The sequence below is a fragment of the Ylistrum balloti genome, unplaced genomic scaffold (assembly GCF_031769215.1).
Source record: "Ylistrum balloti isolate Yb309-2 unplaced genomic scaffold, AGI_CSIRO_Ybal_v1 Utg369960, whole genome shotgun sequence".
Taxonomy (NCBI): domain Eukaryota; kingdom Metazoa; phylum Mollusca; class Bivalvia; order Pectinida; family Pectinidae; genus Ylistrum; species Ylistrum balloti.
In genome coordinates this window covers 205,765-494,122 of record NW_026782058.1, presented here as the reverse complement: position 1 = coordinate 494,122, position 288,358 = coordinate 205,765, and the positions used below count along the sequence as shown (strand labels likewise).

General features: G+C 34.7%; 13 protein-coding genes and 1 pseudogene across 14 annotated transcripts; 7 read left to right on the top strand and 7 right to left on the bottom strand.

The window, feature by feature from the left end:
- The first annotated feature begins 18,658 nt into the window (after positions 1-18,658).
- On the top strand, positions 18,659-20,817 carry LOC132547532 (uncharacterized; annotated as a pseudogene).
- Positions 20,818-28,347: 7,530 nt separating this feature from the next.
- Positions 28,348-40,142, top strand: LOC132547535 (uncharacterized). Its single transcript, XM_060211298.1, has 12 exons — positions 28,348-28,531; positions 29,092-29,156; positions 29,593-29,671; positions 30,260-30,310; positions 30,983-31,415; positions 31,857-31,917; positions 32,305-32,504; positions 33,111-33,236; positions 33,695-33,857; positions 34,598-34,760; positions 35,542-35,615; positions 36,068-40,142. Exons 1-12 carry the CDS (start codon positions 28,423-28,425, stop codon positions 36,233-36,235), a joined length of 1,692 nt encoding a protein of 563 aa, XP_060067281.1. The 5' UTR covers positions 28,348-28,422; the 3' UTR covers positions 36,236-40,142.
- Positions 40,143-42,018: 1,876 nt separating this feature from the next.
- LOC132547543 (rabankyrin-5-like) lies at positions 42,019-69,489 on the top strand. Its single transcript, XM_060211307.1, has 25 exons — positions 42,019-42,028; positions 42,989-43,178; positions 43,360-43,481; positions 43,798-43,933; positions 44,112-44,235; positions 44,503-44,652; positions 45,415-45,580; positions 45,765-45,969; positions 46,303-46,432; positions 46,700-46,805; positions 47,094-47,191; positions 47,620-47,839; positions 48,051-48,303; positions 54,998-55,166; positions 55,495-55,613; positions 56,647-56,709; positions 56,979-57,072; positions 57,240-57,440; positions 57,708-57,884; positions 58,890-59,037; positions 59,352-59,442; positions 60,155-60,279; positions 62,313-62,459; positions 63,045-63,135; positions 63,712-69,489. Exons 1-25 carry the CDS (start codon positions 42,019-42,021, stop codon positions 63,842-63,844), a joined length of 3,468 nt encoding a protein of 1,155 aa, XP_060067290.1. The 3' UTR covers positions 63,845-69,489.
- Positions 69,490-70,780: 1,291 nt separating this feature from the next.
- On the top strand, positions 70,781-81,500 carry LOC132547550 (uncharacterized). The gene is made up of 7 exons (XM_060211321.1): positions 70,781-70,892; positions 71,677-71,732; positions 72,912-73,045; positions 75,033-75,174; positions 75,578-75,670; positions 77,335-77,460; positions 80,080-81,500. Exons 1-6 carry the CDS (start codon positions 70,781-70,783, stop codon positions 77,437-77,439), a joined length of 642 nt encoding a protein of 213 aa, XP_060067304.1. The 3' UTR covers positions 77,440-77,460; positions 80,080-81,500.
- Positions 81,501-91,071: 9,571 nt separating this feature from the next.
- Positions 91,072-97,223, top strand: LOC132547557 (mucin-17-like). Its single transcript, XM_060211330.1, has 3 exons — positions 91,072-91,091; positions 92,410-92,643; positions 93,723-97,223. The coding sequence occupies exons 2-3, from the start codon at positions 92,431-92,433 to the stop codon at positions 97,221-97,223; spliced, it is 3,714 nt and encodes a 1,237-aa protein (XP_060067313.1). The 5' UTR covers positions 91,072-91,091; positions 92,410-92,430.
- Positions 97,224-102,719: 5,496 nt separating this feature from the next.
- Positions 102,720-109,219, bottom strand: LOC132547551 (phosphatidylserine decarboxylase proenzyme, mitochondrial-like). The gene is made up of 7 exons (XM_060211322.1): positions 109,182-109,219; positions 108,475-108,569; positions 108,013-108,125; positions 107,141-107,377; positions 105,539-105,830; positions 104,660-104,820; positions 102,720-102,998 (listed from the first exon to the last, which is right to left on the bottom strand). Exons 1-7 carry the CDS (start codon positions 109,217-109,219, stop codon positions 102,735-102,737), a joined length of 1,200 nt encoding a protein of 399 aa, XP_060067305.1. The 3' UTR covers positions 102,720-102,734.
- A 1,731-nt stretch (positions 109,220-110,950) lies between these two features.
- LOC132547546 (uncharacterized) lies at positions 110,951-121,127 on the bottom strand. Its single transcript, XM_060211316.1, has 8 exons — positions 121,110-121,127; positions 119,050-119,122; positions 116,155-116,256; positions 115,357-115,481; positions 114,464-114,592; positions 114,152-114,226; positions 113,922-114,057; positions 110,951-112,019 (listed from the first exon to the last, which is right to left on the bottom strand). The coding sequence occupies exons 3-8, from the start codon at positions 116,245-116,247 to the stop codon at positions 111,711-111,713; spliced, it is 867 nt and encodes a 288-aa protein (XP_060067299.1). The 5' UTR covers positions 116,248-116,256; positions 119,050-119,122; positions 121,110-121,127; the 3' UTR covers positions 110,951-111,710.
- A 3,544-nt stretch (positions 121,128-124,671) lies between these two features.
- LOC132547539 (cytochrome P450 4A25-like) lies at positions 124,672-135,632 on the bottom strand. Its single transcript, XM_060211302.1, has 12 exons — positions 135,412-135,632; positions 134,613-134,814; positions 133,802-133,929; positions 131,420-131,544; positions 130,210-130,272; positions 129,756-129,879; positions 128,365-128,494; positions 127,252-127,375; positions 126,785-126,980; positions 126,194-126,276; positions 125,874-125,939; positions 124,672-125,745 (listed from the first exon to the last, which is right to left on the bottom strand). The coding sequence occupies exons 1-12, from the start codon at positions 135,574-135,576 to the stop codon at positions 125,625-125,627; spliced, it is 1,527 nt and encodes a 508-aa protein (XP_060067285.1). The 5' UTR covers positions 135,577-135,632; the 3' UTR covers positions 124,672-125,624.
- Positions 135,633-144,045: 8,413 nt separating this feature from the next.
- On the bottom strand, positions 144,046-165,885 carry LOC132547540 (cytochrome P450 4F4-like). Its single transcript, XM_060211303.1, has 13 exons — positions 165,766-165,885; positions 161,614-161,851; positions 158,529-158,730; positions 155,152-155,279; positions 154,206-154,330; positions 154,051-154,113; positions 153,198-153,321; positions 152,521-152,653; positions 152,260-152,383; positions 151,793-151,988; positions 150,926-151,008; positions 150,538-150,603; positions 144,046-146,846 (listed from the first exon to the last, which is right to left on the bottom strand). Exons 2-13 carry the CDS (start codon positions 161,773-161,775, stop codon positions 146,747-146,749), a joined length of 1,506 nt encoding a protein of 501 aa, XP_060067286.1. The 5' UTR covers positions 161,776-161,851; positions 165,766-165,885; the 3' UTR covers positions 144,046-146,746.
- A 3,802-nt stretch (positions 165,886-169,687) lies between these two features.
- LOC132547552 (dynein regulatory complex subunit 2-like) lies at positions 169,688-177,433 on the bottom strand. Its single transcript, XM_060211323.1, has 10 exons — positions 177,384-177,433; positions 176,467-176,627; positions 174,387-174,639; positions 173,714-173,937; positions 173,239-173,436; positions 172,704-172,781; positions 171,833-171,973; positions 171,113-171,265; positions 170,108-170,325; positions 169,688-169,860 (listed from the first exon to the last, which is right to left on the bottom strand). The coding sequence occupies exons 2-10, from the start codon at positions 176,605-176,607 to the stop codon at positions 169,764-169,766; spliced, it is 1,503 nt and encodes a 500-aa protein (XP_060067306.1). The 5' UTR covers positions 176,608-176,627; positions 177,384-177,433; the 3' UTR covers positions 169,688-169,763.
- A 270-nt stretch (positions 177,434-177,703) lies between these two features.
- On the top strand, positions 177,704-194,232 carry LOC132547542 (beta-1,3-glucosyltransferase-like). Its single transcript, XM_060211306.1, has 14 exons — positions 177,704-177,757; positions 178,039-178,098; positions 180,382-180,497; positions 180,832-180,914; positions 181,507-181,615; positions 182,524-182,660; positions 182,877-182,940; positions 183,333-183,452; positions 184,015-184,084; positions 184,237-184,350; positions 185,713-185,815; positions 186,322-186,447; positions 187,042-187,189; positions 188,636-194,232. Exons 1-14 carry the CDS (start codon positions 177,706-177,708, stop codon positions 188,873-188,875), a joined length of 1,542 nt encoding a protein of 513 aa, XP_060067289.1. The 5' UTR covers positions 177,704-177,705; the 3' UTR covers positions 188,876-194,232.
- A 1,172-nt stretch (positions 194,233-195,404) lies between these two features.
- On the bottom strand, positions 195,405-225,537 carry LOC132547558 (serine/threonine-protein kinase ULK2-like). The gene is made up of 27 exons (XM_060211331.1): positions 225,162-225,537; positions 222,170-222,262; positions 221,772-221,822; positions 212,590-212,622; positions 212,193-212,229; positions 211,800-211,850; positions 210,874-210,999; positions 210,565-210,638; positions 210,160-210,320; positions 209,809-209,891; positions 209,224-209,274; positions 208,740-209,068; positions 208,362-208,407; positions 207,874-207,931; positions 206,835-207,117; positions 206,222-206,315; positions 205,450-205,572; positions 204,847-205,047; positions 204,223-204,366; positions 203,663-203,916; positions 203,368-203,493; positions 203,195-203,244; positions 202,941-203,059; positions 202,622-202,773; positions 202,197-202,241; positions 201,890-201,980; positions 195,405-201,465 (listed from the first exon to the last, which is right to left on the bottom strand). The coding sequence occupies exons 1-27, from the start codon at positions 225,249-225,251 to the stop codon at positions 201,383-201,385; spliced, it is 3,048 nt and encodes a 1,015-aa protein (XP_060067314.1). The 5' UTR covers positions 225,252-225,537; the 3' UTR covers positions 195,405-201,382.
- A 372-nt stretch (positions 225,538-225,909) lies between these two features.
- Positions 225,910-243,079, top strand: LOC132547536 (KH domain-containing protein akap-1-like). 2 transcript variants are annotated; one of them, XM_060211300.1, is made up of 9 exons: positions 225,910-226,002; positions 227,414-228,515; positions 229,043-229,271; positions 229,894-230,039; positions 233,298-233,478; positions 234,186-234,333; positions 234,809-234,876; positions 235,554-235,690; positions 236,009-243,079. In XM_060211300.1, the coding sequence occupies exons 2-9, from the start codon at positions 227,436-227,438 to the stop codon at positions 236,072-236,074; spliced, it is 2,055 nt and encodes a 684-aa protein (XP_060067283.1). In that variant the 5' UTR covers positions 225,910-226,002; positions 227,414-227,435; the 3' UTR covers positions 236,075-243,079. The 2 variants fall into 2 exon arrangements, with proteins under 2 accessions (XP_060067283.1, XP_060067282.1); XM_060211299.1 differs by having other exon boundaries at positions 233,280-233,478.
- Positions 243,080-246,528: 3,449 nt separating this feature from the next.
- On the bottom strand, positions 246,529-259,193 carry LOC132547537 (leucine-rich repeat-containing protein 14-like). Its single transcript, XM_060211301.1, has 7 exons — positions 258,961-259,193; positions 253,807-254,003; positions 253,046-253,389; positions 252,699-252,800; positions 252,305-252,397; positions 249,496-249,665; positions 246,529-248,284 (listed from the first exon to the last, which is right to left on the bottom strand). Exons 2-7 carry the CDS (start codon positions 253,989-253,991, stop codon positions 247,547-247,549), a joined length of 1,632 nt encoding a protein of 543 aa, XP_060067284.1. The 5' UTR covers positions 253,992-254,003; positions 258,961-259,193; the 3' UTR covers positions 246,529-247,546.
- Positions 259,194-288,358: the final 29,165 nt, after the last annotated feature.

Here is a 288,358-nt window from a genome sequence, read left to right as displayed (position 1 = left end):
ACCTAAGATGTTTACTAACATACTGCCCGGGTTTCACTAACATATACCTAGGATGTTTACTAACATACTGCCCGGGTTTCACTAACATATACCTAAGATGTTTACTAACATACTGCTCGGGTTTCACTAACATATACCTAAGATGTTTACTAACATACTGCTTTGGTTTCACTAACATATACCTAAGATGTTTACTAACATACTGCTCGGGTTTCACTAACATATACCTAAGATGTTTACTAACATACTGCTCGGGTTTCACTAACATATACCTAAGATGTTTACTAACATACTGCTTCGGTTGCACTAACATATACCTAAGATGTTTACTAACATACTGCTCGGGTTTCACTAACATATACCTAAGATGTTAAATAACATACTGCTCAGATGTTTATTAACATACAGCACTGGTGTTCACTATTATACATCTCAGGTATTTATAAACAATACCTTAGGTGTTTCCTTCCATACAAATCAGGTGTTTACTACTAACATACATTTGAAGGTGTATGGAGATCAAATGTTTACTGACATACATTTCAGGTGTTTACTATCAAACCATTTAAATTTCTACTAACATACAGTTCAGGTATTCACTAACATACAGTTCAGGTATTCACTAATGTACAGCTCAGGTATTCACTAACATACAGCTCAGGTATTCACTAACATACAGCTCAGGTATTCACTAACATACAGTTCAGGTATTCACTAACATACAGTTCAGGTATTCACTAACATACAGCTCAGGTATTCACTAACATACAGTTCAGGTATTCACTAACATACAGCTCGGGTATTCACTAACATACAGCTCGGGTATTCACTAACATACAGCTCGGGTATTCACTAACATACAGCTCGGGTATTCACTAACATACACTAACATACAGTTCAGGTATTCACTAACATACAGCTCGGGTATTCACTAACATACAGCTCAGGTATTCACTAACATACAGCTCAGGTATTCACTAACATACAGCTCAGGTATTCACTACAGCTCAGGTATTCACTAACATACAGCTCAGGTATTCACTAACATACAGCTCAGGTATTCACTAACATACAGCTCAGGTATTCACTAACATACAGCTCAGGTATTCACTAACATACAGCTCAGCTTACTGGTCAAGTTTTTGCCAATTATAATTATGTCATGTGTAAACTCAGGCACTAACCAGTATACATGTACCCCAGGTGTTAGCCAGTGCACCTCAGATGTTAATCAGTATAACTCAGGTTTTAACCAGTATACCTCAGGTGTTAACTAGTATACCTCAGGTGTTAACCAGTACACAATTCATACATTTACTAACATACAGTTCAAACATTCAGTACCCTATAGGTGTATTGGTACAATCACTGAGATCAATTATATTGTAGATGTGAGCTGAATTTTTTCTCAGGATTAGAAAAATGATATGTGTTAAATTCTTCATGGATGACATTTGAGTTTAAGTTCACTAGATAATTATGAAAATCATGTCGACAAATTTCACACTGAAATTAGATTCACTACATCAGTTAAAATCATAAAACCTTGCCTTCCCAAGACATTTGTCTCCAAAAGGGCAAATTTCTCTCATAAACCTAAACAAAATCTAATATACAGATAATTCTAACTATAACTGCTTACACATTCAACTTATTTTACAGATAATTCTGACTTTAATTGCCTACACAATCAAATTATTACACAGATAATTCTGTCTGTTTCTGCTTACACAATCCAATTCAAATTCAATTCATCAAATCTTTAGCCAGAGACATACTTACATATACCATCATAATTATGGTTTGTATAGCAGAAACATTTTTGATAAAATAAAAAAATCAATCATACTTCTGTACAAAATCCATATTTAGAGGTGTAAATGTAACAGTTATATAGAAGATTTTGTTACTTTTAGAAAAAACAGGAAGATGTTTTACTTACCTGTAATAATATGTACTAAATTCAATACAAATTATATATCCATTATCTACAGCAGCATTTTTGTCCTTGATAAAGTACATCCCAACAACATAACTGTTGAAATTAATGTTAAGTGTTAAAAAGGCACCACCTTCACAACTTGAGTATACAAGTCTAGTGTTACATACTAAATTGTCATGTAAATATCCTTTATTTCTGATAGCAATAAATCAAGTAAAAGATAGTTAATTAAGTGCTGGGAGTTATAATCTACATGTACTATCAGATATCTTTACAGCATAAAATCAAAATTACCATATCAACATTTTGTTCACAAATATCTAAGGGAAGTTTTTCTTTTTCAAATAGAATTGATCTGATCAAAGTTGAAGAAAGTTTACCATATTAAATAACAGATACCTAAACAATCTACAGACCCGCCCCTCCCCACTTGACGAATCCAGTGGACCTGCTGTAACATGAGCGACTTTAAATGACTGCTTTTAGAAATAGTAAAATATCAGTTGTGATCAATTTTGTTTAAAGTCACCAAAAGTTCAATTTTTTTATATATAACTTGACAATGAAATAAAATTGAAGTGTTTACAACATGTCTCTTCCAAAAGTCTTCCTTGTTAACAAAAACAATTGTACGACTTTAACAAAAGATGTGCATACTGTGTAGTTTTCAATTAATTGCTTTTCGAACGAAGATCATATTTACAAACTTTAATGAATTCAAGTTGTGTTATTCAATACGATGGTACATGAATCTGTGTGTTGATTTAAATGGGCATTTTATTTCTGATTTGCTCTATCAGATACTATGGTATACACATAACCTTCATATCACCTTGGAAGACAATCAAGGGCAAGAATATCTAAACATTTGTTTAGATCTATTTCAAACAAAGCTCATCATCATTGCAAAAATAAAACTTTCTGAAATCTATTTAAAATTTGATTACATGTCCTATTTATTTAAAATAAATTTTAATAAATTATGTAAATAGAATTTGTATTACAAATTAAGATATGTCAATGTCATATATATAGATTTTACAATTTGTCAACACATCAGGATCGTGATAAATTTATACCGAAGGTACCATCCTGTTTAATACTTACAATACAGACAACCTATTCAAAAGTTCACTAGACAAATGACCTTTCCACCTAACTCCATCCCTCTTCAACACTCCCTAACTAGACAAATGACCTTTCAACCTACCTCCACCCCTCCCCAACACTCCCTTCACCAGACAAATCACCTTTCCACCTACCTCCACCCCTCCCCAACACTCCCTTCACCAGACAAATCACCTTTCAACCTACCTCCACTCCTCCCCAACACTCCCTTCACCATACAAATGACCTTTCCACCTACCACCACCCCTTCCCAACACTTCCTCACTAGACAAATGACCTTTCCACCTTTCCACCTACCTCCACCCCTCCCCACAATCCCTTCACCAGACAAATCACCTTTCCACCTACCTCCACTCCTCCCCATCACTCCCTTCTCCAGACAAATCACCTTTCCACCTAACTCCATCCCTCTTCAACACTCCCTCACTAGACAAATGACCTTTCAACCTACCTCCACCCCTCCCCAACACTCCCTTCACCAGACAAATCACCTTTCCACCTACCTCCACCCCTCCCCAACACTCCCTTCACCAGACAAATCACCTTTCAACCTACCTCCACTCCTCCCCAATACTCCCTTCACCATACAAATGACCTTTCCACCTACCTCCACCCCTTTCCAACACTTCCTCACTAGACAAATGACCTTTCCACCTTTCCACCTACCTCCACCCTTCCCCACAATCCCTTCACCAGACAAATCCTTTCCACCTACCTCCACTCCTCCCCATCACTCCCTTCTCCAGACAAATCACCTTTCTATCTACCTCCACTACTTCCCAACATCCCTTCTCCAGACAAATCACCTTTCCACCTACTTCCACTCCTACCCAACACTCCCTTCTCCAGACAAATCACCTTTCCGGCTACCTCTACTCCTCCCCAACACTCCCCAGCATTATATATCGGTCATTCAGTCCAGTCATTACATATTACTTCACCGTGATTGTCCTGATGCCAACACTGATCTGACCATGTGACTATGCATTGTTCATCAATCTTTGACCATCCTCTAAACTCAAGAAATGTCCACCCCATTTCGATCCACAATAGTTACTTTAATTTACCAAAACTTTTAACTGATGTTTGTTCAAATTACTCAAAAGTTTCACAGATGTTTTAGATTTAATATCAGCCTATTGAATCATATTCTATGAGATGAACCTGTTGAATAAAAACCATAAAAACCAAAAATCTTCAACAATTCTCAATCTATCTGGACAGGGTCTGTACATTGTGATGGGTTGTCCCTAATGTCTACTACTCAAGGATTGTGTCTACTGACCCCTAACACCTATCATTGGTCAAGTTATTGACTAGACGCCACCCTATAATTTGCCCTAACGACTTTTGGAAGTGATACGTGTTGGTCCCTCTGTGAATCCATGACTCAAAACACTGGCCTATTTTCATTTCCCATAAATCAGTGATACCTGACAAATTCTAAGGTTTCAAACATCTTAAAGACTTCTATGTTCTGTCTTGTTAAATCATGTCTCTTCTTGCTTCAAAGCATGGTTTATTTTTTTACATGACTTGTTTTATTTAAATGAAATACAGGTTAACATGGTTTTAAAAACTGTGTACCAGTGACACCTGACCTGTTAACTGAAGAATAAAATTTCAAACATTCTGTTTTGTAATAAAATACTACTTACAACAATTGACTTTTCAACAGTACTCTTGTGTATTTTTTACCACAATGCAGTTTTTGCTGTAAATCAATATATATATTGATATGGGTGGTCAAGCTAGGAAAAACAAATAAATGTAATTATCTTTAACAACCAAAAATAAAAAAGTTTCATCATAAACAGAACATCCAAAAATATTGATCTTCTGAGAAGGAAGTGAAGGATCCTGATCACAGAATGTCTTTATCATTACATGAAAAGGTCAATTTAACCAGGATGATAGAACCACTCCATAAGCTTCTGGGTCACAGAGTTACTTCCCTTGTCAAACCATCTCTCATTAGGATGTATTCTGAATTAAGTGTAGACTGGTGATATGCAGGTTCCAAGTGTGATCCTGTCTCTCTTTTTGATTTCTTTCTATGAATAAAACAAAATTCTGCCAAGCATCCCCAACAGGAATCATACCCAGGTCTCCAGTATATAAAGAGTTGAAAAAGGCTATATCTAACACTATACACAAGCCACATCAACTGCCTCCTTTTGACACTAATTGACACATATTTACTAAATCTCAACCCGAGACTCTAAAAAACCACAACCCTTGGGATTTTGTTGGATGCCAATATGAAAACAGAAGGGGACCATATATTCCTGCCAAGCATCCTTACTGGAATGGAATCCAGGACCTTTACATAAAAATCAATGTTTCTACCACCTGAGCTAAAGAAACATACTTTGTCAGCTGAATGACAGAGACACTCTTTAACACCATGTTCAAGAAATACTGACCCTGTCCACTCTTCCTTTTTGATGCACTCTAAAATTAAAGATAGTACATTGTATCTTCAAAGTGTTTCAAATATTGATAATGAATGAAACTTAATTTAAGAGATTTCAAAGCATGGGATCTTATATACAACTTTCTTAAGTCCGTACTAGATAACCTTTACAACAAAAAGAAACCTGCTGACCTGTTAATGTATTGGTAATGGTCATTGAATGGTCATTTTCTCACTGTCAACTTACTGTGTTATCGGAACATAAGTGGCCTTCCAAGGTCAAACATAACCAGTAAATGTAATGAATAAATTACCATATGAAATGGTCAGTTTGAAAAGCTTGTGTACTTGAAGTCCCCATACTACATTAACCATAAAGTGACCTGGTCAACTTTCATGCCATCTAACTTATCAAGATAAGCTGGGACAGATGTGGATATTGACCATGCCACCCCACGGCCAATTTTGCACCACTAATAGCAGTAGTATTACTTGAGAGAGGCATTTAATTATCAAATCTTATCAATAAAGCTCTAGTAGTGATGAAATTACCTGTAATATATTCCTGTGATGTGGTCAATCACCGGTCAAGCATGTATTTGATAACATCGCGTTCTCAGTTGTGAAGTGGACACACATTTTCCGTGAATGAGAGAGATCAGAATCACCACTTGATAAAATTCCACTATTCACATATAGATCCATGAATATACAGATTAGGAAGCAATCAAACAATTGACATTTCAAATCCTGATGTAGAGCTTATATCCACAGATTTAATTTCAGGATGCAACTATGTCATTCCTCATAGAACACTCCTGGAGAGACAGGATGGAGAATGTCCCAGTTTAACTCCAGGAGAGACAGGATGGAGAATGTCCCAATTTAACTCCTGGAGAGACAGACAGGATGGAGAATGTCCCAGTTTCACTCCTGGAGGAACAGGTTGGAGAGTATTCCAGTATAACTCCTGGAGGAACAGGATGGAGAATGTCCCAAAGTATAACTACTGAAGGGACATGATGTAGTGTGTCACAGAGAATGTAAGTAACACTGTTCCAGTGTTTAGTGCTGTACACAATGAGATGTCACAACAGCCCTCCCACACTAGTACAACGACAATACAGACTGCAGACTATCTACATTGTTAGCTTGATCTTTCTTCTGATCAATTTTCATCTCATGAAGAATTTCAAAACACCTACAACTAGAAATTGAGCTTGTCCACAATAATTGATCTTTAGAGTATAAAAATGATCATTCATTTATGAGCCAAAACAGATCATCGAAAGTATAATTTAACCAGAGTTATGCTTGTCGTGCTGTCGCCAGCATGAGGTTGCTAGATGATACTGGCGGCACATATATAATGGGTGACATTTGGTCTTATACGTATATCATAAGTTGTTTATACTTTTCAGTGACATTTGGCCTACCTGTAACATTAAAACAATGAGCAGTTTATAATCCCTTAGACTGCAAGTTTTCTCCAAATCCCCATCAAGATGCCTCCAAGTTGCTTACGAGTGATTTCCAAAAACAGGTAATAGGTTTCATAATATCAACACTTTCTGTTAAAGAATCACCGACATTGGTACATATTGAAACATTCTCACATAAGGAACCTCATCAGTTTACAGTCACAGAGACATATAACACTTCTGTTGACAGTGACATCTATATCAAACACCTGTATCTGTTACAGTGTTATACCAGTCAGTCAATCCTAAGTGTGTTACAGTCCCCCTACAGCATCAAAACAATACATGAATAATTCAGGTGGTTTAGGTCAAGAGGCCTATTAAAACATCCCTCTCATGTCCTGTTAATTAGTTCTGTGTTCCAGCACTAGGTGGTGCTGATGTTTTCCTTAGGCTACAGAAACACAATACTATTGGGTGTCAGACATGTCCCGATGTCCTAACCTGGATGTACCTGAGCTGTCCTCAGAAATCCTCTTATATAGAAGTTACCATTTCATGATCTAATTCTCAGTGGTAATAAATTTCAAAGAATGCAGCTGATGTGGAAAATGTCTTGCACTGTAAGTTTAACCCAATAAAATAAAACCATCCACAGAACAGGGTGGTCATAAATAAAAGCCTATCAATTTAGGAAACTGACCAGAGATTTCATTCATAGTTCCCAGACTGACCTGAACATGTCCAGAACTTGCACGCTGGTATGTTCCATTTTAATTCCTTTACAACACTATCATCCACCAGATTTTTGGGTTCAGTGGGCCTAGAGCAGTGCGAATCAGCTGGTGACAATGCATATCAGGTAGCTGTGTGGCCAGGTATTAAAGTTGATAAGAAAGTCAGCCTGAAACCTTTAACTCACTGCAAACCACTGATGGGGTCGGATACACTTCATTGGGAGTCGTTACTCGAATCATTGGCCATGGCTGACAACATTAACAGTCTGGATGTCAAGACCTCAATGTTAAAATTATCAACTTGTTCCCTAAACCAGTGTTACCTTCAATCAACCCGATTAACTCAAGGCTTTGGTTACAGTTCAGTATCAGTTTCTAATATCATCCAAAAGAATCACTACACATCCTTACAATATCCACGCAATATAAGGCCTTAATACACTGAAACCAGCAAATATCAAAATTACTTTGAATTCATTTTCTGCTGTTTTTCAAATATTTTTGATATGAAAGGTTGTCATGGAGATATAAAAGTTCATCTTACAATCCATACCTTTCCTGAAGGTGTAAGACAATCATTAGCTGACTCCAACATCTAGAACTGGTATCCATGGAGACAAATTAACTTTCTGAGATGGTTATATCTGTACATATTTTTGGAGACTCATCTCTTTTTTCTTTGCCTTTAGGGTAGCACTCTGTCACTTGGAGGCGGAGCTAATGACAAACATGTACACATTTTTTTTCTTCACAAGGGTCAACAAAGGAGGAGTTTAGTTCATGTCCATCATTCAAACATTGACCTTTCGTTAGGTCAAGTCATGTGCTGCTGGGGTATGACTTATCATTCAGTCCCTCACTACAGTCTTAATCTTGGTGGGAAAAAGTCTCCCTAGTAAACAGTCACTACAACATCAGTGAGACCTGCGCACAGTAACAATCTTCTTGAACAAAACTGAAGAGGAAAATGTCAATGAAATATATTTTCTCTGGGTATGTCATCTTTACTGTGTTCCTAAAGAACAAATTCAGATCTTAGTTTCAAGCTAGTAAGCAAATGCACTGAACTACGTATTTGTAAATGTGTTCTTGTATTAATCTATCTGCTAAATGTCAGTTCTGTTCAATGTATTACTAGCAATCTTACCCTATCTGATAAACAGAGGGACATATATTCACTAACCTGTCTTTTCCAGTGATTGATGAGCGATAATCAAAAAAAATTAATAAATCATTCTCCCTTCAAGTCCAAAAACTTTCTCACTTAATGTCTAGATAAAACTGTCCAGGTCAAATTATGATGATGACTTGATGGTCACTCGATGTCCATACCTGGACAACTTTGATGAAAGAAAAGATAATTGAATTACCTAAAGCCACTTTAGGGCATTCCTGGTCAGCCATGAGGTTCAGACTTTGTCCAGTATAAGCCCTGTGGTCATCTGTGGAGTGCACCACTCATCGGTCAAGCTATAAAGTGGCCTGTCAAATTGTAGGTTCCTTAGGTCAAGATGTCCATGTGTTTTGATCACTGTCCAAATTGACCAATACACAGGTAAGGTATTGGTGAAACATATACAGGTAACACCAGGGTCTATATAAACAAAATGCTCATTTGACTACCATCCTTCTTCATATTAATGAACACTTCACATGTACAGCTACCTCCTGACAGCCTGACATGGTCATTTGACTATATAACACAAATTAGGCTGCTGGAATATCCATATAACGCTATTTAAATGTAAGATGAAGATTCATACAAGACCTGTAGTCACCGATACATTCTTCCCTTCTTCATACTTGTGCAAACTGTTTATATATGATATAGTGGCTACAGTAAAGAAATACATTATACGTCTACACACTTGGACAAAAGACTCATTCACAGCCAAAACTGAGGATTAAAATTTAATCGTTTGTAATTAGCATACTGAAGTCATAATGGTAAAATGCATGACCAAAGTACTTAGAGGTGGTATTGTCTCAGCAGTAGGTACATATACCCCAAAGGTACATCACTACCTGTTTACAGAGACCGGTCCTTATAGAAAGGTACAGGATGTTGTCCCTGATTAGAATCATCAGTGATGTCTAAAAGGATTGATGTTTTACCAGATCCTAGATGAAAAGTCAATTCTTCATACCTACCAACTACTGACACTATATATCCACTCTACAGAAATTCTTAGTTATCATCTCATAACTACCGACGAGAACATAGAAATTTGAATTCATATAAAAATTGGAAAACAAGGATACGGAAAGTTGTATAACACAAGAAATATGAAATATGAATGTCAATTTTTAAATCACAAGTTAAACACAGCAATTACATTGTACAGAAGTGTGATAAATGAATAATAACACACAAATTAACACTGGTACACATGAGAGACTGTGATAATACAATAATACATTACTATGATGAATGGAAACATTTGCTGAAAGCAAGTACCAGGTAATTGGACAAGTTTGAATACAGATATCTGAACCATAAGTCAGTAAAAGATGGGACATTTCAGAATGAAATGAAATTCATCCTCAACATTTAATGAGCATCACATAATGTGCATTTGGTCTAGCAATATTCTGGTGTGTTCCACTTCAACATTAAACTATAGGAAATTAAGCTAATATAGAAAACACCTTTTTTATACAACTTTTCAATATGGTAAAACAAAATTATCTACTGAATGTGGAAATAATGTTCCTTAAGAGGAATGATATGTTTTAGACAATATATTTGCATGTGTATAGTATAATTTTGTGTTCTATTAATTTGTATACAATCATACTATCACAGTAGTTATTCTATAAATATCCTAGTCCTGTTGTATTCAATACTTATTGAATATTTCTAATCCAGTCATCAGTATCTAATACATTCTGGTCATAACAAACTTTGAATATACAATAGTCTGTTTCTTTCACTTCAATCCAATATGTCAAAATTTCCTTTTTTAATGCCCTGATGCTATTTTGGAGAAGCCTGCTCTTTAGGGTTTTGTGCAGTTTTAATACATTGTCTGTAATGTCATGAATTTATTGTTTTTAATACATTTTCTGTAATGTCATGAATTTATTGTTTTTAATACATTTTCTGTAATGTCATGAATTTATTGTTTTTAATACATTTTCTGTAATGTCATGAATTTATTGTTTTTAATACATTGTCTATAATGTCATCAATTTAGTAGTTTTAATACATTGTCTATAATGACATCAATCTAGTAGTTTTAATACATTGTCTATAATGACATCAATTTATTTTACAGAGTAAATCTTAGTTCAAGCCACAGACTCACTTTTACCCAAAATGGCAAAAAGACACTGATATAAATATCTCCTCACAACTTTTCATGAAAATTATAATCATCATCTTTAGCTACATGTAGGTATTAGAGAAAATTCACAGGCAGCAATAAACGAACAAATTTTTAAATCATTAAAAGGTTTGATTGTGTTAAATTAGTGTGGTTATCATGTAACAGCTGATTTAACGTACGAAGTTTTCATGAGATACAATATCTTAAATTCAGCAGGTTTAACGAAGATTATCTAGTTGTAAGGCCTTCACTCACTGTGACAGACAATAAAGTTACGGAGTTAGTAAGATTTGATTACTTACTTAACCCTCAAACAGGAACAAAGATTAATATACAACATATTAACCATAACAACTTAATAACTTGATACCCGAAAAAGATGAAACTACACCATGAAGTACACATGTAAGATACAAAACAGGTGAGTAGATTAATGATGGGTTTTTTTTCAGGTAGAATTTTACCTGTATAGAGTTGTCTGCCTGTTAACAGTTGTCCATAAAAAGGTTCACAGTACCCAGGTATATAAAACAAATCTAAACATGGCTCTGATGTGATATAACTCTTTTTACTTCATTCAATTGTTTAAAAACAACATGTCTGAAACTTATAAACAGTACCTGTCAACAACAAGAGGCTCAATGGACCCGTATCACACATTCTTAATATAACATTAGTAAACTTCAAAAGTAACAAAGAAAATACTGAAACTTGAACAGAATCAAACACAAATTTTGCAGACCAAGTTCACATTATTGAAATACTTCTTCACATCTATTTAAAACATCTTCCTTACATCCACAGACCATCAGTACTTAATCAATTTATTACAATGGCAATTAACCTATAACCTTTACTCCAAATATACATTTCTGGACATGAGTGGGCTTATCATCTTGTCAAAACTGACCACACACTGACCAGTGATTTATCAGGTAATATTTGTTTGTATTGATTAAATCTACAAACAAGACAAAGATAAGGATAAATCTATTGTTATACTTGCAATGGTTAATATGCTCAGTAGATAAAAGTCAAACATGGAGATACAACAATATTAAGGCTATGACACTTGGAAGAAGTCAGGGCTCTCACACCCCATTTTGGGACTTGGGCCCGGGGCCCTTAGAATAGGTAAAAATAGCAGCCTTTTCCTTAGAATTGGGAAAACTGTGTGTGTCTAAATTGGGAAAAAGATACTATTTGTGTCCATTGCTCTAGCAGATTGAGAGCCCTTGAAGTATACCTCATTAAATCCAACTGTTTAAGTAATTACAACTGCATAGAAAATTATAAAGGCTGATTCACAGACAAATGACCAATATTAGTTACATGTACCTTGTAAAGTTTCAAGGAAATCATTGTCTTGATTGAAATAAATACCAACTTTCAGGCAGTTTAATTAAGTTGAAACTCATCTTGACCTTAACTCAGAGGTCATCATTATGAAATTAAAGGTCGTTATGGAATATCTGTGTTCATTTATATATGAATTCTGACATTCATCACACTTGCTATGAATTCTTAACTTACATCATAAATCTTAATTAAGGGGCAATAACTCTATCAGATTAACTACAGTCAAACCTCGTTAACTCTAAGTCGATGGGACCACGAAAATACTTCGAGTTATCCGAGTCTTCGAGATAGCCGAGTTCATGAGTTTTGGTGCAAAGATTTTTAATGTTCCTGACGTTCCTTGTACTTTTTGTCACTTTTTGGCTATATACGAGCTTGATGTAGATTCCGGTAATAAGCAAACATATTTTGTTCTTGATCGTTGAAAAACCAGAATTGATAATTAAATTAGGTGCAGTTTGCTTATTATTTAGAAACCATCAATTTCGTTCTGTCAGTCCTTTTTAATTAACGAGAACTAGATTAGCCTACATGTCAACACACTAGGCTACATAAATAACGATGATACGGAAATCAACATTCACAATTTAATAATTTGACATTAATTAAACACATAATACAAACAAAATAGAACCAAATCTAACATTTTAAGAAACACATACAATGTGAAAAACTTACGATATCATTCTAAACAGCACTACATATGACTAATTAAATAATTGTTTCACTCATTTGTCGGTTTAATTGAGCACAGGTGACCGTTTCATGCGTACTCCTGTAAAAACATTAAGCCTAGTACCGGGCCAGTGTTGTGATTGTTTTCTATAGCTTAGTTCCGCTTCACTGAGTGTATACACAGGTCGGTGTTTGTTATGGCTGACAGACACGGAAATTACGCAATGTGAGTAGAACTTCACTTTTTATCGCCGATATCTATCAATTATAAGATCTAACGGTCACCTTTTATCATTCAATTAAATAACAATAAACACTTTTCTAAAACATGAATATTGTTAATTACAGTATTGTTCATTAATATTCACTTGTAAAGCCTATTGTCGGTAAAATTGCAAAACGGCGTAGCGCATCAGCAATGTAATTGACCGGCACAAAATTTATACTTCGAGTTTTCCGATCATATTCAGTATATGTTTTGTTGTTGGGACCAAATTTTTACTATCGAATTAACAGAGTTTTTCGAGTTTTCCGACAGTTTTCCGAGTTTTGATTACTAGAATAAAGAGAAGATTTTGCCTGGACCGACAAAGTGCTTCGAGTTAAACGGGGTCTTCGAGTTTTCCGAGTTCGAGTTAACGAAGTTCGACTGTACCTCATTCTGAAGTAAAACACAAACTTGTAGAAATGACAATGAAGTCCATCTTTATATTGCTAATCCCACTTTAGCGCCGTTATTACATCTTACAACTTAGTCTTATAATATATAACAAACTGTGTTCTCCATTCATACCTAGATGGAAATTTTACCTGTATTAGGTAAACTATCTGATTTGTAAATTTCCCTTGAGCACCATTTGCTGGACACCCTGATCATGAATGATTTATAAGGAAAATATTCGGAGAGCCATAACGTAACACACTATCTCAGAAACATATCTTATCATTTCTTAGTGCAGTGTTACATAAAGCAAGTTAACTTCACTTGTTTTTTGTCGTAAATTATTCAAGTAACAATAACAATATCGCTGATATCCCATCTGACTTTGTAATGGTCATGAAAAAGTCTTTTATATGCAATACTTGCATTAGTATGAAGATGAGGTTTCTCAAAACAATGCAATTTCAAATATTCTTGGCATTTCCATAGATATGGGTAAGCTTTACCATATATGGGTTTATGACAAATTAACTAAGTTTAAAGTATCAAACTTCCAGGTACAAGCCAAATTTATGTATTTCTACAGTAAAGCACTTATAAAACCTATAAGAACTGCAAAGCTATAATTTATTCATATTCTGTTGCAATTTTATTCAAATATTTTCAACTCATTCATTAAGTTTTATCTCGGTATGAAAAACATGTTTGCCAGCACCTTTGAGGCTTGACTCACCAAGTTTTCATATAGTTTTCCTATTCCACTTTACATTATCTTACTCACATATACATGTGTGTTATGGTTTGAAATATAATAAAAACAGCTGTTTTTGAAGCTAAGGGGAACAATCCAGTGACAATTGGATCTATAATGTCCTTATCACAGCCAAGGTAATGATATTTATTAAAGTATAACAGGTTTATTTCACCACATGTAATTTTCAATAATTTAGAGTCAAAACCAAAATATTTCTACTATAGCAAAATAGAAAGTACACATAAAAAGTAAATCTTTCATGATTAAAATTTGCCAATTTAATCAAAAACAATACTAGCTGCGTAGTAGATGTGGTACCTTGTCTGTGTACTAGCTGTGAAGTGGTGTGGTACCTTGTCTGTGTACTAGCTGTGTAGTGGTGTGGTACCTTGTCTGTGTACTGGCTGTGTAGTGGTGTGGTACCTTGTCTGTGTACTGGCTGTGTAGTGGTGTGGTACCTTGTCTGTGTACTAGCTGTGTAGTAGTCTAGTACCTTGTCTGATTGTGTACTAGCTGTGTAGTGGTGTGGTACCTTGTCTGTGTACTAGCTGTGTAGTGGTGTGGTACCTTGTCTGTGTACTAGCTGTGTAGTGGTGTGGTACTTTGTCTGTGTACTGGCTGTGTAGTGGTGTGGTACCTTGTCTGTGTACTGGCTGTGTAGTGGTGTGGAACCTTGTCTGTGTACTAGCTGTGTAGCGGTCTAGTACCTTGTCTGATTGTGTACTAGCTGTGTAGTGGTGTGGCACCTTGTCTGTGTACTAGCTGTGTAGTGGTGTGGTACCTTGCCTGTGTACTAGCTGTGTAGTGGTGTGGTACCTTGCCTGTGTACTAGCTGTGTAGTGGTGTGGCATCTTGTCTGTGTACTAGCTGTGTAGTGGTGTGGCACCTTGTCTGTGTACTAGCTGTGTAGTGGTGTGGCACCTTGTCTGTGTACTAGCTGTGTAGTGGTGTGGTACCTTGTCTGTGTACTAGCTGTATAGTGGTGTGGTACCTTGTCTGATTCTGTACTAGCTATATAGTGATTTCTACCTTTACTAGTTGTGTATTGTTAGACCCAATACATATACACATGAACACAAACTGTTGTTGCAAATATAGATTCTATATACATCAGCTCTACTTGTTACCATTCTGTCTGTTCACTCAACCAATCGCAATACAAAACATAGGACGAATTATGTGGTGCCATTTCTAGTCAGGAACAGTTGTTAAACTATGTCTTGTTATGTCACTAACTTCACATACCTTTAAAATTATGTAGTTCCCGTAAGTAATTGATTTTGAAACTTGAAATCGAAATCTTAAAAGTTATGAATTAACATGGCACCTGACGCCACTCAACATGTGTTATATAAAATTTCAAGAATGACTTACTTTCTCCCTGAGTGTGACAACATCCATTCCTGAATATTTATCCATTTTAAAGAAGTTTTGTGGAAGTTAGGTTTTCTCAATATATTCCTCTGGACAGTCAATCTGTTTTGGATATGACACAAATATTACTTCACGTGCCAAAGATGGCTTCCAGCCAATCAGGATAAAGAAGGTCACGCCGACACAGTTCCAATGAACAAAAAATTAAAAACAATAGCTTTATCGCTTCAACTAATCGAAACGTGATATTGTATAGATATGGTGTGTTAATACTGGCACTTTAACAAGAGTTATGGATTTTTCACAAGTTTTGAAAAGAATGTCATCGCCGGGCATTTGATTTCCCTTCTGTCGAGCAAAACTATAGTTGGTGCGAAGGCCATTTCTAAATGTACTTGAGCCGTTTAAATCAATATTTTACAATTAGACATATTCATTCAATGGAATCTGTGACAAAGCGCTGTTCAACAGAAGAATAACCAGGATAGTATAATGTATATATGTTTGTCGTTCGATAATTTTCTCCTAACAGACTTCACGCTGGTATAATTACGTTACGTTTTGCAGGGACAATTTATGAATGGAACATCGACCTTTGATTAGTGTGAATTTCGACAGCAATATGTTCTATGAAGAAAATTTCCATACCTCAGTTTATTAGCAGTCGATACTGCCAAACAGTTGTCCAAACATTTCGTGCCGGTGAGACATAAAACATTGAATGAGTCAAGGAAAGACATGACTCTATTGTACGCAAAAACTTAGCAAGAGAGAGAGAGAAGAAAATGCACATGGCAGTGTTTGTCCGCTTCAGAGGCAGAAAACTTCACCAGATAATGTTACGTTTCGGCTTTCTGATTATATTCTTACCGTCAGTCTCTAACAACTACATGAATTTATTAAAGATTTAAATAGCACGCAATCCGTATGTAAATTCACGAACGTTTTGTTTCACTAGATTGGTGTGTAACACTAAGTGTACAACCAGCATTGGTATGCGCCGTTTGAGGTTATCAATTCTTTTCGTGTTAATAAATATTAAGTATAGAAGTGAAATATGAAATATATAGAAAGGCAGGGGACCAGTTGTATCTCGTTCCGGGTCGTTCGGCTTCTGCAATCCAAACCCTCCGTCAACTGGCTAAATGTTCATGCTTCACACTTGCATACATATCTCAAAGAGTTTATAGCTCTCGGAAATGACATACACCATTAAATTATCGTCAACGGATTAACACTATTTCATCTGTTAGATACATTGTATGTGTGATGTGCTGCGATACACGTGCAGACAGAATCCATACCGTTGATAGATAGGAAAAATGTATTCCATAAGTCATTCTAATTATGTTTTTAATTCTGTCTGGACTCTCTTCAAATAAAGAATCTAAATTGAACCAAGCAATGCGAAAACTAAGTATATATGGCGTTATATGTGTAAAGAGAGACAACCTCTCTATAAATCAGACAAACTCCTTATGGTTTGATCGTCAAACTCATTTAGGATAAATGTGTTATTGTTCATATCATGCAATCTCAATCGATTTCTGAATGATACGGCCAATGTAAACCATTCTCAAAAGTAAATTACATGGTACAAATGTAAACTAGTGACATCTGTAAAAAAAAATAACGTTGGTGAATTCACTAAATAACAGGCGGGATATGTGATAGAGGTAGACACTGCATGTATGAAGTCCTTATTCTGGATCAGCAAAGATGTCTGGAATGAAATGCTATAAACCTCATAGAGGTGGCGCTTACCCCCTCCTCCCTTGAACACGATTTATTTTTCTTGTAATTTCACTTTTTATGTTTTTTTTTTTTTTTTTAGGAGTGGAGGGGGTTATTATTTTTAAACCATTAAGAATCTTTTACTTCAATTTCGGAAGACTCATGCAAGGTACCGGTCCTGACATTTGACCAGTATGGAACATGCCAGGGTGGACTACTATGTTGCTTCTTCATATAACCATGCAAATGACCTTGACTTCCATGCACAGGAGTCAAACATGTTATTTTTTTTAAAACAATATCCTTCGCAAGTTCCGATTGCCGTTGTACTCTCTCTTCCCATTCTCAAGTTCCATATCCGGGCCCTTAGTCAGCGACAGTTTTGGTCAGTAGGTTCTCATAACCTTGACATAGTCTCAATATTTAATCACCATTTCAATTATCATTACATAAGTAAAGGGCTGATAGATACGCTGGTCTAAGTAATTGTATATTTGTCACCTAGACCACATATTACTGTTGGTTTTAGCAAGGAATCGTACGAGTGATACATACTCTTTAGTCCGAAATGTACTGAAATGCGGATAAAGAGAACGTTTCTGACTACACGCCTTCATGGTGTATACTTACGTTACAAAAGTTCTGAAAACAACTGTTTAGAGTAGAGCTAGAAGTGGTTTGTCTTGCTTTTTCATACCAATGTATCAATCATTTACTGAAGGCATTTAACATAGTCAAACTTTCCATCTCACTCGATGAAATATTGTTCTGTTATTCATGAAGAAAATAAGAATGATCAGAGACGTATATATCACATATACGTCTCTGGAATTATCAAACATAAAATCGTAAATCACAGACCTGAAGTTGAATATTTTACTACTGACGTAAAATATTCAAATACACCTTTCAAGTAGTGGTGAATCAGTATTAGGTTTATTAAATCAGAACAGTGGTTAACCCGTGACCGTAGTCTATTATTAGCTGTACCGTAAAAATAACGTTCTTGTTTCGATTGCATCAGGCGGAAATCCCGTAAAATGTCATATCTATATTTAGATTAGAAATCAACCAATCAAAATGCAGTACACGATTGACGTCAAACCAATCTGGAAAGGACACATCAGCACAACTCAACAACATGGAGAGAAGAACGGACGAAATGATATGACTTGAACGATTTTCAACCAGTTTTTAACAGGCTTCGGCCCAAATGTGGCTTTATTTCAACGGAAACACGACCAGGAAACTTCAAAATGCCTTTTACGACACCGAAAACGATCACTATTAACACCGCTCCGAACAAGAGCAACATTATAGAACTTCCCCAGTCGGCGAATCTGTCAACAGCTGTCATGGACACTTTGTACGGGGAAAGTGAGGGCGGTGGCCCGAAGAAAAGGCGACGCCTCACTCACCTTACCGCAGAAGAAAAGATGATGAGAAGGTACGTAATATATTTACGTTTTACTTATATTATTATTTTGGCCTGAGAATGAAAGTGTTGGGTGTTTATTTAACAAGCCGGATATTTTTTTTTTGGGGGGGGGGGGAATACCCAGGTAGTTTAAGGAAGGATTAAATTGGGGGAACATTATATAAGTTTGTGATTAATTAATTTATTTATTTATTCATTCCTTTTTTTTTAGGAAACTGAAAAACAGAGTAGCAGCACAGACAGCCAGAGACAGAAAGAAGGACCTGATGTCTTCTCTGGAATCGCAACTGGCCGAAATCATGGAAGAAAACAAGAAACTACAGAAAGAAAACCTTGAACTTCGAAATCAATCTGGAGTTCTCATTCAGGAAAACTCCATTTTGAAAGAACGCCTTGGTGCTGGCTCGCCCAGTAAGCCTGAGTCCGAGTATCCCGGGTCTGCCGTACTCGTTGCTCCTCTGCCGCAGGAACAAGCTCGGACACAGTCTCACTCGACGATGCCCTTAGTCACCTCCTATCTGATAGCCAGGTAAGAAGATTATATAAGGAAATTTTCTGAAGGACTTAAAAGAAAGATTATAGCACAAGTCAGTCATATGATAGTATTAAAATTTTAATTTGAAGACTAGAAGATATTGAAATTGGTTTATATGGCACTTCAATATAAAATAAATTTCTCATGTGTAATCAGACCTGCTTCTTTCACAAATAGAAGTTGTAGCACAGACTTAGATATAATTTAAGTAGTAGCGCAGAAAAAAGGAATCGGTCCTTTGAAACAATATGTATAATCACATTTAATCGGATAAGAATGTATAATAATGATGTTTTTTATCTTTTTCAGTCTCTGCTTGACGTTATGCAGCAGGATGTCTCAAAGTCAGAAAAAAGGAGTGTCACGGTCAACGCACCACCTACCAAGTCCCTTATCAAAACCAAACCAGCAGCACAGGCTGGTCCAGTGGTGGGGCCCTCAGCAACAGAGCTGGAATCCCTCAATGAACTTATAAGGTTTGATCATGTGTATTACAAGATTGAACCCTCAGAAGGGCAAAGTGACTCTGTAGGTCACAACAAGGCCCAGAAAGTTATTGTTGTCAGTTGTGGAGACAAAAGTGGCAGCCAAAACAGCTTGAAAAAACTTGTTAATATTCATGTCACAAAAGATGATAATTTTAAAAAAGTGAACTCTTCTCCTGTGGAAGATTGTATCGTTGTCAACGACGATGAAGCAGACAAAGAGGTTTGTTCCCCCACGACAGACAGCAGCTGCAATGAAAATAATCTAGACTTTTCCTCTCTTATACCAGAAGTGAACCTTGACTTACTGGATGATATTGAGAGTATATTAGCCAGTGACCTGGATAATCAGTTTGCCCTGAACAGTACAGAGGATTTTAATTCACAGAAAGGAATCGGTCCATCATCTCCACCGCAAAATATACAGGTTCCTGTCCCAAAATTCAAACAGAATAAACGGAAACATTCAGATGTGGTTGATACAGACATTGTACCACATATATCTCAATCTGAGGATGTCTTTGACTTGAGTGAATCAATGGACACGGTTAGTGACTCTGGATTCAGCAGCGACTCGTTCAGTGATGCTGCTTCACCGTGTCACAGTGATGCAATAGGGGGTCTCAACGAGGACCCTTGGGAGGAGTCCTTCATGGAACTGTTTCCAGGATTAGCGTGATCACAATCATCATGTCGGGCTCCTTATAGTATTTTGATCATACACAATGTACATGCTGTATATACCTTAACTTATGCCTAATTTTATCCTTGATGGACATTTTTTTCCTGTGTAATAAAATTCATGTCTTATGAGGGTTCAAATCTTAAATTACAGTCTTGTTTTCATTCATATCAGCTGGAGTTAATAAATATGGATGAACATTTGTTATGGATAAGAAATATGAAGTCACTCTCCAATCATTTCAGACAGTTTACTAAAATCCTGTACCTGATGGTCAAAATACAACCTTTTAACCACAGTTATTGCAGAACAATTAATCATCGTTGATTTTAGATTCATTTTAACCATATACAAAAAAAATTTCACAGACATCAAAACCTGTATAATATTTCAGTATTGACAAGTCACTGAGGCTAAGGAATGTAGATTTTATTTTTCTACGCACTCAAACTTAACACTTACCAACCAATTAGTTAAAGTTCTCAAAGTCATTAGATGACATAATTTCAACAAAAAGCTAATAAGGGAAAAGAGTGTTCTTGAACATTGGTAAAAATAACATAGGTGTGAATTGCCTTAAAACATTATTTTTAGCTCACAAAATGCCAAGGAGGTTCAAGTATGGTGGAGAGCCATCATCCATCCTTCAATTGTTGGCATTCTTTAGATAAGATTTTGTTACTGGATACTGATACAGTATTTTATTAGGAGGTACTCTTAGGAATGACCTTGACCTTTTCAAAGTCACAGGGGTCAAATTTATTAAAACAATTTAAGAATTTTCTACAGAAAACCGTCCTAATATTTCGTTAGTAAAAACATGCATATTAAGAATAAAATGTTGCAAAATTTCCATTGAATATGTTCAAATATTCTGAGTTTATTCTCAAGAAGGCTTCAAAGTTTCCTCCTAAGATCTACTTTGGCCTATTTTCAAATCTAATATCAAATATGTTTAAATTTTCAATGATGTTCTAACAGTCTATAAGGCCCATGGCACAGGTATTTGGCCAGATTGTACCTTCGACTAAGTGATATAAAGGTTCCCTGAAACACCACTGGCCTATTTTCAAGATCACAGGGATCAAATGTATCGAATACCTTAATCTCGAGTTTCATGAAACCTTTAGTCCAGATATGTGAACAAGTAACCAGGATAGAGGGCTTTAAAAGTTTCTCAGTATAAATAACCCTAGCCTACTTGAAGATCACTGAGATCAAAGATGTTTAAAGCTTTTGAGACTTTTCTCAACTTCTGTTAGAACCTTAGTCCTGATCCTTTGCTACCTACTTGGAGTGCTATAAAGTTCTCTCAGCTACATGACCTTGACCTATTTTCAAAGTCACAGGTACCCATGCAGTTTGTGATATGTTTAAAACAGTTCACTTCAAGTTCCAGATATTTGGCCAAAGAAGGATGAAGTACTCGAGAGTTTCTTTTTAAAAGTGACCTTGACCTTGAACCTTGATGATTCTTAAGGTAATGATGGAGGAAGGGTCTAATATGTTCAAAGCATTAAAAAATCTCCTCAATTTTTGTCATTATTTGTAAAGTGTATGCTGCCCTGGGTTTTTAGCTGTATTAAAGTTTATATCATAACTTTATGCCCAGGCGCATGAGGTCAAAACCTAGTTCATTGTGTACACTATCAGGATTTCTAGGTTCTTTAGCTCAACCACTTTTATTCTCACTGACGTAAAAACCCACACGATTGCTCAAATCCAATTCATCTGAACTGGTACTGAAAAAGGGAATTTCTAATTTCCTTGCTCTAGTCCGACTTCACTTTTTATTACAGTATCAAACAGCTTAATTCTTATTGTGATATTATGGATACAAACAACCTATTTTACAAAACGTGGTGATTTTTACATATAACTTGAGAAAGGGTTACTTATTGTTAGACATGTCTTCAAAATCTCAGGATTTTCTGGCTGACGATACTTCAACAATCAAATGGAGGAGAATTGAGCTGAAAGAAAATACTGACATGTGAATAAATATTGTTTCAGAGTAAATTTGATGAAACTATGTCAAAATATTAACAAAAGGAAGGTGTACATGGACAACCATGAAAAAAAAAACAGAAGATGAGCATGATTCCTTGAAGGATAAGTCTAGTCAACGACACCCACCATGAAAACCGTTGTCATTCCATGCAAGTCAGTAAAGCATGTCTCGTTTCCAAATGAGAGCATGGTTAATAACACCGGAACCAACTGTCACACCTATGGCTTTGTCGTGTGTGCATTACAGTCTTTATAAATAGATCTTACCACCAAATTCGACGAAGATGTTGTTAACCAGAAACTCCATCATTTCTATGATTTTGTCCTCCGTATATTCCTTCTTTGATTTGGACGTATCTTTATTTATTATGAAATACGCTTGTTTATATACCACTGTTCACCTTCCTTGGAAAAGAAAACTCTCTTAACAAGAGAACGAAGACGTTCTTTCGATTTAGAATCACCGTGCACAGGGCAATATGAGGGGGCGGCCATATTCAGCGTGAGAGGGGGGCGAAATTTTAGGCCAAAATCGGCACAATTTGGGAGGAAATGTGAATATAACACCGAATGCCATCATTCTTCTAAACATTGTTATAGACCACAGCAAGATCTGCTCTTTCATATATGGCCCTTACCACTTTTTACCAATTCCTTTAGTTTTCTCAAACAATTCGACAATGTTGTCTGTTTGACCACTTTTCCCTTGCTCTGCATGTTTGAAGTTTCATTTTTCCGTAAATTGACCTTTTTAACTGACGCAAAAGACTGCGCAAATTTATTCTTCCTTCCTGAATAGATATATCTTATAATTTTTCAGATCGTGTGTCTTATTCGAACGTTTCAAGCATTTTTTTCTGTATTGTTCATGTGCAGGGACGGGGGGGGGGGGGGGGGGGCGAATCATTTATCATCAATACAAGACTAGTTTTAGGGGAGATCGAAATGAGACGAGAACAATAAGTAAATAAATATGATATAACACAGATGATATTCCACAACCATAATCACCATCTGTCTGTATATCTGCCTGTCTGCCTGTCTCTCTCTCTCTCTCCGTGTTTCACATGTATTCAGTAAAATATGAAATGTAATAACCTACAGAGTGATGAAAAATAAATTTATCACTAAGAATTTCTCTGTGTTTTAATCAGCGTTACCAGAGACGTGTTATATACGTCTGTGGCGTTACTAATAAAAGTGTTGGTTTGTTGGTTATAGAATCAATACAAATAGCAACGAAAAGGAGACACATTCGTGGTTTGTTGAATAATATATTAAATCTATTGTTCCATAATGCACCCAGTAAGTATTCAATTGTACAATGGATGTATAAATATAAATTCTTTCGATTTTAAACAAGATTCTGACATAATATTATAACGTGCACCTTTTGGAGAATAATGTCCAACACTCTTGTTTGAAAAAATGTGTTTATTAAACATAACTCTTTTTGTATGAAGACTGTATTTTTTTTTTCAAAATAAGAATGCACTGAGAATAAACGCCATTTCTTAAATAAAAAATCGTCAAAACACAATATTACCTTTTTCTCACCTTTATTTGACTCCTCATCATCAAATTGGCGTATCCTTCTCTAGGTTTTATAGTGTTATAAAAAAAAAACTAAAAATTGAATATCTCAAATTGTAATAAGAAGTTAGTGAGGTCAGAATGACTGATCGTATCTCATGACTGTTATCTTTCATAAACGAGACCAGCTAGGAGGAGTAAGCAGGATTAAACCCATCTTTTAACATAGGTTAATTATCATAACAAGCTAATTACATCGTGTTAGAAATCAAATAATATTTGTGAAAAAAATGTAAAAATATAATACAAACTAAATTAAAAAATAAATCTGTAATGAAAATGAAATATTAGAAAAAGAAAAGACACAACATTCCAAATTATGATCTGTGTCGGCTGAATTCCGGACACATTTATATCAATGTGGTGAACCCGTTGGGAACCTCATTGAAGTAACCGGAAGTCATTTATACAGAGGAAAACATCGAGATGAATTTAGGTAAACACACTGTTTCTAATTTTTCATACGGTTGTGTTTACATTATGTGAAGTTTGTAGCGTTGTGATAAACTTGAAGCATATATATCTTGTTCGTGTAGCAGTTTACCTTAAAATATTTGTGTATTTTGTGTCAAAATAATGTTTGATGTTAACCATCTGTTGCTGAAATGGCCGAAAGTGGGTCTAAGCCGAAGATGTAGAAATGTCAACCCCCTACTCACTATAGTAACTTAGACCGAGGTATACAAGTATGTTGTGTACTAAGACATACATTCAGTCATGTAAGAAGGGTTTGAAGTAGTGTGAAATATGGCTACTAATTAAAGATAGATTTAATAATTTCTGTTTGTACAAATATTTAAGGACACACAGTAAATCGATGTTATAACTTTACGTTGTTTAAACAGATGGATGAAAAAGTTTTGTCATTGAATATTCACACCTAATATTGCTTAATTCTACCACGAACTTCGATAGGGCTCTAACAGTATTTCTAGTGTTTGTTCCGGAGTATATTGTAGACAATAGGATAAGTAATAAGAGGTTTCGGAAGGACTTTCTTATCAATAATAACACAATAACAGTAGGCTAAATACTTGTAAATTGAGATAGTGTGTGCTGCTTTAGTGTATTCTGACCTGTTTAAGTTTAGTAAGATGCCATAGCACCTAGCTTGTAATTTGGCTAATAGTACACAGCACTGCTTGTTCCATGTGGAATGCATCACTGAGTCTGTCAACATCCATGCTTGTGTATTTCTAGATCTGTTTACATGTATCACTTTAGAGTTTAATTTCTATCCCAGCTAGATGTCTGCTTATTCTGGTACCGTATTCAATGTCATAAAGGTACTTGAACCTTGCTATCATGATTTGTCATGGTGACAGCTTTAAAAGTAAATAAATTTCATGTTCAGTTAAATTACTATTACAGTGAATATCAAACGTTGGTTGAATTATGACTTTTTGCTAAAACAAGAAAAAATATGTACAATATCTAGCAGTAAATTTTGACTTCACTACAACAAAACTACTTGAAGAACATATATTTAGTTGGCTACGGTATTGATGCTGAATTCTTTAATCATATTTTTATGATGTTATCTCTATAGACTAGTGAAAGGCATGTCCCACGGCCAGCGTGCCTGCTAACACCAGTAGCCACAGCATGGAGCCTGATATAACACAATGCATGTGTCAGTACTGTTAACCAAGCATGTAGAATGTCTGTGATACTCCTGTCTTTTGTGAGTCCTTAAAAGATACATTTATATAGTTGCCATGGAGATGCAAGGGTTTCATGGACAGCCCCGAAAAGTTCTCAAAGTAAGTATGAAGAAATAATTGACAACATGTTGGCAGTGTATGGAGCTTTTGTCCATTTTCTTTCTTCAAAATTACACATGATTGAACAATTCCATTGAAAACTTTTCCGAAAGTTCAGTAGTAATGAAGTCTTTTTCATGGAACTTTTTCTTTTAACTGGAATATAATTTTTTATAAAACAACAAATGTGACATTTTGATGACTACCCTGTCACCTTCATCAGGCAAATGACCAGTGTGAAGTATACTAGCACTGACATACTTTGTATACAAGTTGGTAAGAGATCAACCAAGATTTCCGGCTGTACTATAATCCTATGTACACCAAGGTAGAAAATAGTGTGACAAAATCTTTACAGATTATGGAGTTGAACACAAGATGGTAACAATGTGTTGTAGTGTGTTCAGCTACCAGGTATGCTTTGTAGGTCATATATGTGCCTTTTCAGGTGGCTGGTCAAAGAGGGCATGTTAAATTTAAAAAAGACTATAAAATATATGAAGAAGTCTTAAACAGGAGGCACAGTCTGATGAAAGCCCTCTCCAGACATTAACAAGTATACAGACACACCAATCAAATTATCAGAAAATTACCAAATGATGTTAAGTAGCATTGAAACATTAGAATCAAGAATATATCTTTAAATGAATAGAGAAATTAAATAGGGAAAGGAAACACTACATCAGTTATGATAAATGAGTAAAAAGTGTGTCACAACTGTGTCAAGATTAAGTGCAGAAATATCACTTCAGATGGAGGCAGACATAGACTTAAACAGTCCATACATACTCACAATGCTGTACAAGGTTCATAAAGTTGACAAACAGACCCAGTCCTCGGACAGTATTAGTAGACTGATGGATGAATGAAAAATCAAATTTACTTATAACCGGTGTCCAGTATCAATGGATCTCTAAATCAACATAAAAACATATTTGGTCATATTTTCCTGAACCTGTAAAAAATGTTTGAGTATTTAGAGATGAAAAATCATTTAAAGTAGAAGGGGAGTAAAGGAGGAGCTGTTTAAATAGTAAAAAGAGGACAACAGAGTAAGGAGTGAGTACAATCCTCTACAGGATGACCACATCACTAGCCCAGCTATCAACTAGATGAAAAGTAAATAAATCGGAATTTAGATTTCTAGCAGTACTGAATGTTTGTTGGCATGCAGTTTTGTCAGATGGTTGGTTTGGTGTTTTGATGTTTGTGCCGTTGATAGATATGCACTGTTCAAGTGATTGTTGGGTACAAGTGTTACCCAGAATTAATTTCACATTTGCAATAACTGTTCAGTGAATTGTAGACAAATTAACTGTGAAGGATCTAGCATCACAACATAATGATAATAATAAATTACTTTATTTAAGAGTCAATAACACTTTGAGTACAAGACTCTTCTAACAAGTGGTCGACAGTAAATTGTACAATATGTACAACATTAAGATTACAGCATCACATATGATATAAAAATCACAAATATCGAAGTAAACTAGCATAATCATGAAGGACTAAGATGTACATCAATAAAACAAATGTAATGATAAAGGCACATAGTGAAGAGGTGTATAAAACGGTTATATATGTACATGTATAGCATACTAAGATTATTTTCAACAACCAGAACAAGTTAATTATTGTAATAACTTTTAAAGATGTACATGTTCCATGTTTTTGGTACTTTATTAACAGATATTCTGATTTAGAAGAATACATCCTAACCCAACATATTTTCATGGCAATTTTTAGAAATATTTTAGTTCTATGTAGTCCTGCCATAGATTTATGACCCCCATAATATATAAGCTACCATCCATTGATCTCTGTTGTATTGTCCTGCTTTGAAGTCATTTAAATGCTGCCTGCATTTCATTTTATCATTTTGTTTGAATGTAATATGCAAATTATCCATTGTAAGTGAATCATTTGAAGTGATGTTGAAGATGCATGAGTTACGACTATCAGACATTTTAACAGAATGATATTTTCCTGAACATGATTGATATACCATATATGTGTTGTACATGTCCTACAGTGTATATACCGTATTTTACTGCAAATAAGCCCCTCACCCCCACCCCCCCATCCAGTTCAAAAAGACTTGTCAAAAGAGGGGAGGGGGCTTATTTGCGGGCAATCCCCATGTTCACGAGATGTACGTGTGTCTGCCATCTTGGATTAATTGCGAATGCCCCCCTATTCCTGACAAATTTGAAAAAGTGGTGGGGGGGGCTTATTTGCGGGAGGGGGCTCATTTACAGTGAAATACAGTTTATACTTATAAAACATTTCTGACCTAATGTAGCAAATGTCAATAAGAAGACAAGACTTAGAACGATCATCTCAGAAGTTGACCAGTAACCTGGCACAGTTACAACGAGTCAACATGGAACAGGAGCAGAGGATTGATACAACACTGTCCGAACTGCAACAGCAGCAGAAGCGCACAGATGAATTACTGCATTCTGATAGGTTAAATACAACCACTAGTCAAGGTATAAACTGATCTTGTTAATTTCCTGTCAATCTTTCCTGCTTAATTCCATACTATACACTGTCACCTCTTGACCTTTTTGCTTTATGCGAATATCACTTTATCCTTTATAACAAGATGTAAAATCAAGGATTGTTTAGTGTTGACTTTACTCGTAATGTCTCTCATCCAATCATAAATGTACAATTGTACATATAACTTTACAGTATTTGTTAATACAACTGGAAACCATTTAAGGCAGTTTCTACTGTACATGTATTTTCATACAATCATTTATGGATATAACTTTTTGTACATCATTCAAAGTTTCTCATCAATTTGATTGGAGGCATGTTTCAATTTTATGTATGGTGAATTAGAGTAATTGTGCTGTTGCAGTCTTCATATGGCATACTTGTATATGGTATAGAAAAAAAAGCTATTTGCCATCTCTGTTTTGAGCTTTAAGAAAATGATAAATGTCTCAAAATTTGACCTTCAACTGCTAGTCGACTTTGATGTAATGTATAAGTTTGGAGAGAGTGACACATTTTATTATTGTTGCATATAACTTCCTTACAGATGGGCAGAGAAGATCGTCAGAGCCCCAGTGCACAGTCCAGCGAGAGCAGTCCTTCACAAGACAGGTTAGCTCATCCAAAAACTTCACACGAAAATTAGTGGTCTCTTTAGCCATATAATCTTCTGTTCTCTCGAAAAAAAAATCAATGTTTCAGATCGTTTGGAATATCAGAAAATTGTTGATTGTAGAATGTTTTGTCATGAAAATGCATAAAAGAAATTGTAAGATATTCTGTCTCGAAAAAGCATGGAAGAAATTGCAATCATTACATGATATGTATGTGTTAAATCTACTGAATTTGGTAGATGTGATATTCAATCAATGTAAGTTATTGGAATTTAACTTTAATTTGTAAAAATTTCTTTACACTGTGTTTAAAATTTACAGCATTTTCACATCATAATACAAAGGAATATACAGACAATTATTTATCTTTACCACTGATGTTTTTCACAGTTGTGAAATACAACTAATAAATGCGGTATATTGCTTATCACCAGTTGAAGCAGTGGAGCACCTCGGATGTTATCCGGTGGTTAGAAAACAGAAAACTTCACAAATTTATCCTTCTGTTCCAACGTAAGTCTGCTATAACATCATTCATGTACGTAGCTGTTGGCACTTTACATTTTGATCATACAATTCTTGAGTTAAATCTAGTCCAGGTTATGATTAATGTTTAGTTGACCAGTTGCACCAGGGTTGTTTGTTTATGAAATCATATTTTGCTTTCTGGTGAGCTACAACTAAGCATTTCAAGGCCTGTATTAATCTCTGCAAATCTGTCTCAATTTATATCGGAAACGTTACAGTTACATTACCAAGGAATCAGTTTGTCGCTAAACAAACAGGTCCCTGGACAAACAAATGACAAAAGATTTAACAAGTTTGCATAGGATAATTATAAGAATATTTATCAAGATTTTTTATTACCCATAACATGATTGATAAGATCAATTTACTCAATTAGTATTTTAGAGAGTATATATTACACATTGATAAAATAATAATATTAAGCTGTTACTTCATCTCTAAACTGAGAGACAAGAACAAGACCAGTTTATGTCATGTTACTGCTATATCACATTGTCAAGTTTGTTTATATCATTACTGCAACAAGTGAGACTGCTTTTGGTGACTGACATTATACCAATCATGTATTGTTAGGGCACCATGTGGCAGGGATAAACTTAGTGGATCTACAGCTGCCATTTCTGGGTAAGTTTCAAAATACAGATAGTGATCAGAAAATATTGTTATCCCAGACTACCATTAGTTGGTTTTTAGATGTTTACTCTTTGACATATGATGGAGATGTTGAATTGAAATATGGTAGGTTGCTGTATCATGAAAATGTGTAGGTAAAGTGTTTTCCTTTGAACTTTAAAAATTCTCTGTTTCATTTGCTGCTATAGGTGTATTCATGTCACACTGGCACATCTTGTTTACTTAACAATTATTAGTATGTATGAAATCAGGGTTTTCCATAATTTTGTTAGTAGTAGGCTGTGTAGTGAAAGTAGGAGGCTGGCCTGCCATGTACGTGTAGTCGTGTATGGAACATTATTACGGAACTGGATTGGTGTAGGCGGCCAAATGATCAAAGTAGCCGGTCAAATTGGCCGGCGACCGGCTCTTATGGAAAACCCTGGAAATATAGAGTAGATTTTAAGTCAATGCAAAAGTATTTTTACGAGTAAATTGTACCTGTTGTTTGCACGTTATTGAGGGTAATACATTGAATATTTGGCTGGAATCTTTCATTTATGATATTCTTGGAAATATAAGTAGATCAAAATTTAACAAATTTACAAATGAAAATCAAATTATGATTGAATTGAAAGGAAAACATCACCTTGTCAGCACTTTGATATAAATTTTATGTTGCAGAGGGTTATGACCATATCAGTTTAGAGGACCGAGAACTCCTCCTGGCGGAGGTATATGAGTTACTGAGACTGGAACAGAAAACAGATGAGGACGACACCCATCGGTTACAGACTCCTGTGGAGCACCAGAAGTACCAAGCAGCCATCACTCTTGCCAAAGACAAGTCGAGTGCCTTCCATCGTTCACAAAGTGTGCCAGTTGTCTTGACATTTAGTCAGCCTTCTACTATACCTTCATCCCCGTCGTCTTCGTCACCTACACCAAAACTCCGTAAAAAGTCAGAGTCAGATGTCAGAGAAGGGGATTTAAGGGAAGGACTTGTCACACTCCGTCGACAAAAAGTTCTCAGTGGTGATGGGTATACAGCGTCCAGATCACCACGTGGCGACAAATTTATTCGTCAAAATTCACCTGGTGGAGACTCATGCTCAAGGTCAGTATGTTCCTCTGGGCAGCTGGTTAAGAATACGTTTAGTTCATGCATCATACTTGTTTCGTCAAATCACAGCCACTGATTACAGATTTTATGTTGAGGATCCTGAAACTGACCTTTAAAAACACTCTGTACTTTTGTATAAAATACTAAATGTGTCTAAGAATCTCCCCATGGTTCATCAAACTATTTAGAAAATACTGATGTTTGCGTCTTGTTAATTCTTTTCAAATATCAATTTTCCAGAAATAATGATAACCTTTTTGATCCTAACTTGAATTGCCTTGAATGTCCTGAAAATGTATCCTCTGAAGTCAAACCTTGAATATCTTCAGAAAGTAATGCAAAAAGGATTATCAGTTCAAAGTCCAGTTAACCTCAGAAAAGTTAAGTTAATAATTTCTTACAACATTTTGTTGAGCATATTATTTGGTATTTCAGCACAGGATCATTGAAGTCTAGTGTAAGTGGAGGAGGCACGCTGAACAAACCTGTCAGGAAGGTGAGAACATATGTCATAGACTGACCAGGAGGATATAATATTTCCCGTATTGCTAATACAGATCTGGATCATGCAAATTAGTAAATCAAGGTCAATTTCTTTAATTATTTGAATTAGAACTAATTGTATAGACATTTCTTACTAGAGACAGTTGGTATTAACTCAGGGCTCTCGATCTGCCAGATTTGGGGCCGATATTCAGCCCCATTCCCAATGCAAAGTAGTATCTTTTTTTCCCAATTTAGACCCAAAGTTTTCCCAGTTCTAAGGAAAACACCATTATTTTTTCTAATTCTAAGGACCCCGGGCCCCAGTCCAAAAATGGTGTGTGAGAGCCCTGTAACTTCAATAATAATGTCACCTAATCTTGATTTCGTACCTCTACAGAAATTGCAGACAAAGCCTGTGGGTAAACTTTCTTTGTACAACATGTTTGATGGAAAAATGGCTCAAGAAGTTTGTTGCATCCACCTAAGAAAGACAAGCGGTCAGTTTGGGATGACCTTCGTAGTGGACAACAAAGGTCATTTGATCATTGGGTCATTGGAGGAAAATGATAGTAATGGCAGTGTAAAGGCAGGAGACAGGTAGGTCGTAGCTGTATCATTTCCTCCTAGTAACTGGTAACCATGGAAACAAGATTATTATCAGCATATCATGATCTGAATCTTATTTAAGCACTTTTGCTATGAAAGTGTTGCACTGAAACATGATTGTGTTAATTACAGTTTCTAACTATTGTTTTTATAGTAATTATTGTTGATATGCAAATTCATAATTAATCTATTTAGCCAAGGAGAGAGTACCACTTTCTTCAACTGTCAGTTTGTAAAACAATTAGCGTTATGTACCACCTACCTCTGAATATTAACTTTTCTTATGAACCAATGCTCTGTTTGATTGCAAATCAATTATTTCCAACTTTTCCCCAGAGTTTTGACAAATTTTGGGTAATGCATTTCATATTGTGTATGGAACATCCCTCAAACTGAATGTTATGGTTGATTCAGAGAAGTCGATAGTATTACATTGGCAAGATTTTAAATAATTATTGAGAAAAGGAATTTATTTGGTTAATGAAACTAGCATTACATGATGATTTGGGGGCCAGTCAAAAGCATTGTCACTCAGGAAAAGACAGATGTCACATAATATGTGTATTAATGTTGTATAATCTCTGGTCTTAATTTCAGGGTTCTGGAGATGAACGGTCAACTATTGTTGCCACTGACTACGAGCGATGTCCAGCGATTGGTGGAAGGGGTGATACAACAATGTGAAGAAGTAGAGTTGGTTGTCTGGTGTGACCCCACAGTCCGGTAATTAGGATATGATGTTTCTGGTCATGAAGCACTGTTACATATTGTATTGTTTCTGTTTTAGTTATGAAGTAAGTAGAAGTATCAAAGACAAAGCAAAGAAGAAGCCAGTGTGATTGTGTCGTTTTAAAAGATTAATTCTTTCCTCCAACATTCAACCAGAGAGATGGGCACTAATTATTAATGTACAGGAGAGTTGTCTCTCAAATATCCCACATGAGTTCTCTTGGCCAGTAATTGTGCATGTTATATTAAGGGTCAGATCATAAAGCAAGGTAGCTGACAGATTAACGTCTTGCGATATTCATATTTAAGCTTGTTGGTAATAGAATTTGTCTCCTATAATTTGTTTGACTAAAGAGAAAATAAGTCTGGATATACAAACAACAGTTATTACATTATTAAAGTAAAATTATTATAATTGCATAAAGATGAAGGTTGATCACTTGTTATCACAGGAAATTGGAATTACGAAACAGTGAAGAGCTTGCAGACAAGCGTTGGTGGAACTTAAGGAAGGTGTTGACAGATATGCAAGGACAGGAGATGGATCCAGATCAGATTATCCGTGGTGTACCACAGAAGGAAATGACAGATCTCAAAGACCGATGTTCTCTACAGGTAAGATATGTCAACAGACCTTAAAGACAGGTGCTCTCAACAGGTATTGGTAAGATATATCAGTAGTCCTTAAGGACATGTGTTCCCTTACAGGTAAGATATATCAACAGACCTTAAAGACAGGTGTTCTCTACAGATAAGATATGTTGTGAAATCTTAAAGACAGGTGTTCTTTACCAGTAAGATATTTTGACAAACCTTAAAAACAGATGTTCGATATATTGACAAACCTTAAAAACAGGTGTTCTCTACAGGTAAGATATATTGACAAACCTTAAAAACAGGTGTTCTCTACAGGTAAGATATATTGACCAAACCTTAAAAACAGGTATTCTCTTGAGATAATGTTGTTGGTATTAATTTCTACACTAAATTTAGCAAAACTTTGATTGATTAAACTTTGAGAAAAAAGTTTCTTTCTTAGACAATGTGTAGATGTACTTCAGCATTTAATATACTCCATTCTGATGTCAAGTGTGTTATAGGTTTCTGCAGGCATTCTAGTATTTACTATGCTTCAATTTTAATTGCTCATTTTGTTTGATCATGTTTATGGCTAAAGACAACCCATGATAATAAACACTTTGAATGAAATAATTATTTGTATGGCTATATGGCATTCACAGATATTTTTGCCTTTAAAGTAATGTTTGAGGATTAGACAATGAAAAACAACACCCACAAGGAATTGCTTGTGCAATAAGTATATAAACAGACAATTTCACTTCATATTTTGTCAGGATGAGTTGGTGGAACTGAAAGATTTGGTGAAGGATCAACAAGGTGTTATTGAAGGCCTACAACGAGAACTGACAACCAAAGAGGAGTGTATTTGGGAACTCCGACGCCAAAAGGATTCAGCACTAAAGGCTGCTACAGACCTTCATTCACACTCTAGGAAGGGTGAGTTTTTAGAGTTATACCCCTTACGGTACCCCTTCTGTTGTTATTTATCATACCGGCTACAGTCTAGGAAGACTGTGTTCATAGAGAAATACCCCTTACTGTACCCCTTCTGTTGTTATTTATCATACCTGCTACAGTCTAGGAAAACTTGTGTTCATAGAGAAATACCCCTTACTGTACCCCTTCTGTTTTTGTATATTACATCAGCACTCCCAGTCCAGGAAAGCTGTGTTTATGAAATAAGAAACCCCTTATTGTACCTTATAACACACCTCAGCTCATAGTCCCTGGTCTGTGTGTTTATAGAGTGATTTTCCTTACTGTACCCCTTTTGTGTTGATGACCATTATTTGACTCTTTCTGAATATTACTGCTGATGATAAGTCAAAGAAACAATCTCACATAAAATAAGTAAAGCACACCTGCCAACTTTTGAAAATTCTCATTGGGAAAAAAAGTATGTGAACAACATTTTTGACTGGCCACGATACCTTGCACGCCGCAACATTTGTCACAAAGGAAAAATTAATTATTGTATATTTAATCAATACATCTAGATAACTTTAAATTGATATAGTGCATGCTTTACTATACTATAACAATGAAAAACTATCTGCCTTTATTTCTGTCAACTCCACACCAATTATTTTCGGATTCATTACACAAATCACAACATTTTGACTGTTTGACCAGACTTACTGCTGTTTTAATGTAACTACTAGCCCCATGCAGGTGAAGAGATATATTGTTTATAGGTGTACATTTTTTCTTAACACAGGTGTGTCCATACAAGGAGAATCACAGTATTACAAAATGACCATGGACAGCCTGAAAGTCGAGGGTGCTTCCAAGGTCAGTATGCATTAATTAATAGAGACCATTTAGAATATGGGATGTACTTTTTTCTCATTTTGAGAGAAAGGAGTACCATAAAATTATATATGACACAACAACAGACAAAAGAATTTTTTGTACAACAAGGGTACTCAAATTCCCTTCACATAACACATAAGTGTTGACAAAGAGGTGTATGTTGGCAAAATGATTGCATTCATCATTAATGGTCTCCATATATGTTAGAATATTCAATAGCCTTTTAAAGCATTATTTTAAAAATTTTACTGCTTGATGATGAAAATTTCTTCAGTGTGAATATTTTTCCTCTCTAAAAAGCTATCATGATTGAACACTTTTATAAGCTGATTTCCATTTTACTAGCTATGTATTTTGCTAGAAAAAATAAACAGAGTGTTGTTTGATTCTCATCCTGAACAAAAATTGCATTCTCTGTTTTTACCTCGCAGGAAAAACTGATGAATTCACTAAAGGAGATAGTGAAAGAAGCCAGTCGTCAGAAGGTGTACCTGGACCGCCTCATTTCTGTTGTGATCGAGGAATCACCATGGATACTGGAACAGGTGGATGCAGACTTTGATGAAATGGTGCCAGACACCTCTGGAGAATACTGCTGAATTGACTGGAACTAGGAAAATTCTGTTGACACTGGAGGAGAATTCTTTTAAAATTACTTAGTTATACTGTTATGTTGGTGCTATTATGTATATTTATTAACTGCAAAATGTCCTCAAATATATATACATTGTGTGTATATATATATATGTTTCTACATTAACAGACCAAAACTTGTTTGTATTTAGAATGTGAAAATGATGGTGATGGTTATGATTACCGGTAGATTGTAGATTCATGTAAATGGCAAGATACAAGGTATGATAGGTTAAAAAAATCAAAAAGTATGTTCAATACAAATATTAACTAATTTTTTGATGGTTGTACAAACAAATAAATAGATAATTGAAAACTTTGATGGTTGAACAAAAGCAAAAAGAGAAAACAAAGCCTATCGGTGTTAATGATACCTGTTTTTCAATCATGCAATAACTTTGCCACTTATATTTTAATCGGTAATAAAACTCAGCATTATAATATCTCTGTATTTAGAGGTACTGCAATCCTTAGTGCAATAGTCATGTGGATGGCTCTTGAATGATATTTCAACGTTTAAACTTAGAGTGCATCATCTGTAACCATTCCTTAATAGTTATTCTGTAAATGTATGTTATTTAATGACTTGCACCGTTTACGCAATGCCAGGTCATGACGAATAAGGTATTGTTGTCTTTTGTAACATAAACCAGAGCCATGTCACAAATGGTCAGTATTCGATTATTATTTCATAAACTGAAATGTGGACCTGGTAAAAATAATCAGAAGTGTATGATAATTTTATATGATAATAGAATGGATGAAGCTGGTGATGTTTTGTAGTAAGGGATATTATTCATCTAAATAGTAGATCCTACCAGTTTTAAAAATCATGCAAAATTCCTTCATGTAATGTTGTGAAAGACTTCTAAAGGTTGTTGCTGTTATTCATTTCATTTGTTTACAAAGCCATGTGTATTACGTACTGTGTGTATGTATGATGTATCAAAATGGTAAACTGAAATTCTGATGCAAATTTACACTGATGTACCACCGTGGTTACTTCGGAGGTAAATGTAAATTGCTGTATTGCCATGGTAACCTGAATCTCAGATGAATATTTACATAGATGTATCACCATGGTTACCTCAGATAAAAACCATGTATTTACATTGATGTACCACCATGGTAATTTCGCAGGTAAATATAAATTGATGTTTTGTCATGGTAACCTCAGATGAAAACATATATTTACATTGATGTACCACCATGGTTAGCTCAGATAAATATTTATATTTACAATGATGTATTACCATAGCTACAGTGTACCTCCAGTGTAGATGTAAATTGCTGTATCACCATGGTCACTTCAGATGAAAATGTATATTTACATAAACGTATCACCACAGTAACCTTCAATGTAGATTTAAGTAGATGTATTGCCATGGTAACCTAAAACATTGATGTTTGTTGTGGTTGTTGTTGGATTGTAAATGTTACTCCAAGGTTCATTGAAGTATTATACCATAATAAAAATGAAAGCCACAGCTAGTTAATCAGCTGGTTAAACCACAACCTGTAAATCAACTGGTTAAACCACAGCTGATACATAATATAGAATATATATTTTACCTGTCCTGAGATCTGATACAGAATATATATTTTACCTGTAATGAGGTCTGATACAGAATATATATTTTACCTGTAATGAGATCTGATACAGAATATATATTTTACCTGTACTGAGGTCTGATACAGAATATATATTTTACCTGTCCTGAGGTCTGATACAGAATATATATTTTACCTGTCCTGAGATCTGATACAGAATATATATTTTACCTGTAATGAGGTCTGATACAGAATATATATTTTACCTGTAATGAGATCTGATACAGAATATATATTTTACCTGTACTGAGGTCTGATACAGAATATATATTTGACCTGTACTGAGGTCTGATACAGAATATATATTTGACCTGTACTGAGGTCTGATACAGAATATATATTTTACTTGTACTGAGATCCGATACAGAATATATATTTGACCTGTAATGAGGTCTGATACAGAATATATATTTGACCTGTAATGAGGTCAGATACAAAATATATATTTTACCTGTAATGAGGTCAAAAACAGAATATATATTTTACCTGTAACGAGATCTGATACAGAATATAAAGTTTACTTGTACTGAGATCTGATACAGTGTACACATTGTACAAGATATGCTTCTGTTATTTTATATGTTTACTCGTTTTGATGTGATTATACCATAGTTTTTGTTTCTTGTTATATCGTTTAAGTTTGATTATTTTATTACCTGAAATGTCAGGCCTCTTTTCCTCAGTTGAAAATGTTTATTTAGTTGAGTAACAACTTTTTAGAGGTAGCCTGTCAACACTACATTGTAAACATGAAAGTACAAATTGGTTTTGAAATTAGTTGTTAATTTTTACATTTTGTAAGAAATTAAATGGAATTCAAATTTAGTTTTTTCAACATGATTATTTTCCATTGAGGTTCTGTTCAGATCTGACATGGATAGAACGTAGTGAAATGGTTAAAAAATATAATTCTTAATACTTCAAATTCCTGAAAAGTATTGACCTAAATATCAACAGGTTCAAATCATATTTACTTTTTAAGTTTAGCTTTATTTTCATCAATATGGGAAAGAGATCCTCAGTTTCCCAAATCTATAGGACATTTCAGCTATCAAGAGGAGCATTAAAATCACAGATCTGTAGACTCTGATTTCTTGTAATTGTTAACTTCTAATGAAATTGTGATAAGTGTTAAAAAGTACTCAGTGGAGACGTTAAGAAGGAATGTGCGACTGCTCTTCACTACGTACACTAAGGCATTTAACAAGACACATACCTGGAATTATCTAGCAGTGTTCACAGTGTGTTGTATGGAGAAACATGCTTTTAATCTAGTCCTATATTTTTAGCTGAAATATACATAGATTTTTATTATAAAACATGCAATATCCTCTGTTCAACCTGAAATGTTTTAGTGAGGACGGAGGTATGTATTAACTCATGTATGGATATGTTATAACCTAACATGTAAGGAAAGTATTCATGGACCAAAATTATTGTTTATGCAGGATTTGAACTTGAATTAGTTTATGTAATAATGAAGACAATGTAACTTGGTGATGGTTTGATTTACACAGTTTATATAGCACATAGGTTCTTTTTGTACAGTAATGACAGTGTAACCGTGGTGATGGTTTTATATGTACAGGTGCTTAGAATTCACAGGCTTTATACTGGTGTAGGGTTGGAATCAGTTGTCAGTCACTGTTATATTGTTGCCAGGGAATCAGTTGTCAGTCACTGTAATGTTGTTGCCAAGGAATCAGTTGTCAGTCACTGTAATATTGCTGCCAAGGAATCAGTTGTCAGTCACTGTTATACTGTTGCCAGGGAATCAGTTGTCAGTCACTGTTATACTGTTGCCAAGGAATCAGTTGTCAGTCACTGTTATATTGTTGCCAGGGAATCAGTTGTCAGTCACTGTAATATTGTTGCCAGGGAATCAGTTGTCAGTCACTGTTATATTGTTGCCAGGGAATCAGTTGTCAGTCACTGTAATATTGTTGCCAGGGAATCAGTTGTCAGTCACTGTTATACTGTTGCCAGGGAATCAGTTGTCAGTCACTGTTATACTGTTGCCAGGGAATCAGTTGTCAGTCACTGTTATATTATTGTCAGTAGACTGGTATTGTGTGTATGGAATGTTATAGAAAGGTCTGTGAATGGATAAGGTTAAATTGTGATTTGGCTGGACATGTTCTACACCGGCAAACATAGAATGCATTACACTTCACTGTAATTTTTGTATTTTTATTAAAATATTTTTTTTCTGTTTTGTTGAATGTACCAGGTGCATACAAACTTGTTATTTGATACTAATATACAACCATATTTAAATAATTTATTATATACATATAGATATTGTAACATTTACAATGTTAGTAGCAATATTTTATGAACATAATTAAAAAAAGAAATCTTAGTTTTTGATGTTATTATTATTTGTTCTTTCTTTTGTTGCCTTTCGCTGTGGTGAGAAGACGGGACTGAAATAGCTGATGTGTTAATAAGTCATAATGCATTCCATCAATTAGTATTCGTCTTTTATGGAGATAACCTACAATGTTGTAGACAATTCTCTACGTAAGGAATGAGATCAGTGGAGAAATGAGAAATGCTGGAACACTTCTGTACACTAATAGTTGATGGTACATCAGATAATCGGATAGGACATTGGTATACATTTTACTTTCACTGAGATGTCCAGTTTTGATTCCCAGAATGAAAGTGGAAGGGTATGGGGTTACCTGCCTGACAACGTGCAGCTACCTGCCTGATAATGTGGGGTTACCTGCCTGACAACTTGGGGTTACCTGCCTGACGTGGGGTTACCTCCCTGACAACATGGGGTTACCTGCCTGACAACATGTGGCTACCTGCCTGACAATGTGGGGCTGCCTGCCTGACAACTTGGGGTTACCTGCCTGACAATGTGGGGTTTCTCTGGATACTCTAGTAAGGCCACTTGCCTGCTTCAATCATGGCAAAATAAGTTTATATCTAATGATACAGTATGTCTATGTGTAATGTCTATATATGGGGCTTCTTTTAGTATTGCAAAAAAGAAAACCAACAAGTAGACTGACATTAGAAAATGCAAGTGTATCAAATCTGATCAAGTAGTGTTACTTAATGTTTTTTAGCAAAATATGTAGATATTTATTTTAGAAACAATTAATGATGCAATATTGACATCACAGTTCTCATATTTACAAACAAGGCCAGGATTCTTCATACAGTATAGAGGATTCATGTCACAGGCGATTCGGTAATGAAGTTGTCATGCAAAGGAAGATAAGGTAGATAATATGGGAAACAGACATTTATGAAATTAATTTTTTGTAACAAGAAATGATTTGTAGATAATTCAGGATAAATTTCAGGGAAGGGGATTTAAGTATGTTCGTTAAGGGGTTGTAAATTTCCACATATACTTATAAAAGACCATTATATCTAAGATAAGTAATAATATCGGGGTTGTAGGTTCAATGTCTTTTTTAGTTCCACAAGACCAAGAGATAATCTGATAATTTGCAAATAAGTACCTGGGATGGAATGCTACAGAATTTCTCAAAATAGTTTACATTCAAGTTCTGTGTGGTTGGATTTATAGAAAACTAGAATATTGAGAGCACTGATTATTAGTTGCAAACCCCATTCTTTATCATTCACATTGGCAGTTTGAACAAGGATTATAAAGCACATAATGATTTTTGACATATATGTCACAGATTTAAATATAGAAGTCCTAAGTCTGTGCATATATGTTGCATTTTTGGTATGTGAGTAATACAGGCCTTTTGTGCCTCTTATTTTTGTGTTCTGCAGAGAAAACTATGCATATAACAGCACCTGTATCTGGAACATAAACAGCACAAATGCATAAATATTACGATGATTGGGTAATAATAATAATAAATTTATTCAGGATAAATATGTACAGATTTGTATACAAAACATATGAATTTTTTTATGAAAACGAATAAAATAAAAGATTGTGTATGCTAGTAAATGTTTTGATAATATAATTTTTGGTGTTCAACACTACCACAGGAGGAAAATCCATAAAAAATATTATTCCTGACCCTGCTGAGCGTCGAACTTTCGTCATTAGCTTGGCGAACAGAAAGTACGAAACTGTGAAGAAAATTAATTATAGTAGCTTTCTGGAGAAAGTCACATGATCAATAAGGACAAAATGGCGGAAGGTAAATTACAATGTCTTGCTTTCAGCTCTCAATGTAGAAGTTTCTTTTGTGTTCTCTACAATCGAAATTTATAATTTGAAGCATAACTAGATATTCTAAATTTGTGATGAACATTTTTCAAGCAGTGAAATAATGGTGATTATATCAGCAGATATTACTCTGTGGATACATTTGCAGTCTAACCAGGGAGGGTGGGGTTAATCACATATGACATATTCGTGTAATATGCCATGTATGTTCACTTTGCAGACTAGTGTCTGATCTAGCAGCTGAGATCTGCAAGCTTACTGATATATGGAGAAGATGTTGTAGATAAGAAGTCCGTTAGTTCAGCCTTAATCAGTGATATATAATATCGTGTAAAGATGTTTATACACGTCTTGTTTACTTGAGGTAATGGTTTAAGGTTTTGACAGGTGCTTGAAAGTCGACATAGTAATGTCCAACATCAAAGCATTCAACCTCTAATCTCTTTTGTTATAGGAGGTAGTGATGTATTTTTCATTAGTTCAGCTGTATATATGCAGCTGAACTAAAGGGAATTCCCATTCTCTCATTCTATCACGTACATGTATGCTTAATACTTTACTTTGTGGAATGCTGATGATTACTCGATGTGTGTTCTGTTGACTACAATGAGAAGATGTACTCAAATGACAACCATGTTTCATAGTTCTTGGGAAGTATGTATTTGTCGTTCACATTAACACAAAGTAGAGTTTTAGGTTTCCTGTGGTTCTAACATTAAGATATAGAGATGTCTGATATATGGATACAACATTGTCCACACATTTACACAACTGTCTGGGATATCAGACACCTGACTGTCTGACATCAGAAACCACTTTTACTAGTACTAGCCCTGGTGTAAGAAAGACATTTTTTAGTTATCTTCCTTGAAGTTTTAGAGATCGATGTATGATATGTATACTTATACAGATAAATTAAATTTTCCATAAGGTGAGGTGGCTAAACTGCAGAACCACCTGAGTTTGCTGCGTGAGGAATATGTGAAGCTGCAGAATCGCTTGGCTGAGGTGGAGAAGAAGTACCAGATAGCTTCAGCAAGTGCCGGACAAGTTGGAAATGATAACTTTGTAGCCAGACTTCTTAAAACTGTGGCAGACTTATTCGATAAGGAGTTATATAGGTATATACTTCACAAAGAAAACAAAACAAGAACATTTTCTGGTCAATGAAATGGTTGTATTTTTAGATTCTGTTATGTACATTGCTTTTGCAAAACATAAAGTAATGAATTTCCAAACCAGTGGACCTAAGATGGTAAACTATACTCTACTCCTTCATGAAATCATTTGATTACATTGCAGTGATTTGAAAATACAGTTAGATGGATCCAAGCAAGTGTATGGTCATCGCTTCGTCCTTGCAGCCAGGAGTGATTACTGGGGAGTTCCAGACTTGAGTCAAGTGTCTAGTTTGGATTTTTCAAGTAAGTCTTTGATGCTGTAGATATTGAAGTAACTAATGTTGTGAACATTTCCTATTTCTTCATTTGCATTGAGGCATGAATTATGATTGGAAATAGTTGCATTGCCAGTAACCAGAGATTATGATGAAGAATGGAACCTTTAAACTGTGTTCAGAGTTAAATCTTTTGTTCTTAAATTGTAGCTATTTAATCTTGGTTTATGTTTCAGATATTTTGGAAAACATTTTGTGTCAATTTTCTGCTCTGCTATGTCATTATCCATACTTTCACATGTTATATTCAAAATAAGGATTGTGATTTTTTTCTCCAATATCAGATATAAAGTATGAAGTTGCCCATGCCTTGTTGCGCTGGGCATACACAGATGATATTGACATCAGGTCTGACAGTGAATTCCTGCTAGAACTCCTCAGAGCAGCCACAAAGTTCAAACTTAGGACTCTACAGGAAAGGTATGCTAATGTGTCAACATGTCGCGATAATGTACATATTTCATGATCTAACAACACTTTTATGACATATGTACAAGTGTGGTGATCTAATTTCGATGTATGTATGGATATTTTTACACAGTTTCTGTGTTTTGGGTATATTACATATTTTACATGATTTCTGTGAACTGATTTTCAGATGTGAAAATGGCCTTATGTCCTTTGTAAACATGAAGAACTGTATCACCTTTTATCAGACAGCGGAGGAAATCGGGGCTGATCTTTTGAAGGGACACTGTTCTACTTTGATATCTAACCACTGGGTAATACAAATGTGTATCTGTTCTTTCTGTTTACATTAAAATCGTGATAACTTTATTTTCTTTTTCTTCTATATGTTTCCTGTCAACATGACTCTTCCTATCAATAGTTTTTCATCTCATTAGCAGTTGCTGGTGTCCTGTCAACCTGTAAGCTTCATCTACATGTAACTTTATTTGCAATGTATATACAAGTATGATTGGTTTAATTCTGGGGTATCATTAACGGGATGTGTTACAGACTAATTCAGTAATATTTGTCTGTTGTAGAATGATTTCACCAGTGAAGATTTCGTCCACATGCCAGCTCCGCTTTTGTACCAGATGTTTAAAGCCAAAACGGAATACCCCCTCCATGCCACAATACGTGCCAAAAGAGAGGACGCCTTGTTTTTATACCTCATAGAGTATGATTCTCAGGTATGGACTGCACAAACTTTAAAATTATGAAGTGAACAATGCTCTACAAAATATGACATCCTACGTAGTGTTAGGCTTATGTCCTTGATAGTTGTCATATTTACTATGTGTAGGGGTACAACTTGATATTAGGGGTAGGGAAATACCCTGACTACAATAGAACAACTTTCGTTCTGGACAGCTACCTTTTACATTTTCAGTAACAAAACAAGGTCAAGGTTACTTACTTTCGCAAATTCTAAGCCACCATTGTGTAATTCAGAGTGCACAGCCTTCATTTAAACCTGGTACGGAGCCTCATAGCTGCTTGCTAATTTGGTCATAATAGATGTGATAACCATTTTACAATTGAAGGACACGGATCAGTAGTGTTCATAGATCAGAACAACTTTTGACATCTTATTAACAGGATATAATACCCAGAGGAATAAGCCAGTCTTATTAACTCTCAAATTCATTAGTTGTCTTGTGTTTATGTTTTGATAGCAATGTGAATGTCAATCAGTGATTTAAAGGCTTGGATGGTTATTTATAAAGATAGCCTAGTCATAGAATTCAAACACACTACAGATCTCCCCTCTGACTGTATCATACACCAAAAATAAACTCCTCATAATCAGACTCTCACAGTCATAAATTGTCCTTGACATTGAATCTAATGACAGATTTATAAACATTTGTTATAGCATTTACAGACACAGTGTTACATGTAAAATAATATGTGTCGGATCTAGCAACTGATATGTTTTGAACTAATTTCAGTTATCTGTCAAATTAAATGATGTCGATGACAAGGGTGATCTGCCCTTGGATCTGGCCCTGCAGTCCAGACAGACAAGTATAGCAGAGACATTAATGGAACACCAAGTAAATGTGAACAGACGGGACAACACAGGGAGATGTCTCCTACACAAGGCCATCAAACGAGGTAACTTCTTTATACACTAGGCGTAACAGTGAGGTTATAATGGAAGGTCCTCTGTATTAAAGACATTTCCTGCCATGATATAAAACTTCCTCTCTGGCCTGCTGCAGATTATCAATATTTGGACAGGTCTTCCTAAACTTTCTTAAACTTTCTTAAACTATAAAATTTGATGATTTATTTGTAGGTGACGAGTTTTCTGCAGATTTCCTTATACGTAACAGAGCAGATGTGACTCTGACAACCCACCTAGATAGAGAGTCTCCTCTCCACATGGTTTCTACCTTTAACCCTGATGTGACCAGCCCAGATGTAATCACAGGGATGTCACACATCGCAAAGAAACTAATGGAGCATGGTGCAGACCCCAACCATCAGGATACCTCTGGAAGGTCAGTGGGTCACAGGTCAGGGGGGTCACATAATTAAAAATGATATTTTTTTAGGATTTGGCAAATCAGTAGGACAGAGATCTAAGGGTCACAAGGTCTAACACTTACTTTTAGTAATTTAGTCCCACATTGAAAAACTGGATGGAAGAGGCAATCAGGTTATTATGATCAACCTCATTTTCCTGATCAGTTGATTGAATTTCATATTATGTAACAGCAGATGGCTTTCCTAAAAGTAGGCTTATCAGAATTCCCCAGCTTCAACAATTTTTAAATACTTGTAACAATTGACTGGTGGTGTTCAGTACTTTCAGTACTCTGGTTTTGTTTCAGTACTGCCCTCCATGCTGCTGTGTTCAGTAAGAATGTAGCAGTGTTTCAATCACTTTTAAACAGCGGCAAAATCCATTTTGAACTGAAAAACTCAGATGGCCATACTGCATTATGGCTTGCACTACAGCAGGTTTGTATAACAAGGGATGATATATCACCAGTGTAAATCAGATCATGACTAAATAGTCAAAAGTCTCATTCTTTATCTTCAAAATTTGTTAGTCATATGATAATGAGGATAAATGAAAATATTTTTAAGTGAAATTTCTTCTTATGCAAATTTAAAAAATGCTTAATGTCGTTGAAACAGATGACTTTGATGCTTGATATGTCAATCTTTACTGTGATATTTAGTTTGATGACCTTGACATTTGTTATGTTGACCTTGACCTCGTAGGGAGAAGATATGGAGGGTGATGTACAGACAGTGTATGGTCCTCAAAGTTTTGCTGCCCAGCTTCTTGACAAGGGTAGTTCACCAGATGCCATCGAACCAGAGACAGGTAACATGTCGTTGCATGTTATATGATATACTAGGAACCTGTATTTATCATCCAGATGTGTAACCAAGTTTTAGTTTTATTTTCAGGCCAAGCACACAAATTATACAAAAATTAATTGACAGTGATATTTTTACATCAAGTTATAATTTTGTTGAATTTCCTACATTAATATGCTTCCAATTAAGAGAAAATGTGTAATTTTTTGGTAAATATTAGGGCAATTTTTTATTTGTTATGATACCCAGATAACTGTCTAATCTGGTAATGTATGTGACTTGTGTATTTAAGGAGATACCCTACTTCACCTTGCCACCAGGTCTGGTAATGAGAGGGCGGGGATATTCCTGGCCACTCATGGGGCCAAAGTGAATCTCTCTAACAGCAAGGTAAGCATAAAGTGATAAAACTTCTGAGACAGTATCTAACATATATACACAAATCATACTACACTTTACAAATTATTGTCACATGAAAATTTGAATTAAAGGCGAAAGAATGACTTTCTGGGACACGAGCTGGATGTTGAAATAATCCTCTTCTTCTAAAATAAAACAAAGATAGCATCAGTAAAAAGTTATCTGTGAGTTTTTAGTTTAATTATGTATTCACTCAAGTTTATATAGCCTGAAATAACCTTTTTGATAAGTTTAAGCTACTGTAATTGCAAGGTTGAAAACCCAAACATAAGTTTGTTTTGCCAGGATGAATCGCCCTACTTTTGAATTGTAGCCTTGACCTATATTTCAATGTCGGTTAAAAAAAACATTTATTTACATATAGTATAAATCATATCATGACCTACATTTATTTCCAGGGTGAAAATCCCCTACATATAGCCTGTCAGAAGGGACTGTCAAAACTGGTGGAAGTGTTATTAAGCAAGGGAGGTAACCCTAATGGCCAGACTAGGAAGTCTACGATGAGTGATCTGATGCTGGGTCAGGACGAAACACCAGTTACATTACAAACTCCACTACACCTCGCCCTTGTCAACAAACACAGCGAGATTGTGGAGATCTTCCTACAACACAAAGGTAAAGAGGATAACATTTCATAAACAAATAATACAAGGTAAGGAAAACACAAATATAACAATATCTGTAGGATCTATGTAATAAATACATCATCATTTTATACACAATTGATATGACTGTTGAAGGTGTTATGAAATAGAAATCTGATCCTGTCTTTTTTAAAACATTCATGTTTCCTGTGTTGTCATGTTTGTGATGATTGTGTTTACAGTAGAGGCAGCCCACAGTGAGGACAATGTCCTTATCCTTCCCAACTTTAATCTAAAAGACTCAGATGGCCAGACAGTCCTTGGACTTGCCCTTTGGAGCGGACTCCATTCTGAGGCTGACCGACTTCTCGGGGCAGGTGCTAATATCAACGAGAAAAATGCAGATGGATTCAGCCTTCTTCACCAGGCTATAGAGAAACAGGATACAACAAGTGCTATGTTTCTTATAGAGCACCAGGCAGACCTCAATATGAAGTGAGTAGACAATACCACAGAATTAAAAGGGAGGTAACCATTCAGGGAAAATGTATCAGGCATGGTTACCAAGGAAACAATGTACTCAGGGGAGATAATTTTTTTAAAAAGTGTTATTGAGGCGAAAAACTAATGTGTTTGATTAACATTGATGTGGAAATAAAAGAGATATTGTTTTGTACATATCATTACTAGGGTAGTTAATAGTTGAAATGTGATGAATAAGGAGGATATCTTGGAAATGTGATAACCTTAATTGTAAGAATGTTAATAAGATTAATGTTATCACGGAAATATGATAGTCAGGGGAGTTAATCAGACAAGGAAATATGTGGCTGCTTTCACATAAACTGGCTGAAATCTTCTAGGTGGCACAGAAATATTCTTTGATAAATGAACACACCTGTACAGGACTGAATATTATTTGGTCCTGTCTCACCATCTGTACACAAGTTTAATTGCATGTTGGACTGGTCCAACCATTTCAACTGCTTACACAAAGCAACGTTACATTCATGGGAGGTTGTCAGGCAAAGGAATATTGTAGTGAGGAAAATAAACAGAAAAAACTTTGGTAGTCCTAGAAAAATGTCAGATGTTGGAGATAGTATTCAAAGGAGTAAATTAGGCAAAAAAACATGTCATTCAGGAGATATCAGTTATTGTACTTCAAAATAGCTTAAAGCTTTCAGTTTCCTTTTCGCTGTTCCTGATTTTGGTTCTAATTACACATGTTATCTGTAAATGTAAAGCTAGATTGTTGTCATTCCCTTTGTTGTTGTAATGTTATGTTATTGTATAATGCTCATAGCTTTATGAATGTTGTGTAGTTTTTGGTGATTTTGAATATTAAGAAATTAATAGATATGAATTAATATTAAGAATTAACATATTAATTAGGTAAAGAGAACTTTGGAGATGATAAGTTGCCTATATTGTTTATTAAAACACCAGTGTAATCTGTAGAAAATAATTTTTTTTTAAGTAATTGGATATTTCGGTAATAGTGTCCTAGACTTAATTTAAAAAATCCTACAAAAATCATTAATTTTAACTTGTCAGAGTTGATTCTTTTGTCAGGTTTTTCTCTTGTTTCCACATTTAGTTCTAGTTTAGAAAATTGGATTTTTGAGCGTAAAGCTGATTGTAGCTCTTGTTTACATATTGTAAACTTGGATTTCGTATCATTATTTAAGATTTTTTCTTAATAGACCTCCGATTTAAGTTTAATTAATCTCTAAATGCTTGTTTAGTCAAACAAAAGCCCGTTAATATCTGACTTTTGTAGTCACATGCTTGTCTGGAACAAATCTTATGCTTTTGCAGCTTGGCTGTCTGTTGGTTCGTTTTCCTAACATTTTATTTAAATATTTCTACATTGTTTAAACACTTAAAGTTTTACATTCCTCAAAATTTAATTCAAATATATATCAAGGAACACTAAGCCATCATATCTGAGAGTTGTCGACATTGACATTTTTTTTTTCTGCTTTGCTGACTATGCGTTTAGCTTTAACTTCAAATTTAATTCATTTCCACTGACTCAGAACAGGGACAGATATGATTGTAGGTTTATAATTTGTATGAAGCTTTGTAACAGAATGTTTCCAAGCTGACACAGTAATTTTTTTCAATGACTGCCATGTCTTTTTACAGATATGTTGAAGATTTCTTTGGGTAACTGTCTAACAGCATGAAACAGATATTATCCTGCTTTCACTCTAACTTTACACCTGTATCCTCCCTAACAATCAGTCAACAAATACTGCTGCATACTTTTGGTATTGGAACTGAACTGTTGTTAATTTCTATATGTTTGTTTCATTTGGTAACTAGTACGTTGTATCCAACTAAATTTACCAATTTTTCTTATATAAAATTATTAATTTTAATTGGTGTCGTCAGTCATCATCATAAACACAAGAAACACTGGTTATTGTCCTATCAGTGTCACTTTTATATAGTTTTACCTTCATCATCTTTGTTTCTAGACTTTTTCTTTGTATCTCTACATATCTAATGTGTTAAAAGGGAATATATTATAATAAGTGTTAGAAGATATGAATATTCAGAAGGTCTTAACTGCCCTAGTTACGTATATTTTCTTTGAAATCTTTCTTTTCTACCCATGAATTATTAAGTAGATATACATATTCATGTTGTGTATAACCTTCTTGTCATAACAGTAATCAAGTAAAAGTGTAGGTAATTTGCCTGTTTTAATCAATTAACACAGAGAGGGAATTCTGCCTAAAACAGAAGCTTCATCATTGGGAGTATCAAAGTATAATACCCAATAAAGTCCAAAGTCTCATCAAGTACAAATTCTCATCAAGTCCAAAGTCTCATCAAGTACAAAGTCTCATCAAGTACAAAGTCTCATCAAGTACAAAGTCTCATCAAGTACAAAGTCTCATCAAGTACAAAGTCTCATCAAGTACAAAGTCTCATCAAGTACAAAGTCTCATCGAGTTCGAAGTCTCATCAAGTACAAAGTCTCATCAAGTCCAATGTCTCATCAAGTCCAAAGTCTCATCAAGTACAAAGTCTCATCGAGTTCAAAGTCTCATCAAGTACAAAGTCTCATCAAGTACAAAGTCTCATCAAGTACAAAGTCTCATCGAGTTCAAAGTCTTTTCAAGTACAAAGTCTCATAAAGAACAAAGTCTCATCAAGTCCAAATTCTCATCAAGTCCAAAGTCTCATCAAGTCCAAATTCTCATCAAGTCCAAAGTCTCATCAAGTACAAAGTCTCATCAAGTACAAAGTCTCATCAAGTACAAAGTCTCATCAAGTAAATTCTCATCAAGTCCAAAGTCTCATCAAGTACAAAGTCTCATCAAGTACAAAGTCTCATCAAGTACAAAGTCTCATCAAGTACAAAGTCTCATCGAGTTCAAAGTCTCATCAAGTACAAAGTCTCATCAAGTCCAATGTCTCATCAAGTCCAAAGTCTCATCAAGTACAAAGTCTCATCGAGTTCAAAGTCTCATCAAGTACAAAGTCTCATCAAGTACAAAGTCTCATCAAGTACAAAGTCTCATCGAGTTCAAAGTCTTTTCAAGTACAAAGTCTCATAAAGAACAAAGTCTCATCAAGTCCAAATTCTCATCAAGTCCAAAGTCTCATCAAGTCCAAATTCTCATCAAGTACAAAGTCTCATCAAGTACAAAGTCTCATCGAGTTCAAAGTCTTATCAAGTACAAAGTCTCATCAAGTACAAAGTCTCATCAAGTTCAAAGTCTCATAAAGAACAAAGTCACATCAAGCGCAAAGTCTCATCAAGTACAAAGTCTCATTAAGTCCAAAGTCTAATCAAGTCCAAAGTCTCATCAAGTCCAAATTCTCATCAAGTACAAAGTCTCATCAAGTCCAAATTCTCATCAAGTACAAAGTCTCATCAAGTACAAGGTCTCATCAAGTACAAAGTCTCATCAAGTACAAAGTCTCATTAAGTCCAAAGTCTCATCAAGTTCAAATTCTCATCAAGTACAAAGTCTCATTAAGTCCAAAGTCTCATCAAGTACAAAGTCTCATCAAGTCCAAAGTCTCATCAAGTACAAAGTCTCATCTAATACAAAGTCGAACAATGTACAAAGTCCAAAATCTCGACATATGTCCTGTAGCTTACACTTATGAAATATTTACAAGAAGAGAGGCTTCCTTTTATCTGCACAGGATAGAAATAAATACATAAATGAAATGTTGTTCAGAGTACACAAAGGTGAAACAAGTTGACTGTAGGGCATTGTTACTGATCAAAACTAAATATATTAATCATGGTGACTTCTTTGTCCTTCCTGTGGGATACATACCTCTAGTGAGGGGAGATCAAATGTGCATCAATCCCTTTATCTTAATGGCACGGAAATCTGGTACATGTACTGTTTTTGAGTTTCTCTTTGTTTTGTAACACATAGAAGTTTGATTTGGAATGTTTTGGTCTCTGTTTTGAACTTTATCTTTATTTGGAATGGTATGAACCTAAACATAATCTTTACTTAGAAATTTTTCCTACATCAGTGTTTTGAATGTAATTTCATTGTTTGGTAACACACCTCCTCACGATTGTCCCTACCCTACCCCCTCCCCCCCTCCCCCACTACCTTACATCCTTAAGGGAAATAATTACCCCAGTAGTACTTATGTCTATATAACTGTTACATTAAATAGGAAATGGTGCATGTATGAAATATCTGGAGGATAATGGTGATATTTTATAAATAATGTACTGCATGTATGTATTGTCATGGGTTAACAGTATTAATATTAATTCTTGTACAGAAGCAGTGTTCTTGTGTCAGAATATATGTAGATAAATACTTATCTTATTGTTGTAATTATAATAAATCTTTTTTATCAATATTCGTCCCCATTTATTAGAGAGTATGTATAGTAAATCCCCACCTAGTAGAGGGGGTATATTGTAATCCCCACCTAGTAGAGGGGGTATATTGTAATCCCCACCTAGTAGAGGGGGTATATTGTTATCCTCACCTAGTAGAGGGGGGTATATTGTAATCCCCACCTAGTAGAGGGGAAATATTGTAATCCCCACCTGGTAGATTGGGGTATATTGTAATCCCCACCTAGTAGATGGGGGTATATTGTAATCCCCACCTAGTAGATGGGGGTATATTGTAATCCCCACCTAGTAGAGGGGAAATATTGTAATCCCCACCTGGTAGATGGGGGTATATTGTAATCCCCACCTAGTAGAGGGGAAATATTGTAATCCCCACCTAGTAGATGGGGGTATATTGTAATCCCCACCTAGTAGAGGTGGGTATATTGTTATCCTCACCTAGTAGAGGGGGGTATATTGTAATCCCCATTTAGTAGAAGGGGGTATATTGTAATCCCCATTTAGTAGAAGGGGGTATATTGTAATCCCCACCTGGTAGATGGGGGTATATTGTAATCCCCACCTAGTAGATGGGGGTATATTGTAATCCCCACCTAGTAGAGGTGGGTATATTGTTATCCTCACCTAGTAGAGGGGGTATATTGTAATCCCCATTTAGTAGAAGGGGGTATATTGTAATCCCCATTTAGTAGAAGGGGGTATATTGTAATCCCCACCTAGTAGAGGTGGGTATATTGTTATCCTCACCTAGTAGAGGGGGTATATTGTAATCCCCATTTAGTAGAAGGGGGTATATTGTAATCCCCATTTAGTAGAAGGAGGTATATTGTAATCCCCACCTAGTAGATGGGGGTATATTGTAATCCCCACCTAGTAGAGGTGGGTATATTGTTATCCTCACCTAGTAGAGGGGGGTATATTGTAATCCCCATTTAGTAGAAGGGGGTATATTGTAATCCCCACTTAGTAGAAGGGGGTATATTGTAATCCCCACCTAGTAGAGGGGGGTATATTGTAATCCCCACCTAGTAGATGGGGGTATATTGTAATCCCCACCTGGTAGATGGGGGTATATTGTAATCCCCACCTAGTAGAGGTGGGTATATTGTTATCCTCACCTAGTAGAGGGGGGTATATTGTAATCCCCACTTAGTAGAAGGGGGTATATTGTAATCCCCACCTAGTAGAGGGGGTATATTGTAATCCCCACTTAGTAGAGGGAGTATATTGTAATCCCCACCTAGTAGAGGGGGTATATTGTAATCCCCACTTAGTAAAGGGAGTATTACTTGGTAATAGTAGTACTACTTAGTAGAGTAGGTATATTAATCCCCACTTGTTAAAGAGAGGTAGAGTAATCCTTACTTAGTAGTGAGTGTATAGTGAGTATATCTTTATGATAACATCTTTTGTTTCGTAGATTAATAACAAACTTTATACATATATGTATAACATCAGTTTTTATCTCATAATTGGCCTGTTATCTGATAAATAGCTCATGTAATATTTTTGCATAATTTGCTAGGGTATATACCCTAGACCATCTTTCATTGGCTGTGCCAGTCAGAAATCAGTTATGATGTCATAATATGGTTAGATACAACAAAACGCCAGCTTCCATTTGATTTTGTCCTCTACATTTTGTCTTTAAAAGCTTTCAAAATGAGATTCTATGAAACTCATCTTGAACTTTCAATTTTTGATCCCCAAAGCACAAAAAAATCCTTCTTGCCCTCAAAAGTGAGGGGAGGTATGTCAAAGAGGTTAGCTATTAAAAGTCCTGCTAGCTAAAGTACCAGATCAGTGGTTAGGGTCATATAACAACAACGGTTGTTAAGATCTGTTGACCTCTAGTTGTTGCTTTTGTCTTTTTTAATGTCCTTATTATATTGTGGCCAGCAGAGAAATATACATATCATTGTTATAACAGTAAAGTAGTGGTGATAGTTGATGGACTATTATTGTGATATAACCCTGATACGGCTCTGACAAAACTTGTATCTTCCTGTATCAACACCTTTTGTCTCTAGTGACTACTACCAAAGTGAAGTGCCTTCTATCTCATGTACTAAAAGCAAAAGAAATTCCATCTTTAAGTTGTAATGACAGTCATTGAAAGTCAACATTAATTATTAAATATACAAGATTTACATCAAAATGATCTAAAACAAGAGGGGATTTATGTTACTCTAATGAACAAGAACTGAAATTGACTTGTTTTTCTTCACTGATATTTTATCTTGGGGAATTCTTTTCTAAATGAGATTTTGGAAAGATTTGATTGTGGTATGAAGTATGAACTATATGTATGTTGTTGCTTCTTTTCAGGACAAATTCACTTGAGACGCCACTGCAACATGCCATACAGCGCCACCTGCCAGTCGTAGTCGACATGCTGTGTAAACGAGGGGTGAACATGAACTTGCTTGACCATGAAAAGTCATGTCCACTCTGGCAGGCTCTGGACACCGGTCAAGAAGATATTGCCCAGATACTGGTACACTGACCACTGAAACTATTACTATAATTTATACTGTGAATTAGAGAAAAAAATATTTGAAAATGATCAGTGTATATTTATATGTGATGACTCATCTTTATTTGAACTTGATTAAAAACTTTAAAAAGTAGAATTACAGGACATTGTTACTTTGTATCATATTTACCCCAGAAATTGAACGAGTAGGACCTACTATATAGTATACTGCCTTCTGTATCATTTACTTGAGTTTCGAAACAGATGTGATATAAAATTGACATATATTGGACTTTTTATTATAAATTTAGTATGTCTGACAGAAAATGTTGTTTATTTGAACTTTAAGGTAAAACATGGCTGTGATCTAGACCTGTGGTCAGAGGGTCCGAGTAGTTGTGAGCAAACACTTCTTCACCGAGCTATTGACGAGAACAATGAAGCGGTCGCCTGCTTTCTTATCAAAAGGTACCAAAAGTCATTTTCTATTTCATTCTGTCATAAGTTTTATCCTCAAATCTGTATCTTTGGCCTTGGCCACAGTCTGCCTGTCTACCAGAGTCTGTCTGTCCATCACAGTCTGTCTGTCCACCACAGTCTGTCTGTGTGTCTGTCTGTCCATCACAGTCTGTCTGTCTACCAGAGTCTGTCTGTCCATCACAGTCTGTCTGTCCACCACAGTCTGCCTGTCTACCAGAGTCTGTCTGTCCATCACAGTCTGTCTGTCCATCACAGTCTGTCTGTGTGTCTGTCTTTCCACCACAGTCTGCCTGTCTACCACAGTCTGCCTGTCTACCAGAGTCTGTCTGTCCATCACAGTCTGTCTGTCCACCACAGTCTGCCTGTCTACCAGAGTCTGTCTGTCCATCACAGTCTGTCTGTCCACCACAGTCTGTCTGTGTGTCTGTCTTTCCACCACAGTCAGTCAGTCCATCACAGTCTGTCTTTCCACCACAGTCTGTCTGTGTGTCTGTCTTTCCACCACAGTCTGTCAGTCCACCACAGTCTGTCTGTCCATCACAGTCTGTCTGTCCACCACAGTCTGTCTGTGTGTCTGTCTTTCCACCACAGTCTGTCTTTCCACCACAGTCTGTCAGTCCACCACAGACTGTCTGTCTGTGTGTCTGTTGGACCCCCTAGATCTGTTTAACTCTTCCTATCACACAATACTGCTTGTTCTCTTTCCCACTCTCTCAATCATTCTTTATGCCATGCAGATGTAATATACATCTTAATCAAATATGATCAGATTAATTTTGCATCAATTGAAGTTCAGAGGTCATTAGTCAAGGTTAAGAGGTCACACTTGACTACTTTTGAAGATTTTAATGAGTTGTTATATGTAAACAAATGCCTGTTTTCCTATGAGAGGAAGGAGTAAGGCATTTTGTTACTACGATTATGTTGTTTCATATGTTGTATGAGAAACTTAGTTTCATTCTGAAATTTTTCTTTCATTCTTTTGAATAAAACAAAAATAATCACATCTGGTAAATTTCAGTGGCTGTAACAAGAATGCCACACGGCGACCAGGACCGAATGGTGAAGGGGAGGATGAGGCTAGGTAAGTTACCATGGTGATAGTGATGTATGAACCACCAGGGGGCTATCATCATGACCTACGGATTCAGGTACCTTAATGTTTTGTTGTAGATGTGGTGTGTTACATTGTAACTCTTTGTTGGGTAGTAATTAATGGTTTTGGTGATGTCATTGATTTACCATTGGTGACCATGGTGAACTGTTATATTTACAATAATGCAGGTAGTTACCATGGTGATTTGTTATATTTACTATAATGCAGATAGTTACCTTGGTGATTTTGTGTTACAGAGACCAGCAGACACCACTACATATGGCATGTACATGGGGGCTGGAGGTCGTAGTTCAATGTCTCATGGAGCACTCAGCAGACGTCAATGCTCAAGTAAGTTCTAGGTCACAGTGCACCATTCTATCTCTCTCATTAACAAAGCTTGTGGCTAGCGTGGATTGAGAAATCACTGTAGCTTTCATTCAGTAAAATTAAGTTTGTAACAATAATATACATTAACATGTATTGTGTGTCAAAGATTCTTATTTCTTCCTGTCCAGGATACAGAAGGTAAAACCCCTATCCACATTGCCATAGAGAACCAGCATCCTGTGATTATCTCCCTTTTACTCTCCCACCCAAGTCTGGATCTTACTGTCAGAGACAAGCAAGGGTTCACTCCCTTTGCTGCTGCTATGACAACCAAGAACAACAAAGCTGCTCAGGCAATATTGAACAGAGAACCTACTGCTGCGGAACAGGTAAATTAACTCAACCATGTCACATGTTGAAGTGACTGAGAATAACTATTATCAGGTCATTCAACCATGTTTGATAGTCAGACGACTTAGTAGTCGCACTGTTAAGTCACAAAACCATATTCAATTGTGAGATCACTCAACTGTATTTCAGAGTCATATTAATCAATCAGTCAATCAATCAATCAATCAATCAATCAATCAATCAATCATGTCCAAAATCAAACTCAAAATGGGTACTTGTAATATGTTATATCTGCTGTTTGGAAGGTTGACAACCGTGGAAGGAATTTTTTGCACACTGCCATACAGAAGTCCGACATAGAGAGTGTACTGTTCCTTATTAGTGTCCATGCCAACGTGAATTCTCGTGTCCAGGACTCCCAGCAACTGACCCCACTTCACCTAGCCGTCACTGCAGGTTCAGAAATCATCGTCAGGAATCTGGTATAATCATTTTATTTATAATTCTGTTGTAGAATATTAAAAACTATGTATTGTCTTCATATCATGAATCTAAATCACCTTTAAGAGGAGCCTATATTATTAATGTGTCATCCTTTACTAGCTGTACGTTCTTCATCAACTTCTTCATTACCACTAAATGGGTTTTCACAGAATTTCCAAAGTGTTGTTATTGGAAGAAGATTTAAAGTTGATGAAATAGAGTCTGATTATGGCTCCTAAAAATAGGTCTCTTGTCAATTACAGGTCGTCATTGATCTTGTGGTTGTGTAGACCCGAGAGAGATTTTGACAAAAACAAGACATAGATTCTAGAGAAACAGAACAAGATAAAATTGACCTCAATTTCAGTTTTTTCAAGTCCATAAAACTGTATATACATCGTAACAATATAAGATATTGCAATCAAAAACTTGTTTTTTCTTTTCTATTCAACAAGATTAACTGTAAGAAATTAACAAACAACAAAATACATTGTAGTGTGTATGGCAGATAGCACTGTGACACTACATTTATTGTTGTCATGTCACACAAGAATATTTATCTTCTGTTTCTAAACATAGTAACACAGAGTTCTTATTACATATGATCATATTTGATGCATGTATGAACTCTGTGGTCTCGGGGTCATACAGGTAGGGAGACCGATAGTAGCTATGAGTTGAGGATTTGGTAAAAAATACCAACATCAGTAATTTGTACAGGTTTTCATTTGTATTAAGATGTAGGTTTTTAGTTAAAATCAAGATGCAGACTGAGAAATGATTGTCTGCAGTATAACAGTATAAACAGTTACTATTATAACTTTATAGATACTAAACAGTCAGGGCAGTTACTGTATTAACCAGGTTTGCATCTATAATCAAACATAGGATTAAGCTAAGATCAGGATGCAGGCTGAGAAAGGATTGTCTTTGAAGTGTAGATACTAAACAATCACAACAGTGGGTTTGGTAACGCGTGTAATGTCTAATTGTATTTGATACAGTTACTGGCTGGAGCTGATGTCAATGCCAAGACAAAGAAAAACGAGACATCATTACACCTAGCAGCTTTAAAGGATCACTCCGTGATTACCAGTATTCTGTTGGAGAATGGTATTGACTATGATGTGGTCGATGAAAATCTCAACAATGGTGAGGAGCTTATAAAAGATTAGTTCGTTAATCTGGAGAAAAAAAACAAATATGTGGTTTTATATAGATTTAGTGATAATATTCTAAAAAGGTATTCTTTATATTGTAAATACGTGTTTTTGGTAAAAAATCTGGTTTGGTTTCCTAGGTATTACATTGGCTTGTTACTACAAAACTCAGTATTATACAGGTACACTTTGAACCTGTCCACATGGACCATATTTAGGTTAGAAATTTCCGGAAGTCAAAAAAGTTTTACAATCATGAGATATATACCTAATGAATTTTCACTATAGTCAATGTTTGTCTTATAGCCTTACATGTAGCTGTACAACATGGAAATCTCAACACTGTCAGAGTTCTGCTGACCGAGTCTCGGGTAAACGCTGAGGCAGTCAATGCTAAGTAAGTAAAGTGTTCTACTGACCAAGTCTTTGGTCAAGCTAAGGCAGTCAATGCTAAGTAAGTAAAGGATTGTGCTGACCAAGTCTTTGGTCAAGCTAAGGCAGTCAATGCTAAGTAAGTAAAGGATTGTGCTGACCAAGTCTTTGGTCAAAGCTAAGGCAGTCAATGCTAAGTAAAGGGTTCTAGTGACTGAGTCTGGTGTCAAAGCTAAGGCAGTCAGTGCTTAGTCAATAAAGGGTTCTAGTGACTGAGTCTGGTGTCAAAGCTAAGGCAGTCAATGCTTAGTAAAGGGTTCTAGTGACTGAGTCTGGTGTCAAAGCTAAGGCAGTCAATGCTTAGTCAGTAAAGGGTTCTAGTGACTGAGTCTCAGGTCAATAGTGAGGCAGTCAGTGCTAAATGATAGCAGGGTTCTGCAATCAAAATTTTTGGCCAATGCGGAGGCAGTCAATGCTAAGTAAGAACAAGGTTAGACTTTCTAAGACATGGGTCAATGATAAAGTGGTCATATTAAGGATGGTTGTATGTCAAGATGAAAGGTTCAAAGGTCACACTGTGAGATTTTATAGAATGGACAGACAAAGAGATTGACATTTTACTCAATATCAATATCAATATTTCAGCAACGGTGCCAATATTTCTTAAACATCAACAAACAGTTTGTTTGGGTATATTGTTTGATATAGAATGTACTTCTAGTTATGTGACTTTTCAGAGGTCAGATGGCAATCCACGTTCTGGCACAGTATGGAAGAGACACTGCTTCAGCAGTGTTTGAACTCTTCAAGGAAAGCATGCCAGATTACCCCATTGACCGACCTGACGCTGAGGGCAATACAGGTACGTATCTCTGACTGGTGTTACTTCCCCTGAGTTAGAGGGTCATATAGGTACACTTCTCAGGTGTCAGTACATCTGTGTTAGAGGGTCAAACAGGTACACCTCTCAGGTGTCAGTACATTTGCGTTAGAGGGTCATACAGGTACACCTCTCAGGTGTCAGTACATCTGTGTTAGAGGGTCAAACAGGTACACCTCTCAGGTGTCAGTACATCTGTGTTAGAGGGTCAAACAGGTACACCTCTCAGGTGTCAGTACATTTGCGTTAGAGGGTCAAACAGGTACACCTCTCAGGTGTCAGTACATTTGCGTTAGAGGGTCATACAGGTACACCTCTCAGGTGTCAGTACATTTGTGTTAGAGGGTCAAACAGGTACACCTCTCAGGTGTCAGTACATTTGCGTTAGAGGGTCAAACAGGTACACCTCTCAGGTGTCAGTACATTTGCGTCATACAGGTACACCTCTCAGGTGTCAGTACATTTGCTCTACACCTCTCAGGTGTCAGTACATTTGCGTTAGAGGGTCAAACAGGTACACCTCTCAGGTGTCAGTACATTTGCGTTAGAGGGTCAAACAGGTACACCTCTCAGGTGTCAGTACATTTGCGTTAGAGGGTCAAACAGGTACACATCTCAGGTGTCAGTACATAGAGGGTCAAACAGGTAAACAGGTACACCTCTCAGGTGTCAGTACATTTGCGTTAGAGGGTCATACAGGTACACCTCTCAGGTGTCAGTACATTTGCGTTAGAGGGTCAAACAGGTACACCTCTCAGGTGTCAGTACATTTGCGTTAGAGGGTCAAACAGGTACACCTCTCAGGTGTCAGTACATTTGCGTTAGAGGGTCAAACAGGTACACCTCTCAGGTGTCAGTACATTTGCGTTAGAGGGTCAAACAGGTACACCTCTCAGGTGTCAGTACATTTGCGTTAGAGGGTCAAACAGGTACACCTCTCAGGTGTCAGTACATTTCAAACAGGTACACCTCTCAGGTGTCAGTACATTTGGTTAGAGGGTCAAACAGGTACACCTCTCGGGTGTCAGTACATTTGCGTTAGAGGGTCAAACAGGTACACCTCTCAGGTGTCAGTACATTTGCGTTAGAGGGTCAAACAGGTACACCTCTCAGGTGTCAGTACATTTGCGTTAGAGGGTCAAACAGGTACACCTCTCAGGTGTCAGTACATTTGCGTTAGAGGGTCAAACAGGTACACCTCTCAGGTGTCAGTACATTTGCGTTAGAGGGTCAAACAGGTACACCTCTCAGGTGTCAGTACATTTGCGTTAGAGGGTCAAACAGGTACACCTCTCAGGTGTCAGTACATTTGCGTTAGAGGGTCAAACAGGTACACCTCTCAGGTGTCAGTACATTTGCGTTAGAGGGTCAAACAGGTACACCTCTCAGGTGTCAGTACATTTGCGTTAGAGGGTCAAACAGGTACACCTCTCAGGTGTCAGTACATTTGCGTTAGAGGGTCAAACAGGTACACCTCTCAGGTGTCAGTACATTTGCGTTAGAGGGTCATACAGGTACACCTCTCAGGTGTCAGTACATTTGCGTTAGAGGGTCATACAGGTCTGAGAGAGTAATACAGGTACACATCTAAGGCGTCAGAATACTTTTGTTTGGAAATCACATAGATACATATGTTGGGTGTCATCACACCTGTGCTAAAGTGTTGTACAGGGACATGTCTCGGAGGTTCCTACACCAGTAATCAGTAATCATAAAGATACACATGTCAGGTTTAACCACACCAGTTTAAAAATGACCATACAAATAAACAACTGCATTAAAAGTAATTGTCAGTTTAACTGATGTAGATCTTTATAGAATCACAATAAATCCTATCTGGATATTATACAGAGAATGTTAACTTAGGCTCAGAACTAAGGTTTGACATAATCCTGATTTCTACACCCAAAGGGAAAATATTTATTGACCCATATGGAAGTTCCACTTTTGACACATGAATCGTACATATGTAGAGGAGGTAGAAAACAATATACTTTATCGACTTTGTGTTACAGCTCTATTGTTGGCATATGTTAATGGTAACGGAAGTTTGTGCCGAAGTCTGGTCCGTTCTGGGGCTCGTTTAGGGACAATGAACAGACAAGGACTTAGTATATTTAATGTTCCAGTAGCAACGAAACAACTCCTGTTTAAATTATTAGGTAAGTTATGAACAGGTCCATGAGGTGCAGTATCTGACATAGTTTGAACAGGTCCATGAGGTGCAGTATCTGACGTAGTGTAAGCTTGTCAGTAGCTTCAAATAGTAATTCTTTGAATTTTCATCATTTATCAACTGAATATTAATTTGTACATGTAGAGAAGACACAGCATAATTTTGATGCACAACATAAATGTTATAGGAAAGAGAGGTGAGCTACCTACAACATTTTAAGAATATACAAAACAAATTTTGCTTTTTATATTCCTATTTTTAGTAAAGTTTAGTTAAGAAAAATTTATTACACACTCAGAAATGTTATTTCTCCTGAGATTTGTGAAGTACTATTTTAGGGTCTATAGGATGAGTTTTTGAAAGAAAATGGGGGCCCTGTCTTCTCAAAGGGCAGAATTTGCTTTCGTCGTACATTTTAGGCCATGATATTGTGGAAAAAACAGTTGAATATATTGATTGATGATTGTGTTGGACAACCATAGATATGGGTCATTTTATCGTGCACGGACCTCTGAATGGATCAGTGTTTTACACTGTACTAAAATAATTCTCTTTGTTATTTTATCAATAGATATGCTCTCTAAAGAACCGCCGTGGTCTGAAGGAGAAGTGTGTTTAGAATGTACTGTCAAATTTAGTATTAAAACAAGGAAACATCACTGGTAAGTATGAATCCTACTATAATTTGTTTTACTGATAGCATATTATTGGTTTAAAGAATATTTTCTCCTTGTATGATTTAAAATCTTCAGCTTAAAAATAGAGGTGACATTTCTTAGAATCATGAATGAAAATTAGCCTAGCTTTCCGATTCCCTTGAGGAAGAGGTTTAAAAAGGCTCCCAGTTGGATTACTGAGAAAAACCTGACATTTAAGTAAGGACTAATGGACGGTAGTGGTTAAAATTTCTTTTACAAATCCAGAAATCAAATAATCAGATAATTGCCTTGGACTGAAAGGTCCTGATGTGCTGAATCAAAACTAAAATGCTTATTTTATTACCTCTAAGTAAAGAATGTTATCAGTAATTTGTTTCGAGGGCCTGAAGTATAGATAAAATAGGTTAAAAAGTTATCAAAGAATAAAACATAAAAACCTTATCATTGGACCCCTGATTCATATTGTAACGTCATAGTAACCTGCTGGTTTCATTTTAATATTTATGGTTTTAATCCATGTTTCCTTCAAAATATGTATATCATTGACCTGTTAATAGATCTGTGTTTCCTCTGTTACAGCCGTCATTGTGGACGTCTAGTCTGTGCCAAGTGTTCTGCCAAAGACATGCCAATAGTTAAATACAACCTCTCTAAACCAGTTCGTGTCTGTGACATATGTTTTGATGTCCTTTCTCTCGGTGGATCATTCTAACTCTCAGTATGTAGATGTTGACTTGGAAAAGTGACTTACATGTGCTACTACAAGTAATGGACACAGCGCCACACATCAAACTGATTAAACAGCACAGATTTGTCTGAGGGTTGGGACAGGGGAAAGTGTAGCATACAGCTGTACAAAGATTGGGACAGGGAAAGGTGTAGCACAAAAACGTCCAACAGGCAGGACAGTTTAGAGTGTGGCACAGCGGTGTCCAACAGTCAGGACAGCTAAAGGTGTAGCACACAGATTTCAAAGGATTGGGACAGGGAAAGTGTAGCACAGAAATGTCCAACAGACAGGACAGAAAAAGTGTGGCACAGAAATGTCCAACAGACAGGACAGTAAAAAGTGTGGCACAGAAATGTCCAACAGTGGGGACAGTAAAAAGTGTGGCACAGAAATGTCCAACAGATAGGACAGTAAAAAGTGTGGCACAGAAATGTCCAACAGACAGGACAGTAAAAAGTGTGGCACAAAAATGTCCAACTCACAGGACAGTAAAAAGTGTGGCACAGAAATGTCGAACAGTCAGGACAGTAAAAAGTGTGGCACAGAAATGTCCAACAGACAGGACAGTAAAAAGTGTGGCACAGAAATGCCTAACAGGCAAGACAGTTAGTTGTGTAGCACCAAAGTGTTCAACAGGCAGAACAGGAAAATTTCAAGTTTACAATAAGACTTTTATAAGTCCTTTTTCAGTGGACAACTAGACATGTACATGTGTGTCTTTAAAGATCAAATGTCCTTGATATAACTGCATATGCCTCTAGATTAAGCAGGGTGTGAAAGTGATTACTATCCATGCGTCATATTCTGTATCGCTCATCAAAAGACAATAATTGCTTTACTCGTCGTAAGCTGTTACTATTTTGCTAAAGATAGACACTTTGTTATGTATAACAGTTCTAGTCCAGACGAAGATGAGAAAATCGTTTTGCCATGCTTTGCTTCTGATGTGTTTTGTGTGTGTAGAAGACAATTAGGTAGACAGTTTAGATAAACTGTTTACATACTGATGTATGCTTCACATCATTAGAACAAGATTTGGAGTATATTGTAACAGTAATTGGTATCCAGTGAGAGTGATGGTATGGCCACACCATAAACTCACTCTATAAACAATTTTGTGGTTTGACAACACTACATTTGACATTGCATTCCAGAAATCTGACACAATGATGAAAAAATGACTGACAAGAGTTGTTTGTGAAACTTAACAGTACATTGAAGTTCTTCCATAAGAAAGAAAAACCAAGTTATATCTGAAGTATAAAACTTTAATGTATGTGTGTGGAGATCAGTCAGTGTGATACAAAAGTAGGTGTGATTTACCTGTAAGTGATATGCCAGGGTGTGTGTGTGACACAAGGACATGTGTGCCAACAGATATGTGTTAGATAATTATAAATGAATATTAACACGCCAGCCTAATCCAATCACCCGAGCCTTGCAATCATTAGTCTCTTTACATAATCTGAAAAAAAATCTCATTTCTTAAATATACCTACATGCAGTACATTGTTTCGCTAGCTTGTTACCATATCTGGTTTGAAACATCTTGGAGTAAGAGGGTTGTATTTTGTAAGTTTATGTGTGCCTTGGGGCAGCTTTTAATTCTATTTGCTATACATGAACTTGAGTCAAAGATATAGTTTCAGGAGTACTGCAATTGGTGTACCTGGGTCCCGTATAAAATAATTCTTGAGATTTTGTTGCACACAGACCCTGTTTATGTACTGATAGTTGGATTAAACTTCAGATGGTATTGTTTGTGTTTCCATTACGCAAACACAACATTCGGAGAATTTCTCCGCTAGTAGACATCATTCCTTAACCTATTGTTTAACAAAAGTGAACTTAACACATCAGTCAGCATATATATATTGCTGAATTATCTATCTTAGGAATGCATTTTTGACCACCAAACCACACTATGTTATGAAATAACATTATCTTGTTAGATGATTAAATAATATTATCTTGTTAAATAACATTATTTTGTCCTGAAACTTGATTTTGTAACAATTTCAGATTATTTACATAAGAATGATATTAGTAGTTGATATTCTTGTACGAGCCTTTCAACAAAAAATGGTCAGATTCCATCACTTCTAAAGTTGAACCAGTACAACCTGTCATATTGAAATTTACCCAATATATGGATGATTCATAGTGTAAAAGTCCTACCGATGGACGATGTGTCTCTTTACAGTTATGGTCCTTGATTTATCAGTTATTATTACAATGAAAGGTGCACACGACTTCGGTCTGACGATACAAGTACTTTCATATTACTATTTTTCTTTAATATCAAGTTGATTGGTTGGTTGGTTACAGGATTTCCATCTCCTGGACACATCCTATCACTAGACGACTCTCACCAATGAATGTCAGTGTTCTGGCAATGTGTAACATCAAGTTAACATAACTTGTAATATACTTAGTATTCACTACTAAACTTATGTTCAGTAATCCCTTACTGTAAATATATTGTGGCATTAGTGTAATCAAATAGAACAAACATGTAACCATAATTCTCAGCACTTGTCAGATTCTGTAACATATCATACCTGTGACAGCAGCAGAGATAGATAAACACATGGCTGGCTGAAAGGTAACAATATTAAACAAGGTTGAAAAATATACTTTTTGTTTTTTTTTTATTTATTTTTTTTTTTTTTCATTTCTCAAGATTTATTAATTATAGTTTATTTAGGTGTTGGTTCTGAGAGCTCACTTATAAACATATTTTTTACAAACTACATGTTTTCATTGGTAATGTCATATCTTAAAACTGCCATATGTGTACATAAAATTTGTACTTGACATTGCCTCGTGTATAATGAATGAAACTGAGATTGTTTTTTTGTTCGTGATATTGTACACAACAAGTATGTGTAATTTGTATATTGCATAATACGTTTTTACCACAACAAAAGAGTATGTTTACAATTTCTGTTGACAAGTGAGTGTTGTAAACATACATGTTTCAGTGGTATAATCTTATTATAGAATTTTCTGTGCTGAAAGTATTTTTTCGTAAACCTGATTATGCTAAATGCTGTTTTCTTATGCTTGTTATGTAGTAATTATTGTGGATACATGAATTTGCTGTCGCACTAATATTTCAAAAAGTGATACTGCACTAGATTGATTGTGCCAGATTGTTACAGGAACCTGAGATAAGGGGAGATAATCACAATAGTTTCAACTATAAAGGGAGGTAATAATTTGGATAGTTTTCTAAGAGAAGGTGTGATGGCTGTATAAACTATTGGGGTAAGGGGCAATTCACACTGCTTTGTTCAATACAAGAATTCAAAACAAGAAAGAATGTATCACAATTACACTTTAGGTTTGGCATGGTTGAGATAAGGGGAGACAATCACAATAGTTGCAGCTATAAGGGGAGGTAATAATTTGAATAGTTTTCTATGTATTGCAATTACACATTAGGTTTTGCATGGTTGTGATGAAGGTCCCCTTCAGATAGTGACCTAAAATACGTAAAGCTAAGTTTCTGTCTTCCTGTGAAAAATCTGTTAATTCAATGATATAAATGTCTATGATTGCAGTGCCAAGCTAGAAGAGTTCTTGTAAGACTGATAAGGTTAATAGTGTTGGGAGTTTATCACTGTTGGCCAGTGTCTCTATGTATTGTTAACTGTAAATACCAGTGTGAAATTAAACAATTTAGTCACAGACACAAATTTGTATCGGATGTGTTTGTGTCCTGAATTGCCAAACTGTAAACTAAGCAGATCAAAACTAGTTGCTTACCTAAGTAGAGTTCTGTAGGTCAAAAGGAAATGGTAAATTGCCATGCATTTTAAAACTTATCTTCTTCATTCATAAATGCAAAGTGAGCACGGACTCACAAAGATATAACCACCCCTACCCCCTCTTCCTTTTTCTCCTGATCTATATCAAGAGTGACCTTGGACCGATGACCACTGAAATCTAATTAGGTGTAGATCTTGATGGAATAAAGGAATGGTGTGGATATTAAGTAAGACTGTCTTAAGGTTTTTATGCCAGAAATAATAAGAATGACCTTTGACCTGTAGACCCAGGGATGCCTTTTTTGGTTCAAGAGATATTTTTTGTACACAAGGTTATTATATGGTTAGGCAGATGACCCTATATTTTTTCATGTCCGTTCTGGGAATCAAACCCGAGTCGTCTAGTGAATGTGTTACCTCTGTGTCACTCAACCATTCCTTGCCTCAGTGTTTGAAATAATGGGAAAAAAAGAATGATGAAATCAGAAAATACACTATGGAAAACACTAAATAGTCTATTTCAAAATGGAAAGGGAGACAACTTTGTTATCTGTTTTAAATGACATGTCTTAATGCTATTTGAGTTGAGTTTTATCATGCATACATGTATATGAGAGTTAAAATGCTCAGTTGAATTTTTGTTTATTTTTCTTATTTTATTACACAAATGTTATTTTATATAAATTCTTATTGATTATTCTTATAATAGCATGTGTTTTCTCAGCCTTATTTAATACTTTGACTTGTGCTTAACTAAGCCCTATATGTGATACTATGTATATCTATGTTATAAGAGCCAACCATTTATCAGAATGAGGATGGTTGTCATTCTGTGTTGATAGCCATGAGGTAACGAACAATATACCAACACATTAATCCTGTGAAATGTTACTTTACATAAGTTCCTTGTATTTCAAATGATGAATTATCTAAAAAGTGGTAGGGTCTGTTGTATCAGTAATGACTCCACACAACTATTTCTTCACAGATTAATGCCTTCATCCAACTCTCTCATCAGCTGACTGTTATGGCCCAGCCCGATACTCTCATCAACAGGTTGTTTGGCTAATAGTCTACCACTCTCACCACAGACTATGATGGCTGGGCCTGTCACTCTCATCGCAGACTGTAATGACTCGGCCCCAACACTCTTATCACAGCCTGTCAAACTCTCGCATCACAGATTGCGGTGGTGTCTGGGCCCATCACTCTTAACACAGATTACAATGGCTCATTGAAACATTCCTGTCACACACTGTGATGACTCAGCACAATAGTGTTGTCACAGACTGCAATGACTTGGCTCATCCCTCTGGTCACAGACTTTGATGACTTGGCACAACACTTCCATCATAAAATATAATGGCTTGGCAGAACATTCTTGTCACAGACTATAACGACATGATCAAACTCTCTCATCACAGATTAAATGACTCGGCCCAACACTTTCATCAGGGACTTAATGACTCAGCCCAAAACTCTCCCCAAAAATCTCATCACAGACTGAAAACTCTGTCTGACACCGAGATTAAAACCTTGACCCAGAACTCTAATCACAGACTTAATGCCTCAGTTATACACTTACATTGAATACCAAAAACTCAGCCCAGCACTCTCATTGGAGATTATAACCTTGACTCAAAACTCTAATCACAGACTTAATGCCTCAGTCATACACTTACATTGAATACCAAAAACTCGGCCCAGCACGACCCACACTGAATACCAAAAACTCGGCCCAGCACTCTCATCAGATTTTAATTACTTGATTTAATGTGTTGTAATTGATGTGTACTTATTATCAAAGATGTCTATAAAATGTAATATATGCCTAGTATTATAAATACAATCCTACAAAACCAACTCAAGTGTGAAGTTTGTTTGTATTTTCTTTTATGCAAGACATGCAAGACACTGTATGATCTAAATTTAGATTTCTGAAGCCATCAGAAGCAGAATGTACATTAGTTGTTAGCTGTCTTTCTTCCATTTTATTTTATCCTGCAATGAAGCCCAGACAGGCAACAAATTACCTTAGTTAATTCTTACTCAAATTTGGGGGTGGGCGTATTACCAGACCCCAGGGGTCAACCAACACATTGCTCCTTAAAAATCCAAGATGCCAATGACTGGCGCAGACAATGTAAATCAATTTTTCATCATGTACGAGATTATTTCTCAGTTTTACTGGTACATTGTATTTGTAATTTGCTACAAAAATGCAATGAATGGGAAGTGTAAATAAAATTTGGCAGAATAATTTCAAAAAATTTAAAAGTCATATCATAAATATCATTATCTAAAAAGCACAAGAAAAATGACAACTCTTTGTTTTATAATATACTGCCACATGAACCTGCATGCAAATAAAAATATAAATTTGTATTAAGTTACAACGAAAAGACATAGATATATCAAAGTATGTGGTTAAATTACAATAACTTTTTTATACCAAACCCTTTAGGTATCATGTGACCAATATTTCAAAGTCGGAAAAGCTCAACAATACAATCAAACTACATATTATGAATACCTTGAAATTAGCTGGTCTCTGGAATGTTTATTTCAGCTTGATATGAGAACTTTAGATTCGTTCTTAAACATGCTTAAAAAATATCTTTAGATTGCACCAAAATTATATATATATATATATATATATATATATATATGAAAGAAGAAAATAAAAACAAAACACAAAAAAATATATATATATACAAATACTCAAAAAAGCTTATAAATTCAAATAAATTCAGATAAACATGAATGGTTTGAAACGAACTTTGTCCAAACTTTGACGGGAAAGTACAATTTAACTGATCGAGAGATTTCGTGTTTCCATGATTTATTTAATTTTAGTAAAGTATGTCTGATCTTTGAAAAGTGATACGCATATCTCCAAGATTAGAGCAGTTACGTGTTATTAAACATAAAGTGGTAAGTATGCTACAGGGTTCCAAAATAAAATATATTTGACTTTAGCCATGGACGTAGATCAGTATCAATATATGACGGAATGCTTTTTTTTGGTTCGATTATTCAAATTTGTGTTCCCTACGCTCCGTAATATATTTTAGTGTTTACTTCCGGTATTTACGTTACGGGTACTTGCATGCACTGACATTCCGAATCATTCCAAATCATCAGAATGGCAGAAACATTTTTCGATCCTGAGAAATTTTATGAGGATGTGCCTGAGGATGGAAATATTCCTTTAACATCATTTCTTGAAAAAACTAGGCAGATCATCGCTGTTTTAGGTGAGTATCAGTTTAACTACAGGTTGTGTGGTGAGGCAAGGATCACAGGTACAAAAATGTACCAGCCTCACATGTTAATACCTGAATGTTTCCACACGAATAAATCATACAGATACTTGATTCCTGCTGAAGAACTGGCTAAACACAAACATACACGGTTCCTGTGTCCCAGTTCTCAGTAAAATCTTGGACCAAAACCAGCTAAATGTCACCATTCATGCCACCAGATTGTCATTGTCATACCAAAAGCTTTTACACAAGCTGGACTTGTGAAGAAGAGCGTGGTTGTAGTAAAAGAGTACCTCATTAAGGTTTCCTGACCGCACTTCTTTTTGGGTCATGCTGATGATCTTCCTGACATTGTTAAATTTCTTATGTGTTATTTGCTTTGCTTTCCAAGATAATGCTGCTTTGAGGTCCTTGAGGCTTGGATTTTGTTTAGTTTGCATATCAAAGGCAACAAAATAGGGTATGAGGTTTAACACTGAGGGGTGGTTGCCAACAGTATCCTCAAACCATCCATTCAGAATCAATATCTTGAGAACCTATCTACAGACTGGGTTATTGTTTACAAGGAGGTCTACATCTTATTGCTTTGTCTTGGTTAAAAGATCAAACTTTTAACAACTTCTGTAAGATTCATTAAACAATGATAGGTATGATGGCAGGGGCATTAATGTCTTCAAGATTTTCTAGTTTGACTTCATCTTGAGGAATCTCTAGGATGAATGTCGTATATTGACTTGTGAACATTCCATTGACATTTTGAAAAAATTCATTTCAGATTCCTTTGGAATAGTTTTTTCACCAGTGAAGAGTGATATGCAAAACAACATTGATGTGAGTATTAATTATATAAGCTCTAAATGTGTATGGAGAATGAAAACTGAATAGTGTATATGTATAGGAAAATGAAAGTTCTGGAAATAGGTTACAATGTTCTTGTTTTTAATAAGATTCAGGCTTGGTCAGGATAGATATTGTAAAGAAGAGCAAATTAAGATGAAACATTACAGGATATAGTTTCAAATAATCTTAGGTGAAAAGTACTCAATTTTGTGTTAATCTAAAGTCTGGGAGTCGTTGACAATAGCTTTAATAATTCAACATCATTTTAAAATTTGTTTCCTACTTACACAAAGGCATATTTCTTTGTAAGTAAATTTTTCAAAATTTTGTAAATGATGCTGTGGACTTACCAGAAATGTCCTGGTTTCTGCTAGCCAGTTACCGATTTTTGCAAATGCTGAAGGAAAATTTTGTTAAATTGCATATAACTTGCCAGATTTCGGCCTATATCTAACTACAGATGGTGTGGCTATTCAAATTGCCTTGGGTCTATGGATTCATTGTCTGTCATCCATCCATCTGTCCATAAGAATTTTTGTTGCTATTTTTGAGAAGTGCAGGATGGAACTTTTTGAGATTTCATATATAGGTTGCATCATCCAACTTTTGAACTGCACTGAAAAACAACATTGCCAACAGGCAGCCCTCTTGGATTTTGACAGTAATAGTATGTTATTGCTATTGATATTTAGACATGCATAAGCTGTTACAAAATGTGTTGACAATACAGCCAAGCGACCTGTACATGTACAAACTGACAGCTCATAAACCACTGATTGTTCCAATGCTGACCAAACAGCACTACATATGTATACATGTAGCATTATTCATACTGCATTCATAGACATATGAACTCCCCTGCTGTTGAGTTTTGTGATCACATAGAGTACCTGTAGTTTTAAAAATATCTTTTCTAGTTATCTCTGTAATACTTCTACTTGGTGTTTAATGTCAACAAGCAAACAATCAAAACAGGTAACAACAGTCTTATTGGGAGAATTCATTATAGGTACATAGAACTACTCTATTCAGGTGTAAAAGTGTAAAACCTTGAAGTATTTACGTTTAAACACTAATTCTCTAGCAGGTTGTAAAATCATGCTTTGCAAGAATATGTGAACAATCAGTAGAATCTTAACAAAAAATTGATTTAAATTTTACAACCAACAGAAAATCACTAAAGCTATGAAGAAACCAGATGGAGGAGAATACCACACTCTTAAAGAGCTTATAGAAGCTGAAGAACAGCAAGGTGTTAGTAAGGGTAAAAACTCAGGCACTGTAGCTGCTGTTTGGTTGGGAAGGTAGGTGAAATTTTCTGATTTAAGGGAGGTACTTATAACATTACATTTAAGTTTTAGGACATCTGACCTGGAGGGTCAGGATGACCTATAAGTATCATGTTTCTTCCTTTGTTGTGATATTAGGCCTGTAGCATGATGGGATGAAAGGCTTCAAATTTTCTTTTAAAAATTAATGACCTTGACCAACTTACAAGGTCACGGGTCCAACATGTTGATATTGTGCCTGTAGCCTGATGGGACATAGGACTACCAAGTTTCATCATATCATTGACCTTGATGTACTTTCAAGGTCACAGGTGTCAAATGTGGTACAATATTTAAACAACTTCCTCTCAATAACCGAAAGGCCAAGGGTGCTGATATTGTGCCTGTAAGACGATGAGATATAGGGCAGCTAGATTTGTTAAATGAATGTCCTTGACCCTTTTTCAAGGTCACAGAGGACAAAGGTATGAAAATCTATAAAGGATTTCTTCTCAATAACAAAAAGGTCTGGTCTGTTGATATTAGTTCTTTAATAAAAATGGATGAAGGGCTACCGATTAGTTCAAATAATTGACCTTGACCTTTATTCAAGATCTCTTGGGCTAAGTGAATTGAGATCTTTAAATTTGTTTTTAAGAAGCGATAGGTTTTGAGTAATGGAATTTGTGTAGTAGCAAGAATGAAGAATGTGATTTCAAGTTTGCTGAAAATGTTTTTATGAACCAAAAATGTCTTCTTTGAAAGCTGTAGAGTTGATCAATATATTTTAGGCCTATTTGGCCTTTTTTCATATATAGGTCTTTATATTCAGATGACTGTTAAGACCAATGGGCCTATATATAATTGATATATTTTCCCAATTGGTATGGAGGCAAAGTATGGCTTATTTTTTATATAGAGTAAAAAATTTAGGGAACAGCACATGTTTTATTTTGGTCTTTTTTCATTAAAGGGAAGTGACACATATGTTATTACAATTAATATTATTTTGCTAATTGTAAATTTAAGTAGATACCATATTCAGTTACAGACAAGATTAAGTTGATAACTGTTAATCGACGTTGGAGACTTTTTCTTGCCTTGATTACTTTTGGATATTCATATTAACCTGTATGAGATTTTTTATAAGTTTTTAAGTTCTTCATAAAAGATGAAAACCAATAATGTAAAATGCTTTCAAATCACCATAGCAAAGTTTTATATAATAACAAAGGTTTGGAAAAGAGCTTTTCAGTGACAATGTTGTGCAAAAAAAAAAAATACAAAAAAGACTTAAAATGTCAGATTAAAAAGAGTTGGATCAAATATACACTGTTATGCATTCTAAATCAGATCATTTACTAACTTAAAGGAAAAACCAATATAATTCTGGATTACTTTTTTTTACAAAACTTACTAAAACCAGTATTTTGATGACTACAGTTGAAGTCAACAAAAGTTGGAGGCACAAATATACTGAAAGTTTTCATGAGCAGATCACGAGTCATTCTGTTAATAATTCCAGTTATTGTCAGTAGCAAATAGAAAGAACTCTTTTGTTGCAGGAGGTGCCACACGTTTGTGTAGTAGTGTCTATACTTAACTGTAATTGAATGTATTGAAATCATTAAAAGAAAGTACAAAGTAAGGATATATAAGATGTGTAACATACTGAAAAATGGCAGGCATTTCAATGGCATGAATAAAACCTCTCAGCATAGTTATAACTTTATAGCTGCAGAACAGATACAGACCTTGTGGGCCTCTTGTATTTATATAATGTGATAATTTAAGATAGATGAATGATACAGGCCTTGTGGGCCTCTTGTGGTTATATATTGTGATAATTTAAGATAGATGAATGATACAGGCCTTGTGGGCCTCTTGTGGTTATATATTGTGATAATTTAAGAGTGTGATACAGACCTTGTGGGCCTCTTGTATTTATATAATGTGATAATTTAAGCAGACCTTGATATATTTTGTGTGATCATCATTGATGCATTGATATATTTTTTGACAGGGGCTTGAAATTCATGTACCTGTTTTTTGAACAACTTGTCTCGGATAAAAGCAATACAGAGAGCAACACAGAGTTTGTCCAGACTGCTTATAAAGGGTCTTTGCAACCCTATCACAATTTCATGTCAAAATCAATATTCACAGTAAGTATAATTTAGTTTTAATTAAGTTTTATAATTCTATATAAACAAAGTTTAATTTAAGTTTCTTTGTAAAACTGTTAATTGTCTATAAAGTTCCCAAAATGATGCTTCCAGAATGTTTTTTTTTTAAATTCTACTTGAAAAATGTTCGAAAATGAATGGCTACTTTTCATTTAAAACCTAAATATGTAAAGTCAATTAATTCATATACTTTTACAAGATACTTTAGGCTCAACAAGTTTAATACCTGCTACATAGTAAACAATGCAACACAATTGGAGTTTGTTTGCTGGTGTCAGTTTATATTTGTACATAGAACTTTTATCCTTAAAGCTGTTGATAAGGAAGCTGATGGTGTAACAATCTCTATAAGGCTCCTATTAGTTTTTTTTTTATCTTACAGGTGGCATGTCGTGGAGTACCTAAAAGGAGTGCACTTTGCAAACAGTTAATGAAAAATCCAGAGGGCAAGACAGCCGATGAAATCAATAGAACGGTTAGTTTTTTCATGGTGTATATAGCAGGGTTTTGGGTTGTTTTTTTTTTTTGTTACAATTATTTACCTTGATCTTCCAATGACTGTGGTACAATGGTTAGAATTATGTAAATTTATTTTATAATAAATTTTTATAATAAAATTCTGTAATATTTGGTATGTTATGTATATTTAAAACCTCTAAGGTCAATATTAACAATTATTTAACAAACAGTATGTAGCAGTGTCATTAATAGTATTGGTTTTACTAAAATTTCAAACTTGCTTGAACTTTAACACAATGTAGATCATTTAACACATCAGCTATTCTGAATGTGAATGAGATTCTCCTTTCCATGTTATATTAGTGTGTGTACTTATTGTGATTGTGCCCTCATATTTTTTTTTTTAATCAAAGCTTATATATATAAATATATATATATTTATCCCAGATCTGCAATAGAAGTTTACATACTACTTTTTCAATTAGCAATTAATGAAAATTGTAAGAAGGTTTTACATATGGTAATTCCTGAAAAAGGGTTAAAAACAGAAAAAAAATAACAATAGCTTTTAAAACATCTTGAGATGCTTCTGTCAAGAATACATGTAGATTTTAGAAAATGTTTTCTTTTTCAATTTTTTTTCGTTAAAATGTATAAATTTTCGGCCATCAGGAATGCAGGTTTTCAATTTTTTGCTAAAAAGTAATTTCAGATATGACCCTCATGGAGGGGTGAATGTGACTCATAGGAAAAGGTCCATCTTTTATCAAACTCCATTATAATAAGTAAATACTTACTTCAATGATTTATATCTTTGTCTGATTAAACGGTTTATACACAGTGAATAACCTTGTGTGTCATAACATGGACAATGACATTATGTCACAAATTGAAAATGGTGCTGTGAAATTATTGTCTTTGTTTGATTTCGCCTTCCACATATTCACTTTGAAACCTGTCAAAATGTACTTTTCCTGAGTTGTGTGATAAAAAATATCTTAATTTTGTTTACATTTCACATTAGATTTTATGAAATAAAAAGTTTTTATTTTGTTTGCAAAGGCCTGGAAAATTTTCTTAAATCTTCAAAGACTCATTTTTTTATTTGAAATAAAAAGCTCATTTAAGATTCTACAGAGCTGGTGGTGAAAAGATGGCCTTGAGTATTTGATGAGGGATCACAGATATACTGAGAGTTTTAAGAGGAGGGTAGGGAGGACTGCCACACTAGAAAAACAATTTTTTAATTTGAAAATATTTTGATCGACTTTGAGAGCTTGCTTAAGATTTAACGATGATACTAGACCAACAGTCGGATCTATGGCACAGTAATGACAGGATTCGCTTACATGTTTACTAATAGATACAACAGTACAGGTGGATTTTTAACTCAGTGTAAGAACATTGTCTCCCTTATTAGAAAGTTTTTATCATTAGTTTCAATTTTAATAAATAAAAAAAAGGAATTAATGTACAATGTATGTACATTTAATTAAACTATATACTATACCTGTGAAATAAGGTGGTTAGTCTGCATAACATAATGTAGACCTACTTATCATATCAAATCATATACAACTCCTTATGCTGTAGTGTTTAAATCCGCTTGTACTATTTACATCTTTAGAGTTCAGTATTTATGTTCAAATGGTTTTTCTAACTGAATTGGCACCATAACAGGTGATAGATGGCATGAGAGAATATCTGAAGAACTTGAAGGCAACAACTGATGTGTGGAACGGTCAGTGTATGGAATTGACAAAGGACAAGTACAACAGTCTATAGCCTTTATCTATAGACATCAGGGTATCTATCATTTACACTACCCCTCTTATACCTTCCATTTCCAGATAACAGGATTTATTTCTAATCTTCACATGCACAGTAAATCACACAACCCTTGATCACCAGTGTTTTTGTACAATGCATTTCACTAGAATATTTTTACCCTCTCATGTTGGAGGGGATCTAAGTGTAATTCCAGTATGTACATACAGAATAGTTATCCTTGTAAGCGCGCATTATCTCACTGATTGGGGAATTTTTATCAAACTTCACGCTGGTTGGATATCATATATTTTGAAGGAGTTCATCTTTCAGGGTTCTATATTCAAGGTGAAGGTCACTTACTATATTTTGGAAATAGCGTCAGCACTATAGTTATTGCATTTTTAGGTCATCTGACCCAAAGGGTCAAGATGACCTATTGCCATCATGCATCATCCATCTTCGTCCGCTGTTTATAAACTTTTCCTGTAAAACACTTCTCCTGCTTAATGTCTTGCCGGAATTCAACCAAATTTGGTCTGAATCATCTTTGGGGTGGGGGATAATTTCTTAAATTCAGAAATTTAATTCAACTCCCTGGGGATGGGGCCCGAAAAGAGTAGTTAGACAATACTTCGCTACAAAACGCTACTCTCCCTTAATGCTTGATTGAATTTCATTAAAATTTTGTCTGTAACATCAGTAGGGGTAGGCAAATAATTCTAAAATTCAGGAGGTTGATTTGACCTTTAATGACCTGGAGGTAGGTGGGGCCCCAGTGGGAAAGTTAGTCAAAACACTACTCTTCCTGAAGGCTTTCATGGATTTAAACCAAATGTGGTACTAAACATCATGGTGGATGGAGAATCATTTCTGAAACTCAGAAAGTTGATTTGATCCCTAGGGACTTAGGGCTGGGGATCATAAATTGGAAGTTAGACAAGATTTTAACCAAATTTGGCCCAAACATTAACAGGGAGTAGCAATGAAATAAAACCTGAGATTGTCCTGACCAAATCTTATTTGATTCTTTGGTCCGAAAATCCAACATAATTCATCTACAACAAGTAGACGGAACTTCTTCTCATGTTTCACTCACAAAGAAGAAAAAAGAAACGAGATAATTTGTTATCACTTTCCAGTCTGATCAAAACTTCAACATGGCAACCACAGTAGTATTTTGTAACATGAATGTGCATCTGTTTTTCAATCACAGAACCTACCATTTAAGAGTTTCTGTTACATTTAAAGAATGTTCAAAATTTGATTCATCAGATTTGTCAGACCACCATCAGCGATTCTGTGGTTTGTCCATTCATTCATCGATTGTCAGATGACCATTAAGGGACATGGCCCTCTTGTTTGTTTTTTTTAGGGATTTTGATTTAACTCATATAGGATCATAAGATCTTGGACAAGTTCACATTGCAGGGTTGAAGGGTCAAGGTCATCATTACTTTTTTAGAAATATTTATCAGTGTTCTAGCAGCTTCATGATCCCGAAGGGTCAGGATGACCTATAGCCATCATGTTTAATCTGTCATCATTTGCTGTCCTCTTGCATAAACTTTCCATTCAGTTGACTTCTTCTCAATAACCAGAAGGCACAAGGTACTGATATCCCTATAAATAGATTATGTGGTATATCACTACAAGTCTATAAATAGATAATGTGGGATATCACCACAAGTACCCTGGGTATGTAAATTGATAATGTAGGATATCACCACAAGTCCCCAAATAGATAATGTGGGATATCACCACAAGTCTATAAATTGTTTATGTGGGATATCACTACAAGTCTATAAATAGATAATGTGGGATATCACCATAAGTCTATAAATAGATAATGTGGGATATCACCACAAGTCTATAAATAGATAATGTAGGATATCACCACAAGTACCCAGGGTATGTAAATAGATAATGTAGGATATCACCACAAGTCTGTAAAAATTATGTACAATATTAACCCTGTTCTGTATGCTTGAATCATTGTGACTTTCTGTCTGTCTGTCCTTCCTTATGGCTGTGAAAGGTGGTTTTTGTGAATAAAATTGATATGTTCATACAATTTTACAGGATTATGGCCCTTGATAATTCTGACACTGACACAATTTAGTTGTTATTTCTTCCATGAAGGTTTATTTCTAGGTATTCATGTAACATTTTTATATACACATTTTATCTTGCATTAGATAATACAATTAGCGGGAATGTGAAGTTTGAAGTGTTAGTCATAATTACCATTTACATGTATTAATTGATATTCCAGTGTTTATAATAACTTTTTACTTATAATATCTATATGTTAACCATAACTACCCTATACATGTATTTAAATCAATATTCAGGTGTTTTAATTGTCTTTTAATTATAGTATCTGTGTGTTAACCATAACTGCCCTATACATGTATTTAAATCAATATTCAGGTGTTTTAATTGTCTTTTAATTATAGTATCTGTGTGTTAACCATAACTGCCCTATACATGTATTTAAATCAATATTCAGGTGTTTTAATTGTCTTTTAATTATAATATCTGTGTGTTAACCATAACTACCCTATATACGTATTAATTAATTTTCAAGTTAATTTTCTTTAACTTCCAACATGTGTTTATTTTGATATTAACATCTCTGTTTTTTTCGTAATTTAGGTTGCTGCGGCCTTACGTGAATTTGTAGGAGGGGATGGCCATTTAAAAGCAACTGTTCTTGCTATGGAGAAGATTTTTGAAAAGGCAGGATGTCTACATATTTAGGCAGAGAATGGAGCTTTATCTTACACTGAGCAGCTGCTCTTTCTGTTATTACTTCAATCAGCTGGGTATTAACATTACACAAATGTTTGTAACATTTCACAGATGCTTGGAATTTACACAAGTGTTTATACCTCTATGTCCATGGTAATGCATTATCTGGAATTCTGGCATTTTTCTATGATTTGTTGCTTACTTGTAGATGTACAGTAACACTGAAATCTATTTACGCAACGATAAACATCGTAACATTGAAGTCTGACCTCATTTTATGTTATGATAAACATCGTAACATTGCAGTCTGACATCATTTTATGTTATGATAAACATCGTAACATTGAAGTCTGACATCGTTTTATGTTATGATAAACATCGTAACATTGAAGTCTGACATCGTTTTATGTTATGATAAACATCGTAACATTGAAGTCCAACATGTGTTTATTTGATGATAAACAACAATATTTGTATGATGTATGTTAAACTGAAATGATGTTAGGCTTATCACTGTTAGTTGATATTTTTGTATATTTAGTCTGAAGGTTTGAATTATACACCACTGTGGAACTTATATACTTGTAGTGATAGAATAGTCAGGGTGTTAAGGTAATTCTGCTTGCTTGCTTGCTTATTTATTTCCTAATGCTCAAACTCAGTGGAATATGGAGTTTTGTACAGCAATCATTGACGAATAGTTCTGTATAATCTCTGACGGTGTCATTTTACAAAGAGACAAACTCTGTAGTCCATATCCTATCTATATATCTATATGTTTTATGGTTAGAAGAATATATCAGTAGGATTATTCTGTTCTCTTATCGGGAATTGAACCTCTCCTAAACATATTGATGATGACAACTATTCTCATTAACCTTTTCTATATAATTCAGTTGGTGTCAGTTCACCAACACGTCATACAATGTAACATCTGTCAACTAATTCAGGAACATGTTGCAGTTTTAGATGATCAAATCTGCCAATCGGCAAAGTGAAACTAAGTGTCTTTCTCATGATGTCACATGATTGGTCCACAAGCTGTACACATGATTGGTCCACTCACTGTACACATGATTGGTCCACACACTGGTCACATGATATGTCCACACACTACACATGATTGGTCCACTCACTGTACACATGATTGGTTGACACACTGGTCACATGATTGGTCGACACACTGTACACATGATTGGTCCACTCACTGTACACATGATTGGTAGACACACTGTGCCCATGATTGGTCCACACACTATACATGATGGGCCCACACACTGTACACATGATTGGTGGACACACTGGTCACATGATGGGCCCACACACTGTACACATGATTGGCACACACACACACTGTACACATGATTGGTCCACTCACTGTACACAAGACACACTGTGCCCATGATTGGTCCACACACTATACATGATGGGCCCACACACTGTACACATGATTGGTGGACACACTGGTCACATGATGGGCCCACACACTGTACACATGATTGGTCGACACACTGTGCCCATGATTGGTCCACACACTGTACACATGATTGGTCCACTCACTGTACACATGATTGGTCGACACACTGTGCCCATGATTGGTCCACACCCTGCACATGATTGGCCCACATGATTGGCCCACAAGCTGTGCTTATGAATATTATTTTAACAATATACTTGTACCAGGTATTATTATTTAATTCTTGTTACATTCATGTTTTCAATATAAATTTAAATATTATACAATATATTTGTTGCTTGTTATCTGAGATAAAAAGAATGTTTACTTTTTTAACATCGTAAATAGAAAATATGTTATATATTGATATAAATCGATCGCTGTAAAAAATATTTTCAGTTTTATAATAATAATGTGTGGAAATCTCATGACTGGTAAATTAAAAAGGAACTGTAGATCATAATGGCAGACAACATTCAGGTGATATTTAGAAATATCATTCTTTATAGAAGTATATACATGTTCATAGTATTTATAGCAATATTATTAGAGTTATGTTTGTGTTGTGGAGAGGCAATTCAAATCAGATCTCCAGTTTCCCATTCCGTCTAAATTATGAGGATGAATTATGTATACAATGTGTTTGTTGTTTAACATAAATTATATATATTTATAGTTATATATATAACAGAAAGGAGAGGGAAAGATGTTTACGATTTAATCATGACTTATGGAATATGAAAACTATAAAGTATGCAAAAATGCAATCAGAAAATTGTCATCCTAAGGCTGTTTGAGATTAGAGTCCCTAATAAGTGTATCCATCTATGATAAGAAATGTCTTAATTCTTCATAGTATTGCAGTAATTGTTTGCTCTATATATTTACACATATTAGCAAGCATCTCACACTGCTTTGACGAACTTCAGAAATTTTTATTGGAATCAATATCATTTTTAATTGTCTTGTTGGTTTGTGCCTGTCTTACATGAATCTATGATAATAAATATAAAAATTGTCACTGCTTATTTTCAATGCATGTTATCAAAATGAAAAATCATTTGACTGTTTATGAAAATGAAAGTGTGTATGGAATATTTTTAAAAATTGAAATTTTCACAAATTTATACTTTTGGAAATATTTTTTTTGTAAAAATTACGGTTTGGAAATATTTTTATTACTTCATTATTTTTTAAATGTTTGAAAACTCATCTTTTCGTTGTGTTAATGTATTATATACTTACTCTGTAAAAAGAATATATATGTATGGATCAGTGATGTGTGTCTTATCACTTTGACCAAGAATAGATGAATCAGACGAATGAAAATTAGGGGTCCTTTTGCTTTGACCAAGAGTAGACGCATCAGAAGAATGAAAATCGGGGGTTCTCTTATTTGACCCAGTGTAGATGAATCAGACGAATGAAGATCAGGGGTCCTTTTACTTTGACCTGCAGTAGATGAAACGGGAACAAGTGCTTTATCTTAGGTTAACATTGTTGTCTCAAAAACAACTATGTGTTCTTAATCCTAGTTTATCTTAGGGTCTTCATTGTTAGCTTGAGACTAGTATTGTCATCCTCTGATCTGCCTTCCTCTGTTTATTACTATTATAGGATCTATATAGTAGTGAGTGTGTATGATTACTTAGGAAATATTTACCAAAATGACATGGATGCATAATAACATTTATTTATATATATATAAAATGACAAACATTACCATTCCTATATAGTACTTGTAAATGGTTGTGAACTTGCTTATTTTTGAACACATACAATGTAATTAAATTATGTAAATGATATTCCAATTAAACACCAGGATACAATGTTTTATGGCTGTTTAGACACTGATATGCTTTCTGTTGTATATTTCATGACATATATGGTTTAAGTACTATGTTCAGGTATATCAGATCTGGTGTTTTTTTTGTCTATAATATGTCTGTAATTACATAATCAGATATATCGTGTAATTATCATTCTTGTATGTGTGCAAGTACATTATATGTATGTCTTGATTACATTTGTAATTACACATTGAATACATTTCTGACTTAATTACATACAGGTATGTAATCATATCTCCTAAGTGATTCATGTGTATGTTCTTGGGATCGTCATATCTTTATTGAAGAAGTTATATGTGTGTTATATGTATATGTCCTGTTTAGACTTGTACATATTCCTAGTATCATTATGCAATAAGATATGAAACACAATTGGTGAAATTTTAAGAATCTGCAGTTATCTACAGTTAAAGCTGGTATAACCTCATTATGAAATGGATGTCTGATTTTACTTAAAACTGAATTTTAGAGTATGTAATATTGTATATTATGATTAACCAGTTTTCTGGTGAATACATGGATTTTTTTGCCCTCAAAAGAGATATTTCCTAAGGAAGGGTTGATTAATCCTCATATTTACCTGAAAATGGGTCAATAACTATGGTTTTATTACAAGACGATAGTCTGCACTTCTGATTGGTCAAAAACTGCAGCATAGTTACTAGGTTGTAAGATTCACCTGTGAGATGTCAGACAGGGTTAGTGACCTATATTTGCTATTTGTACACAGATTCTGAAATATTTAATATGTGTGCACAGATTCTGAAATATTTAATATGTGTACACAGATTCTGAAATATTTAATATGTATGCACAGATTCTGAAATATTTCCTATTTGTGCACAGATTCTGAAATATTTAATATGTGTACACAGATTCTGAAATATTTAATATGTGTACACAGATTCTGAAATATTTAATATGTGTGCACAGATTCTGAAATATTTAATATGTGTGCACAGATTCTGAAATATTTAATATGTGTGCACAGATTCTGAAATATTTACTATGTGTGCACAGGTTCTGAAATATTTACTTTGTGTGCACAGATTCTGAAATATTTAATATGTGTACACAGATTCTGAAATATTTAATATGTGTACACAGATTCTGAAATATTTAATATGTGTGCACAGATTCTGAAATATTTACTATGTGTGCACAGGTTCTGAAATATTTACTTTGTGTGCACAGATTCCGAAATATTTGCTGTTTGTGCACAGATTCTGAAATATTTCCTATTTGTGCACAGATTCTGAAATATTTAATATGTGTACACAGATTCTGAAATATTTACTATGTGTGCACAGATTCTGAAATATTTACTTTGTGTGCACAGATTCTGAAATATTAGCTTCTACCAGCTTCAGTGTAACTTCGCAATATACTTAAGACACATGAGAGGTGTTTGGATTTTGGAACATTCAGTGTATATGAAAAATGACAGTCCTATAATATTTTCACATCTACCTTTGTTAGTTTATTGATGTGCTTTGTGGAGATTTCAATACTTGAAAAAAAAAACAGATTCTGTATAATCTATCAATATTTCTTGTCTGTAGCTGTACACTGTTTAGTACTAGGGGAAGGCACCTTTGGTTGTATTGCTGATATAGTGTGGAGACACTACAGGATTAGTGTAGGAAAGGGTTTATCAAACTCAATTTATCAAATATAATTACCTGATCAGTTTCATTCTACTCTGCTGTGATTGAATTAAATGAGAGATGAAGATAATCTGAAAATGTTTTGTTTTTGTTTTTATTTATTTATTTTTGTATAAAGAACAACATGTTCCCACCTTTGTGAAATTATTAGGATACCTTAGCATCACTGACGTGTCTTAGAGGGACCAAACAGCTGTATGATGTAGCATCACTGACATGTCTTAGGGGGACCAAACAGCTGTATGATGTAGCATCACAGACGTGTCTTAGAGGGACCAAACAGCTGTATGATGTAGCATCACCGACGTGTCTTAGAGGGACCAAACAGCTGTATGATGTAGCATCACTGACGTGTCTTAGGGGGACCAAACAGCTGTATGATGTAGCATCACCGACGTGTCTTAGAGGGACCAAACAGCTGTATGGTGTAGCATCACTGACGTGTCATAGGGGGACCAAACAGCTGTATGATGTAGCATCACCGACGTGTCTTAGAGGGACCAAACAGCTGTATGATGTAGCATCATCGACGTGTCTTAGAGGGACCAAACAGCTGTATGATGTAGCATCACCGACGTGTCTTGGAGGGACCAAACAGCTGTATGATGTAGCTTCACCGACGTGTCTTGGAGGGACCAAACAGCTGTATGATGTAGCATCACCGACATGTCTTGGAGGGACCAAACAGCTGTATGATGTAGCATCACCGACGTGTCTTAGAGGGACCAAACAGCTGTATGATGCATTTAAATTCATTTGGAACTCTGTATCTGATTCTGATTTTTCATTAAAAGGTTCTAATCACTTGCATATTTTGTACATTACCTAAGGAAATCACAGGGAATCATGAGAGTATCTCTGTGGGGAAATCATGAGGATATCACTATGGGGATTTCCTGAACATATCACTGTGGGGAAATCATGAGGATATCACTGTGGGGAATCATGAGGATATCACTGTGGGGATTTCAGCTGTAACATATCACTGTGGGGATTTCCTGAACATATCACTGTGGGGAAAATAGCTGTATGATATCACTGTGGGGAAATCATGTGGATATCACTGTGGGGAATCATGTGGATATCACTGTGGGGAAATCATGTGGATATCACTGTGGGGATTTCCTGAACATATCACTGTGGGGAATCATGAGAATATCACTGTGGGGAAATCATGAGGATATCACTATGGGGATTTCCTGAACATATCACTGTGGGGATTTCCTGAACATATCACTGTGGGGAAATCATGAGGATATCACTGTGGGGAATCATGAGGATATCACTGTGGGGATTTCCTGAACATATCACTGTGGGGATTTCCTGAACATATCACTGTGGGGAAAATATGAGGATATCACTGTGGGGAAATCATGTGGATATCACTGTGGGGAATCATGTGGATATCACTGTGGGGAAATCATGTGGATATCACTGTGGGAAATCATGAGGATATCACTGTGGGGATTTCCTGAACATATCACTGTGGGGATTTCCTGAACATATCACTGTGGGGAAATCATGAGGATATCACTGTGGGGAAATCATGAGGATATCTCAGTGGGGATTTCCTGAACATATCACTGTGGGGATTTCCTGAACATATCACTGTGGGGAAATCATGAGGATATCACTGTGGGGAAATCATGAGGATATCACTGTGGGGAATCATGAGGATATCACTGTGGGGATTTCCTGAACATATCACTGTGGGGATTTTCTGATGATATCACTGTGGGGAAATCATGTGGATATCACTGTGGGGATTTTCTGAGGATATCACTGTGGGGAAATCATGAGGATATCACTGTGGGGAATCATGTGGATATCACTGTGGGGAAATCATGAGGATATCACTGTGGGGAATCATGAGGATATCACTGGGGATTCATGAGGATATCACTGTGGGGAAATCATGTGGATATCACTGTGGGGATTTCTTGAGGATATCACTGTGGGGAATCATGAGGATGTCACTGTGGGGAATCACTGTGGGGATTTCTTGAGGATATCACTGTGGGGAATCATGTGGATATCACTGTGGGGAAATCATGTGGATATCACTGTGGGGAATCATGTGGATATCACTGTGGGGAAATCATGTGGATATCACTGTGGGGAATCATGAGGATATCACTGTGGGGAATCATGAGGATATCACTGTGGGGAATCATGTGGCTATCACTGTTGGGATTTCTTGAGGATATCACTGTGGGGAATCATGAGGATATCACTGTGGGGAATCATGTGGATATCACTGTGGGGAATCATGTGGATATCACTGTGGGGATTTCCTGAGGATATCACTGTGGGGAATCATGAGGATATCACTGTTGGGATTTCTTGAGGATATCACTGTGGGGAATCATGAGGATATCACTGTTGGGATTTCTTGAGGATATCACTGTGGGGAAATCATGTGGCTATCACTGTGGGGAATCATGTGGATATCACTGTGGGGATTTCGTGAGGAAATCATGAGGATATCACTGTGGGGAAATCATGAGGATATCACTGTTGGGATTTCTTGAGGAAATCATGTGGATATCACTGTTGGGAAATCATGAGGATATCACTGTGGGGAATCATGAGGATATCACTGTGGGGAATCATGTGGATATCACTGTTGGGATTTCTTGAGGATATCACTGTGAGGAAATCATGTGGATATCACTGTGGGGAAATCATGTGGATATCACTGTGGGGAAATCATGTGGATATCACTGTGGGGAAATCATGTGGATATCACTGTGGGGAAATCATGTGGATATCACTGTGGGGAAATCATGAGGATATCACTGTGGGGATTCATGAGGATATCACTGTGGGGAAATCATGTGGATATCACTGTGGGGATTTCTTGAGGATATCACTGTGGGGAATCATGAGGATGTCACTGTGGGGAATCACTGTGGGGATTTCTTGAGGATATCACTGTGGGGAATCATGTGGATATCACTGTGGGGAAATCATGTGGATATCACTGTGGGGAATCATGTGGATATCACTGTGGGGAAATCATGTGGATATCACTGTTGGGAATCATGAGGATATCACTGTGGGGAATCATGTGGATATCACTGTGGGGAATCATGTGGATATCACTGTGGGGAATCATGTGGATATCACTGTGGGGAATCATGTGGATATCACTGTGGGGATTTCCTGAGGATATCACTGTGGGGAATCATGTGGATATCACTGTGGGGATTTCGTGAGGAAATCATGAGGATATCACTGTGGGGAAATCATGAGGATATCACTGTGGGGAAATCATGTGGATATTACTGTGGGGAAATCATGTGGATATCACTGTGGGGAAATCATGAGGATATCACTGTGGGGAATCATGAGGATATCACTGTTGGGAAATCATGAGGATATCACTGTGGGGAATCATGTGGATATCACTGTGGGGAAATCATGAGGATATCACTGTTGGGAAATCATGAGGATATCACTGTGGGGAAATCATGAGGATATCACTGTTGGGAAATCATGAGGATATCACTGTTGGGAAATCATGAGGATATCACTGTTGGGAAATCATGAGGATATCACTGTGGGGAAATCATGAGGATATCACTGTTGGGAAATCATGAGGATATCACTGTGGGGAATCATGTGGATATCACTGTGGGGAAATCATGAGGATATCTCTGTGGGGAAATCCTGTGGATATCATTGTGGGGAAATCATGTGGCTATCACTGTGGGGAATCATGAAGATATCATTGTGGGGATTTACTGAGGATATCACTGTGGGGAAATCATGAGGATATCACTGTGTGGAAATCATGTGGATATCACTGTGGGGAAATCATGGTGATATCACTGTGTGGATTTCCTGAGGAAATCATGAGGATATCACTGAGGGGATTTCCTGAGTATATCAGTTTAGAAGTCCTAAGAACATCATTGTTGAGAAATGTTGTGAGTACAACAGTAGAGAAATGCAATAGGCCTGAGGACACCACTGTTTGGAATGGTTAACATGTGAACTAGCTAAATGTTATTGGTTATTACAGGCTATCAGTCTTTGTCTTTTAGGATATCTCAAAAAAAGTGTATATGCTTTGTTCAGGAAGAATAAATCCTACATTGTATGACATGTTGAACAGAAACAATGAAAAAATGTTGTTTTTATCACGGGAGTCTGTTGTGAAAAGCACATGTTGTACAATGATTCGAAATAAACTGTTCATTTTAAAATGATCTGTTATTCATGTCTTGAATATTGACCGTATCAACATCAGCTAATAAAGCTTTTACACTGTTAACATACTCGTTCACATGAAGGGGACCAGTGAGAATTGTACCTCAGATGCCCACAAGGTAGGAAGAAACCTTTATGAGAAAATGAAACCTACCAAACTGATTTCCATGTTAGGGACCAAAGACCAAGACCACATTTGGTCATTTAATAATATCAATTCCAATTCATACATATCGGTGTGGTTCAGAGAGACAAGGTAACATGACAGAAAATCATTGATTGGTATCTTCAATTTGGGTCTCTTCGTGATGGGGGAAACCCTGTAGGTATTTATGTAGGGTATCAAAGGTCATTGACCTAGGTCACTTTGGAATGAAAGGAATTGTTGAATAATTCATGGTGCAACACTTGCGTCATGGGTAATTTGGATGACACAAAGATTGGTCTTGGGATATTTTTATTCATCCAATATTCCAAATCAAAGTTGGTCAAGCAACTCTATTTACTAAATTGGTAGAGTTGGTCAATTATTATGCCGGTGACCTGGGTTCGATTCCTGGTCAGGCCACTCAACAGAAATCCAATAGGTTGTGGCATTTAGAGTCTGGTGTCGAGATTTAGGACATTTCAAGAAAAACAAAGAGCTAATGTAAAAGGACCATTCCCAGTGTAGCTCGAGCTCTCTGTCAGTCAGCTGACGACACACAGGAGACTCTGGTTCATTTCCTGTTCTCGGCACTCAGCAGGAATGTGTATATCCTGTTCTTCTTGATCTCAATTAAGGAAACAAAATGTTACACGACGCTACCCGAAATGGAATACTACCTAAAACTGAACACTTCTCAAATATTTGACGCAGGTTTCCCATTTTGAAATGCAAGTCAATATTAACTATTCTAAACAAGAAATAAGGTCTTTATAATATTTTGGCAATTTCTTATTCGCCCATGTCTTCTTCATTGCTAATCATCTCCAGTTAAAACTAATTAAATGAAATTATAAAACAAAATCTTGGGAAGATGATGTCATGTGATAACACAAATAAACAATTAAAATATTGCTAAATGCATATTGTTGATAAATAAGTTATTAAGACTAATAAGACAGTGAGAGATCTTAACTTTTCATAAAATGAAGAGAAATATTCAAGATTATGTTTGTTATTTCTATAAATGGACAGACTATAATGAGCGTTCTATTTTGGGGTACCCCTAACACTTTGAGTTAAAGACACGTGCGCTACTGTCATGTAACCAAAGCATGAAATGAAAGCTGAAGAAATCATTTTGTGAAATATCAAGTAAAAATACAGGTTCAATCACTCGGTATAAAATTTTATACAATTTTCGAAAGAAGAGTTCTAATATTGGTAGCGTCAGTCGTTACAGATAATTAATATGAAAAAAAATGTTGCATTGATATTGAGTTTGATCTGCTGTCATACATCACATGAGTCATACACAGCATGGCTACCTACGCTACAGATCCCGATCATATCCAAAATGCAATGTAACGGACAATGTATAATTCGACACACAGAGATGTTACTGGTAAACAGCAAATTCGTCAGAAGAACCAAACCTAGCTTTACGACAGTACGACGTACTTTCATTTCCATGTTTTGTTGCGCATGCGCTAGTATTTCGGGGCAAGCCATTGGCTATGTATTTGTGGGAGATTTCAAATACGGAAACCATTTTCCACGAAGATGTGCCTACTTTCATACTGGTAATTTTGATAATACTCTTTGAATAGTAGATTATTACCAGACACGTGTTATACAGTATAGCACGTGAGAAATCAAATGTCTTTAGGCCTACTGTGTTGTGCTATGCGATACTGACTGAAATCAGAAACTGTTCCTGAAGAATGTATAAGTAACGATGCATGCTACAATATCTCGTGCTACAGAACATTTGTTGCATTAAAAGTAGATTTCAAATCACACAAGCGTAACCATATAAAGTTAGGTCCAAATACTACTCTATCAAGTTCATATGTCCCCTTGGCCAAACACTGTGTATATGTTAAAAAATCTGAGGTTTTAAGTGTTCCCACTGCATGAGTGAATCAAACTGGCGGTCAGTCTTCAGGTAGTCCGAATTCTGATGTTCTATCGACTTAATATGGTATTGTATCTTACAAAATCGGTCGCTTTATATGTGAAATACAGTTATACTAATTTGCATTTTCGATATGGATGCTACGTTTAATACATTGATACATACTTGGACTGTAAGTACCAATCACAACAGGGTGTGGAATGGTTGTTTCTTAGATTTATTAAGTACCATCTACTGGTTTCGCCCTCTCGGGCTTCTTCAGGACCGGAAGACGGTGGGATGTCCTGTTGTATTGTGACCGGGTGGGATGTCCTGTTGTATTGTGACCGGGTGGGATGTCCTGATGTATTGTGACCAGGTGGGATGTCCTGTTGTATTGTGACCAGGTGGGATGTCCTGCTGTATTGTGACCGGGTGGGATGTCCTGATGTATTGTGACCAGGTGGGATGTCCTGCTGTATTGTGACCAGGTGGGATGTCCTGCTGTATTGTGACCGGGTGGGATGTCCTGCTGTATTGTGACCAGGTGGGATGTCCTGCTGTATTGTGACCGGGTGGGATGTCCTGCTGTATTGTGACCGGGTGGGATGTCCTGCTGTATTGTGACCGGGTGGGATGTCCTGCTGTATTGTGACCGGGTGGGATGTCCTGCTGTATTGTGACTTGATGGGATGTCCTGCTGTATTGTGACCAGGTGGGATGTTCTGCTGGATGCAGTACATTTAGTGTGGTGCCACTATAAATTCAGCATCAGTTCTTCACCAAACCAAACATTAGTTTACTTATCAATCAACTATACATGTCTCAATGTCTGAAAAACACTGGTGGATTGATCCAGACCCATTTATAATATTGTAGAATCAATGCGATTATCTAATTAGGATGCACTAAGAGTAAAATCTATTTTATCAAAGTATAAATTATTTCTCCTTTAACTTACTAATGACACGAAGCGTTATTCTAATTGAGTTTTGATATTTCAGATTTGAATATCTCTACAAACTATGGACCTAGACCTGTTAGAAACACCAGGGACAAAACAGGTGACCAAGTCAAAGAAACGTCGATCTGTACGTCTCCGAAGAAAGTCGCAAGTGTTCGGTTTAGGACCAGTCTGCGATGAAAAAAATACAGACGATACATGCCCCGTGAAAAGTTACTGTGAAGATGTTGACTTTTCTGTTGTGGAGCAGGTGTATGAAGAAAAGAACTGTTCGGTGAAAAAAGAGGTAGGTATGAAGTATTGAACTGTTCTATTGAGAACTAGAACACTTCAGTAACTCCTGGTGAATGGTTGTAGGAATTGGTGATAAGAATACAGCTTATCATTGATTTCAATAAAATGATCAGTCAGGGATCATATGAAAATCAAAGATCACCTGGCATCCTTACTTCTTAAATTTATACAACACATTCAGATTTGACTAGATCTTACATAGTGTATGTCATTTTACAGAAAATTTAATTGTGTTACATTCCTTTACTGTACTTTGAAATGATCTTTTCCACTTTACCAGTTGACTTTCATTGAAATTAACCTGGATTTCTGTGAGATAGTTTAAATGAAGAGATAAACTTAGTGAACTAATGCTATGATATAGACATAGCCTAGGGGACTACACAGCCAAGTCCCTTATTTTAATCACGGAAAGTTAAAAGTTTTAAATATGAAGGGATTAGTTTACCTAATCAAAGAATACAGAGACTAATAGAGGCCAAGATTTTTATTACAGCAACCTCTGTAATGACCAGACAAATTATTAGCATCATATTGAGTGCAAGCACAATACATGTTATCATTCCAAATTGTGTTATTTAGATTGACTGCAAATTCCTTGGCTGGAAAACAGTCCAGTGGTTATGTTTAAGCTATTCCACACTTTTTACTGTCCTACGCAGATTCTAATTTAAATTTGACTGAAATAATTTATATATCATCCAGATCGTAATCATTCGACTTGTTAGACTATCGTCATCACTATGACTATGATAATGATGTAAGTGGACACACACATTGAAGGTCTCTCATACTTTGAATTACTATTCATTCTTGCTAGTTCATATATATATTACTTACAGATGTTTTGAAGACAGTTGGCCTAGCCAACCGAAACATGTCAACAAATAAAATCTAAATTATGGAATCCCTGGTGTTGATGCTCCATCTTATATCTCCTTATTACAAATGTGTGAATGTAAATATGTGAATTTTCACCAGATTATATTAAAAATTTGAAATGATGGATCTGGCCTTGCATATGATATTGAATCAGTGATAAATCTTGTTGTATTCCAGACCCCTCATAACCAATATGGCAGTGTATGGATGGACACAGATTCACCAGAAATGGCAGAATTTTTGATCAGAAGAAATAGACGGAAATCGCGTGTCCACTTTCCTTTAGTATCTGTCACTGATGGATCGGATTCTCCTGTCTGTGGTGAATCTGACCCTAACCTAGACGATCACCACTTGAGTATGGAATTGTCCAGGACAGGAGATGCAAATAATAGTCCAGAGAGTGCCAATGGTCTCATGGGCAGTTACGTTCTACCACAGAGTCCTCTAGTGGACACACATGAAACGACAGGTTTTGGTGATGTAAGAGTTAATCCACTGCAGGAAAATGATTGTAGTCCAGCCGTCAATTCTTTTACGGAGTATTTACCAAGTGACAATAGCACCGCAAGTTTATCACCTTGTTACGAAGCCAATGATTACAATATTGGCAAGACATTTAAATCAATTCCCCAACATACTCAAAACTTAGTTGATGCTACAAAAGATTTAGCATATTCACAGAATGACAGCAGTAGGGAGATAGTTTTGTCACACATAGAAAATAAAATTCCTGCTGGAAGTACGCAAGGACTGACCTCTAGTATGACCCCGATTGATACGTCGAGAAATTTGTCTTCTGATATGACTACTACATTAACTCCATATTCTCCATCTCAACCCATTTTCAAGAACATTTCACCGCCAGAATGTGGAAGTCCAAACTCCACTCTTTCACCAATTTATCTGACACCAGCATGTAAGGTCACAAAATCACAAGAGGATATGGACGAAGATGAAGATATTTGGAAAACCTGCCAGAAAGCCATTATACCTGAGATGAACATAAATGTTGGTCAGACTCCAGATACAGAGAGAAAGACAAAAGGCTTGATATCCACTCAGAAAAAGTTCTCTCAAGCAGGTTCTAAATCGAAAAGTGTAGTACCTTCCAAAGAGCAGACATCAGGATTTCTGTCTATATGTAGGTCACTGGCAGGAAAGCTAGCAACTGCTGTTAGAAATAGTCCAGATAGTGACAATAGAATGTCCTCATCAGAAGATTCTTTCACTTCTTTTAAACCTGTTAGTGTTTCGGGTGATGCTGTCACCGAGAACTCTTCTGTGGATAACTCTAGTAAAGGAATAACAGATTTGATGTGTGGTGAATCTGACCTGCATAGTCTGGGAGAGGAAACCAATCTGTCAAGTACATCTTCATATGACAAGAAATCTGGTGCAGAAACTTTACTAGATTCAACTTCATGTGTATCCATATCTTTCCCTGTGAGGACAATAGATAAAAAAGATGACGGAGACGATAATTCTGTTTATGAAAACATTACACGTGAAAATCCTTTACATACCATTGGCCTTAACCCAGTACAAGAGACTATTAACATGAATTGTGAAAAAGTGACAGACACATATGATTCCTATACAAATCAACCGTTTTGTTCATTAACTCCAGACAGAGCCAACACAACTGTATGGAGGGAGAGTAATTCTAGATGTGATGGTGATGAAGTTTCTCATGAACAGTCTGCAAGTTTACAAAATGGTAGTCCAGAATGTGGTAATGAAGCCATCATTCAACATTTAGAGGTCTGCTTTGATTACATTGATTCAAAGTCTGAACTGGAGTCTGATATCAAAGATATCACTGGCCTTTCATCAGAAACTGGACAACACAAGCCTATCAGTGTTTCTGTAGAATCCACTTCTCCAGAAGTCTACAGTGTAATGAAAATCTCAGATCCTACAGACTCTACCGTCGCATCTAAATTAACCTCTAATAAAATGAGGAAAGATAAAACCAAAAATAAAAGGACTGGGAGAAAGTCTATAGGCCTGGTCAGGAAGGAGTCAGCAAGTTGTGAGTTATCAGAGAGTGTAAATAAGCTCAGTTTGAATGTAGGTTCTGACATGGACACTTGTGACATTAGTAGTAAACCGAAAAAATGTAAGTCATCGAAATCTGATGAAGGTGCATTGCTTGGTGTTAATAAAAAGAAAAGACAAGCTCAGAAGACTGCTGGTGCTAAGGAGCAGTTACAAGATGTCAGAGAAAAGTTGTCTGCTGAGAACAGGTCAACATCACAACAATTTGAAACTTCATTATCCTCGTCTATTGTTAACATAAAAAAGCAACATTCAAGAAAGTCAGTGAGCAACGCTTTGATTGAGGAAAGCTTAGTGCCTAGAGAGGTGGTGGTATCAACATCAAGTGCTGTAAAGGAAAAGGTGTTTCAACTAGAATTTCCAAACAATACAGCAACTGCTTTTAAGGAAAATGCAATATCAGTGGTAAACACATTGGGTGAAGTGATACCTTCTCTGTCTGATGAACTTATACCAACATGTGTAGAGTCTACAACGACATCAGTAAGTACAGCAAAGAGAAAAGGTCGTACCCGTAAACATGTAGCATCAGGTGTTATAAGCAATGAGCCTAACTCATGTATAGAAAATGATTCCCTGCCGTCCATACCTTCAGTAAATGTTGCCAAGAAAAGAGGTCGTTCACGGAAATCAATGCACTTTATACCTCCAACTGTAGTTGAAGGAATGGACGACCATTCCTCACAAGAAACTCCTAGTGCAGAGCCTCAGGACACTTCAGTACCACAAGTTTGGGTCAATAGAACTGATTATACAGACAAACAAGATAATATATCAGAACGTAAACAGGAAAGTGTTGACAATATTAAAGTACTAACTACTGAGGATCTGAAATCATTGGATGAATATTTAGGTATACAAGAACCAGAGGCAGTGGTCATTCCACCACCAAAGAAAAGAGGTCGGTCTAGGAAATCTGTTGATGGTCGGACACAGACAAAAGCATGTGTGGAACCACCTACGGAGTCGGCAGATAAACAGTCTGGGAACATTCTTGGAAATCAGGAAGAGGATTCTACAGTGATGGATGTTCAGACAATTGTCAAAGATTCATTGGTAGCTGAACTAGAGGATCTAGAGCTGATGGAGAGACCAAAGAGAAAGAGCAAACGCATACAGAGGCGATCCATAGAAATTTATCGCCAGGTTCAAACTGCGAACTCGTCGGAGGAAGATGTACCTATGTCACCCTTGGAAACAGTGGAGGAGTCCAAACCAATGACAGCCGTGTTACAGGATGTCAGCAGTAACCATGGAAACACAAGAAGCAACCAAGAACCTAAGACTAAACTTGTCCGTAAAAGGAAACTCGCTAATAATGAGCCTTCTGTCGAGGATTTTTACAGAAATAAAAACTTCAAGAGACCTGCTCCGAAAATCTGGGAAACTATCTATGAGGCCCCATCAGATGAACAGATCTATAGCAAGAAAAGATATCGTCGATCAATCACATTTGACGAAAGTCTAATGGTGCCGCCTGCCAAGACTAAGATGAGGCTCCGAAAAGCTGTAAAAAATGGGCTGGACCCACGGCAACGTAGGAAGAAAATGTTATCTGATATTGTTGTTAAGAAAAAGTTGGCAAAAATAGAATCTATTTTACAAGATGATGATTGAGGATGTGTGTCAGAATAAAGCACTTTATATATGATAGAGTATGTGTGACAGAGAATATCCCACAACGTTGTGGTAAAGAAGTCTAACATGGAGTTTTTGTGGTGGAGAATAACAGACAATTTTCACATGGAGGTGGTGTGAAAGAGAATATTGGGTACTTTTTATGGGGTAAAATACTTATGGTAGATATTTCAGCCTTAATTATATTTTCATTTTGATATAATACATGTATAAAAAAAAAAACTCTTTCTAATAAATGTCCCCACCCTCCCCTCTGACTTTTGAGATTTTTTTGCTTGTATGACTTATCATGTGTAAATGTAAGTATTACATGTAAAGCAGAGAAGTTCAGAATATACAAAATTGTAATATACCTAAAACAAAGCAATCCTCAAGGTTATCACAAAATGAACACAACACTTTCTTACAAAAGTCTTAACATGATATCGAAAATCAGTGTCCTGGTCCTTATCTTCTGGAGAATTCCACACCTTGGGGGAGTTTATGAGAATAAATACAGAATTACTGTAGTGTTACCAATGTCAGCTTATTTTTTCTCTTCCATGTAAATTCAATACTAAAACAACTTGTATGCTATCTTCAAAGATCTTCATCCTTCTTCTCAAATAAGGATTATCTTTATTTTCTTCAATTTGTTCTTTGCAAATTCCAGTTGAAAGTTATATAATGGAAACTTTTTTTATCATAATTATCATTAAATTTCCTTCGTTTGTGAAGCATTTGTACCAAGTTAGCATATACAAATGAATAAATCATGAAAGATTAGTGAAAGAAACGTCAATAATAAACTTTACCTATCAATGTCCAAAATGGCAGCCTCTCGGCCATTTTGTTTCCAGTTGATCCAAAGTTGATCATGCATGACTAGGAGTCATCATGAGTCCTCATATGGAATTTGAGAACAATTTATTACATCCTTTGCAAAATATAATTGTGGGCACAAAGGGATTCTGCATGTGAAATTTATGTACATTTATCTGGTATTTCTCGAGAAATAATGATAACAAGAATTGTGTGACAAGAGATGGACACCAGAGACCTAGGACAACTTAAATAGCCCAACATCTGACAGATATATACAACGATGTCAGATAAGCCCAGCCAGATCATTCAACAGCATTTTCTAACTTTTTAGTAGAAGTATGAACACCAGAATAATCATTCAAATTTCACATATGGATTTCCCTTTACCCCTAGTTGTACATTATCAATTTTAGCACCGATTGAAAAAGAAAATGACAGACAGGCAGACACCCTTATATATGACCAATAAAGATTAAACGATGGTGGGCACCAAGATCTTTTTTGGATCTTTTGTTTACACATGGATGTATTTAAACTTAAATACATAAGTGATAATGTATGCATGCTTCCTTTTAGGTCATCTAACCTGAGGGGTCAAGATGACCTATTGTTATTTTGCTTCTTCCGTTGCCGTGCACATTGTGTAAACTTTTTTTCAAAAAACTTACTCCTCTTTCATGCAATGGTGGATTTTAACCAAATTTGGTCTGATGCATCATTGGGTGATGTTTATCATTTACCAACGTATCAACTTCAGAATATTGGTTTGACCCCTAGGGGTCAAGGAACAGGGCCCTAAAGAGGGAAATGCTGAAAAAAGATTAAAACCCTTCTCCTTTCTGCCTAGGTGGATTTCAACAAGCTTTGGACTGACTCATCAATAAGGGTAGACAATTATTTCTTAAATCAAGAATTTTTATCCGACCCCTTGGTGATGAAGGACAGGGCCCCAGATGGGGAGGTTAACTAAAATTTCACTTCAAAACACTCCGCCTTCATGCCTTGGGATTCCAACCAGCTTTGGCCTGATTGTTTAGTTGGGGTAAGCATTCATATCTTTTAATTCAGAATTTAGATTTGACCCGTCACTTGGGGGGAAAAGACATTCATGCACTTCTTTTTTTCTTTCCATCTGATATTTTGTAAAATCCTGTTTCCTATGGAGGTCTTTTATCAGACTCAGATGACCATTAAGGTCTCTTGTTTATAGAATTTTTTTTTGCATGTTTTCAGTTGTAACTGGAGTATTGGTTACATTGGGTTTTTTTGTTTTTTTTTTTTGTAGTGATAGTTCAAACCAAGAATGTAGAAAGCACTCCCAGCTTTTTTACACTTTACTTTGATTGTGAACATGTTATAAAAAAGAGTGTACAGAGGAATGTTTTTACTGACTTTATCAAAGTGGTTTTATTGGTTATTCTCTGAATTTCACATCTAATTAAAAGAACAATAAGTGAGGTTTGAATTTTACACATTGCTAGTTAATGGACAAATATTTAACTTCATTCACTCAGGGAGGCTGCTTATTTAGTTCAGTTTGAAATAAGCAAACCCATTACTTTTTTACTTAATTACATTGTATGTGTTATTTACACAGTTTATAAAAGAGGTCAGTTAATGCACCTTTGTTGTGATGTAAATATCTTCATGTGTCAGCATTAAGCTTGGGGTTTTGTATTGTAAGACTGAGGTTAGCCTGAGCTTTGTAAGTTTTAAGTCAGCCCACTATTTTGTATTGCAAGACAGGATTTTTTTACCTGTCAGGTATGAAACAGGTGTCACAATTAAACCTATCAGTGGTATACCTGTACACCGACAGGTATGATACAGGTGTCACAATTAAACCTATCTGTGGTATACCTGTACACCGACAGGTATGATACAGGTGTCACAATTAAACCTATCAGTGGTATACCTGTACACCTGACAGGTATGGTACAGGTGTCAATTAAACCTATCAGTGGAATACCTGTACACCTGACAGGTATGATACAGGTGTCACAATTAAACCTATCAGTGGTATACCAGTACACCTGACAGGTATGATACAGGTGTCACAATTAAACCTATCAGTGGTATACCTGTACACCTGACAGGTATGGTACAGGTGTCACAATTAAACCTATCAGTGGTATACCTGTACACCTGACAGGTATGGTACAGGTGTCACAATTAAACCTATCAGTGGTACACCTGTACACCTGACAGGTATGATACAGGTGTCACAATTAAACCTATCAGTGGTATACCAGTACACCTGACAGGTATGATACAGGTGTCACAATTAAACCTATCAGTGGTATACCAGTACACCTGACAGGTATGATACAGGTGTCACAATTAAACCTATCAGTGGTATACCTGTACACCTGACAGGTATGATACAGGTGTCACAATTAAACCTATCAGTGGTATACCTGTACACCTGACAGGTATGATACAGGTGTCACAATTAAACCTATCAGTGGTATACCTGTACACCGACAGGTATGATACAGGTGTCACAATTAAACCTATCAGTGGTATACCTGTACACCGACAGGAATGATACAGGTGTCACAATTAAACCTATCAGTGGTATACCTGTACACCGACAGGTATGATACAGGTGTCACAATTAAACCTATCAGTGGTACAAATGATACAGGTGTCACAATTAAACCTATCAGTGGTATACCTGTACACCGACAGGTATGGAACAGGTGTCACAATTAAACCTATCAGTGGTATACCTGTACACCTGACAGGTATGATACAGGTGTCACAATCAAAACTACTTGTTGTTTACCTATAAAACTGACAGGTATGGTACAGTGTCACAACTAAATCCATACAAGGTACCGGATATTCAAATCCACATACATTGTGGTGTATCTTTATAACGGAAAGGTTAATTGTAAATTGTAAAGTGCAGTTTTGTCAATCAAATCTACTTGAGGTATACCCGAGAAATATGGGTGTAGCAGTATCATGCAGGACACTTAGCTGATTTGATGGAAAAGTTTACAATATGGCAGTATAATGTTGGACACTTAGTTGATTCGATGGAAAGGTTTACAGTATCGCAATACACAATGTTGAATATATTCTCTTGTACAATTTATATTGAGACACAAGGTAACAACTTAAGTAAATGTATTGATGATTTGTCAATTATTTTATCTATAGTTTTATACACTCTGTATATACATACACACATGTATTCTAGTAACATTTCCAGTAAAATATTATTGTCTATCACTTGTATTATTTTATGTGAAGTTACAGCTCAGGTAGCTGAAGATCATTTAATCTGAAGCTGAAAACGGGCAACATCCTGTGTCAAGTTTTTATCAGAAATTTTAAAATATTGGATGATTTTATATACAATAAATACTTGTGGTTGTCGTATTTTCTCTTTGACTGACGTGGGAGTGTGAGGAAACACTGAAAGACAATACGTTCACTTTCACAATTACACAGACAGGAATGGATCAAATTATACCAACTACCTAGACTCTTCACTCTTGTAATGTACTGGTGCTTTAACAATAAGCAAAAGTTTGGTTGCTTTACAATTATATAAGTTTATTTTATCTATAATACAGGTGAATTGTTCTATCACAGTATATAAGTTTATTTTATCTATAATACAGGTGAATTGTTCTATCACAGTATATTAGTTAATTTTATCTATAATACAGGTGAATTGTTCTATCACAGAATTAGACATTGGAATATGTTATTGCTACAATGTTTTTCCCAAGAATAAATCGATTTTCCTAGATTTTCACACTGATTTCCCTTGATCATTAGTTTTGTAGTTTAAATTTTGAGACTGATTCAAAGTACAAACTTCATATCTCAAAGTTAGTGGGACGATGTGAAACCTTTGATTTATTAGACTATTCAGTTTATGTAATGGAGTTTGGCAGGGACTGATCAAATACTACAAATTAAACACGTTTTTCAAGATAAAAAGGTTCAACTGTACATATTTGCCATACGAAAACTGAAATGAGTCAAGCAGACAGGCTTATCTCTTTTATTAGTCCGAATTTTTCTGACGTTTGATCAAATTTTTAATATCGATCTGTAGTCGTTGAATATCAGAACTCCGGTCCTATATATAGTGAGGGAAAAAATGATAACAAAGTTTGATTGTACTCATTTGCAATACAAAAACTGAAATAAGTTAATCCTGCTGACAGATTTATCTCTCATATTAGTCCCAGTTATTTTTATATTGATCTGGAGTCAGAATGTCAGAACTGTGGCCCTGTATAATGAGAGAAACAAGCAACCTGCACTTATATATAAAATTTGAGAATGGACACAACCAAGTCAGTACACACCACTTTTCAGATTCTTAAGAAACACAAACCCTATGGTTAGGGAGTGTCAAACAACAGACTTAAAATCTTGACCCGAGATTGCACACTCCGTCAAATAAGCTATCCCCCCACATACTATTAAGTTATATTTTCTTGTAAAATTTTACAATCAAAGCAAGCTGGTGATTTCATGAGTGATTTCACATAACACACCACAGAAAATTCCACATCAGCATATAAAATAGAAGTTCTAACAGATATAAAAAATTTATTCAAAATAACCACGAGCTTTTTCTTTCATACATATTTCATTAATTTTAATAATAACTATATACATATTTACAGAACAAAACTCTACTCAATACAACACTCATCAACTTTTAATTTTTTGATGTTCATTTTCAACAGTCAATTTTTTATCATTTCCAAGAGCTATACCACACTTCACTTGTTGTCCATTGTTACATGTGAACTGGAAATCCTTAGGCGCCTCAAACACCAACACAACAGTAGAGCCCATATTGAATTCTCCGAACACTTCACCTTTCTTTACCACCATACCATCACTTTCTCCGTCACTGAAGGATTTGTCTATGCTCTCTTTTCTTTTGTTCTCTGACCTATTTGTGGCCAGTTCCTGTTAGAAAAAAAAGACTTGATTTTATGATGTTGTTTACACACAGAAAATCCTAACAGGTTGTTGTAAGACTTAATTTTTTATCAATAGCGTTGAATATAGAATTGTGAACCAATTATAAAAACTAAGAATCATATTTTACAAATAAAAAGAGAAAATATTATTTCATTTTGATCACATACATGTATAACAATATGATGTGTGGATCATCCAAATACAAAGTTTAGATTGTGTCAGTACAATGTCTAGATCGTGTCAGTACAATGTCTAGATCACATCAGTACAATGTCTAGATCACATCAGTACAATGTCTAGATCACGTCACTACAATGTCTAGATCATATGTCAGTACAACGTCTAGATCACGTCAGTACAATGTCTAGATCATGTCAGTACAGTGTCTAGATCATATGTCAGTACAATGTCTAGATCATGTCAGTACAATGTCTAGATCATGTCAGTACAGTGTCTAGATCATGTCAGCACAATGTCTAGATCATGTCAGTACAATGTCTAGATCATGTCAGTACAATGTCAAGATCATATGTCAGTACGTCTAGATCCTGTCAGTACAACATCTAGATCACGTCAGTACAATGTCTAGATCACGTCAGTACAATGTCTAGATCACGTCAGTACAGTGTCTAGATCATATGTCAGCACAGTGTCTAGATCAAATGTCAGTACAATGTCTAGATCCTGTCAGTACAATGTCTAGATCCTGTCAGTACAACGTCTAGATCACGTCAGTACAATGTCTAGATCACGTCAGTACAATGTCTAGATCACGTCAGTACAATGTCTAGATCAAACGTCAGTACAATGTCTAGATCACGTCAGTACAATGTCTAGATCAAATGTCAGTACAATGTCTAGATCATATGTCAGCACAATGTCTAGATCAAATGTCAGTACAATGTCTAGATCCTGTCAGTATAACGTCTAGATCCTGTCAGTACAACGTCTAGATCACGTCAGTACAATGTCTAGATCACGTCAGTACAATGTCTAGATCACGTCAGTACAATGTCTAGATCAAATGTCAGTACAATGTCTAGATCATGTCAGTACAATGTCTAGATCATGTCAGTACAATGTCTAGATCATGTCAGTACAGTGTCTAGATCATGTCAGTACAATGTCTAGATCATGTCAGTACAATGTCTAGATCACATGTCAGTACAATGTCTAGATCACATGTCAGTACAATGTCTAGATCATGTCAGTACAATGTCTAGATCATGTCAGTACAATGTCTAGATCATGTCAGTACAATGTCTAGATCACATGTCAGTACAATGTCTATCTAGATCATGTCAGTACAATGTCTAGATCACATGTCAGTACAATGTCTAGATCATGTCAGTACAATGTCTAGATCATGTCAGTACAATGTCTAGATCATATGTCAGTACAATGTCTAGATCATGTCAGTACAATGTCTAGATCATGTCAGTACAACGTCTAGATCATGTCAGTACAATGTCTAGATCATATGTGAGTACAACGTCTAGATCATGTCGGTACAATGTCTAGATCATATGTCAGTACAATGTCTCAATCATGTCAGTACAACTTCTATATCACTTAAACTATGCCTTGATCAGTACATTAAAATGCAAATGTCATTTTGATACATCACATGTATTGTTATGGCATACCTCATCCCGGTAGATTTTGATAGAGCCCACATTTGTGGCCCCTACAGGGATGTAACTGAAGAGTCCATGTTTCCAGGTGCCAAGATATACCACCCTCTCATTATAATTAAACAGGTCCTTCACACGCTCAGCAACCCATGGACTTACACTTAGAAGTTTCCCTACAAAAAAACACACAGAAAAGACGGTATAGATTAGAGTGATCCGTTTTTGATGTAACACGATCATCTTTGAACAATCATCTAATGACGGTCTGAACCTACAAATGAGACGGAACGCTTTTGGAAAAATTGAAAACATGCTTTCACCTCAACAGAAGTCCTAATTGTAAGAAGGCAATTTATGAACTTCGGAAGTGCTGATCTGTGACCACAAGATTGATTTTGTAATGTCACCATGACTGTAACTCACACTTAATATTGACATAAATCAGGAGTGAGAGACCTTCACCTGACTCCAACCTTGACTTTGTATCAAGTAAATATGATGTCATCAGAGCAGTTACCTTCACCAGAATATGACCTTGACTTTGTACCAAGTCAAAGTGATGTCATCATGACCCACAGTTCATATATATATGTATCATATCAAACACTCATTGGAAATATAGAACATTTCAATGTATGTGTTACTAACATCTGCAGCCCGTATAATATCGAAAAACATAATTAAAAAAGCATGTTCAGTTTTCCTCCTCTGGAGTTATGTCCCTTGTCACTATAATACCATTGTATGGACTTTGGAATTTGTACCAAATCCCTGTGTACAGGACAGTGACTTTCATCTTACCGTTATTTTTAGGGAAAATGAAAATTGATTTGTTCAGCATCGTAACACTCTTATCCTCCACTAATTATACACTTAGAGGAAGTGTTTTACCTGGGAAATGCCTTCTGAATTTGATGGTCCAGTCAACTGCAGAGTGGAACCTGTGGTAATTTCCAGGAGCCAGGTATATGATGCAGTAGTACAGGTCATTACCGGGCTGTATATGTAGGCTCTTGTAAAACTCTTCATCTGACATGAAATGTACGTTTTCTGCTAAAGGACCATTTAGCCATGATGTATGTCCAAGAAACTGTCGCAGTGAATAGGTTATTCCTTTAACCTGTTCAAGCTTTCCATCCTGTACCACACCAAAATGTAATACCTTACCATCAGAAGGACAAGTCTGCAAAATCAAATATAAAATATTTAAAAGAAATCCGATGCTGAAATTGTTTCAAGTCTAGTTTCTCTAGAAAAATGTGCTTTTAGAGCATCAATTAGCAGGAATCAATGACAGAAATATTAAAACTCAGAGTACAATATCAACCCAGAACTGTAATTCAGGAAAGTAAATAAGTTCCACTACTGTAACTTCTTTGTCCCTCCCTTCTCCAACTTCTTTCCTTGCAAAGGATAGAATCAAATAACAACAATGTGCTGCAACTTTTATATAATTATGTTTCAAAACGTTTTCATAAAACTAATTCATTTGAGCTTTGATAAGAATAAAAATAATTTTATCAGAGCTTATCATTATTTTCTTTGTTACATTAAAAACATCCCAAACGACAAATCAATGTGTAAACTAAGTTGTGTCACATTCAGTCATTCGAAATTCATTCATGAGTGAGCCTGTCACATTACACAAACAAAAATGTATCTACATAAAGTGTCAAACAATGGATGGAGGGACTCGGAAAGCATTGATGACAGATAGTTTGTTTACATCATTAAGTCAGAAAATGTGCTGCTGGATTATAAGCAGTTGTGATTTTTGACAATGGTGAGTCGGGGGGAAAAGCAACTTGATAAACATTCCTTGTTGATCCTGATAAAACAAGTACATGTAAAGTGTCGTTGATGTATGCAAGATTCTCCTTTTATTCACCATTCTGAAAATCGTTTTTGGCAACAAAGCTTATGACATCACCAAGATTGAAATCCATCCTGTAATTGTAATTTAGACACGAAATTTATAAGTAGCCATCATTTTATTTTGGTAAGGTGATATTGCATTCAGCCCCAAGTTCAAAATGTGCAAAAATATTTAAAAAAAAAAAAAAAAAACACTTTTTGCTGACAAATCCATTACTTATTTATTGTTTTCTATTTATGGACATTGTCAGATATTTAAATATCTAAATATCTTAAGTTGTTGTAGTCTGTCATGGAATGATAGTAATCCACACACACCAGGTTTATGTGTAATTAAAATTACATTCATAAAAAAAGGCAAGTCTCAACAGACCCAAATTACATTCATAAAAAAAGGCAAGTCTCAACAGACCCATCCAAAGCTGGCATGTTGCCAATGACTCCATCAATCATTATGAAGTGGGCGGAGCTAGATATAATTTTTTTCATCACAAACAAAGAAAGTAGCATTTTCCCAACAAACAAGAAAAACCATTAATATGTAGGTATAGAAAGGGTATAACATGGAGTCAAACTGAATGTTAATATTTTTATATGAAAAGTTCTTAAATTCCTCACCAGGTCATGGAGTTCATCTACAGGGCGTGCATCAGGTTTCAGTGGCCGACGGAAAAATTCCCCAACACTGGAGTAATGTGTGAGGTCCTCGTCAGCTGCTTCACTCAGATCTACGTTAAACATGCGTACATAAAATCCTAGCACAGGCTCTCGTAACTTTTCCGGCAACTCAATCTTAGACAAGCGACCAAAAAGTCTGGATACTACTGCTAGAGGCAATTTCTTGTAGGCGTTTTCCTGGAGGAGTAAAGAGATTTCAGTGTTAAATCATCTGCCGAAATGAATTAAAATTTACCAATATTGTTGTCATGGTTAGTGCAATAGATGAGCCATATTATCTATATGGCACAAGTAGTAAAGAACTAAAGAGAACACAGAGCCTTGGTTCGGTTTTACAAAACACACGATTGATGATTCCTCTTAAAATAATTAATATCATTATACATACCAGGAAAAACAAAACCTCCCTTCCTAGTATAACTTGAATTTTGAATTTTCAATGACATTTTAGAATCTTTTTCAATTAATAAACTTTTGAGTTCTCTGTCCTATTTGTTGGTGTGGCCATTTTATCATACAGTAATGTATCATCAGCGAGTGTTGTTCAAATACTGTGTCAAACTCAAACCGATATTCCAGATATTTCAAGCAATAAGGATATAAATCTAATTTTACAAAGCCATAAATTTTCTTCAAGTTTTGGAATACTATGTACTGCTTATAATGATACTGCAAAACAACGACAGGTTGTCTGTTTTATACAATAAAGGTATGGTAATTGTTCTTGTACTGGAATCATTGATATTGTTTCAGAAGTTTAAATATTTTACAACTGGTTTGGTAAAAGTGTTATTAAAGTATTTAACACTTACAACTTGTTTATTAAATGTGTGAGGGCGATATACAGCAACACCTCCACCGACAGCAACAGAAAATACAAGGTATTTAAGCCACCACCCCCTCTTCTTGGGCTGATATACAGTTTCTGAAGCCAAAAAATAACATAGATTTCAGTCAATGTTGTTTACAAGACTTTCCTTTGTAAGTTGCTTTGAAGTAAGATTCCTCGTAATTTGGCTTCTAAAAATGTACTGATCACAAAATTTGAAAAGATGGCCTAACATATTAATACATTTGGCCACAGACAGATATATGTTCATACATATGTAAAAAGGTTATTGTCAAGTCACTGCGGCTTGCACATAATGTTAGATATACTCCATTCAATAAGCTACAGACTCAGCATGCTCCTCTTGCTCTGTTCACTTTGATAATAAATTTAAACGAACAATTTTCACATACAAGTATACCATTTCAGAAGACTGAACACATACCACTCCAGGACCTGTGAAACACCTGTACAACATTGCCACATCCTGCTGGCCTAGTAGGACATTGGGTGAGGAGCCATCGATGCAACACAACGCCACTGAAAAACGGACCAAGCAACGGTCAGTAAATTATAATACTTTTACCCCATCTAACACACAATCTAAATATTTGTTTTAAAAAGTATCACCTGTGCAAGTACTTTCAGATAAATGCTTTTAACTGTTAACAGGATTTCAAGTGCTTCCTTAAGTAGAATGAAAAGAGAACCAGAACAATTGTGAAAATGTTTCTCTTACATACATTGTGGTAGATCTACATGTATATTTATGCAAGTATATATCATGTACATACGTAACCTGACTTATGTAACCAACAAGCACAAATAAATAACACATCTACTAATTTAAAACAAGTCTTTTAAATACTGTTTAACTGTAGGGGTATGTTTAGATGATAATTACTTATTGACTTTATCTAGGAGTATCAGAATAAACATGCATGACCTCCCTTCCCTAACATAACAAACACATAACAGTCAGCTGTTATAGTAGAAATAGATGTTGAGTGTACTGTTACATCTTATTGTTGAGAGTTAGCAATCAGCTATGGCTTGCATCACGATTTCCATGTCATGTAAAATGGTTAATAATATAGAGGCGGTACTTTGTTTTATATCTTATTCAACAAGAACGTTACAAGATTTGTTTACCTTGACGGTCGCACACGGTACATCATGGAGGTCGCCATGTTGGATACAAGGTTAAAGGTTGTTCGACACCAAGGTAATATCTTACCCTGAAAAGAATGGTCCGGGATCGTTTTAAAGGACCTAGTGTGCGTAAGATTTTCCATAAGGTTTGGTATTCAAACTTCCACATCACAGTATTTGTTATCGAATTGAGAGAAAAAAAAATTATTCCCAGCATGAGTATCGAACGAGTCTAACTTAAACGAAATCAAGGATTTTTTCCATTACCATTTTTCCAGGTTTGATGCTCTTACAGAATTTGGGATATTATGGAAAATCAAATTTCTATGAATTCGTGTTAATTCATGACCGAGGCACACGAGGACATCTTTTTCTGTTTAGTTTTAGTTTCTATTAAAGTTGCTCTGACCACCTCATCATAGTTTCGCATGATGTGAGAACGTTTGAAGAAAGAAACTATGTATAGAGCACGGTTGATCTGTTTAGTGTACACGTGCCGTCAAACCATATTAAGAATTAGACGTTGAATTTATGTGATTTTACGTCACCAAATTCATAATAGCAAGATGATGGTAAATCTAATATCGAGGCCGTGTCCCTTCTATCATTGAAAAAAGTAAACAATAAATTGAAGACTAATTTAGAGGTCATGTATTTGGTAACAGGATTGTAAATACATGGAACAGCATTCCCATTTAATTTGTAAATGCCCCTATAAGTACTATCTTAAAGTCAACACTTAACAAATATTGGCAAGGCATAGACGTTAAAAACCAAAGTGTTCTAGAAAAGATGTTAATGGATAAATATTGCCCCCATGGCTGGTATGCTCATATTCCAAAATCAGACCGAAACATTTCCCAATGAGATGTTCATGTCGTCATCAATCTGGTTCTCTCGAAGAAACTCTAGGTCATGACCTTTCCGTGTGAAACTGACATTTATGACTGTAATCACGAAACGCCCTCCGGGCTGTTCCAGATCGGAGTTGACAATTAATTCCAAACAGATATGTAAGCAAAAGTACGAATATCTCATTTGTAATAGTGAAGATGTCAAAGGCTTCCCAAGCGTGCTCTAAAATAAGTGTTTCATTGAATTTTACAAAGTAACAAAATACTTTATATATAATTAGAATTGTAATACTTATTAATTAAGTTATTTTGGTGGATATAAACAATAGATGTTGTCAATAAAGATTTTGTTATTTAAGACGTACTCAATAATAACTGAAAGCGAACTGAAGGTGACCTGTCCTTCGTCAAATTCTACCAAGTATGAAAGCAAAAACGAATCCGCCAGGAGGGTGGCACGGTTAGTTCCCATAGCTATGTCAACAATATGTCGTTAAATCTTAACAACAAACGTGACATTTCTTACTTGGATTGACAAAGACATCTATGATAGGTGTCGTCCACGAAACAGAAAACGCTTACCTTTTCGTTCTCCATGTCATTTTCTGATGTCTACGTGTAAATCTTTCTTTTGTTCATATTTTGTCAAATTAAAAGTTTAATCGAATTTGAGTTTGAATTAAGATTCTCTTGACTTGCCAATATAACATTTGTTGTTTTAATTAAGATACTGATATTTTGAACAAACACAATGTAACAAATTTTGTTTTGCTGTACGACAAACAGAAAATTGACAACAGTGCTGAATACGATAACTTTGCTGTTAAATCGTCATTTTGTAACTGGATTTAGCTCCTTTTTAACATTTTATTGAGAACGTTTGCAGTCATGAAAAAACAAAGATAAAGCTGTAAATAACTTTAGAGTAGTTGAAAATTTTAATTAAGGTTTCTTGAGAACTACAAATGAACATCGATAAGTGGTTATCATGTGTAATCTTAAGTTGATATTGTATACACTCTTAAATTGTAGTATGTGTTCAGACATTTTACGCTCCTCTATACGAAGACAATGGCAGCTGATAAAGTCACTACGTAATTCAAGTCAAGTGATATGAAATATAAATTATATATACATGTTTATGTTGATGAATAATGTGAATCACAATATGGCTGGAAAAACGGAACACAAACCGCGATTGCTGAAGTACGTAGTGTTCAATGAACCGGAACGGTATTTTCTGAGCACTGTTGATGATGTAAAGCCTTTTGTCAGGCGTCCGTTTGTCTAGCCTAAAAATGTTTTGTAGGATATGTTTTTTTGACCAGTTAACAAGTATGAATATCACATTCCGTTACGACGCAGCTGTTCAAGGCGAATCACATATGCAGGTTTTTTGTTTTCATATTTTTAACTGCATATGTATTTTGATTTTATACACAAAATATATCTTAAAACTCGCTTTTAACAAGCAATAGAATGATAATAACTAAGGCTTCCAAAAGGATTGTAAAGTGAACCCAGTAGGTTTTTCGTAGCACAACTGAATCGAATGATAAACCAGGACTCACTCACATATTTTGATCAGAATAAATCGGATTCACTTTTGCATTTTAATCTGTGTTGATATGGATACATAATCAAGTTCTGATAGCTTGTGCAGTAGGTGGTTGTTCTAAATGTATCTGAGGTTTAGAAAGGAGATTTCGTAACATCCCAAGGCTTGTTTACGCGTGACTTCAGAATGAAATCGACATTTGTTGTTTTCACTTATTATCCAGCTTCTGAAGCCGACGAAACAAAGATCACGAAGAACGTTAAGTCTATTGATGTACTCTTCAGTCGTCTCCTTTAAGACGTAGTCTGGGTTGCCGAGTCTGACGTTCAACTGTTTTACAGTTTCTAGGTCGCCATTCTGCAGGGCGTGAGGAATAACAATGAGTTCTGTAGGGGTTATATCTAATGTTATCACATCTATAGTTTTCTGAAAGAAAATCAATCACAGAATTTATTGATTAATTAAACTGAATTATTAATTGATAAACTATACACCATTAAAACGATGTGTGTTAGAAATTCTAAAAAAAATGTTCAAGAAATGTATGTAGAATATACCAAATTTACTGTAATATATTAATACATACTAATTATAGATCACAGATAAGGTTAACGACAAAGAAATACCCTCCTCTCCTAAAAATGACAACTCGGAGAAAACGTTATTAATCACGAAATTATCATGTGAACGATTACTGTAATATATGATAGTTTATCTATAAAATTGTTAGTTATGTTATCAAAAACATCTCCAGTACTCACATTGAAAATTTATACATATCTCAAAGAGTATTCCCATCGCTATATTTTCATGTTTCTATCTCAACTCACACTGTTTATTCGCCTGTCTGTAACACTACTCACATTGCTTATTGTCCTGTCTCTAACACTACTCACATTGCTTATTGTCCTGTCTGTAACACTACTCACATTGCTTATTGTCCTGTCTGTAACACTACTCACATTGCTAACTCGCCTGTCTGTAACACTACTCACATTGCTTATTGTCCTGTCTGTGACACTACTCACATTGCTTATTGTCCTGTCTGTAACACTACTCACATTGCTAACTCGCCTGTCTGTGACACTACTCACATTGCTTATTGTCCTGTCTGTAACAATACTCACATTGCTTATTGTCCTGTCTGTAACACTACTCACATTGCATTGCTTATTGTTATTGTCCTGTCTCTAACACTACTCATATTGCTTATTGTCCTGTTTGTGACACTACTCACATTGCTTACTCGCCTGTCTGTAACAATACTCACATTGCTTATTGTCCTGTCTCTAACACTACTCACATTGCTTATTGTCCTGTCTGTAACAATACTCACATTGCTTATTGTCCTGTCTGTAACACTTCTCACATTGCTTATTGTCCTGTCTGTAACACTACTCACATTGCTTATTGTCCTGTCTGTAACACTACTCACATTGCTAACTCGCCTGTCTGTAACACTACTCACATTGCTTATTGTCCTGTCTGTAACACTACTCACATTGCTAACTCGCCTGTCTGTGACACTACTCACATTGCTTATTGTCCTGTCTGTAACAATACTCACATTGCTTATTGTCCTGTCTCTAACACTACTCACATTGCTTATTGTCCTGTCTCTAACACTACTCACATTGCTTATTGTCCTGTCTCTAACACTACTCATATTGCTTATTGTCCTGTTTGTGACACTACTCACATTGCTTACTCGCCTGTCTGTAACAATACTCACATTGCTTATTGTCCTGTCTCTAACACTACTCACATTGCTTATTGTCCTGTCTGTAACAATACTCACATTGCTTATTGTCCTGTCTGTAACACTACTCACATTGCTTATTGTCCTGTCTGTAACACTACTCACATTGCTTATTGTCCTGTCTGTAACACTACTCACATTGCTAACTCGCCTGTCTGTAACACTACTCACATTGCTTATTGTCATGTCTGTGACACTACTCACATTGCTTATTGTCCTGTCTGTAACACTACTCACATTGCTAACTCGCCTGTCTGTGACACTACTCACATTGCTTATTGTCCTGTCTGTAACAATACTCACATTGCTTATTGTCCTGTCTCTAACACTACTCACATTGCTTACTCGCCTGTCTGTAACACTACTCACTTTGCTAACTCACCTGTCTGTAACAATACTCACATTGCTTATTGTCCTGTCTGTAACACTACCCACATTGCTTATTGTCCTGTCTCTAACAGTATATTCACATTGCTTATTGCCCTGTCTCTAGCACTACTCAAATTGCTTATTATCCTGTCTGTAACACTACTCACATTGCTAACTCGCCTGTCTCTAACATTACTCACATTGTTATGTCCATAATGACGCCGTATGTCTTGTAACGTTCGCATCCATCGGTGATTACTATATCCTGTAAAGTTACTAATTCCCTCAGAAGTAAACAACAACCTCTCCAGATATCGTCTACTGCTGCGCTTCATCCTGTATAACAATTCAATATTACAATAAACCACAGTAACCATAGAGAAGGTTGAAAGCGACAATGTAAACACAACAACAACAAAAAAAACACTACCTTGGATCAAAGGCGTAGGTGTAACAGCCAAAAGTCTGCGTTATTTCTTCACTGAAAGAAAAATCTCTCCGAATACTGAAATAAAGGAAGATAAAATAATAGATATATGACGTTATGGTTCATGGTATCTTATCAACAAATTTCATACCGTAAAAGAATAATTTATAGAAATAAGTTAATTGTTTCTGTTTCTGTGTTAAAGATTGAATACAGTTAACGTGAGGCCTCTTTTTATTTGATTCAGAGCAGATAACATGGTACAATACAGACTAATCACACAAAGATGAGTGCGGCATCGTCAGAAAGTTTTACCCAAATGAATAAACGATGCAAGGATCGACCAGTCTGAATTCCTCGTCTATACACACGTCCCAGCCCCCCGGGTGTGCCTTGCCAAGCCGCACGCCCTCTTTACACGGAATTTGCTCTTTCGATAGATATCTGTGTAAAAATATAAACACATAAGATATTGTGTTATACGAGAAACTGACTTACAATATTTGTTTTTGGAAATGAGCATTTAAAGAAATGACAGCATCTTTTAATGTGATCAATACCTTTTGCAATAATGGAAAAGAAGTTCAGAAGATGTTCTGAATGTAATGTCATATGTACAATTTCATATCATAGATGAAGTGTTAGCCACACATATATTACATATACTCGAAAATGGTAAAACTGAAATATGCACTTATTAATGATATCAAGCATATATATATAACTTTCAGAGTTCTCACATTTGGGCATTTAGTCCACGAGGTTTACCGTATCCTGTCTCTCACATTTTGATTTATTTGAATGGTGACACTATTCAGAATCCACACTTGAACTTGACGTTCTTTTAAAATATCTGATATATGAAAATAACAAAATTTATGGAATTACGGGGCTACCGTAACTCCTAAATTTAATTTTGACATTTTTTCTCATGAGTGTTGATTTCAATAATTTTCTTCCACGGATTGAAACTTTTTGCCCTTAGCATCAATGGCAAGTCTTTGAATGGCGAAACAGCTGTACGATGTGGTTTCAGTTAACAATCTGTATCGCCGAGTGTTATCTACTGCAGCTAATGCTTTTGTTTTACTATTCGCTTGTAAGTCGTTTGTGCTGTCTTTGTAACGGAACTGTGTTAAACAACACAGCATGATTGGGATGTTCGATATGAAGATTCTTTCATTGATTGCTTGAGAATTAAAAAGTACCTATGATATAGAGAAGCTAGTTCGAGTAGACTGAATGACTCCAGTACGGAATGGGTCGGGATCATGCAGCTCTCCAATCTAGATGTCTCAGTCGAAGTCACTACAGGTTCCAAGCTCACTGGTTCCTACAACAGCAGAATTAAACTAGCAATGTCACAATAAAGGGAGGATGGCAATCTGTTGGCATTCAGCGATAGAACAACGTTTTACAGGAAGATATATCAAGGACATATGTACAAAGAATGCGCAGTCACATAATTCTACATATCACATAAAATGCTCTTAACCCAGAGCTAATTTCCTCCATCCCAATCATATGGTTTTATTTGTAGCAGTTGATTTGATAATCAATCAATCACGTTTTTCTTAAAAGATGTCAGAAACTGACAAACTCGCGACACAAGGCTTCAAGATATAGGTAATTGAAAACGACAGGGAAGTTTCATGGTCGGCATAATGATTGGAAACCCATCGCGAAATGTTTCATTTCTTGTTACGATATAAAGATGGGCGTGTTAGTGCTCGATAGTTTAGCTGTTGGTTCCGTTGCTATAATAATGTGTTTAATTACTTACTTAGATTAGCCTTAACGTCGGCGATGAAGCAGGAGACGCTTACTCTTTTGAAACGCATGGTCTTATTTTTCTTGTAAAATTGAAATAGTCTCCGTTTACAAAAACTTCCTCTAACAAACCTTGAAATAACGTTACCACAATCACTGCCACCGCTAAAGAATCCTAATGAAGGAGTGAAAGGTCACAGAACATAAATATTCTACAACATGTGTCCTTGTTTTACCTTGTGAACCAAATCCATCCATAATATGGGCAGGCTAAATCCCACCAAGCTTGTCAGCCACAGGGAAAGACATCCCAAACATTTCTTCGTCATGGCCAGTGTCTGCGTGAGATACAAAAGTAAATTGACAGAAACGTTTAAATGAGACATTGAATGACACGATCTTTGATCTGCTCCCGTCATCCTATGTCTGAAACGTTAAACCTTGACTCCCAAATACTCTGTTTGTTCGCTCATAGCTAATCTTTCTGTAATTGAATATGACTGGTTTTGTAACATAGTATGTCATACGCATAATCCTTTTACATAACATTTGACACAATAAACTGTTTTAATAGAAAAGTGTGTGAAAGGTTTTATCTGCATGTTTTATTAGTTTCCTCCAGACGTTACTGAAACCCTATCCTCAGTGGATAACAGTATGGTTACATATGTTTTTCAAGGAGAAATTACCCCATATTGTCTGTTTATCTAAAATTTCAGGGTAGCCTTTTTCATACACCATTTCTGTTGTTTCATGTTAGTGAGAAGATGCATACATATATTTATGGTGCTACAATTTGTAATATAACATAACTACCCTGATTTCAGTGTAATAACACCAATTACGTAAAAATTGTTTTCACAACGTGTGTATGAATACTGGCGCCGTAACGTCACGGCGTTATTAGCATTGTGACATCACTAATAGAAAAAAAAATGGGAATGAGAATATCGCAAAGTTTTCAACAATACACGCAAAAATGTTCATACAGAAAAATAAAATAAATCCGGTCTCGTTTCATAAATCGTATATGAAATGGAAATTCATATAAGGTCCTCTGTATATACAAACTTTCATATATAGATCGTATATAAATACATACACACACACACACATACATACATACATACATACATACATACATACATACATACATACATACATACATACATATATTTTATTTATATGAATATAAATGTATAGAATCTAAAAAGTAATATCGACGGTATGGTCCAATATTGGCACTTGATCATAACAAACAAATGTCCGTTTTATGCGTATTACTGGAATAGATATATGATCAATGAATTGTGTCTTGATAAAAGGGCAGGTTGCCTCGAAAATTTGAGAATACGCTTGTCCGTACTGTCGCCATTACTCCATTGATCATATATATAAAGTCTTATCGGGATTTATCCTGATTATATCAATTTATACTTTTCACACTTAAAACTTTGTAACATGTTGATGTTTTTTTTATTATTAGCTCGCCTTGTATGTATTGTTAAATAAAGATTATAATTAATCACTCTGTCAGCGATGATGGTGAACTGGCAAATTTTTTACCAATGTATATAAAGGAATAATGTTGTAATATCTCTATATACAATACATGGTTTTGTATTAGCCGGCAAGCATATCATACCTAGTCCAAGGTCTATATAACTATTGTAAATCATTGGGTGTGCACGCTAACCTTCGTGACGTCAACAGATATCTCTTGTTTAAATGATTAAAGAGGTCAACAATTAATACCATTGCATACCACAGTATGGGTGTCCTAATACAGACGTTCGTAAGCTGTCCTGTTTTAAGGACACCCCTTTATATACATTGTATCATCGATCATTATAGTTAACACGAATGTTATATTCCAATTCTAGCAATTATTTTTTAAGTTGATAATATAACACGCAATATCAAGAGAAAATGGATTATTGGCATTTGAAAAATAAACAAATAAATAAATAATAAATAAAACACTAAGTTTGACTTCTTATTCAATAAAAAAAATATCTACCTGCATGCAACATTTTGTTGAATTTTACAACCACTTTACAAATGTTGCTTAGTTCACGTTCACAGAGTTCATTGTCTTTACTTATGTAATATACAGCCCGATCCCGACTAGATTAAAGCACTTAACACATCCTGCCTGTAATGATTTAATTTGAAAACTTGTTATCACTTCATATTAATGGCAAAGACAAAGAATTCTGTAAGAATGCTTCACCTGATCAATGAAAGTAGTAATTGTGTATTTTCATAATTTTTCCTATGTTCAGTTCTCATCTACAGAAGATCATATATTTTGTCTCCTGACTTCCCCCTCTAACACGCCTGACTACATTCTCTTGAGGATGTACTCAGAGTGATATGTTTTCTGTGAAATTATCAATATAAGGATAACAGTATACTTTATGTTAATTAGCCATATCATACCAAACAAAAACGGGATATAATCGTCATTAATCAGGAAGAGTACACTCCGTGGATCAAAGAAATAAACATTTTTTGGGGTGAATTTTTATGGACTCCTTTGCTACACAATTCCTTACACAACAGCAGTGGCCGAACAAACATGATGTTATGTTATGAGACAATGATATAAATGAAATAGCCAACGTAAAACCTTCTTTCATAACGGATTAAATAATTTTCGTAGCTCCAATTTCGCGTTTTTCACAGATAAATAGTTCTCTCGATATAGTTCGCGGTCCTGAAAAAGGAACCTAGGAAATCAAATATTATATCAACCTCAACAAAACGACTACGGAATCTGAGCTCTTTAATTTCTCCCAAAGAACCCTTGTGTAATTACAAGTAACTGTTCTGTTGGAGAGTTCTGGTATAAACCATTTATCATAATAGTTGTTCCCCAGACTCAATTCTGTGTGAATTTGTTGTGAATGATAATTAACTGACTGTTTGCAGTGAAATGATGCACTCATCAAGAATGTACCTTTATAGACACATTCAATGTCGTAACTGTCTCAATGTTGGCGATTTATGTCCCAGGACGATCTAGAGTGAACACCTACGTTGATGCTGTGATATCTAGATATTCAATGTCGTTTGCTGTTTCAGTTTTAATGATTTAAGTCCCAATATTATTTAGAGTGAACACTTACCGTGATACTGTGATAACTGGATATTCGATGTTGTTCGCTGTCTCCACATTAGTGATTTATGTCCCAGGACGATCTAGACAGTAGATAGAGTTTTAGTTTATATCGCAATATCATCCTGATGACATCTAACTGACAGAGTTTACATTGTTAGCGTCTTTGCTAAATGCAGGAAGAATGGTTGTAGTTCTCAACCTAATCGCAGTTACTTGTAACTTACACAACCAACACTTCACTTTCTAATCAATCTTAAAACAATTTAACTTATGTTTGTAGAGTTAACTTGACAGAGCAATTTTCTACACACGTGGTTAGCTGATGTTGGTGACATGGGGAGAAACAAGCCAAATGGCGTTTACACTGACTTTATATCAGACTGACCATGCTCTGGTCTGTGTTGGGTTGATTGACGTTTACCACATAGAACAATGGGTAGGATATACCCAGGTGTATAGGAGTCAGACGTGACGTCAGCATGTACACCAGGCAGTTTTATGCTTCTCTGTTACGTCCTTGAGATATTATCTACCATATCAATTCTTTCAAAATACATCAGCTTTTTAAATAATTTAAATTGGATTTCCATGTGCTATAAACGTACTTTTACTGTCACCTCTTGTATGACACGAAGCAACTGATAATCATAAAGATTAACTCAAAACAAAATAAAAACCTTTCATTTTGTATCATACACAATAAATATGCTGCAAATTCAACGTTTCAAAAAGCCCGATGTCCCTATTCCGTACAAGTAGCACACTGTTTTATCCCATCAAGTTTGTAGCATTCCAGTGACACTTCGAATCAATGCAGCACACATAAGTGAAATATCTAATTGCACTGTTTACCAGACATTAAATATCTTGTTTATAGGCTGACTAATGATCAATGATTACCAGACATAAAATATCATGTATATGTGCTAACTATTGATGAATGTTTACTTTACATTAAATATCTTGTATGTAGACTTTCTAATCATCAATGTTTACTAAACATTAAATATCTTGTATATAGACTTACTGATGATAAATGTTTACCAGCATTAGATATCTTGTATAAAGACTTTCTAATCGTCAATGTTTACTTTACATTAGATATCTTGTATAAAGACTTACTAAAGATAAATGTTTACCAGCATTAAATATCTTGTATTTAGACTTACTAATGATCAATGTTTACCAGCATTAAATATCTTGTATGTAGACTTACTAATGATAAATGTTTACTAAACATCAAATATCTTGTATATAGACTTACTAATGATAAATGTTTACTAAACATCAAATATCTTGTATATAGACTTACTAATGATCAATGTCTACCAGCATTAAATATCTTGTATGTAGACTTACTAATCATCAATGTTTACCAGCATTAAATATCTTGTGTAGACTTACTAATAATCAATGTTTACCAGACATTAAATATCTTGTATATAGACTTACTAATGATAAATGTTTACCAGCATTAAATATCTTGTGTATAGACTTACTAATGATCAATGTTTACCAGCATTAAATATCTTGTATATAGAGCGAAGATTAATGTACGTGATATTACACAACATTTGATGAGATCAAGAAGTTGATAGAAATAATTACTAGGAGTTATTATTAAATAACCTGTCAAGAATAAGTAACCAGAGGAGTGATTGGAACAAGTAACTGGTTTACGAAGTTTATGAATGTAAGTAATACCTGAATATAAGCCTTGGTATATCTTGATTGACGTCTACCGTTTAAAACAATGGATATGATATACTCAGGTGTCAGACGTGACGTCAGTACATATTATGTAGTGTTGTCCTTCTTTGTTCTGACTCTGTGGTATTACGAACCGTATTTATTCTGTTAAAAAACTATTAGTGGTTTATCATATCTAAGACGGATGTCAATAGCCTATTGAAGCACGTTAAACGTGTATTTGTTTATATAACATTGATGATTGTGATAATACACACCAACTCTTTCTGATTTTACTAAAACCACGACAGTAAAAGATACAAAAAAGTATCTCGTTATAAAACGATACCATATTAAAAATAGAATGATGATAATTACCCTGTCCCTAGACTGTGTATAGCTCTTGTAAGCGTTCTATTTAGCCTCGGGAAACTCGGACTACTGGACTTCTATATTAAGATCTTGGCATATAATGTAACCAATGAGACCAGATGCCCACCGAGCACTATAAAAATGGTGATGATTTCAACGCTGTTATTGCGAATTCTGAATTTCCATCCTTCGTCATTATACAGGGTTTACTTGTCGCAGTTGATTCTTTACTTAAGGTCTTGTTCCCAATATCACGATTTCTGACAGATCAACTCACAACACAGGGTTTCGAGAGAAGTAGGTTGATGAAGAGTGTTTGAAAGTTTCAAAGACGTCATTGTGGTCTCGGTGTTGATTTTTTTTGTTTCTTTGTGCAAGGTGGAGCTTTTGAAGTTTTCACGGTCTTCATAATGTTATCAATGGGAAATATTCCATTCCTTTGTGCTTTTATGTAGCTGCAGTTGGTTGATGCCCGTTAGTATGTCTTATGACTCTGTATTTGTTTACCTTGTTCTCATTTGAGAACGTGACATTACTTACTTGAAGTGACCAAGATTAGCATGACGGGTGTTGTCTATGAAGTAGAAGTTTACCTTCCGGAACACCTGGTCTTATTCCTCTTGTACCTGTTGTTCTTATCTTGCCATAGCTTCACCTAATTTGTGTTTGAATTAAAATTCTGTTAACACTCGGTGTTTTCTTTGCTGAACAATTCGTAGTACGAATAATCAGGCTTCAATACTTTCGTTAACTATTTATTGACTGTTATTGTTGTGTATCTGGACAATGAATTGCACTTTTAATTTTTTAACAGCATTATGATTTTATGATTCTATTTTACTGAAGTGATTTTCAGTGAGACAAAATAAGTTTATTGGCTTCATTTTTCACTCATCTTACTGAATTGGTTTTCCACCGGACAAGAGACATTCACATGAAATCGTCCTAGATTTTGACATTTTATTGCATGCGTTACGATTAAACATTTATTCGATCTGATTTGATATTATAGATAGTAAATTGAACAATATTGCCAGGTTAACAGTATGTGTGCTAACGCGTTTGTCCAGTTCTATTAATGAAATATATATATACACTCTTCTGAAAGCAATGCTGTACAGTTACTTAGATAAATAAAAAGTAGGAACGACAATAAGCCTGTTCATAAGATAATGTTTCTACATTTTCCTAAAAAAGCAACATTAGATAATGTTTCTGCATTTTCTCAACACAGAATATTTGCAACACTACTTTAGTCAGATGAAACATTAAATGAAGGAGTGGAGTACTCCCGTGCATCAGTACAAAACAACACAGACTCTAATATCATACATTTAATTTTATTGTTAATAGTTAGATACACGGAAAATATATCAAATATAGATTAAATATAATAAATTAGAAATAATAGTATGATTGTGTTTAGTAATGATTTATAACTTTCCACCAATAACATATGTTAAACATAAATAAACATCACAAGCCCATTTCTTTCATATACATATCCCTGAATTTCTTGGAAAGAAGTGAAAGTGAAAAGAGTTTCAAATGTAAAGCCACGTCTCACTGGTAAATATAAATTGAGCAGACCCTTTATGCTCTCTTGTGGCTACATACTCCTGACTTCTACTTGGATATCAAAATGATTTGTGCTTAATCAATACAAAGACAAGATAGAGATTATATCAATATCAGGATAGATTTTATTTAATTAAACGTGTGCTGAGATTGTGAATATATCGCTGAGATTGTGAATATATCGCTGAGATTGTGAATATATCACTGAGATTGTGAATATATCACTGAGATTGTTAACATAGCTCTGAGAGTGTGAACATATCGCTGAGATTGTGAACATATCGCTGAGATTGTGAATATATCAGGATAGATTTTATTTAATTAAACGTGTGCTGAGATTGTGAAAATATCGCTGAGATTGTGAAAATATCGCTGAGATTGTGAATATATCACTGAGATTGTTAACATAGCTCTGAGAGTGTGAACATATCGCTGAGATTGTGAATATATCAGGATAGATTTTATTTAATTAAACGTGTGCTGAGATTGTGAAAATATCTCTGAGATTGTGAACATATCGCTGAGATTGTGAATATATCAGGATATATTTTATTTAATTAAACGTGTGCTGAGATTGTGAAAATATCTCTGAGATTGTGAACATATCGCTGAGATTGTGAACATATCGCTGAGACTGTGAATATATCAGGATAGATTTTATTTAATTAAACGTGTGCTGAGATTGTGAAAATATCTCTGAGATTGTGAACATATCGCTGAGATTGTGAACATATCGCTGAGATTGTGAATATATCAGGATAGATTTTATTTAATTAAACGTGTGCTGAGATTGTGAACATAACAGGATAGAGTTTTGACACATAGTCTGTAGCTCACGAATATATTGATGTATCGACGGCATATAACACACAACACATGTTGACACATGATGATTTACACACGATATAAATGTACACACTCTATAACACACAACACATAATGACACAAAATGATTTACACACGATATAAATGTACACACTCTATAACACACAACACATGTTGACACATGATGATTTACACACGATATAAATGTACACACTCTATAACACACAACACATATTGACACATGATGATTTATACACGATATAAATGTACACACTCTATAACACACAACACATATTGACACATGGTGGTTTACACACGATATAAATGTACACACTCTATAACACACAACACATATTGACACATGATGATTTACACACGATATAAATGTACACACTGTATAACACAACGCATTGACGTGGTCTGCCACGCACAAATATATTGCAACCTTGTAACATATGGCGCTTCTTGACACATGGTGTATAACACACGGTACTTTTGTGTGCATAATGACACATTGTGTAACACGATACGTCGACGCACGTTGTGATACACACAATGTATATTTTCACACATAATATAAACACACTGAAATAAACGACACATCACCGCATGATGTGTTACATACGATATATGTTGTCACTCTGTGTGTAACACACGACACACATTGACTCACTTAGTGTAACATATGGTACATACGGACACACTTTGTGTAACACAAGACATATATTGACACAGTGCGCAATACACGACAGATATTGACTTATTGTCTTTTGTACAAGTAAACTAACACATTGTGTGTAACACACGACATATATTGATGCAGGGCTTACATGGTGCATGAACGAATTGTACACGGACAGTGTCATGCAGACATACATGTAAACATAATATTCAACATGATAACACAGGCACACTGACAAATGGATAGGTATTGTCACACAGACATATTCAGACACGGATATACTGACACACGGCGATAATGACACATACCGATAATTAAAAATATCTTTATAATAACAGTGAGTTGAAAAATTTAAATTATATGCAAGACAGCAGTTACATGAAAACATACGACAAAACATAAAATATACCCAAAGCTTCAAAAATAGCCATTAGTTGGGACTTCAGAACGTTTCTGCATCATTCTGTAATATTTATACCCGTTACCCGTATTATTGCACTTCATACCATGCATTTTTCTGCATTGCGACGGTGGAAAACAATATAACGAATGTTTGTTTTAAATCGCTTTATTCTTTGTAAGAGACGTTTCATAAAATTTTCTAACATGCTCGTGAGATCATGAAACTTAATCATATCTTTAAACTGCATATCATTTTCTACAGCAATGTGGGATCGACATCAATCATAACGGATCAAGCTGATAACAGCTGGCGGGTAATGGCCAGTACTTCGTAAACGGCTGGAACAAATCTCTTTTGCTCGTATTAACGAGCTGTACGAAATGATAGGCAATGGAGAAAGATTGATTGATATCCATAGAAAGAAACGGCAGCGTTGGAAGAAAGCATAAAGAATGGAGATACAACAAAGAAAATATCGTTAGTCTGACAACCGCAAACGGAAATTTTATAGTTAGATCCATAAAAAACCAGTCCGGTTTATTTTCTGTTCTGTATGGAAAAACGGCCTTGTTTTGAATCAACTGAATGCTAAAAGCTTGTTTGAGCGGTAATTCTCGTCATCTTCTGGAGACTAACTATGGATCACTGGAGATTAGAATATTCACAACATAAAGTTAAGAAGTTTAAAGCAAATCAATGTTCAATTGCGTTTGTTTTTCTTTGGCTTATTTCCGAAAAGTGTGACAAAAAAATATGACCTCTGAATATATACGACTATCATCTTGCGAGTATTGTAACTAAAGCGTTATACATGGTGTGTAAATCTAGATTTTCCGTAACAGAAATTCTCAAATAACAGACATATTCTTATAAATACGACACACCTTCACTCATCACATCAAGAAAGACTTGTTATCAGCACATCAAGTGTCACGGCTCGTTACGCATCGGCGGTATTTATTTTGATACGCATGACTAATAGTTTACCTGAGGTAAATACTTGAAGAATGTGACCAACCAACCAATAGGTTAGTTACAAAAACACAGATGGGGGATCCCTTTCCTCCAGAATGACTCTAACCCCGAACTGTGGTCTCGTTACTACTTCCGGAAAGATTTTCGTCTCGTGGTGGGGATCAAGTTTAATCCTGAATCTGAAATAACAACAAGGATTTTCGGATAGAAGCAGTTCGTTTATCAGAACAAAACAAACACATAGCCGTAATAGATGGTGGAATATTGATGATACTTTAATTCGCGATGTTTCTAAGATGAAACGTACCTTTGTATAATCCTTGCAATCAACACTCTCTGTTCGTTCATTGCGAAGTTTTGTCCAATGCAGTTTCTTATATGAAACAAAGAGAAAAAAATCTACGTTAGACGGATAACTTCTTCAATCAACTTAGAGATTGTACCAGCTATACTTACTATAGCGTATATCTTTTTATACATAAAAATGAAAAATATTAATGCTATTCAGATCACCTTTGATTTTGTGGACAAAAATAGGTGTTTGAAACCTTCTTATTTCCATCGCGTCATTGACATTGACCTAAAGTCGTGAGTTTGACTTTAATATGTTTCCATGTTGATACTGACCTTGGTCCGGCGGAGAAGGGTACGAAGCTGAACGGATCATCTTCCGAATTATTCTTATCCAGAAATCTGTCCGGCCGAAATTCCTATATTGCAAAAGATCATAGAAGTTTGTTCAAGTCCTACTGTTCTCAACATCTCAACACATCAATAAAAGCAGAATAAAGAGGTTAAATCCTCAGAATTTGTGAGTGTGTTCCACCTGTCATTACTTATACAAGGAACATCTGTTAGGATTATGCAAATCGATCTCATCATTATATAGTCTTGGTTTGTCCCAATTCAAAATGAATCAGTTGGAATAACTAGTATTAAACAAAATCAGTGCTTTTCTAGTAATCATTTGATTACGTCGTAAATGATTCAAATTAATTTTACTTGTAATGCAAGGCGAGATATGAATTGTTACAAAGGAATCTGGCACTATTTGAAATCTTGAAGCGGTCTCTTTTGATATAATATATACACTCTGTATGAAAACTCGGTACACTTCATCAAGCTTAATTCATTATTCGTTTTGGGATTAACAAAACAAACAAACAAACAAAAACACACACACGCAAAAAGAAGAAGAAAAAAAAAGAAAACTCTAACCATATGGTCTGGGAATACGTCCGGATGGTGATGCATAGCGCTGATGTTGATCTCAAAGACGGAGTCTTCGGGGAAGAGGACATCATCCACCAAGACAGGTTTGGTCAGTCTCCTACCGATCATTGGTACAGGACTGTACATTCTCATGGTCTCTTTGATGAACAGGTTCAGGTACCTGATGCTCTTGATGGAGTCCCTGCATTGAAAATGAACTGTTGTCAAGACACAAAAACTTCAATATAAAAATGACTCAACATTATGTTATTAAAGTACTCTTACGAACAGTAGAGGGTATCAATAGGTCAAATGAGCATTCCTTTTATTTGGCATGCATAGGCGATATGAATGGCAATCGGATAAGGGCTAACTCAATCAAACGTTTAAACGGTGTTGATTATCAGATGGAAACGGCAGTTACTGAACACGTTTTTCATTGTTATAACATAAAAAATATATATTCAGCTTACCAACTCATGTAGTTATTGTTGTCAGTAACAGAGGTCAACTCATTGTAGATTTTCTCTTGTTCCTCAGGGTATTTTGCGCAACAGTAAAGCGCCCAGGTGATAGCAGACGCGGTAGTGTCATGACCTGTAAAAGTGATAATTTCCTCTTCTGAATGTTACAAGAATTTGTGTTACACCCATCAGTTAACAAACGTAGTATCAAACAATTCCTATCTGGTAGTATACCCGTCAAAACACAAAATTGTGGCACTCAAATACTTAAATATCAACCGCCAATTATTGACTTGCGGAAACTGAAGGGTGAGCAATGGCAGTATGAATAAAACGAGGGAAACAAAATAAGCAGCGAGGGAAATATAACTGAAGGCAAAGGAATTGTTATAAAACATGAGAGGGAGTAGGTTTAAATGCGAGAAAATCTAAGAATTAGGACAGTATGATAATAAATACGAGGAAAACATTGAAGGCAGCGAGGGAAGTATGATTAAAGGCAAGGGGAATCTATAGCTGGTAAGCAGCGAGGGAAGTGTGATTAAAGGCAAGGAGAATCTATAGCTAGTAAGCAGCGAGGGAAGTATGATTAAAGGCAATGGGAATCTATAGCTAGTAAGCAGCGAGGGAAGTGTAATTAAAGGCAAGGGGAATCTGTAGCTAGTAAGCAGCGAGGGAAGTGTGATTAAAGGCAAGGGGAATCTATAGCTAGTAAGCAGCGAGGGAAGTGTGATTAAAGACGAGGGAAATCTAATTAGCAGCGAGGACAGTTATTCTTGTCATCAAAAAGAGACAATCTTTACTTTTAAATCAATGGGGAGACGACGAGGTGAAAGCCCAAATAAAATAAAGATTTTAAAGCTGTCAGCATTCCTATAAACATATCTAGCTGGTAATATGATTTTATTATCGGAATTAGCTATGAAAGTTTTCTGAGAATTCTCGTCAAAAGTTGGCCTGTTGATATTGATATACCTTACAATACATATATTATTTAGTTGTTATCTTGTATATATAATTTTCCCGGAAAGAAATAAACTCAATCCATGTAATAGTGAAACCTAACATAGTTAGTAAGCATGCTTTCTATATATATCGGAAAGAATTCAGATTGGCACTTACCTTCAAATAAAAATGTGTCCACTTCCGCTCTGATGTCACGATCTGATAATCCTCTCCCACTTTCGTCCTTCGAATAAAGCAGGATCTCCAAGAAATCCAAACGCTTTCTTGTGTTTTGGTTTTCTAAACTCTATTGTCATAAAAACACAGCGATGAAGTATATAACGTACTCGTTAGATACGTTTTATATTCTGTCAATATAATGTAGCTTAGTTTACATTGATGCCAGGCCGTGTCATTTTGCTTTGATGACGTGGTCAGTTTTTATACTATATGACATTATTGTTCTTATGGAGGTCAAAGAACCACCATTGCTACCTAGTTTAGCTGATACAACGTACACGAGCATCTCGAGGAATTATATTTATATTATATTATGCTTTATATTTCACTGACCTTATGACCTATCTCATGGAACATTATATTTCACTGACCTTATGACCTATCTCATGTAACATTATATTTCACTGACCTTATGACCAATCTCATGGAACATTATATTTCACTGACCTTATGACCTATCTCATGGAACATTATATTTCATTGACCTGTATGACCTATCTCATGGAACATTATATTTCATTGACCTGTATGACCTATCTCATGGAACATTATATTTCACTGACCTTATGACCTATCTCATGGAACATATTTCATGGACCTTATGACCTATCTCATGTAACATTATATTTCATTGACCTTATGACCTATCTCATGGAACATATTTCACTGACCTGTATGACCTATCTCATGGAACATATTTCATTGACCTTATGACCTATCTCATGGAACATATTTCATTGACCTGTATGACCTATCTCATGGAACATATTTCATTGACCTTATGACCTATCTCATGGAACATATTTCATGGACCTTATGACCTATCTCATGTAACATTATATTTCACTGACCTTATGACCAATCTCATGGAACATTATATTTCACTGACCTTATGACCTATCTCATGGAACATATTTCACTGACCTGTATGACCTATCTCATGGAACATATTTCATTGACCTTATGACCTATCTCATGGAACATATTTCATTGACCTGTATGACCTATCTCATGGAACATATTTCATTGACCTTATGACCTATCTCATGGAACATATTTCATTGACCTTATGACCTATCTCATGGAACATTATCTTTTATTCACCTTTATGACGTCCAATGGGTACTCTACGATAATACTGAGTTGATAGTTAAGAATATTATGTGGTAGTACATCATGTTTGCTTGTTCATGGAATATTCATTCTTCAGTAGATAATAGTTATTGTATTGATTCAAAATTTTCAAATATAAAAGGTGAAGGTTGGAAGCAACTTTATGTTACATGCTATAGTCATAATTGTTTTAGAGAACATGTGTAATGCATTACCATATCACCACGTCTTCGCTCGATTATGTCATCAGCAAAAGTATGAACATGATTGCTCAATCTACGAAACTCTCTTCCTTGTGGGGAAATGATGAACATCCAGTCCAAAAACAGCCATGGTTTACTGTGGAATAATATACAAAAATGTCAGATACACTATTTTGTGTTAAGAAAAGAAACTATAATAAAAAAAAAAGACTTGCTTTTTTTTTTAATTTGGAGTCAACAACAGTTTATGATATATTGGTCCATTTAATTTATAGCCCATTCGTAAATACAAATCAAATTTGAGAAGTAAAGGAAAACTTATATCATTGATTTATCTTACAAACATTGCAGTTAAACGTGTATAATCTAGTCACTGGCCCTCAAAACACAGTCGTCATAGACATACACATGTAAACACTTTTCTCTATAAGCATGACTAGGATAGCTACATTATCTTTGTTCTTACAGTGTTCGCTCAAGACAAATTTGGGTAAGCCTCCTAACTGCTCTGACGTATGGATGTGTGTCCCTGTAATCGTATAGAGTAATTAACATCATAATCACATTAAATTGCATTAAAATGAGTACAAACATGAAAATCTTAATACCGAGTAGAAAATCCAAAAGGAAAATGTCATTGCTATATGTTTTGATAATGAATTAAAGCGTTCAAAATCTTAAAAGGATGGGTTACCAAACTGAAATAAGAATTTAAAAATTGAAAATGCTGAAAAATGGGGGCAATAACTCTCGAAAATATTATTAAGTCAAAATTCAGTTAATGAAAACACAAATTGATGTTATGGTTTTAAAGCCTGTAAAGTTTCACGGCAATCGATTAAATAGTGAGATATATCCAAAAAAAGGGCATAACAAGTTAGTGCTGTCCTCAGTACAATTGTGTTTGATGTAATTGATATATATATATATATATATCGCATCCCTAAACCACTGTAATTGATAATGGGATTTTAGCATTAATATTTCATTGCTATCAGGTGCTGCAGTGTATATACAATTCTATATGTATTTTGATACATTGAACGAAATATCGTATTGGTGTGTTTATTTCCTTATCATTTAATAGGATAGGGCATTTTACTACGCTATGTATACTTGTACGTGTTATGTACGTGTTAGTAACAGGCATTCTTTAAGTAGTGAACCTAATACTCTATCCGTTTTACGCAAAATCATGTCACGAGTTTAAAACAAATTAAAGTTCACAGTAACAAATATATAATATGATATTCAATATTCATTTAAAGTAGAGTATCCCACAAGGAAGTTTGACGATAGTGCAACCATCTGTTTCCTTTTGATCAGACAGAGCTGGTCAACATATATTTATATATTTTACCATAGCAACATATTTACATGTATATATGCAAACATTATTTTTGTCTATTATCAAGCTTCCGTTGTTACCGGTCAGATTGCTAGTACTGAGTGTATATTATCAGTATAAACAACGCTTCAAATTTTTAAGCCCTGTCAACCAAAAATATCATTTTTCCTAGTTTGTTGTTTTTTCATTTGATCGTGATAAAACATAATGTACCTGATTGTGCAGAACTTCCTTGTACATATCAGTTTCTTGTAGGTTATAGATTCGTCTAACGGTATAAACCCGAGGTATCATTGGAGGAACTATGCTGATGTGTTTACAGACTTACCCTTTCTGTTGAACATTTCCCTCATACGATAAGGAGCACCTCAACATAGTGTCCAGTGTAGCCAGTCCCACCATCTCGTAGATTTCTATACTTTTCCCATCCTTTGATGCATTCAGCAGCTTGTCCTGTTAAATGATGTAAAAACAAAATATTTAATATTTATATATAATAATATTTATTATAAATCTATTAAGAACACTTTGCTGTTTTATGAAGGGCGATGTAATCGTAATATCATATTATTGTAATATTAAGCGTAAAAAATACAAAGTTCTCATATCTTATTTGAACGTTATAGCTTTATATCTATATATAATTTATTATCATATATATATATATATATATATATATATATATATATATATATATATATTTGCTAAAAAGATTTGTATTCTTTCAGTGTTTACTCAAATGAGTAGATACTGGAGCATGGATCTAGCGAATGATCAGAAAATATAGTACACAAGGTTACGGTATAGTATTACGTAGAATTCAAACCCACAAAAGGGATAAAGCGAGATATTGATGTAACATGATGACCAGGATGGACTGGTTAATTGGCAAATTCGTGACCACATGTAATACAACATATCTTTAATAAATAGATATTACGACGACATTACAACCGGTGTGTGTGTGGGATAACTTTTGAATCGAAAAGATGATATAGACCTTGATGTCATGTGTGTTGTATTTACATTCAGGACTGTATAGACTTTAATGTCATGTGTTTTGTATTCACATTCAGGACTGTATAGACCTTGATGTCATATGTTTTGTATTTACACTCAGGGCTGTATAGACCTTAATGTCATGAGCTTTGTATTTACATTCAGGACTTTGATGTCATGTGCTTTGTATTTACATTCAGGACTTTGATGTCATGTGTTTTGTATTTACACTCAGGGCTGTATAGACCTTGATGTCATGTGCTTTGTATTTACATTCAGGGCTGTATAGACCTTAATGTCATGTGTTTTGTATTTACATTCAGGACTGTATAGACCTTGATGTCATGTGTTTTGTATTTACATTCAGGACTGTATAGACCTTGATTTCATGTGTTTTGTATTTACATTCAGGACTGTATAGACTTTAATGTCATGTGCTGTATTTACATTCAGGACTGTATAGACCTTGATGTCATGTGTTTTGTATTTACACTCAGGGCTGTATAGACCTTGATGTCATGTGTTTTGTATTTACATTCAGGACTGTATAGACCTTGATGTCATGTGTTTTGTATTTATATTCAGGACTGTATAGACCTTGATGTCATGTGTTTTGTATTTACACTCAGGGCTGTATAGACCTTAATGTCATGTGCTTTGTATTTACATTCAGGACTATATAGACCTTAATGTCATGTGTTTTGTATTTACACTCAGGGCTGTATAGACCTTGATGTCATGTGTTTTGTATTCACATTCAGGACTGTATAGACCTTGATGTCATGTGTTTTGTATTTACACTCAGGGCTGTATAGACCTTAATGTCATGTGTTTTGTATTTACATTCAGGGCTGTATAGACCTTAATGTCATGTGCTTTGTATTTACATTCAGGACTGTATAGACCTTAATGTCATGTGCTTTGTATTAACATTCAGGACTGTATAGACCTTGATGTCATGTGTTTTGTATTTACATTCAGGACTGTATAGACCTTAATGTCATGTGCTTTGTATTTACATTCAGGACTGTATAGACCTTGATGTCATGTGTTTTGTATTCACATTCAGGACTGTATAGACCTTGATGTCATGTGTTTTGTATTTACATTCAGGACACTATAGACTTATATTAATATCACCAAGTTAATGATATACATTAACGTGGTGATATACATTTGTTATTGAAAATAAAAGAGCGTTGTATTACAAATGTATGTAAAGACGAAGTCATGCATACTTTATATATCATACGGTCGGTAATGGAACTATGGTTTTCAATGACTGAAGATGCCCATCGTCTGTTTTTCTACTAAATGCCGTTTTTGTTAAATGTCAGGCATTTCTCAACGTCGTCTACTTTTTGATTCTGAAGATCATCAGCACGATAAGTGAGACCTAATTTTTTTTCTAAAAGGTCGATTCTTTTCAGTAAACGAAGATTGTGGCATTATAAGCATGACATATTTATAACACCAATCAGTTTGGATGGGAATCAAATATTTTCTGCTCTGAAGAAAAGGCGGGTCCTCAAAGATAATGTTATCTCCAAAATATTTCATTTTTACGATATGACTTTCTTGCATCCGTTTCACTATCTTTGAAAGATACTTTGGGAAGCTGTATAGAGATATCAAACTTCTGATAAAGAATATGTATGATAACCTTGCAATCTTATATAAATATGTTACGTTGAATACTTGCTAAACTTACTATAAGCGTATCAGCCACATCATTATACGTCGTTACATAGGACTTGAGAATATCGAAGTGAAATGCTGGTGTAAGTAATCGTCTGTTTCGTTCCCACTTGGCCCCCTCACTCAGCAACAGTCCATCACCTGCTCACAAAATTATCTTTACTGTTTGGTAATATGTTCATCTCTTTATATTCCCTGTACGAGTGATATTCTGGCGGCTACAAAGATGTCCATTCGAAATGAGATACATGAGTTTGGTTTAGATGTAACCGTAAATACAAACTGCCATAAAAACTGTGCTTGATTGCAGAAAAAAAATAGGAAAATACCCATACCCATAATCATATTATTCAATGTCGTCATTAAAATGGCGTCATTCAATCATTGTCGTCTGTAAAATGGCGTTTTCAATCATTGTCGTCTGTAAAATGGTGTTGTTCAATCATTGTCGTCTGTAAAATGGCGTTTTCAATCATTGTCGTCTGTAAAATGGCGTTTTCAATCATTGTCGTCTGTAAAATGGCGTTTTCAATCATTGTCGTCTGTAAAATGGCGTTTTCAATCATTGTCGTCTGTAAAATGGTGTTGTTCAATCATTGTCGTCTGTAAAATGGCGTTTTCAATTATTGTCGTCTGCAAATTCGTATTATTCAGTCATTCAAAAATTTGACATCCTACATTGTGAAGGAAACAATTAATACTGAACACTTTAAGTAGAATGAATTTTAAGAATTAAGACTTCTATCTTAAATATAAGTAGTAAATAATTCAAATTAATTGATAACCAAACTTCCCTGCAGCAATGAGAAAAATTAAAATCTTACCAAGCCAAGGGATAAAACTCCGGTAACCCTGGCCTAATCCCTTGGGTTTCGGTTCAGATGACTTGAGCAATAATTTGGCAGTTTCAGGGTGACAAACGCCGAAATAATGACTTAGTGACGTAATCCATGTGACGTATGTCCGCGTGCGTGTCTTCTGTACACATCGTTGTATAAGCTCAAAGTAGTCGGGCACCTCTTTAACCTCAAATGCAAACTTTTATGAATACTATATTATGCGAATTTTATCAGTTATAAAACTTCATCTTCATACCTATTATTGATATATAACAAAACAAAACCATAATTACATTTTTATACACATTTTAATTCGCATTCATGACTTTGCAAGAAAAGTACAGCATATTAAGATTTTACCCGATAGCAGCAATAAGTTTCCTTTAAGTATTGCAAAAGTTTTTATTAACCGCCATTATTTTGCTGTTTTCTATGTTTTTACATCTTTATCTTTTTCCTTCTAAAATATTGTCTGTGTGAGAGTCAGTGGCATGCTAAATATCAAATCTTGACAATTTCGATAACATTTGTAACATGTTCCTTTCAAAAACTTATTCCTACAATGGGGGAAATGCAATCACTATCAAACCAATTTTGTGAGGTAATTGAGGTAATTAGGGTTGCAGGAACATTCGATGACCGCATTACATAAAACAATTATCAACTACCACCATTTTAATTAAATTTCCGTATAATAAAACTGTGAAGGAAAAATGGATAAAGTTGGCTTTGAGGGAACAAATATTTTCGTTATATAAGGTTTAATCTCGGTCAAAATACTTACTAGATTAAGGTTGCCCCAGAGTGGATGCACTGGTCCAATGGTCTGGACACGCCTGGCCGCGTTGTAAAAGTAGCTGTAACGATACATAAACCTTGCGATCCTCCAAAGGAGAATTCCCATGCCAAAGGTGCCACATACGTTCCCTACAGACATAAAGGGCCACATCCCGCTAAGGGTCACCAGAAGCCACGTACTTCCCAAAGCCACACGAGACCATAGCTCCTCCAACATGTTAGACGATCACCTGAAGTTTAACACCAAGCATACATCCCTAGTAACGTTCCATACCGGCCTGTATATACTATACTATAGGCAAGCAGACTGTTAGCAATGATGCCGACATATCTAACATGAACTCTGATCAATTTATGCTGTTGACAGTAGTTCCTCTTCACCAGTTAATCACCGTATATTGGAAGGACAATCATATTGCCATTCCTATGTCGTTGTATTTGCCCTTACACTATATTCATGTATTATATTTTCTACAAATACGAGCCATGTATCTATTTTATCGACACAGAAGTCTTGTTTTTAGCTAGCCTTTACACACGTGTAACCTATTGACAAGTGTTTATCTTATCTACTTACTTATTTTGTCTATATAAATATGTCAGTTCTCAAATGTGTATTTATTTTTCCACACATATATTTTCGATTTTAACCATCAAAGCGCTACCATATGTTACATCTTTAATTGGACGAAGCTTGTTATGGTTCCAAGTTCAATATGGATGTTGTTGATGAGTCATCGTAGTCGCTTGAAAAGTTAACCAAATGATTTGAACCAATACGTTTGTATTTCCTAATTCATTTACGCTATGTTTATGACGATGTTTTGAGAAATTACTCTAAAACATAACTTCCCGTGGAATGGTGCAGTGCTAAAATACCAGCTTTTTTTTCTAAAAATCGCTAGCGAAATATAAGCCCAGCTATGCAACTGTCCAGATTTTATTTTCACACAGGCGATGTGATTATGAGTGAAAATATCCGGTCTAATGAGTTCGTACATATTGACACTCTACACTTGCCTGTATGCTATTTGCCTAGTACATCTGGATAATTTGTTTTGTATATCAGTCATATATCACTGCTTCTGTAGTTAGAGTTTTCTTTTCTTGCTATTCAATCAATAATACGAGGTAAATGCAAAAATTACAGATACATTGCCAGAAAGGAAATCAAAATACTTCAGGCCTATTGCAGCGTTTAATAGAGGCCCCTCTTTCTTTTTTTTCCTTATAAGGTGTGTGGAATACTATACAAATGGCACGTGAGCATCACTGTTTCCACAGCCAAATTAAGATCGTTTTCTTTGTTAATGTTTATATAGTGAAAGGCAGCGGAGTGGTATCCATATTCTTTCTGTCACACTTTGAATCTCTTTATATATACCTCTCAAGTGAACAGCGGCGGTTTTCCACAATGAATACCGGTTCAATTTATTAATGAACGAGTAGAAAAAGTTAAGAATCCCTTGACACATTCAGATGTTTCCTGTTCTCTATATACTTCAGAAGTAGCTTTCGGTGATTTGCCTTAGAACATTCAAAGGGTTCCTAACCACAAGTATAGATTACAGAATATTGAGGAGTATTTATAAAGTAAGAAGCCGTATCTTTACATCATTTCAAAAGTTTGCGGTTATCACTACATATATCATAATTTTGTCACTTCCGTGTTATCAGTATCAAATGTATGTAGTATTATTATTTAAAAAAAAACAGATGGAGGTTCATCGCCTCTTGTTTCTGGCAGGGTGTAAAAGATAGAGTTACATATCTTAAGAGGCGCATATGAGAGCAATTGAAATAAAGACTATAGTCAATTATTGTAGGAAAAGAAATCCGCTTGTGCAAAGCTTGATAAGCAGCGTAAGCACGAAAGACGGCCTTGGTAGCTTACGATGTAGTGTTATGTTTATAGTTACTGGTCAGGTAGAGGCGGATTAAATTATAACATTCCGGATATTATAAATCCGTGTAAAATTTTGTTGTATTAGTATGTACCCGTTCCGTTTTTTACGGCGGCCGGGTTGAATTTTGGTTAGCAGTAGAGATTTTCCGGAAGAGAGAAAATAAAATAATAAAACCCGTGTTGAAGAAATCTATCTTTGTAATCGATATGGACCACAGCCAAGCGAGCCAGTAACAGTAGGTAGTAACTAGACCTTTTAACAGATGCAAGACACAGTTCGCTGACCCAAGAGTTTACGTATTTCTCGAGTGTAGAGCTGTGATACAGTTTTTTTACAGTACGCAGAGTACACATCATATCATCATACTGCAGTTGATAAGTCACCGATAATCAAATGTGTAATATCTATTATTTCTGTATATGGCGTTTAAGCCTGCTGTGTTGTAGATAACATGCACGTTATATACAGACAGCTAAGCACTAAATTCTGCAAATCTATTTAGGATAGTCAACAGTGCCTTCAGTGATATCTCGTAAATTTTAATAGAGTGGCTAATATTTAAGTAAAAATTTTATCCCTATTACTAAAAACGCTTCAATTTTCGTTCCGTGCTTTTTATACAATGATTTTTATTGGTCAGTCTCATCAAATGGCATGCTTTTATTGGTATCAGTCGAGACAACGTATTTTTTCATTGCAGGACACTGTAACGTTTCTATCAATTTCATATTTCTATAGATTCCACTGGTGAAAATGCAACGTAAATCACATCCCGGTCACCAGTTCTGACAGCTTAACGTTAGATGATAATTTTACCATAGGTTAATATGTTGACTTACCTTACACAAGTTCGGCTCTTGTTATGCTGGTCCGTAGCTCTATTTGTGTGTTTATATACCAGAGCGCTCGTACACAGGATATAGTACTTAATCACATCCCAAAGTTGTTTGGATATATTTCCGTGAAAGTGCAAACATATCATCGTATTTCGTTGAAAAAAATGAATGAAAATTAAATCATGACTTTTCATGGGAAATCTATCATTGTGGTACGTAACAAGAAATTACGTTGTAAATATGTTCGATACTCGTTTGTATACCTTTTTAAAGGGTATCCCGTGCACCAATCACCTACATTTCAGCACTTTTAATATTAATAAACATAGCATGATTTCATAAATTATATATTAACAAGGAAATAGCGAAGTTTGCTGATCTATCAAATCAGAATAAAGTGCTTTCTGGGCATGTTAAAAACGTAAACAGCATACGAGCTCTGTTCATCAGAAATTAATTTCAACATAAAACCAAAAAAAATGACCCTTAGAATCACATTTACAGGCATTAATTTTGCTTCAATAATGGAAGTTTCCATTTATTATAAGTAAATTGATTTAACAGTCGAGGATCAATATTTATCATCAATACAATGATATGCTTTGTACTCAGATTTGGTGCAGAAACTTTTTATCACTTCATTGTCCTTCATGTACTTTAGTTTCCGAGAAAAAGATATAGGTATTTCAAGTTTTTTGGGAATTTTCTTTTCACAAAAAAATTTTACTGTTTTGAAAGTGATGGAGCTACTTCCTGTTGTTAATGAAACATTTCACACATTTTACGCATTCCATGCATAGGAAGTGAAAGAGGCACTTAGCCCCGCCTAGCTAGCATGTGCTTCCTTGAATATATTATCCTATACTAAATTTCCATTTTTCGTGAATCTACTTATTGAGCGTATAATAGTAACACATTTCCGGATTTCTCAACTGAAGACCACCTTTCAGTTGAGAAATATATCCCTTTTGCATCCTAACTCGTTGTTTCGTTGAAAATAAGGTATATAAGATAAAACATCACTTAAAACACTATTTGTATCAATTAAATCCATGAATAGAAATTTGTAGACTAGTTATTCATCACATATAACACAGTCAAAGGGTATATCGTTACCTTTGGTTGTGCTCTCTCTCTCTCTCTCTCTCTCTCTCTCTCTCTCTCTCACACACACACACATATTGTACAGTTCTTCAGTATATTCTCATACTTTGAGTTAATTGCACAAAATAAAAACTTATTTTAAAGTTACTTGAACGAGGAGTTAGTCATTGATATATAGATATATATATTATATAAAAAGAAAACTGCATCACACAGCGTGGTTAACAGTGTTACATTACAAAGAAGGTTTAGAGAATCTTAATTATCCAATGTTTTACATGTAACTGACTTACTTGACGTGACTCACGAACCAGCAATGTAGTTGTAGAATAAACTGCAATATTATTAATGCCAGTCATTATGTGCTTTTGCTTTATGTTCACAATATTAAATCTAGAATATAGTATATTATAGTGCTGTGCAAAATTTCAGGTAAAGCGAACGTGCTTTGCTTGTGATGATTTGAATGACAAATACAATGTAGAAGTCTTATATTAGGTTTTGTAAAGGAGAAATGATCTCCTGGCATACATTTTCTATCTATTGTTAAAAATTGATACTTTTTGGTAACCGTTTGTTATCTTTTAGTATATATTTTTCTACTGGTAAACTTCTGTTTTCTATTTGTATATATTCGTTTACTATTGGTATGTATTTCATGGGAATACATTGGTATCAATGGATATATGTTTGTTATCTTTAGATATAGTTTCGTTTTCTCTCGATGTACATTTTTATCAACTATTGGTTTACATTTGTTATCTATTGGTAAACATTTGTTATCTATTTGTTTACATTTGTTATCTATTGGTTAACATTTGTTATCTATTTGTTAACATTTGTTATCTATTGGTATACATTTGTTATCTATTGGTTTACATTTGTTATCTATTGGTTTACATTTGTTATCTATTGGTTAACATTTGTTATCTATTGGTATACATTTGTTATCTATTGGTTTACATTTGTTATTTGTTATCTATTTGTTATCTATTGGTTAACATTTGTTATCTATTGGTTTACATTTGTTAACATTTGTTATCTATTGGTATACATTTGTTATCTATTGGTATACATTTGTTATCTATTGGTATACATTTGTTATCTATTGGTTAACATTTGTTATCTATTTGTTATCTATTGGTATACATTTGTTATCTACATTTGTTATCTTGTTATCTATTGGTTACATTTGTTATCTATTGGTTATTTGTTATCTACATTTGTTATCTATTGGTTACATTTGTTATTTGTTATCTATTGGTTTACATTTGTTATCTATTGGTTTACATTTGTTATCTATTGGTATACATTTGTTATCTATTGGTATACATTTGTTATCTATTGGTATACATTTGTTATCTATTGGTATACATTTGTTATCTATTTGTTATCTATTGGTTTACATTTGTTATCTATTGGTTTACATTTGTTATCTATTTGTTATCTATTTGTTATCTATTGGTATACATTTGTTATCTATTGGTATACACTTGTTATCTATTGGTATACATTTGTTATCTATTGGTTTACATTTGTTATCTATTGGTTTACATTTGTTATCTATTGGTTTACATTTGTCATATATTGGTATACATTTGTTATCTATTGGTATACATTTGTTATCTATTTGTTAACATTTGTTATCTATTGGTATACATTTGTTATCTATTGGTTTACATTTGTTATCTATTGGTATACATTTGTTATCTATTGGTTTACATTTGTTATCTATTGGTATACATTTGTTATCATTTGTTATCTATTGGTATATCTATTGGTTTTTGTTATACATTTGTTATCATTTGTTATCTATTGGTATACATTTGTTATATATTGGTATACGTTTGTTATCTATTGGTTATAATTTGTTATCATTTGTTATCTATTGGTAAACATTTGTTATCTATTTGTTATCTATTGGTTTACATTTGTTATCTATTGGTTTACATTTGTTATCTATTGGTTTACATTTGTTATCTATTGGTATACATTTGTTATCTATTGGTATACATTTGTTATCTATTTGTTATACATTTGTTATCTATTGGTGTTATCTATTGGTATTTGTTATACATTTGTTATCTATTGGTATACATTTGTTATCTATTGGTATACATTTGTTATCTATTGGTTTACATTTGTTATCTATTGGTTTTTGTTATCATTTGTTATCATTTGTTATCTATTGGTATACATTTGTTATCTATTGGTATACATTTGTTATCTATTGGTTTACATTTGTTATCTATTGGTTTACATTTGTTATCTATTGGTATACATTTGTTATCTATTGGTATACATTTGTTATCTATTGGTTAACATTGGTATACATTTGTTATCTATTGGTTAACATTTGTTATCTATTTGTTAACATTTGTTATCTATTGGTATACATTTGTTATCTATTGGTATACATTTGTTATCTATTGGTTTACATTTGTTATCTATTGGTTTACATTTGTTATCATTTGTTATCTATTGGTATACATTTGTTATCTATTGGTATACATTTGTTATCTATTGGTATACATTTGTTATCTATTTGTTATCTATTGGTATACATTTGTTATCTATTGGTATACATTTGTTATCTATTGGTTTACATTTGTTATCTATTTGTTATCTATTGGTATACATTTGTTATCTATTGGTTTACATTTGTTATCTATTGGTTTACATTTGTTATCTATTGGTTTACATTTGTTATCTATTGGTTAACATTTGTTATCTATTGGTTTACATTTGTTATCTATTGGTTAACATTTGTTATCTATTGGTATACATTTGTTATCAATTTGTATACATTTGTTATCTAATTATTTACATTCCTCAACCTACGTCACCCTCTAGTTTCATTCTTGGGCCTCCTGCATTACGTTTTACAAGAAATACAAGTTGCTTGATTCTTTATTCTCATTATTCTGCTTACCTGAAATGCTGTTTGGAATTCTTTATTTATACCATAGTGTATTATATAGTATGTTATTTATATCATAGCGTATTATGCTATTTATTTTGTGTCTTTAGTTTTGTAAAATTCATATTAAAATATTTTAATGATAGAAACAACATCAACGGTTTTGATCGTAGACATGGTCGTACATGTTCGTTATATTTTGGAGAAGGAAATGTATAATATCGGTTGTGACTACATTATCTTTCAGATACCAAATTACAAAGACTTGTTACATACGCTAATTAATACAATTAAATCAAAATAAAATGAATGAAAATTAATCAACTTGTAAGTGCAGAAAGTGCAAAATGGACTCAGATTGTTGAAAGGTTGTGGGGTACAAACTATTTTCAGAAATATTACGCATATAGGCTAAGTGTGTAACACTATCCGGAGGTAAAAGGAAGTATAAACATGGTGCCAATTGGTTAATAGTACTAGTACGTCATTTAGGTCAGGGATGTTGTAATGTACACACCAGTTTCACATCATCAACATAATACTTTAGTATTGTAACATAAAGCACAACAGGTTAACAATTAATTTTCAAATCTCGTTTTACTCATGTTGTGGTCAAATACGGCAAATGAAATAGAGTAGATGATTATATTTTTACATTGTGTCACGCCTATGTATTATTTCAAGACGCGTCACAAATGATTCTTATCAAAATCAAACTACAGTTTTACTTATGTCAGCAAACATAAAAACTAACGAGATTAATGTAGTACAGACAGCAGAGGAAGCTATAAATTAGATGGCGTAACCTTAGGAAAAAAATGAAAGATAAATTTGTGAACGGAGTTTCATGCGTAAGTTGAAATGTATTTGTGAGTCAATTACATTATGCTGATATCATATGTACATGGAATGATTATCGTGAAAATAATGTAAATTTCGATGTTGAACATTTCTCAAGTATGCATTTGGTGATGATATTGAACAAAGGTAGTACTGTCAACCTTGTCGTGAATGGATAACCTTAGCCCTGGTCTATATGAAATAATGCCAACACAGACTACTCCATTCTCGAACATTCAGTCTTTTAAATACGTTGGCTACAACTTAGATATACAACTGAGAAATCATGTTAGGTTCATAAAACCAATGTTAAGTTCATTCGTCATTGCTATCTATCAATTCTCGTGTTGTTTCTGACTCACAAGTATGTATGATTCCTTAGTAATTGCCCGACTGCATACGCTTGATTACTTTTACATAAATAAGCACGTGAAAGAGATGCTCGTGCCCGCCCACTAGCTCTCCTGGTCGTGACTTAAAACGCCCCAAACTACTTCAGTCGCACTGTACACACCTAGTCCGGAAAGCACTTCAGTGTGTTAGGGTTAGGTCAAATGAAGTATTTAATTACATTGTATATTGAAGCATTTTTTTTAATCTTGCATCTTCTCTTTGCTTTTGTCGCAATGATTACATATTACGTCATCGGCAACTAAAAACTAAAGTGTGGTATTTAACATGGTAAATGGCGTTTTTGTAGTATGTGACTTGTGATAATTTTTCAAGAGTATGCATTATCGTTTCGGTTAATTCTCTGTTTATTTTGTTTTACTTTTAAACGTGTTAAACCCTGTTTATCAGTTATGGCGCGTGTTAACGATTAATGTAAATAATTAAAATTGAATTCAAAGACGTCCATATCCTCCCTGATTATTTTCATGTTAGTCAGTATAGCAGCTATGTAACATTGATGTAACTGACTTTATGGTGCTGGAGACAAACCGTCATTAATCGATGGTACACTATTAATAAGCAACTAAAGAATATAATTAATATCATTTATGGACACAAATTAACATTACATGGAACATAAGAACACAAACATCTATCATTATATGTATAAGGAACACGTAGCCATACCGTCCATGAAAATCGTACCAGATGTCTATGGTCGTTTGGACGAATAGTCTGAATTCCTTATATGGACATATTTACCTGTTTGTTAAAAAAATTTTGAAATTCAAATCCAATGAAAGGAAAATTGTCATGAATGGTTTTCATTCCGGCAACACTTTGTACACCACAATACCACATTTTAAGTCGCAGGGTAAACTTCGTGCTCTCGATATGAAATCTTTCTTTACCAATAAAGATGATCAGCGTTACAAATATATATATATATATATTTCGCGAAAACACGTTCAAACCATAGAAGAAATGAAGGACGAAATCATAAAAATGATAAAAAGTGTTCACGTTGTCGTTTACCTTGTTCTCATTTGGGAACGTGACATTACTTACTTAGATTGACCAAGATTTGCATGGCAGGTGTCGTCGATGAAGCAGAAGACATTTACCCTTCCCGAAATGATGGTCTTATTCACATAGCCCTTTCTGTAATTTTTCCTTTGCTCATATTTCGCCCTGGTTTTATCAAATTTGTGTTGGAATTATGATTCCGTCAACTTGATAGTATTTCCCCTGTTTTGAAAAAATGTCACACAACAGGAAAACACTTTCCAATACAAATTCAGAATTAGTAAAACAGAAATTAAAAAAAATAATAAAATTGCATCACACAGCCCGTTTACATTTCTATGACTCGTCAGTGATGCTAAAGTCCTAAATAATGAAGCTTTGGAAGCGACTAAGGAAAAATAATATTCATAACGAAAGGGTCATTTTTTTAAATAGGAGGTCCACCGTAATTCAATAGATTTTCATAATTTTCCTATCTGTGATAATTTCGAAAGAACGTTAAGTACATGTGCATATTCTGAGCATTGCCACTTTTCGAAAAAAAAACAATAAAATGTGACATAGAGGTTACGGCAGCGTTTATCTGACACTTGCCATCTCGAAGATCGCACAAGACACACAAGTGAAAACACCTTTCAATACAAATTTGGAACTACATACAGCCCATCTAATATTAGACTGCCTCATATAACTGTATCCTCCTTCTAAGCCTCGTCCGTGATACTAAGGGTCAAAATTTTGAAGCCAGGAGGTGGCTGAAGAAAATCAAAATTTATCAAAATAATTGTCAGAATCTATACGTGGATGTGTATTGCCTTATAAAGGAATTGTATTAAAACAAGTGTATCAAAACTGCAGCTAGTTTCTTAGCAGGTAATTCCCTTCATTGCTGATTGAATAATCTTGTAAGGTTAAAAGTAATCGTACCTACTCGTGCTTAGGCAAAACCATTCGTTTATACTTCAATCCATATATCGTTTAACAATTTCATAAGCATCTATATTATAATTTAAATATTTATGTTGAGGATGGTACTGATCTGAGAACATGTTGAATAAATTAGACAAAATGACCACACGAGGACATTTTTCAAATCTTCTTTACGAAATATTCGTTATTTCAACTCAAATCCAATCCGTCGAGATTGATCTCCCTTTAACAAATACCAGCAAAGTCTCATTGATATTGAATCACTTAAAATGTTTTTCCTTAAACTTATGGCCCTTGATATCATTGACGAGTCCCAGAGGGACGAAACAACTGTCGAATGCAGATGAATTCATTGTTTGGCTTTACTAAATCAACAGATATAAACCTTATCTATATAACACCAATTGCGAAACAAGTTTTAAGACCGCGAGTGGTCTTGCGATGGGAGAAAACCGAGTAACGTCGGGAAAAGCCTACGAGGTCGGGCAGATGACCTCATATCTTTTCACGTTCCTTCCGCGAAAAAAACTCAGGCCGAACACATAACTGAAAGGCAAGTATGTTATCCTAATTCTAAATTCGCATTAAATGTGTCTTTTGTACAAATAATGGAAATGATTTTCGTTCGTATGTTGCATGATATTTCTATGTAAATACAATGTATATTGGTAACCTCAGTTCTGAAAATAGATTATTACATAAAACCAAACTAAAGCCAGTCTTTGTGAATAATTTACACAGACCTTGAAATCTAATGTACGGATATTTCACAATACAAATAAACAGATGCAGTAGTCGCCGTTTAAGTGAATACAAGCTGAAACCCAGCTAACTGGTGAAAGTAAATATTTTCTAAATCTTCAATAAACAACGGGGATAGACGATTCGGTGTTGTAAATGCAGCAATATAGAAATATTTATTACAAAGCTAACTTGTAATAATTATAAAGTTCACTCACCAAATGTGCATACAGCTCAATTGGCAAATAACCTGTAAATTGTTGGCGATACCACTGTATTAATGAGTGACTGCTGACCGTATGCACGTATGTACGTAATGTTGTAATTATCTCTTACGTGACGTTATTGAATGATTCGCCTGACGTCTGCGAACATTAAAAAGACATGGAAATCCCTCTGTCTTCATCCTTTGGTAAGAATGTGTTTGGTCTTTTGAGTGCCTTAACCATCACATTGCATAAGTGTCATTTTGATTACAATTCCATTTTAACCCGACACGTAGAATAAATCAAAATTGAGGGCAAATTGACAAATGATGTCCAAAAATTCAATGGTTGACTAGTAGGATATTGCCGATGTTTGATCCCAGCTTTAGACAAGAGGAACCATATCACATCCTCACATCTACCGGTGTATTAGTTTAACTTTGATCCCATCTTTGGCTTTCATGACCACTTCTGCTATAGGTACAACATTATGGTTCTCGTCGAGTACAATACGGAATCTAAAAAAAAAAAACATAAAAAAACATAAAAATAAATAAAACCCCACATTAGAATACGACGTGACATAAACTTAGCCACCAATGAAAAAATAGATTAACTGGTATGATGTAGTGTAGCCATTTAACACAATACCTCTACATATCCTAAACTGATTTATTCTGTATTAAGGATGTCCGCTTCTGATGTTCTCCAGGACATAATTCAATATAAAAGGAATTCCAACATAATAGCGTCAACAATTTCAACGTTTTCTGGATGCTAACTTGGTGAGTAAAACTGAAAGTCTTGAATGCCTAACTTTTGTATGAGTTACCACCACAAACTGTAGATTGATTTCAAATTGGTGAATTCCGATTTGGTGTACCACTTTCCCTGATTTTAAGGACCCAAATGAATATCTCTGTTTATTTCTTGGTCTTGTTGATCCAGCTATTTTGGTGAAATGTTTAGAGCGCATAATAACGATTTGGCAAATTAGCGTAATGATGATAAATTCGTGTTTTCAAAATCATTACTAGTTAGATAAACTACAGAAACTTGGATTAGGGAAATCATATTTAGCACAATACTTTCGACTCAGACATTTACATCATAACAGAACGAGCAAAATGTATATATCACGTGTAGATGATTGATTGACTGCAGGACCCATAATATATATCTCTTGTAAGGTAATTACCAAGAAGCCTGAATTGGGATGGAATAGATATCGAGCGTGTTAAGATACCGGAAAAATAATCAGCAGATTTGGGTTGAGTTTTGTTTATTTATCTAACGTTTGGAGCACAGTAATGTTTATACCGCCTTTACAAACCATGTTTCGGTAGCATTTTTTCTATCAAAAAAGATATTACTGAAACGATTCTATTTATATATATGCAAAGCTTCGTTTCTTGCATTGGTATGTTTCTTTCGTGTCTGTACATTGGTATGTTCCTTGAGCGTGTGTACATTGGTATGATCCTTTAGTGTGTGTACATTGGTATGTTCCTTTAGCATGTATACATTGGTATGTTCCTTTAGTGTGTGTACATTGGTATGTTCCTTTAGTGTGTGTACATTGGTATGTTCCTTTAGTGTGTGCACATTGGTATGTTCCTTTAGCGTGTGTACATTGGTATGTTCCTTTAGTGTGTGTACATTGTATGTTCCTTTAGTGTGTGTACGTAGTATGTTCCTTTAGTATGTGTACATTGGTATGTTCCTTTAGCATGTATACATTGGTATGTTCCTTTAGTGTGTGTACATTGGTATGTTCCTTTAGCATGTATACATTGGTATGTTCCTTTAGTGTGTGTACATTGCATGTCCCTTTAGTATGTGAACATTGGTATGTTCCATTAGCGTGTGACCATTGGTATGATCCTTTAGCGTGTGTACATTGGTATGTTCCTTTAGCGTGTGTACATTGGTATGTTCCTTTAGTGTGTGTACATTGTATGTTCCTTTAGTGTGTGTACATTGTATGTTCCTTTAGTGTGTGTACATTGCATGTTCCTTTAGTATGTGAACATTGGTATGTTCCTTTAGTGTGTGTACATTGGTATGTTCCATTAGTGTGTGTACATTGTATGTTCCTTTAGCGTGTGTATATTGGTATGTTCCTTTAGCGTGTGTACATTGGTATGTTCCTTTAGCGTGTGTGCATTGTATATTCCTTTAGTATGTGAACATTGGTATGTTCCTTTAGTATGTGAACATTGGTATGTTCCATTAACGTGTGTATATTGGTATGTTCCTTTAGCGTGTGTACATTGGTATGTTCCTTTAGTGTGTGTGCATTGTATATTCCTTTAGTATGTGAACATTGGTATGTTCCGTTAGCGTGTGTACATTGTATGTTCCTTTAGTATGTGAACATTGGTATGTTCCTTTAGCGTGTGTACATTGCATGTTCCTTTAGTATGTGAACATTGGTATGTTCCTTTAGTGTGTGTACATTGTATGTTCCTTTAGTGTGTGTACGTTGTATGTTCCTTTAGTATGTGTACATTGGTATGTTCCTTTAGCATGTATACATTGGTATGTTCCTTTAGTGTGTGTACATTGCATGTCCCTTTAGTATGTGAACATTGGTATGTTCCATTAGCGTGTGACCATTGGTATGATCCTTTAGCGTGTGTACATTGGTATGTTCCATTAGCGTGTGCACATTTGTATGTTCCATTAGCGTGTGTACATTGGTATGTTCCTTTAGCGTGTGTACCTTGGTATGTTCCTTTAGTGTGTGTGCATTGCATATTCCTATAGTATGTGAACATTGGTATGTTCCGTTTGCGTGTGTACATTGTATGTTCCTTTAGCGTGTGTACATTGGTATGTTCCTTTAGCGTGTGTACATTGGTATGTTCCATTAACGTGTGTACATTGGTATGTTCCTTTAGCGTGTGTACATTGGTATGTTCCTTTAGTGTGTGTGCATTGTATATTCCTTTAGTATGTGAACATTGGTATGTTCCTTTAGCGTGTGTACATTGGTATGTTCCGTTAACGTGTGTACATTGGTATGTTCCTTTAGCGTGTGTACATTGGTATGTTCCTTTAGTGTGTGTACATTGTATGTTCCTTTAGTGTGTGTACATTGTATGTTCCTTTAGTGTTTGTACATTGCATGTTCCTTTAGTATGCGAACATTGGTATGTTCCTTTAGTGTGTGTACATTGGTATGTTCCATTAGTGTGTGTACATTGTATGTTCCTTTAGCGTGTGTATATTGGTATGTTCCTTTAGTGTGTGTACATTGGTATATTCCTTTAGTATGTGAACATTGGTATGTTCCTTTAGTATGTGAACATTGGTATGTTCCATTAACGTGTGTATATTGGTATGTTCCTTTAGCGTGTGTACATTGGTATGTTCCTTTAGCATGTATACATTGGTATGTTCATTTAGTATGTGTACATGGGTATGTTCCTTTAGTATGTGAACATTGGAATGTTCCTTTAGCGTGTGTACATTTGCCAATTGATGCCTAATTTCAAAAACAATCTTGCAGCCACATCTGATGAATTATCTATAGGCGATGGATCAGTGACGGCAACGTGGTACGAGGATCGTAAGTCGAGAAGTTAACAATATGAGGAACATACCCCATGAATCCTTACTCTAAGACAATAGTCATACAAAAGTAACTGATAATGATAAAATAGAAATTATCTGACAAAACATGATTGTTGTGATAACTGTATTCAATTGACACAGGTTACTAGTGTGGTTGTGAATGTTTTGAAAGTTCACCAATCTTATACACAGGAATATACTTTTACCACGTGATATGTGAAGTTAAGGACAATAGAAAAATGAATAAAAGTGTTTATTTATAGAGTTAGTTTCAAGAATGAATATTAATATAAAAATTAATTTAGATACACCTTAAAGACAAAACGTTCAATACAAAAATTGAGTAGCCTGTTAACTTTATATGTAGGGATACAAGTCTAAAACATTGCCGTCGTTTCACCAGTCCATAACTGCTTTAAAATTTTAAAATTTATTACAATTTGCTGAAATTTAAAATTTGATTATACGCTTATCATTACATTTAAACTTTATTCGTAAATATTTTAATAGTCAATCAGCGATAAGTACTGTCATTTGTTCACGAATCGTCCTTGGAATATATATATATATATATATATATATATATATATATTAACCAACGATACAACATGTACCAAACTATCAAATTACCTGTTCACGACCTTGGACAGGATTACTTTCATTTCATTCAGGGCAAAGTTTTGTCCAATGCAATTTCTACAAGAAAAAAAATACAACAAATAAGTTCCGCAGTCATAGGAGGGACATCAAATTCCGAGCTGGATTTAATCATTCATAAGTTGATTGATTCCTAAATAAATCATTTTACATATGATACAATAGAAAGAGATAATAGTGTGTTTACCTTGTCCGGCAGAAAATGACGTGCTTATCTTTGGTCAGTCAGAAAATGATGTGCTTATCTTTGGTCAGTCAGAAAATGATGTGCTTGCCTAGGACTGTCAGCGAGTAATTTCCTTGCCTTGGTCCAACAAAAATGATGTGCTTGCCTAGGTCTGGCAGAAATCAATGTGCTTACCTTGGTCCGGCAGAAAATGGAACATATGAAAATGGATCCTTATCGCCGGATGCATGATCTTCAAACCGATCGAGTCTGAATTCCTGAATGTACAGAAATACTGGATTTTCAGTGAAACCGTGTTCAGTACAATATTTGATGATATTTTGATTAAGAATGTAAAAGATATACCAAAATAAAATAAATGCAAATTCAATTGCGATGAAGTTACGACAAAATATGAGAAAGGAAAAACCCAAAGCTTTACATTTAGATCCCCTAACAATTTACAAGGAGAATCGGAGTATGTTTTGGAGAATCAGAGTATGTTTTCCGCAATTTGTTTTATACACAACATCCACCATAAAAATAATATACATAGGCATAGATATGTTAAAACACAAAATTGTTAATAGTAAAATATATATGATAGAAATCCAGAGACGAATTTGAAGTATAGTGATTGCCAAGGATCTGATTACGGTTTTACTCAGCTATTAGTTTGAAGCGCTGTTCTCGGAACTTTGGTATTTTCAAGTAAGGACCATAAAGAACAAAAGAGTACATTTTGAAACAACGCAACTACGACCTGTGCATTGAAAATGATTGTGAACAGCATTCACTTGCTGACTGTCTGACTACATGATTTAGAATCAAATCAAAATAGTTAAACTAAACTTTAAGTTTTATAAACGAATTAGCTAAATGTTATCGATACGGTGCGCACTGGTCACTGTCAAGATCATTCGATGTTAGGGAAGAGAAATGCTACAACCGATATTACTGAAAACATAAATCAAGGTCAATGCGGTAACAAGAGAATTTTCATAAATCGTCGTTGATCTAGACCGTACATTCGCCTACAGAGCATTCAGATCTGTAACTTACCTCATGGTCTGGCCAGTTGTCAGGGTGATGGTTGATACACTCTATCTGAATCATAACGTCCACTGACGCGGGCAGAGTTACGCCATCGACTTCCAAAGGCTCTTTGAGGGTGCGCGAGATTACAGGTACAGGTGAATACATTCGCATCGTCTCTTTTAAGAACAGATGGAGTATTTTCATTCGTGGCAGGTCATCCCTGGTAAAAGTAGAGCAGTAGGATCAGTCATATATGGCAGTTGTGCCGACAGTTACAAATAAGCTGCCTATAAAACACTTTGATGTTAATTGATATGTGGAAATGAAAAATGAATAATGTGTAAATGAAAATGACGATACAGACGGAAACACGGTTTCCAAGTAACGGCGATATTCTACGAACAATAACCTATTGATATAGCTGACACATACATTATCATTGCTATTCCTAATCTTGAAATATTAATTATTGAAATAATAGGAAAAGTTACCATTTTACCACATCACCGTCACCCATTATCTCTCTTACTTCCTCAAATACTTTCTGCTGATAATCAGGATACTTTCCGAGACAATATAACGTCCAACTCAGCGCTGAAGCCGTCGTGTCGTGACCTATATTTGAGAAGAAATCAGCTGATCGTCTATAGGTGCTTAAGTTCGGATCAGACAAATAATATGCCATATATACAGAAACAAATAGCAACAAATTGCATCGCCAAGATAATAAAAGCCATTAAAACCAGTTCTACCTGCGAACATAAAGGTGTCGACCTCGTCCCGTATCTCTTGGTCACTCAGTCCGTTTCCATTAGAGTCTCTGGCGGTGATTAACATGTCTAGGAAGTCCAAACGTCGCTTCTGTGCTGAGGAGGGGTTATTTGTCTGTGGTACCAGGAGACGTGACGAAAGTTATTAATTAAATTTAAACCATGAATTCTGCCTTTGAATCAAACATCTTGCAGATATTCAAGACATAGTATATGTCACTAGTCAATCACATACAAGCCTATAACACCTTTATATATTTAGAAGTTTGATACATTGGGACCAAACCATGAATAACACTGGATCATAAAACTGTTTCGTCATTCGATAAAAAGGCCTCAATTAAGAGAAAAAAACTGAAGAAAATCTAGTAATGAAGGAAATGTGGCCTGCAGTTTAACGGCAAACGTTGAGGGCTAAACGTCCACCGAACGTGTATACCAATTTACAATAGACACAAGTGTAAAGCAATATTTGGTACAAATTTAGAATTAGATGCATTAGAGCAGAACAATGAATTAAACTGCACCATACAGTTATTTCGTTCTGCCGGCACTCGTCATTGATGATATGGGCCTAAAATTTAAAGCCTATGAGGCGACTGAGGAACATTCAAAGTGATCGAAAGAATTGTCATTGGGTCATGAACAAATTTACGTACCAAGATTTCTTTTCTGTTTTGAATGATTTTATTGGCGAAGTCATGTACATAATCACATAGATGGAAGAAACGTTTGCCTCGACTGGTCAGTCTGTACACAGCATCGATATGGGTGATAGGATTTCTGTTAAAGCAGAAGTTACGGTATATCAATGAAATAAAAATATTGAGAGAAGCTACCAAATTACTCAACATAATCGGCTTAACTGCTAACACAAAATTAATGAAACAGTATCAGTACAACTGATGTTTGCTTCCATAAACAACTTTACTGGACACAAAATTTTAACAAAGGACAATAACTCCGTAATTAAGGGTTGTGGACACTGCACATCGTCCTAGTGTTATTAGTGTATGATGCAAGCGAAGTTACTCTCCGAACAGGAAATATTAACAATGGGCAATACTCTGTAATTGAGGGGTCGCGGGCCCTGAATTTGGTAGAAGGGACATCACCTTAGTATGACCAATGTATATAACAAGTTAAATTGTCCTTGCGCTTACCTGTGGGCGAAGTTATCCTGCGTACATAGCAGCGACTACATACTCTCCCATACATATTCACGTAGAATAAGAATATTCTTTACTCTTACCTCTCATAAATTTTCGTATTGCAATAGAATATTCTTTACTTGTACCTATACTAGCTAGATCTATAGTATCAACATATATGATAAATATTTATTGGACAAACTATTTTCATTCACGAACGGTGATCTCCGCTTGAACGTCAGTTCCTGATAACAATGCTACGTGTTGATATCGCAGAATCATTTTTTTGTTATTTCACTCCTACTAGCAATATATTTATAAATTCAATCACAAGAAAATACATATATTTATTTACACTTACATGAACCTATCAGCTGCTAAGTGGGTGAGCTCATCCACGGCCTGAACATACGGGTGTTTTGCTCTAAAAACAGAAAAAAAGAACCAGAAATGTGTATAGATGCATTCATCAACGACCGCACAAATCTCTGGTTTGAAAATAGTTACAAATCTTACCCTTGTTCTTGCACGTCAGACTCGTACGACAGGGTACATCTCAGAAGAATATCAAGAGTGGCTAGTGTCGTGGGCTCCGTTATCTCTATAAATTCTTCCTCCTTTGAAGACGACTCCAGTATGCTCTGAGTGTAGAAAATTCGGGATATCAGTGGTATTTAATACAATTTTAACATAAAATAATTTTAAGATCGGTACATATATTTAACGGTAAATCGAAATGTAGAAGTAGAAATACGTGTCCATTTCATTCACAATACTGGGTCCAAAAGATAATACTATAGGAATAGATAAGGAAATTCTATAATCCAGATTTTAGTCTGTATTTACGAATTAGCGAGAAAACATATCTTTATACATAACAGAACTAGTCTGTCTTTTACCACAACAGTGGTGTTTCATCATTTGTACTTTTACGCTTTAATTCTGTTGGTGTTTTAATTCTATTGAAGTAGGCAATCTTCAATTTTATGAAAATATTCAGGTATTCATGAATGGAAATTGTTTGATAATATTATAAACATATAATAAAAACAACGAGAAAATACCAATTTGTCAACATTATCATAATCCAAACTTAAATTCAATAAAACTTTGGGGAGAATTTGAACAAAAGAAATATTAACACGGAGATTCCTGAAAAAATATAAGGAGAAGAAGACCAGAAGGGTAAGCGTCTTCTGCTTCATCGACGCACCCGCCATGTAAATCTTGGTCAATGCAAGTAAGTAATGTCAGGTTCTCAAATGAGAACAAGGTATACAACAATGAAACCAACAGACCAGCTAACGGGCATCAGACACGTTCAGCTTCATATCACACAAAGAAATATTTCTCAATAGAATCACTATGACGACCTAAAACTTCCTCATGATTTTCATCAACCTGTAACATATTCGCTTATAACGAATATTACGCCATTAAAATGTATGTAAGAATGATTTACCATATATTTGTCGCAGGCATCGTTGTACACGTCGAGATATGGACGTAGAATGTCAAAGTGGAACGCTGGAGTAAGCATCCTTCGATTTCTATGCCATTTGGTTCCTGAACTGAACAACAGTCCGTCACCTGTGATAAAACCTCTATTTCATCACAGATTTATCTTACTATAGTTTTCAGTCGCCCACCAGGTTTGCACCTTACATTTGACGATATATGTTACATGGTTTTTGTCCGTTATAGTGTAGCATTTAGGGATACAGCATATGTAGTTTACAAATGTCATTTCATCTTTGTTTTCTTTCAGTTGTATAATACCTAAAATATATTTTCGTGGTACTTAAAACTAGTTGACTGGCAACTGATTTTGTGATAAAATACATCTGTAACACTAACAAAATCTACATGTACTAAAATCAATGTCAATCATGGTTTTTCATTTTGTGGACATTCAGTGTATGAATTTGCGGATATCAATACTCACGAATACCGTGAAAATACTTCCCCATCGAAAGGTAATGATCTTACAGTATCAAATTAGAATTTTGATTCTGTGAACATCCTGGTATTTCTTCGATAATTAAGTACCAGATTGGTATCTGTCTAATAATGATGGGATGGGGCATTGCTCGTGTATTGTAGATATATTCCAGTGTTGGAATGAAAGAGTGTGGAGAAATTAGGTTAGACATTGTTCTTAGGCTTCACATATATTGGACATTGCAACATAGCTAAAGAAAAAAGACAATTTTGACTCGTATTCTGTCCTCGCGCTCTCAATCGATCTACGGCATTAGTGTGTTGCAATGCAAGAGCGTAAAGAAATTAAGGTAGACGTTGTCATTATGCTTTATATAAATAATATATACTCAACAAAAATAAGAAACGCACAATCAAATTATGCAATAAATAGCCTATGATATTTTGGGAAATTTGTACAAAGTTTTATATCAATTTGAAGGAACAAATCTACTCTTTACAATACTGTAGACGAAAAGTCTGTGTGACGTCACTCCGTAGTTACTAAAAGTGGGACACTTCTTATCTTATTCATTGAATTCATGACAACATTAATTCACCTTAAGGCAATTTTGTTCAATTCTTGTGTTAATGATGCGATCAACTGGGGCGCGGTGGTGATTTGTTAGGGGGGGGGGGGGAGTTTAAGAGGTAACAATTAATGCAACTGATAATATATTGTGTTAATATGCATCATAAAACTTTGAGTCAGACAAGTTGGATGTAATATATGTTCATCCCACATGAAGTTAAAAAACTATTTGAAATCACCTGTCTCTTGAAACTGAAAGAACAAGTGATTTAAGAAATAAAATGAATCACCTTTATCATTTTTGACATAAAACAGCATACTTCCGACGTGGGCAACTAATGCATATTGCTATGGTTCCGAGAAAGGTTTTGATACGCTTCACTTAGCTAGGCAAAGGGTATTCTAGAAACATACTATTAATCGTATATAGTTCCTCTAAATGTTTTCGTCTGAAAAAGGAAATAGTGGACTGAGAGCTTTTAAGTATTAACCTATACAGAACGTTTATCAGTGAGATAACAGATAGATATTACAGGTAGTGACAACGTGATATGATACAAACGTTTCCGTTTCCAACGATAAGTCGAAAGAAAATGAAAACCTTGTTTCAACTGGACAGGAATGTGATGTTTTTAATAGCTTTTCTGAAAACAACAATTCATCATACTCGTATAAAAAATCTAAAAATGTCCATATCATTACTATCATTATATTTTTAGATGAAATCATGAGGTTACGACGTCACAATAGCACAATGGCAATTTAGTGAGACATTGCTCACATAGACGTTACTGCATGATTGTTCATTTCTGTATTGAGCCTTGACGTGGCATTTGCTGCCGATTTAAGTGTCAAAATTGCATGCTTATGACGAAATCAGCCATTTAAATAAAAACAATAAAGAAAATATCAACATGTTAACAAAAGCATTTTCCAAATTTCAATTTGATAAAACTATTGTTCAAATGTGAAAAACGTCTGAAGATTTACTCAAATACAAGTAAAAAAAAAGTAAGACCATGTGTTTCGGTTTAGTACGCGTCTTCTGCTTCATTGACGGCATCTGTCAAGAAAATCCTGGTCAAAGTTTAACGAGTCACTTTCCACTGTTTCGGATTTTTGTCTTCATGTTGGTAATTTCGATAAAATAGAAGTTCTTTTAACACAACTGGTAGACGATTAAAGAGTGAGATTTAGATAAGTACACGGTCACCTTCATCAGACAAATGACCAGTGTGAATAACATACATCAATGGCCGGTCAGAAGCCATTGGACAACATGCATTGCATAAAAAAGTCTTCTCCACTATATTACAACCTCTCCTTCCTATTACTAGCAAATATACACATTTGTCAGATGGTGAATGGATAGGGTGTATTGGAATAATACATAAATATTTGAGGCAGAAAAAAAAAATAAATAAATACAACCAGTTTTAGTGGTAATGATATCACTTATGTAACAAAATTCGGTCCGAAAGTCACCTTGAATGGAATGCAGCACAGACAAATTCCCCATACATATTCACCCTTCTGTGCTAAATACAGAAAACAAGTAGACGGAAAATTTTACTTAAAAAGACATTAGGTATTGGTAACGAATCTCTGAATCAAATAAAAAATGAATTTATTTATAACTAAACCTAGTTCATGGCAGCCATTAAGAAATACAATCACTCTGGTCTTGTCTCCATTAATTCTAAAAATAGAAGTACATTGATATTGATCATCTAGATTTAAAAAAATTCTTTTTATTGCGCTAATGGACGACAATGTGGGAAACAGACAAGATTATTCTATTCATTCTATTCAGACATAAATTTTAATTGTGACTACGAACACTTTTATAACCAAGCTGTTTAAGTGTAACTCAGAATGTTAAATCTCACAATCAATCCGTCTTGAAAAAGTGAAGGGATTCAGTTTTATCAGGGTGTAAAAACCATGCCTCATTTTAAGCCAAAACATTTTTAAAATCTTAGATCATTATCAGAGAATAAGCGGTTTCTTGTTTATTGAGAACAAGTCCTTGAATATTAAATCAATCGCTATATGTAAATACCATAGGTTAAGGATGAAGGGCTGATGCTATCCAGAAAGTGAAAATTTACAATAACATTGGAATCCTCACGTCTGTCACATAGCTTAGTAAAAATCCGCCACTGTTGGTTTCGTTGTCGGAAAAGATCGAAGTACGTATTTGTTGAACAGAAAGTTGAGAACATATTTCTAAGCAAGTATTAAAGTACAGCAGTTCTGTTTTTGACTTTAGCGTTACATAGTGATCGAAAGAAACCTGATGCAGTTAGATATAACGTCCTCCTTACCTAGCCAGGACACAAAAGATCCATATGGTGAGCCGATTCCAGTAGGTTTGGGAACAGAAGATTTCAGCACATCTTTGGCAGTGTCTGGGTGGACCATGGAGAAGTTAGGGAAGAGGAACGTGACCCACGTGATGATGAGCTTTGGTTTATCTTTAGTGATTACATCCTTAGCTATATCCATCCAGTCAGAAGTGTGCTTCATCTACAATAGAAGTATTTATTCTACATGCATTAACTACAACGAAATAGACAGAACTACACATTCAACATGGGGAAGGATTTCAATGGTAATGTAATATAGAGTTTATACCCAAGATTTGCAGAAGAACTGCTTAAAACAACATAACATATTTCATCCTTCTGTTGCCCTCAAGAGGTCACCCTAATCTAGTTCAAGCCAAATTTCGTCGTCCAGTTGTTTGACCGACCAACAACGTAATGCGTTTAACTGCTTTGGTACTTGGACTGTTATAAAAATGCAAGCACTTCTGCATATATACCTGTACACTTGTATCTGACTAGAGTTCACTTTTTTATATTTCCGTTAGTATATCCTACTGTATGCCACCTGTCCATCTAATTCCTTGACCCTCCTTTGTGTCCTATGTCCGTCTAATTCTTTGACCCTACTGTGTCATCTGTCCACCTAATTCCTCGGCCCTAACGTGCCTTTTGCCCATCTGATTCTTTGACCCTACTGTGTCCTTTCATTACTTAATTCCTTAATTCTACTGTGTCCTCTTTCCATTCTATCCATCTAATCCTTTTACTGCGTCATCTGTCCATTTAATTTCCTGATCCTACTGTGTGTTTTATGTCCGTCTAATTCAATGACACTACTGTTTCCTTTCATCACCTAATTTCCTACTGACCCTTGACCCATCACTCGTTATCAAATATTAGACAAAAGTCGTTTCATTACCAAAGAATTTATCTTTAACAGTTTAATTCTTGACTGCGTCTGTTTTTTTGTATTTTTTTTCTTATTATTTCGCGTAATATTTTTCTCCATTTTGTCCCTTTTAATCGAGCTAGAATGACTGATAACGTATGGGATTGAAATTAATTCATTATAAGAATATACTTATTAGGTCGGTTTGGCCTCTGCCTGGGACTTAAGCCCCAATTATTTATTGCATTAAGCTTCACAACTCATCTGAGTCTTCATACCTAAAGAAGGATTACGTTACACAAGTCCATACAAAAGGTATCAAAACCTAAAAAAAAAGTTTAAAAGTCAAACATCTCATGTTGCATTGGTCGACACAGCAAGCGTTACATTATACAGTCATCTCGGAACAAGTAGGTCAAGTCACATTCCGTAATGAGAACGAGGCCAAAAACAACATAACTATCCTGCATACTATACAACACCAAACAAGTCCAACTTCGCATGGCATACGCGATTAGAAAATCTCCCAATATGATCAGTATACTGACCATAACCAAGACTTATTTATAATCTTCATCAGCCTGTCTCTTTCAAAACACGGTGCTGTAATTTATACGTTGGTTGTCGGCATCTTGCACAAAAACAGTAGTGATGAGAACAAGACCTTTAATATTGAATCAACTACGACATATAAATATTATAAATTAGCAAGATTGTTACTATCTAGAAATGGAAAATTTGCAGCTGGTAAATCGAAATCGTCATTGGTGGAAAGTTGTCCATGTTGTTTAGATCAGGTAAGCGGCTAATAAAGAAGAATTTTTCGTGTTCTTGATTTCCAATTTTGGTGGGTTTATACGATGGATGTGCTCAACACATTTAATATTTGTAACCTGTTTTGCAAAAACAGACAAGACCGAGTATAGCTTGCTTCCATAGACATGCCCTGGTAATCTAGAAGATATTCTGATAATGTGGTCTTTATTTAGGAAAATATGACAGACTGAACATATTAAACAAACTACTGGATCTACCTCAAGGTCATGAAAGGTCAGATTATGTACGTGCCTGTTTCACAACAACCAACAGCGAGATGATGGTGATGACAGAGACAATCCGTGTATCATCATCTCTCGGAACCCCTCTGAACAGAACCCTATCCTACAGTGTGATCTAACGACTTTAGGTTACGTTACTCTTTTCCTTAAATACACTTCAAGTTTCCAGCGCAACAAGCTGTTTCGAATTCATCAATGTCGATGTGATGGGAGAAGGAAGTAGAAAAACGAGCAATTGCACAGTAATTTACGAAAATGAAACCCCGCTCCCCACTTAAGTCAGGAATGTAATTTCAGAGCAGCGGAAGAAACACTCGACAAACAGGAAAAACCCGTATATCGTTAACAAATTCATAAACAAGCCGAGGTCTAAGTGATGTCGAAATCCCTGATTATACGGAATAAAATCAGTTTTCTATTTTCATTTTGGCACTTAACATTTATGATTATACGAAATCAAAGCTGATCTCTCAGTTCACCTCGTACTCTGTATCTCGTAACGAGGTGAGATACGAAATAAATTGAGATGTCTTATTTTAAGTGCTTTATAACTTTCATATAAGCCTTTGACTGCATTGTATCAAGTAGTATGTTTTGGGATGTGTTGTATCAAGTCGCTTTTAAAACAAGTTTCGTATTAGGCTTTGAGACTTTATAGGCACATGTTAAGCAATAACTTTAATGCAAACCATTGACATGTAGATTCTATGCCCAAGTTGCATATGATATTTTTACAATAGGTTTTTAAACTTACCAAGGCGCGCATTAAGGGATTTTGAAGTAGTAACAACGTAATGTTTAAACAATACCATTGGGACGTCCACGGCGAATAAAACACTCGAAACTTCAAAATAAGACGCATTTACATGTGCATGCGATATAACTTGGACAGTATCGTTGGGACGTACCAAGACTGTAGGCGTTTAAAGGTACTCGTAACCATGCAACAGCGCAAGCCCTAAAATTGCAGGCCTAATAAGGATAATGAGTGCCGATGATACTCTCAATAAGCAGACAATGAAGCAACTCGAGTTAGAAATGGACGACGGTACATGAGAGTAGATATGTATATGACACGACTTAATTTGATCAAATTAAAAGATTATATCGCAATGTAGATCTAAAAAGTACTCACCAAGTGCAGGTTACCCCAGAAAGGATGTAGTGGACCTAAATCCTGAAAATGTCTAGCAGCTGCACACCAGTGTCGGTATCGAACAATAAACTGGATTAACTTCCACGCGATCAATGCCAGAACAGTCGTTAGAATCATCCGGACCAGCCATCCAGTCTCCATATTGTAGTAACTCTTTTGTAATTGAAATTACTTTTACGCAATCGCCATTAAGTTGAACAAGTATCCTCAACATCGACTGAAATAATACAAGACTGGCTCATACGATTATAACTCACAAATGTACGTCTCCACAATAAATTCGTGTTTAACTGATGGCAGTAGGGTGCTATTTAGTCTATAGTGTATGTGAATACCAAAATATGAACGACTGTTTCTGTGGTATCATATTCGCACACGTAGAAATTTAACAAGATGCACAAACACAAATGTCCTTTTTCATCAACAGATCGAATCAATTTTCAATTTGTAATAAATACAACAACAAAGTGAAGCTGTCTGAATTATATTCTTTATTCTACGGCAATAATCCGTATTGAAATCCATCATATCGTTACAGCGATATAAATATGTATAATATAATATAATGTAGGCCTATATATAGGATACGAATGTTTACTTAACACAGTTTCTAGTGTAAACGATAAGTGCAGTATGACGCCTGGCCCACATTTTCACATCAAACTGTAATTGTTCTTGTCCTTAGAAAAATTATAAAATAATTCGTTAAAAGCATGGGTCTATGTTTAGATAAAATACTTACTCAGTAGGATTTCGCGGTTGAAGCTTATTTGAATATTGATTTTTCCTCAGACTAAAACAACATTGTATGTGTTTTAACAATGATGCTAACCATGTATCCTACATCCCATTTACACGAAACATGTACTTAAAACCCTTCATTATAAATGGCACGTTCGTGATGCATCCTGTACATCATACAGAGTACTGGACACTTCCCCCTGTATTCCAACCCTTTCTCCTGTATCATCTACCCATTCTCCTGTATCCCACCCTTTCTCCTGTATCCTCTACCCTTTCTCCTGTATCCTCTACCCATTCTCCTGTATCCTCTACCCATTCTCCTGTATCCCACCCTTTCTCCTGTATCCCAACCTTTCTCCTGTATCCTCATCCTTTCTCCTGTATCCCACCCTTTCTCCTGTATCCTCATCCTTTCTCCTGTATCCCAACCTTTCTCATGTATCCCAGCCTCTCTCCTGTATCCCACCATTTCGCCTGTAAACTTTACCATTTTCCCTGTATCCTCATCCTTTCTCCTGTATCCCAACCCTTTCTCCTGTATCCTCATCCTTTCTCCCACCCTTTCTCCTGTATCCTCATCCTTTCTCCTGTATCCCAAACTTTCTCCTGTATCCCACCCTTTCTCCTGTATCCTCATCCTTTCTCCTGTATCCCAACCTTTCTCCTGTATCCCACCCTCTCTCCTGTATCCCACCCTTTCACCTGTAAACTTTACCCCTTTTCCTGAATCCTAATCCTTTCTCCTGCATCACCTACTCTTTCTCCTGTATCTACACGATCTCCATGCATCACATTTTCTCCTGTACTCTCTATCCTTTGCTGTATCACCAGACTATTCAAATATCGTTTACACTTTATCCTGTTTCCACTTCTCTGTTTCCTGTATCCCTGCACTTTTCATGTATCACTTATTCTTTCTCCCGTACCCTCTACCATTCTCCTGTATTTCCTACACTTTCCCTCTACCTCTACCATTTCTCCTGTGTTCCCTACCCTTTACCTCTACCTCTACCATTTCAGCTGTATCCCCTACCCTTTCCTTCTGCCTCTACCATTTCAGCTGTATCCCCTACACTTTCCCTCTACCATTTCTCATGTATCCCCTACCCTTTCCCTCTACCTCTACCATTTCTCATGTTTCCCCTACCCTTTCCCTCTACCTCTACCATTTCTCATGTATCCCCTACCCTTTCCCTCCACCTCTACCATTTCTCATGTATCCCCTACCCTTTCCCTCTACCTCTACCATTTCTCATGTATCCCCTACCCGTTACCTCTACAATTTCTCCTGTATCCCCTACCCTTTCCCTCTACCTCTGCCATTTTCCCTGTATTCTCTACCCTTTCCCTCTACCTCTACCATTTCTCCTTTATTCCCTACCTTTCCCTCTACCTCTATCATTTCTCCTGTATTCCCTACCCGTTACCTCTACCTCTACCTCTACCATTTCAGCTGTATCCCCTACCATTTCCCTCTACCTCTGCCATTTCCCCTATATTCCCTACCCTTTCCCTCTTCCTCTACTATTTCCCCTATATTCCCTAACCGTTCCCTCTACCTTTACCATTTCTCCTGTATTCTCTACCCTTTCCCTCTACCTCAACAATTTCCCTTGTATTCCCTACCCTTTCCCTCTACCTCTACCATTTCTCCTGTATTCCCTACTCTTTCCCTCTTCCTCTACCATTTCTCCTATATTCCCTACCCTTTCCCTCTACCGCTACCATTTCTCCTGTATCCCCTACCCTTTCCCTCTAGCTCTACAATTTCCCCTGTATTCCCTACCCTTTCCCTCTACCTCTACCATTTCTCCTGTATTCCCTACTCTTTCCCTCTTCCTCTACCATTTCTCCTATATTCCCTACCCTTTCCCTCTACCTCTACCATTTCTCCTGTGTTCCCTACCCTTTACCTCTACCTCTACCATTTCAGCTGTATCCCCTACCCTTTCCTTCTATCTCTACCATTTCAGCTGTATCCCCTACACTTTCCCTCTACCATTTCCCATGTATCCCCTACCCTTTCCCTCTACCTCTACCATTTCTCATGTTTCCCCTACCCTTTCCCTCTACCTCTACCATTTCTCATGTATCCCCTACCATTTCCCTCCACCTCTACCATTTCTCATGTATCCCCTACCCTTTCCCTCTACCTCTACCATTTCTCATGTATCCCCTACCCGTTACCTCTACAATTTCTCCTGTATCCCCTACCCTTTCCCTCTACCTCTGCCATTTCCCCTGTATTCTCTACCCTTTCCCTCTACCTCTACCATTTCTCCTTTATTCCCTACCTTTCCCTCTACCTCTATCATTTCTCCTGTATTCCCTACCCGTTACCTCTACCTCTACCTCTACCATTTCAGCTGTATCCCCTACCATTTTCCTCAACCTCTGCCATTTCCCCTATATTCCCTACCCTTTCCCTCTTCCTCTACTATTTCCCTTATATTCCCTAACCGTTCCCTCTACCTTTACCATTTCTCCTGTATTCTCTACCCTTTCCCTCTACCTCAACAATTTCCCTTGTATTCCCTACCCTTTCCCTCTACCTCTACCATTTCTCCTGTATTCCCTACTCTTTCCCTCTTCCTCTACCATTTCTCCTATATTCCCTACCCTTTCCCTCTACCGCTACCATTTCTCCTGTATCCCCTACCCTTTCCCTCTAGCTCTACAATTTCCCCTGTATTCCCTACCCTTTCCCTCTACCTCTACCATTTCTCATGTATTCCCTACTCTTTCCCTCTTCCTCTACCATTTCTCCTATATTCCCTACCCTTTCCCTCTACCGCTACCATTTCTCCTGTATCCCCTACCCTTTCCCTCTAGCTCTACTATTTCTCCTGTATTCCCTACCTTTCCCTCTACCTCTATCATTTCTCCTGTATCCCCTACCCTTTCCCTCTAGCTCTACCATTTCTCCTGTATTCCCTACCCTTTCCCTCTACCTCTACCATTTCTCCTGTATCCCCTACCCTTTCCCTCTACCTCTACCATTTCTCCTGTATCCCCTACCCTTTCCCTCTACCCTTACCATTTCTCTTGTATTCTCTATCCTTTCCCTCTACCTCTACCCTTTCCCTCTACCCCTACCCTTTCCCTCTATCCCTACCATTTCCCTCTACCCCTACCCTTTCCCTGTATCCCTACCCTTTCCCTCTACCCCTACCTTTCCCCTACCCTTTCCCTCTACCACTACCCTTCTTCTGTACTTTTACTCTTTCTCTGTATTTGTACAGTGTAGAGATTCAGGCCCACAGAACACGGTATATAATGTATTAGAACCAGACATACACACAGTTACAGTATTGCTGTGAAAGTGTACATCGATAACCAACATTTAAGTACGAGATGTACTATATAAACTTGTCAATGATTACTTACCTGTACGCACTATTCCATTGCTAGCTGCCGCATGCGATTGAGAGTTGTTAGTGTCTAAAAATACGATCGGGTTCAATGTCTCTACCGCTGGATATACCGGTCCCACTTAAATATCAACGGAATACATATTGGTGACCTCTCTCACCGAACTCTGCTTATTGTACCTCAGCCTGTAAACAGGGTCAAACTACAAAAACATTCCTAGGCACGGAAACCTGCTACACACATTCAACTGTGTGCATGTGTGGGACGTTTGAGCTCTCTCGTCTTAGAAACTTTGAGAAAGATGAAATCTTATCCTTTCACCTGTGCGGTCTTTTGTTATTATTATGTAAGAGAGGGCGATTCTGAGAAAATATACATGACCAGATATATATATCTTATTCCTATATTCGTTCACGATACATGGGCCTAGAGGTAATAATGTATATGAGTTCAAGACGCCTCGGCGACAACGTTACGGTCACCTACATTTCAATTACCTTAACAAAGATAATATTCTACACCAGATACAAAATGGATTCAGATAAGATTTCGGTGAACTTTTGCCATCGTCATAAAATCCATATCTAAATGTGATCGTGTATATTCCAGAATTTTAAATCAATGTCTATAAATACAGACTCGTCCATATCAGTGGCTTACCTTGATTTTTACCTATAACGCAACTAATCGGGACACCATGCCACTACCATGTATGACAAGTTCGTTGATTTAATAGTAACAAGCCTGCTTCCCCAACCTCTTATGTTGAAGTTACTCAAAATTTTGAGGGATGGGTCCATATATCACAACTTCCGTGATTGGTTGAAATAGATGTTGAGACATTTCAGAAGGTAGACTATGCAAATTATTTAGGCTGGGACATATTCTTACTGGGAAATATTCTATTTACAGGTGCAATAAATTAGATGTGTTCCGTGCTCCTTTTTTTGTCTGGTTCCTATCAATCCAAATCGAAATAGAGAACGATAAGCCTTCCGGAACACCTGATCTTACTCACCTTGTTTTTCCCCATCTTCATTTCATCTCATCGCTTTTGAGTCGAAAAGTTCAATAAAATTATAGTGAATCTCTTAGAAGAAGAAACTTTGGATGGCAATACACCTATGCCTTTCTTACATGAACAAGAGTTCCGCGGGACGGAGCAACCTACATCTGTCATTTACCAAAGAAATAGTCATGATTCATTGTTTAAAAAACAATATGATTATGAAAATGTTAATCACATTTAATAGAAAACGGAGAAAAATGAAAGGGAGATGAGTGTACAAAAGTAAATTGAAAAAAAAAAAAAAAACGAGCTCTTTCAAAAATTTGTTGAATCTAATTGCTTTTCATAAAAACACTAATTTCATTACTACCAAATTTGAAAGACATCGTTTGAAAACTTTCCGGACAAGATTAACATAACAAAAACAATGGACAGTTGCTCTGCTATATTCTCTGTACAATGGAATCAAACTACTGTTCTAGAAAACATAACTTCCTACCATGGTTATCGTATTTACATTGTACCAAGGCTGAGATAAAATAGATTGAAAACTGAGAGAGTGGTTCCCTGGCCAAGATTTAGAATATGAAAGCAACAAGGGGAAGTAACTCTCAAAACACAGTTTACTCAAACTGCCATTCAGAAAGACACAACTTCATAGCATAGAGATTGAGTCTACTGAGTTGAAAAAAGAATGGCTGGTCAAAGTGGGAGGAGGTCTCCACACAATATACATGTTATACTACATTAAATATGGGACAGTAACACTTCTAATTATGGTCAAATCAAACTGGAAAACACAACTTAAAGTCAAGGTAATTAAATCTTATCAAGTTTGATAAGCTTGGAAATTGCGAGGGGAGGTGTCCGGTCAAATAAAAGTTAAATCAGCACATGTTATTTAGGTGTGTGTGGCCCTATACCCAATGTTTATATCTGAGTCCCTTGTAATACCCCTCTCTCTTAAAAATGGAGAGGTATGATAGCATGAAAATGTAAACATTATAATTAAACATACATATTGAATTCGAACAAGATCCATCCAGTACTCAAGAAGATGAGAAAACAAAAACACTCAGAGTCCAGATACAATATGGCTGCCTATCAACCACTGTTTTCCTTATCACTTTCACAGCTGAAAGGGAACTGCTAGGTATATAGAGAATCGCTAGGTACAAAGAGAAACGCTAAGTACAAAGAGAACTGCTAGGTACAAAGAGAGCCGCTAGGTACAAAGAGAACTGCTAGGAACTGCTAGGTACAAAGAGAACTGCTAGGTATAAAGAGAACTGCTAGGTACAAAGTGTACTGCTAGGTACAAAGAGAACTGCTAGGTACAAAGAGAACTGCTAGGTACAAAGGGAACTGCTAAGTACAAAGGGAACTGCTAGGTACAAAGAGAACTGCTAGGTACAAAGAGAACTGCTAGGTACAAAGAGAACTGCTAGGTACAAAGGGAACTGCTAAGTACAAAGAGAACTGCTAGGAACTGCTAGGTACAAAGAGAACTGCTAGGTACAAAGGGAAACGCTAAGTACAAAGAGAACTGCTAGGTACAAAGAGAACCGCTAGGTACAAAGAGAACTGCTAGGAACTGCTAGGTACAAAGAGAACTGCTAGGTACAAGGAGAACTGCTAGGAACTGCTAGGTACAAAGAGAACTGCTAGGTACAAAGGGAACTGCTAAGTACAAAGAGAACCACTAGGTACAAAGAGAACTGCTAGGAACTGCTAGGTACAAAGAGAACTGCTAGGTACAAAGGGAACTGCTAGGTACAAAGAGAACTGCTAGGTACAAAGAGAACTGCTAGGTACAAAGAGAACTGCTAAGTGCAAAGAGAACTGCTAGGTACAAAGAGAACTGCTAGGTACAAAGAGAAACGCTAGGTACAAAGGGAACTGTTAAGTACAAAGAGAACCGCTAGGTACAAGAGGTAAACTTGTGAAAGACCATCCAGTATTTCCATAGAAAGTATACCAAACTTTCATTGTCAAAATTCAATATGGTAGCCTGTCAGCCATTTTTAAGATCTGATCAATCTCAAAATGGAAATGTTGCCACCATAGACCAAGGAGAACCTACACACTGAATTCGAGAAAGATCCATCCAGTTCTTTCATTGGTAAAATCCAAGATGGCCACCCATCAGCATTTTGTATTCTGATCAGGCCCGACTTCAAAAGCGATGACTAGGGACCAAGAGGACATACACGTAAGTCTGAGACAGATACAGTACATAACATTAACAAAGGGAGGATATTAGTGCTGACTTCTGCTGTCGGTGCCAAGAAATATACTTGATAAACTAATCACTTTCTCTCCCCTCCCTCCCCTCACTCATCCTCTCATCATGAGTTATATGCGCATATAAACTTGTGGTTAAATTATTTTAAATATCGCATCTTGACTATATATATATACATATATATATATAAAAAAATAAAAATTAGCCCGCTATCTTATGGTGTGCTGTAAGTGGTTTGCAGGTAAACATGTATAAAAGCAAAGATAAATTTGTTATATCATTCATTTATTTACATTTATATACATGTACAGATAAATATAATTACAATAGGTATCTGTGTCATTACACAGAGTGTACAACATGTACAAAATATCACAGACAACATCACACCCCATGGTGTGGGGAATACTGACATAGCATTTTAGCATATCAGAAAGGATTTTTGTACGTTTTTCTCTGTGTGCATGTTTCTGAAAACCGGTACCATGCTTTCATGTAGAAGTAGATTTGATCAGAGTTACAGGGATTCTCTACAACATTCGAATTGTGTAACACTGCTATTGATACTGTTACAACATTCATCAAAGAATTTAAAAAAGAAATCTGCTTTTTTCTGAATACTGTAACAAATTCACAGAAAAAAATGACTCCTTAACGAAATTTAAAAGTCTAATAAGTACTGGAATGGTTGTGTTGTTTTCAGTGAAGATGTCTCTCAGTGTGACCTTGAACTTAAAAATTGATCATATGACCCAAAGTCTATGAATGGAGGACATGTTTGACGACGTGTGCTGCCTCCACAACTGTCTGGGCGACAGGGCGACGCACACGAGGATCCAGAACAGGAACGTTTAACCTGATGAGTAACAAAAACAGTACATTAAATCTGATCGGTGTCATTCTTATATATCATATTCATATAAAACAGACATAGAATAAACGGTAACTTGATAACAAATCTTATTCAAATGAATAAGGAGACTATTTCAAATCTGGTGAATTAAAAATTGTGTCAAAGATGTACAGCATGCATGCTTCTAATTAATTAGCTAAACAATATATACTATCAACCTGTTTTGTTCTGAAGACTGAGGAGTACTTACTTGACGTTTGTTTTGTTGTTTACTATAAACAGTGGGTTGACTTGGCTGAGGATCTCGTCGTTTACGGAGATGCCATCCAGGTACTGTTTGAGGAGAGTTCTCAGTTGTTGATTTTCCTGTACAAGGCCCTGCTTTTCCTTATCTAGTGCAAGTTTGTCCAACATCACTTTATTAAACCGCTTCCAGAAATTCTCCAGTGAGGTGTACTCATGCATGATCTACAAAATACAGCAATCTTTTCTTGTGCAATTTTATATTATCAGTTACAGGAATTTTCATTTTCTCTAAATCAAAGCAGTGACAAATGCACAGTCAAGTATAGACATTTTCTCCCAGAGAACTAACAGTTAATTAGGTTATCAACTGGAAACCAAAAACAGTTGTAGATTTTTACAATTTATATAAAATATTCACACAATTATAACAAGAATTCCAATAATGATGTCAACCATCCTGTAATAGCTAATTTAAATGGCATCTGAATCTTCAGGAATAAATACACTTACAATGTACTGACATACAGAGATAGAAACTTGTACAATATGTAGAGACAATTCAATATAAATATTGTATATAAACATCAAGTGGTTAAGATTAAAGAAAGCAATGGGCACATGATCATCATCATCATCATCATCATCATCATCATCATCATCATCATCATAATTTCAAATTAAAATGATGATGATAGCATGAATTAAACATAATGATGATTCTGATCAAACCAAAGCATCACATCTGCGTTCTTGCCTGAACAAGAAGCTCATCAGCCCGTTTTAAACCAATGCATCACACTTGAGCTCTCACATGAATAAGATGTTCATTAGTCTATTCAAAACCTTATAAGCTTGTTCCAAAAAAAAAAACAATGCATCATACTCTTGTTCTCACCTAAACCAGAATCTCTTAAGCTTGTTCCAAACCAATGCATTATGCTTGTTTTCTCATCTGAACAAGAGATTCTTTAGCCTGTTGCAAACCAATACATCAGATTCTTATTCTCACCTGAACCAGAGGCTCGTTAGCCTGTTCCAATATGGCTGCCTCAACATCCTCTACTTCATCCTTTGTCAGTGAAGTGGCATAAAATGGTAACACTTTCTCCTCTTCTGTTTCCAGTTTCCTACACATTTCTGCCACCTTCATTATGCTCTCCACCTGTTTATTGAAAAGAATTGTTTTACAACATATTTCTGGAGCAACAGCATACAGGGCATACAACTATAAAAGTGAACATTATTCGGACATATGTAAAACCAAATCAGCATTCAATTCAATGATCGTGATAAGTACTCCTATTGTGATAAAATTAATATAAACAAGTAAAAAAAAATCTAGTGAATCAATAGCTCAATGATTTTCCCTCCCTTCCAATACTGATATACACTTAATCAAGAAACAAATCTGAAGTCAGCTGGGCAACCTCCTAATGGAAGTTTCCATAAACTTGTATCTGTTGTCCATTGTGGTCAGTTCATTGGGAAAGCCTGTGATGACTTAAGTGCAGCAAGTCTTACATATAGCAACACTTTGGTCTGCAACCATTATGACATTGCACTCTGTACCAAACGTAAAGCAGGTTGCACAGTGACCGGATATTTAGTTACAATCAGGATGAGAATGGATTTGTCTTGATCTGTCTGTAAGGTTATTACAGATGTGGGAGGATATGATGAATGGACATCATTTTTACTGAACGTTAATCTTACTTTAAGGAAAGCTCACCTTTTCCCTTTGTCTCTTAAGCTCCTTTATACTGGCATTGCTTTCCAGTGTCAGTTTGGTTAGCTTGTCCCTCTCACCCTCTCTCATCTTGTTCATCTGAGCCTTCAGTTCCTGGAAGTGAGCCAACATCTTTTCTCGTTCCTGCAACATGATAGTTTTATAATTTCACTTTCATTACTTTCCCTCGGACTTTTAGTTGAGATGACAAACTGACAAACAGAAGACAAGTGACAGATGTCCAGAAATATTTAGGTAAAAATCTGAGATCAAATGTTGACATCTTGATAGAACAAAAGGTTGGAGCGAACATCTTACTGAAAAAGTAGACCTTAAGATAAGACACCTGGATCATACAAACATTACAAGTGTAGTTAGATCTCTGACTTAAGACACCTGGATCATACAAACATTACAAGTGTAGTTAGATCTCTGACTTAAGACACCTGGATCATACAAACATTACAAGTGAAGTTAGATCTCTGACTTCAGACACCTGGATCATACAAACATTACAAGTGTAGTTAGATCTCTGACTTAAGACACCTGGATCATACAAACATTACAAGTGAAGTAAGATCTCTGACTTAAGACACCTGGATCATACAAACATTACAAGTGTAGTTAGATCTCTGACTTAAGACACCTGGATCATACAAACATTACAAGTGTAGTTAGATCTCTGACCCATCTTAGTAGGAACATTGGGTTTTGGAAAGGATTAGATATCAGATATTTTAGAGGAAAAGCTTCGATTTGAGGAAATGGATGTATTAAAAATCTTAGATGAAGAGCATTGGTTTTGTTGAAATGGAGCTGTCAGATATTTTAGATGAATAGGTTTGAGGTATTAAAAATCTATAACCACACCTACCTCTTTTATTTGCTTGTTTCTTTCTTCACATTCTTTAGCATTTGCAGACATCTTTCCTTTCAGCTGAGCTATCTGGTCCTGTAAGGTGAAACAAAATGTTTCTATTCAAAATTGTTCTGAGCATTATTAAACTAATGGGTATATTAAATAACTGCTGATAATTAACCCTTGCTGATACTCTGCTGGTTGCACCCTCAGCTTGTCGAGGGACATTACAGTGTTTCCCATTACCCAATCTGTAATCTACTTATCACACTTTCTTTACACATTGATTTTGACTCAAATTACCGAACTAAAGTTTCAAGCACTTTATACATAGTATGCCTAGATATAGTCAATAAATATTTATTCTTAATATTTTTGTAATGATTATGGCAGTCTGGAGCTGCTTAAACTTTGACCAAGTTTAAAGGTTCACTACAAATTTTAGAATATGGATCAATAAAATTCTACCCATGAACAAACAGTGTTTTATGTTACAGTAACATTGCACAGCATATACACTGTGAAACATGAGCTTTTCGGAATTACTTACTGAGATTCTTTGGAGTCTTCTCATCTGGGTATCAATTTCTTTTGCAGATTCATCATCCTTTTTCTTTAAAGTTTCAAAAGCTGTCTTTCTTTCCTCTGTTGTTTCATTGTAATTTTTCAGAGCCAGTTTGAACTGCAGCCACAAGTTCTCCACTTTGTCTTGCAATGTGTGTCGTAGTCCATGCTTCTCCTCCATGTCCTAATTGGGTTTTTTTATGAAAAACAAAATCTTTTTGAAACAATCTCCATTTATTATAAGTACTTCTTTTCCTTATGCTTTAAAGTTTGTATCAAATTGAAATTTCATGATGCATTTGAAATTAAAAACATCATTTTACTACTGCTGAAGATGATAATGTTGCATAGGAAAAGATATGTCTATGTAGTCGGGTCCTTTATCTCTTTAATACTTTTCTATTAAGATGAAGTCATCAACCCTCACAAACTTAAAGTTGATAAATAGAGAGAAACATTACCTTGTTTCTGATTTCATCCCTTAAACTGTGGAACTCCGCTTTAGCTTCTGATTCTTTCTCATTAAAATTTTGTTCCATGGCAAATAAAATGTCTGCTATATCATTATTTTCAACGTTATGTTGCTCGATCATTATGGCTCGTTCAGTGTCAAATTCTTCTCGGATGATGGCAAGTTCCTCATCATACTCTCTGTGTAAAGTCTGCAATCTCTCCTTCTGTAAATCTGTTGGTTCAAAATCCACAAATTTTTGAGCGTGGTAAAACTACTGAATACAACATAGCTATCAAAAATATTGGTCCATACCTAAAACTGGAACATGTTTTCTCAACAGTTGGCTATCTTAAAATGTAAATGAGAAAGAAAAATAAACAAATAACCAGCTAGTAATAAGTAAACAGTGTATCTCCAGTGTTTAGTTTTGCTAGGTGGGCAGGATATTGTCTTTTATCTATTCACATTGGATTTTGCACTTTTGACCTGTACATTTTAGGTAAGTAAAGGCCATTAAGAGGCTTCATGGTATACCCTAAAGAGGTGGTTTGTGGCTGTTTAAAGGGAAAGATATTGTAAAGGATGGGAATGTAGTAAAAACTGTGGAAGCAGTGTCTTACTAGCTTCAGTAACAAGCTGTCTCTAATTGTCTAATCAGCAGATGATTATTAATTAATTACCAATGAGATTGTCAACATTCTGTAGATGACTACGCAGTGCCATGGCATACTGTTCCTCAGCTTCTTGGAGGTCTTTGGCTAGAGATTTGATGGTAGCATCTTTCCTATCCACGATTCTCTCAAATGTCTGACTCAGAATCTCAATATCTTTCTTCAGTTCCTTAGATTTAGACTCCCTCATAATATTTCTCCACTGATGGTTCAGTTTGTTCATATTAAACTTTGTTGCTCTTTCCTCCTTGGTTAGTTTGTCCTATAAAGTGAAAGAGAATAAGGTGACTTCAATGAGATCAATGAATAATACCTACTACATGCAATTCAGTTTCAATAATAAAATCACTACAGAATTTTAAATCTGGTCTTGGTTAAACATCATCTTCAAAGAATGAAATCTGAGTAACGGTAACTAATATCCCCTGGACTATTTTTAGTGCATCAAACAGTTTACTTTAAAATGTTCAAGCTATTTCCTTGTATGTTTTACAGGGCAAGCTCTATTCCAGTAAAAAATCTACCCCATCCCAGGACTCAAGGCCTTGTTTAGGGGTAACTAACTCAATAAAACATCTAACTCACCCAGGACTCCAGGCCTTGTTCAGGGGTAAGGGCTAACTCAATAAAACATCTAACTCACCCAGGACTCCAGGCCTTGTTTAGGGGTAAGGGCTAACTCAATAAAACAAACCCAGGACTCCAGGCTATCTCACCCAGGACTCCAGCCTTGTTTAGGGGTAAGGGCTTCTTGTTTAGGGGTAAGGGCTATCTCAATAAAAAAATCTATCTCACCCAGGACTCCAGGCCTTGTTTAGGGGTAAGGGCTAACTCAATAAAACATCTAACTAACCCAGAACTCCAGGCCTTGTTTAGGGGTAAGGGCTAACCCAATAAAACATCTATCTCACCCAAGACTCCAGGTTTTGTTTAGGGATATCAATATTCTAGTTAAACCTCTATCCCACGAAGACACCAGGTTTTGTTCGGGGGTAAGGGTTATTCCAGTAGAATATCTATCCCATTCTAGGACTCCAGGTTTTGTTTAAGACTAATCTAATAATACCTTTATCCCATACAGTACTCCAGATTTGTTCAGTGGCAAGGAATATTCCAGTAGAATATCTACTCTGTCCCAGGACTCCGGATTTTGTTTAGGGGTAAATGCTGTTCTAGTTATATATCTATCCAACTCATGGAAATATTTCTGAATATCTATTTTATACTTTATATTTAAAACATGTGTTGCTATATATATATAGAATCTAATAAGTAATATTGTCTGTATTGTCCAATATTAGTACTGATGTTCGTTGGATGTGTATTACTGGAATAGATATATGATACAAGTCTTGAAAAAGGGCCAGGTTGCCTTGAAAATTTAGCAATTTGCTTGTCCGTACCATTGCTATTACTTCATTGATCATATATATATAAGAGAGAGTGAAAGAGAATAAAAAGTATTATACCATTGAGAAATTAATTTGTGATATTTCAATGTACATTTCACCTCCCTCAGGAGTTTGTTAGTACTTATACTTTGTTAAGTATGGTCTATTCAAAACCATCTTATACACTATATAAATAGTAAAGTATGGAACAACCTACCAGAATATGTAGTCAACGCACCCAACACTAACACATTCAAAAATCGCCTGGATAAACAATGGAAACACCAGGAGCTGTATTACAGCTACAGAGCAGATATAAAAAAGAATGGAAGTGACAGAACTACATTGATTAACAATAACGAGTCCGGTGAAGAGGAATTTTAATTCCTGTACTGGAAATCAACTATAAGTAACTATAAGTAAGTAAGTAATTAATTTGATAAAGGTGTCATGAAATATTGAAACCTCACATGTAAATTGCATACTGTTGTGATATACAAAAATATCTATGGTATCAGGTGGAATGTGAAATACAGCTATCACATTACTAAAATAGCAGGAATCCTATAGAAAAAAATGCTTTTTAGTGGTATAACTAATAGCTGAATTTCACATATATAACGTCCAATCACGAAGGTATATCTATATCACATCAATATAATAATCATAAATGTCTATAACTGTTCTCTTGTTGTTACCTTCAAGAACTGTGTAAGCATATCCTCTTTCTTTTTCTTCATTTCTTCTTCTGCCAACCGTTTGTTTTCTTCGTATGCAATTCTCTCCTCCTCTGTCATCTTGGACAGTTTGCCCGACTTTTTTGACTTCTTCTTAGGCATTTTTGTTTGTTTTTATTTTTCTGTAAGAAAGTAAACATGACAATTATTTGAAAATATTCTGGGCCCTTTTCTCATGGGGTATAATCATGAATGCATTTCGAAGTTTATCATGCAACTTCACTAACTGCATATACATGTAGTCTTAATGCTTTTGACTATATCTTTCCTTCAACAGGTTGAGAACATCATTTAATTTGTGATGATACACTGGATAACCATTGCATTCTCTTTTTATATTTTTATCTTTTGAACTCAAGTGTCAGTGTACTGGTAAGTCATGAAATTCTTCTTTTTAAAAATAGCCATACAAAATGGCATGTCTACAATAAACTGGCCAAAACATGGATATGATAGATCTACATCTGTGAACAAAATATCAAATTTAGGTAAATTGTCTATTTCATTTACAATTCAATAAAACATCCACTATATAGCGTAACTCAGAGGACAGCCACTTTAATAAACATCACGAACAAAAGTTTTATTGTTGTTATCGATAGCATGCCTGACTAGCGGTGCCAAAAATGATTAACTCACAAGTCACACACCACATGTCTGCTAATAAATTATTTCAAACTTAAATGCTGCAACGCTTGAGCTGAGTATACACCATGTCAGCAATGAATTTTAGTGTTATGAGGCCATCACATTTGTTAAATCATTTGATAATGTTATCTTATTCTATCATGAAATATACATTTTAATGCAAACTTATAAAGCTATTCATGTGATAGTTTGGAAGACCTTATATCATCAACTTTTTCCGAAAAACAAACCTCAAACGTAAAAGGAATAACTAGATTTCTTCTTTCACACAGCCTGTATTTTGATTGTAACCACTGGATACAAAACTAAGTCATAGAAGCGCTTGCTTCAAATATCTTAAAAATGAAGCGTTTAAAAGACGCTGACCTACATCAAAACTAAAAAATAAACGGAATACATTTAAATCCGGAATTGTTCCCGGAGCAAGAATTAATTTACGGTTTTACAGTTTAGTTACAATTTCGTTTGTAACGGCGTATCTGATTGGACGATATTTAGCTTCGTCCAATCAAATTAAAGTTTTCAATTAGACACTTTTTGACGTTTGTAAACATGGACGTGCGTGTAATACACCGGCTAGCACTAATGCTTGCAGTTTTAACAGGTAAAGGAGGTTGCATTTTCACAGTTGGTCCAAAATCTTTTCTGCGTCATATTTATTTGATTAGCAAGCTTACCATTTACATAATGTATTTACCAGTCTTCGTGACGCCGCTAGCGCAGAATATGGCAGGGTTTTTTTCCCCTGCATAAATATAGGTTATCTCCCATTAGGTTTTCTCTTCAGCAACAGGTGCTCTATTCATAACTTATATTTATATATGGTATGCTTGTATTTTACTTTTGAAATTTGATGAATAAATTAAGATTTATTTTGTTTTGTAGGCGTTTTAGTGGCGTCGGGAAATAAACAGAATATTGATAAAGAAGAACAGATAAATTCAGGTGAAGTTTACATGTACATTTGATTTTGTGTGCTTTAACTAAATACTAAAAATAGATCGGATCTGCATTTACTTCAGACATGTGTTTGCATGCAAGTCAAGCTCTATTTTAGTATAGGAAAATTCTCCCTCATCACTATTTCAAGCGTTTCAGGTTGATGTAGTTAGCTGTGCCTGTGTATGGAGTCTATAGAGGCACGCATGGTATTAATTATATATGATTCATGAACAGAAGCTGCACGCATGAAAATAATTTGGTTTCAATTACATTGAGGAAAAGGTTGGATCACATATAGACCACTCTGCCTATGGACTTTGTTACTACACTTTTATATTTTTAACTTTGGAAAGCATAAATGTAACTTACGGTGAAAAAATGTTAGTTTATGATCGAACCATAACTATAATCACGATTTACACTCATAGATACATTACACATCTATCGACTGAGACTGTATTGTAAAAACTAAATCTAACTTTTACTTTTATAATATGCATACAGATGAGAAGTTAATATATAGTTATAACTGATATGATTAATTGGAACCAGATTATTTGTTACCCATAGACACTGTTATATAAAAGCAAAATAGAAAACCTTAGACAAACTTTGAAAACTGTATTAAATCCAACAAAGTATTCTTTGAAGGTATACATATATGCAGAAGGTTAACTTACTTCATTTCTGTGTTTGTTTTTAATTAGACTTGGCTAACATTTTTATTTACTTTACACACAGTAACATTTAAAAATGATCCAATTACTGTATGTTTTAAAAGGTATGAAATTCTGTTGCCTTAAATTGGGTATTTGTATAAACAAAATGACACACACAGTAGTATATGTTTAAGCTAACATTTTTTTCCCACTCTCATGGGGAAAAAATATGAGCATAGAGAGAGCACAATTTAGTGAACACCCAATCTCTGGAAACACATGTGGTATCAAATTTCTTCCTTAAAAAACATTGTCTGAAATAAACAAAAAGTTTAGGGGGTCATTATAGTTTGGCATTCAGAACATAGGGTTGTCATATTTGTTGAAAATAAATGACATACATTTACAATGTATACCTGCTATTTCGCTTTTTTTTTTTTTTTTTTTGGGGGGGGGGGGGAAGTTATGGAATTATATTTCAAGTTACAGGTGTAAATGTAATGAAGTCTTAAACAGCTTCTGATGAGGCATAGTATGGTTATATTTGAAAGATCATATTTGGACAAAAAGCATTCGCTGGAGTAGTAGCGTTGGAATTTTATTCCAGTTAGATTCACCTGTTAGTAAAATCTCCTAACAGATTCTATGCTGAATGTGACATTGATCCTCATTATAACTCAAAGATATGACCTTTGTAGTGTATGAATTTGCCAACAACATTGAATAACAATTAAGTAACATCAGTCCAATAGGTTATCCTGATTGTTTCTACTGATTTGATAGTAGAATGAACAATTTAGATATGATTGTACTGAATGGAAACATCTAGCAGCAATTTGTGAACAGAAACAACTAAATGAAGAATGAATACAACCATTATCAACTAAACATAATAACTGTACATATGCCTCCACAGACAAACCACAAAAATTATATGATGATAATTCTTTTCTGAAGATTGAAAACATAAAGTTATGTGTAAATGCTAAAAGATATATGGCCTGTTGGGTCAGCAGAAACACAAGTATATTCTTTTAGATATTGTTACACTCAATTGATTTAGTCTGGCATCCTGATTGTAAAACAACCTCATCTATCAACCCGCTTTTAGTAAAAGTTTGGGGTGGGGTATGTCGTAATCACTTTGTGAACATCATGGCATGTATCTATTATATGCATCTGTAGCACAAATCTTGTGTACAGGATATCTCGATTTCTCATGAACTCTTCAACTAATTAAGTTCATACATGTACTTACAACATACCATAGTATCACAACATCAAGTTCTACCCCTGATTAGTTGATCATACAACAAGGCTAAGGGGTTAAAGGTTACATTTTACCATTTTCAAAATAAAAAGATTTGATTAGTTGGTTGTACAACAATGCAAATGGGTTAAAGGTTACCTTTGACCATTTTTTAAGGAAAAAGATTTTGATATTTTTTTTATATGCAATATACATGTACAAGCTTTTCTGAATGTAAAATCCATAATAAAGAGACTTATTGAAAATTGAAATGGTTAATGACTTGGTACACTCCATGTAAATATTTTGTTTAATTGATTTTATGATTACATAGCACTTGATACATCTAATTCATCCATGCTTTATTTGTTTTTGTAGGTGTACAACTGAAAGATATAGTATTTGTAGTTTTAAGTCAAAAGAATCCATACCATGAAAAAAGAGCTGATATTTTCAGGCAAGATTTTGAATCTCAGATAAAGGAATTACCAGTAGTAAGTGAACTTTTCCTTTTGCTTTCTTACCTTTTCTTGTAATTTTTTTTGTGAAGTTGATATATCAGATTCCAAGATTACAGGGCCAAACAATTTATTTAATTTTTTTAATTAATTTTTGAAATACATTCTAAAAACATATCTGTACATTATACATGATGCAGAGCAGTAGAAGGTCTAAAAAAAAAAAAAAAATTAAAAAAAAATTTCAATGCATTTGTGAACATTTGAGAAATTATGTCCCTCACTCAAACCACTCTGATACTTCAAGAAGTCAAAGAACTTGCAAAAGTTTCAATTTTGGTTAACAGAATATTAAATTTGTTTGTTTCAGGATGAAAAGCCCCAGCTAGTATTTATCCATCAGGAATTTAGAAATGTTTTAGGAGCATGGAATGTTTTTCCTCTACTTCCGACGTAAGTATATCAAATATAACCTCCAGTTAATGTCACATCTGTGATTTTTTATTTGGTCTAAAATTCTCAGTATATCATATGCTTTGGACTTTCTGGTATTAATGCCTACCACCTGTTTTGTCTCCCTTCTTTTTTTGTCCCCTCCTGTTTTCTCGACTTTAACGTTCCTGCTAGCATACACCAAGTCAGTTTTAAAGTCATAACTGATATGATACATTGATTTTATACTTTACAAAAAAAGAAAGTCATAATTCAGTTACGTAATTAATAGCATAAAATTGTTTGGAATGTTTATGTAAAATTTCATATTAGTATAAAAAGTTTACTGAATACTGTAAAAGGAAGGTCTGTATGATGCCACTTGTGTTACTGGTAGTCACCCCAAATGGGATACCCCTGCATAGAAAATGACCCTTCAATACCTGGTGTAAACACCTGTTGTGTATAAATGATGGCAGGAATTCTTTTATGTATGGAATTCACTAGAATGTTAATCTGCCATTATGAAACTGTTACATCCATTTCCATGAAAATAACTTTTGAAAAAAATTGTTTGACTCCTTAACTACTGAACAAACAAAATGATTTCTAGGTTTTCTAAAGACTATGCTAACGCTGCCTGGTTATTTGTGTGTGAGGAAGAGACAAGGCTAGATGTACACAAACTGCTTAAGGTCCTACAGAGGTTTGATCATACCAAGGTCAGTATTGAGGTGATGGGTAATATTTTGATTATTTTTCATGCTTACTTCTGTGGGTGTCTCGATGTACTAGGTTATATTGCCCATACAGTAGAATATTACTGTCCATTATTGTTACTTTTACTTAAGCTCCACTGACCTCCATGTAACTTACCTGTTGTTATAGGAAAATCACCATGATGGAGTTTCATTTTCTGTGCTTTAGTTTTATCATTATAGTCTAAGATTATCCAAAATTTAAAATCAAGTTGCTTTTCGCAAATTCATTTTAATGTATACATGTACAATGTATATAGATATATATATATGGAAACTACATTTAAAGAGAAAATGTGTGTAATAACTTTTGACTTTGAGAAGTTTTGGATGTTTTAAGTTTTAGATATTCCACTGAATAGATTTGTGTATATTTTAATTCATTTGTAACTGAACTGGAGACAGTGTACCAGTAATATAAGAGAAAAGATGTACTGTACCGAATACTGACAATATAAAAAATCAGTACAATATTTATCATCAATAAACCCATGTCTGGTGATATGCCTACCCAAATGTATAAAAATGTAATGTATTTGTAAAGTATCAGTAAACACTATGATATGCTCTGTCCCACTCTCATGAGTAAAAGATTCGTATGTATAGGGAAAATTTGATCTTTTTCACTCTTGTGTTTTGGTTTTGGTTATGGTTTAGTTAAGGCTGATTTTATGCAAATTTAAGGCCAGACCAAAATATAGTTTTGTGTATGGCCAAAAATCTAGGGCAAATATTTCTTAGCATGCGGAATGTCGTTCATCAAAGAACAAAAACAGCAGTAAATGTATCTTTATATCTTCAAAAAATATTCACACTCTAATGATAGAATTATACATTAAAATATGTGATGCCCTGCTTTGATTGGTTGACAGGACCTGTATCTTGGTCATCCTCTGAGGGACCAATCACCTACCATTATCCATCATTATGCCTTCCATGACAACCCAAGTAAATTTGCATATGCTGATTGGGGAGCAGGCTTTGTACTTAGTCAACCTCTTCTAGCCAAGTAAGAAAATGGAGAAATTTTAATGTCTAACACTGTAAGAATACAAGAAAGTCACTTAATGTGAAGAAGGTATCAAGTAAGGAGTTTCGATTTTCATGACTTTTCCGAAATGTTCAAAAGAATATCAATATATTTTATTTGAGTGGATGCAATTAGAGTTGTACAACATAGAGAAAAATAAACATACAATTATTTCCTAGTACAATAATTTTACAGAATGGGAAAAAGGTGGCCTGATAAAGAGTTTAAAGCAGATTTTACCATAGATCCCAAACATGAGGTAAGACATTTAATACAATGTTTATTCTTAGAGGTTATATTTCTTGTACATTATATATATAGCAATGATTATACAATATTTCTCATCTTTTTTGACTTCCAACATTGTATACAAATGGTTGTATTGATATTTGTGTTTTATATCATATTGTTATATTTTCATGCTGCCTGATACTCGGTAAATAAAATATTGTAAAAATGTCAATTTAGAAGTTGTATTTCCTTTTGCCCTTTTTGGTAGCTGGAGGAGATTCTACCTTTGAACCTTTACCTGTGAAGAGATATTTGTTGCTATGGAAACTGATTGTACCTTTGTGTAGCAGCTAACCAGTCTATGAAGCATTCATTTTGTTGCTATGGATACTTGCTATACATTGTACCTCTGTTTGACAGCTGGCAAGGTATATATTAAGTGATGCCATCAATGTGACCTTGACCCCTGTCACAGAGATCTGTCTGGTGAAAAAATCTAAGAAGTGTGCTTCCTGGTATCCAATGATGTTTCCAGATTGTGTAAGTACACATTGTTCCAATCTCTTAGTCTACATTCTGATATGAGATGATGTTCCGAGGAAGTAATTTATCAACATGTGACATTTCTCTGTATTTACAAGAAGAAAATGTGACAGTGGTAAAATTAAATGGGTTGAGAAGCTCTTTAATGAAATTTACCTGGTATTTTTAGTCTTTGTTACTTACACCTCACAAGAATTGAATGGTATGTAAAATTATAGTTGGTTCAGATATAAAGTTTACAATCTCTATCAGTCCTGGTCCCAGATCTGAACCATATCTTGTATGCTTTGTCACCAACAATGGGAAAGTGTTTTATACATGTTCCCCTAGTATATATCTCCTTTAATTGTAGATTGATATCATGAAATTTACTTTCCTGCTCTGCAATAGAGTTATGGCCCTTTGTTTATTTATTGTTTTTTGAAATTTTTTCCAAATGAAAGATTTTCCTGATAAGGAAGACAAAAGGCACATTGCTGTACTCTGCGATATCTATCTACAAGTTTCCATATTAAAATTTTGGATATGTCGATGTTGGTATGGTTGATATTCATTACAGGGTCCTGAAATACCCGAGGAGGATCTTTATGTGGCAGTGAAAACCTGTGCCAAGTATCATAAGGAACGAAGTAAGTTACATTAATAAATCAAATACTATAAATTGCTCAATTATGCAAAGTCTTTGATTTTTTTTGTTGTTTGTTTTTAATTTCACGGTATGATCATGAGATAAGGTATGTAATGAGATAACCTGATATGTATGTTAGTTTTTTCATTGTAGTACCTATTGTGAGAAAAACATGGGGAAAAGATGCCAAGAATGTGGAATATTACAGTGATGTGGAGGACAGAACAATACCTACAATCAACTTAGGGATTCCCAACACAGAAAGGGGTAAGTACCCAGGACAATACCTACAATCAACCTAGGGATTCCCAACACAGAAAGGGGTAAGTACCCAGGACAATACCTACAATCAACCTAGGGATTCCCAACACAGAAAGGGGTAAGTACCCAGGACAATACCTACAATCAACCTAGGGATTCCCAACACAGAAAGGGGTAAGTACCCAGGACAATACCTGTAGTCAACCTAGGGATTCCCAACACAGAAAGGGGTAAGTACCCAGGACAATACCTGTAGTCAACCTAGGGATTCCCAACACAGAAAGGGGTAAGTACCCAGGACAATACCTGTAGTTAACCAAGGGATTCCCAACACAGAAAGGGGTAAGTACCCAGGACAATACCTGTAGTTAACCAAGGGATTCCCAACACAGAAAGGAAAAGGACAATACCTGTAGTTAACCCCAACACAGATGTCAGGACCTACAATAATCCCAACACAGAAAGGGGTAAGTACCCAGGACAATACCTGTAGTTAACCAAGGGATTCCCAACACAGAAAGGGGTAAGTACCCAGGACAATACCTGTAGTCAACCTAGCGATTCCTAACACAAAAGGTTAGGTAACCAGGACAATCCCTGTAGTTAATCAAGAGATTCCCAACACAGAAAGGGGTAAGTACCCAGGACAATACCTACAATCAACCTAGGGATTCCCAACACAGAAAGGGGTAGGTACCCTGGACAATACCTACAATCAACCTAGGGATTCCCAACACAGAAAGGGTTAAGTACCCAGGACAATACCTGTAGTCAACCTAGGGACTCCCAACACAGTAAGGTGTAGGTGCCCAAGGCAATCCCTGTAGTCAACGTCACAGAAAGGGTATGGGGTAGGTACTCTTGAAAACCCATAAAGTCAACCTAAGAATCCCAATGCTGGAAGGAATAGGTATCGTTTAAGAATTAATGTGTGGAGAGAATTGATGACAGAATGAGGGCCAAGGGTAACACTATATGCCCAGGACCGTGAAATGGCAGGGACATAATAACTCCACTTTTTTTCCATGTTTGAAAAACACTTGCACATCTTTATTGAACAGATGTTTACTATAACTTGTTTTAGTACTTCATAATTTAGTAGTGTAAATCACTTATTTTTCACAAGGAATTATATTTCGCATTTATTCACGAGCAGCATCAGTCGTATTCACAGGTGTTGCCTGTAAATGAATGACTTCTTTAGTGTGGTACCTGCGAAATCATGTATTCTCAGATAAGACAGTCACTTGTCTTTCACTAAATTAAATACTTGCTAAAATAAAGTTATTTACAGTACAACTTTAGTAGGTCTTCAATAAAAAGGAGGTACAATTTTGAATTTCTTAAGTATCCTTTGATGTATTACAGGGCATTGTGGGAAGACCATGGCAATTATAAGGAGACTACAGTCTCACCCAAGGATATCACAGATACCGTGGTTTATCATTGTGGACGATGACACAATTATTAAGTAAGAGCTTACGTACAGTGTGCTTCAGTTACCGTCATCATTCTACTTTCAAGGAGTCCTTTTTTTCCCGATTTTTCAAGGAAGGACAAAATCATTAAAAAAAGATACATTGAAAATAAATTCATTGCAAAATGTTCTATTGAATTTGAAAGATTTGGAGACAAATTGCATCCCTTTACCTAAAACTGCAACAATTTTAACCACTGGAAAAAATATGCATTACAGAGGTATAATAAAACTGCCTCATAATTTGTTGTGTTAAGTGCCTAATGACTATTCTATCAATTAGATATTTGTTTTAATTTATGATTAATGAATGTGTAACCATGATTTGTACAGTAAAAGTCATGTTAAAACCATTTGAAGTAAGAGTAGACTATGATTAAAAACATAATATTGGAGATATTCATTGTAATTAATACAAAACAATCATATAGAGGATAAAAAGGACTTTTTAGTATTTTTTTAACAATATTCTGTTATTTACTCTGGTATTTAAATTTAAGCCTGAGAAGACTGAGGAAATTACTGGCATGTTATGATTCTAAGTTTCCCATCCATATGGGGGAGAAATATGGCTACATGGTTACCAAGAACGAGCATGGTTACACCTACATCACAGGTGGAGGCGGGTTAGTAATTACATCATATATTGAATCTTTACTAGGAATTCTTATTCAATCTATCAGAGACTGCAAACTACTAGTAAATGATATGAGGTCAATTTCCACTTTAGATATATGTAAAAAAAAACTATATAATTACTAAATGCCATTTGTATATCTATATACTGATCAAGTAGAGAGAATAAGATATTGCACATTTGAAAATACTGGGACACTCCCATTTTGTTTGTTGATTTAGTTGGACTTTGTTTACTTCTGATGTGAGTTTGTAAAATAAAGTTCCGTTTGCGTTTCATCCCCTTAAGCACAATATTACTTACATATATTCGGTGAAGAACTAGAATGTAAATTGGACACAAGGTTTAGAAATATAATTTAACTTAATCAAGCATTTTGTCAGTCCCTGCCTAACTTTACTCAAAACATTTGAACTCACTTAAATCAAATACCTGATTATCTCCAAATTTTCCCATCGTCTTTCGAGTTCAACGTAATGATGTTCAACTGTATTTAAGATAAGCTACAAAGTAATGACAGCTTTTTAGATGTGGTGATAGCTTTACTAATTGCCATACTTTATATGACCTTGACATTTGACAGGATGGTATTTAATAAGGAGGCAATAGATGTTATAGTGCTAACTCACCGTGCAGACTGTCCCTCTAATGATGCACCTGACGACATGATCCTTGGGCGCACTTTCAAGGCGATAGGCCTGCCTCTGGTTCACAGTCCCTACTTCCACCAGGTAAAAAGAAAATTCCTTGCATTTCTATTGGTTAAAGTAAATATGTTATTACCCAATTACATAAATGATTGTGGTTTTTTGATTGGCCAGGGAAAAGTATATTAAAGAAAGTTGAAATTTGTCTGGTATATTGGAGCTGTAGTAAACTATGAATATTATTTTGAATGACTGATAAAACCAAATCGTCCTCTCATCTGAGAGAGCTCTGTCATGGTTTGTCTTTTGTCGTCTATCCAGTGTCAACTTTTCCCTTTAACTGATTTCTTCTCAACGACTCATAGGTCCAACATACTGATATTGGGCTTGTAGTATTCAGGCATGAAAAGCTACCACGTTTCTTCAAATGTATGTCACGGAATGACTTTCAAGGTCATAGAGGTCAAATGTCTTGAAATATTAATATGCCTTGTTCATAACCAAAACTTTGACAATGCATCAGTGGAGGCCATTTTGTAATATGATGGCACAATTATGGTTTTTTCTGTGTAACACCTATTTGAAACTTCTTCTCAAGTTTCACCGATGGGATTGAGCTCAGACTTGTCTGAAATGATCCTGAGATGGTCCTGACAAAGTGTTGTTATTTTTCAGGTTGGTCTGAATTCCAGGATGGCTGCCATGGCTGCCATCTTGAAAAACATACTTCAAACTTCTTCTCCAGTTGAAATGATCCAGGGATGGTTCTGACATAGTATTGTTGTTTTTTGGTCAGTCTGAAATCTAAGATGGCTGCCATGGCGCCATCTTGAAAAAATATATTTTAAACTTCTTTTCCACTGGAGCTATTGAGCTAAAAATTGTAAAATTGTTGGGAATGTTAATGAAAGGTAGCCAACATTTTTCTGACCATGTCAAAACTTTGACAATGCAGCCAGGGAGGCCATTTTGTAACATGATTGTGCAATTCTGGTTTTCCTGTGCAACACATATTTGAAACTGCTGAAGTTTCACCTGTTGGATTGAGCTCCAACTTTATTGTCAAAAAATAGGTAACACTTGTTACATTTACCTACTGCTCACCTAAACTACCATCTGCATCGTGGAAAACAGCTTGGTAGTAAGATTTGATTAAAAGTTGAAAAAATAACCCTTCTCCCTGCTGAAAGTTTTTGTAATCAGATGACAGTTAAGGCCCATGGGCCTCTTGTTGTAAAAACATTTCCAATGCCGTCCTTAAAGCTTAGGCTGTTTTACTCTCATCTATATTCATTGTCACCATTTTGTTGTCATAACATAATCTGTAAATCAGTAATATCAGTTTATCATTTTAGAAGGCCACAATATCTATTTCATCTTCCTTGTATTCACAGGCAAAAATATGACATGATTCACAAGATGTAGATTATTGATGATTTTGTCATTTATTTAATAACTGACCGTCCTGCAAGTCACCCACTTTAGTTTGTCTCAGTATATACCCGTAAATGATATTCTGCTTGTATTTAGGCACGGCCAGTAGACTACAGTCAAGAATTCCTGTCTGCTAGAACAGCGATATCGTTTCACAAACACTGGATGAATGACCCTATCCAGACCTATAATGATCTCATTGCTTCTGATGACTATATGGACACATTGAACACTGCAGAGGAAGAGATGTCCAAGTCTGAAATTGAAAACTCTGAGCAAGATATTACTCGATCTGATGTTGGTGATGATTCAGTCTATCAGAAGGAAGAGTTATGATAGCATCTTGATTTAGATAAGTATTTATTTAATGAAACTCTTTGCCTGCTGGGGGCGGTTAACCCTTTCTTTGCCATTCCGAACATCACCTGCTCAACCTGCCAAATGAAGATGTATGGAGATATCAATACCAAAGATTTCAATGTGCAGTTACTTTAACATCACCTAACTTATACATTTTCTCAGTCTACATGTCACCAGCTAATAGTGGATTTTGTCTCGCCTTCACTGACCTGTGGAGGTTGCAGATAAAGGTAATTTGCTGTTTTAATAACAAAACTTTGTAATTTTTTTTAAAGTTATTCCATATGGCATGTGTTGGTGGATACAATATCAGCAACTGTATTAGTTGCACAGGTTGAATTGAAACATTTGAGGTTTTGCAGTTGATTTTGATTTGAGGTGAAATAAATTAATTTATCACTAAGACGAAACCAACTGAGCAGAGCTGTGAGGATAAGAGGTAATTGTATCACTTTGCAGGCGAAGAGTTCAGAGACTTCCTGTCTACAATGTAATCTTAGGGAATGGTGTGATAATGTTTCAAGAACATACTGTTTGGTTAAGGTTTTTCATAATGTTTGTAAGATTTTTTTTTTAATCAATTTATCGATATATATGCAGCAATCCATAGTAGTATCCATGAGGCTATTAATATGGTGTGTCCAAATGTGTTTGTTATAGAATGTGTATCGTAGAAAATATTACTATGTCTTGCTCAAGTTTATGTGATTTGATATTGATGTGTATGGATTTTATCATTGTTGTACGGAGATGGTTGGTAACTCTACATCACAGCATTTTCTAAGGTCCTGGACCTCGGAGTCCTCAGGAGGAGGAAAAAAGGTCAGTTTAATGTTCACTAGGGTTTCAATTCTAAAATCAATAATTTTAGATCAAACATAGTCTTTCTTCTTTTAAATTGTTTTCTAAAAAGAAATAGGTTTTTAGCGCACCTGGCCTGAAGGGCCAAGTGAGCATATGCTGTAGCGCAGTGTCTGTCGTCCGATGGCCGGTCTCAACTTTTTCCTTTAAACAACATCTTCTCAATAACCAGTGGACCAAATATTTTGATATTTGGTTGATATGTTTGTTGGATGAAGCCTGACAGAGTTTGTGAAAAGAAACGACCTTGACCTATATTCAAGGTCACTGGAGTCAGATATGCTAAAACATTTAAACAACTTCTTCCCATGAACTAGAAGGCCTAGAGGCATGATATATGACTTGTATGTTCCCAGAATGAAACCAACCAAGTTTGCAAAAAGAAATGACCTTGACCTATTTTCAAGGTGACAGGGGTCAAATTTGTTAAAACCTTCAAACGACTTCTTCTCTTGAACTATACCAGGTGAGCACTGCAGGCCCATTTGGCTTCTTGTTTAAGTAGTTCATTTCATATCGACATGAATATTTTGTAAATGGTTAAAATTAAATTGATACTGTGATGTCACATTTACAGTTTGAAATCTTATTCCTCTGGTGTTTTCTATGAATTTATTTAAGTATGTAATTGTTAAGTGTGATATGACAGTGAATTGTTTATGTCATGAATTATCTTTCTTGGTAAGTTGTGGTGGCATTTTATCAAAAACAAAAGATGAAAGTAATGTTTACATTTGTGGTACATACCTGTGATAATTAAGGTCCTGCCAAGGGTTTTAGATATTATTATGGAGGGGTCTAGCCTTGCTTTTCATCTCTCCAAAAGAACTTGAGAACAAGCTGGATTTTGTTGGAGAAGTGTGTAATCCTGATAAAGAACTAGCCACTTTTCTTTCAACTTATCTTATAAGGGAGAACCATTTTTTTTTAGACCTCAGCAATATAGGGTGCTAGTCTAGTACTGGCTGTGAGACTTAACCCCCTTGCAAACATATTGAAAAGTAATGACCTTAGCTACATCAGCATTCAAAAATTGATCATTTGTACAGAATTTCTGTATTGTTGCTGACAATCATGATACAAAGTATTACATTGTAGTTTCCCTCTATTATAGATACAGATAGTTCCTACAATTTTCTTGTTCTAATCATTTTAGATTTTTCTTTGTTTATTTTGAGGGGCGGGGTTTATGCAAATGAGACCTGATTTTGCTGCAGGCTATCAATTTAAATTGTTTGTTTATACTAATTGTATTTTGTAAAAAAATCTCGGAATGAGATATGAAAGATGTGCTAGGAAATTGATATTGTTTGTTTATATGAATTCTATTTTGTTAAATATCCTGAAATAAGATTTGAAAAATATGCTAGAAAAATTTTAATTGTTTGTTTATAGGAATCTGATTTTGCTACATATTTTTCCTAAATCGGATATGAAAAATATGCTGGGCTTGAAACAGTATTTCAGTTTGTTTCATACATTTACTATTAGCATGAAACACTGATATTATATGTGGTAGGGCATTGGGCTGCCAGTTTCCGTCATTTTCACAAGAAGATATTTTGTGTCTGAATCAGCTGAGTTTCTCCATGCAACTTTCACTTTATTTTACCTTTGAAAACCATTTATTCTTCATTATGCATTATTTTGATACAGATATTCAGAATTTCGTCCACAAATGTTTCAATATATAAAACTTGAAATCCATCCAGAAATTTTGATTTTTTTTTCACTATGTTCCTTCATATGTATATTAAACATTATGGCTACTTGACCAAACAATTTTGAGATCTGATTTGAAAACCTGTAGGAAATGCATGTTTTTCCAACACATGTATGACAAGTTGTATATGGGATGTTTCTCTGTCAAACTAATTGTGTATTAAAGTGTGTCAAAACTATGGCCCATACTGTAGACGTCGTGTCAAACGTCAGAAACAATGAAAACATAATATAACTATATGAAAATTTTATCAAACTTTATAAAGTTGAAAAAATAATTTGTAAAAAAGAAAAAGAAAAAAAATGAGAAAAATTTGATAAAATCCTTATATTAAACAGTGTAAAAATGGCAAATTAAAGAGATTTATCGCAAGAAATTTCTTTGGTTGTACGATACTTATTACCTGAAGATAATGGAGAATGGAAGGGAATTGATGTGTGTACCTTTTAAGCTTCATTCTCTGTATGTCCGTCCATTCGGCATCATGGAAAAACATTGTATTTTGAACCCCATTTTGCTAGTACATTGTATGTACATAATCTTTTAAAAACCTTTCAACATCAGGAGTGAAAACATCAAGAGGACATTTTTATCTAGCCGCATGGTTCACAGGAACTTGGAAAAACCAATGAAATTCTTTTGACTTCCTGATTTCCACTAAAGCTGAAGCTAGGTCAATTAGATAATATCTAGATATAATGGCCAATCAAATTTGTAGCCTAAAGTGTATTTGATCTGATCAAAGGAAAAAAAAAAAAAAAACAAAAGACAACATCAAGGGTCAGAGTTCAAATAAAAAATCAAGAAATGTTTTGAAAAGTTGTTAATTTTTTGTTTGTTACAGCTTAAAGACCTTCTATGCTATCTGTAATAATTTGATAGTTCTTTTCAGTACTGTCATTTGCTTCTATATGAAGATTAGTTAGAAATCTATTTTCATTCAAATTTATTCAAACACTCTATATTCATGCTGCAATAAGCCTGACGTCCAACGCTTTACTCAAATTATGGGTTCAATGCCAGATTTATACGACATGTGAACACCTCAGGTATGCCCCTGAAAATTAGTTAGAGTTTGCAATTATGGAGGAAACACACCTGGATCTTAATATGTGCCATTGTTATGTATCTAATGCTGAGAAATATTGTTTGTTATGCAAATTTTTTTATGTAAAGCCTGCCATTTTGTATTCTATATTAACTTGTATTTATATTTTGTCCTAAAATGTGTAAGTTTTGATTATTACAATCATCAAATGGTTTGTCCCCATATCGTTAACTTAAACCTGGTAGCCTCCTTATATGTAACAAATACCTGTCTATAACGACCACTCACTGATTTAGGGGTCCCAATAATAGTAGTTGAACCTCTACATAAAGGCAACCTGTATATAAAGGCCACTTTTTTCTGCTCTTTAGAATGACCCGTATACACAGGTTTGATTGTCCATCCATTACCTAGCTAGTGCTTTCGTGGTACATATTTAGACTTAAAAGGAAATACACAGGAGGTACTATCTAGTATTCAATGATATAACATCTTTATAATTATGGATCTCAACCACCATGTTAAACTTTCAAGTTTTGGCTATTATTGGTAAACCTTAATTACCAGGTACATAAGCCATAACGTTAATGAGAAATACTGCAAGGAAGATTTAAGAGAAAGACTAAAATTTTAACAATATATGAAATATTTAAGTTTGTTTGATTCCTCTTGTCTAAAAACTAAAACTACCTAGCATGTTGTAACTGTTTACTAGTTTTCAGAATTTCTCTATGAAACATAATCTGTGCACATGTATATTTCTGGAAATGTATGATATTGAGTGAAGATGAAAAAAAGATTTTTATGTTGCATATTTGACTGAAAATTTCAAAAATGTACAATTAAATTGAGCTCCACCTATTATTCCATTTCCTGCTTCTGATACAGGTGCTTCATTCCTCATGCACAAATTACATGCTAATCGAACCATTTTGGCATTGCTACACAGAAACAATTATAGTTACTGTCCACTGAGCTTTACTATGAGATTCCCATTTGTTTTCATGGAAGTTGTCTCCCTTGAATTAATTTTAATCTAATCATTAAATATAACAATTTGTTTTACAAGTGTAATACTTTTTGTTATTAGAATTATACATGCCATGGTAGAATGTTTTTCTGAATACAAACCATCAAAATTATAAATTCATTGAAATTTTGTGAAAATATTCAAATATGGGTCAACTCTTTACGGGAAAAAATCGAAAAAATCTCCTTAGTTTTGTGATTTGATAGAACAAAGAATGGAGATTGAAGTGCTGAAGAAAACAATCTCAGGCATAAATAACTTTATGGATGAATCTTTTTCTCTTCATAAAGACTTTTTTCATGTACATTTTCTATCATTACAATGTGTATATCCATGACTAACCAACACTATCACTTTAATGGGTTCCATGTGGTGTCCTTAGGACTGTCAGCATCTGTTATTGAGTCTGTCTTGACGTCAGTTTTATAAAAAAAAAAAAAAAAATAGATTTTTTAGATGATTTTGGCTTCTAGTAGTTATAGTAAATGCTGAAAGTGGAATTATTTCACACTTGCACACATAAAGTCATTCCTCATTCATACTAATAAGATTTTAGTTTTTTTGTCCAGGTTGCATTTGGTAAAATGGGAATAACATTCTTGTAGATTTCGAGTAAATGTTGTCAGTTTTCCATACACCATTTAAATAAATTTGTTGTGTTGTGAAAAGTATCAGTTTTCTTTGGTTATTTATTTAGTGCCATAGAATTTATCTTTACATTCAAAATTGATTTTTTTCTCAAACCAGGATTAATAATTCTTTCAAACAATACATGTTGTGTAATGTTCACAGAATCTAAAATAATTTAATGCAGATAGCTTATTAAATATATCTGGCATTCATGGAAAAAAAACCCTCTATATCTTGCATGCTTTAGGAATGTTTCATATAATTCTGCTACATTTGGAGCAATTTTCTACAGTAATCTCTAAAGAAGGTTTGCCATTACAAAAGAATTGTACAGTTCAGTCAGAACTGTTTACATACAGCACTGTCAAGTAACATACATTATGTACCTCCAGTGTTCACTGTAGTGTCGCTGGCTGTTTACCTGCAACAGATTGCAGTACAAAATTTTCCTTTGACCAAAATAGCTAGAATCAAGGTCAAAAGGAAGAGAGGGGCTTCTGAACCTCATGGGAAGATAGAGGTGTGTGATTTGATTACTACACACAGTTGTTTGTGTTTCCCATGATTCTGAGATTACAGACTGGTACTGTCCTGGTTGTGTGCTTGGGCAAGACGCTTTACTCAAATTGCTCTGAATAGCATGTGAATGGCCTTCACTATGTTGTTCAGTGGGTTAGCTACAAGTTGCCACAAAAGAATTCCCCTAAAGATGACCCTGGCTGTTCATAAGGCAAAACCCAGCAAACAAACCATTAAATAGTTCAGATAGCAAAACGAGATCCAGGAAGGATGTTGGTGCCCATCATTGTTGGTCTATATTTGTACTTGTAGATCATTTCCTGCCTTTTCTCTTCTTTCTTCTGTTTTTTGTTCTTTATGATACAAAATTTGAGCACTCCTTTTCAGAAATAGCAATAATAAATAATATTTTAACTGCTGAATCCAAGATGGTTACCTGTCAACCATATTGTTTTTCTAATTGGTCCCAAAATCGAATGGGCAAAACAAGGGACAAAGAGGAACCTATGTATGGAATTTGAGAGAGATCCATCAAGTACTTCTGGAGAAATAGCAATAATAAACTGCATTGTTAAAATCCAAGATGGACTTGTGTTCACTGTTTTTTTTTTTTTTTTTTTTTGCATCATACCCAAAACCAATTGGGCACGACCAGTACTGTTGAATTTGGAGAAGATAAAAAAAGACAGGCAAATTTGATACATCCATTTATTGACTGACGAGGGTTCGTATTACAGTCTAAGACTGATCCATAAACAAAACTGTCAGGATACATACATGCTATATGTATTGACAAGTCTTAATACAAATCTCTTTTACCTACTTGTACTCAATATAACAATAAAGATATATTCATATGATATACAAATTTAATTCACTCTTTCAGTATCTTATTTTCATCTGAAAATTTTCACTGAATATTTTCCTATATGAAGTCAAGAATATTTCAATATTTTCGAGTACCTTTGATGTGTAAGCATCATGTTGAAAACCTCTGAACCATCCATAATTTTACTGGCATAGCTGATCAATGAACGATTTGTTCATAGAAGATTCATAAACAACTTGCTATATCAGATTAATCACTTGTTCATAAAAAAATCTCTTGTTTATGTAAGATCTATGAACGACTTGTCCGTAAAAGATCTGTGAACAACTTAATATATAAGATCTAGGTATCAATTTATCATATGAGATTTATCAATAATTTCTCTATATATACCCTAAAACAGTGGTGACTGTGAATTAACTAGGCTACTGGAACACATGGGTATATTTACAAAGTAGAGCATGTGGCTAGTTTCAAGTTCCAGTAGGCAGTATCAATACCATTTATATAGAGTAGAAAAAAATCGAATACACAAAAATCATTTTCTTTCCATTCCATAAAATATTTATCATTATCATGAAACAAAACTTCAAATCTTAAGACTTAGAAACCACTGCAAATTAAATCAATAATGATTTTATAAATGATACTGACCAAGTGCGATTATGTTGTATTTGAAATTATACATCATTGATTATGAAAACATGGTTGAGCACGTTATTTTATTTAAAATGGTATTAAGATTATTACTTATCCAAATCAAAATGAATTTATGCATATTTCATACCCATGATATAGAACATTTTTGGTTCTCAATATGAATTAACATATTACATACCCAGTACACCTATTAACATATATGGAATAATTTGATAATTTCTTATTACATTGAACACGAGATCAAACATCAGACTGAAAAATAATGTCCAGTAAATTGATATCTGCTATGCAAAAGGCCAATGAAATATGAAATATTAGTTCTAAATTTTAGTGAAAAATGATAAATCTGCAACTGCTTATCCAGATCATAATTTAAATGTTGGGTTGATAGTGATAAAACAAAGAAGTGATTTTTCGAAAGTACATTGACAAATGAAAGTGTTCCGATAAAGTACACTACGAGTGAAGTCAGAAATTATGAATAACTCTTGAGTGAAGTCAGTGATCATAAATACAATGATGTGTATCAAGATGAACGTAAAGAAGTTATAACCATAGTATTGTCAGAAACAAAACATGAAATATATATAGAAAACTCCAGGGACATCTCATTAACATTGGTTAGCACTGTTACAAGGAGGTCTTTAGTATGCTTAAATAGCATTTCATGAGAAAAGCATTTCTGAGAGAGAGAGAGAAAAATGATTCTGGTTGAAAAATGACAGATTAATCTATTAGTAAAAAGATTAGAGATGAACATGAGAGACAGTTTCATCGGTATATATCTATACAGAACATCTGACCCACTAAGGCTGTCTATTTCTATAAGGCAGACACCCTCAGCTATAACATACCAGAGAATCAATGTCACTCACCATAATGTATGATCCTAATGCCTTATAACAATCTATGCCATGATTAAAGAATTGAAATTAACTTTTTACACAATCATGATAATTTCCTCTACTATTCAAAAAAAATTGAAAAGAAGAACATCTACAACATATGTGTGCCATAGTTAAGAATACAAAAACGCTAATAAATGATCAGGAAAATCCGCTCTTCATTCACACAATTTCTTAATCACATTTTCAGCTTTTACTCCCTAGCAATTCAGAAGACCTCTCATTAAACGACAATATAAATACTAAGGCTCTCTCTAACAGACTATATTGCTTGCCTCGTTATCATAAATACAACAACACAATTACTATGACAAAGCCACGAGCAACGTTTACCAACATGACATTGGACCCACTTTGGAGAAGCACATTATGTATACCAACATTACTAGCAGTATACAGTATTCAAGAAATTTTTCATGTAATAGGAATTTAACTTCATTTCCAAGAAAAGCGTTATTTTCTCAAAGTCAAAATGGATCCAATGTCATTCAAACATTTTATACATTTAACAACACAGTCTAACCACAAAAAATAACCACTAATAAAAAATCACAATGGTACCAGCCACACTGGCTTCTGAACATGATAAATAGGCTTATGTACAGGCATGAACCAGTAGGTCCCAAAAAATAAAATACTTGTAAGTGAATCACTGGAAGTACATATACCACATAAAGTTAAATACATAAACTAAACTACAGAGATTAGATACCACACAGGTAAAAATGGTGAAACAAAACATATTGGGGGAAAAAAGTCTGAAATATCTATAAATTTCACATTGACATCAACTCACTAATATATAGATATTTTGTAAATGAGATAAAGTACTACTTCTAAATCTCTCACTGGAGTTTAATTGCACTCTTGTATATTCTGATGAATATAAGTACCACCCATGTAGGACATATGGCTATTCAAATCTAATTGTTAGACTACTGAAGTGAGTAACAGAGCAGCTACCAATCAACCATAATGAATTAAAGGTAGTTTAAATACCTTTGATTGGATTTTAACACAAATACCTACCAAAATATTAGATCTAACTAAGTCAAAAACCTTAACAAACTGATATAAATAATTCAACTTGGTTTCTTAATTTATATCTAGTTTTACCACTTTGGAATATTTTAGCACTTTTTATACAATCTATACAAGATTTAAGAATTTTGATAAAGTTTTCTTCTTAAAAACAAAATATCACACTCTCTGTTATATATAGGTTAAATAACATAAGAAATATAAAATTTATATAATTATTTACGTGATAAACTCAGTAAAGTACTAAAATGACTATCCTGGGTAAGTGTGTTCTGGAGAGTATTCCAAAATATTTCTTGAAGTTCTCATACAATGAAACAAAATTAATACTGATCAGGAGTACCAGTAAGTTGATTGGGTCATAAACATCTTCACCATCAGACGTCAATCTGTACATCATTACAAGCTCAAAGTTAAGAGAGACGTCCATCACAAGACTATGTTTATAATAATCTTGCCACAGTAGTGACCTTTAGTTTCCTTATTTTCTGAGATTACGATTGACACATCTAACTGATTTCACATTTTTCACATGTCTCAGAAAAATTAATTTATTGACATGAAATTTTTCACCCTTTTTTTTTCTGAGGGAATGTAACTGTCATGAAGGTCATGAAAGGTCATGAAAAAATCCTAACTCTGGTTATGTCATTCAAAATCTGAACAAAATTGAAAATGCTTCACATTTTGAATTCCTTTCTCAGTGATAATAGATTCCACTATTCTGGCTACTTATAAGCATATATATTACTCTAATCATGATCTCATAAAACTCTTAATAAATTACAAACTCAAAACCTGCCAACATACATATGGTTCATATGCAATAAAATACAGAAGCAAAAACAAACTAAAAGATATGAAATGCATTTCTGTTCGGCAAGAGAAAGTCACATTACTGATTTCAATATACATGTATATTGCAATAACTTCGAAGACCAAGTTCACATGCCATGTGAAAGCTCATCTTTTCTCAGCACATATCAAAAAGCCAAACAACATGAAAACAAACAGGACAAACTAAACAAAACACAAAATATTACTATTCTGCAGGTACAGGTAGAATAATCACATACCAAAATCAAACTGAAAGACTACGGCATGTATTACAAACACACTAACAACTTGGCCAAGATTTAAACGTACGGGTCTGTACCCTGTCATCCCATGACTAGCTTGGGCACCTCCTCATAATTACAGAGAACTTGATTCATGTCTGACATATTTAGCTGTTGTTATGAGGGAGTTACAGGGTCAAGAGCAAAGTCTGAATGAACACGAACACATTTCATTACCACGTAACACAACCTGTAATACATTACACGCTCTAAGGTATACTCTGAATATGCGACAAATACCAAGTCGTCAGGGCTACCAAATCCCTCTGCATATGTAGAAATCTTAATATCATCTAAATCAAGTCACTATTTCATGACACTAGAAAACTTCATAATGCAACATTAAAAACTGACTTAAGCTTTTAACATTGCAAGAAAAATTAATAAAATACCACTTGAGAGATTCATAATTCTTCTTTCGCATAAAGATTTGTATTTGTGAACATATACAAGTAGATTAAGCAAAATATCTGAATGATAAAAGCTGAAACTCGGAGGTAAAAACATATTCTATACCTGGAATTCCAACTGGAAGAGTTAATAATGGTGAGAATAAAATGAAATACTTTGGAGGAGTAAAATAACCAAATAAGAAAATTGTACATGGTGGATTATTTACACATGGTAAAAGCCAAGCTATACAAATTGATTTTTCAGATATCACATGCTTGTTATCTCCCTTGCCAATCTGTATTATAACATGTATATCACAAAAATGATCCATTATGTCTTACAGTTAATGGATCTGAATCGAGACAGAGATAAAAAGGTATTCACTGATGTGTGTCAATATTCACTGATGTGTGTCAATAAATAATGCATTACATGTTATTGTAGAGGTTTACATCTTATTCTACAATATAATCATAAATAGATATTAGTATAACTGTATATACAGATATTTACAACAGCCTTATACCTTTGTTCAAACAAGTGAAAAATGATTTAATGCTATCAAAGATCTAAATAATTAATACAGCTACATAATCATATTCATTATTGACAGAAATAAAACAACTTATTCTCATGTTTTCTGTACTAGCAAGCTACATTTATCATCTTGGCACTTGGCACACGAGAAACATATCTATGAAAATCACTAAAGGTAATTTCTTCCGTATTTGTGAAATCAATAGATCCTAGGTAAGTATCTAAATTGATATGTGCTCTAACAGCACTTGAAAAAAAACCCACACATAATCTTTACTGTTAATAGTTCAAATAAATTCTGAGAAAATAAGGTAAATCCACATTGAAAATACTGAATATGAAACTTTTTTAAGTATTAATATACTTTGTATTGGAAAGTTTGCAGTAGTTTCTTAACATTTCAGCTGAAAATGGATTACAGTTCAATAGCTATTCTAAAAGTTTCGGATTTTACTTGAAAATCGTCTTATATGTTAGCTTGCTCTTTAAACGAACCATTACAGAATTGTTCTTTGTTGTTAAGATGCATGTTTTGAGTTTGTTTCCGACTCTATTCCATCCCTGAGATTAATGAAAAAATGTATAGCAATCACTTGTTACCAAAACGTTCATGGAACACCAGCTCTGATTTCAACAAGCTTGGTCATTTTTCTTCTGTATTCCATATGCTGTACATATATTACCTTCAAATACAAACAGTATGTTCTAAAGTGGGACAGATACACTTAAACACTATACCTGACCATAATATCAAATGTAAGAAACAGGAAACATACAGTTATCAAACCAATCGTCTGTTCCATAAACTCTCTACATTAATATGGTCATTTCAATAAACCACATGTATATACAAAGATGTATACCTATATATATTCTGCATAGGATTTTCTCACAGGTTTGTGTACTTCTCTTTGTCCTTGAACTTAAACAGTTTCTTTTCCTTGATCTTCACTAGTTTTCTGTGTCCTTGACCTTGTTATATTTATGGAGATTTAAGTACTCCTATTCCACAACCATCTTCATAGCATAAATCAGTTCCATAAAATAAACGATTTAAATAAAACTGAAAATAAATTGAACACAAAATACTCTACACTGACTTCCATTGAATATATTTATCATGTCAGTCATGCAAACTTAAGGAGAAAATGTTTGTTTGGGAAAGTGCGAGCCTTTGACTCATCATTCATCAGCTGACTGCCTCAAATGGTGGGATGTAAGCTTGGGGCGCTGTGTGTACATTGGCTAGTCTCCTTTCAACTGCTTCTTTGTCTGAAACGAACAAAATTATTCAACTTTAATAGCTTAAAACCAGGTTTTGATGTGCATCAAATTTTCTTCTCATTTATCAAGCAAAACTGAGAGAGAGTGCCTTGATGAGTTGCCATTCAGTTGAATAAATATAATGTTAATATCAAGTATTCCAATTTGGCAACCACACATGTAAACTTGTAATTTAATACTTGTAAAAAAGAATTTTTCAGAGGAACACTTAACATTCCAAAAATGAAGTTTCATTAGATATTAAAATTTTGACTGATTACCTTTTTCAAATATATGTATGAGGGATCATTTAAGATGATCTAGAAAATCAACTGAAAAAGGATCAAAACGATCAGTCTGATCACATGCGATTCCACTTGAATAACTTGAGCTCTACATCATTTTAACAGCTGACACTTTGTTGCAAACTCACATTTGTTAAGGAGCTGTTTGTCGCGCACATTGCGAGCCTGTTGAGAGAGACTATGAAGGAGAAGGTGTGCGGTTTGGTATCTCCTGAAGCACTGAAATAAAAATGAAAAAACACTGGCTTTAGTCTCCTTATCATAACATAACACAGTTAGTATACAGAAATTACAGGGGTTATTTCATTGGCTATACATCATATTGCTTACCATAATACAAGTCAGCTGACTTTGAAGTATTTAGCTGGTAAAGGAAAATAGTATCAAATAGATGAATTTCTTAATGGTAAAAAATGACATTAAGTCTATACCTACCTCATGTGGGTTTCCGAACAGCTCATCTAAAGCAGCATTCTGACACTGTAACAGAAGGCAAATAGTTAAAACAGTACTTTTGTCATGGATTCCAACATAAGCTTCATTATATTGCCTTGTTCATATACAAGTCACAGAACAAAAGAAAAAACAACCATACTGCATACTTAAAAAAGCATTTAGATTATTATAAAAAAATGAAAAAAAAAATAACAATACCAAAAAAACAAACAAAAAATTAAAATTATATGCATGACTTGACAACACAAGTGTATGTTATTTTTTAATCTTAATACTAACAAGGCACAACAAGATGTAGTAATAACCAACATCATGAAACTCAGGTTGATTTCAGGTGGAGTCAACATGATTTATGTCTGACATAAACTGAAAACAGAAACTATAAGGACACGTGTGTAGCTTACCATTTCAATAGCATAGTTGTAGATAAGTTTATCAGCAGTAGCCACAGCCAGCTGAGGTGTTAGGGTATTCTGGATACCTGTACCTAGTCTGTGCTGGATTTGTTTACACATAGTGACACACCGATGGTACGATTCATTCATCTGTCGCAACACTGTAAATTGAAACAAATTAACAAATATTATACACATAAAAAGAAATTTTTATCTGATCTAGCGAAACATTGACCCTATTTTTAGTAAAGTTTCTCACATTTCTACCAAAAAATGTGAATAAAAGAAATGAATATTATAAATCTTGCAATACATCAAAAAAGCTTACCATTTCTGAGAGATGTGGAAATTTGAAGTCTCTCCTCCTTGATTTCCTTGCGTGCTAATTGAAGGGAGGACGACAGGAGGTGCAGTGACCGTACATACAGCACCAACTGTTCAAGTCGCCTAAAGATAACAAAATTTATCATCAGATTCAATTTATGTCAATTTGACATATCTTTTATTTAATAATTGTATCAAAATTAAAATGGATGTCAAGAAAATTCATATTCATAAAATTAATCAAAATCAAATATTTACCTCTGTGTTTCTGTAAACTTTGGTAACTGTTCTGATGGCAATGCTTCTCCCTGCAGAAAATTATTTAACAAATATAAATACACATTTAACACTTCAAAAAATAACATATACTTCAAAACTGACACTTTAAAATTAGGTGCCTAATTGACATGATACAGTCTTTCAATGCTGACCTGTTTTAGGTTGACAGATTCGGTGAAGCCCTGGAGAGGAGCACCCCTGGTCTGTGCTAGTTCTATGATACAGTCGACCAGGTCCAGAACAAAGCTTAGCTTTGCCATTGTCTCGTTGTGATTGTCCTGCATAATGATAAAATTCATAAACACCTGCTGAATTCAGTCAGCTACTTAAGAACGAAATCCTTTATCATGTATTTCTATACTTAAAACTTTATTTGCAATAATATTCAAATAATTATTTGGTTAGGCGCTGTATTTTCACCAGTTTTAACAGAATAAGTATGCTTACATCCATAAGAGTTTCCTCTGCAAGCCCTGGAGCTACAAATGTAACTGGTCCCTCCATGTTTGAAGGGGACTGTGCAAATATGGCAGAGGGAGGAGGTGAAGGTTCTGTACTCCGTCTTACGTATGCTGTCGATTTGTCTGTGTCAGAGGGGAGAGATTTATCACTACCAGGAGATCCAAGGGAGCTAACTTTTTCCTTACTACCTCGCCAGCCCCCACTGCTGAAGGGTACCACAGACCCCTGGTTGTTGAATGCTGAAAATACAATAATTGTCAATAATGAGAACTTTTAAACAACAAATATTTACATTTATAGTCTTTGTCGAAGTTTAAATTAGTTTAGAGAATCCAAAGTGGTGTTTTTCAGTATAATGATTTGAATAAAAACATTATGACAGAATGATAATAACTGGCACCTTAATTTATTCATGCTTAACAATGATCCTTTTGTTAGTAAGTGGAATGATTAATCTTCTTTCTCCAGATAATTTCCCAATATTTCTCAACAAATACACACTCTTCCCTCCTCCTTCCATCAGTTTATTTCAGGTTATCACTTACCTTGTGGAGGTGTTCCAAATGCTGCTCTAACCAGCTGTTCTGACAACAGACTGCCTCCCTCCAGGTTACTGAAGACATTAGGTTCTGTAGCAGAACGTCCTTGTTCTAGTAAGTTACGTCGCACAGTGGGAACAGCTGCTGTAACTTATTTATAAAGAAATAAGAGTTTAAATTTCATCTTATAGAAAATAATGAAAATGACAAATTGGTACAAAATGTCAGAAAAGTACAGCATATAAAAAGTTTTATCATTTCAAAAAGTTGGTTTAATTGAATAATATATCAGTGAAATAATTTGATTGTTGTATAATATATAAAATCCAGTCTGTTATTTTAAATAAAAATCATAATTTAAAGAAACTAACGCTAATTTCAGAATACAAGTTCCCTGACTAATGATCACCTTAATGTAAGAAGGTTTAGAACTTTTTGTTATGATGCTATAAAGTAAATTTGAACAAATAACCTTATGAGATTCCTTAAGATGTGGCATTGATATCAAATAGGACATCAAGGTAAGGCAAGGTAGGATGAACAGACATGGGTATTATTATATGCCTACAAAATGATGTGTGCCTAAAAAGTTTCATTTTAAGCAGAATTTCAATGTTTTTTCAGTTTTACCTTGTGCTGGTCCCTTGTATGGCATGGTTGCCATATCGTCTGGTACAGTTTTGGGTCTGGAGGATCCAAAAGGTGCATTAACAGGCATAGAGTCAATACCTTCTGGACTTTTACGATCAACTTTACCCAGCTTTGGAGGAGATCCAATAATCGCAGGTAGCGATGTCGGGGCCACCACAGGGAGCAGAGGTGAACTACTTCCTGTTATCAACAACACAAATTTGTGTAACTATATGATTATGAAGAGTGTTTCAGAGCCTCTAAGTGATCATGGTCATTTGAAAGATTTTCATAGCAAACACTTTACCAATAATGATATGAAGTCATGATCACAGTCTGCCCAAGAACTAAATTAATTTCTAAATATGAAATAATGAAAGGGGAATTTCTTCGAAAAGACACAAAATATTTGTTAGCCATATCAAAATGGACATTCATTTCCTTTGTTGTTTAATATAACTTTTATGTCTAAAGCAACATTGTCTGTAACATGATTATATATATTATGGAAAGGGGGAGTTTAAGCAACAACTATTAAAGAAACTCAAACTATTAAAGATAAGCCTAAAATTAAGAATTTATATCACTGACCCACAATCTTACCTGATTTTCGATGAGGTGAGTTGGTGACACTAGGAGGAGTAGTACTGAAACGAGAAGGGGTAGACCCAATGCTGCCTCTCTTCCACTGTCCAGTGCTTGGGGGAGTTCCAATAGAAAATTTCACTACAAAAATAACATCACAAAAATGACTTTTTGTTTCTGCTTTGCATTATATTAAGAAAACATTTTAATTAACAATGTATAGCAATATGCTTTTGAGGTAATTTCTACAAAGTGCAACTGACTAGCTGATCCTGTATATAGTACAATACAGCTTAATCACCTCTGATTGTCAATAATCTGAATTGTAACCCGTAATATGATAGCAAGAGATCTTAGGCTGCATATTCAACAATCACAATATTTTTCATTTTTGGTAAAGTTGTCACTATTTGGGTTTCGTGTCTTTAGGCAGACTTACAAACATTTAATTTTTTGGGTTCCGTATCATTAGGTAGACTTACCAACATTTGATATTCTAAGTATCACAGAGGTATCATATTACATTTTCCTTATTTTGACTACATTAATCTTGTACAATAAGGTTCACATTTACAATTTTATTTTGAAAGAAACACATTCATATGTTATTTTGTCACATTTACAATTTTATTTTGAAAGAAACACATATGTTATTTTGTATCTCATATACACCTTCACTTTGTATTAAATAAATATTCATTTTCAATCAGTTCTTACATTTAAGAACATCAAATAATTAATATTTTGCCTAAAACATGTCCATGATATAATGGCTTATTTGACACCGTACCTGCTGGTGGAGACAGTGACCCAATGTCCGGCCCACAGAGCTTGGCCTCCACTGTAGGGGGTGATGTTTTTATATCCTTCTTCTCTGTGGAGTCCTGTAATGCAACAGACAAAATTCAGAATAAAATAAATAAATAAAGGGAAAAAAAACTACATTGTAAAATATGTTCACACACTTGGCTTATACAGATAACATTTTCAAGTATAACAAGCCAAACTTTAAGTAGTCAATGCCAAGAAATTAGGTGAAACCAGATATCAGCAAACACCCAAGCTTGACTCATCTTATGATTCAGTGTACTGTTTCATACAAAATCAATGGGCCTTTACAAGGAAGCAATATTACCACTGTCCTAATGGTTTTAACACTTCCTGAAGAATTTTACAAGTGAAATTCATCCGTAACAAAAACAACTTCCAGCTAAATAACATAAGGGAGAAGGAGGTATTTCTGAAATGTATGATATTAACCATATGAGAATGAACCACGTCCCTTATAATGCAAATTTACTGAATGTATGTAGCACTTGCTAAAACATAATCCAACAACAGTTTGTCACAACGTCACTCCTATAACTCATTATCACCTTCTTGTTTTTTATGATTCAGCCTACCTTGTTGGACCCAGTACTGGACCCTGAAGGAGAAATGTCCATGCTGTTTTTACGAGGACTTGATGGTGAGCCGGCAGATATCCTATGGTAGGCTTGCACTTGACCAGGGACAGGGATAGGTTCTGACGAGTGGGGTTTGGTGGGTGGGGGTGTATCAGTCTGCATAGGGAGGGTGGACGGGCGACTGGGGCTAGTGGCCTCTTCAGGGGACTTCTTACTAAAGGCTGCAGCCCCAGAGGTGGGACTCACCTTCACTGCCACCAAGGGCAGGGGCGGGGGATCTCTGTAAAACAGAAAATAAACATTAGGGCCAGGGTTTCATTAACACACTGAATTAGGGTTAACTAATGGTTAGAAATGGTATTGTTTAAAAGTGATGTAAGAAAAATAGAAAGTTAAAACAGTTATATCATTAGACAGAAGAGCAACAGGGATAACAGCATAGAATATCCATGTTAAAGTTACTGGGACAACACAAAAGATCTACATTCAATATACAAGGACAACAGAAGAAATCAATGTTAAAGTTATGGGTCTCTCTACAACAAATGAAAATATTATTAAAATTTTTATTCATTTTTAGGACTAACAAAAAAAAAAAAAAAAAGTCGTTATGAGAGTAGAGAAAATTATTATTCATATACATCTTTTTCTAATGCTTTTCTTGATATGGAATCCAAAGAAAATTTGTTAATGTATAGAAAGCATAAAAATATGAAAATTTTTACAAATTCTAGACATCTTTTAAATGTAAAATGCAATCTCCAGTTGACTGGTTGTGATATCTTGTAAACAATACATTTTTAAAGAAGGCTAAGACAAGAAAGTGCACCTCCTCTGAAATTAAGATGTAAAGGCAAAACAATAACATATGGTGACAGAGAACCTAAAATGATGCAGATTATCTATTAACCTCTGTTTTGTAATACCACTTCTAAAAAATTGTTTCATGAAGAAAAATTTGTATCAAATCTTTATGTAAGAAAGCTTGTGTGTAGTGAGCTGCAGCTTCCAGGATTTGATATCAGCAGTTACTTACACAGCTTTTACTGACATTTCTTCTGGTGTAGGAGCCTTGGTTGGTTTATCAGCACTACCTGTAACATAACAATAACAGTAACATCAAGATCCAGTCATTGTAATGTATTTTAATATGTTGTCAATGTTTTATCTATTCACAGATTAAATTAAATTATACAAAAATGTTAAGTGGAACCTTGTTACTCTAGGCAGTATGTTTCTTAAATCAATATTGTGGGGGCTTAAAACAGTATTTTGGACGTCAAATCTATTGAGCTTCAATTACAAATCTTAATGCATTAAAAGCTGACCTATACAAAGAAAAACAAAGTGAACAAATACTAATTAGAAGAATGATTTTGGAGTAAGAGAGACTTCTACTAAAATATTCCTTTTTTCTATGATTGATACATAATTTACATATCATGCACTAAACTATTTTTCTTATATCTGTATCAAGTATCGAGAACAAGACACAGAACCTGGATACCATGACAACAATCATACCTTGTAAGTTTTCACATGGTAAACTCACTGGTACCATCACAAAGTCCTGGAAATAAAACAGCTATTTTATAATGAATGCAAAGAAATTGGATTTATATTTAACCTTTAAGTAAATACTAGAACATATTTAAGTGAATTCTGATTTTAAAAAGGGCAAGGTGGTAATATGTAGTGGGTGAACATATGTAATGAGAGACATTCAAAAAGTTTTATCACTAATGTGATTAAAATTGAAAAAAAAAAAATATAATTTCATTTCAATTTGTTTAACAGCCTTATTTATTTACTTCAGAAATTTTTTATGTCAAAGGCTAAATAAACTGTGGTAAAATAATGAAAATCTAGCTACAACAGAAAGAAGATGGACATGACATCTACCTCAGTAGGGCTGTTACTTCGTGGTGTCTGTCCATCTTTCTCCACCTTAAGAAAACCAGCCACTTCATTGGAGGAGCCATGAAAAACTTCAGCCTCTTCTCGTTTGATGACTTGGAGTGGCTTTGGAGGCGTGATCTTCACAGGTGAAGGAACAGGAGGGGGTGAAGGCAGAGGTGCTGATGCTGGTGGAGGAGGGGGTGGGGGTCTGCGAGGGGGTGGAGAAAATTCTGCTCGTCCAGACAAGGGCGAGGCAGAAACATGACTAGGAGGTGTGGGGCTTGCTGATGAGAATCCATGACTAGATCGACTGGGAACTGGTACTGGTGAAGCTGTAATAAGGAACAATTTTCTATGTAGAATGAAAATTCATATATCAACATCATAATTCATTGATACAGAAAATCATAAGTATGGTATCAACAACAAAACAATTAAGCCTACATTACCTAGTTTTGTATTAGAAATGAAGATGATGTGTACTTACAGGCCTTTAGTGCAGGTGGTGGGTTCAGGAAGGGATGAATAAAGAAATCCTCTACAATGGAAAACAATAGGCATTACAACAGGATGTGGACCCCAGTCAAGGAAACTATTCAAGAAGATTTTGTCATGAATCATTCATTCATTATCAATTGTAATTTATACACAGATGCCAGTCAGTAATGTTCAAACTTCCTCTTATACACATAATTTCATTCATCGTAATTTCCTTCATATTATCAATAGTAGGTACATATTGTTTTTACAGAAAACAGTGTTCAACAGAGCAAACTGTGTCCAGTTTACATCCACCAATTCAATATTTGTTTACTAGTATATTTATTATACCACAACCTCACAGGAAGTTATCAACATCCTGGGCCTTCTTCCTGAATATTTGTCAACTTGATCACAAACAAAAGAGCACAAAACTTTCTTTTCATGAATTTTGGAAGTTTTGCTTCACTTAATAAAGTTTGGATGCACAGATCACTCTCTTGTTATGCCACACCTAAATAAGAAGTGTTTTAGATATTGGAGAGAGATATTAAACATTTTTGTGTCAATTTTTCATTCATTCTCTACTAACCAAAAGCAATCCTGTCTCGAGCATTCCTTTTAAGCATTCGGAGTAGCAGATCTCTCAACCCTGATGATGTGTCTTTCGGCACACTGTCACAGAATAATACCACACAAAGTCATAAAATGACAAAATATTATTTTAGAAATGGGTAGGGAAATCTGAGGCTTTGTACATAACAATTTCTATTTCATTTTTGTAACGAAATATCATGTTAATTTATTTTTCAATATTTCTGGAAAAAAAATTAAATAAAGAAAAAGAATTAAAATGAAATGAACAGTTACTTTCATGAAAAATATCACATGTGTGCACCGGAAATTCTCAATGGAAAGTACATTTTCATTTTGCAATACTTACTTGGGTTTAAGTTCTGCATGTTTTTCATAGAAGTGTTTAAGTTGTTGAGGTGTTTGTGCCTGGAAGGGAGCTTTCCCAGTCAAACATTGGAACACGATGGTCCCTATACTCCACAGGTCTGCCTTTGCATCGTACTGCATTGACATAATTACCTCTGGAGCCTGTGAAAACAGATATCTTTCATTAATTTCAATTCCAAATCTCATTTATGAAGCCTATTAAAGAATATTTTATTTTAATGAGTGATTTTTCGTGAATAACACCATTAAGCTTTATCATGATCAGGATCTCTTTAGAACACATTGAAAATAGGTGCTGCCTTCATTTCAATGGATATCAGGGAATTTCCCAGTATGTAGTGTTGAACAGTAAATATCATAAATTATGTAGAAAGTTAATACATACCATATACATAGGGGAACCACAAAGTGTTGCTGCCATTACTCCATCATGCAAAAATCTTGCAAATCCGAAGTCAGCTGAAAAATGACCTCTATATTAGTTAAAACATAAAATATAACATAACATATATTTCAAATTCAAAAATCCTCTATTTTTTTTCTTTAAGGACCTTGTTTAAGAAAGAAAAAAAGGCTTTTTCTGAAAATGATACTGGTAGATTTAACCAGATAAATCCCTTACCAAGTGTAGTCACATCAGTTCAAGGTTTTTATAAGAAAAACAAGCAAATACATTGATATCTGATGTACACACCAATTTTTAGTATCATCTCACACGGCGAGGGATTAGTTTTGCCAGGAGGATTTTGGAGTAAGATGTTCTGTGGTTTCAAATCTCGATGTACAATTCCTTTGCCGTGTAAGGCTCTCATAGCAGCAGCTGTAATAAATAGGTGGTAAACAAATACATCATGATATTACTGTTAATGTTAGTATTTTTAGTGGTGACTTTATTTTCTAGCATAGAACAGAACACTGTATTGAAAAAACATTTTATTTTTATTCAAATAAATTTTTTTTTTCTTTTTTAAATAGTCCATTTCATGCATTTTGGGAAAAATCTATCTATTTTCTTATATACCCTAAGGTAGAAAGTAGTGTAAAGAGATAGAATTACAGAGAAAACAGGTCGAAATTTTGTTCTTCCAAACATACAACAGGTGGTAGCAAATAACAATAAACTACTCCATTAATGTTGATTTGGCCATTTTTAGTGCACAACATAATATTACATTACAACCAAAAATGTCTTGTGATTTCATTTAACATCTCTTTCTTTGACAATGGTCATTTGTCTGATGAAGGTTACAGTGCAGCTATTGAAACATCAAAATCAATTTGCTGTGATGTAGGAACGTTAATTCAATATGCACCAACAGCTTTAGATGAATGAGTTGCTTTAACATAAGAAATTAATTTCTCTCTATTTTCAATGATTCATAAGGGCTCTGATACTGCCTTTTTTTGGTTTACTGACGATAAGTTCAATAGAAATATTAGAACAATTCACTGAGTTTAACATTTTATTTTACCTATCAAATACAAAAGGACTGGATTAGAAATCAGAAGATTAGATATATTCATTAACCACAAATACCCCCTGACACAACAGATAATGGCTACAATGGCTTAATCAATTGACCTATGACCCTGCAACTTATCTTTGACCTTTAGCCTTACCTATTTGCCTCAGGAATTGGGAAATTGTGTTTTCACTCAATGTTCCCTTTGCTGAAATAAAAACATATGGGCATAAGCAATGCAGTAACATGTACATGTAAAGTATAGAAATGAAGAGTTAAAAACATCTTATATTTGATTTCTATTTACTTATGTACTGATATAAACTTTTAATATAACACAATCTTTAAGGAATGTCCTAGTAATTGTGTGATCAAAGTATCAATTATAATTTCATATTTACAGCAACCTTCTTAAATTCTGTATTTTTCGTATAAAAATAATGGGGTAATTATTTGTCAAGTCAAAAGCATAGCATTTGTACATCCAAAATTGGACCCAGGGGGTTAAACTCTTTCAATTAGTATACACAAATATCTTTAAAAATTTTACCTTGCAAAAAATCAGCAAGATCTCCTCCATTGCAGTACTACCAAACAAAAACAATTATCAATGACAATTGAATTTTTGTGTAATAATGCAACTTTCTTATTAGTATTCGTAAAACATCATTTTTTTAAATATCTGAAATAAGTACATACTTATTTATAATACAAAATTAATTAGCAATTTAGAATTGTCCTCACAAAAAAAACACTTGCAATGTACATGTGCATTCCATTGAAACTTTTTCATTTTATTTCCATATACTTTTAACTTACTGGGTAAATAAAAATCTATGATTACGTATCCAAGCATGATTTCAATTTCTATTTTTAAACATGACTTTCACTTAAGTTCTATTTTTAGATATTATCTACATTTCCATTTTCATGAAATAGTAACTTACCTCCATAACCAGGTAAACGTGATTAGTTGTTTCCTGTAAAAACAAAAAAAAAAACAGAAAATGTATTATGCATCAAATCTATTGAATTTGAAATATTTATTTATTCATTCATTTATTCATTTTTCTACTTCCTGCTATATTCTAGGATCATGAACATGTAGATGATATACATACATGGTGGATATGTATGTGGCTTCAGAAAATCATGACTATCTGTAATTCCATCAATTCATTCAGTACTGTGTTCAGTGTAAACTTTCCAAGATGATAAATACTTTATCATTTTTTCAATTTATATCACAATACATTTTTCTCTTTTTTATTTTTCTGTTTCTTTGCTTTTTTATTTTTAAAGACTGAAGATATGTAGGCCTGATTACATTATGGTAATCTGCTAACACAGAGTAATTTTAGCCCTGTCCAAATTACTTTAACAAGCAATCTCAACATCATCCATCAATCTGAATACAGATTCAGAAACTTAATATCTGTTAAGGTCTTCACTACCAGAGTATGTGTAATTGATTAAAACCATCATAATAACAGACATGTCATGATCATTGTAATCTGAATATTTCATAGTCTATCGTCAAGTTTGTCAAGGTCATAAATTCTTAATGAGATGTGGTAATGTCTAAAAATACACTTTATTGCATAAGCAGACAAGTTGGTCAGGTCACTGTGTCACCCATTCTTTCATATGTAAATTATATTACCATACCAACATGATATATATAAGTCATGTAGCTACGGAGAATATATATGCCTATAAATGTAATGACGAGTTCATCTTGAGACAAACAGATCAAGTATACACAGGTAAATATACGCCTGGTTTACATTTTTACACCTGACTGGACAGATTTATCAACAGTTCACCTGATTTGAATATCACAATCAGCTGATTCCACTACAGGTGTAGGTGTATAGACTTACTGCTTTGTTAGCACTATACTATATTGCCCTTGGGATCCATGGGTCTATATAAACTACTACTATATAGGTCTGTCAGGTCATCCAAAACCATGGTTTATAACATCACACCTGGGTAATCAACCTTGTACTCAAACTGGTATACATGGTGATGTCCTTAACGTGACCTTAGTTACATGGTCACTTCACAGTAAATTTCCAACTCCACCCATCAGTAATTATACAAATATTCTGCATCAGAAAGCCTTCCACTTACAACACAACCTTGTATTAATGAGCTACACAAATAGTACTGTTTAGATGATATGAAGCTAATATGTATGTTCTAGTCCCTTCAAGATAGTTATCAATGATTTTCTTTAAACAGAAACATTGACCATGAATCTGTTTCTCAAAAACACAAACTGTAAAGTCTTCTCTTACATGAAACTAAGGCTTTATATTAATTCCGATTAAATGTCTTACAGAAATGAAACCAATGGAAATGATGAGATTGATAGTGTACACAAAAGGATGAGATGAGATGGAATATGGGATATTTCTTGCCCCCTTATAAAACAACAGGTCAATGCAATTTTTCTTGAATGATATTGTAATATTGGATTAATCAATGCATTACAAATTATAACATCAAACCATTTTAAAAAAGTAAATACCTGACCCTGAAGAGTTATGAATATCCAAAAAATGTCTAAAACTGAATTCTGTCTAATAGGTAAATATATATATTTTGTATTTATTAAAATGAATATTGATCTTAAGATATGTATTACCTTAATTTCAATAACAGACAACATAGTGGTTTACCGTTGTGTTTGAAGTATATATGTATATAGCTAGATTTTCAATGATCTATTGACCCGAAGAAGGCCATAGAATTAAATAGTGAGAAAATATTGTATCACCTCAAGTTGAGCACCATTCAGCCATCACTATGATCAATAATTGACCTTGGTTCTAATGATGGTATTTAACAATGTTTGGATGCAACAGTTTATAGAACTTTTTCCTAGGGGTGTAACAGTTACAGGCGACCCTAGAATTCTTTAATGCTCTTTGATTTCCAGTGTGCAAAGTAGCATATATAACATTGATACATGAGATTATTTGTCCTATATATAGCTCAAAGGGCATCCTCAAGGAATATTTCCATGGGTATTCTCTAGTTGACCTCTCAACATGGCAATTCATAAATTATTCATTGCTAGGTATTCTATCAGGTGAGCCTCATAATATTGTTAAACAATATAGATATTACACTAGCATATTCCTATTTCAAACTCACAGATCAAGAATATAAAACAATTAGTACATTTTATTTGTTTAGATAAAGCATGATAAATTTTTCATCTGGGGCATTTATCAGCCACTCAATCAAACACAGTCACCAAAACTTAAAGTTTTATCCCTAAAGTATATGTTAATTTAACACACGATTATAATCATTTCCCGTAAAGTTACTCAAACTGTGCTACAAGGGGCTTACATTACTTAACACAACAGGTGTATGACATAGTGTTGTCATGCAATGAACTTTGTACTGTTTTCAGTGGTATCAGCAGTGTTGGTACACCTGAAGCCTTTACAGAAAACTGTACACGAAGGACAACGACACATAAAGTCACCTCTGACATTTTAATGGACCTTACATTTGAACGGCACAAGATGTTACATCATAAGATAAGACCTTCACCATTTAAGGACAAATCGGCTTATTTTATCTTTACGAATGTACTGTTATTGAACAAACCAAGACAGGAATGGATATAGGTTTCACCAAACCTGTTTTATAAGGAGCTGATATATTTTAATTCATACTCCATTAAAGAAGAGATGATGAGAAACACTTTGTTTCTGCATGAACTTGTTCTCTAACATATCTGTACTTTTAATCAAATAATTTACTTCTAATTATTCACATCAGCTTGTAAGATTAAAATGTGCAAACAATCCAATCTTTTCATAATTTTAAAAAATTATATCTTCTGTACTTTTGAAACTTTGAGCCTGTGATAAATGTTATAGAATGCCTATTGAACACTGATAGTAGATTACATAATTGTTTATCTAGAGTCAGCCTGGACTGATACAGGAGTTTAAACAATATCAGGAATATGCTAAGAGGCTTTACATAGATGTTGTGCAGATTGCAAACACTGTGGATGTGCCTTTGGTAGTGGTAACAGTTGCTGATTCATCTCAGGATTTATATATACATATTTATACTATTTGATGCCAAGCTTAGTCAACATCCAATGACTCTCCAGACATCTCCGCAGTACTTTTTCAAAGACAGAATAACTGAGGGTTCGCATGAACTAAAATTCAGAAATCCATGTGCTAAGGGAAATTGAAACAAGAAATCAAAATTGTTGTCAACTCAGCAAAAATGTAACTGAGTTTAGAATGGATGTCATTGATCTTTTACATATTGGAAGATGGGATGCCTGTATGTAATGTATGAAATATATATACATGTCACTAATACTCTGTTAAATACAAGAGCACAGGAGCTGGAGTACAGAGTAACCAGTAACTTATCTGAAAATATTTCCAGCAGAAAATGTTTATTCTAAAACAATAAAATAAAGTCTAAAGCTTCATGAATAAGGATTTAATACAATAAATTAAAGTCACAATGGATGCAATCTTCATTTGTACCTTTAAACATCTGCCATTTTTTTTTTTTTTTTGGGGTGTTTTTTTCACAATATCAAAACTGACACCAACTAGCTATCATCAGCCTCTGAACAACTGTAATGTATGGTATAAGATTAAAAGGTGACTTTGGCCCAGATACCAGACACTGTGCCTCCATCTGACTAACACCTTTGTAAGTCTATTCCTCCATCGTTATCAGATAACACTTCAAGTGACTTATTGTTGTCAATGAACTTTACAATCACCTGTTCTGAGTATTTTTTCATTAAAGGATTCATGCTTTAACTAGTATATACTACATCTCCATATGTGTGATGTTCAATATGCTATGAGGGAATTGATCCTGGGTTATTGTAGAAAGTTGATCCCAATACATATACCACTTGCTGGGGCTGTTATGATACAGGGGACCTATATGTGTATGTGTACTGATGGTATTAGTGATAATTACATCAATTATACCAAACCTAAATACTCCCAGCTGCTTGCTTTTCTGATCTGCTGCCTTCTAACCTTCAGTTACAAGCTTAACAGGATCAATATGGCTTTTATTAACAAATATTATACATACCCTAGTACCCAGACCTGTTTACAGGTTTCTGTCTTCCAGTGATACAATTTGGAAAATTGGTTCACAAACAACTCACTTCATCAAAATGTCAGAGATCGCATGTACCATATTTAATATCTGGCAATAAGTCCGACTATATCTCTTGTTATTCAGGACATTACTAACACAAACTATTTCAAGCCTACCCTGTGTTACGTTCCGTCACAAAGACTCAATATTGTAGAATAAGTAAGGTAATAATTTTAGTAATCTGTATTACATATCTTTGAAATCATACCTTGAATTTCCTGACCTACATGGTATTTATTGTATATCATGGTCCATCGAATTTCCAGAAAGTGTTATATACAAAAGTTATGCATTATATACCTTCTAGTTATGAAACACATCAATATTATATTCACTAAGAGATGCTCAGCTGTTGGCTGTTTAAAGGGTAATTGATTAAGACATATGACTGACAGATGGAAAGTCAGAGTGAATCATTCGGCTCCTTTCTTGGTGATCAGCTTCTTTTATAACTTTATTGTGTAATCTTTTACTCTGGCTACTGACATTCTGTCCTTCTGAATGTAATAAAACAAACCAGTGACCAGTAATCACTTTTAAAGCATGTGATTTAGTAAGTCACAAGCATTACTTTCTACTGTAATATTTCACTGACAAATTCTGATTAATGAAAATCTTCAGGGTTTTAGCGTAATTTGAGTCAAGCAATATGTAATGCAAGGACCTTGAAATTAAAAGGTCTTCACAAAGAAAGGTTCAAGTTCCTAGAACTCATAAATTGCTATTGCTGCCATTCTCATATCACTTCTGCCACTGAAAGGCTTTTAGTCTCAATGTAATAATGAAACAGTACCCAACTAAACTACAACCTGGATAGAGGATGGCAATATCAATTACCTACAGGTAAATCAATACACACAAAACCCAGATGTTCTTTGTTGCATGCCTAATGATGAGGCTGGTGTAGGTATATTTAGACCCAATTATAAATCTAAAGCAACAGCATAAAAACCATGCTGCTGAGCAAATGCTTCTACAACGGTACAGATCACATGACACTAATTACAGCAGACACTGTGATAAAACAAACACTAAGGCTCTTAGATTCTGATCAGGGATAACCAGTACATGAAACAATCAAAGGTGCAGGAATAATTCTGAAAACTTTATTTCTTATTAAAATTTAAGTCATGTGGTCATCATTTAAAGAATTTTTCATTTCACCTGCATGGTTTTCTCTATACTTTTGTCAGATTTATATTTCTCACGACAGATAAAATGTCTTTTTTTTTTGGTATTTTAAGTAATTATATAATATTATGAAGATAATTCAATGATTTATTTAGATTTTTCATCTGAATGTTGTTTTCAGTGATGATGTTTCCCTTAATAATCTTTGGTTCATGTTTATTTTAAAGATGATTTTTAGTGCATCTACACCTAGCAATTAATGGTTTCTGTATACATCTGCCACTGAATATACTGACAGTGCATAATACTACTTAATTATTAACTACCTAACTTATACAAATCATGGAATGTTTCATAAAGCCGCTTTACAGAGCTTTGGAAGAAAAAGTCTGACAGATTGTTATATTATGTAACAATGCTTAAGGCTATACCATGAAATATCTAGTACTCCTGATAAAAGGCTTTTTAATTGTTAAAGTTAATGAAATAAGATATCACTCTGGTGGCACTTTGTCAGACATCTGCAGTGCTGTGGGAACACAGATATGAATCTAATGTTTAGAGAGAGAAATTCCCAGGGGAAGAACAACATTAAAAACACCATGTTATCATGCATGGGAATAAGTGACAAAGCAACATGAAAAATTTAGTATGCTTTCCCATTTTAGAACGAATAACACTGAGTAACAAGGAAAGAGTTGGGCCCTACACACAGGCAACATTTATAACACACAATATTGAACCACTGACTGTCAGTTTAATATTCTTCAAAAGTTGATATATGTTTTGTTATTATCCTTGTTTCAATATGAAGTTTACAAAGTTAGGAAGATGATGACCAGGTTTTCACTAAGACTACTTTGATTCACTTTTCTTGGACCTCTGCTATCAGGTGTTTCAGATGTTTTCTGATTTCTCTGTTCTGACGTTCTCTGTTTTCTGAAACCAGCTATCCTATTAGTCTGAGGGTCAGTTGTTCTTTTGAGGACTGCACTACCCATTTTTTTCACCAAGACCTGCACTGCTCATGTGTTCTCTGTGGCTACTGTTCTCTAAGACATGCCCTTATCATGTGTTTTTTGTGGCTACAATTCTCAGAAGCTTGCACTTATTATACGTTCTCTGTGAAAGAAGCCTGCACTTATCATGCATTCTCTGTGGCTAGTGTCCTCTGAGGAATTAACTTATGTGTGCTCTAAGGCTACTGTCCTCTGAAGCCTGCACTTCTCATGCTTTCTGTGGACACAGTTCTGGGGTAAATGTACTTATCATGTGTTCTCTGTGGCTACTGTTCTCTCAGGCCTGTATGTGTTCTCACTGGCATCTGCTCACTAACGTCTGCGGCCACTGTTCTTAAAGGTCTGCCCTTTTCATGTGTTCTATGTGGCCACAGTGCTTTGAAGCCTGCACTAATCAGGGGTATTTGTTGTGACCACTTTAATAAAGTGTTCTCTGTGACCTCTATATTCTGAAGTCTGTACTTATTAGGGTGTTCTTGCGACCATTATATTTCCAAAGACCTGCATTTATCCAGTGCTCTAAGAGACTACTTTCTCTGAAGACTGTGTGGCCACTGTTCATGGAAGTTATGGAATTATGATCAGCAGATGTCTCAGTCTAAAGCTGCTATTTAGGTTTTTAAACAATATCTGAAGCCATTTACTGTATTCCTACTAATCAGGTGTTCTATTGGAATAATAACCAGATGCTCTCCAGAAGATGCTTACTATACTATATGATGTGTTCAAAGGTTAACTTAACCAGCTCTACCAAAGCTAGAGAGCATATCCAGGGTTAATATACAGTCTGTCATATTTTATGCTTTATGACTTTTTTAAACACCAGTTTTACACATGGTTTATACACTTAACTACACAGAAAACTAAATCAATTCTGTCTATCATTATAGGCGTATGTTGATCTATGAATAATCCCTATTTCCAGATTATAATGGTAGCCACGATAATAAATATTACAACTTCACTTCTGATTATATCTACTTTCAACAAATGATTATGTATACGAGTATGTTGTTATTTCCAAGTAAGAGGATAAAGAGCCAGAAAGAATAACTGTGTGGTATTTGATATTTATTAACAACATCCCTTCCATCTCCCAAACTTTTTTGAACCAATTTGAAAAAAAAAATTCCTTGGAAGTTGGAATATTTTCATTACCTAATTTATCCATACAAAACTTTATTAAAAGGATTTTTTTTTAAATCTGATTATTTCACATTGAATTTCAAAATCTGGATTGTTGCAAATCCAAACACTGTTACTTTCCCAATATGTTATCCAACTTGGAATAACCAGTAAGGTCTTGTTTCCTATAAATCCCAAAACTCTGATATATATGTAGAAAATAAGTTTTTTCAAAAAGGTTACAAGAGCCTATCCTATCTTTTAAATACCATCAGATGAAAAAAATACACACACTAAAAGCAAAAGTATTAAAAATTTATATATAAATTTAAAACATTTTTTAATTTTTTTTCCTTCTTTAAAAATTGAGAATTTTATGTAAAAATGAAGATAAGTCAAAGAGACTAAATAAGAATTATGTATATATATGTACCACAAAAGACTATATTTTACATATAAAACTACGTAAAATGCAATAAGTCTACTTACATACAAGTATGAATTAATTGTGATAGGTTTTGAGTAGACATTTAAATGATATATATGATGCATATGCATCAGAAATAGGACCATGCAGTGGCACACCTTATTTAGTATATACATGAAGGTAATATACTTCCACTGATGAAATGATTACATAAGGCAAAAATATATATAAAAAAAAAAAAAAAAAGTTGAACTGTTAATTATCAAAGCTATGACAGCTCATTACATATCAACAATGCAAATTCTATTGTCTATTTTTGTGTTGATGAAAATAAATCTTGAAATCCATGCTACATGCCCATGTATTTATAGACATGAACATGTATTGCACTCTGATAATATCATAAGGTTATTGTAGTTCAGAAACTAAAACAAACAGGAATTAATTACATATTAGTCATAATGATATAGACATCAGTGTATAATACAACCTATCATTATTAAGGTATAAAGTATGTAATGAATCATCACACATGCATATTTAGAGAGGACTTGTCAATTCTTAACGTCAACAATAAAGTGATTAAAAAGTTTAACTCCCATACATAATCCACTAGACTCACATAATAAGTTGATCTATTTTTATACCCCAGACAGGTTGTGAAAATTCAACTGTATCAAAAGTTAAGTTGAACTTGAGTAAGACAAACACTAAAGCAGGCACAGTTGGCTCTATTTTGTACAAGTGGGCTGAATATTAGTAGTAACGTCCTACAGAAAAGGTATTCAAGTATCTCATTAAGAGTTTCAGAACTGGCAGCTTCTTTAAACAATTATACCTTGCAGTGAGGGAGCTAATAACATAAAAAAAATTCTGGTTTGAAGTCTGTGTGTGAGCTTATTGGAATATAATGAAATAGCTTGGGTTCGTAATTGATGGAACAAATAATGATCTCAGAAGATCAGGCATTTGCTAAATGTTATATCTATTTTTGTAGTTCCTGAAGGCTGACCATGGAGTTTACATTGCATACAAATCTTCATTTGGTTTATGTATATCAATTTGGGAAATTATTACTTTCAAGTTCAAGAACATCTATCTCTTTAAACTAAACAGCTTCTCAGTTGTGCATACAAAGCAACATTACAGTAAACAGCAAAATGTAACCTCTTCCCTGCCAAAACCTAGAAGTGTAGAAATGTAGATGTTATCAATATGATAACTGACATTAAATAATCAAATTTACCTTACAATCCAAAAGAGCCACAACGTTGTCATGGTGAAGGTCTGATAGCTCCTGTGAAAGAGAATAAGAATTTCAGCCTTAGCTTGCAATTGGTAACACATCCTAGTTTCAGCAAATTTAATGAATCAATAGAAAGCTGGTAACTATTTAACTGAAATTAACCGTGAAATCCATTTCAAACCCCTAAAATGGTCTGACCAGATAAAGGCCATAACACAATCATTTCTGACACCAACATGATGTATTTTATTTAATTCTGTACTCATATTCATAATCCTATCGAAAGTACCTTAATTCTAAAATGCTAAAAACTAAATGAATATGACTGCAGCATTCATCAATCAAACAGAATCATTGCTGATTATAAATGTATAAAATGAAAAACATGGAAAACACACCTTGAGTATCTTGATTTCTTTGCTGAGAAGATTCTGAGATTTGGCCAGGTTCTTCTTGGTGATACTTTTAATGGCTACAGTTGTCGGTGGTTTCTGCGATAAAAGCTCAATATTTCAGATTGATTTACAAACAAAATGAAGCAACAAGTTTTTTTTAATAAATAAATTGTCCTAAATAGAGTATCACATTACTGATTCCATAAAACAAGCATGTATGCATACTCAACATGCTGTCATATCACAGTAACCACTTGAAAACACTTTTTAAATGAACTTTAACATATGTTTACATTAACATCTGAAAGTTTTACTTTCTCGTGTTTCTTGTTTAAGTTTTGAGATTATTGTGTGTTTTTCGGCCACACAGATCTAAAAATGTGTTTTAATTATTCTCAGATGAAAACATTATCCGAGTTTAGTAGAATAATACCGGTCAAAATGAAAATTTGAAACTTGAGCACCTTCCCTTATTCAACTGAGTTGTAATACGTTATTGGTTATACCCAGTGAGAACAGAATCAATGAGATAAATATTTAAGTATTAATTAAATTCTATTATTTACATTCTTATAAATTTTATCCAAGGGGCATATCAATATTATTTACAAACACTTTATTTATTAATGATGAAAAGGAATGTTGTCTGTAATTTTGTTACTAACACTCTCAATAAAATGTGACGTAGGTTTATTGTACATGTCACATTAAGCAATGTTGATGTTTATGATCATAACAAGATCATTCTACGCACTACCATATATGAAATCAATGTAGTCAAGTAAATGGGTCACCTTTCTTGATAAATCTATAAATAACATCATATACTAGGATTGCCTCTCACAATGTCATTTGCATATTTGTATTCATACCTGTACTGTAGCCCGAGTAAGGTATATATACACATAAACACCACGCCAGAACCAAGTTAGCAACCATCCCATACAAAGAGTGCAACTTTGTTTACAAACATATGGATGTTTATAATTACTCAGTCAGTGTAATAATAGAATAATTTTCATATCTGAATTTTACAATTGAACAAAGAAGGACTAAAATGAAATTTCTATGTTATAGGACAGCATAGATGACCTATTACATTTTAAAGTTATATAAATGTGACCTATTGACACATATAAGCACAACAAAGCCTTAACAAGTTACCCGCCTTTTTACTGATCACACTACTATAGCTGTCTTATGTACATGATATATAGGCCTTATGTGGCCATCACTTGTACATGTGATCAACATGTGGAATCATAATGCCCTAGATAATTTTAAACTAAGAATATAAGCAGACATTTATTTTCTTCATTGTCTCTTCAAATAGATGAAGCATGAAAATGCTTCCAACTTGAAATTCAAGCTAGAAGAACTATTTTTCTTTTTTATAAAAAAATAAAAAATTAATATTATGATAATTACAATAGGCATTTTTCACTTAGATGGCATAACCATATCTTAATGCATTACAATGATCAATTGTATCATTTTCTAGTTGCTAAAAATATGTCACAAAAGTGACTCACTTTACCTGTCTTTGCCAAAATTTTTCATCATGTGCTTTGATTTTTTGTTCTAAATCTATACTTTTCCAAACTTATTTTAAACACAATTTTAAAGGACTTTGATATCTAATAATGATTTGAAATAAAGTAAATGAAATCTAACATCTAGCAATAATTCATATCTTGCACCATTCACATATATTGAGTAAATAAATGCACTGATTCATAGATCAAACATTTGGCTGACATATTGACCCAAAGGCAGTGGCAGTGAATATTTGCATCAAGAACCTCTGAAGTAAAAGTGATATGTCCAAATTTTGGTTTGATCATATGGATCAATCATAGGGCCATTACAAACATGTCATGTTGAAGCTATCCATCTTTACCACCTCATGATCATAGAAAACAGACTTGGTCTTACATTCTGATAAACATATTTATCTTACTTCATTCCTCACCATGCAAGTAAGATAAAATAAATTGGGTTTACCTCACTTTAAAAAACTGTCAACAACAAACTTTCTGTTTCATATCTGGTAATCTTTAGATTTATTTTACTTATGAATATCAATCATCAATAACTTTTAAGTTCCAAAACTTTATTATATAGAACAACAGCAGATAGACAAGTCACGGATCAAAAACATAGTTTCTAGGGTCAATTATTAACTGAAACTCTTATTAAGACTTAGATATCTAAACCTGTGGTTTTATTCATCAGTAATACTTAATCATCAGGGTGTGTGTTTAGTTTGACAGCATATTTTACAGTACCATATCATGTAAAATCATCATGAACATATATTTACTCATCAGAAATAGCAGATTAGATTGTCAGTGAAATAAACCATTTGAAAAATGATGCATGTGCATGTTCCACCCTTTACAAAAAACAATATATTTCCCAAAAACATGAATGACATATTAGATCTTTGCGATACTTGGAAGCCTTCACTACCATCTGAAGAGCAACCCCAAGGCATTGGTTGAAAGGATAAAATCCTCTTTTTTCCTTCTGTTTTATGAAATAAAACATTATCATTCTAAGAAAGGTATGACACTGTAACAAGTGATTTGAAGGTGTTAACTGTGTTGACAGACATTTCACTGATGTAAACTATATTTGATCATGATCTCTCATGTAACTTGAAATCAAAATTATTCTTTTTAATTTGTTTATTATATCTAATAAGTAAACTAAGAAACCATGATGTCTTGTGGTGATGCAATACACACACATGGTATCCACACAATGGATAATGACATATAATGTATTGGCTATTCAAAAATAGTTATGACAATCTTAGCAACACGTGTACATAAATATCGACGTTGATATCTTAACAATCCAAAGGATAATGTAAAATAACAAAATACTCATGTGGTGTTATTGTCTATGTATTTTAGTGTTTTCTGATGGTGTAAATACATTTATAGCACCAAGCTTTGTTTTGGGTTGTTTCTTTGTACGCATTGTTTACCTTCCGACTACGGCCTTTAAAGACCACGGCAAAAGCCCCATGACCGATCAGATCCTTCTTGTTGTACTCGAATTCTCCAATGATCTCCATCCTTGGCCTATGATAACTGTTTCGTGAAGCAATCTTGATCTCGAGGTCGGCCAGCTCCTGCTGTAACCACGAGAGATTCAGAGGCCATTTTGATGGCCGATGGTGGCAGTCTGCACATTAGACTGCAATTTTGGCCTCATCATGAATTAATATGAATATTCCGACATATATGTAATGTTCATCGTCATTTTTTCACCATCTTTCAATCATTTTCAGCGTAAAACCAGTCCGTTCAGTGACATTCTACAAATATCCAGTTGCTTTTGCGTTTTGACAGGTCAACGATGGAACACCACCTGATTATGTTTTGGTTTTGGCCAATGAGCACCCGTCTCCTACCGCCGTTCTTATTAACATAAATAATCCAGATAATATACGAAATCATCAATACCACGGAAACCACAAATCTGTTAAAGCATATGGGAAACGAATTTTGTGTTATTTTGGAATAAAATATTTATTGAAGTAAAAGGAAAGTAAATAAATAAGTATATAAATTTTCATATCGAAAGTGGGTTGATTTCATCATGCGTATTGATATTTTCTCGAGGTGCCCCTGAAAAGTAGTGCTTTTTTAAAATCTCGTCATATCTCGTTGTCTACGTGACCTTGAAAACACTGAAGAAACGGTACAGAAACATCAAGAAGCACGTGTGTCTAGGAAGGTTTTCTGAAAACACGGTGATTTGTTGATTTGACACTCATCACATCATACAAACATTAATGCAATATTCGGCCGCATATTGCAAAGGTATTGTTTAAAATGTAGCTAAGTATGATATTGCTGCATGTGGTAGGAATTGTTCTTAACCAATTCCGTCGTGTTGCGCGCTTCAAAATGGTAAACATGCCGTTTTGTCGAGGTCGCACGAACGCGTTGTAGGAGACTGCGCTGTCAACCTTACTTCTTTTTAATCTTAACTCAAAATAATTCTCTTAATCTACCATTAATAAATATTCACGCCAAAACCATAGTCTCGATGTCGCGAAAGTTTCGAATGACGCATTTGCGTATACACACAGCATGTTCGTCATTGAACAGCCTATCATAGCTAGAACTCTGAATTTACTCAACCTTCAGAATATGCTTTCGCATATGACTTTACCCAATTTGTCTTGTTGCCATCTTTGACTAATTTAAGACAGTCTTGAACAAAATATTTACCCGTTGAATGTAATGTTTATTGCATAATGTCACCGTTACGTAAGTATTTATTTCTCTCAATATGATGTTGGACAATGCTGTTAAATGTTATTTTCGCTTGTATCCACGTGTAAGTGAACATTGTCGGTAGTCAAGAGAAAGGTCACATAGACGGATGGTCATTAAGAACAGACTCTGCTTGGTTTTCAAAATAGATCAAATACTTTAAATGGTGCAATGTTTAATCCTATATCGGTATGTGTCCATAATAGTTGTGCAATGCATTTAAAACTTAGTATTACAACAGTTGTGTCATCATATAAATTCGACAAAAGACTATGAAATCAATATAGCTTCAATAGATCTAGTAATATGGACAAATAACTTTGTATGCCATTGAAGTTGAATTGTATTGATTTTTTTGAAAGATGGAAGGTGGGGGTATCAATGAGATATTTAATTTTTGTAATAAATCTGGCAGATTAGAAAACTTTACTTATCTTCAGCATATTTTCATAGTTTCAAATGTCCCTGTGTAGCCCTGGTAAAATACTAGGCACAATATACCACTCAGCTAGGGAGAACGTCTCTTTATCTTGATTGGTTGAGCGTCAGACTAGTAAGCCAGAGGTCCCGGGTTCGATTCCTAGCGGAGGCATTGAGATGAGAAATGACCTCTGTTACACCTGAATTATGAATGACTAGGAGCAGTGTTAGGTTAGTGCTTCATGTAAATGATTTGAAACCTTGAACATAGAACCACTTGTCAATGAGGTAATGAACCCAATCTGGTTCCAATATTTCTTCAAGAAAAGAAGTCTTAAACCCTGAACTTAAATCATGAAGCACAGGACTAGACCACCAAATGTTGTGAGAAAAGCAAAATCAATGGCAGCATAAATATTTTTTTTCCAAAAACATGTTTGTTCTTAATCGTTCCAAAATTTTTCTTAAGTCATTAGTTCACTATATTTGCAAGTTTAATAGTGAGCTACATGTATTCTGATCTATATTACAGAGTCACCGTGGCTGATAGATGAATGATGGCTAACTTGAAGGTGATAGTTGGATGCTCTGTTTCATTCTTTGGCTTACTATGGCTGTTCTTATGGAAGAGATCTCCGAAACAAAAACCACCATCTGATTCAAATGAGAATGAGGACAGTGTTAACCAGTCTGAAGGTTCACACAGAAAACTACCCAGTGTTGGTTCTAAGAATAATCTGCCTGATGTAGTTCACCAAAGTACAGAGTCCTCAGGGACTGAACAAGAGGTTGTCTTTGAAAAGATTGTACCAAATATTGAGGAAGTGCTACAGACAGGGAGCAGTAAATTAGGTGAGAGCTGTAGCTTTGAAACCCAACCTGCTGATGTACATCAGAATTGTGTGGAGGCACAGATATTGCCTGTGCAGGAAGAGGTGCTTACATCCTCTTCCAATGTTGTCACTCACACCAAAGGAAAGACAGAGTCTTCTGAGTTTGACATGCTTTGCAATGGAGATAATAACAGGTTTTCAACCTCAGAATACAATTCTACTCAGATTGCGGGAAATGATGAAAACCAACATGAGAATCCTGTCATGAACGAGGCATTCATAACATCAGATATTGGAGACAGCATATTAAATAAGTATAGTGAAAAAACAGTGGATTCTACACCTGATGTATCTCTTTCTACCTCAACCTTTGCTGAACCACTGCTAGAATCAACTAAACTAGACACAACATCCTGTGAAAATGAGCAAAGCATGAAAATAGAATGTTCTGTGCCTTTGTCTGCAGAAAATAACATTACGCTCCGTAAAAACCACTTGAATGGTAAAAAAGCCATTGACAATGAAAAAGACCAGAATGAATCTGTGAAAAACAGTGACGTTTCAGAATTAGACTTCATGTTGAATGATGTGAACAGTAATCATGGTGATCAAATGACCAGTAGTTGGTCTTCTGAGGTAGAGAGTTGTGATAATGTTGATAAACAGAAAGACATTGAACACTGTGAGGGAGATAACTCTAACCCAATAAACTCACCAGACCCAGCTGGTCAGTCATCATCCAAAACTGAAAGTGAAACTAGTGCTCATGGGTCAGACTCCAACACCTCAAACTGTGATAGTGTAAGTTGATGTTAAGTGGCTACAGGAAGTTTGTGAAAAAAATATATTACAAAAATTTTTAAAAAAAATTTGCTTAAATGCAAATCATATACAAAAATTAACAATATCTGGTAAAACTGTGATAAATGTTCTATGAATCCAATAACATTGTGCTAATTACAACATTTTTATATATATAATTGGATAATGATCAATGTGTGGTTCAATGTTCCAGACCTGAAGTTGTTTTCATTTTTCAAGAAGCGGAGATAAAAATTAATTTTTGCTGTGATGGTTGTGTCCTTCTGCAGGACACTTAAACTTAACTGTCCTTGATAGCATGCAATGGGCATCTTCTTTATTGTAAATGCATTACAGACATTAGCTACAAATATCAGTACTGATATTTGTATTTCAGTTAAAACCAAACGTCATGAGAAAAGACAAAATTGGAAGCTGGCCATTTAAAGTACTGTGCAAGTGAAGGCACTGATTGATGAAATTGAAATTTCATATTCATGTGTATGATGTTTTTTTTATATTTGCAGGTTTCAAGTAATTGTAGTAGTCGAGCCTCCAGTATAGTAGAAGGTTCAAACAAGTCTAACGGTTCCAAAAAAAAACAGTCCTATGAGTTCCACTTTCCTTCACAATTCTGTGGACGTTTGATTGGTAAATATGGGAAAAACATCCAACAACTTAAGGAACGATCCGGGGCCAACATATCTCTGAGTAATCACCCATACACACCGGACTTCCAAATCTGTCTTGTTGAAGGTTTGTAAAATTAAAATTGTTTATACTTTTTCAGATGAAAAATTGAACACTGTAATACTTTTGTTACAACACTGAATAAGTTGTAGCACATGCCCTTTGGACCTTTTGAATTTTTTCAATCCTATTTCATGGGTAGTCACTCAAGGTGCTACAAATACCACCCACTTTTATTTAATTTTGTGTGTGGGCAACATTCCATGGCTTCTAATACAAATCCTATGGTATAGCTGTTAAAATATGGTGCACAATATCCCAACATGATCACTGGTAAGAGACAAACCAAAAGTGTTACATTTCAAGCGGCTGAGAATGGGTCAAAATGATGAAATATTTCGAAAATCCTGTTTTAAATTTGCATAACCTTAAAACAGTATTGTAGTGAAAAACCTTAATTGCATTTATCGAGGATTATTCATATTTTGATTTAAAATTTTATTATCGAGAGCTCTAAGCATTTGAATATCAGAAAATATTCCTAAAATTATTTATTCTTTATGTATTTCATAACCATACCAAGTAGGCAAGTACAGATTCATTAGAGTTCTTGGATAAAGTAGAAAAAGTTGTACACTTATTTGAAAATCTATTTTCCTAATGTAAATAAAAAAGATTTTGGTTTCAGGTACTCAGAAACAGATAGATGATGCACTAAAGGTAATAGGCAGAAAATTCCCAGAGGTTGACTTGACGGCAATAGGAGCTGAAGTTGAGAGCGAGTCTGAGCCCAGCACTAATGGCAAACCCTTATTGATGCCAGATATAATGCAGGTACTTGGAAAATCTTTTCTGCTGATATAGGGCTATTGTAGTCAGGAGTTTCCATTATAAACGCCCAACTTTAGTTGTGAAATCCTGCTTGAATTGTCTCATGACTCCTGTATATTTTGATGACGGGTAGAAAATTGACAGACCATCAACAAGCTATATGTAATTATCAAAAAGACTTGGAGAATAGAATTTAGGAAAGGGATTCTCATGTGAATCATTTCAATTAATTCACTGATTTCCAACTTGATTGCTTGAGAAATATTTTTCAAAAATTCTTTTCATAGGTATAACCTATTTCCAACATACATGATATATCATTTCATGATGTATAGAATTACTTGACAGCCATATCTAAAAAAAAAAATATTTTTCTCGATCATATCTAAATCAGGAAACCCAGAATTGATATTTGTATCCCTTTGTCGTTTTGTGAAATGTCAATCAAGGCAAGGTTCTTGTTTCCTGGTTAGTCCATAGAATGTCAGCCACAGTATACCTTTACTTGTACTGTAGTCTTCTTGCTTAGATTTCTACTGCACGGCTTTATACTTCTGCATGACACCTTCCTTGTTACTTTGCAAATTTAGAGCATCACTTTCTTGCACGAATCTCCAAAATGATCAGTAGATTTAGAAAACTTTAAATACAGATCAAGAATGTGCTGGTTTGAAAAGTTCTCATTGATGTATTAGTCCCTAGAGCCTTGAGTCTATTATAGGGAAGCAATGTAATAGCTTCATGAATGCAGATGCTTGTTAATTATCATTATTATTACCTTTGTGCAATTTACCTTATGGATGGTGAAATGAATTTACTTATTTATACATCATGTATATTTGGAAAAGTAAGTTTTGCATGATTAAATTTTGAAGGTCATTTGTAAGGTTAAATGTCAATGGTCACATATCACCACTTTCATAAAAATCATCCAATGATAATACTTCTTTATAATGTTTTTTTCCCACATTTTGTTTGATTTTGGTACAGATGATATGTAAAAAAAATTGTAAAAAACCTTTTGTTTTAAAGTTTGTATTGCTGCCAGTATAGTTGTCTTTAACCTCCTTTAGAACTACCAGAAATAGTCTGTAGATATAAACAGTATGCAGAATTAATTATAAGTGTTATTTACGCATGCTTTCATAATATTTAGTGTCCTAGAGTACATTTATAGTCTAGAATAGATATGTAGTCTGTTGTTTCCTTGTAACAGTAGATCTAACTTGCCATATACAGTAGAATATTTGTAGTCCATGTAAATACTGTAGAAAATTAGTAAAATAGTAAATTTAACATTAGTTACTTATCCTTGTGAACTGTAAAACAAGTTTTATTTAAGGATGTACCCTTGTTTTCATAGAAATCATTTCACAAAATGTGGTTCTCAATAGTCGAAATGTCAAGGGATTTAAATTTAGCTATATGCCACTTTTAAAAATTAATTGTTCAGATTAGAACTCTTTGAGAACAACAATCTTTGCACAGTTTGTTTAGAAGACAGAATATTTACTTACAATGATTATAAGCTGTCTGATTTTGTTCAAAAATATGTTTTCTAAGATGTCTACTGTAATTATCTTTCACCTAGTGGTCAGATCCTGTTTACATTATAGTGTAATGTTTGATGAAACTGCATGCAGGAAATATGGCAGTATAATAAAATTATACTCCACACTATTCACATTGCACGTAAGGCACCTAAAAATGCTCACATATTTCTTGCTTTCAGTTTCACTTTGTGTCTAATTTTGATGATTCAAAATTGAAAGAAATGCTTTCCTAAAATGAGTTTTTGCCATAGAGAAAATAGTCTCCCTGAATTTAAACCATTCTTAGTTTTTGGATGTTATGGAAAAATCCAAGTTTCTGCTGTTGCTGGATGTTTCAGTATATTTTAAATACTCAATGTTAAATGTATTCTCCACAGCCCCAAGTCCTGTGGTCTCAGTGTCTGCTCCATATCTTTATATGAAACCTTCGAAAGTACTAAAATGATAGCTGATTGCTCCCACAACTAATTCTTATGAATGGCTGTGGATCAGTTTTATAATTTCATGTGCCATTCCAAACAATTTAGTTATGCTTCAAGTTATCAGAATGCAATTTTGTATACAAGTTTTTGGTCAAAAGTTACACACCAAGTTCGCTTCTTGGCAGTCTGTAACCCTTTTTGGCAGTGATATGTCCCTTTGAACTTGGAAAATTTCTCAGGAATATTGTTTTGCGCAGATTTCCCTTTATGCTTGGAGTTATATAAATGAAATTTGGTATAACAACTTTATGGTTGTACGTTGCACATCCAGTTTGATTTCTGGGTGACTGTGACACTTTATGCAGGCGACACATACAGTTCAGACGAACTCTTGTTTCAATAAGAGAACACTCCATACTTTCCTTCAGTGTGAAAACAAATGCTACTAAATGAAGGTACTTTACAATGGCAAAAAACTACATTTGGGATAGCGTTTAGGCCAAATATGAAGAAATACTTGTGTTTCCATTTGACACTGGTTTTTGTTAGAACCAAATTAAAATCTTTTCTAAGCGGTGTCAGGAAGCACATGTCTTTCTTACCTGGCCTCACTACAAGTGTGAATATAGATCTTTAGCATGAGATTAAATCACCTTTATTCCTATATGCCTTCTGATTACTAACACTAATCAAATCTTCACCTGCTAATGCATCCAAGCAAATGCATGACTACAGCCCTCATAACTGATTCTGTTGTGGATATTGTACCAATATTAAAATAATTTTTTGAGGGGAAATATTTACAATCTTTAGGATAATGATTAACATGAACTTTGGATAAGTTAAAGATTCGAATTTGAAAAGACCTGTAACATGATAGAATAAAAATTTTGAAAGATTGAAAAAAAAAGAAGAAGGTAGAAACAGATGCATTGTACCCAGTTCAGTTTAAATAGCAGTTTGGTCAAATATAATGTGTAATTCAGTCACATTGTAACAGGGTATAAAGACCAGGATTTTGACATCATTTCTGTTTATAACTTCACTTCTGAAATTCATATCGGTATAAATAGGATAAAAGAATTCTTCAGGTTATGTTTAAGAACCAGTGAATAAAAATCTTGTAAGTTATAACCAATCCACAAGATGTCAGTTATGGAGTCTGTAGGAAAGTGCCACAAGCAGGCGGTGAAGGTATGAAGATGACATGCTGTGGACTTACAGGGACTTCAATGCATTTTTGACATTTTATACTGAAAAGAAAACAGGTGTGCGTCTCCTTTCAGCTCAACCTCCCTGAGGGCGTGTCCATCGACGTGGTGGTGTCTAGTATTGTAGACGCAGGACATGTGTTTGTACAACAGCATACCCATCCTTCCTTCCCTTCATTGGAGCGACTCAATCAGTTTATGATAGCTTGTTACACACAAGATGGAATTGTGCCACAGCTCCCACGACCACTAGAGGGTAAGTCATTATTTCATGGATACTAACATTAAGATCTAACATTAAGATAATGTGTGATGGAATACTGTAATGACAGTCATCATCTCATTAATTTGACATTTCAGTTCTATCAAAGTCAAACAAGCAAATGCACTGTTTTATTTCATTTGGACATAGTAGAATGCTTCATTGTCCATAACAAACTGTTAAAGTCTGCAAACTTAGATTTGCTGTTAGGCTTTGTTGTAATGCTGTATCAACAGTAGTAGAAAAATTGCTTGGTCATATTTTGTCTATAAAAGAAATTTTTTTCTCATCACTATATTCAAAAGTTGCCTGCTTTAATGAAGATATGAAAAATGTCTTCATTGTGTTTAGATAGATAAGGCAGTGTTTTCTTTTGAAATTATTTTCAATAATAAGTAGGATTACGAGGCAAAAAGATTTCTGGTCCTTATGTCCAGCAACACAGACAGTGAAAAAAAGGAACGTGTGTAATTACTGTGCTTGATATCTTAAAATTGAAAAACCATAAAAGTACTTGATAAATAATAGTTGTATAATGTCACTGTGAAGTCATGAATCTTGTTAGATTATGATGGTCATTGGGCAAGATTAATGAGTTGAAAATTACACTTTACCATCTGATGTCACATGATTGTATGGATATTGAAATTCTGCCTGCAGTATGATATACTGTTTCTGAAATTAGTTTGTTTCTAATCCAGTTGGAGTGATATGTTCTGCGCCAATGCTGAATGGATGGTATAGAGCCCAGATCACGGCTGTGTATGATGATACAGATGAATGTGATATCAAATATGTTGATTACGGAGGATTTTCACGTGTTCCAGGCTGCACACTCCGCCAAATCAGGTGAAAACTTTCATTGGATCTGTATCCATTTGTCATCATAAACAAACATAATTCAACGAGAATCTTAATCTATCTCCTTTCATGCTGGCGGTATTGCACTAAAATATGATTGTGCTAAATGCAGTTTCAGCAACTGATTATATAGTAATTGCTCATCATTTGAAGTTGCCAAAAAACGTTAATGTTCAGGGCTCTCGATCTGCCAGATTTGGGGCCGATATTCAACCCCATTCCCAATGCAAAATAGTATCTTTTTTCCCCCAATTTAGACCCCAAGTTCTCCCAATTCTAAGGAAAACACCATTATTTTTCCCAATTCTAAGGGCCCCAGGCCCCAGTCCTAAAATGGGGTGTGAGAGCCCTGATGCTACCCTGCAGACACTTGATTAAGTACATACATTATTCTATGAAACACTGTCTACAAATCTGTATGACATATTATACACTTCTTAACTTCTGTTTGTTATTGTTGTAGGAGTGACTTCATGACATTACCTTTCCAAGCTGTAGAATGCTACATGGCTAACATCACTCCAATTCAAGGTATACTATTATCCTCTTAAGTAATGTGTTTGTAACTATTAGCAGAATACTGTCGGATCAAAAACACGCAGAGATCAAAAAATAAAATCATTATACTCTTTTCAGGATTTGGTTTTATGTACTGTAAAATAAAAAGAATAACCTCATTTTCTTGGTAAATTGACTTATAAACCTAATCACCTGTCACACAATACCTTCACTATTTGCATTGAAATGATGCGGATTAAAAGAAGTGTAATACAGCCCTTCAATATTTATTAGTAGAAACCATTATAAATAAAAAAAACAGTCATATATTTCATTCTAGGACTTGAGATACAAATTCAAACCAGCCTGATCAAGCAAACGTTGAAATTTACATAGACTAGTACATTATGAACCCAACTGCCATAACAACTTGTTGCACCAGGGTCACTTTTGATTGACAAACAAGCTTTTTTTTTTTGCATTTTTGATGTCTTAAAAACCTTTGAATATCAAAGTTGATTATAAAAAAATATCTTGTATGCTTTTGTACTGTTACTGCTAGAGATAACAGCTTGGATTTTTCTGGTTTTTTCTGAAGCAATGTATATGCTTGTCTATGGTGAATTGTATATGTCTATTGATGTAAACTTTTAAAGGTTTAGAGTATTTGTAAAACTATAGGTTATATTTTTTATATGTACTGTTAATAGAAGAAGAATACTTCAGCTCAGAAGCTGCAGCCACACTAGAAGAGCTCACACAAGGGAAGTTACTCCAAGCGCAGATAGTTGGTCGCAGCGAAGACGGCACTCCTTATATCCATATATATCAAATAGCAGGAGAGAAGGTTGGTTTTTCTCAGAACTTGTTTATTTTGTTTAAATTTATCTATGTATCTGCATTGTATTTCGACAATAAAGTGTGACTATTATCAGTATTTTAAAAAGTAATGACTGGGTAAAAAAAAAAAGACTTAAATAATTTTATGGAGACTTCCATGTTTATACTTTGTAGTATTAAATGGGTTACCTCCCTTTTAACAATGAGCAAAACAGTGCTTATAGCTTTGGACCATTTCATTACATCTAATTATTAATTTGACGTCACAGCTGATATTTATGGATCTATATCTATAATGTTAACGATACATTGCTAATACTTGCAGGTGTTATTTGTGAACAGAGAGTTAGTGAACAGAGGTGTGACTCGCTGGATAGAACTAATGTCATGAGAGACACCTGTGATGCTAGACTGATCCTATATAAGAGGCACCCTTGCTTTATTTCTAATAAGGTCATTCTTACATCTGGTGACCCAGGGCTGAACATTGAGGTCTCTAATTGCTCCCCAGCAAATCTACTAGACTGATGATAATTCTGAATGACAGATATTGAAAATGTCTGCTGATGTCAAGTACATTTACATGTTTTTAACCTTTGATAACATCACATATTGGAATCAGAATTGTTGATGTTTTATCTTTACTTGTAGAATTTGCTCTGTTGATAGTGCAAAGATTGATGGATATTGAACTAAAGGACAAATGTGGTATTGCATTTAGAAAAGTTTACCTATGTCACTATGGAAGGCCTTGGCATTAACTAATTTGTGGTATTCTAGCTAGCAAAGCATAACAGAATCTGAAAATTTTCTTATGGTATAGACAATTTATTATTAATCACTAAGACCATCAGGACGTCAATGCTGGACAATTCAGCATGATATAAGAAAGTGACCCTTGACCTTTAAATTTATGAGAAAAATGTCCTATATGTTTACAGAGTAGGTCTCCTAGAAAACTGTCCACACTATTTACTAAGTTTTGTCAAACTAGAGCTACAAATGGGGAGATAGACATATTAATCAGTTGATCAATGTTTCCATCTGGCCTGAAGTGTTGAATACAAAGATCATTACTCTTGAGACAAGTTAGATACAGGCCACTGAAGTTCACAGTGTCTGTCTGTGAAGAAGGTGTTGTTTCCACTTGAATTATTCCACCTGGAACGGGTAAGACATTACCATGAAAGATAGACTGACAGAAAGTGAACAGTTAGGAGAAGAACGACCTGCAGTGATATAGGAACAGCCAGTGATTTTATCTTGATATGTTACAGTCTTAAGGCCTAACCATGCTCCTTAACCTAAGTGCTACACATCCTGCCTTTAAGTATAAAAACCTCAGATATTCAGTCTAAATCCTTTATCATGAGAAGTACAATTAGTAGGAGGTGGCATGAATTCAGTTTTATTTTGGTGATGTATCACTCTGGTATTGAAGATAATTTATTAATTCATTTTTGCAATTTTTTGAGCGTTTTGGTTTTAATTTAATGCTCTTGTAGGTACTGGTATAAAATGCTAGGAGTTATTCAAGAAGTATTGATATTGTTGCAGCAACTACTTAAGTTTAAACTTCACCACCTACAAGTGTATTACGAAGTGCACATAAAGTAACTGTTGTGTTTTTATGTGGCCTGTTTTATGTTATTCATCATGCAATATCAAATTTTATATTCTGCAAAGATGTTATCGAGCCATGTGTTGTGTCTGTTATGGATGTTCCCATATAAGGTAATGTAGGTTAGTGTTTGAATAAATAATTATTGTTGATTAACTTTTTTTATGTTTGATTCCAAATAATCCTGATTAAAGTATTAATTATAGTATGATTGCTATATATACCAAATGTTTATTGAAATATGTGTTGTATATTTGAGTTTAAGTTATGTGATATTAAAGAGATGTCTTTAATTGAGAAAAAGTTTTTATGAAGAAGCATGGAAGGTTTCCCTCTGTTATACATACACATACAAGGTGATAATTATAAGGTTATGAATATTTTTTAAGACTAAACAAAGGCTCTTTAGATCAAATAAAATTGCTAGTTATGTTAATTATCTATATATAAACAATTGAAAATTGTATCTTTATTTTCAAAATGCATAATAATTATCTGTGGATAATTTAGTGAGAATTGTAGATATGGAACCACAATTTTCCTTGATGTATTGAAATTTTTTGGAGAAGACCTCAACCTTGCTTAATTTGATAATTTGTAGAATAGTATTAGTAACCATGTGTGGATTGTCACAAATCTATTCACCAGTACCAGGTACTGGTGCTACTTTAAGATGGCAAGTTATTTATATATTGAAATCAGTGAAATATATATCTCAAAAAGACTTAAATACAGATAGCTCTTAGTCTCATAAAAAGATCCCCGTAAATCTGACGGACCTTTAGGTAGCTGAGTATGTCATGTTACTATCTCTTTGAGGGGAAGAACTGAGATTACTTCTGTAACTGCCATTTCACTCAAATACCTGGTAGGTACTAGCACATAACTGCTCGTCCTAAAAGTTAAAAAAAAATACTGCCTGTATTCATCTTATTTCATGTGTATTGTGTTCAGACAAAGCAGTGTTAACATTGTAAAACATCTCCAATTCAATTGAATTTTTTCTTGATAAAGATACCTAATGTTAAGGGAAGAATGAAAAAACAAGTAAGGACTTCAGTTTGGTTTACATCATTATCAAAAATTATGTAACATTTACTTGTGTTTAGTATATTCATACTTCTACTAATATTTTCATTTTTTATATTAGTGCTATTTAATGCTAGGTGGGGTTTTTTTTCATGCCAACATATTTCACCAGTGAAATATTCATTGACATTTTCCCATGAATTTGGCAAGAAAAAAAAGAATTATTTATATTTAAGTATTGAAAAAAAAGAAGAAAAATCCCTTTTTATGATTGTTCATTAACGCCTACAGATTTTTTTAAGGGGGAATTTAGGTACTGAAAAATACACATACAATCATATTATTCCCTACTGAAGTGATTAACGAAGATATATAAGGAAACTATTCATCCTCATAACTGAAGATAATTTAATAGACTAGAGACGTTCACTGTAATAATTACAGTAATTCACGGCGCAAAATATATAACATGATTTACAAGTTCTTTGCTGCATTTTTTTTGCTTGCTTTTACATGTTAAAGTCATTGATCTGATTGCCATCAGTACTAGTCTATAATGAAATGTTGCCATATCTATGATCTCGGTACAATGACCCTGTCCTCCATATTTTTATCCTTACACATACTCCCAACTAAACAAATACCACTGCTGAACAAGAGAGAATTCAATCTATTGATAGGCCAATGGAGATCTTCAAAAACACAAAATGTCTATTGCTGCAAACGTGTGCTATTTTGAAGTTATTGAAATTTTACTTTTCCCCTCACCTGTGCATTTCATTTTGTACAACATGAACATATAAAAGTATTTTAAAGAAGTTGGATTATGTCCCTTTACGACTTTTCTGTTTGATGCTTGTTTTCATGTTTGGCTTATTTCTCAGGACCCATTCAGATATTGATCGTCTGATTTTTACCTACCAATACATGTTATTCAGTATCCGTGTTTGGCACTTGTTTTAGATTTATCAAAGGATTTATGTTTGGAAAAATCTAAGTCATGGATTTTCAAACTTGCTTTGTTCAGTGTTTAAGGAATTAAACATTCCTTATTCAGATATTGATGGATTAAAAATTGTTCTCTTAAAGCGGTAATAATGTATGTAAAACTTGTTGAATATATAAAAGAATGAAAGAAAATTGCTAGGAACAAAGATATGATAGAGAGTTACTTAACTATTCAGTAGACTGTAAAATTTTGAATTTTTCCTGCACAGGAATGCCTTGTTTATCTTATAATGCTACTCGGACAAGCTGCCAAAGATCAATTTAATTTTATACAATTTTCACTTTAGGTGGGGTTTTTTTTATATGTGCTGTGGCATTGAAATGCCTGGTGCTTTATTAGTGTGACATAATTGCTACACTTCACCATTGGAAAAATGTAGTATGTAAACATTTTCACAGAATGAAAATAGACATTATTATAAAAGTATACACAAATAGCAACCATTTTGTGCCCTGCCTTGCCCTTTCAATCATCCTCCTCAGCTTTGACTTTCCATTAGCAAGGAAATCTAAACAAAATGATCAATCTACAGATAGTTGCTTTTTGTTGAACATTGCATTGTATGAAGTCGACTTTATCTGAAAGGATCAGTGATCCATTGAATCACATAGTATAAACCTGTTAGAAGATAATTTGCAGTATTAGCTTATGTTGGCCAGAGTTCATTTTCATTCAGAAAATAAGTGTTAGCACAGCTTTATACTGTTGTTTTGTGCTTTTGAGAATTCCAATAACTGATTTTTTATCTTCTTTTTTTTTTTCATTTTTTTAAGGATTTTAGTATTTTGCATTGTCTCAAACACATACCACGATCCTGGTAGTTGAACAAGAGAATTTATATGATAATATTTGACAGTGAAAGTGCTAATAGTATTAATATTATAGAGCATTTTATTGCTTGTTTATACACGGTAGCATGATCCATATTGTCTCATTCACTTGTATTTTTATTGTTGTTTAATAATGTTCTTTATGTTATAGTTCAATTGTACATGTGTATTTTTTGTTTTGTTTTGTTTCTATTTGTGCGAGAGAAATTTGTTTGCCAATAGGATTCTTGACAGCTAGGTAAGCTGATACTGAAGATACATTTATCATCTAAGGTTTCCAAGGAATAACACAAGACTGATCAAACTGACTATGGTGAATAAAGATACAGAAAGCTATCCTGGACTTTATGGGTGACTGTGTTTCAGAAAGTTATATCTATACACTTAATTAAAAAATACATATCTTATTTCAGTGCAATATCAATTTTTGGAAAATTTATCAATTATAAATTAGCACGTCCACAATTACTGCTATATAAACAGAAAACATAATCTGCGTTGAATATAATTTTTTTTTTAGCACAATATTGTTATAATGGGAAGACAAGATAACCGCTGAAATAAGACTACCACTAAAACAAGTACCTTTACAGTAAATTGTAGTAGAGTTATAACATTTCTCGAACTTGCCATTTTGTACTTTTGAAGAATTCTCAATATGATACAGTCCCATGACAATGACTGTTTATTGATATAGAAGAATTTTAAAAGTCACTTGATAATGACAATTCCTTGAGTAGCTGTCCCACATATCAGGTCAATATATAACTGTTACAAGACTCAAAGGATTTGTTGAAGGACTTGTATAAACTTAAAGACAGAATGATATTGTCAGCTACCATGATCAGCCCTAGTTCTATCCATTGATAAACATACTTACCATAATACAACCTGAGGTCACAATGACAAATAGGTATCAAATATACTCGTACATGGACAACTCTGTCCCATCTTTTTACTAGTTGTTTCAAACCTTTGTTATCTTACCTTACAACTATCCAAGGACATGTACAATTGAAGCTGTAAAGAATGAAATACAGGTCGCATACTTCTACATCAGATGATTTTAGTTGGGCGAGTGGTGAATTTGATTTAGTTTGAACATCTGTAAGAGTGATTTTTTGCGTTTGTATGAGTGAGTTTTCTGAGTAATTGTTCTGTAGTTAAGGCAGTGTTATTAGATGCTATAGTTGTTTTACAGTTGTTAATACACCTTTCATATCACTGGTGCACTAGTTGACCTTTTCATAAGTCTGGAGATTAAGAAAGTGAAGAAAAAAATTAATATGACTTACATCAATAACAGTATTTAAAAATAAAAAAATGTATATTAATACTAAGCTGTAAAGTGTTTATGATTTGAAACAGTTTTTGGTGACTACTTGAATTGATGTGGAAGTAAATCCAAGTTCAACCAGTATGTATTGCTGTTGAATAGTATTACCAACAGTGTCCAGGTCTGTCATTATGCTTAACATTTCTTGTTATCACTTTTTATTGAGCAGTACCAAGATTTCATACATATGTAACCTTCAATCTTCAGTTGTACCCTTTAAATTATGGGACTGATAAGGGGGAAAATGGCCGACAGACAATAATCTAAGACTAGGCAGTTAAATATTTTCAGAATTTTCTAACAGAAATGTTCAAATTTCATGTAATTAAAGCAAAAGCAAAGGAAGGAAGGGAAAGGTCCAACTTTTAAATAACAAGTAAAGATCAAGCAATGATGGCACCGTCCTTTTGGTTATTGTCTGGTAGGAAGTCCATCCCATGATGTTGAGGTGTGATGTAAATATGATTTCTCTTAAGGTGATCAGTATTAGAAGGCAGTAACCATGGTAACAGAGTTAAATTGCATTGTTGGGGTAATATGTACGAGATATTTATGTTTTGCACTGTTTACCAATTAATAATGTGGGATTTTATAATCACATTAAATATCAGTATTTCATTTCCGTTATATATATTTGTATGTTTGGTTTCATTTCCTAAAATGAGCTATTTTGGTTTCAGTGCTAGAAATTTGGCCATCTAAAATTTTGGGTTTGTTAATATGCATAAACAGAAAGAATGATTTATGCAAAGAGTGACTTTTTTGCAATCAAATATTTCCAAAGTTTTGTTATTTTATTGATGCGGGATAGATTCAATATGATTGTTTAGCATAGCTGATGCATTTGACCCTCTGCCATGGGGAGGGAGTTCTGATACAAGTGCTTGCATGTTCCCCATTAGTGGAAGATAGATATCCATGTAATACAATCCAGTATACAGTTAGCCTGGGACAGAGGCCTATTTAGGGTACTGCAATACCTAGACAACATTCAACATGCCAAATATTTTACCTTTTCACTGTGTACAATATTTACAAACAGAAATCAGATCTCTTATTTCACACTCCTGACAGATGTTGCTTAACATTTAGCTTTGATGTTACCAATATTTTGTTTTGTAGAAAATGTTACTGTTGTAATAATTACCAAAACTCAAACACGATTCTGCTATCCTGTAACTTCATTATGGGCTTATCTCCCCTTGGATTGATGATTTTAATGTATGGTTGAAGATCATTCTGATACCACAATCCCATGTTGTGTCATTGTGTACTGGTCTCTCGCTCTAAAACCCTAATTTCGCTGTCATCCTTGTAGATTTGCTAGATGTTTTGTGTCTCAGGAATACCAGTGCTGTCAAAATAGCAAGCCATACATGTAAATCTAGAGAAGTAGTGCTGTACAGACCAGAGAGAACCTTCTAATATATATTTTTTCAGAACAGTGGGTGTACATATAGATCAGAATCATATACTTTTTATGTCTTTGGGTTCTTGTATCACTTGTCAAGTTGATAGTATAGAGATTTTAAAATCTCAGTTTTAATAAATTTTTGTTTGAATGTCTCGAACTGAATGGTTTGTTTTCTGTGTTTTAAAGACATGAAGAGGTTACTCCAGTATATGTGTACCAACTGTATGGAGAAGTCTTCTGGAAGGTCTTAATATACTATAGATGCTGCAAATTACACTAGTATAATGTCACGGGAATTTTGGGACGTGATTTGATTTTTTTTATCATTAAATATGGAAAGTGAAAGTAGAATAAACCATTTCATAATATCATATGCTTGATTTAAAAATAAACAAAAAATAGCATAAACTACTGCCTTAAAATTAATTATTTGTTTTTTCCCAGGTTTTCAATGAAACGCCTTATATAATGGTTTATTCTCCTTTAACTTGCTTTATTTAAGTTAGATGTTCCATCATTTCCACAAGGACCTGTGATAGTTATCTAGAAAGCTTTTTATCCGGGTCCACATTTACAGTTGTGATGATATTGAATTATGAAATTCCGGAGAGATAAAAAAGATCTTCAGCTTTTCTTAGTACCTGAAAATGGATAATGCCATATAAAGACTCGAAAAAATCAGCATTTTTGAAGATTTTCTGTTTTCAGATAAACTTCCCAATTTACGAAAGTAAAAAGAAATGTTAACACAGCTCTCCAAATTGACATCATCCGTCATCGTTTAATATATCAGTTTTATTAGCAGAATCCAGAGTAGATGAATTTGTAAGATCTTGCTCTGGAAATACACTTCCCATTTTGAGATGGCGGACTTATTGAATGGTCACTGATACCTCCACGTCTGGCATATATTTTCTAATTAACACAGCTTCCCCTTGGCTTCTTGTTTGAAACTGTCACTGCATTTGAACCCATCAATGTACCATGGTGAAAGATCACTTAGTTGCATGCAATTCTGTTGCAGGAACGAAATTTTTCCATTTACATCTTGAATCTTGGAAGGTAAACATTTCGAGCGTTGCACAAAATGATTTGATTATAACATTAACAAAATATATATTTCCAAAGTCGATTTCACAGAGTCCGATATCAAACCGAGGTTATCTGAAGCCAATGAAATTTAAGCATTCTCAAGCAGTTATTAATTAGCAGTTATGTCTTGCTTAGCTCATTCAAAATCAAACCAGCAGCACCAATAACAGAGAAACAAGATATATCAGGGCACTTCAAATTCGCTAGAGAAATTTAAACAGACACCATAGTTTGTATGACGTCGTTGATGTCGAAAACTTTGTCAATAGTAAAGATTATTTCCAAGGTGTCGAAACGCGAACCTTTTCCAGTAAATTACTATTAAGTTTAATGGCAAATGGATAGAAACATTTTATTTATAGTAAAAAGGACCTCCATTTTGACTTCAGGTGGCCGGGGTTTGAGAAAGTGTTCGAAGTTTAACAACAGAGATAAAAACAGTGCGGAAGGGTAACATTCTATTTATAGTCACAATGACCTCGAACTTGAATCCAGGTTGAGGCTGTGAAGAAGTATACGAAGTTTATTGACAAGGATGGTAAGTGAAATCGTTAGAGCGTGAACGTTTAGCGTTTGCTTTATAGTAACAATGGCGTCGATTTAAGGTCCCTTGGGGTCAAGACTTAAACGTATGGTCAACATGCAATGCTTGAAGATGGTTTACTAGGGAAGGTATATAAACGTATTTGTCACCATTAACTTTTTCTTTGGTTAGCTACAAACTATAACACAAAGTTGTACGAAATATTTTAAGTATGATGATTTCGATTTTCCTATTGACTCATGAATTTTCTCATTTCTATCTAGTAACATTCTGGCTTCCCTTCCCAATTTATCGATAGTAATTCAATATTCAAAGGCTTGTTTTAAAATCACGATTCCCGTGCTAGATATAGACAGATGATAGCGATGCAGGTTGAGAAAGACAAAGATGGATGTTTACTATCGTCACGATAGTATGCTTTGAGGTTCCGTAGCAATCACTACCAGAGTTGTCGTTCCTTCATAGTCAGTGTTATGGGTTATTGGGGTCAGCAATGCACTCTGGCAGAGATTTGTTCAGTAGTTATCAACATTGTTCTCATTTGAACATTTGACCAAAACTTACGACGAAGCAAAAGACGCCTACCCTTCCGGAGCACCAGTTCTTATTCTCTTGGTACTTTTCGGAAGTCTAATTGTAGGCCTAAATATTTCTTTTGTTCAAATATTACTGTAATTTCATCGAATTTGAGACTATATTAATATTCTGTTGCCATGTCCGTACTTCTTTGTTGTTTTCATTTAACGATATTTTAAAATATTGTTGCTGTGTTACTGTGGACTCATACAAGCCTAAAATTGTCTGTGAAATAGATACAAAATCACGATCCAGGTTTGATGTTGTTGCATGGACATAACATCATAGATATCGCCGTTTTTTGTCATATTCAATCTGTATTTAAGAGAGGTTTTGTTAAGGAATTTAGCAAATTTTAGCAAAAAACATTCTTTTGATCTGATAATTCAGAAAACGCCGAATACAGGGATCTGTCACGAATTGTTGGTGAGTTGTACACAATATACGGAACATGGATCAAGTTTTTGTGACATATAGTGAAATGTTCTGCTAGCCAAGTCAATGGGTCCATTTGACGTCGTGGGTTTGTTCAATAATCTATGCTTGTGTCACATAGTAGACCATCTCTTGCACGATCCTTGCTCTGATGAACATTGATTAGATTCTAGCTTATTTACAAATGTGCACTAAGTGGATCTGATATCAACAAAAGACTCTTTAGGTTTTGGTCGTCACGACAGTGCCACGTGAAAGAGTCCTGTGTATTTTACTGTAAACAAAGGAATCATGCAGTTGTCTGTGGAAGCGAAGTGATGACAGAAAGATGCATATTTTAGTTCACAATGTGATATACAGAAAGCTACGCTACTCCTGTGTATAAGATGGTGCGGTACATCTTTAACGAGAAGATGATAGGCAAAGTCAGATGTCAAACAAAAAATAAGGACGGCAGATGGATTCTGTATGTTGTACTGCTGTAGTTTGAACTCACTTATCAGGCTCACACGGCTCTTGTGACAAGTATACGTAGTGCAAATGTCTTCCAATACATCACACAGTTACACACAGTATTGCAGAGTAGGAAAATCTTAAACGAAAGACAGTGAAATGCGTTCGTTTGTTTTTGTTTGTTTTGTTTGTTTTTTTTTTATATTTATTATCTTTTGAAAATCATACGTCTAGTGTTTGTTTTATATCAGGCATTGGTTACAGTCGACGATTTTAATCTGTGAATGTTGTTTCCGCAATGGGGGTATCCATTCACACTTTGTTCTCGACAATGAATAGATATGCAGTGCATTACAAGGAATTTTCAATCTTTTTCACTGTTACCCATCGGAATCATCCTCGACCCAATGAGTCATCAATAAACTTGAAGAGTAGTTTGCAAAAAATAAATAAATAAATAAATAAATAAAACTTCACGAATACAATAAAATTAGAAATCTAAAAAAGGCAATTTAAATAAGTTTATTTGTGTAAACGTGGGAATGTAGATGGGAGAAAAAGGAAGTAGTATGTTGACTCCCTCTGTAATCACAACTCCTACATTGGTGCTTCAATTTCACGGTGAAATGAAATCACGCAAAGTTCTAGTATAAATAAACAGTGATCAAAGTGTTGGTGTAACACAAGGACAAATGTCTGACGCATGCTCATTATACTTGTTGACTGGACACGTGTACTGGTCTGCACTCGAGATATTGCTGCCACAGAACTAGTCACGTGTACTGGTCTGCAGTCAAGATATTGCTGCCACAAAACTGGTCACGTTTACTGGTCTGCAGTCGAGATATTGCTGCCACAAAACTGGACACGTGTATTGGTCTGCAGTCGAGATATTGCTGCCACAGAACTTGTCACGTGTACTGGTCTGCAGTCGAGATATTGCTGCCACAAAACTGGACACGTGTATTGGTCTGCAGTCGAGATATTGCTGCCACAGAACTTGTCACGTGTACTGGTCTGCAGTCGAGATATTACTGCCACAGAACTGGACACGTTTACTGGTCTGCAGTCGAGATATTGCTGCCACAGAACCTCAGAAATTGACATGCTTATTTGGATCTGTTTTGATGTGATTCTGTTGATATTTGGATGTTTTTGAAAACAAGATTAACATTCTGTTAATTCTAATTTTTACCGAAGATCTTCGTCCAAAAATATTCTACACATACTGAGAAAAGTGCAATCCGTGCATTGACTATAACACTTGCTCATATTTCTTTACATCTACAGCTCGCAATGATTTCGCTACCTTTCATTCATAACCCATTCGGAAGTCAGATCAATGTGAATTAGTATTGTTCAGACAGAAATATAATATATCCCGAGAAGTCATCAATTTTGAGTAGATACACTGATCCTACGAACATTAATGCATGCATATCGGTCCTAAACATAGAATTAATTTTTGGAAGTATTAATGGCGAAATAAATATTCTGGGTTTTGTTAAATAATGTTTTCGGACTTCATTCCAGTTCTATGTCGGGTCTGCCTACCTGTTGTAGAAATGATTCGCAATTCTCGACAAATAACATCCTGTTTTCATGGCGGAACGCACTGTTACTTCCGGGAAACGCAAAGGCGTCTGGGAGAATGTAGCACTTTTGAAGGGAGTCTATAAGAGAGCAAATCTGAAGTAAAGCCTCCATATCCACCATCACAGGTGGAGTAAAACTCTGAAGGCCTAACATCTTCATATATTTTAAATCGATACATTTTTGTGCAATGGCCTCTAGCTGAGAGTTGGACAGACTACAATATGACACGGAGAAACATCCCATATTTGGTATTGCTTGTAGAACATCACCAAGGGCAAGGTCGGACGATTTTAAGTTATTCCGGCTAAGATTTAATTCTTTTAGTCCGGAGAGTTTCTTCCATAACCTAAGGTTAAGGATATCATCATCACAAAGACGACAGTCACGAAGATTCAGGTATGTTATTTCCTGGGACAATTTTACAAGAATAGTTTCAAGTTGTCCACGCAAGTTACAGGAAGCCAAGTTCAGTTTACGTAACATAGGTATTTGGCCAACACTTGAAGCGAAATGTTTCAGAGCGTTTTCATGTCCGTCCGAGTGGATAGTGTTTGGAATGCTTAGGGTCTGGAGATGAGGAAGAAGCTGTAGTCCCTCCATCAGGGTTTTCAGTCTATCCATGTCGTGGCAGATCTGTGGGTCCGTGTACTCTACCTGGGTAAGGTCCTGCAACACACGCGGTGAAACGTTCAACTCAAAATATTTGGAACACTTTTTTATGGACTTCATTATGTTAATAATCGATTTTTTTAAAATTAAATAACTGAATTAATTTTTTGATAAATATAGCTTTTTAAACGTCACTTTAAAATCCCGAATATCCCATTCGCCTCTTTTCGACCATTTCCCGACCTTGACGAAATTGATCGAGACATTGCCAATGGCAACAAAATCGGGAAGGAAAAATCTATTAACTTTGAACAAAACTTGTGTACGACTACCAGAGAATGGACATAACTCTTGTAAAATTTCGTTTAAACAATATTTAACTTATTAAAAGTGGAAGTGAATATAACAAAGGCAACGGTGCATCTGACAGACGGACGAACAGACGAGCTCAGACTTTGCACACTCTTAAGAGGGGGCAAACTTGGCTGCAGTTTACTTTATAAATGCAAATATATAATCCTTGGGTTAGAATATCATTGTATCATTACAATTCATGTGACGCAGTAAATTCTAAAGACCTATAATTTTTAAAATTAATGATTATAAGTTCTCAGCTTGTTTCCTATCTCATACGTATCACATTTATGTGTGTAAATGTTGAATGTTAAATAAAAATATGTTTAAACTAACTGAAATCGGAAATGTTTCAATTGAGAAAGACTTATTCGGTTGGGGTTTTTTTTTCAGATAGAACGATAACAAACTTGAACTGTCAAAATGCAAGACGGTCGCCTGTCGGCTATTATGTTGAAGCCTGTTCCACTGTTAAACAAGTAGGATATGACCGGAAACTAGGCCAACTTACAACGAAATTAGCGAAAGATCCATGCAGTACGTCTCAGGAAATGGCGATAACAATCGTTCAACGATAAATCCAAGATGGCTAACTGATGGTGATGGATGAAAAACGTTTTTAGACTAACGATGTTCAATCTCATATACGTTACAATGCATTGTAAGCAAAGCATCAGAACAATATGCTCAAGGTCGTCACAATAATAGCTGTTCAAAACCTAATAGAGAGATAATTCAATTAACGCGTGTAATTAAGGAATTCTGAGACGAGAGGTAAAGCGGACGTATGCTAGAACAAAAACCGACAACCAAGCCAGGTCTGTCAGCCGTTTAGAGGTTCTGGGTATTCTGGATCACAAAGCATGCAACGGTAGGAACTGACATGACCAGCTATTATTATAACATCAACTTACCCTAAGTTCAAGTACTCGATTTATACCGGTCATTGGTAAAGAGATTTCCGGGATCGGCTCCATCCACACTCTCTTGCAGCCAAACCGGAAGGGCGTGTCATACTGGAGACCAAGCCCTATGGGAACATCATCCAGTGTGATTTTACAGTCCAAGATTATCGTGACCGGCTCTGAAATTGAAAATTATCAAATTACTGTCATTTCTACGGTATTTTTCCGGCGTTCGCCAGAACTGAGTGTTTTATACTAAGTGACGATTGGGCCAAGTTTGTTTATTCTTTGTCATGTCACAAACTCTTTCATACATCTGTAGTTCTGTATTCCTTCTGAACTAGGCATGGCCTTGTATTGACACAATCTTATGTTTATCATGCATTGTTAATGGATTAGAGACACTGGGACTTGAGTATTCGATGCTTAAAAATACTCTGACGATTTTTCTCGAATTTCCAGTGTTCCCGACATCAGGTGCTTAACCTCTTGGCTGATAAAGGCTTACCGGTACCAGTCATGTTCCCGTCAAAGTGTCTAACCTCCGATATTGAGGTCAGAAAAAACTTATTCTTATTACTGTAAGCCTGGACATTTTCGCCGTCGTTTAATTTTCGTCATTCTCGCCCCGTGAAGATTTGGCGAATTTAAAACGAAGGCGGAAATTTCAAACTGAATTGAAGTATTTACAACCAACTGTACAAAGAAATTTGTAAGCAGTGTGAGTGACGTGGAATGCAAACGTGTCCACTGTTTTGTAAATCTTATCTCGACATTTCGACTCGTTTGTTTGAATAAGGAACTGTGAAATCGACATCATGTAACTCCGGTGTCTACGTGAAATCAGGATGTGTTTGATAAGGGATCTACAACAAAAACATTACATTCTGGTATCCTTGTTACAACGTTCTGGTATCCATGTTACCACGTTCTGGTATCCATGTTACCACGTTCTGGTATCCATGTTACCACGTTCTGGTATCCATGTTACAACATTCTGGTATCCATGTTACCACGTTCTGGTATTCTTGTTACAACGTTCTGGTATCTACGTTACAACGTTCTGGTATCCTTGTTACCATGTTCTAGTATCCATGTTACCACGTTATGGTATCTATGTTACAACGTTCTGGTATCCATGTTACAACGTTCTGGTATCCTTGTTATCACGTTCTGGTATCTATGTTACCACTGGTATCCATGTTACCACGTTCTGGTATCCTTGTTACCACGTTCTGGTATCCATGTTACAACGTTCTGGTATCCTTGTTACCACGTTTTTGTATCTATGTTACCGCGTTCTGGTATCCTTGTTATCACGTTCTCGTATCCATTTTACACACAGATTTGATGATTTACCACGTTATAACCGTCAGCTGGTACTATTCACACAATATCGACAAGTCAAAATGTTCCTATCAAAGTTACTTTTTATTAACTTTATACAATTGCGAAACAAACTATCGGCAATCACTCTTGTTGGCCAGGATGAAGTTTTATGTTGTACAGACAATGAATCAAACGAAGGGGAAAAATTGACGAAATTTAAAACAAGGAAAATAACAAAATACAAAGCTTTTGAAATTAACTTCTCACAACCTTGACTGAAACAAATTGACAGCTTTTGAACCTAGGGCTGACTGTTAACAATTAGACTTTCATTAGCACCATCCAGATTTTTCGACAGTTTGTTAAACTACCAACATTGAGAATGTTGATGCTTGAATTTGGGAAAAGTTTAAGATGCTATCATTGGAAATGGAGCCCATATTCGTTCCCAAATCAGGTAAAAAAAGACATGAGAAACCCTGCTCAAGAAGATAATATTTTAGAATAATAATTACTTAACAAAGAATGATTCTTAAATTTTTTTCCGCGAGAATCTAGTCTGTAATTGAGATATCAATTATCGATAAAAACAAGAAATTCATGTGATGTTTATAGAGAAACTAATAATGTAAAAACGCCCGTGTAACAGGAAACATAGATGCACGTGGTTCTAACCTGCACGGGAGATAAATATCAACAAGTCTTTAACTAGAACGTATACGTCAGCGGGGCTGATTCACGGGAGATACCTACCTAAGTATTAATTGCTTTCATTACACAAAGCCGTCTGGTTTTTAGTTTTTGGCGCAAATTGTTCTGGCAGATTCCTGTTGGAGATTACAATGTTCCATGTGCCAACCAACCGCACACTAGACCCTGATTGGCGGTTTATTGGTTGTGTACGCCTTTCTACAATCATTTGCTGGTGAAAGAAGTCTCCGTTTTTATACTGCCATTGTACATTGTTAACGAAATGGCAGAAAGGAAAGGAATCGGCCAATCTCGGAATACTGTAACAGGAAGGCGTCCACGGTGAAGAGTTCAAAGACGTAACGTAACGTTAAACTCAGGAAAAGACAGCAAGACACGACATCAGTCCTGATTCCATGACAACGAAATGATCGATTCATTTATTATCAATATTCATTAGCGTGACAGCTAAGGTCATGCGCAGATGCGAGCAGATTTCCCCCAAAAAACGCGTGTTTTTGAACACTACTGTAGAGAGTGTTATCTGAAGATTTTCGAAAGTATTCGTTTGTTGGCAATTGGGATTTCTTCACATGAATTCTTCAAAGAGACTCCTTCCTTTCTGCTGTCTGAAGGCAGAAAAAAAATCAGCCAATCTGCTTCAGTTATTAAAGTCCTGTATCATTCGTTATATCGGTTCACGTATAGTGAGTCAAAACACCGAAATATATTATTTTCTACTACCAGGATCGGCGATGTACAGGCCTATGGTGGGACTTGTCGTCCGTGTTGTACTTACCAAACTGGTTTCCATGTTTAATGTACGGATCCATGTTAGCGTATATAAGGTTAAATCTGTTAAGATACTTCTGGACTTTTTCTCTGCTTATATCTGAAATAAAATCAAAAAAATTATTTGAAATCACCAATCAAAAACAGCATTTCATTTTATAAATGAAGGTTCCGAAACAAACATCATTTCCGATATCAAACCATTTTGTTATTCTGAGCCATATTGGTTATTTCTCATACAAGGTTACTCAGTATTGAATGTTTTGTTACTATCATTTCCTGCGTTTCTTGACCTGTTTTGCGTTGAACAGAAGAAACGATGGTTTCGCGTCAATTCAACACAGAACCGTATACGTAAATTCATATGACGAAGACTGTGTATCCGTATCCGGATGACTAACCGATAGTCCGGTTTAGTATTTCATGGATCCTGTCAACTGTTCGGTCGTCCGGATTCATCCACAGCAGCGGAAGTCTGGAGAGTTCCCGACATAACTTCCGGTCTGCAAAAATAATTGTTAATAGTTGATACTGACGTTTCCACTGCTATATTAAATCCGTTCATGCTTTCCTGTATGTTTTATTATTTTCACTTGGTTAAAGACAATATTTAAACCAGAATATCACCAGAGTTTAATTGGCAGTATTAAAAAAATTGATTCTGTATCAAAGACCACTTCCTCTTCATCACCTAAAGCTATTGTTCACTAACTACAATGATGACAGATGACAAAGAGACCAATCTTACCTAAAAACCCTGAGAAGTTGACAATTTTGAGGTTGGATACTGGCCGTAGAGCGAGAAGAGCGTAGATGACACAGTCAAGGATGGTTAACCCGTCCTTCTCCTCTACCGGCGTGGTTAGTATTTCATCATAGCTTAAGTCCTCTCCAGGCATGGCCGATTGTAGATCAAGGACGGTGGTAGGCCATGTGCTGACGAGGAAGTTGATAGTATGTAGCTCTCTTTGAAATATGGCTTCCGACAGCAGTGCCGGGTAAATTCCGCCTGGCATATTTCGCGCCTTCATGTGTCCGAACACCCGACCAGGATCACATACAAGCTTGTTCATACAAAGGTTTGCTAGATGCCTGCAAACGTAAAACAAAACTTCGTTTAGAGTACTAATCTAAGACTATCCATGACTTGTAAAAGTTTTGAAGTCTTGCTTGGTTTGATCACAGGATTTCATAACAAATTAAGACAAAAATCTTGTTCTTTCAATCGTCCATCGGAGTTATGGCTCGAAATCTCTTTTTAATGATATCCTGATTCCTCAAAACCAGCAACAAAATACCAATATATCAACATAATTATGATCCAAACTAAAATTCAATTACACTAGGGCAAAATATGTACAAAATATCTACATGGAGACTCCTGAAAAACTACAAAGAGAATAAGACCAGGTGTTCCGGGAATAAGCGTCTTCTGCTTTATCGACGAAACACCACTTCTAACAAGAATGTCCGTAAGACCCCATTTCGAATGCGATGTTCATAACTTACCTTGGAGAACATACTGGTTCCCCGAATTGGTCTTTGTGACAGTTGAGAGCCCCTGCCGCATCCCTATACAGATGGTAAATGAAATGAGATTCCGTCATCCACAGCGGGTGTCGGGACTGAGTCTCGTTCACATTAAAACGGATAGTCTCGTAGTCGATGTCGTCCATCACATCTGTCAGAGACATGATGACGTCACTCTGTAACAGAAAGAGGGCGGAATTTACAATGTACAACAAAGTGAGTTATTGAAATTTTCTTGCAACATGCTGCATATCACTATTTCCTTAAATTTTCGCCACATTACCAAGAACATAGCAAAACCACAAATATGACTTCCGAAAAATATAACTTGGAGATGATAATGACATGTACTCGTTTTATTATCTACAAATAAACACAGCTGTCAAAACTACATCACAACTGTCAATACTACAACACAGCTGTCAATACTACAACACAGCTGTCAATACTACAACACAGCAGTCAATACTACAACACAACTGTCAATACTACAACACAGCTGTCAATACTACAACACAGCTGTCAATACTACAACACAGCAGTCACTACTAAATCACAGCTGTCAATATTACATCATGGCTGTCAATACTACATCATGGCAGTCAATACTACAACACAGCAGTCAATACTAAATCACAGCTGTCAATATTACATCATGACTGTCAATACTACATCATTGCAGTCAATACTATAACACAGCAGTCAATACTAAATCACAGCTGTCAATATTACATCATGACTGTCAATACTACATCATTGCAGTCAATACTACAACACAGCAGTCAATACTAAATCACAGCTGTCAATTTTACATCATGGCTGTCAATACTACATCATGGCAGTCAATACTACAACACAACTGTCAATACTACAACACAACTGTCAATACTAAAACACAGCTGTCAATACTAAAACACAGCAGTCAATACTAAAACACAACTGTCAATACTAAAACACAGCTGTCAATACTAAAACACAACTGTCAATACTAAAACACAGCAGTCAATACTAAAACACAGCTGTCAATACTAAAACACAGCTGTCAATACTACAACACAGCAGTCAATACTACAACACAGCTGTCAATACTACATCACAACTGTCAATACTACATCATGGCAGTCAATACTACAACACAGCTGTCAATAATAAAACACAGCAGTCAATACTAAAACACAGCTGTCAATACTAAAACACAGCAGTCAATACTAAAACACAGCTGTCAATACTACATCACAACTGTCAATACTACATCATGGCAGTCAATACTACAACACAGCTGTCAATAATAAAACACAGCTGTCAATACTACAACACAGCAGTCAATACTACATCATGGCTGTCAATACTTCATCACAGCTGTCAATACTACATCATGGCAGTCAATACTACAACACAGCTGTCAATACTACAACACAGCAGTCAATACTACATCATGGCTGTCAATACTTCATCACAGCTGTCAATACTACATCATGGCTGTCAATACTTCATCACAGCAGTCAATACTAAAACACAGCTGTCAATACTACAACACAGCTGTCAATACTACAACACAACTGTCAATACTACAACACAGCTGTCAATACTACAACACAACTGTCAATACTACAACACAGCTATCAATACTATACAACATAGCTGTCAATACTACAACACAGCTGTCAATACTACAACACAGCTGTCAATATTACATCATGGCAATCAATACTACATCACAGCAGTCAATACTACATCATGGCTGTCAATACTTCATCACAGCTGTCAATACTACATCATGGCTGTCAATACTTCATCACAGCAGTCAATACTAAAACACAGCTGTCAATACTACAACACAGCTGTCAATACTACAACACAGCTGTCAATACTACAACACAGCTGTCAATACTACAACACAACTGTCAATACTACATCACAGCTGTCAATACTACAACACAGCTGTCAATACTACAACACAGCTGTCAATACTACAACACAGCTGTCAATATTACATCATGGCAATCAATACTACATCATGGCAATCAATACTACATCACGGCAATCAATACTACATCACGGCTGTCAATACTACATCATGGCAAACAATACTACATCACAGCTGTCAATACTACATCATGGCAATCAATACTACATCATAGCTGTCAATACTACATCACGGCTGTCAATACTACATCACGGTTGTCAATACTACATCATGGCAGTCAATACTACAACACATCCTTCAACACAACTGTTAATGCTACACCTCAGCAATTATTGCAACAGTTGTTTACATTTAAACATATTTCTGTCGGTTATATATATCAGTACTGCGACCACAAAATCAGAGCAGTTTTATAGATAAAATTATCGCTCTGTGAAGCAAGCTTAAAATGTCATTAAGTTTATTCTAATTTATTTTGGTTTCACATCTACGCTCTTGGTCTACTTAAACAAATTGTTGATGTTCATCACCGCCTCAAGAGTTAATTCTTAAGATATTTCAAAAGGAAAGATTGTGGGAATGTAAACATGTGTTTAGGAGTCGATGATGCATCAAGGTTGTACCGAATGTAAAACATCAATCGTAAACAAGATAATGACTGTTTTTTTTTAACTCCGTGTACATTATTACCTACAACCCAGCAGGTGCTGTGTGTTGCATTAACGTAAGCACCAATCTGATTGCTTCTAGTGACACAGCTAAGCAAAAAATGGACTCTTGTGTTCATTCATCACAGTGGTACCATGGGACTACTCATCACAGATACAGATCAAACTTTTATCGTGAAATCCACAACACACGTGCACACACCTGTTTTTACACGGCGTTAGCGCGCACAATTAGAATATGTATTAAATGATGGCGGTTTTTTTTATATTGATCATATGATGGAATTCTTACTAAATAAGATCAGGCTTAATGCCCGTTTGTGTAGTTTAATGTGACATATTTGTATCTGATATTTGCGTATTCATGATTTTGTGCTCACGCAAACTTTTTTTTTATAATTCTCCTAAATCATGCAAAATCATACAAATATCAAATATAAACATTGAATATAATGACTTTAAATCCTTTCAATTTTTTTTAAATCTTTGGCAAAATAAGCCTTATTTATTAATTTTCAACTTAAACAAGACATAAGGCTTGAGAACAAAATTCATGCTTGAGCATGAGAACGGTTTCATGAATACGGGCTTAGCAGGTCTCAATTTTACTTTGTCAGCTTAACTGTCTCTTAAAATTAATCTTGAAATTTTATCCTCATATAAATAATAGAACTACCGATTTTCTATGGATTTTATTATCGATGGTTAGCACAAATGGCGTCCCTGGTTCCCGATTTACTGTCCATGAGGCCACGGAATTAGACACATCTAAGTCTGTACTGAGGCCGATGTCAACACTAAAAATATGGTGACCAGTTTTCGCGAAGTGTTTCTTTTTTCTTGAAGATTTTCTTTTGAAAGGTACTCTGTTTCAAGGTAAAATAATAAAAGCTGTAGACAAAAGATAAATAAAATATGTATGAATGACTTTGAAAAAGAATCATTGTTCTTCAGAACGATTGAATCAAAATTCTTTCCCGCCACACGTCCTCGAGGTACGTCAATGAGGTATGACAATATAGAATGTGCTGACTGGAAGACGTACAGGTCTCAATACCTGTTTTGTCTGGCGTCTATGAAAATGGCTCCTCCTTCAAAGTGTTTCACTCAGCACTGAGTGGGGATATCACACTGCCAATATTTCACCCGATATCTATGCCTCCACTATATATATACAGGACTGTCAATATATCTAAGAAAACGAGTGTAAACACATTAATGAGGTTTACTATCGAGCTATAAAGCTGCACCACAATTTTCTCTTATCGGGGGTTTTAACATTTCAATTACTACTTAGTCAATATACCAATAAAACAGACGTTTTCTCATCATTGTAATAACTTAAATCTCACAATTTCTGTAAAAAGATAAGATAAGCATCTTCAGTTTTGAAGTGTTCAGAAAATGGATTCTTGTGAAATGAATCATTTTTATAAAATAAATTCTTTTCCCTGAAGCCTGTTGTCGTGATATACTCGTGATAGACGTATAGTTATACTGCTATTCAGGCACATTTTTTACCAGACAGACTGCTTTATTAAATAAAGTATTTGTCTATAAATGACCTTATTCAAATTCGTGAAGACATGTGTAAATATCGTAAAGTGTTTGTAGAGCGTCTGACTTCGTGCCTTTCCGGACCATCCTTTGCTGTCGTGGTAGTGTTCTTTGGCGATACACTTTTTCCCCGATTGCTGAACATGACGTGCGGTGGAACTCCCGCATGTTGTTCACTAAAATAGTCACCAGCTATTACAAAGACCCCGCCACAGATTAACCCTACTGTTGACGGAGTTATAAAAGCAGTAATTTGTATAACTGACGAAGATGTAGAAAGGTTATGAGTAACATAGGTATTAAAACTAGGACTTCAACGTCTACGAAATCATGCTTTTGTCTTATTTCGGAAGAGTCAAAATGAATTTGGCATGTTAACACATAACTAAGTGTACTTATATTGATTACAGGTAGATATAGGATGAGGAGGTGGTGTTACTGAACATTTAATATCTGTCTAGCTGTTCTGATGATTCATTCAGTTGCTTAGTACCTATAGGGCAACATCCCCCTCCCAATATACACCCTCCCCAGAGTACAACAGATAGTGAAGGGATGAGGGAGGTTTGGCAATACACAGAGAAAACAGATGTGTATACATTACGTTGTGTGCCTGTTACCCAGAACAAGTCTTTTATTATTTGACATAATTAAACACACGTGTGGCAAGTGTATTCACAAATCACCATAAACAATGTACTTTTTAAGTTTGATTCGTTTCCATAAAAAACATATTTTGGGAGGGTAATTATCTACAATATATTTAATACGTTTTAATCATACATGTACTTAATATCCCCCACTCCTAAACTCCAAAGCCCTCCCCCTCCAACCCCCCAACCCCCCACTTCCCACACCACCCCCACCCCAACCCCTCACTAAATTCCTTCCATCATCGACCAATACGTTTATTTATACTCTAATATATGTAAGTAAACAGCTATACTGTACATACGTACAATATTAATGTTTCATACTTACATGTCTAGCAGCAGCAAATCGCACTATGTACAACGATAATTACATATAGATCCCGGCAACTTTACAAGCACAAACTACGAACACTACCAAAGCTTTAAAATCCTGTACTCAAGTCATCTTCAACATCATTTAGTTTGCAAAATCTGTTTACATCTGCAGATCGACACTGGTGTAATACACCACGCGTTTTGGTTTAGACCTACTGAAAACTCTACCCCACTGTTCCGCGATCCAGCTCCATCATATTCACTGACGTGGCCAGCTGATAACTAGTCTCCCCCGGTTGTGTGTATGGAACATCCCGGCGCGGTCGGATTACAGCACGCGCAAACCCAACCACACGGGAGCTGACATATCGCAATCGACTCCATTGTTCTATCGGCTCGTCTTTTTTGTGAACAAACAATGGCGGAGTTTTAAAATTATCTTTCTTTGTTCTCATAACACGATGACTGGGAAAAGACACTTTACGAAAATGTATTTTGTTCGCACATTATATCATGTTACCTTTTGATTTATATGAGACGATGATATCACAGTAAACGAAATAAACAAAAAACAAAACTAAAAAACAAAAAAAAATATAAGGTACTCTCTGGTGAGTTTCGCAAAAAAAAAAAAAAAAAAAATGCACAGCGCAAAAATATTTCGGTATACAGTAATTCAATAACAATGTTATATAACTCATTTATCTATTCATTCATTTTTTCATCAGCAAAACTGTAGCGATTTGTACAACAAACAACAAGAGACTACATTTGCCTGTATCGCTGGTCTGTTCATCAACTTTTAGGGAGAAAACATTTGTGTTCATTCTAAACTTTAACTAAAATTAGTCTTTTTATCCAGTCATGGAACAATTAAACCTTCTGACTCCGAACATGCACCAATATCATTATTTTGAACACACTTTGTAGCAAAAACAAAACATACATCCGACTAAACAACGCGAACTGATTGATTTAATACAGAAGAAAGCGTTCACAGATTTGAATCTTGCCTTATCCAAGCGTGTTCATGACCATAAATAATATTCAGAAGAAACGCTTTAAATTAAGTACATTTGACCCTGTAACACCGACAGGCGATCAAGATTGTCGATTTGATAGAAATAAAATGATAGCCTTATATCCCGGCATGCAACTGGCCCATTACAAGCGACTTTCAGTTTCAGTGTTATTGAGAAGAAGTTGGCAAGCGTGCACATGACGGTCGCCATGTAACGAATAAGCTTGATTACTTCTGGAAGTTCTGAGCTGAAAACTACACATACATTTTAAAATTGTTTTGAGAGTTTCTCTGTTATAGGATGCTGCTTAATAATGGTATGACATATCGCCATTGAAAACTAATGTTTCATTTCATAATATGAATATTTAGGTACTGTATTTCAAAAAGAACAATAAAAAAAGTAGTTGATGTTAGTTTACTATACTATACTATACACTATACTATTATTTATCCTGCAACTGGCGCTGCCATTGTCGGAGTAACCTGCCACATATAGTTTTGCTGTATTCGGCAGTGACGGAAAACAGCTGTAGTTTTAGCACGTGCGGTAATTCGACAAAATTACTCTCTGAATATTACGTTTAGAAATACGTATAGCTGTTGAAAAAAGCGATTTTACATGTTGTAATAAACATGTTGATTTGTAAAAAAAATAATGAAATCGCTGTTATATCCGATTAAGTTTGGTACAATATTTCCGTGCGGATCAATTACATTGGCGCCCGTCGTCAACCAAAATTAAGCGTAACGTCAACATCAGGTAAACACAAATTAAACAACAAAACTTTTAAGTTCAGTAATCTGTTTTGCAATAAATGTTGCAGGATAAATAGAATATGTGGTGAGAGTCTTGATATATAAGCTACAGGGGTTCGTCACTTCCGTCTTTCTTCACCCGCGCCAAGATACAGCTTATATCCCAACTCGCTGACCATGCATTCTCTTTATATGATAGTATCTTCTCAGCCATACTAAAACAGAAGACCTGGCGAATTTAGAAATACATGTAGAAATGGTTAGATAGATATTTCCCTATCTTGTTGAAGCGTCCTCTCGTCTACAATGGGTATATCATTAACTAAACCACAAAGAATGCCATTTGAAAGTGTAATGTTTTATACGTTATCGAAGTTTCCTATTCCATATAATGCCATGTATTTCCAAATTCATTATGTCATTACTTGGTCAAGACTTGGCCTATCTCTTTCATCAAACATTCATGGAAAGAGAAAACATTTCTCTTAAATGTAATGCACGTGGTAGTAATATCTTCGGCCCTTAGAATATCAAAAAGTTTTTATGAAAAAAACATGTTCAGTTTTCCAAATGTTCATTTTCCCCATCTCGGGAGTAACAAAACAAGTCGTTGTTAAGTCCCTCATGTACTGGTTCAGGTGCATTGTTACGAGACTGGCGTGGATGTACCAGTTTACCTGTTTTGTGACGAGACTTGTGCCAGCGTATATGTACCAGTTCACCTCAAAATTGTGAGATATATAATTTGTACATTTGGCAGTTAAACACTCATGCCATTGTTCTTTCAGGTGTTGAGAGATAATTGATGATTTTATCAACATTTGGTAACAACAGTTGGTTACTGACACTGTGCCGACCATGGTATATAGGTAAGTAACCAGACTGAATGATGTGGTGAGTGGTGCCGAGAGCGGACGACCAGTGATCCTGAAGATTCTGCGGCTTTGCCGATTTCAGGGAATGAAACAGCAACGTTTTAGCTTAGGAGTCTTCTGTACATATTTTGGTAAAGCTTTGATGTTTTTCGATGATAAGATTGGAATCGGCAAATCAATGGTGTTTTCATCCAGGTGATGTATTTTCTTCAACAAGGTTTTAGCAACGTGGATTTCAAATCATCAATGTATATGTTATTTAATGCTATTTCAATTACTCAAGATTAGAAGCATATTTTAATTTCCACGTCAAAGATTGAAAGGATAAGTGGTAGGTAAAGATAATTTGTAAATCAATCACCAGGTAAGAATTTTACATCCTGTTCTGCTTTAAGTAATCTAGTAACCAGCTGTCTAAGGCGGATCATAAGCACTTTGCTGGGTTGGGTTAATTTTAACCACATTTAATTTCTACACACGATATCAGAAAGAGCTCGCTGCTAACTATAAAATTATATATTTTACAAGATATCTATGATTTAATTCAACACTGCTTCATTTATGTTGTCAACCTGTAATGTAAGACTTGATGTTTGCAACGTCACATTTGATTGGCTAGTCCTTTACCGAAAGTAACAAGGAAAGACATGACATTAGTGTATTATTATCAAGGAATGTTAGACTTTAACTATCTTAACTTAAGTGAGTACAAATATCTTTATTCTTCAGTAGCTTGCTTTTATGGAAGAACATGGGACTGACGGAATCACCCCAGCGTCGGCGTCCTCAACTAAGTTAACGATTTGCTGGGAGTTATAAAATGCATTAATACATAATACAAATGTAAAATATGTGCACTGGTAATTCGATATTTAATGTAAGCATAGAGTTGTTTCGTCTGATTTATCAAAGAGTGATTTTTTCGTATGCAGTTTTGTTGTGAATTTAAACATGGTATCCTATCTTTTCGGTGTTTTTGATATCTTTTCCTATGTCCTCAATAGGAGAGCTATGCTTTTCTCAAACAGTTCATGTCTGAATTCATAATTAGGTCTCATCTACATACGTAACTGAACGTTAAACTTATTGTTTAAAAAGTATTTAACAACTTCGTAAAGTGATTAATGTTTCAACTCAGCAAGGGTACGGTATCTACTTAGTAAACTTTACTGCTGATAATATGTGTGGTAAGATTGGTATCACAGCAGTATAATCAGGTGTTCTGTGTTGGAGGCGTGGTAATGATTTCGTGTGGAGATATCAACTACAGTTGTACAAGATTTAACAGATTTATTCTCTTTTTCAGTCGGTGTCCGCACTGCCAGTGCTACATCAGAGAGAAAGGAGACTATGAAAAGCCAACTAAGATTTATTCCACGAGCAATGTCGGTACATATTTCGCATTATATAAAATATCTTGTGTGGTGTATCAAACATCTCATACAATATGTAAAAAAGCTTAAATATATCAAATATTTTATATACAAGATAAGATCGATATCTTATATATCAGAGATATCTCATATGATATATAAGATATCTGATGTAATTAAGTGAAATACAAGATCAACATTGCGCTTGGAATATGTGTTAATTAGGCTTGCGATTTGAAGACTTTCAGGAAGTGATCAAACATCTGGGTGAACGGGTATAATCAACGTTGTCATGCTGACCAGTGTAGTTACCAGGCAATCAAGACTCGATCCCAATCTATGCATAGTTTACGCGAAAGCACCTAGGTTTGCGGGTAGAATGGTTTCCGGTTCACGGTGCCCGAAGACTTCGCTCTTATTACTCCTGTCTAGAACTGAACAGGACGGTGCCTTTGATAAAAATCATTAAGAATTTCGTTCATTTCATTGAGTTATAAATCATGTTTCAAATATATATGGTTTGGAAATACCTTCCAAAGCCCCAGATAAATGTACCGAAAAACTTTCTGACTTTCTGTACTTTCCGACAATATGTTAAGGTGGTTTTGTGAATTTTTAGGAGGAATTCCTATCGACATTGACATCATCCGTAACCACAAAACTATCAGTTTACATCTCGCAATGTCGATTTCTGGATAGCAACATTCCGGGATCCCCAACCTAGAGTTGATTCGATATTCAACAGATGAATAACTATGAAATCTAAAACACTTGTTTTGACTGTAAATGTTAAGATTGGGATGCAATAACAAAAAATAATAGTAGTAGCTACGTATGTGCCACACTTTTAATGTAATGGATGATTTGCTTGTTAGAAATGTTTATGTTTATGATTAACGAGTTACTTCCCTCTCTCCATATAATGCAATACTACCTCTATGTTTTGTATGTATTCTCAAATTTGTAATTACAGGTTTCCCCGTTTGTGTAAGAAATTCAATTGAAAAGGGTAAGTAAACACTCGAAAGTATTTCAGAAAGTTTATATAATTATTATTGTTATTTGTTGTTGTTGTTGTTGTTGTTGTTGTTGTGCTGTTGTTGTTGTTGTTGTTGTTGTTGTTGTTGTTGTTGTTGTTGTTGTTGTTGTTGTTGTTGTTGTTGTTGTTGTTGTTGTTGTTGTTGTTGTTGTTGTTGTTGAACTAATTTTGACTTATTTTTCGTAAAACCACAGATCAAAAATATGGCATAAGGAAATATCCTGGTAATTAAAGTTGTCGGTTCTTTATCAACGAAACACACTACAGTTAATAGACGTCTCAAATCGTTATTCTATATGCTACATCTTACGCTGTGAGATTTACCTCCCCTGAACTATTTCTCTTCAGATAAAAACCTAAATGTGGTAATTAGTTGTTACAATGTGAGCACTAAAAATGATAAAACATTGTCAAAGGAATTGAATTAAGCATTAGCGTTTTCATTCCGGAATCTTCATATGCTTAATAAATTGCCTAGATACATTGTCCTATATATATATATATTCTAGGAAAAAGTACACGAAGAATACGACCAAATGCTCCAAAAAAGACAAACGCTTTCTACGTTATGAGTGGACATTCAAATAAAATAAACAAATAATTATAAATGTCATAATAAAAAATGGGTATCAAAATTAAAGTATCCATTGTAATAATGCTTCATAATAAAGCTATAGCTATTGTATTGTAAATATATTTATTATACCACTAAAATAACAGGATTTATATATTATATATATGAAATTTCATATATATCGGACGCGCTATATGTGAAATATATTTAAAATGATACTAAAATAACAGGATTTATGTATATGAAATTTCATATATATCGGACGTTCTATATGTGAATTGTACAACTACAACAGAAGGATATATATATATATGCTGGTGTATAACTGGAGAAGTTTAATATGTATATATCACTGTTAGAATTCTGATTCCAATGGTTTGAACGTATATGCTATGCACGAATAAAGATATCAATATTTTTCTCGCAAATTTAATCATTCCTTTCTATCACTGATTCAGACGTAGTAGGCTGACCTACTCAGTTCGTCAGCCGTTACCTACTTCTTATCAGATTGATTATCCATTAGGCTTTAAAACGTCAATCAGTTTTCCTTGTACTTGTTAATTGGTTAATCATGCAATATGTCGGTCATGTGATTCGATTACAACTGAAAAATAGGACACCAGTTAACGTTCCCTCTGTATCAGACAATGTATACGTCTGAGGTATTCATTAATCGTAATAATTCGTTGAAGTGGGGTTTTCCAATCTCACACATCATAATTTACAAGTTGGAATCACGTCAAATAACCAATTACTGTGTATCTGAGGCTATTCCTGGCTGGAGGTTATTAATGAGGAACACCAGACTGGTCCCTCCACCTAGGTCAGGAATCCTCGTTATAGATCAATCAGCTCGCATTGTCATATAGGACAGTGAGAATAACGAACCATACACGCTTCTCTGAAGCAATGTCAACTTTAAGAAAACCATAATGAAATAACATTGTCTTCAATTTTGACTTTCCGGAAAAAAGGTATAATATAAATTTTATAATTATCCAGAATATTTTGCCTTGAATTAAAACTCAATGTCGATTAATGTATGATTTCAAATTTTAAGAGGTAAACGTATTTGTTAATAGCGTTCATGAAGCTTGCCGTACTTTCGAATAAACTCTTTTAAATGGGATGGATTTGATTGCGACTTTACCGGAACCAAGACCATGTTCAGTAAGCTTGTGTAGCGGTCAGTCCCCCTTATATCTACCCGCACGTGCAGTAGTGTCTTGGTGATTAGTTGAGAAATGTACAATAAAGAGCACGATAGTTGTTGAACGCGATTTATTGACAATCTATTGTGATAATAGATAATGGCGACGTGAAGCAAACGTCGACAATTGCAATTCATTATTCTTAACAACTGGTAACATATCTGCATTAGTGATAAATACAAATTAGATTTTTACCAGAAAAAAAACAGACATTTCGAAAAAGAAAGAAAAAGAAGAAATCAACCAATTTTAATTGTATGTACACTCCATAACGTAACACCATTCAAAGGCATCTTTCGAAAGCAATTCTATATTTTGCATTTACAGATTTGAACATGATACGATAATTATGTCGTACCTAGAAACGATGTAAATATCCGCAAAAATACAGTTTCTGCACCAAACCAAGTCCTTGATTTCTCGATTAGTATCAGTTGTACATTTTGAATTTTATGTTTGTTGTAATACTGGCGTATTTCCCACCAAAACGGATTTCGCGGACGAAAAATTTAAGTAGAACGATGGGATTCGTAATAATGAACAAATGATATATTTTCTCAGTAAGATTCTGATGAAGATTGAAAAGATCATCAATCTGCATAAGCTGATTCAGCATGACACCACTATAGGATAGGAAAGCAGAAATGCAACCATTTAGAAACAGAAACTTTACTGTATCTGATTAAGAATCACACTAATGACATTGCATCATCATATAAAAAATTCGTCCAGAATTCTTGAAGTTAGAATTAATATGTTATTTCCATTATTTGGCTTGACTGAGGAATAGTCTGATACATCGTTATTATGAGTTAAAGTTGCAAATAAATCAATAAGATTATTAATATCGATTGTTCCATAATCTTCATTTCAGCCACTTTTGCGTTATTTTAAAATTAATATTATATGCACAGAAATCGAAGAATTGTAATATTGATATATTGGACTGTTAACTGATAACAGCCAGTTTTGAGTTGGAATCAACTCATAATTTATACCAATTCAACATGACTGTACAACAACATGCTATTATTCCGTGTGATTTGAGGGTGAGTGGTTGGTTCAAATTCAAATTTCCCATTGCATGCTTTGTGTATCTATCGTCAGAGATTATCATTATGTCTAAAGATTTATTTTTCACCTTTGTAGATTCACGGAATCATGTAAGTAATACAGTACTCAATCTAAAATGTAATGTCTAACATTTAGAACAAGTTAATCGAATGTTTGGCACTATTATTGGGTTTGTTATATGACACCTGATGACATAGACATTAGTTATCTTAGGCGTTCTGATAATTTTAACTGCATTTGAAATTCTGTACAAATAGTCTTTAGATGAATAAATCAGTTCACAAACTGCAATAGAAAGGTTTCACTGGACTACCTGTATAAATTTTTTTTTTTTTTTTTTTTTGCAAAATATATTCAGAGGAAGCGATATATCTATTTGGGTTAGTCTTGAATAATAGTATACAATCTGTTCTCATAATTACTCTTCTTAAATCAAGGAACAGAAGCAAATGAGATATTTCAAAATCTATTACTTCATATTATATAAATATATATATATCCAAGCTGCTCGAATGTTATTTTTCAAATTAAAGATGTCAGCACTGAGACCTGATCGTAAACGGCATATATTGTGTTGAACATTTCACTCGTTTTCAAGCTATTGGTATTCGTCTTTAGCAATCAAACTATGTATTTTTTATCAAAATATCATAATGAGGATCACTATAATTATGTAAAGATTCTTTATACACAACCAGGAATTTTAATATGTGACGTTTCGGTGACCAGTACGATCCGTACGCTGTCACCTTCATCAGACAAATGACCAGTAAAGCATGTACACAAAGGTGTGATATGTGTACAAGTTGTCGTGGAATAGCGTCGATTTCGAACATGTGCCGAAATGACTGTTAGCGAATAGTAAAACCATTCGGCTACGCTTATTTTATTACTTGGTCATAGATGTGCGAGAGTCTATGAGCCCCCTCATCTCGGTTCAGAACTGCCCCGCTGCGGCGTATCCAGATGGCTTCTTTGATCTGTTGCTTCAGAAGATGGTTCTCCCTATCGAGCACCTTTGAGTTTTCCCAGTCAATCACATGGTTTTCCTGCATGGCATGGTCAGTGATTGCCGATTTGTTTATCTGGGACACCGACTGCTTCCTCTCTGATCGGGTGAACTTCTTTTCCTCTTGTCTTTCGGTGTCTTTCCGGTGCTCCCCAAGGCGAACCCCGAATCGCCTTCCAGTCTCTCCAATATATGACGCGTCACAGTTTTTGCACCCGATCTTGTATATGCATTCTGCGACATTCTCTTTGGTTATCTTATCCTTAGGGTGGACTAGGATATTTCGAAGCGTCTTGTGGGGCTTCATGGCTGTTGCTATGCCATGGTTGCGGTATATCCTTTGGATGGTTTCAGATATACCCTTTATATATGGGATAACCACCTGGATTTTTGTTTTGTTTTGATCTTTCATAGGTCTTTTTCTGTTTTTTTTTTCTTTATTTTGACACTGTTTTTGTACCCGTTTAAGGGCCCATTCCGGATATTCACAATTTTTCATTGCTTTCATGATGTGGCTCTGCTCTTGAATTTTGTCCTGTTGTTCTGTGACTATGGTCTCACATCAATTGAGCAACGTGCGTACGACCCCTAACTTCTGATGTAAAGGGTGGTGGGATTTAAAGTTGAGGTATTGGTCTGTGTGGGTCTTTTTCCTGTAGACCAATAACTTCACTGTTCCGTCTTCTCTTCTGGCTATAAGTGTGTCTAGGAAGGGCATTCCGCAATTGGTTTCTTCCTCACATGTAAACTTGATGTTGTTAGTGGTGTCAATAGTGTTTATGTGGTTAGATCTTTCTGTGATCCCTTCTTGATTATTTCTAAAATGTCATCGACATATCGTTTCCATAGGCTTGGCTTGCAATCTATGGGGGCAGTGGCTATTGCTTGTTGTTCTAGATGTTCCATGAACAGATTGGCGACAATAGGCGACACTGGACTCCCCATAGCAGTTCCAAAGCGTTGCTGGTAGATGTTGCCTCGGAATGTGAAATATGTTGTGGTTAGTATAAATTCTAGCAGATCCATGATGTCCTTGATATGGAGGTTTGTGTTTTTATGCCAGGATCTGTCTGACTCTAAGCGTTTTTGAATGATTTTCAGTGCATCATCAATGGGAGTATTGGTAAACAGAGAAACAACATCATGTGAAATAAATTGTTCATCCTCTTGGATCATGATGGTGGACATAGCTTCTGCTAGATGTTTAGAATTCCTGACATGATGTTCCGATTTCCCCACTAGCGGTCAAAGAATGTCTGCTAGTGACCTGGAAACGTTGTAACCAATGGATCCAGTGTAGTCCACAATAGGCCTCAGTGGGTTCCCCTGCTTGTGGATCTTGGGTGTGCAGTATATTCTCGGTGTGTTTTCAGCTGTGGGATACAGATATCTATACTGGCTTTCGGTGATTTTGCTCTCTTGTTTTAATCTAGTCAGTATAGAAATGAGGCGTCTTTTAAATTTGTTGATAGGGTTGGTCTGCAGCTGTTCATATGTCTTGTTATCATGCAGCATTGTCATGACCTTCGCCTTATAATCGTCTGTGTCCATGACGACTGTTGCCTTTCTTTGTCAGCAGGTAATATTGTGATGGATTTGTCTCTTCCTAATTTTTGGAGTGCGACCCGTTCTCCTTTAGTCATGTTTCTCTGAGGTAATTTTGTTGATTTTAAAACCCCTATTACCTGTGATCTCAGTTGGTCAGCTTCCGCAAAGTTTAGTTTCTTGCAGGCTTGTTCCGTGGCTACAACAAAGTCATCAACTGGGATCTTATCTGGAACGATGGCATAGTTCATACCCTTATGTGTACAAGTTGTCGTGGAATATAAGCGTAGCCGAATGGTTTTACTATTCGCTAACAGTCATTTCGGCACTTGTCAGCATGTCCGAAATCGACACTATTCCACGACAACTTGTACACATATCACACCTTTGTGTACATGCTTTACTGGTCATTTGTCTGATGAAGGTGACAGCGTACGGATCGTACTGGTCACCGAAACGTCACATATTAAAATTCCTGGTTGTGTATAAAGAATCTTTACATAATCCTTACTTTCCAACCTGACGAAAATGTTCAGTAGGATCACTATAATATTGTATCAATAGCAATATTCATAACAATATAATATATTAAAATATATAAGAAAATTTATAATATATTCTTTTCATGCTTCCTGCTGTCGTGTCATGTGAAACAATCACTGAAAACGGTGTAAATAACAACAAAGATAATTGATTTTTGGCTATTTATCTTCCATGTCTCTTTCATTTTCAGTATATGCAGATAATGCTAATAATCATTTATCTATTGTCTATCAATTAAGATATAAGTCTGATCAATGAAAAAAAAAAAGAACAACAATCTGTTTACTTATAATTCTTTATTACGAGCCTCTGACGTGTGAACTTCTGACCTGAAATCAGTTATAAATCGCCTGGAATTTCAATGTAACTCGGATACAGGGTGTAGTTTTGAATTACCGGGCAGATTTTACAATCAAAATCCAATATTGATATGACTTGAATATTGAAGACATGAAGACAATGATGCAATTGATTTGAATTTCATTTTCATTAGATAATTGTAAACTGTCCAACTATATAAAGAATATATCTGATTAAGGTAAGTTAATGCATACCTGCCAATTATTGAATAACTCTTGAAATTATGAGCCGATAGTGATCAATTGTCATTACATGATAAAAGTTTTATTAATTTACTGCAATATTTTCGATTTCCCTTAAAGAATAACTTATAACTACACGCAGGGATTAATAAACATCGGAAAAATAACAACCTGTCCCACTTCATCTTGGAATCACAGTGATACTTAAGACCTTAATCGTTGAAACCTGGGAGAAAATTGAGGAAAATAATTATTTTGGTATCAAACAAATACTTCTTTTAATCACGAGTAAAACAGTAACAAAATTCAGTTCATTTTCGTATTTACTTCCTAAGTGAAGAATATATAATTTTATTAAGACCTATTGCAGACGTTTCTGCAATTCTGAGGAAGAAAATTATTTGGAGTGAAAAAAGAAGTTTATACTTTATAAGTTCTTTATGCAAATGCACATACTGCTGAATTATCATAAAACGTGAACTCATTAAAGTATTTCTATTTCATACATTTGTTTAGAAAGTTTAAATATACAAGTATATTGTTTGCAATATTATTTTACCAGTTTGTATAACAAAAAAGTAATCATTATTTCTATTCACGATACTGCAATTGTTTTAGTGATCACAGATTCGCTGCAGGTTTATATATCATTATGAGAAAAGGGCAGATGTTCAAGTAAGTATTTTTTACGGTATGGAAGCTTTAATATGTTGGATTTCGATTAATTATATGAATTCTTAATTATGATATCGAAGAAATAAAGAGTGGATCTCATGTTTCTGTCTAAACACAAACAGATCGGACTTTCGAGTGGATTTCAGGCAACATATCAAGAAACGGAAATTTATAAGGTTTTTGGTAATTACCACATGAAAACAAAATTATAGAAATATCAAAATTATCCTTCGCATGAGAATCTTCTGCGTTTGATGTAGTTTTACCTGTAAATAGAAGAGGTGGAGATTGCGGATAATGGGGTTTGAGAAATATAATTGGCCGTAACGGAGCGAACGGAAGCAGAAAATTGTTGTCGGTGTCAGATCATGTGCCATATGTTTGAGCTATTTGTAAACGTGTAATTTGTGAGGGTGAGAGCGATACAGCCACGCGTATCTCTAAGTGTTCATTAATTACAGGTTTAACTTGACCGCCGCATGTCAAAGGTGTGAAAACACTGCATACCTTACCTGGACCAGTGGTTTCTGTGGTCAGGGTGTTTAACTCCCGACCAGAAGAGAGGCTACAAAAGGGAGAGAGGAAGTAAATTTATTTCCTTTACGTTAAAATTAACATTAAGATAAAGAATATATTAAAAACAATTATACATCGAGTGTAATTGCCAACATATTCTTTTTTGTCGTCGCATTTCAGTTTTATTACGTAACAAATCTATCAAGCATTCGCATTTCCTTGCCTTACCATGTAGAGTATTCGGAATTGCATAAAGCTCTACCTGAACCTATAATGATAAATAAAATGTGTCTGTATCTGTGTCTCGATACTAAAACAGAAAAATAATATTTCGAAATAGCCACCGGAGCCACGGATCAAAGAATATGAAAAATAACTATTTCACGTTGTTAAATCATCTATAAAGCTAATGTATATGTAATAAGATAATAATTGTGCTAAACGATTTATGTTTGGTAACATTTCTTTTAAAAGGTTCATTTTTAATCCCCCGTATGGTGCCCCACAGCTACGCGTGCGGTGAATTGAGAACGTCGTGCCCGTACCCTGCCTCGTTAACCGTTATAATGGACTTGTCGCCGCGGTCAGTGTTTATGGTCGTGTCCTATCAGTCGTACGTCCGTCCTCGTTAGTCCACCACCGTCTTCCACCTGATGGTCACTATTTCGGACCACCTATGACAGTCTTGATATATGGTCAACCGGCGGTAACTTATAAAAGCCGGTTTGAAAATTTGCAATATTGTAATGCTTCATTATAGCTCCTTAATTTCATCAATATAAAACCACAATACTCGGATCTTGATTTTACATAATATTAAAGCAGTTTGAAAAGATTAATGATCGTCGATGAATGATGCTATAAACGTTTTAAACAACGAAAATCTCGTTTGATAAATTGGAATATTGTCGTTAAGGTCAAAATTATGTTGCAAAAAAGATTCATTTCATTGATTCAATACCTTGACAACATTCTGCAAAAACTACCAAATTGAAATATATATGTATTCAGTTCAAAGGTCATTACCTTTCGAATATTTGTAAAGTCCATTTTTCATTCTATTTTCTTGTTTTAGTATCCGATAAAAATAATTCATATCGATGTGCCTGTTATTATATCCGTTTGGCTGTTTCGTCTTAACATTCGTTGGAAAATGTGAAGTGCAGATAGTGAAAGCTATGATTTACTGTCTAATTATAGAAATTTAAATATAAGCATGTAAAATAAATCTTTTGTTTGATACGGTTGTGATGCTTGTCATTAGAATTAATGAACCTGCAGCCTGTGCAGTGATCAATTGACAAACATTGACTCCATCTTTTTATATATAATTATATTACCTATCTAATCTTACTATTCTTTAACACTATAATTTAAATGATGGTAATGTTTGCCTAATATTTCTGTTAGATAATTATTCATCTGAATCTATATTCTAAATTCTTATTCCTGAAATGCTATCATTATTATTTCATATCTTAAATTTTGATTGATGTGTCTGTGTACTTGTTTAAGTTGTATGGAGAGGGCATTTATAGGCTTTGCCTGTTGCCCAATTCCATTTGTCATCAACATCAAGACAATAAAATATTCTGAAATGAAAAAAATGAAAATAAAGAAATACATAACTAAATAAATGTTTTGTGAATTGTCAATTTTTTGACAATAGCATTCTTGCGCTCCTAAACTTAAATGTTAAATCCCGCAGTTTTGTTTCTACTATAACGATGTTGCAAAAATCGAAAAAACAAACAAACAAACAAACTTCCAACGCATGGTTTGGAGTCGTGCAGAGAACATTTTATGGCAGATTTTGTAATTTAATCGAGACATATTTCATTCTAGTAAGATAATTGTTCGAATCAATCAGAATCCTGTAAGAATACATAATGACATATTTCTAGACAAGTATGTGACACAGTTTTAAAGCGAGCAGTATATCAGTGAATATCTAAGTACAACCACGGGTACTCTGTCAACGACCGAAGCTGACACGTATACCGACATTCTGTAATATATACATATATATATCTGTGCGTGGCGCACTGTCATTTATGTTCGTTTGATCTGTCATCGTCAGCTATTCCACGCGTACCACTAATTATAGATCGGTACAGCGTGAACGTTTTTGAAATTCTCATCATCAAGACTCTAACTTGGAATGTAACGTTGTCTTAATGAGAATCAAATTATAGCAAAAACCTTATACAACTGGCATATCATGTTGTTCAAAATATTTATCAAGTTTAATTCATGACCAATTTTAATTCACTAAAAAATATTTATGGTTATAATCACAGGTGCAGTTCATTTTTAAAAGATATTTAAACTCTATCTCTAAAGATATCATCAAACCACAAGTCAAGACGCCTTGCTGTGGGGTTCCAATCGTGCTTATGACGAGATTCTTAATTGGAAATATTTTAAAGAATTGTACAAAACATATCTACATGACATTATGTGTCTTTTGTACTATCGCCTAGAATGCAGGTAGTAGACAGTGCTGATGAACTTTAAGTCCGCGAGGTTTGTAGAAACCTGTAAGCTTCAGAATGTACAATGTACACATGAACTTAACATTCCTCTAAAATTATCAGATATAAAATTTGCTGATTTGAGGGGCTTGTGCATCCCCCTGTCTATATTTTGCCATTGCTTTCGATCGCTTTGGATGTTCCATAATCGCCTCCAAGAAAACAAAATAGGCCCTGAGCATCACTGACATGCCGTAGAAGGATGAAGCAGCTGTATGGTGCAGTCTTATTCATTGTTTGTCTCTACTGTAACTTATCTAAATGTGTGACTTTTGTACAATATTCAATATAAATTAAGAATTAGATACTGTATCAATAAACCAATGCCAGATCGGAAAATCGTGTCAAAAGATTTTATTGTTTTTCAATTTATAGTCATACTGAAGTGCTCTGTGAACCATTTCTATAAACTTCTTTGCCTTGAGTAATTTTCCCGGTTTATGAGTTATAAGAACTCTATAACGCAAAATGTTGTTTAATACACTGCTAAGTCCCTTTTTTGCTCAATTAGTTCGTCAACGCTGCTTCCAAGAAGTATTTATCTATCTAGTTATTTTATGACATGAAAATAACTTAGATTCACAGATATTCAAAAGAGTTACTTAAGTTACGCCCAACACATGATACTGATCCAGAAATATTTATGATTTCTTAATAGATTTCCACCTCATAGGATTATTCTTTGACAATACTTATGACGTGTCATACATATGACTAATTGCCATATTTAGTTATCATACATGCTGTAGCATAATTGTATCTATTTGTATCTTGATTTCAGTATAAGACCTTCAATTGAGTCAGCGTAACGCCCTTCCGTCATGCTCAGAATTGCTCTGTGTCACTGTTACAGGCGTCAAATTATTTCCAGTGTCGTTGTCCTTTACTCATTTTTTACCGTTTCAGATATTCTGTTAAAACAGGTCAATAGATTCTATGCATTAGATATATCATATCACTGATTATGAAATCCCCGACAAAATTTCCCCTATAATCCGTTCTGTTTGTCGCACCTTTTCCAGTAAAGTTTTTTTCTTCGGAGTTCAACCACCTGAGCTCCAGGACTTTAATACGACATTGACCTATCGAATTCTGAACAGTTTTTGCAATTTTCATCTTGGTCAGAACCAAGCAATATACCGTTTTGATTTTAGTAAATTATTTTTAATTTAAGTAAAATCATGTTACTGCCTTGCCATCATAAGGATAGAATTGTGTTCACTTATGTACAATGAAATTATAAAAATCTTCTTCAAAATTATTAGAATTTTAAAAAATGATAAAGACAAAACAATTTAAGAATAATTTATTGAAAGATTACAGAAAACGAAAACTTCATTTGTCAATCTGAAATTTAATATATCATAAACTTTAAGATTTTATTTCTTTGGTATAAAGACAAACATTTGTTCAATGCTCTGTTACAGGTTCCTTTTTAACAAGTAAGTCAGAAATAGTATAACTGTGTATTTAACTTATGAAAGTCATATTTGAAGTTTGCATTCAACCCTTAAAGTCAATTACAATTTATGATCATTGATATTAATTGTAATCGTCACAAGTGCCACTTAACGGTCCTCTTCAGGTTCATAGTACTGTTGAACGTTTACATAAATTGTTTGTGATATTAAGTTTAATACTTACACCGTTAGTGTTATGATAAAGCGCATATCGGTTAATAAACACATTTTCACCTTTAACAAAAGCCTGTTAATGGGATTAAGTCTCCAGTACAGTTGGAATGCCTTGGGCAATACTTAACGTCATCCCATACCAAAACAAACATTCTACCCAAAACAATGTCACGCGTCTGTAGGTGGTTTACATTGTTGTGATCTCCGAACGGACAAATCATTGCTATACTCCCCAAAAATATGAAGTTATAGAGATATATTCGAGCCACTGACATCGTGTATTTGTATAAAATGATATTCATACCACTGATTTTCAATAGACTCATATCAAAGTAATGATACCTAATCATAACATTAGTTTCCGAAACGAGGAAATTATTTTTGCAGAGCTAACGGTTTTTAATGTCTAAAATTATACGGACACTGACTTGAATATCATGATCAGATTAACTACATATGTACCTTAAAATCAGTATAACTATAAAAAAGTTCACGGTAAACTCACTCATCTGAATTAATTTTTCTTCTGTTTCCTATTGACTTGACGATAATTCATTCTTAGTCTGCAGTCCTCTTGATATCGTCGTTAATTTGTGTCATTAACAGTAAATTCTCCGTCCCCTTTCTCATGTATATATGAATTGTCTTTAATATGAAATATACTTTACTTTTGACGAATGAAACCCTGTACAATTAATTATTGCACGATGACTTTTGAGTCTGTTCATAAAAGGACAAAGAAAGTTCGACCGAGTTTCAAGACCCTCTCACAAACAGGTATCCCCTACATCAATATTATACTACACGTGATAGCTATACGCTTGAAAACAGTAATGTCAGACTTTATATTAAAAAATCAAGTAGCAAACAATTTGTAATCAATTCATTACATATTAGTGACTAATTTCAACATCTAGATCAGTAAATTATTACTCCGTTCCCGTAGTTATGAGAAGTGCATAATCACTTTGACTTTGATAGATATGCATTAAGTAAATCTAATGTATACTTGGATTTGTTTAAAGATTTTGTGAATAAATAAATGGTGATAATGCTTGACTAACACTTCGTTTCTTCATAATGTATTTGCACCTCATATGCATGATAAAAGTCGAATTAGTTGTAAAAATGAACATGGCACTGAGGTTTACCTAGTTTTTTTTATTGCAACTATGGTAGTATGATTTTACAGGCTCCAGAAAATGTTTTACATTTCGGAGTCATAATTATCCGAAAATAAAAATATACGATAGTTGACTTTTCTTAGTATTGCTTAAAATCATTCTCCTTTAAAGCAACATAACTTGGTAAATGAGAAAAATAGACATTTAGCAAATACTTAACCCACATTTTAAAAACAAGATCTTTGCAAAAAGGGGAATATTTCAAAAGTTTAGATTAACATAATTTTTATCGTATATATGATATCTGCAATGTATAGAATCATTCTGATTGACAACAAACTCGGTCATTGTTGTATTCTACTGTAATAATATACACACTTGGAAACAACAAAACCTCAATGAGTCTGTGTAGAACAGTATACCACAACCAAGGACATTCACATCTACAGAGTATATCAAACCCACGTGTCCAAAGATAATGCAGCCCTTATAATATATATGTATTGACGCAACTTGTCAATCTAATTTTAATTGCAACATTGCGTATGTAATACTTGTTGATAATCTAACACTAGATCAGTGTTACCGTGGACTCATCAGTTGACAATACTCTTACGTCACAATTACATAAGTGACGTTCATATTTCAATTAATGTATTTGAATCAGATTGTATTTAAAAAGCGAAGGGAAATAACATTCGTATTAAGATATATTGAATGGTATTTCATATGTTAAAGACATTGGCATCTTTACAGTAATGTTCAATAGTTCGATTCCACGGTTGTTAACCTTCGTATCATTAAAGCAGAAAACGGATACTAAATGTTAAAGTACTCCGAAAATGAACGCAAATTTTGTTTTCATAAACGTCTATTACAAGTAATGATTTTAAAAGTTGTCAAACAAATTCTGTCGATTCTTATTTCACAACAGTGTTTTGGATACTGCGCTCTTGCGGTACCAGAACCCGATTAGTAAAGCATTGTTAGCTTAAGTGATTATCAACTAAAATACAAAATCAGACATTTCCATTTTTTTCTGTTCATTGATCGATATTTCAATGGTTTTCGGTATTTTTTTAAATTAATTTAATAAGTTCCATATTATAATTTATTTTTTTAAAATAAAATGTATTATTTTAAAACCACCTGATAGTTTCTGCTTTATTGTGCTGTTTAGCTGACAACGTTGACCCACTGGACGTTGGCATTCGTTCGTTAGTTTCCTGGTGTTTCACACCCGAGAATCCCTCCCCGATTTATTTCCAATCTCCTCATCAATAACTCATCGTTGGCGAGAACTTGTGATGTGGCCAAGACCAAAACAGTGTAATGGTCATGTCAGGCGGTCACTCCCCTTGTACCAGTACGTGTAGATGTCCACTGACCTATAGTTATGTTGTATGCACCTATGTAACGTGTCATTATATCACCATTATAGTCATGAAGAACATGGGATCAAATATTAATTAAACCATTTCTGACTCGCCACTGAGTCATATGAGAGCGCTAATACCTAACGGAGTAAATACTAGGCGTTGTTTAGGTCAATGTGCCACGACTAATGAAGTCGCCCTGGCTAATTATAAACTTTACGCCTCTTCTTCATCAATTTATGCAAGAGAAAATAATAATAGATTTTCCATTTCGTGTGAGTTGTAAGAAATACGCTTGATATTTTTTTTCATTTTATCAAGCATTGAATAATTCTTAAGAATCGTTTGATTTCTGAAGTCATTTGGAAACGATTGAAAGATTTTTTTTTTTATATTATCATTGTATCCTTATTTAAAATGCTGTGACAACATTTTCACAAATGAACTTAAAATATTTTTTGACTTTTTGAGTTTTTTTCCGGTTTAGCGAATTATTTCACGTCCAAAAACTAAAACCATGACCTTCGTAAAACATTTTAAATCAACAGATTCTATCATAAATTCTTGAAAAAACAAAAACACTGTTACTAAAATGATTATCATCGACTTAACATTCGTTCAAATTAATGCTGGGAAAGGTCGATATTTTGATTTTTAGAAACGCGATTTTCAGAATTTCAGCTTTAAGGAGGCTCAGATGCATTCCAATTAAGAACACTGTGGCCATTTTATTTGGTATCGTTAATCCAATGATTGTAGTTTAAATCGAGTTGAATGGACGCTATTGTCTTTGTTACAGCTACAATGATAATACTTTTGGACATGATTATTTTAGGACAAAATATAACTCCATTATGTTCGTGGTTTATTAAAGGTCAATAAGCGGAGTTATCATAAATTATTTTTATTTGACGATAATGTCGTTTCGAAATATTCCTTTTATGTTCAGTTTGCAGGTTCGTGATTTAATGAACTGTAAACATACGATTGAAACAAATTCGTAAAACGTCATCTCCATGTTTAAATTCAGTAATGATAAACAATAGTTTTCGTCACATTATATGAATTCTTACTTTGCGGATCTGTATTAATCGATAGTTGCTGTAACGCAAAAAGGTCGAAAATAACCAGCCGCGAAATTGGGTGACTCGCTTTACAGTATATAAAAAAAGAATAATAGATTTCGTTCTTTACAAAGTAAAAATAACTACACGTGAAATTATTCATAGAGAAGATATTAAATAGGAAATATAAAAAAAATGTTAATCATTTTCTTGTGTCGTTCACGTTCTAATTCTATTGTCACAGTTTCCGTGTTATAATGTATTGTTCTTAGTATAAGTTTATTTTTAAATCTTGTTTACCTAAAACTTAAATAGTATCTTCTATAGAAGAAATAAATTCATTTACAAAGTACGGAGTTAACTACCCTGTATTAGGTATAGGTATTGTATTAAATTTGATATGATTACAGAATCATCGACATTACACACTCTTGGGGATTAGAGTGCGTCTTTAAGTAGACTTCTGTCAAACATGGATTATCTGCCCCTGATCCTGTGGTCAAGTAAGTAGCAACTTTAACACCTTATGAGTGTAATGACCTATAGACTGTACCTGTAGGTATATCGACTAATGTTAATGTATACAGTATGCAGTTTCGTTAATATCTCTTCTTAATCATATGAATGAGCGATTTATTCAAGAATTTTTTTCTCTTTTTATGACAATTCAAAAAGCAGCAGGTTAATGGTAGAATTTAAATAACGTGAATAATTACTTATTAAAGCATTTTTTTATATTATGAAGAAAAATAAAATATGCAAGTGTCAAGTAAACTTAAGAACCAAATTACTCTCAAGAATTAAAAATATTTCTGCCACCATACATATGTGAAAACCTCCAGCATGAAGGGTGCTTTTGATTAAAGTAATTGTGACAAATGTATCCTTATATATTATGAATATGCGATGGCACTTTAAAAATAAGTGTACATTATAAACATCGAGTATAAATAACGGTCATTAACCTGTTAATCAATTAAGGTATTAATGTTCATTTCAATGACAGACATTGTTCAGTGTATATTACTCGGTCCCTAGCTATACCTTAATAATTCATGAAGTTTTTGTGTGAAAAATTCATTTGTTGTAATGACCAAAATCTATATTCCGAAAATAAGTCTGTATGTTAATAATGACCACAGATGGTCCAATACACAATAGTCTGGATTAACAATGTTGTAGCACTAGCTCTCTCGATGAGGATTGAGCAAATATTGGTATTTATTTTCGGTGGAAACAATCTAATGTACATTATGTTCATATAATGTCTATTGATGACGAATTACAAATACACCTGAAAGATGTTTACCTAATTAATTAGTACATCTATACACACTTAAAACATATATCGACTAATAATATATTTATGTATTATAAGATAAGTCAGTGTTCGGAGCTCTCAGCCAACTCCCAAACGCTCTCGGCACCGCTTAACACTGCACAAACGGTCGCTGGTCAGATCTTATAGTAGGGGTCAATACCCAATGCTTGATATACCCAGCGAAAACCTTGTTAGGCACACGGCCAAATCAGGTGAAATGGAAATTACCGCTACAACAGCCAATCAAATGCACTCTCTATTGTAGGAAAGTCTTTTAAATACACTCGCGCCTTGTAGCTGGTGTTAAAAGCAAATTTGCTTGCACGGGAGGTGGAGTCATTCTAGCCGTGCTTAGTGCCTCGGATTATAAAATATCCCTATTTTGAATGTGATGAACAATTTGAAGAATTTTTGAAAATTCATCGATATCATTATCAGAATGAAGGAAGAAAATGAGGATGCTAAACCAGCTCGTCCACAGGAGGTTGTTATTAGAGACGTGGCAGACAGATTGCGAAGCATTGGGGACGAGATGGACAGAGAGTACTCACAAGTCAACTTGGAATTTGTGGTGGACTTCTCCCAGCTGTTGTTCCAATATGTCGTCACAGAATTCCAAAACAAATTCAAGATTGTGATGAGAGTGGTAAAACCAAACTGAAGGAAGTCCGAAAATGGTAAGCATTTCCATCTCAAAACAGTTATGCGAGGAAATTTTGAATAAAATATTCAGAATAATTTGCAAATGATGGGAAAAAAATAATTCTAAATGATTAACTGAGATATCAATATGGAAAAAATAGGTAAATGCTTGTGTGGCGTTAGTTTTGGGATGAATTAAAGTATTTATTTTATTCTTTATAATTTGCAGGTTTGGCTACGTTCTCCGTCCATCCATCACTTACCAAGGTTCTCATCCATGTAATGTCTGGAGGAACATGAAAAATTGTCAAGGTGTTACCATAGAACTGGATTCAACCATCGTTACACCCACCACTTCCAATTATCATCTTGAAATCATTATCAGCTATGCCCGGTGACTATTATAAACTGTTTTCCAGTATTCTGGCGTTTAGGGAATGTGGAGGACGCTTTCGCGAGCAGACGACACACAGAAATCATTGTGTCATCACACACTTAATCACATTCATACCGTTACATTGACAGGAATGAGATGGCATGATTCCAACATGACAAGAACAGAGCCAGATTGGTGTAGGAAGGTCAATGACATTTCGGGACAATAAATATTGATGAGTGTTAATTATGTAACGGATTTAGACATAGATATGTGGCGACTCATTTCGTGACGTCGATTCCAGTAGTAGGGATTTACAGTTTCAAAATTACAGAAATCAATTGATCATGTGACTTGTTACGAGTGATATTTAGGATATTTCACGTGCTTGTGATTCTGGAGAGGCTTATCATCTGTGTTTAAAATCTACGATGAACCAAGCTATCATATGTCGGAACATCATTTCTTATCATAACAATTTACGTTAACGTAAAATCATATATTTTAGTGGTTCTTCAAAAATACTTTTTCATGGAAAATTAATTTCGTGGATATTTATGGCTCAAGAAACATACTTATTATTATTCGTAGACATACGAATTTTCCGATTAAATTAACTCACGAAATCATTAAAACATTATTCTCTTACGAAAATTAAAGATTTTATCGTGTTCATATTTACATTCCAACACGAGATCAGATATTTCATGGTGCTGTTATCTCTGTTATCATTTTTCACACAAATTATTACACTTTATGCCGTTTTTTATCATTTGTATAAATATACATATTTATATTAGTCATTTTATATATGATGTATGTTTTTTTCTAATTTTATCTCAAAGTTCTTAGTTTACTTAAGGACGTAATCCGGTGCGATATCATATCAATACATAATTGCCATTATTAACATGTTTGTATGAGGAGATGTTACAGTGTTCATGTTTGATACTCAAAAATCGTATTTACTATAAATGTGATTATGTCTACTTCGCTTTGTTTTTCGTGACTCGATTAACAGTCGCATCTTATGATATCTTGGTACTTTGAATTTATTATATCGAATACTTCGAGATGATATTTAATCAATAAAACATACCATTTTTGCCATTCTAATGCTGTGATATATTTTTTTTCAAAATATTCAATGTTTGTCTCAACATTGTGCAATTTGAGTGCCATACTTTTGTATCGTGATGCGGAAATAAAATGATAAACAAAGAAAGTTTTATTGTTTATTTTTTATTGTGTTCCTGTATCTCCTAATAATGTATAAATCTGGAAGAAAAATAAGGGATCCCGACGCAGTAGAATGTAGTAAGAAACGGACTGAACCCACGTTTTACGTTCAGCACGTGAAAATCTTAATATCGCATTATTTCGTCAAACAACGCGCCGGTCTTGGAGCGCCATTCATACAAACATTGTTTAACAATCACAAGAAGAACATTATGTCAGCAGATTGACCGAAAACAGCTGAAGTTGGAACAAACCTGTGGAATATTCTTTTGAAATACAGCTTTAGATATCATATTTGTTTTACCTTAAGCTTTATCTCATCTGCTCCCGTTTTCAATAAGTATTAATGGTTAACATTCTGCTACAATATATGAAAATATATTCATGTATGTAATCAGTATGAATCACAAGAAAAAAGATATTATACTTCGCAGTATTTCCAAATCTCGCCAATTGTCATTATTTCAACAAACAAAAAATAGGTTGAACAAAATCATGAACCAGGTCACTGCATTAATCCTCAAGACTGGAGAACTGCCTTGATATGTTCAGTCTTTGTTTCAACAAACGTTTGTAACCTTCTGGAAATTGTGCAAAATATACCGGAAATGGATATGCGCGTTATAACGACACGTAGTTACGAGTTTTAAGTTTGGCTTTGGTAAGCAAACTTATCTTGCATGATTATAAGAGAATGTAACTTTTAGGCTATATATCACATTTAAATTAGTTTTAATTTCTGAAGAAGTTGATAACATTCGAAGATTTCCAAATTCTATTTATGCTAATTTGGTGTGAATTACCATACAAATATTCACTTTTACAAATAATATAATTTTTGTTACTTGTCCAGTGAACTCTAAAGAAACACATGAAATAAGACAATACAAAATCATAGTAATAAAAATCGATGAAATTATGAAAAAAGTAAGAAAATGTTCTATAATTAAAAAATGATACACGTATATAAAACTATATATTCGAGATTGGGAATCAAGCTTAAAGCTTTTATCGATACCACAGCACAAACTGAGTCATGAAGCTGTTTCTTGAATCTTTCTTCTAGAAATCAACATCAACACATTTCCGTATGGGCAGTTATCTTCTACTCCAGACGCTCGTTCCTTTGGAACATTTGATCTTAATATCCCGATATTGTTTCATGAGTGTCAGTGAGCGTCTCTACTTTGGTAATATATTTTGGTTGAAAATTGGAATTGAATTTGAAATTGAATTACGATTCTTCACATATGCATGTTAATGTTTTCCTAGTTAATCTGATAAAACCACGGTGTTGTCATTCTGAGAGCATTCGTCACACGTATTGTAGAGGTCAGTACTAACCGCTGGTAAGTTAGTTTAGGAAATTATATTTGAACACCTAAAGTCAAAAATCTTTCGTTCTTTAATGATAGCCCTTCAAATGTAAATTTACATATGCATGTGGAAATGGAAAATAAGTCATTTGGCACTTACCTTATAATCTTCAACTTTATCTTCAGATAAATGGGCAAAATAAATAAATAAATAAATAACATTGATATGTAAAAAGAGTCTTATGTTATGGAAACGGATTTATATAAGTTGTTATCAACTTGTTTCCAATTCCTGTTCCTTCGATGATATACTTGCTTTGTTGCGTTTATATTTCTGTTTGGAATGAAATAAAGCTTACATTAAAAAGAGTCTTAATTCAAGCTTATTTTCATAAACTCAAATTCGATGACACTTTGGCAAAAATATGAACAAAAGAAAGATTTACACGGAGACTTCTGAAAAATGTACAAGGAGGATACGATTAGGAGTTCAATCAAACGTTTATTGAGAGACAAAACAACAATTTATTTCCACCGTGTGTGAAATTCCTCTCATGATTACACCCCTCACTTATTTTACGTTATTTGTCACGTTTTTCACAAAGTATATGTATGGCTAAAGGCCTTATTATCACCCTTTCTAGTATGTACACCATACACCTAATAAACAGGTTATATGAGTACAATATTCATGTCGTTATATCCTTTATAGTGAATTATGTATATAAACTATGTATTAAAGACTTGTTCTCATATATAATGGCGGAAATCAAATATCTTTATACGTTTTATCATATCACATATTGTATATCTAATAGGGTTTTATTGCATTGTAGATAAATATTGATTTAGCTTACCATATTTTACAGAGCGAATAGAGACATCTCCATCCACCTGGGTACACTTTATACTGGTTTAGTGCATTAAAGACTAGATGGGGATTCTTTTACTAACTTTTCTATTAGAGTATTCTGTTTTTATTTCTTTAAACCCAGATGTAACGATGAAATGACAATAAAGATCCACGTTGTCAGGCGGTAGATGACTTGTTTATTTCAACTGTTCAGTCATATAAATCCATACTTTATCACACAACGTTTACCTTAATAATAAAAAAAACAAAGGAAAGAATCTTTTAACTTTTGAGAAAAATAACTTTAAAATATCTAATGCATTTTTTAAAATAATTATTTAGTATTATAGTACAGGTAGCCGAAAAAGTCGGTTCCGTCCACCATTTTGTAGACTCATACGTCAGTGCTAATACGGTTCAAGCTGGTAATTTGCCTGATAAAGGTGGCGCTGTTGTCACTGAGACGGCACTGGTTTTCTTAAAAGGACTTCTGTTCCATTTCATGAAATTATATAAATTTTATTGTATCAATCTATTTATGTAAGAAAATTATATTCTTGTTTCATAGCACGGGAGAAGATAAAAATAAGTTTCAGTTCTGTTTTTTTGGGGTTTTTTTTTACCTCGCCAATACATGTATGTCATTATGTTGGTGTCCAGCTAACATCGCACTTGGATGTTGAACGGTATGATGCAAGTACAGAAAGTAAATGGTCATTGATCCCCACAATATACCAAGCTTTTAACACCTTCGGTGATGTCGGAATTTGATAAACAAACATTATGCCATTTAAGGTTTATAAATCAATACTTTAGTAACAACTGCGTATTTTTTTATTCTAATGCTTAAATTTGGAAAATGTTAACAAAAATTGTTATATATATGTAATAATAAATAACGGTTTTCTATTTCCAGATAAATTCAGCTACAATGATTTATTATATAAGTTTAAAAACTCACTATCTATCATATAAATATGAAAGAAGCGGGTGAAATAGCACTTCCAGTGTTGTATACGATGATAAACAGTTGCATACATTATTTTTAAAACGGGGTATTACCAAGGGAAAAGGGAAATGAAATTAAGATCGCTTCCATATATGTAAAGTTCTATTTGTCACATTTTTGTAATTTATTATTTTAATTTTTAATAATGTTACTGTTGAAATAGAGAACTGGATGTCTTTAATAAAACCAATTTCAAATCAAATTGAAGGACATATCAGACAAAGAATCATAAACATTAAGAAAAACAGCGGAAAAATTATCACAAAATTCGGTACACGTGTACTTAATGCTGTAGTTTACACGATTATGATAACTTAATTACAAGGTAGATGTTGAATTATTAAAACCATCTGCATCATCAATGTGTAGTGTCGATAGACTGGAACACATTGTGTTTCAAACATTCACCTGAGAAGTTAGTGGCTGTTGAACCCGAATATAATTAACACCTATAGGTGACTTCAACTACAGTAGCTGAATCGTTACTGTTCTATATCAACATTGTTAGTTTACCATTATCGACCGTTGAGATAAAAAAAATGAAGATTTGAAATGTACAATCAGCTGTTATACAGTGACAAATGTTACCGACATTCTATGTACACGAGAGGCTAATTATGTTTAGAGAAAGCAATGTTTGCTAGATAAAGCGTGTCTATTACTACAGTAGAAGAAACAGACAACGCTAACACAGGCATCGATTACCAGTAATATATTAATCAAACATAGATATGTGTGCTTAACGGTAAGACAGGCTGCAGAAACAGGTCAATGGCTCTACATACAGCAAGCACGGATTATACCAAATACAGTTACATCAAATTTTCTTACTTTCTCATCTACCAATATACATGCAGAAAACTACAATTTTGACGAATTGGTCTTCAAGTCAACCTTTCATATGTTAAATTCACATGGCATTTGCTTTACACAAGCCTGATAGAAAGTATCATTTCCCTTTCAAAAGGCTAGTAAATCTTATCATATCTCAGTTTAGATTAAATTAGAATGCGCATAAAAGCGAAAAGTGTAGGAAATATAACAGGCAAACTTATTAAATTGTATTAGCGTGCCATGTATTTTTGACTATGGAAAAAAACTTTGTCATTTATAACAACCATAAATAGCATATACAAAGAGTTAAATTCTAATGATATCGTACATGAGTTTTCATTTCATGCAACATCTATGAAGAGGGTCCAAAATGTTTCACTTTGAATGCCTAGACTTTCTCAAATCTTTATGAAATGAAACAATTAAGGATGTCTCCTCTTCTTCCTCCACAGGAAATATTTTTGAAGTGATTAATCAATATCACTTTCGAAAAAAAAACTATTTCAGGAGTCGAAACAGCAATTTTGATTACTGACAGAAGCTAATGACAGAAAATAAACAATACTTCTCAAACTAAAAAGTTTACTATCAAGTAAATGTTATGCGTTACAACGTCATGCTATCAACCGCCTTCCTGTGGTTATCAGCCACCTTCTTGACAACCGCCATATCGACAGGTTCCGATGTCACGTGCAAAGCAAAAGACGAACAACGTTGTTGTTATATTTCCACGACACAACGTCATCCGCCATCTTGGAACTGACGTCATTCCCTACCGTGGAGACTACTGTTTGTTATTAAATATATGTTGCTTTCCTGTATAAAAAAATTTTTGCTCCGTTGCAATCACAGACGATAACTCAAAGGGTCTTAGCGGTCACCATCGTATCATCTTTGTAACCATTTTGGTATTTTCTTCTAGTCTGTACCTTTTAATCTAAGGACAAAGGAAACCTACAAATGAAATATGATAGTGATCCGTCCTGAGACCTCTACTGAAATCATAACTGGCAAAATCCAAGATGGCCGCTCATCGCCCGTCTTGTTTTACCGATCAATGGACCAAGGAGGAAACTACATACGATAAGTGGGAAAGGTTAGTTTGTGAAGAAATTAGGATGCCATCCATAAATATGTGTGTTCATTAAAACTGAGATTGGAATCCGTGCCGATTTCCAAAACAGACTGTCTGAAATTTACTTGGTTTTGCTTTCATCCCGTTTAAAGAAAATCGATCGATGCTATTTCTTATTTCACCATGTAATACCTTCTTCCAATCTATAGGGCATTGGCGCATGTAAAACAACGTATTGTCATCAGCATAGTTGTA

Bases quoted from the DNA above. Each gene is read 5' to 3' on its own strand.
- LOC132547535 (XM_060211298.1), top strand. From the start codon at position 28,423: ATGGAACAGGAGCAGAGGATTGATACAACACTGTCCGAACTGCAACAG. The intron at 28,532-29,091 runs GTATAAACTGAT...ACTTCCTTACAG, and splicing joins AAATACAACCACTAGTCAAG to ATGGGCAGAGAAGATCGTCA. The intron at 34,761-35,541 runs GTGAGTTTTTAG...TTCTTAACACAG, and splicing joins TCATTCACACTCTAGGAAGG to GTGTGTCCATACAAGGAGAA.
- LOC132547543 (XM_060211307.1), top strand. The intron at 43,934-44,111 runs GTATGCTAATGT...ACTGATTTTCAG, and splicing joins CTTAGGACTCTACAGGAAAG to ATGTGAAAATGGCCTTATGT. The intron at 55,167-55,494 runs GTACACTGACCA...TTGAACTTTAAG, and splicing joins AAGATATTGCCCAGATACTG to GTAAAACATGGCTGTGATCT.
- LOC132547550 (XM_060211321.1), top strand. From the start codon at position 70,781: ATGGCAGAAACATTTTTCGATCCTGAGAAATTTTATGAGGATGTGCCT. The intron at 71,733-72,911 runs GTGAGTATTAAT...TACAACCAACAG, and splicing joins ATATGCAAAACAACATTGAT to AAAATCACTAAAGCTATGAA. The intron at 73,046-75,032 runs GTAGGTGAAATT...ATTTTTTGACAG, and splicing joins GCTGCTGTTTGGTTGGGAAG to GGGCTTGAAATTCATGTACC.
- LOC132547557 (XM_060211330.1), top strand. From the start codon at position 92,431: ATGGACCTAGACCTGTTAGAAACACCAGGGACAAAACAGGTGACCAAG. The intron at 92,644-93,722 runs GTGAAAAAAGAG...GTTGTATTCCAG, and splicing joins ATGAAGAAAAGAACTGTTCG to ACCCCTCATAACCAATATGG.
- LOC132547551 (XM_060211322.1), bottom strand. From the start codon at position 109,219: ATGGCGACCTCCATGATGTACCGTGTGCGACCGTCAAG. The intron at 104,821-105,538 runs GTAAAACACTTC...GTTTTTTTGTAG, and splicing joins ATTCAGAAGGCATTTCCCAG to GGAAACTTCTAAGTGTAAGT. The intron at 102,999-104,659 runs GTATGCCATAAC...TTTTTCTAACAG, and splicing joins TCAAAATCTACCGGGATGAG to GAACTGGCCACAAATAGGTC.
- LOC132547546 (XM_060211316.1), bottom strand. From the start codon at position 116,247: ATGACGAAGAAATGTTTGGGATGTCTTTCCCTGTGGCTGACAAGCTTG. The intron at 114,227-114,463 runs GTAAAACTTTCT...CCTTTATTTCAG, and splicing joins TGCATCGTTTATTCATTTGG to TATTCGGAGAGATTTTTCTT. The intron at 112,020-113,921 runs GTGAGTAATGTT...ATTTTCTTTCAG, and splicing joins GTCATTATGGACATAACAAT to AAAACTATAGATGTGATAAC.
- LOC132547539 (XM_060211302.1), bottom strand. From the start codon at position 135,576: ATGTGGCCCTTTATGTCTGTAGGGAACGTATGTGGCACCTTTGGCATG. The intron at 134,815-135,411 runs GTAAGTATTTTG...TTTGCATTTGAG, and splicing joins TCTGGGGCAACCTTAATCTA to GTTAAAGAGGTGCCCGACTA. The intron at 125,940-126,193 runs GTCAGTATCAAC...GTTTCATATAAG, and splicing joins CCCTTCTCCGCCGGACCAAG to AAACTGCATTGGACAAAACT.
- LOC132547540 (XM_060211303.1), bottom strand. From the start codon at position 161,775: ATGGAGACTGGATGGCTGGTCCGGATGATTCTAACGACTGTTCTGGCA. The intron at 153,322-154,050 runs GTAAGTGTAAAT...CTGCTTTAACAG, and splicing joins TTAGCAGCTGATAGGTTCAT to AAATCCTATCACCCATATCG. The intron at 152,654-153,197 runs GTACGTAAATTT...CTGGTACCACAG, and splicing joins AAAACAGAAAAGAAATCTTG to ACAAATAACCCCTCCTCAGC.
- LOC132547552 (XM_060211323.1), bottom strand. From the start codon at position 176,607: ATGCCTAAGAAGAAGTCAAAAAAGTCGGGCAAACTGTCCAAGATGACA. The intron at 174,640-176,466 runs GTAACAACAAGA...TTCACTTTATAG, and splicing joins TGCTTACACAGTTCTTGAAG to GACAAACTAACCAAGGAGGA. The intron at 170,326-171,112 runs GTGAGAATAAGA...TGTATTTTGTAG, and splicing joins CTAACGAGCCTCTGGTTCAG to ATCATGCATGAGTACACCTC.
- LOC132547542 (XM_060211306.1), top strand. From the start codon at position 177,706: ATGGACGTGCGTGTAATACACCGGCTAGCACTAATGCTTGCAGTTTTA. The intron at 178,099-180,381 runs GTGAAGTTTACA...TTGTTTTTGTAG, and splicing joins AGAAGAACAGATAAATTCAG to GTGTACAACTGAAAGATATA. The intron at 182,941-183,332 runs GTAAGACATTTA...TCTGTTTGACAG, and splicing joins CCATAGATCCCAAACATGAG to CTGGCAAGGTATATATTAAG.
- LOC132547558 (XM_060211331.1), bottom strand. From the start codon at position 225,251: ATGGAGATCATTGGAGAATTCGAGTACAACAAGAAGGATCTGATCGGT. The intron at 211,851-212,192 runs GTAAAATTTTTA...TTTTTATTTCAG, and splicing joins TCTTGCTGATTTTTTGCAAG to CAAAGGGAACATTGAGTGAA. The intron at 211,000-211,799 runs GTAAGGCTAAAG...TATTTATTACAG, and splicing joins CCAATTCCTGAGGCAAATAG to CTGCTGCTATGAGAGCCTTA.
- LOC132547536 (XM_060211299.1), top strand. From the start codon at position 227,436: ATGATGGCTAACTTGAAGGTGATAGTTGGATGCTCTGTTTCATTCTTT. The intron at 230,040-233,279 runs GTACTTGGAAAA...AAAAGAAAACAG, and splicing joins TGATGCCAGATATAATGCAG to GTGTGCGTCTCCTTTCAGCT. The intron at 234,877-235,553 runs GTATACTATTAT...TACTGTTAATAG, and splicing joins TAACATCACTCCAATTCAAG to AAGAAGAATACTTCAGCTCA.
- LOC132547537 (XM_060211301.1), bottom strand. From the start codon at position 253,991: ATGTCTCTGACAGATGTGATGGACGACATCGACTACGAGACTATCCGT. The intron at 253,390-253,806 runs GTAAGTTATGAA...TTACGTTTGCAG, and splicing joins GAACCAGTATGTTCTCCAAG to GCATCTAGCAAACCTTTGTA. The intron at 249,666-252,304 runs GTAAGTACAACA...TTTCAATTTCAG, and splicing joins TAAACATGGAAACCAGTTTG to AGCCGGTCACGATAATCTTG.